The sequence below is a fragment of the Pipra filicauda genome, unplaced genomic scaffold (assembly GCF_003945595.2).
Source record: "Pipra filicauda isolate LSUMZ 115617 unplaced genomic scaffold, ASM394559v2 scaffold211_size2331000_pilon, whole genome shotgun sequence".
In the NCBI taxonomy this organism is placed as follows: Eukaryota; Metazoa; Chordata; class Aves; order Passeriformes; family Pipridae; genus Pipra; species Pipra filicauda.
The window spans coordinates 1,730,570-2,016,833 of NW_024104323.1; the positions used below are offsets into that span (position 1 = coordinate 1,730,570).

Sequence of the window (286,264 nt, forward strand, 5' to 3'; positions counted from 1 at the left end):
CCCCTCAGTTCTTCCTGCCCCTGAGCCTTCTCCCCCCTCAGCCTTCCCAGCCTTCCTCCCTCAGCCTTTCCTGCCCCTCAGCCTTCCTTCTCTCTCAGCCCTTCCCTCCTGCAGCCCTTCCCACCCCTCAGCCTTCCTCTCCTCAGCCCTCCCACCTCTCAGCCCTTCCTGCCCTTCATCCTTCACCCTCCTCAGCCTCCCTCCTCCCTCAGCCCTTCCCTCCCCTCAGCCCTCCCGCCGTGGCGTCACTTCCCTCTTCCCCCGGTAGTGCGGGCGGTGGCGGCGGGCGGGCGCGGGAGCCGTGAGGGAGCTGCGGCCGCCGCCATGTCCGACTGCTCGGCGCTGCAGTTCGTGAGCCCCTACGCCTTCGAGGCCATGCAGAAGGTGGACGTGGTTCGCTTGGCCGCGCTGAGCGACCCCGAGCTGCGGCTGCTGCTGCCCTGCCTGGTGCGGATGGCGCTGTGCGCGCCCGCCGACCAGAGCCAGAGCTGGGCGCAGGACAAGAAGCTGATCCTGCGGCTGCTCTCGGGGGTCGAGGCGGTGAACTCCATCGTGGCGCTGCTGTCCGTGGACTTCCACGCGCTGGAGCAGGACGCCAGCAAGGAGCAGCAGCTCCGGTAACGCGGAGATCTGGAGGCAGCGCTGTGCGGCTTTTCCAGCCCTCACAGTTGTTGCTGCCCTTCGTGTCCCTTGATGGTCTCTTAGGAAAGCCCCGGGGGTTGACAGGGAGCGGGGTTTAGTTGTCTGTCCTGGGACCTTCTCTGCCGGCTCCAGCCCTCACGGTGGGTGAGGGTCTGGGATGCGCTGGGAGCTGCCCCGGCTGGGGAGGATCTGGGAAGGCTGTGAGGGGTTGAACAGACAGGTCATGTGGATGCACTTCCCTGACTGTTCGTGCTGCCGGGGAACAGCAGCACTTCAAATTTTGATAAGCTACCCAATTAGGTTTCATGTACTGCACTTATAACAGAATTATGTCCTTCCTTTAAGTGAGGACATTTCTACGTTTGCAGAAACATTTCATAGTTGTTAATTGTGTGCCAGGCACAAGCTGGGAGGTGGCAGTGGAGAAAGCATCCTGGTGTCCCAGCTGCAGCACGGGCTGACGCTGGAATTCGAGCACAGCGATTCCCCTCGGCGGCTCCGGCTGGTGCTGAGCGAGCTCCTGGCCATTATGAATAAGGTAAACTTGTCCATGTCTGGATGTCTGTAGAGTTTAGGGTGGTGAAAATGCGCTCTGGATAGGTTGGTGAGATGTTTGGTTGTTTCTGGTGCTGGTGTGAGCACTCTTCAGTCCTTACCTGCTTCATCAAGACTCAAAGCCTCAGTCTTATTAAACAGTGGCTTGTGATTAAATTCCTTGCTAACCCACTTTCCTAGAGGAAGTCTTTCTTCCTCAGAACAAGCCAAGTCTTTGCTAATGTGATACAGACTCTGTAATATGCTGTACTCAAATATAATGTGATTTGGTGATGTATCAGTGCAGAAATCGTATTTGAAAATGAAATTATGACTTGTCTCCATCCAGTTCTTTGCCTCCATTGCAGTGTGGCATTAGCCACCATATTTCACTTGTCCACCCCAGCATTTTATTTTCCTTGTGTAAACTTAGGAAGTTTTTAGAACTGTCAGTGAGCTATTTCTCCTTCTTCTGTGAAGAAGCAGTGATACCATCCATACTGAAGTATTTCCAGTAGTAAATATTTCTTACTGTAGACACTTCTCCTGCTTGTTCTGTGTTGATAACTGTACATTTTTGACAGTTTTTAATCTATTAAATCTGCTGGATTTAAAGCAGATTTAGACAAATCACTTCATAGAACCCATTCAGTGATGATAAATATATTGTCTTGCAGGTTTCAGAATCAAATGGCGAGTTTTTTCTCAAATCTTCCGAGCTCTTCGAGAGTCCCGTTTACCTGGAGGAGGCAGCAGATGTTCTCTGCATTTTGCAAGCAGGTTGATATTCTGTATTTACTGTGTTTTTTGACCTCTTACAAGTGTAACAAAATAACTTTTGGAGCCATTGTGAGGATTTCAGGTTAATCTGAGCTGTGCAGCTCTTTGAAAGAGTGGCAGATCACAGGTTGATTATCCACTCCTTATTTCGGGCGGGTTATTTAAATGTGTATTGAAAACAAGGTTTCACTTGTCTTACAGCGAAACATTGTGCCTTCTAACACCCTCTTTTCATGCAGAGCTGCCCTCCCTGTTGCCCATAGTGGATGTGGCTGAAGCTCTGCTGCACGTTAAAAACGGGGCCTGGTTCCTGTGCCTTCTGGTGGCCAATGTCCCTGACAGCTTCAACGAGGGTGAGTCACAGCTTCTTCTTGTCCAGCTCCTGCTACAGGTCTGAAATGATTTCTAGCAGTACAGTTAATTCTCTAAACCACATGTTGTCCGTGTTTGAACTGGAGAGCGTTTGGCTTGTGAAGTATAATTTGAATGCATTTACACCCAGAGGTGTTGAGGGGTTGCCCTGGCATTATGTTGATTCCCATTTTTTGCAGCCTGCTTGTCACAGCTTTTCACCTGTAGGTTAGTTAAAAAGGCTGGCTCAGGCTGGGACTACAAAGCTGCTCTAGCCTTGCTGACAGTTCTTGTCCCTTGCACTGAGACATTTTATGAGGTGAAAATTTGTATTGATGGTGCATGTTTGGCATCCCTTACTTGGCAGTAAGATTTCAGACTCCAGGACTGCCAGGTGCCCAGGTTACATTAGTTAAGATGTGAGTAGTAACTGGGTGATGCATAAATCTCTAATGACCCTGTAATTTATCTGGGGAGAACCACCTTGTTCTGCTTCTAGAATGCAGCTCATGAGTTCTTGCCCAAACCAGGTTTGTGTGGCCCAGCTAATAAATCATGGTGAGCTGAACAGAACAGCTTGGCTTGGTGTGTTTGTGTTTATCACAGGATGGTTTGGGTTGGAAGGGAACTGAAAGATATTTAGTTCCAACACTGACACCTTCCACTATCCCAGGTTGTTCCAAGTCCCGTCTAACCTGGCCTTGGACACTTCCAGGGCTGGGGCAGCCACGGCTTCTCTGGGCAGCCTGTGCCAGTGTGTGGCTTTCTGTTGGAAAGGGCAGGTTTCCTGACAGCTCCTGTTGGATATTTAAGTCTGCAGAGGTTTGATTAAGAACGGGGAGCGGCAGGATGAGGAGAGTGTTGGAGGCCGGCGGAGAACAGAAGCCCTTCGCCATCTGTGCAAGATGAACCCTTCCCAAGCTCTGAGGGTCCGGGGCATGGTGGTGAGTCTGGCATGAGAACCATAACTATGACCCCTGAATTAAAAATAAGAGCTTTATAACCAACAAAGATCATTTTATCTAGGTGGAAGAGTGCCACCTGCCAGGTCTTGGCGTGGCTTTGACCTTGGATCACACCAAAAATGAATCTTCAGATGATGGAGTGAGTGACCTGGTGTGCTTTGTCAGTGGGCTGCTGCTTGGAACAAATGCAAAGGTTCGAACTTGGTTTGGGACTTTTATCCGAAATGGCCAACAGGTATGAAAATCTTTGGATATTCTGCTTTAACAGATACATTCAGGTAGCTTGCTGAAACCCTTCTGGCTGTGGGCACCCGTATTTGTCTGAATGCTCATAAATCCTGTTTAAGGAGGAACCTTTACAGGGCAACCTCCTCTTATGGGACCATCAGGTATATAAATGGTGTCCCTGAAGGCAGCAGCTGTTTGGTTGTTCCTCTGAGAGGCTTTTAGGCCTGGAAACCGGGGAACTGTGTGTTTGTAATGTTTGCCTGATAAACATGTTCATCCTCACTGTTCACAGCAGGAAGGTGCACCTTGACTTGCTTAGTTGACTTAGTCAAAGCTTGTGTTTTGGTGTAGGAAGCTGTTGTGGTATGATCACGTGTTGCCTGTCACCCTGGTACTGAAAACTGTAAAAAAAATAATTAAAAGAGAGCAACCTTGACTTCATCACTACGGGAGCTCTTTGTAATACATCGACGGGATGAATTCGGTGTTGTTTGGGATGGATTTCACGTGCTCGTTCTCATCTTTTAACCTCTCACACAGAGAAAGAGAGACAATATCAGTTCTGTGCTGTGGCAGATGAGGAGGCAGCTGCTCCTGGAGCTCATGGGGATCCTGCCCACGGTCCGCAGCACCCACATCGTGGAGGAGGCCGACGCCGACACGGAGCCCAACGTGTCCGTGTACTCGGGGCTGAAGGAGGAGCACGTGGTGAAGGCCAGCGCCTTGTTACGCCTCTACTGCGCCCTCATGGGCATTGCTGGGCTCAAGTAATGACCCTTCTCTTGCTCTGGGGTTTGCTCAGCTCTGTCTGTCACGTCTGTTCCTATCTCAGCAGAGGTTCAGGGCTGTGGGCACTTCTCTCCTGAGCTGTGTCTCAATGCCATTGACACGGCAGCACTCACCAATCTCAGTGCCAGGGGAGGCTTTTTATTGCTGCCCATTCACTTCTGCAGACTACTTAAAATAAGTCTAAGCCCACATGGTTGGAGCAGTGTGGAGAAGAGAAAGTAGCTGATTGTTCTGTCATTGTACGAATTTTGAATTTCTATTCCTTTTACTTTTTCAGAGCGTGCTAATGTAGCATCTTTACACATTGCTAGTTTTAATTTAAGTATTTTGTACTGCTAGGCAAGATGATATCCTGGGGGAGTTTTCCCACTGTTGTTGTGTCTTAACAGAGATTTTTATGTCTTAAAGTCCAGCGAGAATTACCAGCTAATGTCGATACTCATTGATAGCAACCTGATGAACAGATTCAATAACAGGGAAAATTCAGTCTTTAACCACTGTGATGAGACTGGAAATATCTTCACTGTTGAATTGAATCACAAATTGAATTTGTTTTGTTTTCTGTCCAGGCCAACTGATGAAGAAGCTGAGCAGCTCCTGCAGCTCATGACCAGCCGCCCTCCTGCAACTCCTGCTGGTGTCCGCTTTGTGTCCCTGTCCTTCTGCATGCTCCTGGCCTTCTCCACCCTGGTCAGGTACCTCCCAGTAAAGCAGGAGCTTTGTAAGGGTTTTACTGGTTTAGCACCATTCAGCTGCACAGTTTTTCTCCTCTAATTTTATATAAATTTTTATATAGTTTTTATATAAGTCTCCGTATGTTGATGGAAGGGATTTGTCTCACTCTGTAGTGAGTAAAGGGATATTTCACTCTGTTCTCCCTCTTGTTTATAGCAAATCTTTTGAGAGAAGGGCATTAGCTTAGTTTAAGATTTAGTTTTTGAAGACTGAAGCAGGCCTGACTAGTTCACTTTTCCGTGGAGCAAGTTGATAGCTAAATTCTTTAAAGACCCTGTTCAAAAGAGAAGCAGTGCAGATATTTAAGGGGTGTAGCTCTCTGCTGGCTGCATTCCAGCCAGGAAGTTCCCTGACTTGGACTGACCTTTGTGCTAAATGTCACTGTTATCAGCTGTTGGATGCTGAAGAGAAAGTGGCAAAAAGTCTCCTGGAAGGCTCCTCAAATACTGGCTTTTCTGGTAGTAATTGTGATTCAAATGCAGGCTGGATTTTTTTTTCTTTTTTTTTTGGAAAATGACCTTTTATGGATTTCCTTTGTGCAGCACCCCAGAACAGGAGCAACTCATGGTGATGTGGCTTAGCTGGATGATAAAGGAAGAAGCCTACTTTGAGAGGTGAGAGCAGGCTTGTTTTGTTTTAATGGTTGCAGTCATCTCACATTTACTTGTGTCCTGTTGGAAACTAACTCTTCCCCTTTGTTATCCTCAGCATTTCTGGTGTGTCTGCTTCCTTTGGAGAGATGCTTCTCCTGGTGGCCATGTACTTCCACAGTAACCAGCTCAGTGCCATCATTGACTTGGTCTGCTCCACCTTGGGAATGAAGGTTAAAATCAACTTTTTACCCTGTTTTTATGCTTTTGTTTTTCCTTTAGTTTTGATAGAAAGAACATTAGGTTGGCTGTTATACTTAAAGCAAAGATAACCTGAAAAAAATAGGTAATTATCCAGTAATTCCTCTGGAAGAACGTTAAGTTACTCCTGCCTCTGGATACAGAGGAATGCTGTGATAAAAGTATCTCCAAAAAGTGCTGACTTGTTCAAGTCATTATTTGCAAGGAATGAACTCTTTAGAAGATGAAGTAGTTTCCAAACTGAGCTGCAAACTTTTAATTTTAAGTGAAGAAATATATATGTATAATAATTAATGTCAGGAAATTACCAACAATTTACTCTCATGAAAAATGTCTCATCAAAGGTAAAAGCTGGGTAGGGAGTTTTTAGGATAGGGGAGACATGGAGTGATGAACTTGTGACATTTTTAAATATTTTTGTTTGACACTTGAAGTATAGATGTGAATGTTTTCCTGGTATCCCAGTTTTAAAAGGCTAAAAGTCACCAGTTTATAAAATAAATTTGCAGTCCTTGCTTATGAGAAAGCTAAAACTTGCACTTCTGAGTAGTTTGTTCCTTATTTCAGATTGTTATCAAGCCCAGCTCGCTCAGCAGAATGAAGACAATCTTCACACAGGAGATTTTCACTGAACAGGTATTTTCAGCCTAAGGGGTTTTTTCCCCCCCCACCTTCCCTTTTTTCCTTTCCATTCAACTTCCAAACCACCAAAACTAAGGAAATGCCAGGACAGGCTGTAGCTGTGTGACTGTCCCCTGGTGCACTGGGGGGAGGTGGATCTTTGGGGTGTTTCTGTGTTAATTGTCCCTTCCCTGCAGGTTGTCACAGCCCACGCAGTGCGAGTGCCCGTCACGGGCAGCCTCAGTGCCAACATCACTGGCTTCTTGCCCATCCACTGCATTTACCAGCTGCTCAAGAGTCGTTCCTTCACCAAGCACAAAGTGTCCATTAAGGTAGGACCTTCCTTTTGTTTCAGTTCAGAAGTCTGAGTGTTAACGAGGTTTTTTGGTTCAATCACAGGAGCAGAATTCTTGATCGATCTTATACCCCACTACCATGGAATTTAAGGAGGATCTGTGTATTGTGCTAGGGTGCTCAGCTGTAGCTCTGTAATCCAGAGACCACAACTGAGTGAAGTGAAAAATAATAAATTCATTGTCTCTCCCCCCCATCTGTGCTTAATAAAATTTTAGAATGATTTTCCAGCCAGGACAAGCTTTATTTGTGAGTCTGTCCAGAGCAGGGTCCAGGATACACAGCTTATGACCAACCCAGAACTGATAGTACACTTTCAAAGCCTCATTTAGTTATAGTTTTTGTGACTGGTTGAAGGGGGAGGTACTTGCAGGCAAAACAAACTGCCCTCCAGCTTGGCAGCCACTCATGCCATGGGATGTTCTCTCCTAGGACTGGATCTATCGGCAGCTCTGCGAAACCACCACCCCTCTGCACCCTCAGCTGCTCCCTCTCATCGATGTCTACATCAACTCCATCCTGACTCCTGCATCCAAATCCAACCCAGAGGCCACCAACCAGCCTGTCACAGAGCAGGAGATACTGAATGTTTTCCAGGGCCTCTCTGGGGTAAATGATTTGTTTGGTTCTTTGTTGTGCTTCGGTGTGAACGTGTGGTTCAGGATTTCGTGTGCGATCGACGCATTCTCTAAGTCCCTTCACTTTTGTCTTTGCTGCCTGTGAACTGCCTCCTGCCACAGGGATAATCACGTGTTTTGAGGTGAATCTTGTTAGTGCCATGTTCATATCTGTGGGTAAATCCCTGTTTTGTCAAGGATCAGCAGTGCAGCATGACCTTTGTGTGTGGTTTTCTGCCCAGGGGGAAAATGCCCGTCTCACTCAGCGCTACAGCATCACCACCCAACTGCTCGTCCTCTACTACGTCCTGTCCTACGAGGAAGCACTTCTGGCCAACACAAAGATTCTGGGTATGTGTGAGAGCATCAGGGGCAGGCAAATTAGCTGGAAATCAGATGCTAAGGGAGGAAAAATTATCAGTGCTCTCAGATTCAAGCATAAAAAATTTAGATTCTTGTGGTAAATACGTTGATTTAGAAATCCAGGAGATAAAGTTTCTGCTAAAACTCTGTGGTTGAGTAATTTGTTTTCCAGATGAAAACAAGGTCCAACCTGGCCAAATAGTTACTCGAAATAGTTGTGACCATCTAATGGAAACAGGAAAAATTAAAAAAGACTTCTTAGTTAATTGAGATCTTCATTTATTCACGTGTCATCAAACTTGCACACACATTTCTTTAGGTTTGCAGTTTTGTAGTTGATGATGCTGAATGATCCTTTTTTTTACCATTGAAACTGAAATTCTACCAGAATATTGTGTGGTTTATTGACAGAGTTAAACTCCAGTGAAAACTGAATATTTATATCTGGTGGGTGTATTTACAAGCCCTTTTTAGGGGGTAGAACTTCCATCTAGTCATCAGTTCATGCTATTTAAGAAAGCTTGAAATCCTATAAAGTCAATTAGAGTTCTCCCTGCATTTATAACTTCCACCTCATGACAGGCTGTTGTGTGTCCTGACAGTTTGAATTCCAGGTACCAACTGATAACCATTTTTTTAAGAATAAAAAACCTTGAATAAAAAAAGAGCAGATTTGAGCTATGATCTCAAAATCAGCTGGGCTTGGTCAAAGACACTATAGAAATACTGAGAACAAATCTAAATATCAGGGAAATCTTCAGATGGAAATGTTCACAGAAACAGTTTCCTGAAGAGCTTATTTTAATACTTTGACAGGAACGAGGTGTTATTTGGGATTTTCTCTATTTTACCTGGATAATGTAGAGATAAGTGCTTTACATTTTCACTTGTTTCCAGCTGTAACTGGTTTCTTGTCCTGTTCCCTTGCAGCTGCCATGCAGAAGAAACCCAAGTCTTACTCTTCAGCATTAATGGATCAGATTCCAATCAAGTACCTCATCAGGCAGGCACAGGGGCTGCAGCAGGAGCTGGGAGGTAAATCTGGGTGTGAAGGTCTGATGTGCACGAAAAGGGAGGCAGAAAGTGTTTCCAGCTCAGTGGCTGTTGCTTCTTTCATAGTTTGCCTTCCTTTCCCTTTCCTTTAAAACCTGCCAGTAACTAGAGAGATTACAGAGCTGTTGGAAGAGTTACAGTGAAAATGGGAGAAGGGATTCTTTTTAGAGTAGGTCTTACCTACCTAGGGCAGGTTTTAGAGTAGGAATTGCCCGAGAACGTTTAATTATTCCAGACTGAATTACTACGATGACTTTCCAAAAGGTAACTCTTCCTCTGTCAGCATTGGAATATCAGGCTGTGAATGTGCAAACTCCTTGAGCTTCTTGGCAGTGATTCTGTGGTTGAAGTGAAGGGCCCAGATGTGTTCAGGTGGAAGGTGCAGCTGCTCAGATCTAAGCTGTGAACTCTTTTGATGCCCCCCAAGGTTTGCACTCTGCTCTGCTGCGACTCCTCGCCACCAACTACCCCCACCTGTGCATCGTGGACGACTGGATCTGTGAGGAGCAGATCACAGGCACTGATGCCTTGCTGAGGAGGATGCTCCTCACCAACATGGCCAAGAACCACTCTCCCAAACAGCTCCAAGAAGGTGAATAACTTCATTTGAAGTTCATTCTCTCCAAATTCGTTGGAGCGTGGTGGATTTGGAAGCGCGTTGGTCATACTGCGTTCCTAAAACCCAAACGTTCTGCTGGCCAGCAGAAAAAATGTCAGAAGTCCAGTTTTACCAGGATCCCGTTGTCTTTGCTTTCCAGCCTTTTCCATGCTGCCTGGAAATCACACCCAGCTGATGCAGATCTTGGAACACCTGACCCTTCTCTCAGCTGGGGAGCTGATCCCGTACGCGGAGGTGCTGACGTCGAACATGAATCTCCTGCTGGACGCTGGGGTCCCTCGGGGCATCCTGCAGGCTGTCAACAAACTCTGGATGGTCCTGAACACTGTGATGCCCAGAAGGTGGGAACAAAACACTGCTTGGTTCCTTGTTGCAGATAGAATCATAGAATGGTTTGGAGTGGAAAGGACTTCAAAGATCATCCAGTTCCAACCCCTTTCTGTTTTAAAAATAATGACACAATGCCCTTACCTGGGAAATTGGAGGTTGTGACTGAGTGGAATGTGTTGGAGCTGCATTCCCTGTTGTTCTGTTGCAATTTTGAACCTTTGCATTTAAAAGGAAGGTGGTTCTTGTTCCCAGGCAGAAGGAAGTCACCAGTTGACTTAAAATACAGGAGTATGGTTTTACAGTGTGTATTGTTTATGATGAATTACTGATGAAACATGAACTTACTTTGGTAAAAACATGCCTTTCTTTGTGAAGTAGGTGCTGTATTGCAGTGAAAACAGTTTGGTTGCTGTAATTCCAGTAAATCAGCTGTGTCTTGGTTATCTGCAAGGGCTGCAAATGAACTGTGGGCTGTTTGCTCCTTAATATGCTTAGAAAAATAGAGCTGTGATCAGTGAATGTCCAGATACTTCAAGAATTCCTTTTCTTTTATGGACTATCTACTAAAAAACCCCATGAAAATATTCTCCTTTTAGGTTGTGGGTGATGACTGTTAATGCTCTGCAGCCCTCAGGAAAAATATTCCGACAGCAGAAATACACCCAGAATGATCTGATGATTGACCCCCTGATCGTCCTGAGGTGTGACCAGAGAGTCCACAGGTGAGTGTCTCCCTCCCTGAGCTTCTCATGTTCTGTGGTGCCACACAGCCAATGCTGAACATAAAGCTGTCTCCCAGGAAACTTAGAAGAGCTCTCAGTACTTCAGAACATCTCTTCAGACCAATCCCATGAGGTTCAGTGTGTCCTGCTGTCCACTGAGTGTCTTGTTGGACAGCCTCACACCCAGCTGTGGCTTGGGAACGTTGGGCTTTGGCCACAGGCCTCCATTTTGGCTGTGGCTGTGTGGGTCTGTGGCCCAGGGGCACTGCAGCAGGTTTGAAATGGCGGCTGCCACGTGCCGGTGGCCGAGGTGGGAGCTGGGACATCCTCCCACTCACACTGTCCCTGCCACCCCTCTGGGGCCCGTGGGTGGCCCATCTTTTTGGGTGCCATTTTCTGCCAGTGGGTGCCTGATGGATGTGACAAAAGCAGATTTGCTTCATTTCCCCAGGAATTCTTAGCAGTTCTTAGGACTTGGTTCCTGCAGATGTCAGGGGGGCCAGAGGAGGAGCTGTGGTGCTGCTTTATGGCTCTGATGCAGAAGGATAAACTGAGAACTGAGGTAGTAAAAATGATCATAACCAATAGCAATGCATCAGCTTTTAAGGAGAACGTGGAATAATGCAAACAATGAGTCACAATTCGTGAATTACAACTTTGCTTTTTCACAGTAATGAAGAAAATGGCATCTGTTGTTCTAAAAAGAATGGTTTTAAATGTCCTTTAGCCCCTGACTTTATTCCTTCTGTGTTCTAGTTCATGTTTCCTGTCAGTTGTGGTTTATTTCCCCCCTTTTTTATTATCCTTTTGCTCATAATAAATGGCTAATAGTCAGCTTGATTTGTTTTTCATACTCTTGTTTGTATGCATCTGTCCCCCCTTGCCCTTTAGCAACTGAGCTGTGCATCCAATTTTCATGTGAGTTGCTCCAACTCCTCTAGTTTTTGAGTTTCTGTTAATGACACCTGTCATCCCCAACCCATGGGTGAAATATTTAAATGTGTGTCCCTTCAGCCCTGGATGCAAATTGAAAATCCTACATTTCTCCAGCTGTTCGGGAGATTTATAATGCAGTGTGATCTCAAAACTCTCAGTGTTATGGAAGCAGTTCAGAGCTGCTCTGCCTTATTTCCCCCCATCATTCAGATAATTATTTTCCCTTATTTTATGTACATCTGACCCTTCTCAAGTTTTCTTTGTCCATCAGAAGTGAGGCCCTTCAGCAGTTCCTTGTGCTGGCAGAGGGTGTATTTACATGTCTGTGCATGGGGGAAGTGGGACTGAATGGAAGCTTCTGCTGGATCAGGAAAAGCAGCTTTACTGTGAACCAGACTCCCAGAGGAGCCCTTGGGAGTGCTTTTAGTTTGTTCATGCTATCACTGTTTATTGTTCTGCCTACTGAAATGTCTTTATTTTATCCTGTGTTCCCGTATCAGGAGCCCTCCCCTGATGGATATAATTTTGCACATGTTGAATGGGTATCTCCTTGCTTCCAAAGCTTACCTCAACTCTCACCTCAAAGAAACAGCAGAGCAGGACATCAGGCCATCCCAAAACAATGCAATGGGTCCAGAGGCCCCAGAAGTTACAAGAGAAGAATTAAAAAATGCTTTGCTAGCTGCTCAGGTAAGGGGGGAGAAATGGATATCAAGCCATGTGAGGAAAGACAGTGGTAAAACAGAAATAGGAAATTAAAAAGGGAGGCATTTGATTTCTTTTTTTTACCAAATTCTGTTACCATGGAAAACTGCCTCTGTATTCAGGTTGTTAAACATTTTCTTTTTCCCATATCCTGCTCTGAAGCACTGTGTTGGTTTTACTGCTCGGACAGTGGTTTTTCTGTTGGAACAGAAGGATTCTGCTTCCCAGCCCTTTTGCCTTCTTGCTTGTGTTATCCAGAGGCTCTTTCTGTCCTTGGGTTTGGAGAAGTGAAACATGAATAAATGTGACAAACTTCTGCCTGATCATCTGCCCAGTGTTATTGCAGAGCAGCAGCAGCACTGTGGAGTGGGAGGCTGGAGAATGCTTCACTTCCTGAGCTTCACCTCAGGGAGATTGTTGAGGAATCCTGTTCCACAGGCAGCCTGTTTATCCCTCTGGAAGAATGTCACATGTATAGTTCCCTGTCACATATATGGCTCCCATTATAATATGATTTTTGAGTTAATAGGAAGTTTTATATTTAAATGAGCAGTGTGGTCTCCCTTGAATTCTGTGAATTACATGGCCATGTGCTTATTTTGTCTGCTCTGGATGCTTTAAGGGCCCACTTGATATTTAATTTTTAAACAGCACAAGATTCCATTGAATTTACCCTTTTGATTAATGAATATGATTATCTGTTGGATTTGAGCTTTTTTTCTTGGGAGTCTTGATTGAGATAAAGGGTTGAGGTTTTTTTCTAATGTTCTACAAGATTTATGATTCTCGAGCTGAGCGTTTTTATTCTGTATTTAAAAATTCTACAGCCAGAAATCCTGCTCACCTGACAACCTTCTCTTTCTTAAATTGTCATTGCTCTGTGCTTGATTTTTCTTATTTCACTGGGGGGGTTTTCATGCTTGTTCTGTGGCTTATTTTCTCCCCAGGACAGCGCTGCTGTGCAGATCCTTCTGGAGATCTGCTTGCCCACCGAGGAGGAGAAGGGCCAGGGCAGCAGCTCGGATGATTTGCTGCTGGGTGCCCACAGTCCCATGGGTGCTGAGGCCGAGGAAGAGGAGGGTCTGCTGTGTAACCTGAGGGAGGTGCAGTGCCTCATCTGCTCCTTGCTGCACCAGATGTACATCGCTGACCCCAACCTCGTCAAACTCGTGCACTTCCAGGTCTGCCTCGCGCTGCTTCGCTTCTCTTGTTCTTCCTCAGGTCAGGGAAGAGCCAAGTGAAGTGGTCACAGTGCTGGATGCTGTCCTTGTGTTCCTCAGGAATGATAACGACCCACTTCTCTGCTCCTGTCCCACCAAATTTCTAAATTTCTATTACTTATATTTCCTCCCTGTTTCAGTGTTTGGACTCTGTTGTAGGGAGAAGGGAGCACGTAAACGGCCTGTTCCTCATCAATAAACATGTACTTTGTTTGTACCTCTGCCCTTTTTTATAGTTTGTCCGTCTAGGCCAAGGAAAACTGGCCTAATCATCTTCTAATTACTTGTTCCACATCTTTTTGTTCCGCATCTTTTGTGGGTTATTTCTCTGGCCATGTGTTTAAATCAGTGTTCCCATTATTCAAAACTAATTTGGCTTCCAATGTAAACATCTTATCTTTCCTTTTTGTTAGGGCACAGTTTGTCTCTGTGGAGTGGAAGGAGGAAGGTTGTCCCTGCCAAAGCAGCTGTGCACCTTCAAAAAAAAAAGAAAGAAGAGGAGAAAGATTAGCAATTTTTAAAATATAAATGTGTTTTTAATGCATGTTAAATTACTCCTTGCCAGATGGCACACTCTTTACAAGGAGTTAATTTGCCTTGACCTGGAATTGATTAAGTACTAAAAAAGTCATTATGGTGCAGTTGTGAAATGAGGAAATTGGGTCTGATGGTGAAGTTTGGAACATGGGAAAGACAAGGAAGGAAAGGGTCACTGCAGTCTGGTTGTGTCTGGGGAGCGGAGGGAGGGTTTCTGTGCAAATAATACACTGAGTGTTGAGGGCAAAGAACTGATCTGGCCCCTGGGTTTGTACCCAGCTTGTGACACATTGACACATCTCTTTCCTTAATCCCACAGGGCTATCCATGTGAACTGCTGGCACTGACAGTGGCAGGGATTCCATCCATGCACATCTGTCTGGATTTCATTCCAGAGCTCATTGCCCAGCCTGAACTTGAAAAACAGGTACTGTGCAGTCACCTGGCTTGGGAATCACTGTGGGTAGTTAATCCTGAGAAAACAGTCACTAAAAACATCCTGTTCTAACTTGCCTGGGCTATCCAAGTAACATTTGTAGCACTTTCACCTTAAATTAAAGGCCTGGCATTGTAGGTAATTGGAATTTGTTGGGCTAAAAATTCCTCTGTTTCTGTATAGAATCATGGAATGGTTTGTGTTGGAAGGGACCTTAAATATAATTTAATTCCAACCCCTCCTGCCATGGGCAGGGACACCTCCCACGAGGCCAGTTTGCCACATCAAGCCAACTTCATAGTTTATTTAATCCCTTCTCAGTACTAAGTTCCTGCTGATGGGAAGACACTCCACTAAGGTTAAAAGGAGAACACACCAGACCTAAACAGCTTTGACAAGGCTTGGGTTGGAAGTTGTTTGTTGCTTTGTTGCTCACCATTAATGTTGGAACAATCTGTGTCTGTAGGGGAGAATCTGAAACACTAACGCTGTCACTTTGATTAATGTTATATATGTGTGGGTTATTTTTCTTAATATTAGCAGGGAAAAAAATCACCATAACTATTATTAAGGCTTTTTCAGCTTTGATTTCTTGGTAAAACAGAGAATATTTACTAACTTGTAAGTTACGTGAAAGTGCAAGCAATTTGTAACTTTATTGCTTATTTCTCTTTTTGCCAGATATTTGCCATCCAGTTACTTTCCCACCTGTGTATCCAGTATGCACTGCCTAAATCCCTCAGTGTGGCTCGTTTAGCCATCAACGTGATGGGAACCCTGCTCACAGGTGAGCGCTCCAGCAGCCCCCAAATTCTTCCTTGTCCGAGTCAGGATGTTTTGTCTCAGCTGAATGCAGTTTTGTCTAAATGCCACTCTTGTGGCAATTAACATTGTAAATGTAACAACAGTTTTTGACAGGATTTTTATAACAATTTTGTTTTGCTTACCCGTGTCCTCCTCTGTGGCAGTTCTGACCCAGTCGAAGCGCTACGTGTTCTTTATGCCAACCCTGCCTTGTTTGGTGTCCTTCTGCCAAGCCTTTCCTCCCCTCTATGAGGATATTATGTCTCTGCTGATCCAAATAGGACAAGTTTGTGCCTCTGACGTTGCTACACAGACACGAGACTTTGACCCCATCATCACTCGTAAGTCAAGTGCCTTTATTTCATAAATAACATCGTGGTCCCAGGGGGAAACCTGTGGTAATGTTTCAAAAGTTTGAGCGTGCATGGGATTTACTGCTGTTCCCTTTTAAATACAGAAGGAGTAGGGACAGATGGCTTTACTGGACTGGTGAGAGAATTTAGAGGTTACAGGGGCTGAAAGTACTCATTTGTTAAACTTTTCCTTCTCTTTTATTTCCCTGCCTGTATCATTACAAGATGGATCCCTGCCTGCAAGTGTTGTGCAGAGAACTTGCCCTCGTAGGCTAAGGAGTAATGACATGAGAAGTGGCCACTGGTTTTTGGAACACAAGGGCATCTCAGCCCCTCAGCTGAGGCACAGTGGCCATGGAAATCTTCCTCATCTGTTGGAAATGCAAAGTCAAAGGAGCTGCCTGAAGTCTTAGACATGGTGTGGTTGGATAAACCCACAGTGATTGTATGAGCAAGGATTGGCTGTTTTACTTTCTCAGTTGATCTTGAGCAGGTTTTTGTCTTTTTTTTTTTTCTGTCTAAAGACAAATGCTCTGCTCATGTAATAAAAGGTCCCCTGCTGCTGTCTGTGCTGGGATATTCATCCTGAAAGAATTGAAAAGGAATAAAAAAAACCCCAAAGCAGTCAGACATAGGTAAATGACAAAGAAATACTGTATTATCTCTAGAAATGACCTGTGGAGTGAAGCCTGGTGAATAAAATACTGATGGCTGAGATTTGCAGTCTCATCACACGTACCTGTGTTAGGGGTGTAAAATAACAACTTTCAATACTTGCTTTATTTATTTAGATGCACTTTGCTGCTTCTACCTTATTTTCCAGGTCTCCAGCAACTAAAGGAGAAACCACATGATCTCTCAGGACTTTGTAAAGACTCCTCTACCAAAAGCTGGTCCAGAGACATGGCAAGCCTGGACCCCGACGTTCGGCTGTGCCAGTGTGTGGAAAACACCATCATCGAGATCATTAACATGAGTGTCAGTGGGGTTTAGGAACAGCTCAAGTTAGTTTGGAGCTTGTCCCACTGTCCACAGTGCCTAAATTTGGAGAAAGCTGTGAAAGTGCACTGAGGAGCTGGAGCAGAAATCCACGTTTTTGATCCATTTGATTCAGTTACGGCTGAGGAGAAAATTCTTTCCAGAGGCTCATGTTGCGTCCAGTGAAAACTTCTGAGGGTGATGGGATCAGGAAATAATTCCCAGTGGAACTGAGAGTGATTTTCAGGTGATACAGCAACACAGCTGAAAGGCTTTTAGGACATTGAAAAGTGAGTATTTAATGTGGTGAGCAAACAGCAAAATGATAGGTAAGAAAACTTGGAGATTCAAATGAGTTAAAAGAGCTGCTGTTCCAGAGCCTTGCAGAGCAAGATGGAATAAAGTACTTTGAGGAATACTTGAAAAAGTGGTGCCAATAACTTGCACCATCACACTGAATGCTTAGAAAATGTTTTGACTCTTTATCTGTGTGTCAAAGTATTGGTCAAAGTTTCAGTTTGTGAGATCAGGAGCTTCATTTAAAGATAACCAGCCTTCACTGAGAGTTTGAAACCGGTCTAAAAGTTGCTCTAAAAAAAAAAGGATTAATAGTAAAAATGTGCTTTTTAAAGAATGGGTATTTTTCATGCAACTCAGATGATTTTGGGTTTTTTAACTTAAAAAGTGATGAGAAAGACTTGAAGAAACGAGTGCAGATTTTTCTTAAGTTGTCACCAGGATAAGACTTAAAAAAGAAATTGGTGTTGAGATTGAGTGTGCAAAGGAATAAAAGAAGGAATGGCCAAACTAGTTCCAGGCACCTCAGAAAGCCAAATCCTTTGTGCTCCATCTTGGAGTTGGTTGTTCTTTTCCATACAAGGCCTGAGCCCATCGAGGGGATTTTTGTCATCATACTGTAAATTATGTAAATAATCTAAATGTATGTATTTTTTTCCCTCAGTTCCAAGTGTAATTTTATATGATGTAGTGGTATTTAAATAAAAAGCATTGACTTTACAAAAACTATTAATTTTTTATTTCCATACATTATTTTATTTCCCTACTTCCAACTGTATTTCCAGGGTGTTTTCTGTGCACTGCCCTTACAACAAGGATGATAATAATAATACTGAAAACAAGGATAATGACAATAATGGTAATAATACTCATAGTAATAAAACCTAGTAAGATAGTAATAATAATAATAATAGTGGCCAATAATACAACAAGAGCAATAATAATAATAATAGATGTAAAATATAATTATATATAATATAAAATAATGTAAAATATATAGTTACATATAATATAATGTAAAATGTATTATAATACAATATAAACAATAAAATACATTGTTATTATTTCTCAGTACGGTTTTCCCCCGCTAAACAGTCGGTTGCTTAGCAACGCGCGCAACCCGGAAGCCAACAAGGCGCGCTGCGATTGGCTCCCGGCACTCAGGGGAGGAAGGCGGGAGCAGCGCAGTGTGCGGCTCGCCGATTGGGGGCGCGCGGCCCTTTCCTGTCAGCTGATTGGCTGGGGCAGAGGCGGGAAGGACGGAGGGCGCTGAGGAGACTTCGGGGCCGCTGGTGGGGACCGTGAGGGGAGCGGGGTCGGAGCTGGGTACACACAAGAAAACAGCGCCCAGCTGCTGCTCTGGGGGCTGGGTTGAAGCGGCATCACTTCCTCAGGAGGCAGAGCCGCTCCGCCCGGGGCCGAGGCGGTGGCGAGGCTGCGCTCAGAGGCGGCCTCGGCGCGCCCAGAGCGCTCCCGGCCGAGCTGACACTCCACGGAGGGGGCTCTGTGGTGTCCCCGAGCTTCCCACCGCCTGACAGGCAAACTTAACTCGGAGTTATCCCTCATTGAGGAGCCCCCCCGAATGTGTGGGGGAAAAGCCTTTTCGTGGGGAGATGCTTCCATACACCCTTCCTAGGATGCAAACTCATGTCATCAATCTCCTTTTCTTAGGATTGCGTTTTCGTGTGGAGAATCAAGACGAGGAAGCTGAATCATGCCGTATATTGGTGGTTTTGGATACGTATGTTTAATTGAAGGTCAGATGAGGACACAGGTTAGTGAGTTGATTTATCACCTGGAATCTGCCACTTTAAACGTGCTCTATTACTCAAGGCTGAAAACCTAGAAGAAAAAAAAACCCTTGTGTTGTTTAAAAAATGTGATTTTTCTCTAAAGCCGTCTGTGCCTCTTCAGTATTTTTAGTTCACTAGTTTCAACTTTTTAGCACGATAGGGAAATTGTCTTTTATTATCCAGAGTGAGAGATATTCAAGGTAATAATCACAGAATAGTAAAGTGACTGCCACCCCATTTCCCCCCGAGTAATTACTGTGTTATTTGGGGAAGAAAAGTGTTCGGTTTTAAACATTTTTGAAGTCAGTGTCCAGTTTTATTTTTCATTGTTATAAGAGGGGTGGTACAAGCTACTGTTGACACTTGTGTCTTTGGAGTTTGCAGTGTCTTGGAGTTCAGGCTGATGGAGCTGCAGAATTGAAAGACTGGCTGATATTCAGTAACTAAAAATCCTAAAGTACTTTTTCCCTGTGGCTTTGAGTTTTTATCCCAACGATCTCCAGTCTGGCTGATGGAATCTGAACTGGTGTGTGCAGTTCATCGTGGTTTTATTTAAATTGCTGATGTTACTCACTAGCTGGTGGCAGGTTGTTCTTGTTTGGGATGAGGACCAAGTCAGAACTGCTGATGTGTGGTGTGAATTCCTGCATTTCAGTTCTGTTGTTGTCCTGAACTATTACCAGATTAACTGCTTCTCCATGTTTTTATTTGTTGTTATATATTGTTTCAGGCTTTATCTGGTTGTTACTATTGACTTGCTAATAGTATTTTTTTTAATTGCAGTTCTAAACCTGAAGTAAAGGGGAGGAAGAAGTGGCAATGCCTTCTGAGGGGGCAGAATACACCATTGGGGGGGTGAAGATCCTCTTCCCCTGCAAGGCTTACCCCTCCCAGCTGGCTATGATGAATGCTGTGAGTACAGTTTACACTGGCATTTCCTAAACTAAGAGTGTTTACCACTATTTGGAATTCCAGTTTCTCTATCAGAACTTAAAAAAACTGGAATATTAAATTCAGAGCCTCCAGTGTCTTGAGAATTTCAGTTGTAACAACTGACTGTTCTCTGTGCTGGACAGTATCTGGAGCATGCCTAGGGAATGCTGAGGTACATTTTGGATTTATGAGCATTTATGCTAAGAAAGAAGTTGTGTGTTGTGTAATATATATGGTTATTTATCTAGATATGCTATTAGAGAAGATGTATATAACTTTGAGGAACAATGATTTAATAAAACATCTGTCTCTTAAACAGAATAATGAAATAGAGTAATATTTCAATAAGTTTTCACTTTTTTGGATTTTTTAAAAATGAATTGTTGCACTTACATGTAAACATTTTTAAGGAGTTTTAACCATTTCAAAATGTTTTTTTTTCTCTGTGGGACAAATGGTTTGGTTGTTATTATTATTATTAAAGGTGATTGTGGGGGTTGGTTTTCTACTTGTCACAGGACAGCAGGTGTCCTGACCTATTTTTAGAAGTTATTTCTAAGATAAGCTAAAGACACCTGCTTTGCTTTCTCTTAATTCTGGTTTTGCTCTTGTTGTTCTCCTTAAAGATTGTGAAAGGTTTAAATACCAGGCAGCACTGTTTGCTGGAGAGCCCTACAGGGAGTGGGAAAAGCTTGGCATTACTTTGCTCTGCATTATCATGGCAGCAGTCTCTGCATGGTGAGTTTGTCTCAGTGGCTGTTTGCACAATTTTTGATACCAAAACAATGAGTTGCTACTGTTTATCAGCCTTTAATTTAATTGATCAGCCTTGGAGTTCAGGTCTTTGCCCACCATTACACATCTCACCTTACTGGCAGCACAAAGCAGGGATGGCCAGTAGTGCTGAGGGGGATTTAGGTCTCATAGGGGAATTATTTGGCTGCTGGAATTTTGGAGGAAAATCCTTGTGGGTTGCAGTGATGTGGATGAAGGAGAGAGGAGGTTTGGATTCCTGCAGGGGGTTACAGCCTGAAGAACTGCAGTTCTTCAGAGGGTGGTGGGAACTTGGGCAGCTTTGTAGAGACACCAGGTTTACCACTGGTACCTGAGCTTTCACCTGCACTGTTCTGCAAGTCTGGTTGTCCTGTAGAGCCCTGAGTGGTTTTAATGAGAGCCAAAGCCTGTGTCTGTCCCCCAGAGAAATCCCTGCTGAGCTGCTCCGGGGAGAAGGAGGACAGGAAGGCAGAGACGTCCCCCCTGTGCCACTGCACCTGTCATTCCCAGGCCAGGAGCAACGAGGCTGCAACAAGTGTCAATCCTGGGGCTTCCTGTCCTTCCAATCACTGTGAAATGGGAACTTCCATGAAACCTGGAAGCCCCCTGCCAAACACAGGTAACTTCATGCACAGGCAGCTAAAAATCTGTTCTGGACATACAATTTGTAGCCTGAGTTGTCAGGTTTTTTTCCTTTCTAGCCAGGGGTGGTTTTTTGCCTTCATAATAGAGTACTACATATTTCTGCCCTGCCTGAAATCTGTGTGGTGATTAATGGCTCTGGAAATGTCCAATACAGTTACCTACATCAGGTGTATTTAAAGTAAAATCTGGTTTTTAATTGCTGCCCTTATGTAATGCCTTCCTTTTTTCTTTGATGAATTACAGAATGTAAGGAAAATGAAACTCTGGCTTCGAAATTGGCTGCCAAAAAGAAGTTATCTCTCCATGACAGTGAGAATGATGATTTTCAAGTGGACAGGAAAAGGATTCGTCCTTTAGAAACAGAGCAGCAGGTGAACAAAGTTTATTGGCTGTAAAATAATCCAGGTGGAGCTAAACCAAGCTATTAAATACCAATGAGTGCTACAGAGAAGGGTGTGGACAATAATTGAGTCATGTCACAGTTCAGATTGACAGGTTTCTGTTCGTTTTTATTGTTACTCATTACAAAAGAGTCCACTGTTGCATTTAAACGTTCATAATACCCTGTCTTAAACTATATCCTGCCTATTTAAACAAGTAATATCCCCAAAATATATTCATCCCCAGCTGATCTGTGATATTAAGCCAAAGTATTACATTCTAGAGTTGAAAGTGCTCTTGGAAATGAGTGTTAGAAATTCAAATAATACAGAGTTCTGGTTTCTAGCCTGTCAGATGTTGGTATCTCTGTGTGGAGTGCAATATTTCTGTTATGTTTTCATCTGTGTCACTGTTGGTATCACATGGCTGAGGACTTGTGCACTTAAACAGCTTTTACATTGCTGCAGAGCACTTTTGATTAAGTTTTTACATCAGTATGGCTTGAATTTATATTTTGGTTTTGTTGTGGAAGTTTTCTGCTTTTTTCTTCATAGTGCTGTAATTTCTCTCAGTTTTGTAACAGTGAGAAAATAAAGCAGAAGAGCTCAGCAATAATTACAGATTTTTTTGTAATTAAAACTTGAGAGCTTTCCCTAATGACTTTTGTGTGGCTCAGTTTGGTTGAGCTGTTAACAAACATTAAGGGTGCACAGTGTCACTAAAACAGCCTCAGTGGAAAAGAGCTGAACCAAAGCCCTGCCAGAGGGAGCACATCCTCCTGCCCAGGGCATTTATACACTGATTTTTTTCCCCAGCAGGTCAGAAAACGCCACTGTTTGGCCAGAGGAGTCCAGTTGGTTGATGCTTTAGAAGTTTATCACCAGAGGAAAAATGGAGAGCTCACTGTTCACTCTGAAAAAAGTGTGAAAACCTCTACTTGTTCTCCCCAAAGGGTAAGTAATGCAACAGTATCTTTTACAGCAGGAGGGGGAGTTCAGGAGCAATTAAAAACAATATTTGATGGCTCCCCAACAGCACCAAATGTGGCCCAGCAATTCAGCCTGTCAGTGTGTGACAGCAGTTGTACAGCAGCTTTGAATTTATATTTTATATTCCAGCCTCTATTAGATTGGTGACATTATGGAAGAAATTGCAACTGGGACTGTGGAAATTAGGTGAAATCAGGATTTGTAGGTTTTGTTGGGTTTTTTTGTTGTTTTGAGGCATATATAGTGAAAAGCAGTATTTAATATTAACATGTGTGTCTTTTAGGCTTTTAAAAAAATAGCATGGAGAAAGCTGGACCTGATCATTACAATATATTATAACAAAAAATGAGGAATGAATGAATGTTGCACATGGTTAAGAAGAAAAGTCCTGTGTTTTACTGTGGTAGATTTACATTTTGGGGTGGTGGTGGTTTGGTTTTGGTTTTTTATTACCACCTTCTGTAGCAGAAGTATCACATAAGAATTTGAGATGCAAATATGCAGCTGTTTCTGCAGCTTTCTGCTGGGCATTTTTCTGTTTGAATCTTACTGATTTTACATAAATGTTTGTTGAAGTAAAACCAGGAGAAGAAGAAACGTGAGGCAGAGGAGAGCTGAGGGTGAGATGCCAGGTTTGTGAGTGATGCAGTTCCCCTGAAAGCTCATCAGGGGCTGGGACAGAATAGTTCTTATTGCTATTAAAATCTGGGAGCACACCAGGAAATCAGGAAATTGTGTGTTTGGGACAAATGTAAGAAAGGAATGAGGTCTGACCTTCGTTTCTTTCATCAGCACGGAAATCTCCTTTCTGCTTCCAAAAGACAAAGAACATTCACCCTTTCCAGTGTATTTGATGTTGGTTTATGGTAATACCCCTCTGTAGGTAACTCAGCTTCTGAGTGCAGGGGGTTTTGTGCCTGTTTGGAATTATGTTTGCTTTCCACATGCATTTCAGTTCTCCTTCCAGCAGCTCTTTGTATGTCCTAAATGAGCTGCTGTTTTAATCAGTGCAACCCAGAGCTGGTTTCCAGTATTCCATGCCTTTGTAAACACAAAGGAAGCCAAAAGCTATGGTATTACTTTAAGACACTGGGAGCTAAATATTTTCTTAACAAAAGTGAATCTGTGTTGCAGGTCATTTGATGGGAGGTAGTTTTTGTTAGTTTTGGAAAGCTCTGAAGACTTTTTGAGTAGGATTTGAAATGCTTTGTGCCGCTGAGCTTCAGCTGATAGTTTGGAATCCAAAGGCCAGCAGAGTGTGCTGTTGATTTTCAAATAAAAAGACCTTTCTTCCTTCCTTGATTGTAAAATTTCCTTTGGTGCTTTGCTGTGGGTATCTGGAAAACTCGATTTAAAACTTGTGGAAATTTCTTGCAGTGAAGAAAATTGAAAACTTTTAATATAGATCAACTAATTGTTAATAAAATACCTAAGAAAATAGTAAGAAAACTCTTCATTTTCTAAGGAAACTCTTTGTTTTAGTAGTTGAACTGCACCTGTGTGTGTTGTAATGTGCCCTCCATGGGGCTGATTTTGCAGATAGACAGTATATATATTAGATACTATTCAAACTGTTTGCTGCATCTTTAGAAAGAATTAGCCCAAGAAGAAATGAAGGTTTTTATTTCTGTTCGAGGTTCTTTTTAAGAATGAAAGGATCAAGTGTTATTTTGCTGTGATGAACTTTTCCTTTAGCACATTCAAAATCTGCCTGGTGTCAAGAAAGAGGTGCAGAAAGGCCTTAGTTGTGCCTCAGAACTACTGATGATAAATATGTGAGGTTTAAAACATGAAGAGCCCACAGCATGGGCTGTCAGGTATAGAGATGCTTTTGTAGTGTAGCTCATGAAATAAAGGCAACAGGGGGGTATGTTCAGCACTTATCATAATGAACTGCGTGTTTGGGACGGTACAATAATGTAATAATGGTATTTCCTTCAGCACTGAGGCAACCCTGTGTGTTACTGGAGTTAATCTTCTGCTTCAAGCAACTTTAGTTTCTTGTCAAGTCCTGTTTCTAGTCCAAAAGAGAGGTGGGCTGGTTGTTGTGAGAGGATCAGAGGTGCTGCCCAGTGTTGCTCCATCAGGAGAACACCTGTAGATCCTGGGGGTGAGAATCCAAGGCTGTTCTGAGCTGCCTGGGGGTCCATCTCTGTCCTCCTGCTGTTAAATCTTGCAGGACAGGGCAGTTCTGGTGTGAGCTGAAGTGGGAAATGATCCCCTGCTGGTGCTCTCTCGATTCCTTGTGTCACAGAATGGCCTGAGAAACTGGGGCAGCTGGGCTAAGGAAACCCCATTGCTAGCAGGTAAAGAAAGTAAACAGTAAATGGAGAGTAGTGTAACAAACACTTGGGGTATCAAAAAACAACTGTGAAAAGAATCTGTCTTAATGTGCTAGCCCATTGCAGTTTAACATATTGCTTACAACCTTCACAATGGGCCTTGAGTGACTTCTGTTACACATTCCAGGGGACTGGCAGCCTGGTACAATCAGGGTCTGCACTCCAGAACGGGCTAATTTACCACGATGGGCTGAAGAAAGTTGTGGATTTGTATTACAGGCTCTCACCTGACACCGTATCTGATCCCTTTTCTGCTGATTGACGTTTTGAATGAGCTCTTTGAAGCGGGTTCCAGCTTAATTAAAACGTTTGCTCGGCTAGCAGTGATCTGTGAAAGCCTGTGATAAATATTGAACCGGGTTCACCTGCTGGTGACTGGGGGAGCATAAACAGCTGCTTTGTGTGCTCGGCTCGGGAGGCTGCGGCAGCAGCAGAATGCTGGGCTTTGAGAGCTTCCAAAGGAGGGCTGAAAAGCTCTGCTAATGTCCCTGCTGATATCTGCCCAGATCGTGCTTGTGCCATATTTCACACAAGGGGCATTCACTGCTCCATCATTCACATGCCTTTGTAACTGGGAAATGGAGATGCAGATAGGAAGAACTCCTCTTACCTCTTTGTGTTTCAGGGATCACAGCCCCAGTGTTTGTTTAGCTCTATTTTACACGCAGGACAGGTCGGGGGACTCGATTATTCCCTTTTTAATCGGACTTCCACGTTTTGCCCATATAAATATTGATGTGATAGGCTGGTTTATCTCCCCCTGACAGCAGTAAAAACAAGCTGCATTAGCCTAAGGTCCATATAGGCTGGTATCTGATCTCTAACAGCATCTGTTACTGAGTGTTTCTGATTAACCACTGTAGAAAGCAGAGGAGAATCTTTCTTTTCCTCTCCCCCGAATGAAAATCTCCATTTCAGATTCCAACAGCTGTAAACAGGTTTAGCCCTGAAGCCAGAGGGTGTTACAAAGTAGAGTTCTCTTGTCTTAATATGAATTATTTCTAGTCAGCTTCCCCCCTAATTTTTTCATAGGTAAATTGAAACATTTTCTAATTTTATTACAGTTCAATCAGTATCTCTGTGGTATGAGGGTAAAAATTTGTGTTTTGAGGCCATACTGCCAAGGAAAATGCCAAATTGGGGTTACTTTGCTCAGGTGGAGAGTTCTTCCTTTGGCTACAGGAATGGGAGAGGAACCCCACGTTAGTTTGGCTGTGTGATATCCACAGCAAATTCTTTGTGTAGAAATACAGAATTAAAATACTTTGTCTTCTATAAAATTTTAAGACTTATTTGAAGAATTCAAATGCAAATTGACACACTTGAGAAACGTGCAGAGAACATGAACTCAGCTTTTAAACTGTGTTTTAACCGTTTTCCTAAAGTTTCTCTTCATTACGAAGAACCTTCTAAAAAAGTTTTATTTATTAATGTGTGTGGCTAATGGTGTCTGTGGCTTTCAGAATTGCTCTGACTACTGCAGGCAGTTTTATACTCTTTCTGGTTACTATAAAATCAGCCTCAGTTTACAACTTTCTCAATATTGTGGAGGGTTTTCTTGACATAAAACTTTTTTCAGAGTTAAAGGTAACATTTTAGTACTGGAATAATGGCTAAAGTGCTTCTTAATGCCAGTGTTACACCAACTACAAACCTTTTAAGCCAAACTTTTAAGGCCACCTGTAAAATACCCTAATTTATAAGCCTTACCCATGAGAACACTTTTAATTCTTTTCATAAAAAAGAAATATATGTGGTGTTTTAAGCCCATCATGGAAGAGCCTTCTGTTCCCATTTGTGTATATATTAATTTAAGCTGCGTTTTCCTGTTGTTCTAAGAACTTTTGCAAAAGCTGCCTAATTCATCCTAATATTTTTCTGTTATTTTTATTTGGCAAACTGAAGGTGAGGCTTAGCAATGGCAGGGGAATATTAGTGGTAAAGTGTCCTCTTGGCATTCTGTGTATTCTTTTTGCCTCTGAAAGCACCGTCTGACTTGAATAAAAACTAAAAGATAAGCCTGTTGTTAAAGGCCCTGCCCAGTGAGTGCTTGGGTTCTATTAATTGTTAGTGTGCTGATGTGGTTTTTATTATTTCAGGCTCCCATTGGCACTGGAGTTTTCTGTGTGAGCACACATGTAACATATACCATATGTCAGCTGTTTCCTGCTTGGCTGGTGACAAGAGCCCCATTCATAACTCTTCTTTTTATCCTTTCAGTGAATAAGTAATTATTCAATATAGAAGGCAGGATATTTGGAACTGGCTATTTAATGTGGCAGCACAGGGTAATGAAACCTGCTGTTCCTGGCAACCTGAGAGGGGAATGTAACAATTCCAGCATGGGTGTAACTTTAGCTGCTTTGAGGGCCTGTTTCCTTGGCACATCAGTGCACCTTTTATCCCCCTGAGTGGCAGCTCCGGGGGTGCCATTTCCAGCCCTTCTCTCCTGCATTGTGATATTTAATGGTGGACAAGGCTGAGTGGGACTGAGGGTAACGTGACCTCCCTTCTCCTCGGAGGGGAGGCTCTGAGACAGCTCCATCCCAGAGCTGGGGTGGAACACATGGCAGAACTTGGTTTGTTTGGAATGGATTATCCCTCCCTCCCCTTCAAATTGTATCTGAGCGAGCAGCAACACGTTGGGACCTGCACTAAAGCAAACACCACCTCTTTGGCAACTTTGAACAACTCCCTGTTTTTCACCTGGCCGTGGTTACTCAGGAGTTCCTGGTTTTCCATGTGTCCTTTCACATTAATTATTGCAACTTCACGGGGATGGTCCCAGTATTTCATGTTATGAAAGTTGGTGCTTCTCAGGAAGGGAAAAAAATGGCCTCTAACAAATATTTTACAGGATTAGGTTCTTTTTAGAATTATTCCCCATGTTTCTTTATTCTCCTAGTTACTGGATGGCCTTTGGCATAATGGCCCAGCAAACGTGTTTCTAAGGGAGAGTGTGTGACACAGTCTGCAAACTGATTGCCCTGAACTGTCTGGATTTCTACTGCTTTGAGGAAAAATGTTCTCAGTGTTTTAATTTGGGTGCCTGATCTCAAATTTCCTTCATGGAAGGTGCAGGACTCTTGTTCTGTCACAGGAGTGTCCTTGGCTGCAGTTTAAACGTGAGGAGTTTGTGTTATTCACATGTGTAAATATTCCACTGGATTAATAATTCTTTGTGATTGGGTTATGATAAAGTTGTGATTGCTAGAAGGGTTTTTTTAAGATTTTCAGGCACAACACTTTAATTTTGCAGCTTAATAGGCCAGCCTGTTGAACTATTGAGTTATCCCAGAGGGCATTTCCTAAACAGACCATAAGCACATTTAGCACATTCATCTCCCAGTGGGATTTTGTTAATTTTTTTTTTTTTTTTAAATCTTGGTTTGCAGCCTTCTGGCCCTTGCACTGAGTGTTCCTGCTCTTCTGGAAAAGAACCCACTAAGGATCCCAGTCACACAAAGAAGAAGGAAAATGGAGATCGCTTGTCTGTTCCCAAAATATTTTTTGGAACAAGGACTCACAAGCAAATAGCCCAGATCACCAGGGAGCTGAAGAGAACAGCCTATTCCTCTGTCCCCATGACCATCCTGTCCAGCAGGGATTACACCTGCATCCACCCAGTGGTATCCAACAGTGGGAGCAACAGGAATGAAATGTGTGTAGAACTGCTGGAAGGAAAAAATGTGAGTCCTTCAGTTTGAGAAAATGAGCATTCATTAAACACAGTCAAATTTAAGGGAGCTGAACAGCTGGATGAGGAATATTTTTTACTGTGTTGGTTACATGCCTCCTGATAATTTGGTTTAGATATTAATCATTAGAAAATGTAGATACGCTGTAGCCATACTGGAAAACTTACAATGATAGGATGAGTATTTATGGCAGGTTAGTGTTTTAGTAGGACTTAAATTGTCTTTGGGTTTATAGATGAAGAAGAAAAGTGCCCTTTACTGAGGTGCATTTTAGGAACATGGATTTGCCTGACATGATGTGCTTTTCATTCTTGTCTGACATGAAAAGTAGCTGCTAGAAATGTTCCCAAGGAATAGTCCAATGCATGTAACAACTTGGGGGATTTGAGCTTCCTTGGATTTCGTGATTTCTTGTACCCACTGTCTTTGCTTGCAGGGCAAGTCCTGTGCTTACTACCACGGTGTCCACAAGCTCAGTGAGCACCACGCCCTGCAGGCTGCCCATGGGCTGTACCAGGCCTGGGACATCGAGGACCTGGTGAGCCTGGGCAGGAAGCTTCATGCCTGTGCTTATTTTGCAGCCAGGGAGCTCATGGTGGGGGCAGACATCGTGTTTTGTCCCTACAATTATCTCCTGGACCCGCAGATAAGGGAGAGTGTGAGTATATTTGTAACAAAGATTGCAATAAGTGAGGTTAAAAAGAAATGAGAAACGTAATGTTCATTGGTGATGGTCAGCTGAGATCCTATTTATGTCCAAAATATTATCAACAAAATAACTCCTGGGGGTTTTTTCCCCTTGGTTGTGGAAATTGGATCAAAACCTGAAAACTTTCTGTTGCACCATGATGCAGAACATGTTAGTTGCTGTTTCTCCCTCATGTCTTTCACTGTTTTACCAGGTAATAATTTTCTTTTTTTAGATGGAGATCAACCTGAAGGGCCAGGTGGTGATTTTGGATGAAGCCCATAACATCGAGGACTGTGCTCGGGAGGCCGTGAGCTACGGGGTGACAGAGGCTCAGCTCAGGGCTGCTCGGGAGGAGCTGGATTTCATGGTCAGCAACAACATCAGGCAGAAGGATCATGGGCCCCTGAGAGCTGTGTGCTGCTCTTTGATAAAGTAAGGCAACTCTTTCATTCCTTTGCATCAATTAATAGTTTTTTAAATTACATTTAGGTTCCTTTTGCTGGTGTAATTTATGCAGTGGTGTTCTTCAACCTGTGCAGTCATCTGATTTTTGTTCACTTCAGGAATCCAGAGGGTGTTGATCTGTTAAGAAAACTACTGGTCTTACTTAAATGGGAGCATTGAAATTCTGGTTTGAAAAGTGTGTTCTGCTCTTGAATGGTGTGCTCATCTTTATGGGGCTTTCATGGCCTCCTGGTTCAGGATGAATATTTTGCATGGGGTGAATTTTTATATTTCACACGCTTCTGTTTGCTTATTTGACAAATAGCAGCATTATTTGGTCAAAGCATTAATTGGTTCACATTTATAAAATGCTTTCAGAGCCTTGCACGGGAAGTGTTTGGAGCAGGTTGGAATCTGTTCTTGGAATCAGATTGGAATCTGTTGAATTCTTCATGGCTGAAAGTGAATTTATCAGTCAGACCCTTTGTTTTCCCTGTGAAACAGCTGCTTGGAAGGGGAAGGCATGAACATGAGTTGAAAATTATGGGATGGGATGGAACAAAAGCAAATGGACAGAAGCCCAGGAAGAAAGAGGGGGTCAAGGGCAAAGTCTTTTGGGTGAAGTGGAGGAATCAAAAAAAGTGGATGATGATACAAGTGACTTTGTAGCTAATTGAATTCTGATTCAGTGCTTGTCACATCATCACTCTGGTGCACTTGACTTTGCAGCACAGCACAAGTAGTTCACCCTTTTCCCATCCTTTCTTCCTTCTGAGAGTTGATGTTTATGTGTCACAGAGACAAGTGACTTTTTCTGTTGTGCAGAAGCTAATTCTCTACCTTGGCGATTTTCAAATGTTAAATTTTAGCAGAAGATAAGAAGAGCATGGCTGGAGATTCGATTGCCTCGAGCTTTTTAACCTTATCAGGAAAACTAAGGTTGATTGTCTTGGCAAATCTGCCAAGAGCATGAAAAGCAGTTGTTGGAAAGCAGAGGCCGGGGTGTAAATAGCCAGTAATGGGTAAAATGCTGCTGTGTTGTGACATGGCTTTGCCAGATGCTTGGGGAATGAGGAAAAATCTTATTTCGCTTACAAAGAACCTGGGCCCTCATTCCAGAAAGCACTTAAGCACGGGCTTAGTGCCACGGGGGTGCTGGAGTGACCTTTGGGAGGAATTTGAGGATGTACCAGTGGAGCTGGCAAACTTTGCTGATGAGATGCACATTTACCAGGACAAATGACTTTGTTCAGTGGAATATGCTGTGTCAACAGTGGGATTTGCTGGTAGTGAGGGAAGCAGCAAACACACTTTCTGGAATCAGAGGTGTGTTTGTAACATCCATTACATCTTTGCCTGGAAATAGTGCATACACCGATTTTTCACTTCAAAACCATTGATGCCTTTCTGGGAATGAAGCTCATTTTATTTGTGCTTCCTGCTTTGCTCTAATAATAATTTAACAGGTATTTCAAGTAAATGCCTTCGTGTTGGATGGAATTCAGTTGAGAATTTGGGTGGGGTTTTTTGGTGGTGTTTTGCCATTAGGAAGGCCGTTGTGTTAAGTTTGTATTTGTGTTTATAGCATAACCATTTGAAAAGTGTGTGCTGGTGTTTGAGGTTCATGACAGGGAAACAGAAGTTTTACATTTCCTGAAGTGTTTTATCCATTGTAAACCTTTCATTTCTGTCGTGGTGACCTTTTCCCAGTTTCGGTTCCAGGTCTTTTGGATGTTACATTTGAGGAAATGGGGCCCTACCCTGGTGATGTTCTGCCTGTGTTTATTATCACCATTGCTTAATAAAATAAAGCAAGTTACAGCCAAAGAAGTGATTGTTACAACAGCATTTGGAGGGGTTTTGTTTGCATTAACCCAACGAAAGGCGAGTTTTATTTTAATTGTTCCGTGGCTCAGCTAATTGCAGTGACAGGGCAGGAGGTCTGGAACTGAAGCAGTCACTAAACCTTGCTGCTTTAGTTGATAATGATGAAGTGCTTTTGCAGGTGGATGTTTTGAACTGGTGCAGCAGTGACAGCTGTCCTTGGGCTGCCTCCTCAGAGCTGATGGAACAGACAGTGCTGGCATTTCCCGGGAGGCAGGAACCTGCTGCTCCTCCAGACAGAGGCAGGGCCTTGTCATCCTGCAGGGATGATGGAGGCCAGGCAGAAAATTTTAGCCACAGAGGAGATGATCTGCATGTTTAAATCATGCTTTTAGCAAGTCCTGTCACATTTTACATTGTACATACAATTATAGTTCTGCTTAATCCTAATTGCAGCAGTTACCAATACCTGCAAATCTTCCAATTGCAGCAGTTACCAATACCTGCAAATCTTCCAATTGCAGCAGTTACCAATACCTGCAAATCTTCCAATTGCACCACTTGTGCAAATCTTCCAATTGTTACCAATACCTGCAAATCTTCCAATTGTTACCAATACCTGCAAATCTTCCAATTGCACCAGTTACCAATACCTGCAAATCTTCCAATTGCCCCACTTTCCAATACCTGCAAATCTTCCAATTGCACCAGTTACCACCACTTGTGAGTAGGTTTAAATATGCACTTTTTATTGCCCCACTTTCCCTTCCCTGTGTAAATACTAAAAGCGCCCATTTCGTGCCTCAAGATTTGTTCTTGCTAGGAAAGCCTGCAATTAATAAGGATGCTAAATTAATGTTCAGCAGAGCAATGATGAGTGGCTATAAAAGCACAGCAGAAATATTTCTTAAATTAGCCTGACATATCACAAGGAAATGATATTTTAATCCTTTTTCTTTGTAATAAAGGTATTATATGATGATGAAGTGTGAGCATATAGGGAGACATTTTCTTCTCACTTAAAGGAGCTGTAGAAGTTGGTTCAACAGTGAAAAGCAGAAATAAAGGAAAAGCAGAATCTCTCTCCTTGGATGCAGTAAAAAAACATTTGTCATCACCACAGGAGCCTGATGCAATTTCTGATGTTTGGTTTGTACTTGCAAAATGTCTCTCAAATCAATGCTGAAGTTCTCTGTGGTTTTCCTCTTTTCCAGCTGGCTGCAGGAGAGCTCTGGTCAGCTGGTAGAGAGAGGGTATGAGAGTGCCTGTAAGGTGTGGAGTGGCAAAGAAATGCTCACCTTCTTGCACCAAATGGGAATAACTGGTATTACTTTTCCCATTTTACAGGTAATGTTGTGTGCCATATAAATGAGTACCAAAGTATATAATGCTGGTTTTGTTAAACATCTTGAGATGTGCACATAAGTGAAATACAAAAAGATCTCTTAGTTTAGTGCTGAAAAGTTGTCTGAAAGTGATTCCTGATGAAAACCAGGAGTAATCCACTGGAGCTGCTGGACTTTGTGGAGAATCGATGTTTTAAAGGGTATAATTGATCACATCCAATTATTTCAATTGAACCACTGAGCCAGTGATAGTTTTGCTGTTGTATCCAGCTGCATTTTTATTGACTGTTGAAATGTTTTTACCCTATTTTCAAGTTAATCCCTACTTTCTGTGTAAGCCAGATACATTAAAAGCATTGTTAAAAATGAAAGGCATTGTTCTTTTCTCTTTGCCCCCTCCTTTTCCCAGTTTCTCTCTGGCTTTCTGGGTGCCTTAGGTGAACTTTTAAAGCAGTGAGCCGACGGTCTTGTCTCTTGTAACTTTGTTTTTGAGAAGACATTTTAGAATGTTGTCACTGTGGAATTTGCCTCTTACAGAAACATCTCGTGACTGTGCTGGAAAAAGAAGAGAAAATGTCTGTGCATGGCAGAGAAGAACTTGTTGAGATCCCAATTGTGAGCCCAGCCACACAAATAGTGCTCAAAGGGCTCTTCATGGTTCTTCTGTGTCTCTTCAAAGATAACAGCAGGTCAGTGCAAGTGCAGAGCCCGAGCTCTGGGCTGGCCTTTCCTTGAGCTGCTTTGCCAAACTGCCTCTTTCATTTGGGAACACCTCAATTACAGTGTTTGGCTTCTGAGCAAAGCCAACATTTGGGGAAAAGCTTTGGAAAAATCTACTGAAGTGGGCAGAATTTAAATACCACCAAATTGGGGGTTTATTTCATAAATTAAACATTGAAGAAATTTATTTGAAGGTTAGGTGTAAATTTGCTTGATTTATTGCCAAGTGAAATATGTATGGGCTATATTTTTCTGTGTAGCATTTATCATTTGACTGTCTTCATATCTTGACTGCTAATACCAGCAGTTACTGAAAATTACTGATTTAAACCTTATTTAAAAATTAGTAATTATTGTAAGGTTTCACTGTCTTCTGAAATTATTTATAATTAACTTATAAATGCGTTGTAACAACACTTTGTTAATTTTTTTGAGCTCAATGCTCACAATTTGATGGCTCATTTGTCGTTTTTCCTGACACTCCCACATCTCTGTGTAGGTTTGCAGACGATTACAGAGTTGCTCTGCAGCAAACTTACACCTGGATGAGTGAAAACCACCCTGAGGACTCAGACACAAGCTCCTACTTTGCACGGCCCAGGCACAAGAAGAGTTCAAGGCAGAAGACCCTTGTCCACATGCTCAGTTTTTGGTGCTTGAACCCTGCTGTGGTGAGGAGGCCTCGACTCACTGGAGTGAGAACACAGAGCTTATAGTGATTGTATGGATTTTTCTAGATTCCTTCTGTTTTCTTCTCCCACCTAGGCTTTTTCTGACCTCAGTGAAGTTAGAACAATTGTCCTGACATCTGGGACTCTCTCTCCCATGGATTCCTTCTCCTCGGAGCTCGGTGTGAGGTTTTCCATCCAGCTGGAGGCGAATCACGTCATTCGGAATTCCCAGGTAAACTCTCCTGAGCTCCAGTGCTGCCCATGCTACATGAAACAGCAACTTGCAATGCAAAATGGTGACAAACCCGTTCTGTAATTTAAAAGAAATGTCCAGAACAGGCTGTCCTTGGATTTAGACACACATTTCCCTGGAAAAGTCCTATTGATATATATATTGGGAACACCACCTTAGCAGTTATCGAAGCCCTGGAGTGAATCTCTTCAGAACTATCTCAATAATTCCTTCACACTTACAACTTATGATGGAACCTGCTGTAAGTTGATAGAGTTTGTGCTGCATAGCTGAGCATTAACCCTCTCCACGTGCCCTCCCCAGGTGTGGGTGGGCACGGTGGGCACGGGCCCCAGCGGCCGCAAGCTCTGTGCCACCTTCCAGCACACGGAGACCTTCGAGTTCCAGGACGAGGTGGGGGCACTGCTGCTGTCAGTCTGTCAGACAGTTGGCCAAGGAATTCTCTGCTTTTTGCCATCTTATAAGGTAAGGAAATCCTGATCCGTGCTCTTCCTATCTTCCTCGAAACTGTGCTTTCTCTTCATGCATCAGCACACGTAAAAATATTTATAAAATAAATGTACTGCGATAACACAGAGTGATTATATTGTTTCTTGGGTAGCATATCTCCTGGCATTCAAAAAAAACGTGTTCATGTTTGTTTTCATGAGTTATCTGTGTCTTAGTAATGACTGCAATTGTTTTGATTAATTTTACCAAAAAAGAAAAAAAAGCCAGACCGATCTGCATTTTTTTTCTTATGTTGTTTCTTTAAAGGTTTTGGAATTATTTATTAAAAAAAGTAATATTCTCCTCCATGTAAGCACATATCATGAAAGGGAGCTGCATGTGTGTAACTCAGGAGCCAAGGATGCCTTTGCATGTCCTTTCTGTGCTGTTGGAATGCAGGATTCATCCAGTTCATTTCTTCTCCCCTTGGCTCTTGTTCCATGTCACTGCATTGGAGATGGGAGTCCATTTTTCTTGGGTCAGGGGAATTCCTCACTGGCAGTGGCTGAAAGGAATCGAATTTCTTCATTTCAGACTATGCAAGATCTAATTTCACTGACAACAGATATCTAATTATGGTTAATCTGTACCTCCCAGTAGTTCTGCTTTCTTCTCTATTAGCTCCTGCTCTTATTTATGGGCAGGAACAGGAATATAAACCTGCAGTATAATTCTGTAATTCATACTCCTTTTCCTTGTGATGCTTGCAAGGGTCTGACTTCCTAAATTTTAAAGAATCGTTTGTGATTTTAAAAAATCATCTCAACAAACAAAAAGAGAAAAAAAAAAAACCTCAAAAAAATCCTACTTAATGATCATAAATGCCCAGTATAGTGAAAACAGAGGTTTCAGACCTTTTCCCTCATTTCTAAAGTTCCTTAACAGAGAATATTTCACAAAATGAAATAAAAACTGTTTATTCTTGTGTACAAACCCTTGATGTTTTACTGTTTAACTGATGGGGCTGCAAAAGGAGAGTGATTTCTTGGCTCTGTGTCTCCAGAACTGTTTCAGTGCAGTTCCTGGCAGCAGCCATTAGGTGACCACATCAGACCAGGTAATGGGAGCCACTGAAAAAAGCAGGTTAGTGACTGTACATTTATTTAATACCTCACAAACCCACACCCTCACAGGCAGAGGGAATGATCTGACAGGAAATTTCACCTCCAGTTGATTTGAGGATTGAACTGGAGCACGTTTCAGTTCTCAGCGTTACCTTGGGGAGGGTGTCACGCTGGACAGAACTCTGAGCTGATCTTACAGACCCGCCAAATATTTCTGTGAGATTAATAATGTGGATTGCAAGTCTAGAGAGACTTTGTAATGACATTTAAAAAAGGAGGAAAGGGATTGCTGGGCAGCTCTGGAACCCTTCCCCCCTCCCTGTCTCCCTGAAAGGTCACTCAGCTCCACGCCGAGTGTTTTGTTCTTTGTGGGAACACTTCCCTCAGCCCAGCCAAAGTATTGATAAATATAAATTGCAGACAATTGAAGGATGATCTTTTAAAATCACATTGCCAATATTTTTCTATGGATGCCCTTTTTCTTTCTACTACTTTTATTCTGGATTGGGTTGCCTGTAGGTCTGAGATTAATATGTTGAGAACACAGACTAATGTAAGCATATTAGTACAGGGAAAACAAGATATTTTTCTTTCATCATAGCAGAATATCTGCATTTCCAGACTGTTTTTCAGAGATTTTTTTCAGGCAATTGCTGCCTCTCCTTAAAAAACTGCAGCTTTTAAAGGAATTTTTCAAGGCTGTCAAGATCTGATTAATACACATGGTCACGGACCTCACTATTATGAGTTAGGCAGATTTTCTGAGGCCTCAACCTGTTTTATGAATTGAAGTTTCAACTTTGGAATAAGTGAAAAATAGAGTATTTGTATATGTCTGGAAGGCTGAGGACAGATCTCTGAATTTTGAGTAGCATCTATGCAGGTGATCTGATGGAGTTTGAATTTCAGTTTGCAATTACCAGATGCAATGTGAATGAAAAAAAAGAAAAGCAACAGTGGAGAAATTTCCCTTTATCTTAGTCAGGTATTTGAAGAAACATATTTTTAATTGAAGAGTGTTTAAAATATCTGTATGGCAAATATCTGGAGTTAATAATGCAATGGAGGAAAATACCTGGGTGGGAAGACAACACATCACCTGTACATTCCCACATTTGAGAGGGGTTTGTTCTGGGCAGCTGGGATGTGCCATGGGCCATGAATGGGATGATCTACAAACAACATACAAATTTTTATTGTCATTTTTGGCCTTCTGGCACGTTGACTTTTTTAAAAAAATAAGCTTAATCTTAACAGTTACTAAATTGCAAACCTGAATCACTTTTAGGGCTCTGAAAACCGGTGACACTATGCAACAAAAATGCATTTATGTGCAAATCAGTAGCAACTCCAGCAAAAACACTCTATAAAAGAGAATATCAGAAGGTGAAAAGATTACCCAGAAATCTAAGATGCTTTTAAACAAGATTAAGATAAGGCCCATTAGGGCTCATGTTGCCAACCTGTCTGCATTAAGATATATCTTGCCTGGTGCTGCATCTTAGATGATCCATTCAATATGTGTCATATCAAAGTCAAGGGATCCAGAGAGGAGAAAAATGCTAATGCTTATAAATTTAGTGATAATCCATCATGATGAATTAACTGACCTTTCTTAGGAGCTTTTTTTTGTTGTACCAAATAAGCTTTGGACAGGGATGTTAATGCTGGCAGGGCTGGTTTGTTCTGTTCTCCTCTGAGGAATTATTGTTGGTTAATTTGTAGCTGCTAATTGAGGAGTCATAACTTGGAAGCAAAATGTTTTTAAATAGTGGGTTTGAGTGACTGTTTTCATCAGGAAAATTTATGAATTGATAAGAATTCTTCTGCTTGAGAACCCAGGCTCGTTGCAGGGGGGTTGAACTGGGTCACATTTAAAGGTCCCTTCCTGCCCAAACTATTTGATGATCATAAATTGGCATTACCATGGACTGTGTGAGTTTGGAAGGTGGCACAATCAGCATGTAATTAATTAATGCTGCATTGCATTGGCTGTTTCCCTTGAGAATTTTGGGGTAAGTTTATAGTGATATAAAGCAGCTTTTGTCACTTGCTCTTCTTTGTTGAGACAGACCCTTTTCTTGCTGAGACATGTGAGATTGGGAGAAATGATTTCTTTTCACCCAGAATGAACTGAACACTGAAAATCCAACAGAACAGTTGAATTTCTAAAACTTGCCCGAAACACAGGTTTGTAAATAAGTGAAATGGCCCATTCTTTTTCTGCCATCGATAAAACAAAACAACTTTTACTTATTTAATAAATCACTTCAATAAATTTCCAAAAGATGGTAGTCTGTTTAACCAGGCCTATTAAAAGCATGAAGATTCAAGCACTGGCTGTTAAAATGAGTAAATGGCAATATCACAAAGTTAAACAAATGCCAAAAAACATTTTCCAGAGGACTGGGATTGTAACAATACCATTAATGAGGGCAAAGAGGTTTTAATGCAATTTGCACATTCTAAAGTTTCAAAAAGAGGTTTTGAGTTAGTGCATTATTAATGTTCTGAACATCTGGAACTATGTAAAGCCACAGACATTGAGCAAGTGCAGGGTTTCCCCACTAGGTCTGATGCTGACTGATTTCCTCCCTGGCCAAAAGCTTGTTTTTAGAAGTTTGAGACAGTAAAATGACAATATCCAGATAAGAGATAAGCATTCCACAGTGTCTTTTTGCTTGTAATGTGTATGGAGGAAAAAATTGGGAGCCATTAGGGTTGTGCAGTTAAAAGGGGAATTGGAAATTAAATAGGAAAACAGTTGTTTGCACCACAGATGGTTTAGTCACACTGATTTTAGAGCTTATGAGAGGAATTATCTAGTAAATTCCATAAGATTGGGGTTTTTTTTCCTGTTAGGTGTATCTATGTATTATATGCAGCAGAAATGCTTTATCAAGGTCATGTTCTTTTTGATAATCCTATAGAAACACTTCAAGGAGGAGATTTACTCCTGTGTGTAAATATTTGCAGGCTGTAGGGATCTGTTCACACCAAGTGTGGTTCACAACAGAGATTTGTTCTTTAAAGTCACATAAACATTAACTTTGTGCATCATTTTCGTGGTAGAGAATGTGACTGACACTGTTACAGCCTTAAAAAGATGCAGGGAACAGGAATGTTTGTGTGTCACCAGTTTTAGTTGCTCTGACCACAGCTGGTACCCAACATCACACGCACTGGGATGAAAAGAGAGGAGGCCTTTGAACAGGTTTGGCACATCAGGGGTGAGTTATGAAATAATTGTGAATTAATAATGCTCCTCACTTTCTGCCCAGCACTTGCTGCCTGCTCCCAAGGGAAAGGCTTTCCCTTCCTTGTTTCTGTGAGCCAAACAGCTACAGCAGGGCTGGGACAGCAGGAAAGAAACCCTAAAACCAGGAGAGGGCTTTAGGGGCTGCAATCCTGTCATCCCTGTTCCCTCAAACTCTGGGCAAGAACCTCCCAGGGCAAGGAGAGCAGAGGATGGAAGGGAACTGAGGAATCTGTGAGGAGCACCCTGGGCTCTGTCCTGGCACCACGGGCTGGGCAATGCCCCTGGCAGTCCCTGGAGTTGTTCTGGGGGCTGAGAAGGGCTCGGAGGGGCTCCTGACCCTGGGGTGACCTTTGGGGTGTTTGACTTTCCTTTGGAAGGAAAAGGCTCCGTGCCAGGTTCTGGAGCTGAGCCTTTTGCCTCACTCTGCTGGAAACCTTGGTGAAGGCATTTCTGTCTGATGAGACAGGAATTCAGATGGCTCAAAAATTATTCGTTTCAGCATTTGTGCCTAATAAACATGGATAGAATTTTGTTTTACTTGTCCACGACTTGTTTTTCACTCCTACTCTGCACTGGTAGTTTTCTCTCTGAACTTTATCTCACCTTCTTTGTTTTATGGGTTTGTGGGGTTTTTTTCCTCCCATTAATCATATACAGTATCTACTTTCAGTTTAATTCTCTATTTTCCCATCATTTAAATGTCTGTCACATAAACTGTCCAGTATTGAGGCTCAAATTCATCCAAAAGAACAATTTTCAGGCTCGATGTTCATTATCTCAGGTGCTTTCTGAGAGCTCCAATAGCTCCTGTAAATCTTGATGTGATTTCTGAAGTCTCCACTTTCAGTTTTTCCCACTGACTTGGGCATGTCTGTAAAAATCACTGTGTGAGGGAAGATTTTAAGCATTCCATCAGGACTCTTTTTTTCTTTGCTTTGGACACTGAAGACTGTTTTGGTAAAATTGGTTTAAATAGGGAAGAACAGTAGCAGAAGGAATAATGAAGTTTGTACAAAAATAATTAGAATAAGAATTTTTCTATAACCAGGTATATAATATTTATCTTTCATGTCCTCAATCAAATCACTCTGCCAGCCTAGACTTTTGGCAGTTCACACCCTGGCAGGATCATTTTTTGTGGAATTACAGAGGCTACAGCAGACACATGGCCAGTAGTGCTGGGTTGTGCTCCAAAGGAGTGGAAGTTCTCCTGAACTTTTATATTGATTTATTAGAATGTTTTCACTTACAGGTTTTTGACCTTGAGTTGTCTGGGTTTGGGGTTTTTTGGTGGTTACCAACAGCAGGCCAAGGAAATGTTGGGCTGCATCAAAGGTCAGATCTGATCTTTGGGGGCTCATAACTGACAATCTGAACAGCTGCACAATGTGTTTTCTTCCTGAAGTGGTGTGACAGGATCCTGGATATATGCACCATTTAGGGAGTGATTTCCCTGATTTCTGGGAAATCAGAGGCAATCAAACCTCAGATATGCCTAGAGAAGGTAAAGGAGATGATCCAGGAGAATGACCAGGTTCTCTGTGATCCTTTCCTTGTGATCCTTCTTGTGCTACTCTAATTCCGTGTCAGCTGATTCCCATCTCCTCAACAAAGGAAAACATTTATTGCTTTTTTTTCTCTTTTTTTCCTGGTTAGTTCTAGGTGGCCTTGTGAACTGAGGTGGCTCCTCAGGAGGTCAGGGAAGTGTCAGACAGCTCAGGGGAAGGGATGATATTGCACACTCAAGGCAGGGAGCGTGAGCATCCCTTCTTTTTTTCAGTCTCAGGGATGAAACATTACTGTGGTTTTTTTAAACATGTTTTCCAGGGGTTGACCTTAATAGGAGAACGAGGATGCTTGTTTGGAAATGGTGGTCTTTTTCTGAAATATTTGGCTGTTCTGAAGCTGTTGGTGTGAGATTGCAGCCTCCCTGAGTGTGTCTCACTGCATATTAACCAAACAACCCGGAGAGGCACTCAGGTGGATATTCTGGGTGAGTGCAAATCGGGGTGAGGTGACATGAAAGGAATGAACTGCTGTGACTTGTTGTGCTGTGGAGCCCCCCCAGCAGTGGGAATGGGGCTGTTTGCTGCCCACAGGCACCTCTTCCTGCAGTGAGACACTTTACTCACTGGGTAATCCTGGAGTACCCCCTGGCTGGGGGGGTTCCATGTTCAACCTCAGCCCTGTTGGCTCCGGGGGCATTTCCAGGTGTGGGTTGGGTCCCACGTCATCCTTTCGAATTCCTGACTGCCCAGAATGAACAAACCCCCTCTCCCTGACTTGCTGAACTGCTGTGGTGACCAGCAAGGGCTGTGCAATTATTCAGGTGCCCTGTGGCACTTGCTTTTTACACGGAGCAGACATTTCTGGGGATGCTGCACAGCAGGTGAAGCACAACCCGGAGCGACAGTGGTGGCGGATTATTGGATATTATGTCTGAAAAAATTAGATGCCACACCGGGAGATGAGTGTTTGGCCTGTGAGTTTCACACCCTGAGAGCTGTGCAGTTTAATATTTTATTGGGCTGTTGGTTTAAATACCCTGAGCTTACAGCATCAGGAAAAGAAACGAAAAAATCTATTATTGTTTCTCACTTCTTGAACTCTACCTTGTCAAAGTGCTGCGAGCTGAATTGTTGTGTCTGGTTAACACATGCTCCCATTTCCCTTGTAATTAACACTTTCTGCTCGCATATTTTCCCTCCCATTTAAGTAGGAACTGCATTGAAAATGAGTTTTCACAGTCAAGAGGTTTTGCACTCTGAGTGATGGAGTCCAAAGAGTAAATAACAATTACAGCCAACATGTCTTTTTCCTTTTTCCTGTCATTCAGCTTTGAATGACAGGCTAAGAAAGGATGGGAAACAACAGTTGTGAATTGGGAACAACATCCATAAGCAACATTATTTTTAAGAAGAAAGTGTGTCTTGCCCAGGTTTTTTTGACATTAATGTTGTTCTGAACTGTTGCAACCTGCAGAGTTCCTGGTCCCTTTGGCGTGTCTGAGAGGGTCACTGCTGATGTGGTGGAGATGTGACTTCTTCATGTGTGAAAAACACCATATATGAGATAAAATATACTTGAAAGGGTATATTTAGGGAGCATGTTCTGCATCAGCAATGCAACAGCATACACAAGAATCTGAATGTTAAATGCATTGAAAGGAATACTTGGGCTGATTTAAATTCAGGGAAATTCTTTTTCCTTGGGAAGTCAGTAACCAACTTGTCTTAGAAAATCCTGGTTTAGTTCTAACTGGGTAACGAAGCTTCTTGGTGAGACCACTTAATTAGTGAGACAGTGTACTCTTTAGAGTATTCCTGGCATTTGGATTCAGTTCACAGCTCAGTAATGGATTCTTTTTAGCAAAAATGCTTTGAAACAAATAACTTGCACTGTGTTACATTGAAAACTTTGTTTTCAGCTTTTGCCTCCTATTTTTGATTGTGAGGTGAGAAATTATTTTCCTCAGGTTGAGATAGGCTGAAAAGCCTGTTCTTATCTTTTCCTACATTTTATTTTAGGGGGATAGAAGGGAAGGAGAGAGATATTGTCTACTTTGATGAAATGCTGGGTTATTTATTTATGTATGACTGGGTTATTTATTTATTTATTTTGTATTGTCTAAGACATGGTGAAAGTATAGGAAGGATTTACTGTTGAGGAAAGAAATGGTCCAAGTAACCCAAGTTCAGAGTTAGTTCTGGTGGTGTTAAGAGAAGAGTGAAAGCCCAGAGCTGTTCCTTTCCCCTCTGGAGTTGGTTCCCCAGGACAGGCCCCTGCCCTGCCCCCATTTGCTGTGGGAGCATCGTGGATGAGGTTGGCCTCGTGCCCAGGATTCCACTGGAATCCCTTTGGATCACTTTTCCCGGGTGGTGCTTCACTGCTGATGTGCCACTAACACAACCTTGGCTTTTTTTTCTGGAAAAAAGAGGTCAAAGATGAGTGAACTTGACTTTTAGCCTGTGAAGGGCAGCAGTGAGATGCTGCTTCGTTCAGGGACACTTTATCATTTGGGCTTTTATTCCAGGCCAGGATCTGAACAACCCTTTGAAAAGGAATTTTTTTCTGGAGAGCTTTTCCTGGCATGAAGGATTGCTCTCTCCCTGGAATGAGGAGGTGTAATGATAGCCTAGGGTGAATGTACAAGCAGCTCCTGGAACACACAAACCTCTTGTCTTGGTTAATTTTAAAACCACAAAGAAACCCTGTTTTGAACCAGATTCTTCCTAAACAGCTGCAAACACTTCAAAGGCCTCTTCAGGTTGGGTGGGGGGAAAACATATTGAGTTTTTTGGGCAAAGATTTCTATTAAAAAAAAGCAGCTTCTTTAACTGCAGGAGCAACATATTCCCCGTGTTATTGTGGAGTCTTTGGCGTGCAAAACATTTCATTTTTCATTACTGTTGTCGCCGGTCACATACTCCATTATTTAAAGGGGCTTCCTGAAAAATTGATGGCGTGTTGGTACCACAGAGGCCTCCCGTGGGCTGCAGTGTTGGTTGGTGGCACAGGAGCACAGTTCAGTGCTTCGCTTCGGCGGCGGCCCCGCAGAAAAATCCCACCAGAGAACTCCCCTGTGCTGGCCCCGAGTGGAGTGATGCATAAACTGTGCCTTGGAAAATGAGGATGAATTATTCACCTTTGATTGGGCTGCAGTGTGCACATGGTGATCAGAACCTTGTTCATAAGACAGGGGTTTTTCACCATGTTCAGGGTTTAGTTTAATTATGGAGTTGCACAGCAGCTTTACCTATTTTTTTTTTTCCTTCTTTTTTTTTATTTCCCCCTCACTGTGTGGGCTAACACAGATTTCACCTGCATTTCCCAGCATATGTGGGAAATCAGAGACAATCCAAATGTGAGATATACTGTGGCATCTCAACACCCTACTCAGTCCTAAATATTTGCTTTTATTTCCTGTTTGGTTAGAATTTTCCAGGAGAAAATCAGCACAGTGCTTCTCAACTTAAAAAACCACTTTTGCCACACGGGTTCTTGCAAATCACACTGAAAGTTTTATTGTTCTGACTCATTTTCTGGTGAGAAGAAATGATGAGAGAGATCTGAGGGAACAGTCTCTTGGAATAGCACATGGAGTAGTGAAAATAAAAGCCAAATTAGCTAAAAGGAGAGTGATTTTAAAAACTTGAACTTGCCCAGTCCTGATTCCAAAATTAAAAAAAAAAAAACAATAAAATTGCTGAAGTTGGAGAGAATGCTCAGCAGGTTCTTCTCTTCCCTAAGAAAATTCACGTTTTATTGGAAAGCCTTCAACTATCCAGAGATGGAACCGAGGGAGCTGCGAAGGGACCTCATGTCACACCTTTATCTGATATTTTCCATTTACAGAGCTATGAAGAAAGATGTCAGAGCCTTTTCCTTGTAGAGTAGTGGTTGAGATTCCCAATGGAGGGCAGCTTTTTCCCAGGAGATGTGTTGAGGACACTCCACAGGACAGACCACCTGTTAGGAGAATGAAAGAAGAGAAGAACCTGCTGAGCATTCTCCAACCTCAGCAATTTTATTGGGTTTTTTAATTTTGGAATCAGGACTGGGCAAGTTCAGGTTTTTAAAATCACTCTCCTTTTAGCTAATTTGGCTTTTATTTTCTTCACTTGCTTAGATTTTTGCTGTAGATGATGATAAAAGTTAACAGTTAAATACTCATTAGAAAATCTTCCTCATCAGCTGATAAGGGCTGGAAAACATGAGGGATGTGTGTTTTCCCCTGGAAGTTGGACTGACCTGAACATACATTTTGGGCTCGTTCCTCCACAAGATCTCCTTTTATTTCAGGCCTTTTCTGTGTTCTTTCCACATTAAAATTCCTCTCTGTATTGCCTGGTCTTCATATTCCTTAAACACAGGACTCCAACTCCCTGAAGGTGTTATGTTCCCTGTTGAATAATTTGTTTTTGTCTTCACTGTTTTCTGTTTTGCTGTTATATGGAGCATTTCATTCCAGAGGCTCTGGGACACTTTGGGAAAGGAAATCAGGCAGAAATTCCCCCAGAGTTGGTGCTCTGGAAGCCAGGCTGGGTCAGAACACTGATAATAAATGATAATACATAGTTGGGAAATGTGCAGTACAAAACAGGTGTAGCCTCTCCTTGATAAGAATAACATCTCTGTGTGGCCTTTTGCCATTAAAATGCTGCATTAAATCAGTTTACTTTTGGCACATGAAGAAAAGATTACCTGTGAGTGGGTATTTATATGGACACTTGATATTCCTCTCCAGTTTCCCATTAACAGTGGGAATTTAATGCTTTATTTTGAAAGTTAATTTGGCTTCAGAAATGAACTGTTTTGGCACAGATATTTTCATGTTCTCTTTCAGTGGAATGTGTCCGAATTAGAAGTGGAGAAAACGGAATTTAAAACTTAAAATACTCCTTTTTTTGCTGAAAAGATACATGAGTATTTTGCATCAGCTTAGTCATTCAAATGAGTGAATTTTAAATACCTCCTTTTCTTGTGTTGGATCCCTCCCACAAACATGAGGAGGGGCTGTGAATCAGTCCATTGCTTAACCTTTCATGAAAATCTAATTGAGTGAGAACAAGGGCTTAAATAATTCAAGGGCCTAAGTTATTCTTGGCTGGGTAGTCCCAGCCCAGGGCAGTGCAAATGTCTGGGTGTCAAGCAAAATTCAGGCTTTTTTCTATTTTTTTTTTTTTTTTTTGGTGAGGAATATGTTTAAAATGACCTTTAGAAATAAAGTGGAGGGGTTGATTAGGAAGGAAAAAAAAAAAAGGGGGAAATGTAAATTATTTCTGCCAATTTGGGAAATGATTCGTGGCCCAGAGGTGCTCGTTCTGTCAGTGCTTCTGAAAGGGTGGAATGTTTTTGGTGATGTTGATAAATGTGATTGGGTTTCCTTCCTTGCTTTTCATCCCTGTGACCTTTTACTCTTGTTAAGGGACATTGTGCTTTTTACAGTGTGATTTTTAATAGTTCTAGAGTGCTGTTCCAAATTTATTTGAAAGATTTGGCTAATGGACATTAGATTTTATTGCTTAGTTAGCCCAAATATTTTCCCTCCTATTTTTGGAAGGAAACTCAGCTTTTTCCTTTCATAGCAATCCTTTCAGGCAGTTTTTCCTTGTCCCTTCATTCTTTTATTCCCATTTTTTTCCTCTGTTTACTTTCTTCCTTCTGTTGTTTCCTTTCTGTTCACTTTAAAACTCAAAGGACTTTTTTTTTGTCATTTCTGTTGTTGGTTTTTGGGTTTGGGTTTGTTTGATTGGGGGTTTTTTTAACTAAAGGTGGAAATGGAATAAATTAGTGCTAAATAAATAGGGTTAAATTAGTGCTAATAAATAAATATTGGCTTTGTAAAGTCCTGTTTTTCCCAAAGTGAGGATTTCCAATAGTCCTGGAGTTCAGGTACCTGTAGGATTCCAGGTCACTTCATACCAAGGCTTGGCAAAGCTTTTAGTTCAGAGAACTGTCAAATAACTTCTGCTAATTCTGTGCTTCTCCAAAGCATCTTAGTCCTTGAAGTTCACTTAATAGGAGCCTGTAATTCCAAAAAAATGGGTGAAGTCTGGCCAGATCAACTCCCCAGGGTTCCTTTGAAATAACCTGAATTTAAGGCCACTGTGTTTAATCAACATACCAAGTGCATTTATTTAATGACTGAATATATTTTAGGATTATCACTAACGCAGAGACAGTTTCATCTTCTCCTAATAGAAGCAGAACATTCACCCAGGGAATTCTCCCTCATCCTGAGCAGGCTGGAGCTTTGAGACCAGGGGGAGAGGGGCTTGGAACAAAAAGTCCCAGCTGGAACCTCCCAGCTGAGTCAGCAAATCTCCTCCTGGAAGCTCATGAAAGGTAACGCAATACCTGTGGAATTAGAGCCATTAGGAAAACATCTGTGCCCTGAGCTCCTCGGGATTACTGGAGTGGAAAATGGGATGTCCTCCAGCCTCACGGCTCCCAGGCACAGGAGGGCCTGGCAGAGTCTGCAGGGCTTTGGGATTTTAACTTGAATTTTACTGAGAGAGGTGGCAGCTGATGCAGATGCAGGTCGAGCTGATATAAAACAACCTGTCCTTGGTTTTTTGCAGACAGCCCAAACGGTGGGAAACACTTTGTAGTGAGACAAGAAAACTGCATTTCTTCTTGCCAGTGTCTCTGAGTTCCAGGGTTTTCAGAGAGGAAAAAAAAAAGCCTCTTCTTTGTTTGGTTTTGACACCTGTTGTTTTTCTATCAAGATACAAACACTGCATGGAAGCAAAAACATTTGCTAAAATGTTTTGGTTTGCTAAAATGTTTGGTCTCTGCACTCCTCGGCCTCCTCCTCTGCTCTGATAAGATAAAAGCTCTCGCTGAGGGCTGAGCTACTCTGTCCTGAAGCAAAACAGAGTTGAGGAGATCAGTGGAGGAGGAGGAGGAGAGCACAGATACAGAAATTAATGTCTTCTGATACTGAAGGCGTAACTGTGCACTGTGTGTGCCTGTATACCTTTAAAACTGTGGGTTGCCTTGTTAGCCACTCATTTATACAAGAACTGAACAAAAGGCATTTCAAGGTGAACAGAACTTCCACAAATATCTTGTAACCCTTTAAAAATCTACCATTATGCACTAAAACTCTACCATTATGCACTAAAAATCTACCATTATACACTGTTGGGTGATAACCCTGTTTTGTGCCACTGCCTCCCTTTTAGTCCCACATGGAGCAGATTCCTGAAGCAGGTTCTGCTGGAGGGACTCCAGTGCCCATCCTGTCCCTCAGCTGGGGCTGGCCCTGGATTCCTCTTTTCCATCCCTGAGGTTTTGTGCTGCCTGTGGAACTTCTGCCTGACCCTTCAGACACATTTCCAGCCCGCTGGAGACACACTTGGATTTGAAGCAGTGCTTATTCACAAAGAAAATTCTGGGAGCAAACACAGCAAGAGCTGCTTGGGAAAAGGCTTTTAGATCAGTGGTGCTCCCGGGGGGATCTCTGACTTTTTGCACTAACCGTGGTGCCAATACTCTGATTTTTATTAAGGAAAACCTAATGGCTGCTCCCTTGCTCTGCTCAGCTACCTGAATATTTGAATAACAAGGAAAAGTGGAACTTCATATCATCACATAGAAACAGGATGAAAAACCAGCCAAGTTTGGAGGAGTGGGTTTTTCAGTGTATAATGGTAGATTTTTAAAGGGTTACAAGATACTTGTGGAATTTTTGTTCACCTTAAAATCCCTTTTGTTCAGTTCTTGTATAAATGAGTGGCTAACAAGGCAACCCATACTTTTAAAGGTATCCAGGCACACACAGTGCAACTGTAACTGATAATTAGCATCAATAGTTAATAGCTGTTAAACCAACCCATAAAGCCAGAGTTATTTCACTCTGCTATCAGGCACTGCTTGGGTCATTATCTGTTATATTCCGTATTTCTATGGAACGTCTTTTCATACTTTCAAGGTTTTTGTTGCCTCCCCAAGCACTTTAGATGGAGGGATTGTTTCTGTGATGCCTTTTTCCTCTGCTGGCAAGGTGCAATCCATTCATTAAGTGACTCAGCCTGGGAATATTTAAGGAATATTTTGTGTGAAGAAATTCAGTGGCAGGTGCACAATGGCAAAAGATGGTGGGAAAACACCTTCCCCCCCCCCCCCCAAACTTCAGGAATACTTCCCAAACTGCTTCCATGGGGGAATGCTGACATAGACGGATGGCAAATCTAAATCCTGAGCTCCTGGTTTTTCTGGATGGTGGCTCACAGGTGTCTTTAAACTGCAGCAAGGAATTAAAGGGAAAAGCTATCCAAGTAAACATCCTTCAGTGCCTGGGAAGATGACAGATTCTTTCTAACAAGATTTTCTGCTCTCCTGGAGGAAGACCATTTGTTAATAAACCATTTGAGAATCCATTTTTAAGGGATTTAATAAAATATACACAGCCTGCCTTCCACTGCAGGAACTATTATTCCCTTGGGTAGAAGAAGTGACTGGCTGGGGGCATTAATGGTTGCTTCCTGTGATTCCTGGAATTATATCTTGCTCCCATTTGCACTTTTTCAACCCAAAGTGAAATAATTTTTTATGAGAAACCCGCACTTGATTCCTGGCTCGGATGAGGCGTGTGTGTGTTCTATATTTTATTTATTTGTATTCAGTCAGGTCCATCATTCCTGTTGTTTTAGTGCCTGTCCATACCATGGGCACTGTGTGTTTGTGGATACTTTCCTGCCTCCAAGAAAGTTTCCATCCCCAGCAAACCCCATTAATGGAAGAGGTAATAGCTGGTGTGTGAATTAAATGAACTGCTCCGTCCTTGCCAAAGATTTCCATGAATAATTCACTTATTTCCATCAAAAATGGGGGATTTTCTGTTGGGATGCTCGTGTCAATTAAACCAACCTGAACCTGCCATGGTCCAAGAGATCCTTGCCTGGAGGGGCTGGGTGACCCATGGAAGAGAAAAGATGTTTCCCTAAGAATTTGGAGCAAGGTTTTCTCCTGCCATCTTTGCAGCTATGAACAGAAGTTATAATTCTTTGAAATATGAGAGAAATGGAGGGGTTTTTGTGAGGAATCTTCCCCTTTCAGAGACTGTCAGTGGATTTTGGTTCCCTTAAATTAAGCAACAGTTTTTCTGCCAAGAACACAGGGGTGTGTTTGTGAGAAATACCTGTGGATTGCAGTGGGTGTGATGATTGAAGAGGAGAAAATCAGGGATGAGGGACCCTTAGAAGTCAAAGCAGGGATAGTTTTGTGTCTGGAAATGTGGAATTCAGTTCCACCCAGACATCTCCTGTCTGCCTTCTCTTCCTGGGCTCCTTCTGCATCCATGGCAGGCAGTGCCAGGAGTGGGTTTAACATGGATTGCTGAGTGGGGGCACCAGTTTCACAGAGGGAAGAATGAAATCTGGGAAGCTGATAATGTCCCAAATGGATGTGCTTAGAGCCATAATACGTTTGATTTCTTTCTTTACCAGAATTCTCTCCGTGTCACATCCAAGAACTGAGGCCACAGTGGCAGCCTGGGCTGGAAGATGGACAGTCATTGCTCTGTCATAGGATTACAAGCTGTTATATCAAAAGAGATTACAGGCAGGATCTGCCAGGAAATGACAGAGCTGGTGGAGAAGGGGACAAACAGGAGGAGAGACACGTTTAGCAGAGATGATTTATTCTGCAGTTCCATTGTGTGTGTAGGAAACTGTTCCCACTGCTCAGCACTTACTCCTGCTGTGCTTGCTGGTGGTGTCACATCAGGAGTAAAGCAGGTGTAGTTCCCTGAGCAGAGGCTGGAACAAAGCCAGGGAAATGCAGCAATAACATAGTATTTGTCCCCTCATGTTCCTCAAAAGGAACCAATCCAAATACTCAATGTCAGGGAGTGAGTTCAGGTCTTTAATGCTGAGGAGGTGAAATATGGGAAGGGTCTTGTCACCAGTGTCCTATAAATTTGCAAGTGTTCTCTCTTTAAACTCAAATATGACAACAATTAGTTACAATTAATTCTGCTTTACTGTAGCACTTAAACCTGTGTTGGGTGATGGGACAGACTAATCTTGTAACAGTTTAACCATTCCAAATCCCAGGATCTTGGCTGGAGTGCACTGGAAAGGCAAGTGGGCTGGAATTAAGGGATGCTGTGGCTTTTTGAGGAATGAACTGGGGCAAGTGCAGGTTTCAGATGGAGCAGTTCAGTTAAATGTAGAACAAGCTCATTTGCCTGCCAGATTTGAGTATGTTCTGGTTTGGAGTGAAATGTGCACAGTTCAGAACTTCAAGAAGCAGAGGAGGCTGTTGATAAATCCTACATCAATATTTCCTCACTGTGTAAATTTTAAAATGTTGAAGTGTTCTGGAACTTTAAGATATAAGGAGTTGTTTCAAAGTAATTTAGAGTTTGTTTCCAGCTTTCCTTCTGGATCTCTTACTTGGTAATCAGAAAAACAGGTGATCTCCCTTTTTCTGTGGTTGACATTCCCCTGCTTTGAGGAATACCAGGAGATGCTCTTTACTGTCCATTCTTACAGATTTAGAGAGTTTTGCTTTGATAACAAAAATCTGCATGATTTCTAATTAGCAAAGTGAGTGGCCACCAAGTGCTGCATGGCTGAGTTTGGTGCATGGCAGGGCAACTTGCATTTACAAATACAAAAACTGAATAGTGTGGCTTCACTAAAATAAGGGGCTTTATTGGAACAGTTGAAGTGATTGATGTGGATTTTTGTGTTTGTTTTCAGATGCTGGACAAGCTGAAGGATCGCTGGATTCACACTGGCTTGTGGAAGAACCTGGAGCTGGTGAAGACAGTGATTGCAGAGCCTCAGGGAGGGGCAAAGAGTGACTTTGATGAGCTGCTGAACATCTACTATGATGCAATAAAGTGTAAAGGGGAAAAAGGTACATTCTTCAGACATACAAATAACTGATGGAGACTCTGCAAGTTTAAAGAATAAGGGGATTCTGTAAGTGCTTAACAATTAGAAGCAGCTAAGGATAAGTACTTATATGGACTTCAGTTTAGTAAGTTATTATAAATAAGGAAAGTATTTCTATTCCCTGCTATTTTTATTGTGGCATGAGGATATTGGGGCTATAGGGAAGTACAGGCTGATGTATAATCCCAGTGAGGTGTGTAAAGGTGTGCAGGTGTTGCCGGGGGTACAGAGTGACTTCTCAAAGAATCACTTACAGTACATTGTATAGCTGGGATTTAAATCAATCAGTCTTGTATTAATTAACCTTATATTCCAACCACTATAGGATTTTTTCTAAAAATACTTCAATGTCAGTATGGAGAATAAAGAATAACAGCATGGAAAAAAATGGAGTGCAAAATTCAAGGTTTACCATATCAAATTTTTGTTGGAGATACATATTGTTCTTGCATAATTAATCACCACTCTATTATATGGTGTAAAAGCACTCTATTATACAGTGTAAAATTATTTTGCTAGTTGACAGTCAAAATTATTGATCAAGGGGGAGTTAATCCTGTCCCTCTAAGAAATATCTACTTTAACATCTGCTCACCTTTCCCAGGCTGATACACACAGGGTGTTACACTATACTGGGTGTAGCTGTATAAAGGATTTTGGTGAAACCTCCTTCTGATAGTCCTTTTCTCCCTGGGAATGGCTGCAGATGGAGCCCTGCTCATTGCTGTGTGCAGGGGCAAGGTCAGCGAGGGGCTGGACTTCTGTGACGAGAACGCCCGGGCCGTGGTGACCATCGGGATCCCCTTTCCCAACGTGAGAGACCTGCAGGTGGGGTATCAATTCACACTTGTGCTCTCTTTCTATATCACATTTAAAACACCAAATATGCATAAAATATTTTTTTCTCTTTGTTTACCCTTGAACTTCTCTCAGTGCCATTTGAATTCTCTGAGTTACCTCAGTACAGGTAAGAGGTTGAACAGCACTCGTTTCTGTCATCCCAAATAAACACCCATCATGGAGATGTCAGTCTTTGACATGGCCAGTGAAGGCTGTTGAATTGTTAAAATGCTCCTTAACTTCCTGCCCTGCCAAGCAGCTGAACATATTTCCGTCTGCACTTGCCTGTTTTTGTGCTCTGAAACGTGTGTTGTTTGTATAGAAATGAAGGTACTGCCTCACTTCCTGTGGTGGGGTGTTTGGTTGGGAAGGTCTGGGATAAATGCTGGGAAAATACTGCTCTAATTAAGGGCAGATTAGTTCAGGAAAGAGGCTGAAAGATAAAAGTTATATTGTAAAATAATAACATAATGCAACAGTGTATGTCACACCCTAGGTCATTATTAATTGTAACATGTCACCTCTCTAATCCCTGTTGCCTGTAGTGGAACTTTAGTTAACTTTAGTGTAACTATGTGTCCCACTTACACAGAGAGGGGAATTGCAAACCTTTTCCAAGCCTGTGCAGCTTTATTAGCTTGCAGTTTTGAGGCATGAATTTATGACAGGAGATAAACTCTTCCTGGACGCTGAGGACGGTACGGTTTGGAAAATTCAAGCCTCGTGTAACTTTAGGCAAAAACTTGTAAGTGCCTTCTAAAAATAGTATTTTTGAAAGGCCTCCAGTGAAATAAATTTGTGACTGTTTGTATTTGTCAGTAGGTGGTGAAAGCAGCATCCTGTTGCACTGCTGTGTAATTGCCCAACATCAACACTTCCTTCCTTTGGGCTCCACAGTGTGATGGACAGATGATGTTCCATTAGAGTAGGCACTTCATGGGCAAAGCCAGGCATTCAGAAAGGGAAAGAAAGCCAAGGAATATGGAAAAGTGTTTTTCTAGGCTTTGTATTTACTGAAAAAGAACATTTATTACTGGCTAGTTTGCAACACCACTGCTTTTCAGTGGTCTGTGCAAGCCACATGTCACCCAGCTGCTGACGGGGTGGTCACAGCCACTGTCACTGCTCCAGCTGCTGTTCCTTCCAGAGCTTTTGGGGACTATTTTGTGAAGCCAAGAAACAAAGTGAAGTATCACAGAATAAATAAATACCAGGAGCAGCTGGATTCTGGTTATGAGTGGTGCCAAATCAAACAAGAAAATCATAGGTTTGCACTTGAAAGCCCAAACAGCCTCAGCTTTGGTTTGAGAGATGTGTTCTGAGCTTAAGGGAACAACCAAAGGGTTCTTTGTTGTCTGCAGTGGTGCCTAATTCCAGCCTTGCTGGGAAAAACCCACATCCTATAAGGAGCAGTAGGGTTGTGTTAGTGGTGGCTGCCCAGTGCAACACCCTTCCAGTGTTTGCATAATTCCTTGGAGCACTTACTCAGCCACAACAGTTTTTGTCTTGCTAAAATATAATACACTGAACTGTGGTATAAAAACACTGACATTCAAAGAATACTCAGCACTCTTTCTAGAATTAGAAATTCCTGTGTTTTAGGAGCATATGCTGGCATATTTTAGAAATCCTTGGTCTGTAGCATGGCTGAAACTTTACAATTAATTCCAAATGATTTCCTGAAAGTCAGTGGTTTTGGTTTCTAAATGATACAAAATTAGTTTGAAAAGAATATGCCAAGGGTGAATTATCTTCACAGTGGATTATGTTCCTTAAGATCAAAATGCTGTATTTGATTTTACCTTGAGTTCAACCAAATATTTCATAGAACAGAATCACAGGCAGTACAGCCCATTTCTGGTAACTGCATTTTAAAAATCAGTGTTGTGTTGAATTGTTGGTTTTAATTAGACTGAAGAAAACCTCTGAATTTTTCAGTAGGGATAGAAAGAGTCACTGCCAAATTGCAAGCACTGAAGGTTTGAGTGTGTGCATTTAGAGCTGGGAGTGCACAAAGCCCTGCAGTGATCAATTCTGGATGAGAGAAGGGCAGGCACTGGGCTCTCAGCATCACATTTGCTGCTCCTTTAACAGAATGCTCAGGGAAATAGTTTTTATTGGAAATGTGTCTTTAAATTGAACAGTGTTTTGTTTTAGTTGAGGCTTTGGGTTTATCAGATACCCCTAAAAATTCTGGATTAATGCACATTTCTTTTCCCAGCTGAGTTGCATGAAGGATGGAGTGAAGGAATGAGATTCACCTATCCACTGAATAGGATGAATTAGTAGTTCTGTAGAAACAGGAGCATAGATACAAAAGGAATTTGGAAGATTAAACATCTTTTCAGCTCAGAAAGGAGTCGGATTTCCCAAATGAAACAGTGGAAGTTTATAGAATTGCTACAGCATTTGCTGTTATGAGGTAGTTGGTTGGTGTTTCTTTGGATTTTGTCTGCTCACCAGAAAACTGGCTGAGCTCTGGAATGGTTTGGGAGGGCCTTGGGTTTTCAACAGGCATCAGGTTCAAACCCCAGTGCCCCAGGCCAGGTTGGACTGTCCCAGACCAGAACTGTGAACACAGGTCCAGGTGTTGCTCCCCCACAGCAAGAGGTGCTCAGGAGAGGGACCAAAGAGGAACCTGATAAGGTGATTTATAATGACATCCCTTTAAAAGTAGGAAATGCAAGTGATTAACAATTCCTTTGGAATATGCAGGAATTAGATACTTCTGGGATTGGTTTAAATCAATAAAATTGCTCAGCTTCTACATGAAAAAAACACTTGAATGTCTGCTTTTTGGGTTAGCAAAAGTCCTCTTAAGCCTCAATTCCATAACCCTTTACTCTGCACAGAGCTCTGACTTGTGTGAGTAATCCCTTTAATACTTGTAGGACTGTGCACAACCAGAAGGGGTTGGAGAATGGGACCTTTGGAGACCAATATTTTATGTTGGCAGTTTGATGTTGGCTCATCTCCACTAATGTGACTTGTCTGTGATCAACCTGCTTTCTAAAGATGTTTTATGGTTTGTAACTTGACTGAATACCAGTGAACTGTAATATTAGAGACCATAAATAACGTGGCAGAAAGAGATGTGTAATCCCACAGACATGTTATCTGATGCTGACATACTGTTAATTAACTTGGGTTATGGATTTTAAAGTGTTGCATTTTGGATCCAGACATCAGTCTTGGGCAAGAAACTCATTGTCAAGTGTGATGTATAATATCCAAATTTAGTTTCTTTCCATATGTTTGTGCTAAATATGTGCCACAAGCCCTGGGATTAAATGGATTCTTTAAGGATCTATAGGCTTTTATAACTCACAGTATTTTCTGTAGAGGCTTTAAAGAGAATAATTTAATTTCACTTCAGCATTTCAGGCATTAGGTTTTCACAAAAAGAAGAGTCTAAAACACTTTGTCAGTGTTGGGGAGAAAGAAATGATTAAGGCTCAGAACTGTACTTGACAATAAACAAAACTGATGTAAGAAAGAGGCCAAAAACCCTAATTCTGTGTTATTAAAACAGTTTCATATTGCTGGAGAATCAGGTTGCTAAACCAAAATAATATAAAAGAAATGTTCAAGTATTGCTTAAAGCTCTGGTGCTCTCAATGGTAGGGTTTGGCTCGAGGAAAGCAGGAAAATTTATTTCTGAGCCAAAAAAGACTTCTTTGGCTGTGACCAGGATTTCCTCTGCCCACCTCTGGGACCTGAAACTGGAGGTAGGAAAATCTGATTTTGGAGCCAAGTGTGACTTGTTTAGTTCAAGTCATAATTTACTGTTCTTACCTTGGGGAGCCGAAAGCAAAGAACTCGCTGGGAAATGTGGATAATGGGCAGCTCTGAAGTGCAGGCTCTGAGCTCCCTTTCCCAGGGAGCTTTTCTGCACTTCCACCTCTCCAGATGCTTTTGATCCTGGTGCAGGAGAGTGTGTTAATCATGGAACAGCCAGGGCAACCTTCCCAAAATACAGAGGGGAGTGCAAAAGAGTCAAACTCTTTGACATCAGTAGATGTGCAAGGAAAAGAAACTTGCTGAGAGCAGTGACAGTGCTCAGTTTGCATCATGAGGAGGATTTCCCATGGCTGCTCCAGGGGGAATATTTGCTTTATTGTTTCCAGCAACAGGAGGGAACACATCACTTCAATTACAGTTTTCAGGGTTAGATGTAACCTGATGATACAAACATTTTGCAGCTCTGGTTGAAATTTCCTCCTCCTTTCTCTAGGGCTCAACAAGTCGAGGTATTTCTATCATTTCAGAATAATGGCATTTTGCCAAATATTGAACTTAATTTCTAGGCCTTGTGGCAGATTTAAACCTATGTGCTTTTTTTTTTTTTTCCCATTGAAAGGAGAAAGAATCATGTGCTACATAAGTGGTTGCTGAAATGATTAATTTCTTGTTTACTATATTCTAGGAAAAAACAGATTTCTAAGAAAATTATTGTTATCTGAGATGCTTAGCCAGAGCTGAGAAATGTCCCTTGCACTGTATTAATTTCATCTTAGCTTTGCCTCACTTAAAAACATATTTTCACTTCTTAATAAAAAAATATGGGCAAACTGGTAGAGAAAATGGCATTTAATGGGCAGGTCATTGTTGTATTTATCTTCAGTTCAGTTTGAAAATACCCTGTGAAGTTAAGAATATTTTTAGAGATAGAAGACTTCTACTTTCTTCTTCATTCCAGTCCTGTGTAAAAAAATGATGAGTAGATATATTTCCCTCTTCTCCACAAATAAGAATGATTGTAAAAACTCAAAGCCACCCACACGCTTCTTACATCCAACAGAAATTGTGTTAATTAAGGAAAAAATGGATTTGTGGGAGCAGCTGGAAAATCCTGTGGAATGCAGCGGGACCCTGTGAGCTCAGGTAACGTGGCAGAGCAGGGGATGGCATTTGGGATGTCAGTGCCTTGGCACAGCTCACCCAAATCAGCCCTGAACACACCCAGCAGCGAAGCCTTTGGAGAACCAACCCAGCAAATCAGAACTTCCCCCGTCGCGGTTCCTAATTTACCTTCCCGCTCCATCAGAACATTTCCAGGGGATTTTCCCGTGTTTCTCTTGTCCTTAGCAAGCAGGGGGTGACCTTTCAGTCTCTCCCTTGCTGTCAGAGCCTGTCCAGAGCTGCCCAGGTGAAGCTCCTGCCGTGGGGATCCGCGGGCACGGCCGACGCTCCCGCGGCCCCTCCGGAGCAGCAGGACCTGGGCTTGGACCTCAGGGAACCTGCTGGGTATTTTTCACTTCTGCTCCACTGCAGATGGATGGAATTCTCTCTTGGGAGCAGAGTTTTGGTTGTGTTGGATTTGTTGGTGGTCCCTACAAGGCCGAGCAGAGTGTTGGGGCCCGGGCTGGATGTGCTGCGAGGGTTGTCATCCCACAGAACCTGTGCCTGGGAGGTGCCAGTGCTGGAGCTGACAATCCTGGGAGTGCTCACTGCTCCAGCATCCCATGAGCTTCCCAGCTCTCCAGCACTGGGATTGGGAGTGAGAATCCTGGGGCAGCACTTGGTCATCCAATCCCTCAGGGACAGAGCTCTGCACAGAGCAAAGGTGCTGCTCTGCTGCCCCAGGACGTGTCTGTTGGGTTGTTGGGCTTTGTTTTTTTGGGGTCACAGCTCATATTTAACCTTTTGAGTTATGGGCAAACAAGCCAGCAGCATTTTCCCATATATATAATTTCTGATTTGCCACTTTTGTGACTTTTTTTTTATTTATTTCAGTAACTTCTTCTAGTTTGATTATATCTTCCTTCCCCTTGCACTGATGCCCAGTATCATTCCACAGCCCCTGTTTACATGCAACAGTCTGTAAGATAAAACAAGTCTGAGATCCAGATCTGCAGAGATGATGTTTCCTTATTTTATTCAGTGTTATCTGAGGAAGGCAAATTTTTTGAGTGCACATGGAAGTTTTCAGGCAGGAAGGGTCACCTGAACTATTTCTGTGTATCAGAACATCTTGTTGATCAATTGAGCAGTACAAAGTATTGATTGTGCCTCATTCACAGTTTGGGGGTTTTGTTGTTGCTTTTTAAGGAAATGCTGCATTTATATGTGAAAATAAGTGTGTTATATTTGTCTAGTGACCATATTTAGGTATATGAGGTGATTAGAATGGCCTTAATAAATTATAGTAATATACAGAATCTAGTTTGGTAGAATATAGCTAATAAACCTTTCTTATTTCATATTGTTTATGTATTAACAGTGCACTTGGAGCTTTTAAAGATAAAATCCTGCCATAATATCTTTCTCCTCTGGGCTGGTAAATTGAGACATTGTGTTCAGAGACAGCTTTGAGTGGCTCTGCTGAAGGGTGAGGATGTTTGAAGCCTGTTCTGGGACTCACCCAGGCCTTTACATTTGCATTATTTGCCTTAAATCTCCCAGTTGTTCCTGCTTTTGAAGTCAGCTGGGAAAAGTTAAATACTGCCCTGTTTAATGCTGCTTCTACTTGAGAATTTTCAGATGTGAAAGAAAAGAAGTGAGTTTTCATGTCTTTAACTTTCCTGCACTTACAGACTTTTATGGTTCCTTGGCACTGGTCAGGAGGAAAGTAGATGGCAAGTGTGTTCCTGGAGAATTCTAATTATTGCTGTTTCAGGTGGAAGGGAGACTCTAAGTGGACACATGAGATTTTTGGGACAGGAGATTTGCTTAAAAAACATTTTTATGTCTTTTTTTGGGGGGGTGGAAGTGGGGAGTGACCACCTGGTATTTTTTCTGCCTGCTTGTTTTTCAGTCGTGGGGAATTAGTAGATGTTAGACATGAATGTGTCCTTTAAAAATTTTTTTGGATGATGTGAGCAGTGCTCTTTGTTTTCATTACTACTTTTCCTCCCATAAAACCAGAGAAACAAGTGAGTGGAATGCCAGGGAACACTTCTATCCCTTTTCTGAGTTTTATTTCCGTGGAGGGGAGTGTTGGGGAGCAGGGCATGGTTTGTACACGTGTGTTGAGGTCCCACCTTTAGGTCCAGCTTTAGTTGCCTTTTCCAGGGCTTGTCTCCTCCTTTAAGCTGGGCTGGCACAACACTGCAAGTGCTGCTGGACAGAGAAGGGCAGGTTTAGCTGAGTCCAGTTTAACTCCTCCCATTAATGCCTTTATATCCATGAATTTCTGTCTTTAGACTCCTGGCTAATCTGGTTTGTAATCCACAGGTTGCAAACTGCTCTTCATTTTTAATCTACCAGAGCAAACAGGAGGCAGTTGAAGATGTTTTTGAGGCAATCCCCTGTCAAAGAACAGACCTGACTGGTTAAACAAAAACATTCTGAACTGCTACTACTGTTTGTTTTTAAAAAGCAAAGTATGGCTGGGTTTGGTTAAGTGAAGTAAAGCATTGAAAAAAAATCTCAAAACATTGCCAGATGAAAGAAAACCAAGCACAGTTTATTTTGCTGATTTAAATTGCACTAAATAAAAACCAAATTATCCTATGGCTTAGCCTGTTCAACCTTCATCCTGCGATCCTGGCACTGATAAATCAGTTTACAAGATTCTGGTGATTTTTTTCTGTAGAAACAATTAATCCATAGTAGATTGATATTTGTAGACCTTGCTGTTAAATACAGCCACGTGTTTGTTAATTCTGAATAAATCTGGGTCAGCCTGGTGTGTTGTGAAAAAGGCAACAGAGGCTGCAGGTTCTGTGTCTGAATTTGCAGGTTATTTTGGGGCCCAAAGACAAGCTCTGGTTTTTGAGTTAGCCTGAGCTTTGTGCCGTGGTCAACACAGTATAAATCCACTTCTGTATTTATATATCACTTAAATCCATTTATGTATTTATATGTCACTTAAATCCTGAATAAATCTGAGTTTCTTCGTGTGAAGGAATGTTACTGTAGTCAACTTCTTTTGGTGGTTTTTCAACCACTTAAAATCTGATATAACAAATGTTGTTAGATGTTGTTGTTGTCATTGGAGAAAAAATTATATTGCTAATTATGATTGAAAAGCACACTTGAAAATTCTTTTGAATCATAACAGAAACTGCCTCAAAATACCTTTCCAAGCCTTAAAAAAAAAAAACCCCAACCCCTTAGTCTGTGGCATTTATGGTTTTGCTGCTGTTTCTCAGCTGATGCTCCCCGGTGGAAGATGCAGAGGTAATTAAGCATTAAGAGAAGGAGCAGTTAGCAGGTATAATGTTGGGAGACTCGAGTTAATGTGGATGTGCCCATGACCTCCCAGACAGATCAAAGCCTAATCTGGGTGACAGCTACAGGATGGCAGAGCTTGCCAGGGGCCTGGTGCTGCAGCTCTTTGTCTGCCAATCCTGCCCCTCAGCCGCCAGTGTGTTTTTAAGGATGAACAGGTAAAAGTGAAAGGCTGTCTTTTGACATTTTAACTAATCCCTTCTAGCCTGTGGTTTCCTGCACAGCCAGGCTATTTGCTGGCAGGAGAGCCTGGCTTTTTCCCATATGTCCCATGTCATGTTGGATCTGATGGCTGGGCAGGCAGCAGTTACACAACGCAGTGGGCTCCGATTGCATTAGGGTGACGTGCGCTGGCCTTTTACCTTCTGCAGCCTCCCCATGCAAACCCAACTCCCAGCCATGGAACTTGGCATCTCCCCCTGGGACAGGATCATGGCAGTGAGCAAACCCCCCGGTTATTTGCTGTTAACCCTTCCTCCTGCAATTCAAACGGGAAGGAGAAGTTTCCCAGACACTCGTGTGGGGTTTTGTGCCACTTGAGAATGGTTGATGTACAGGACAAGCAAGAAACACTTGCAGAATGCTGATGTGTATTAGAAGGATGGAAAAGTCATATATTTTATTGAGATGACCTGAGTGATGTGTATTAGAAGGATGGAAAAGTCATATATTTTATTGAGATGACCTGAGTGATGTGTATTAGAAGGATGGAAAAGTCATGTATTTTATTGAGATGACCTGACTGCTTTGCATTCATTCTCCTCTTCCTTCATGCACATAATTAAAAATACCATAATTTTTTCAGCTTAAGACGCAGGACTAAAAATTCTAACACTGTTTTGAACAGTCTTCTAGCAAAGTAAGAGACTGGTAAAGCTACATGTGTTCCATTTGTTCTTCCTGGTAACAGTTTCCTCTTCCGAAGAATTTCTGTTCTAAAACTTCCCAGGAGTAGAAGACAAAAAATTATATTGCTAATTATGATTGAAAAGTACACTTGAAAATTCTTTTGAATCATAACAGAAACTGCCTCAAAATACCTTTCCAGACCTTAAAAAAAAAAAAACCCAAACAAACCCAACCCCTTAGTCTGTGGCATTTATGGTTTTGCTGCTGTTTCTCAGCTGATGCTCCCCGGTGGGAGTATATTGTCACTGCTTATGTTTTAAAGCCTTGAGTGAATTTTTCCAATGGTGAAAGGTTCCCTTTGATTTCTCTGTAGTATTTCCATTTGTAGAAGTGCACAGATAACCCCAAATTCCTTTTCAAGGGCTGGTTTTAATGTTCACAAACCGTTCAGAAGAAATCGTCTTCTGTTTGGAAAATTCCAACGGAAACCTCACATGCCAGTCAATAAATCCTGAGTGACTGGAACAAATATTCAATCTGTGAAATCAAACTGAATTTGCTTTCTGGCTGCAAAGATTGAATTTGTAAATTTGACAGGCAATTTAAAGGGCATAAGTACATAAAATAAAATTTCTTATCCAAATGCAAGTTGAAAGTTACCTGTCAGAAGAGGTTAGAAGTCTGCTGGTTTCTCTCCTGAAGCGTGTCCTTTCACTTGTCAGTTTAGAAAGGTTAATACTGTACAAAAGAGCAACAGAAAGACCCTTTTTGGTGTAGTTTTATGGTTTTTTGTTTTTTTTTTTTTTTTTAAAAAATCAGCCTCCCTCTCTGAATAATAATAAAATAATAATAATAATACATCCTTTTGGTATTTGTTGGAACAGTGTATAATGTTCAAATTCAGAGCAGGCATCATTTGTGTTGTTATCCATGGGATTGGCAGGGGGATTTCTTTTGCAGTTGATTCCAGATCTGCTTTTGAAGCAGGAGGAATAGAGTGTTTTTTAAAAAGGGGAGCTCTTCCCTCCTCACACTGCCCATGCCCTGCCAGCCTTGGGTCACCCTGGGCCAGGGAGAAGTTCCCAAAGCCAGAGGGGGATGCCAAGCTGGGAATTAGGGTTGGTGTTGGTGACTTCTGGTACTTGGGAGAGGCCACTCTGTCCCTAAAGCTCTTTCTTAGCTTCTGTGGGAGAAGAAAAGTTGTATTTGCTTCATCCTCACTTGGGAAAAGCGTGGCCTGGTGCCAGCAACAGCTCGGGATTTGGGATCAAGGGAAGGGTCGGGATCTCTGGGGGGTCATTTCCTGGGCTGTGGACTCCATCTCCCTGTACCTGGGGAGGGTTTGCCTGTGGGAACAGCTTATCCTGCTCCTGCTGGAGCAGGGATTTAGGGAAATGTGTGGTCCTTGTGTCATCAGATTGAAACTATTGTTACAGATCATTTAAGAATCATTTTAGAAGGGTACAAGACATAATTGGTTAGGAGGCAAAAATATTGAGTTGAAATACTGAAACACACTTTATGTATTCTCTTATTTAATCAATTTATTTAATTTGCTTGTTTGACCCTTTTGGAATATTTCATTTTTATCATGATTAATAAACCAAATATTTTACGACTTCTCTTTTAGGTTGAATTAAAGAGGAAGTACAATGACCAGCACAAAAGTACAAGAGGCCTTTTATCAGGGAGTCAGTGGTATGAAATTCAAGCTTATAGAGCTCTCAATCAAGCCCTGGGAAGGTGAGAGAAATGGAACATAGTTAAAAATATGTATTTGTAGAATTTTGTGAAATCTTTAAGGATTAATTCCTCCCTGTTAACACAAAGGGGATAAATGAGACCAAAAACCTCATCTTGCAGAAATTCAACCTCCATCAGCTCAGTGCTTGACAACTCTCTGGTTTTCAGCCTGTTGTGCATTTGAGTGTTGTTATAATTCAGAGGTTTTGTTTTACACTGAACCCTCTTCAGTTTGGTTGCAGGTTTTATTGCTTGTAGTGCAGAGAGACAGAAGGGAAAGCCTTAACAGAGACAAATAGTTCTGAGCTTATAAACCAAATAAAAATTCTCAGGGCTTTTCCAAATGCACTAATTGTTCACACTCTCAGTGGGCTCAGAACAGTTGTTTGATATTCAGCCTACAAGTATTTTTGAAAGGGAGAAATAGCAGTGGGGATTTTCAGACCTCTGCAAAAGGTCAATTCAATTATTGTGCTCACTGATCTCTTTCCAGATTTAGAAGAAGTGGTACAGCTTCCATTCCTGATGCTGAAAAAAATTCCCCCAAATTTTATTAACAGGGGAGAATTAATTCATCCTTCTCCAACGAAATTTATCATATAAATAAAGATTATCACTGTCATCCCTGTCTGTCATAGATGCCACGCATCTGTCAGGGGTACATAGAGGTAGAAACACAGATTTATAGATGAGAAACATCAGCTGGAAAATTCTTCTCATTTGAATCAGACCTAATGCAAATGTGATGACATCAATGAAGGCTCAGGAAGAAAACTGAGAGAAATAGGAACATTAGTAAAATATTGTAGATTCTTCTTGTTACAGGTCTGATTTCTTAGATTCCTCTTTAGAATGTAAGAGCACTGGTTAAAATTTGCCCAGAAAAATCTAAGGAGAAATTAAGGTGAATTTGTGTCACTGTGAAATGAACTTTAACTATAATCTAGATTTAGTGAAAATTGCTTATTGTATAATTTTGCATTTGAATGAAATTCTGCTGGTTTAAACTTAAGTGGAGAAAATAGACTTCCATGCTGACATGAATGTCTGAATTGTGTATAAAACCCTCAGACTGAGCTCTTGTAACCTGAGCTCTGGTGAAGGATGACAGTGTGTGAGGAGTACTTTGATAAAAGCAGAAAATTACACAAAGTTAAGATTAAGTTCTCCAGTAGACAGGAAAGCTTCTTCCTGCAGAGATGCCACCAGGATGGAAGTGAGCAGAACCAGTGGAAGAAATCTGTTTCTTAAAGATTTTTTTTGGTAGCTTTTCCTGTCACTGAGAGATTCCAGGATAAATAATTCTTTCTTGGAGAGCCACCCTGTCACTCCAGTTTGAAGCCCTGATTCTGAGACTCTTGTGCTTTTATGTACATTTGTAAACATCATCCTCAAAAAAATGTACATGAACCTTCTTATACCCTGGGGACAATAACCCTGAACTGTTCCTGGCAGATTCCTTGCCATATTTCATTTATGTTACTGCTGTTCTTTAATCCTTTTTTATTGGCAGACAGCACAGAAATCCAAATAACGTTAAAAATAATATCAACACATGAGAAGTGACTATTTCTATTTCTGTAAGTCTCTGACAACTGAATTAGGAACTCAACAGTGTTTGATCTGTAGCATAATTCATTTGCTTACTAAAGAGTTTAGAACAACCTGTGGTTTAGAGACCAAAAGTACAGAGTTATTTAAAAAACTTCTTGCAGTTTTATCAGTCTGTTTTTTTTTTTCTTTTACAGTTTTACATTTATTTTTTTTTCAGTATTTACACTGCCCAGTTAAGAATGTATGTGATTTTAATTCCATCTACCCCCTTCTTGTTGCCCCCTCTCAGGTGTATAAGGCACAGGAACGACTGGGGGGCTCTGATTTTGGTTGACGACCGGTTCAGGAATAACCCCAATAAATACATCACTGGTAAGCTGCAAAAATCCTCCTGGGAAGGTTCCCAGGGTTATCAGAGATAGTGAAAACTCAGAATGACAGAGATATGTCATACAAATACAGGTGAGCAGGAAAAGTCATAACAAAATATATCCACAGACCACAAACTGAACCACCAAACGCTCGATATTCAAGTCTCTTCTCTTTGTACTTTTATCCTGGGTAGAAACAAAGGCAGATGAAATAAAACAGGTCACGAACACTCCCTCAACAAAGAAATCAAAATTAGAGAAGAATCTGCTCAGGACTGTGGTTTTTCTCTCTGTTCCTGCCCGTTTGGCTGAGGTGGGCAGTGAGGTGTCCAACCCGTGCTGGGTGTTGTCAGCAGGTGGAGCTCAGCTGCTGCAGTTGAGTCCAACTGCTCTGAAGGGTCTGTTTGTACTAAAAGGACGTTTAAATTATTTAAGTAAACAAAAGTAATTCATATAGTAACACAAATAATCAAAACTTCATGAAATCCTTTTCTCTAAAATGTAAAACTTCACACAGGAATCAAATTCTCTGTTGTTATTTTTCCTTTTTCAACTGATAATCAAAGAATATTTAAATGATTTCAAAACCACTTTCTACACTCAAGGAAGTCAGTTTTTACTTAACCCTTGTGTGTTCCTACATCATCTAAACAGCTTTTGTGCTCTGGACATCTGGTATTTGAGCATTTTAAATATTATTCTGATAGGAGCATGTATATTGTAGCTCTAGAAATGTGTTGTGTTCTATTGTAGCTGTTGGGCAGTGATTCTGAATATCTGAGTTACTGGTACTTAATCTGAAGCAAAGCTGTGAAAAGCTTCATTATATTCCAGTTTTTATCAGACCCTGTTAGTATGGTAATAAATACCTGTACTTCTGTGTAAGTTGCTTTTAAATATTTAAAATGAACACTGAGGCATAAAAGAAATGTAGTGATGTTTGTGCAATGCAGTTTGAACCTGAGAAAAGACTGGTGAAAAAGGTAAAGGAAAAGAAGGGTATTGTGAGTATTACTCATGAAAATAGTACCATGGATTAAATAAATTATTATGATTATTAAATGAATTCTTGTACTTTCATGAGCAACTTCTTGGCATCTTTGTGAATCTGACTGTACACAGAAATATTTGCAATATTAGGATGCTCTTTACTGATGGGAAATCCTTGGTGGAGATGATGTCATTTTGCAGTGACACCTCTTTTTCCCTTAGGATTGTCCAAGTGGATTCGGCAGCAGATCCAGCACCACGGCAGCTTTGGCAGCGCCCTGGAATCCCTGCAGGCCTTCGCTGCCAGGAACCGACGTGGTGACTGTTCCTCCCAGAACAACAGGGACTTTCTCCACATCCCTCCGGATTCCAAGGACCTGGCACAAGGCTCTCCACCAGAGGCAGCTGCTCACCTGTCACCAGATGTTCCTGCCAAAAGCCAGGAGCAAAGTTTGGGTTCCGAAGGGAATTTCTCCAATCGGCCAAGTAACGTCGTGGCAGCAGGGAAACAGAGTAGGAAAAACCTTCCTCAGCAATTTTGAGTGTGAAGTTGCATCTCTTTTGGAAGAAACAAATGGTTTTTAAAATTACAGAACGGTGGAAAATGTTTTTTAAAATTACTATGGTGGAAAATGATAGTTATTCACAACTGTCTATGAGCTAAAATTGTTATTCCATCTTAAAACAATTGATGATGTTTGATAAGTTTATAGCTCAATCAAAAATGTTTTCACTTGAATTTCTTTTTCCATTGAAAACGATGAAAATCATTTAGAATTTGAAAGGCCAAGATTAACATAATTGCAAGATGAGTGCCCTGGTTCAACCTACATCTGTTGTTTAGACATTGCTGTGAGACACCTTTCATGGGATCTCCTTCAGTACCATCTTTACATCTAAATATTTATCCATTCCTAAATTTTAGGGAAGCTTATGACTTCATTTCAGGCAAGAAAGATGTGAGTAAGATAAGAGTACAATAATAAAAGTTACAAATTTCCAATCCAATCATGCTCTATCTTTAAATACACCAGTTAATCTGTTGATTTAATTCAAGCAATTCATGTGCAAAGAGAGTTGGAATATCTGGGCTTTTCTTTGTATTGTTCTTAATGAGTGCTGTAAAATGACTGCAAACCTGATAAAACGGTGGTAATGTGCTAAACATGCTGTAAATGAGGGGGAAAACCAAATACAATGAATTTATGTTTTGTGATTTTTCACAGGTGGCCAGAAAGTTGGTGTAGAGAGTCATTCTCACCACGTGAAACAAAGAAGAAAACGTATAGACTCCACACCCAAAGTGCCAACAACTAAACCAGAGACATTAAACACGAATGGTTGGACTAATGGTGATATTGTGAAGGAGAATTGCTGCTTTAAACCGCTGACTTCAACACCTCTGCCTGTGGCCAAGAGCTACAGGGCCCCAGCTAATGGCAGACAAGAGGGTGTGAAAGGGCCCAGTGAACTTAGTGATAGTTTAAATCAATGCCAATCATCGTTAACTGCACAACATAAACCGAGTGGACCAGAATCATGTTTGGAAACAACTCATTTTTCACTTAAAAATACCGAGGCTCCAGTTGCTGAAGAGCTCCAGCTTCCAGCTGAGCCCTGCAGAGAGTGTCCCAGAGCAGGAGGGAAGGCTGAGCTTTCCACCCCGAGTGTGTGTGCAGAGGAGGAGGAGGAGGATGAGAGCATTTACTTCAGCCCAGAGCTCTATGATGATGATGCAGAACCAGAGGAACAGGAAATCCCAGCCCTGCTCCCAACCCCTCGGGCAGACGGGAATCAGGTGGAACGTGGAAACCCCCCAGTGGCTGAGGAACCTTTTGCCATGGACACCTCAGAAACACTGAATGTGACTGAGAAAGGCCAGGCTGGTGGCAGGAGCCTGAGTTGCAGAGTGATGCAGAGTGAGAGGAGTGAGGATAGTGCAGTTGAGGATGTGGAGGTGGCTGGGGCAGCAGGAGCAGAGCAGGGAGCAGCTCCAGGGATGGACAGCAGCAAACGGAGAGTCAGCCTGTCCAGAACACGAAATAAAGGTGTGTCCTCTTTTCCCTTGAGCAACAGCAGACCCTGGGCACGGTGTCTGTGGGAATCCCAGTGAGCAGCTGTTCAAACGTTGCCTCACCCCAGAGCAGTGATGGTTTTCTCCTGCTCATCTCACCTGAGCTGCTCCCAGACTTGGTTTCTTATTCCACTTTTTTTGTTTGTCACTGTGAAACTTATGGAACGTGCAGTTTTCTAGAGATGCAATTAAGGTTCCTCATCCTGCCTGCGTGGGAAAGGACAACATGTCTGGAAATTCTAAATCCAAGCCCAAGTGGGATCTTACTTGTAATTATTGGCTGAGGAGGTTTGTCCACTACAGATTTAATTCACCATTAAATACCATAAAATAATAGTGTTTTTCCTCAGAAAGCTAAACACCCATATCATCAAATTACAGTTTTATACATTTGTTAGGGCTTTTTTTTTTTTTTAAATTAAATTTATAGAACAGCATCTTTGCAGATCAGGTCATATGATAGATTGAGCCTGGACACCAAAATGGGTGTGTTCTTCAGTACTTTGTTTCCCTCAGATTCCTTATGTCAAAATGTCTGAACATTTTGATACTTGATGATGATGATGAGAGGCTTCTTCAGAGATCTGTATTTGTTTGATAGGAAAATTGCTGTTTGTTTAAATTTTTCTTCTGTGAGATCTTGTTTCTTTTGATCAGGCTCTGGGTGTGCTCACATGAAAACACGTTCTCATTTGTATGCCCTACAAACACATTTTATATGCAATATAAAACACTGTAAATTTGTACATAAAGGTCTTGAAGTCTCCCTCAGTCTGTTTTTTTTGAAGTATTTTAAACTTTTCTTTCATTTATTGCAATCAAGGCAGCCAGGATTTTTCTGTAATAAAACATATCGTGCCTCACTTTTCAGGGAAAGATTGTTCATTTCCATCACACATTAACATGAAGATGCAGGATTTTTGCAGTCTTAAGATTGGTTCATATTTTCTTTTTGTCTGAGAGCAGAAATTAAATTATTAACTGGTTGTTTTCCATAGAAGTTCATCTAAATAACATCCATCTCTCCAGAGCTATGAACTTCTCATATCAACAGGATTTAAATTGTAAATGCATCTTTTTTAAATTAGATGCTTGTTTGCAGGAATGGCAAGAACCCCGCTGGATTTCTTTAACCACATGATCTTGCAGTATAAGGCCTCTGGTTACATTTTTGCTGTATTGATGCCTCCTAAGGCTCATGTTTTCCTGGCTTAGCTTTCCTGGGTTTCACTGAATCCTTGGATGCTGATGGGTTCGAAGTATTGAGAGGTCAGGAGCTCCAGCATTGGCAGCAATTCAACCATCTGACACATCTCCAGATAAATACACTTAATTTCGAGTTCAGTGCTGATTAAGTGGCTGGGCTGGAACTGTCCCACATCCCCCACCAACTGCTGGGGCAGGTGGTTGCAGCCACACTCCAAGAGTTCATGGGTTTGATCCTCAGGAGTCTTTAAAGCTCAGTTTTCTTAAACCAAATCTTCTGTCCCAAAGCACTTTTCACATTCGTGTGTGTCTAACTAGAGAACAGAAATCACTTAAGCTCTGGGCCTGTCTGCTCAGCCCAGGGCCCTTTGCCTCTTCTTTGTCTTCCAGAAGATTTGTCTGTCTTTAAATCCTTAACATTAAAAAAAAAAAAAAGAAAATCCATCTCCCTTTCCTTATCTGGAGCAGATTGTTCCTTTCTTGATCTCGTGTTGCATCTTACTTTGATTAGAAATCCTTTAAGACAAGACCTGTTGTGTGTCAAATACTTCACAATAATTTACAGCTACATTTTATAGCAAATTTCTCCTTAACTGTTATTTTTTAAAATATGAAATATCAGCATTTGTCCTACTAGATACTAAATTTTCTTGACAAATTTCTATCCACAAAAAACCTCAAATCCTGGGACAACTGATGGACAATAATCCATTATATTACTACTGGGTTTGAGGGGTAATGGGTGGACTCTTTCTTTTGTCATAAAAACTGTAAATTCACTCCTACTTTGTCTTTATATCTAATAACTAATGTGTTAGTGGTAAGAATATCCTTTATAGTTAATATATTTCTGGTGATTCCCAGAATTAAAGGCTACCCAGCCTGCAAAGAGAAGGGAAGTCAATGTACCAACTTTCCTGGAATTATTTATTTGAACTGCTCAAATCTATAAAAAATGATTGAAAATTCCTCTCATGCTCTGATATCGTAGCGAGGTATAATCTCTGCTGCCTAAACTAATAATAATAAAATCTTGGATTTATTTAAGGATTGAAAATTCAGAGGAAATGCAGGAGAAGAAAAGCTCCAGTTAGGAAAAGTGGCTCCAGCTGGGACAGAAAGGTACCCCAGAGATGGGATAAAGGACCTGCTCCAAGGGGCTGCTGTTCAATGTGAAGGTGCAGGGGAGATAAGAATGATTTATTATATCATATCTTCAGTGAAATAATACAGGTGAAGCAGTTTCTTCATGAGCTGCCTGGTTTGCTGTAGGTCTCTATTTACACACTCAATAGATACCTTTGTTTCTCCAGGGAAGCACAAGGGCACCTCTCATCCTATGCAAAATTCCAAACAAATTGATAGCCTGGAGCGTTACAGACTTATAAAACACCTCATATTTTGTATGACAGTGTTTCTATTTAGTGAAGTGAAGCATTTTGAGCAGGGTGTGTATTTTAATTATTATCTAGTTTAAATGATTGATTCAAAGAGATTTCTTTGAGTATTTCAAGTAGTGTGTTTCTATGAAGCAGTTTTGACATATTTAATTGTATTTATATTGAAATGCTTCCATCTTGAGTGGTTACTGTACCCAAACTAGAATTTACATGCATTTGTGTATTTTTCCTTGTTAGAAGGAAACACAAAACCAGCCCTGCAAGAAAGGACTTTATTGCATTGTCTGTGGAGCTGAAATACTGCCCAAAGCAGAGGGTAAGATCCAGGGAACAGTCAAGTGTTTCAGGTTGGGACTTCTGATAGCATTTCTGATCCACCTTTTTACTTCCACAGTTTTGAATCCTGGAGGGATATTTTAGAATAACTGGATTTGGTAACTGGATAAATGCACATTAGAGAGGCACTGAAGACCTGCAGAAAGTCTTTTTTTGGGGGGGAGAAAGAGGGAGTGGTCACAAGAACAACTATTTAAAGCAGGTACTTTTTGTGGCCGGTTTCTGTTGCCTGGTTCAGTGGTGCTGCCACACTGACCTGTCAGCAGTTACAGTGGGCATCTCTTAATATTTAAGAGTTAGCTGAAGGCAGCTCCTCCTGACATTATGGGAGGCTGAAAGAGATGATTTGTAACAGAGTGGCCCATTCATTGGGGCTGTTCCTTCTCGGGATTAGGTGTTAATTTGCTACCAGTTGCTGTGAGAAGCTTGGTAATATCTTGGCACAGTAACTCTGGGAATCTGCTACATATTTTCATGAAACTATCCAAAGTCTCACTGAAAAGCCATGTGATTACACTGGGTAACCTGCCTTGTGTTGATTCTGGTCTTCAGTCCTTGGTTGACATGAAATGGGGATTAGATGCCTTTGGAAATGGTGTTTTTGTGAGGCACTTTAATTTGGGAAGGTCTAAAGGCTGCTAATGGTAATAACAACTCTGCTACTTTTTAAAACAAGCCTCAGGTTCCTGGGCCACGTGTGGTAACGACCTAATTACAACATGTTCTCCTGGGTTACATGCAGGAACAATTAGATGGAGATGCTTAATACACTTAAACAAGGCATAAAAGAGAATTTAGTGAGGATTTAACTGGGCTTGGGTTTTACAAATGTGAGGGTAAGAAGAAAATTTCCTTTTGTGTGCCTTGTCAGCACATCTCAGGCCCTGGACAGAAAGCCAGAGAGCTGATTTTTAGGAGGTGTTAGACATGATATGGAAATTGTGCATTGATGCCCTTGTGTGATCTCATCAGTGGACTTTCATTCATTTCCTTAATGTGAATTTATCAGCTTTGTCTCTGCAGTTTGGGGTGGAACCTGTGACACAGAATCACTGTTCTGAATCCCCGAGGTCCATGAATGCCCACAGTTACCAGGGTGTCCCTTGTCAGGGAGCAGTTTTATGTTGTTTAAACTGAACCTCAGATGAATCTGAATCCTCAGTTGATTGAGGAAAGCTAAAAAAAAAAATCTGAAAATGAAAAAATACTGGCTTTATTCAAAGTCGATTCAAACTCACCAGTCGATTTGGGAGTAATAACAAGGGGAAAATTATCTGTTGCAAAGTAAATTTTGGACACATTAAAAAATTTTAAAGAAGGCCTCCTTCCAAGGTCCATTTACAGCAATAGAAGTCTTTTCAGTGCCTGCAGTGGGTATTGGACCAGGGCCTAAATTCCCATCTTGTAAATGTGGAAAGTTTGCAGCGTGGTGGAACAGTGCTGTATTCAAAGCCATGTGTGCACAGAGCTCTTACACCCCACTTTTTAAATTACAGGAATTTTGAGAAAAGCTTGCTACAGTAATAGTGAAGTGCAGACAATCTGGAAACTCTTCAGAAATGCCAGTGTAAGAAGTAAAGGATCCATTAGGAGTTGTATGTGTAAGGTAGATGCCACTGCAGAAGATGATAATGTGATGTTGGTCATCTCAGATGCTGCAAGTCTGAGTTGTCTGAAGGAAACTTTGAAGGTTTATCAGATGCCAGTGAAAAGTGAAGGTAAATCTTTCTGATTCCTGATAAATACCAGCTAACATTTGTCAAGTCCTTCAGTACCTCTTTGAAGAGATATTTAGTTTAACAATAATTTGTTTGGTGGTTGAGTCTCCATTGTTCCTGAACTTCCACACCTTTCCTTTGCTCCTATTAAATTTCTGTGAGTTTGAAGGAAATCCAATATCCAACAATTCTTTACTGGATGTGAATAAAATGCCTTTTCTCCTTCAAGGATATCCTTCCTTTTCACAGCTTTTTAAAAGGAACATTTTGCTTCTAAAACAAGTGATTTTTTTTTTCCTTAAATGAAAATACCAAATCTCTCAAGATTCTGGTGTTTTTGAGTCCTTTTGCCAAGGATTGTGGATGTTTCTGAAACTCCAGGAAATACTTGAAATAAGCATAGAAGTGATCCTGCCATGCTGATAGATGTTAATGACAACTGTAACCCAGGTCTTTGATCTGAGATAAATGAGGATGATTGTTTTAAGCTTAGGAGAAGAAATTTGGCTATTTTATGGGGTAAGGAAGCTGAGTCTTACTCTCCAAGGCACAATATTTGGCTAGAAAGCCAATAAACATGACAGAGAAACATGTGAGTCAGTGGGTTTTGTCAGGAGACTGGAAATACAGAGGTTGGAACTTCTGACAGTGGTACTTGGCCAAGAAAGTAAATTATATATCATTGTTTTCTCTGAACTGGGCCATTCACAATGCTGACACCCCTCCCCTTTGACCTTTAGGGAAGATGATGGTGAGATTTTTCTCCCTTGAGAGGCTCAAAGCTCTGTGGACTCTGCACATTTAACCAAACACTGAAGATCAGCAGCAGTTTTCCCTCCCCTCCCAAATTTCTGGGGTCCTTCTGCAGTGTTCTGGTGAAACAGAGGAGGATAATGGGAGCAGAATAATCCTTCACATTTCTCATAACCAGTTAAAATGCCTGAATTGGGGTGTTTACCCCGTGGTTGGAGCAGAGCTCTGCAGAGGGGATGGGTTTGGTAGGAAATGGGGTGTGGAACCCTTTGGTTCTCCAGGTGACAACAGGGAAGAACTTGCTTTAGTTCACATGTGGCCACTTCTGTTGCCATCCAGTGTTGTTTGGATGGCACAGTCAATAATATGTGATTTTACCACAAGGGCTCCTTTCCAGGAGTTCCCAAATCCCCAGGGATTCCTGAGCATTCTTTGCCATCTCCTTCTCTGGCAAAACCAGAACGTGACATTTTGAAATGTGAACTGTGACTTTGATCTGTTTTAAAATCTCTCCTGATGCCCTCTGTAAAGCACTTTTTCTTTCTCTTTGAAAGACTTGCATGGCAGTTTATCTTTAAATGCTCTTTGGGATGAGAAGGAATGTTCTCTGACAAGTTACTTACAATGCAGGAGCTGTGTCACTCAGGCCAGTTCTCCATGTCCTTTGATAGGAGCTGAGGTTACTCATTTCAGTAATAAAGTGCAGTCACGGGTAAGTCAGATCAGTTCATTTTGTATATTAAAATGATCACTGAAAGATTTGTGTAATAAATATTAAAATACCGTTTCTGTAAAAGGTAGAATGAACACTTTTTATCTGGACAAATTTGATGTGATTCACCTCATTTCTACCACGGAGATTTAAGTGAGGAGCTGAGTTCAGGTCACTCAATGTATTTGTAATTGTCTCTAACTAATTTGGTTCAGTGTCTTATGAAAAGAGGCAGGAAAACAGCAGCCATCCATGAAAAGGAAAACCAGAACAAATCATACTTGCACAACTCTGTAGACTTGAACTTTCAGACATGTAGTTTTATGTTATTTTTGGCACTAAAAAAAAGAAGTCAATCAGCTCCTGATGGATGAACGTGGACAAGGTCTCAAGAGTCAACAGGAAGAGATTTATTTATGCATATTGTATTTCCAGCAGTGTTAACAAACTAAATTCTCAGTAGAACACTTGGAAATGTAGCTGAGAAAACTCTATTTTTATTGTACTCTCAGAGCACAGGGGGTGAGGCTCCATCCTGAGGGAGCTGTGCAGGTGAGTCCAGGACACCTTTGCATTTCTCTTAATTTATACTCTGCATATAAATAGAATTGAACTATTTGAGACTAAATCTTTGCCAAAAACTGACTGTGATCTTTATGTTTAGGTCTGTGTTATTATGAACTGTCCAAGCTCTTTTAAGTGCAGTGTGATGGTGGCACAAAGGTTAAGAGACATTATTTGCCACGAATTTTGGCATTTCAAATATTACCACTAAAATTTCACGGCGTTTTTAACGTTCATTTTATATCAGAGATTCTGAAATGTTGCACTGAGGGAATTTATACTGGCAGAACATGAAATAAAGGGATCCCCTGAGGTATCATGAAAGCTGGGGGTTGAGGAAAGAAACTAATTTTTGTTTGTTTTCTTTTCTATTTTGTGTGTGGAAATACTGTTATTTATTTCTGAAGGCAGGATGAAGATGAATGATAGTAGCTTTAATTTTATCATCTCTTTGCTTTAAACCCGGTGTAACTGGGAATAAATTCATGTAATTGGGAGTATATTCATGTAACTGAAGACACACTGAACGAGTCAAAGGAGTTAAAAATGCTGATTTATTGCATGCTATCATATCCCAGAGCAAACACATCTGCATTAAAGGGAAGGAGCTGTGATTCAGGCAGCCTTAGCTCCCAGTTCTACACTCCTGAACACAAGATCCAATGTATATGTGGAGATAAAATCAACATTCTGGTTTATGCTGCTGCCTCCCCTGTGTTAAACCACAGACACTGTCAGGAGGTATCGTGTGTCATCTCAAATTACTTCCTGTCATGTGCTGTCTGTAAATCAAGTGCAGTTGGTTCTGGAAGGCGAGGAGTTGTTCATTTGATGGAAATCACACTGCTGCAGCAAAGCAAGCTTCAAATAGAATCCCTGGGTTTTAATATCTCTTATTTACTTTGGGCATCATTTAAAGAGGCAACACCACGTTCATGATTTAAATTTAAAGTGGGATTAACAAATTACATTCTGTACGTTTTTTAACCTGCTTTTCCTGTCGATTATTTGTATTGAAAATCAGATTTTTAAATTGGCTGCTACGTTTCTCCCCATCCGATTGCATCATGTGTTTGCCACTGACCTAGAAACCTCCATTAACTTATCCAGACTTTATGTGGAATCAGTGGCAGAGAAATTAATGGTACTTTTATATTCCTCAAAAGAATTTTATGTTCCTCTTTGCAGTTGTCTTTGTGAAATGGAATAGAAAACAGTACTTTGGAATTAGAGGGAATATTCTGATACCCTAAATGTAGGGGACTTGGGGTGCTTTAAGATGTAGCTCAGCTAATGGAATAAACTGTCTTTTATATCAGTGGCACATAAATTGATGTTATTTTTTATATTCCTTTAAATAATTTTGCATTCCTGTTTGCAGTTGTCTCTGTGAAATGCATTAGAAAACAGGACTTTGAAATTAGAGGAAATATTTTGCTGCCACAAACACAGGGGACTGAGGGTGCTTTAACTAATGGAATAAACTGTCTTTCATATCAGTGGCATATAAATTAATGCTATTTAGTATATTCCTTAAAACAACCTAAATAATTTTACACTCCCATTTGCAGTTGTCTTTGTGAAATGCAGTAGAAGATGGTACTTTGGAATTAGAGACAATTTGATGCCATAAATGCAGGGGACTTGGTGCTTGAAGATCCAGCTCAGCTGATGTAACAAACTGCCTTTTGTACGAGTGACATATAAATTAACATTATTTTATATATTCCTTACACTAATTTTATACCCCTGTTTGCAGTTGTCTCTGTGAAATGGAACAGGAGACAGCACTTTGGAATTAAAGAGAATATTTTGATGCCATAAACACGGGGACTTCGGGGTGCTTTAGATAATGTAATGAACTGCCTTTTATATTAGTGGCATATAAATCAATGTTATTTTTTATATTGCACAAGGTAAGGTAAATAATTTTATATTCCTGTTTGCAGTTGTCTCTGTGAAATGGGAGACAATACTTTGGAATTAAAGAGAATATTTTGATGCCATAAACACGGGGGCTTCGGGGTGCTTTAATAATGTAATGAACTACCTTTTATATCAGTGGCATACAATGTTATTTTTTATATTGCATAAGATAAGGTAAATAATTTTATATTCCTGTTTGCAGTTGTCTTTGTGAACTGGCAGACACCACTTTGGAATTAGAGGAAATATTTTGCTGTCACAGCCGCAGGGGCCTGAGGGTGCTTTAGCTAATGGAATAAACTGCCTTTCATATGCTAAAAGGTGAACTGAAACCAACAATTAAAATTTTAAACTTATTAAGGAGTTGTTGCCGATTAGACAGTCAGCTGGTGAGACAGTAGCTTTTATATAACAGGATATTGTTTTGTTCATCATGTTGCCACATTTGGCAAACTTTTATCTTAATGCGCCTATGGGGAATTCCAGTCTGACCTCAATCTGGGTAAAGCCCCGGAGTGGCCGGAGCGGGGCGGGAGGTGCCAGGGCCCGTCACAGACTGTATATTTGTTATTCCATGGTAATCAGATTCATCATCATTCTGTTTAATAAAGATTTCAGCTGCCACGCGAATGCATAATCGGCTATGTCTGAGTGCCCGTCTTTTGTCTCGGCCAGATTGCTAAAACTGTATTAAGCATCATTAGGCAAAAATGACGACCTTATTAATTATGTGTTTTCCAGCAGATTGGAGCTCATTATTATGCAAACACAGTACACAGAGCAGGCACCAGAAGTAGCTCATTAATGTTTCTTTCCCTTAGATTATTATTGTGAAGTGTGCATGAAATAATTGCTAATTATGTGCCTTAAATTGTACAGTGATTGTCTGGCGAGATGTTTTTCATATGGTTTAAGAGCACTGTAGAAGGCCATCAGAAGCTACAGGTTAGCGGTGCTGAAGCGAGTAAACCAGAGGAAGGGAGTCACAAAACCTGCATTTTATCACACATTTTCCTGCCTGGAAGGAGTAATTAGGACAGGTCTGGATTGCTTTGTAGTTACCTCTCACTACGCTGCTTATTGTAAAAGAAATGACTCCCAGCTGGCAAATAATTTAATAGATCTGTCTGCCCCTGAATAGATAGAGGGGAGTTTGAACTGGGCACTTCTGGTAAAAAACCCAGGAGGTTGTACAATGGTAAAGCTTGAGCTGGTGTGGATTCCTTATTTACACACCACCCAAATTTTGTGTGTGTCCAAACACCGCTCTTTCCCCCACGTTCCCCAGCTTTATTTCACGCTCTGTCCAGACTCTTTATTCACTATAATTCTCCTGAAAATTTAGGAGCACGATGGAAATGACATGTTAGGATTTGGCATCCGTCTGCAGTTTGACAACTTGGTGCTAAGTGTGTAATTGGTTTAAGCTGGTGGTGCCTCCTCCTGATCCGTGGCACGTCTCCTGTAATCTGTCTGCCACCGTAGCTGATAAGACTTGGCCACAGCCGAAGTTTTTGCGGCGCTCGAAATAAAATCCTGATCCATTAAGGGTTTGCGTGGATTTAGCTTCATAATCTGGTTTAGAAATTGTGAGTGGTCAGATCTTGGATCCGAAGCTCTGTTGTCCAAAAGATGCCACGAAAAGCGTGGCATCAGCTCCGGTTTTCCTGAGGTTGCTTTTGTTGGCGGTGGCTCTTCGTGAGGCAAAGTGTTTGTGACTGGCAATTATTTATTATATATGAGCGTGGAAACAGATACCTTGGAGGGTTAGGAGGATAATAACCTTCAGCTGACATTACTTACATTCAATAATTTGAGAGTCTGACTGCATTTGGTTGATGTTAAATAGTTGCTTGTGTCAGCTGATACCACCAGCTAAATGTGGAGGTGGCTTCGTACAATTCAAGTGGAAATAAATGGAGCGTGCGAGCTATAAAACATTCCTTAAACATTTCATAGAGAATAGATCATTACTGAGCATTTCTGAAGGACAGACCTATATTACAGTTCCAAAAATCAAAATGGAATTGTTCTGCAGAGACCAAATTCTCTTTACTGCGCTGTTCACTGCTGGGCACGGGGATGTTGACTTGATAAATCACTTGACTGATACAAATTGAAAGTAGTTGGTGTGGCACTGCAGAAATAAGTATTTCCTTGGATTATTTGAAATGGCAGGGAATATATTGCTGTGAACAGGCACAGCTGCACTATTTTTGCAGAGGTTCTGGGAGCATGATGATTGTAATTTTTAATAAATGCTTTCTGAATTGTCAGTGATAATATTGCACACTGATGTGTGTGCTTGTAATAGAATCCCAGGGCATATAAACTCCCTTTTATAACAGCACTCAAAGCATTGCAGCTAATTGTCAAATCAGGCTGCAAAGCACTTGTGTCCACAACGGTTTGACGCTGAAATGTTCAATTTTTTTTGACAATTTTCCCTTACAATCCATATTTCCTTGTCCCTATGAAATGACATTTTCTGCTCTGTATATTTAATTAATGAATTTAAATCTAATCTGTGTTATTTCCAGTGTGTGATTATATTCCCTATGAAAGTCCACACCCCCACCACACCAACTCTTGAGCATAAGGATAGTTAAGAATTTCCAGGGAATATGGGAACTCAGCTGAGTTTGTGTCAATGCATTAAATATTTTCCAGGAGTCAATGGATGCTGTCAGAAGGGAGAAGCCAGGGATGACCATGGAAGAGGTTTTTCTTGTTGCTCCTTTCTGCTGGTGCCAGAATCAGTGGTCTCCCAGGAATTATCTGTCTGAATTGCTTTCCTTGTGCTTGACACTGAATGTGGGTATTTTCCCTTGGCCACAAGGTGTTCACTCCTGCTGTCTCCATGAGGAGATCCTTGCTGGGATCAGTGCTGCTTTCAGCTCTCCGGGAATGTTGTTGTTTGCTGGAGGTACAGCCTTATTGAGGAAGAAAAAATGAGTTTATAACTGTGGGAAGAAGCTAAACAGTGTTTCAGTAAATGCCTCGACGGTCCCAGTGTTTGTCATTCCGGAATCTTCCATGTGTTTATCATCATCCCCCTGCTTACACTGTTCTTTGGTAAGACTGGAAGCTCTAGGTGTCAGGGACTGAAGATTTTATTCTTTATTTAATTCCTGGAGATCTATATTTAAGTGAAACTAAATCCTATTTAGCGAGGAATGCACATCAGCCTCTGAGTGCTGTCTTGCAGTTACTGGGGCTTTTGATGTCTTGTTTTTAAGATACGAATTTTCCTTCTCTTGAATTGTAGTACCAGATACCTAAGTGTTTTCCTCTACAAATGCATATTTACACAGTCACTGACAAGAAGGGGCAACTCTTGAGCAGCTACTAACTAGTTAAAGGAGGGTATTGCCCCTTAAACCCAAGGCAGGAACAAAGCTGACCCCGAAATCATCAAATCTGTCCTTCCCTGTCCTGGGCTCTCTCTGGGCTTCAGTCCCTCTGCTCCAGGAGGTGCAACCCAGACAAGAGGACAGTGCTTGGGGGCAAGCCAGTAAATGTAATAACTTCTTATCTTTCCTACCTGGAAGTTTATCTTTCCTCCTTTGTCTGGGTCAGAGACAAGTTGTGTGGCTTCCCCTGAGGATTGCAGGTTTATCTGCAGCATCTGATACAACAGGATGGTCTTGTTGGTGAGGAGGGTTTTTATCACTGGTGCTGCCAGATTATTGCCATTTCGATGTGGTGTTGGATCCATGATCTCCTGCCTCTCTCCCTCCAGGACTGCACTGCCAGCATGGACTGGTCTGGGAAGAAGGCACGTGTGGAAGCAGCTCTGGCCATGGGGGCTGCTGCAAAATGTCTTCTGAGCAAACCTGTGTCAGCACAGAAGGAAAGGTTTGGGGATCATCAGTTAATTATTTTTTAAATTCAAGGCTGGACTGCCAAAGCCACTTTATGTAGTCCTTTTTTTTTAATACATAAATAGCATAAATGAAGCACTGATTCATCTCCTCCCTCCCTTCTCATGCTGGCATTCTGAAGTTAGATGTCAGCCTTATTTGAATTCCACTATATTGAAATTTGCTTTAAAATACATATTATTTCTTTGAATATTTTTTAGAGATATAAATACAGGAAGCAAAATTAGTTTTAGGCTTGCCCAACATATATTAATATTTTCTTAAAGTGCTGAGACAGCCCCAGCACTGTGATTCATTGTCTGTCTGGTGCTGATAATCAAGTGATCTTTCATCAGGCAAGGCCAGAGCTCCCTGAAGCTGAGTGGCAAAATGCAATCATTTTACTTGCTTCCTGCTGCAAGAAGAGAGTCAAGTTTGGTTTAAATAAACTCAGGTATCATTGCAAATGGAAAGGTTCTGTCCTTCCCTGTCCTGGCTCTCTCTGGGCTTCAGTCCCTCTGCTCCATGAGGGCAACTCTTGGAGAGTCTGCCTTGCAAAAGGCATCTCTGGGATGGTTTGGATTAAGAATATTGCCATTTTTGTGGGATTATTTTTACACTGGCTTATTTCAGGCGTCTGATTTGGGGTCCAAATGTTTTTTATCACTAAAATGAGATCAGGGATGTGAAGAAGCACAAAGTTAGTGCGCTGATAGCTGGTGCTTCAAAGTTATGGAAAATGTCCAGTAGCAGCTGCTGAAATTCCAGCTTCAGCATTCCAATTGTTTTATATCCCAATGAGCAGCCATTGTTGCAGGCCAGTATTTTATCCTGATTGTGGCAGGCACAGAGTGCAGCTGCCACTGACCCCTCCAGCAGGGTAACAAAACCCCTCTTTGTTATCACTCTGGGAAATGTCCTGGCCATTGTGGGTGTGAATTCAAACCAGCATCCCAGTCATGCACAGGGAAATGAAAAGCTCCACAATTCTTTGACAGGAGTCTAAATGTCTCTTATTAATTGTTATGGCAAGGTCTTTTTAAAAATTGTATCTTGTTACATAATTAAAATATAGCCGAAGTAGTTAAAGCATCTAAACTTCTCATCATAAATTTTAATATACTGAACTCTCCTTTCTTATAAATTTCTGTGCCATTAGAAATCCCCAATCAAGGTAAGAACATTTCTGCAACTTAACTTTTCCTCTCCAAGTGAGTTTGTGCTTTCAAGTGGTTGGACAGCAGCTTTACTGAGCGAGAGCCCTTTTTCACACCCCGAGAGCCAAGTGGCTGCAGCAGAATAGAAGAATCAGATATGTTGCAGATGTTTCCTACCTCCCATTCTGGGTTCTGTGAGCCAGAATTGCTAGGAAATTAGGATAGAATTGATTTCTGTAATGTGAATATGCTGTTCTAGCATTTGCATAATTAAACTCCACTTAGCCTGTGGAATGCAGGGAGCAGGGATACTCCCTGGAATACTTACACCCAGCTTGCTCAGTGGAGCAATTCTGCTTTGGGAACTCCTCTGGCTCTTAAATTGCAACCATACAGCAATAATATAAGGGGGGGTGTGTGGAAAGACAGACAATTACCACCATTCTTCCATATGTAATTTGTGCATGGGATCGGTTATTTTTATTGTTTAAGTTCAGAGTTTCTTCCTCCTGATGAAACACAAACGTTTGGCCAAATGGTTTCCCTGAAGTGAGTGAAGCCAAGGATAGATTTGGTTCTTTCTCCTCTCTGAATGGCTTGAAATAATAATAATAATAAAAAGAATTGGCTAAGATTTCAAGTTTTCCTGGTGTTTATAGATAGATGTGTGGCTGTACAAAGGTTTAGCCTTGTCTTTCTACAGGGGAGGAGGAAGGTTCTCAGATAAAGCAATACCTCAGCACTTCTGAATTCCTGTAAATCCTGCAGATTTAGGCTCTCTCTCCTACAGTTTCCCACTACAGAGGTGGGAAAAACTTCTGTATAAAGTTTCATCATCATCATCAGGTGCTTTGAAGTGGTTCAAGTTTATACATCAGTCTGAATTATGGCTCGGGGGGCTTGTGTCAGTCTTCTGCCATTTCCAGGCTTCCATGGGTTATTTTTAAAGACATAATAATTGAAAAATAATGAATGTTTTCCTTTTAATTGATCTTCTTATCAGAATCTTCCATGTATATGTAGGACTAATTTTTTTGTTGTTGTTAATACAGTGTAGAAAATGGTGGGTTGAGCTTAAGAGAAAAGTCAAGAACTGCTCTTGGGCAGTTCTGACATCGAAGTTTTCTATTTTATAAACCTCAGCTGCACTTCACACTTGTGGAAACTCCAAGTGTCCCTCTTATTTTTAACAGCAGCCCAGGGTATGGTTGAAAGAGGCATATTTCCATTTTGGCTTTTGTTTGAGCAGCTTCCAAAACATCATTTGATTTCTTTTTTTTTTTTTTCCCTTTTTTTTTTTTTTAATTTTCTGGAAAATTTGCCAAGTCTAGCTCAGATTAAGTTTCTTTGTTAGATTTGTTCTTTTAAGCATCTGGACCAGAAATTGTATCCCATGCTCTGTAGTAATGAAACATTTGGAAATCATCTGAGAAATCGTAGTAAGCCATGATAGTACTGTACTTTCTTTATTTCAAGTAAGAAATATGCAGCTCACAGAGTAGTTTGGGGTGGGGTTTTTTTTGGAGTAAATGTTATTTTGTTTGAACCACCCTACCAAGAGCTTACACCTCATTCTTCTGGGACACAAGCAGGCCTTGTTATCTCTCAAACTATTGCCATCTCTTTTATCACTGCACAGAGTCCTGATTTGCTTGATGCAGACCTATCATGCCAAATTTTAACCTTCTGCCCTATTTATGGGTGGGAAAATAAAATAAATAAAGGTTATTTTTATTGTAGCTCATAAAGCCACAGGCTGAGGGACGATTGGGTTTGGTTTTTCTGATCCACTTCTGCCTTTAAAAGCTGGATCCGTAGTGTATATGTAAGTTCATCAACACAGCTAAACCCCTCTTTTACTGGTTCAAAATGAGCCATTAGAATTTATACTAATAGAAAAAATGTTTTTCTCGTGCCATAAACGTGAGAGCCATTGTATAAAGTCAGTCTGCTCATACTGTACTTGCAGTATAAATTTTATTGAAGAATAGAGTTTGTTGAAGAGAAACAGATCTGGACCCCAGTGGTAAAGAACTGGCACATCCTCTTAATTAGCTGGAAAAGGCCGTGGAATTGAAATCTTTGTCCAGTGAAGGCAGGCTGGGGAAAAGAAGTGGAGGCACTTGGGGAATTTGGCAAGGAGTACGTGTGTTTTGCATTACTTGTTTCGGCAAATGTATTTATTCCCTGAAAAGAATTAAGTGCTGTAGCCAAAACACTCCTTGCATTCCCCCACAGTCTGCTGGCCACATGATCCCCTGGGATTAAGGGCCCAGCTTTGCTTTGGGTGGGTTGGTGAACGCAGATGTCTGAATGTTAATGAGCAGCACTTTAACTTTTATTAATTTATTTCCCCCACTGTTTGGTTGCTTTGAAAGTCATGCGAAGTAACAGGAGAAGTGCCAGGAATAGAAGCAGAACGTTGCCTTTCTTACAGCTGGATTTCAACTCTCAGCTGATAAAACAGAGCCCAAATACAAACCACTTGTTGCTTCGGGTTTTGTTATGAGTGTCACCTTCAGGGAACGAGTCAGAGCCAATTTTCTCTTCAAGAGGGGGGAATTTTTTACTTGTGTTATCTCCTGCACTTTGTTCTGTGGTGTCTCTTGTAAAATCTCTTTCTGCACAGTTTGTGTTTCAGTTTTTGGGTCAGAAATACTCAGCCTGGCTAGAAAGGCACGGGCAGGGTGGGTAATCAAAGGGGACAAGTCAAAGAGGGGCTTGTCAATAATACAGATTTGCCCTTGGTCTGGAAGTTTATCCAGCTGAGTCAGTGAAATCTCCCTTGTTTGACACTGGCTTCCATTAAAACTGTTGGATACCCTTACAGAGGAATTTATACCAATGTTTAATCTCTGTGTGAGTGAATAATCAGTTTGCTCCTGGGATAGACACAGGCTTGGAGCCTCATGGATTCATCCATTTCCCTGGCCCTGGAGGTATTTTGTGTCCCAAGGAGTCATTTCTCTGATTTCCAAATGTTGGGTTGAGTTTGCCTTTAAAGGCTGATTTCTGGCCCCCTTCTGTGTCACCCAAGATCATTTCTTTTTCATTTTTTCCCCAAATTTGGAGCCTGTTTGCTCCATTGGGCATGTCCTTGTGTTGGGGAAGGAGAAAGTAGCGTGGATGGTTGTACAGGAGCAGGAAAAGGCAGATGGCTGCTCTGCTAATGGGGCTTCTCCATTTGATCCCACAGGGAGAGGGACCTTTTCATTGTCACAATTTCTCAAAGCTCATTGATTTTTCATTCTAGCAGGATTTGTTTGCTTTTGAATCACTGCTGTGCTGTTGTCATTAGATGCTGGACCTTTCACTGGCCTGCACATTTCACTGGTTTTTTCGATACTTGCTCTTTTAGGATTCCAGCACAGAACTTCTTCCTTCCCCCTTTGCATTGACAACACTCATTAGATTCTAAATAAACCAGGCACAGTCATCCTTTTTTATTGTTTATAATAATCAAAATGCAACAGGATATATTTTACAGTTTTAGCTTAGCGCTGCAAAATACTAAAATAAAAATTTACCAGGACAATTTTGCTTTCTAATTCAGCAGCTATGTTTCATTATATACTATTTTTTTCCTCCCAAAATGCTTTTCAAAAGCATTTCCTTAATTTAAACAAAACAAAACCCACAGGAGATACTCTGGATGAAACGTTAATGCCTTGAGATCAAGGTTGCAAAACTGCACCAAGTTTTGGGAAGCTGTTTGCTTAAGCAGGAACAGCTGCACTCTTGTATTGCCTCTCTTTTAATTAGTTGAACCCACTTCCTTCACTCTGTGCTTCCTTCTGGTCTGGATCTGGAAAATATGAAAATAAGGATTTAATAGAGGTTCGTGTTTACTTACTTCTGCATTGGGGTTTATAGCCCAAATTAACATAACTTAATTTTTCTCTTCTCCTCTATTTATCGTCTTATCACTAATATTTTTAGAATAAACTGAATCCTGATCCTTCAGATCTTTGTTCCCTGTGGTTCCAGCTGTGCCAGCTGGTTCTTGGCATTGGCCAAGCTCTTCTTCAGGGCTGTTCCTCTGCTTCAGAGCTCGTATTTTATTGTATTTTATTGTATTTTATTGTATTAACGGGGTGCTGTTCCTGTCACGGGAGGGTTGGGGGTGATTGAAGTCGATTGTGAGTCATTAGAGATGCCACTGCTTTGCTTTTTGGCAGGAGCTGGGGCAGGGCAGCCCCTGGAGCCTGTTTGTCAGCACTGACTGGAGGTTGGGTCCCCCTTGGTGACTGTGGTTTTTAGTGACAGGACTCTCAGCTCTGCTGGGTTTATGTTGTCAGAATTTAATCTCCATCAGGACCTGCAAGGGAGGTGATTTCTAAAGGGGGTGGGAGCAGTTCTGCTCCTGCACAAGAACAGGAATGTCAGTCACTGTGATGCTCCATGGCACCCTGAAGGAAAAAGTTGAAATGTTAGCATTTAAAAGACACTCTTGGCACTCCATATTAAACCATAAATACCTCACCAGGCCACTGAGAAGTTAAAATCATAGCCCAGGTCTAACTCTCTTCTGGGGCTTTTGTCTATGAATGATTTTTAAAGAATTATTAAGTTTATGAAGAGGTGAAATGACAGACACAGGTAATACCTAAAGCTCGTGGTGGTTGAAGGGTTTAACATCACCTTAAATCCACTTTTGTCACTGGTGTGGATGAGAGGGGGTGACAAAAGGTCCCGAGTGCATTTTATAGCAGAGACAGTTCCAGACCCTCAGTCCAAGTTGTTGAAATGCTCTTCAAGAGCTACTCCACGAAGTCCAGGAGTGTGGGTGTGTGTCAGGTCCAATCAGTGTCATGGTGGAAAAGCCTGGGTAGGTTTTTGGGCTTATAATGTAAAAATATTCTGATTTGCAAAAGGTATCCGAGGTAGAAAAGGGTCTGAATGATTAATACTTCTGCAAACAAATGTACAGATTGCTGCTTATCTTCTCCCAAGTTAGATTAAAACCCCTCTTCTAGTGATAAGAATTTATGGGAATCTCTGTTTCCATGCTAATATTTTTTAGGTATAAAAGAGGAAATATGCCTGATGATATTAATTTGCTGTTAACTAATATAGTACAACAGCAGCAAGTGGCAGTTAATCTATCAAACCCCTGCCATGACATCTTACTTGTTGTTTTAATATGTTATAAGCATGAAATGTGTTTTTCAGGTATGTTTTACATTTGCACCAGGTAATGGAAAGTACAATATATGACGTGCTTGTGCCCCAGAGGAAACTTTTAAACAGAAATAATTGAATGCAGTAAATCATCCCCTGCCTTCCTTGCTGGATCTTGGAGCCCACACTTCCAGGGGAGTTGTTGGGAGGGACAGGAGAACGGTGCAGATCCACTGCCCTGGCCCTCCACGTCTTCGCTTTGTGTTACAAGATCGTAGAGTAAAAAAAAAAGAGAGAGAAAATGAAACCCTTTCTTTTTTTTTTCCCCTAAGCTTTAGAGCCTTATTCCAGGTCGCTGTTACAACTGGTAGGAAGACTGTAGTCTTTCAAATAATTAGGAACATCCACAAGCTAATAAATCTGTCCTGAGATTTTCATTTGGCCGTGGATGTTGGGGAGGTTTGTGTTTGACTGTGTCTCTGCACGGGTGATTTATCAGGTGTTTATTTACAAAAGTTCTCCTTGTACACAGTGCTGAGATGATTTGATGCACAGTAGGTTTAATAACTTAAATGCTTGGATTATTATCCCTGTTTTAGGGTTTATTTACTCCCTTATCAGAGATTAATCTGAAAGAATTCCTTGTTAAAGAATATGCAGCGTGGGTTAGTTGATGCCTCACCTTTCAGAGCATCTGGTTCAGCACCATGTGGTGAATATAAACTTCAACAGAGTAAATATTGCCCTTTTTTTTTGGAGATCCAAGGTACCATTTGATCATGCCATGGCCACTTGGGTTTCTCCAAGGGGGTTGAACTGCCTTCAAAGTGGTGAGATGTTGTGCTGAAAGCTGCTAAGGATATCTAAATGGAAGAGTTTTAGGGAGGAGGAATGATGTGGATTATGAGTAATCCAGTCAAAATAAATGTAGCCCAGGCTTGCAATGCTGGCTCATCCCCACCCAGGTGTTTGTTTAGCTGGAAGACCCGATGAGGGAGGAATTCCACTCCCAGCTGGTTGGACAAGTCCAGTGTCAGGTTGGTTCAGTGCCAGAATCAGCCAGGCTTTGTTCTGAACTCTTGCTTCTAAATGCTTTCAGTCATACCCCAATTATTGATCTCTCAACACAATGAATGCTCTATTGAGCTTTAATATAAATATTAAAGACATTATAAGTGGCTCTGTAACTTCCTCTGTGCTTTCATCTTTTAGAGCTACAGATACCACACAAATGCTTTTATTCTGGTAACAGGACAGAGTGAAAAACTCAAATTGTCTCTCAAAATACAGCTGCTGATTTAAACCTGGGCCGGAATCTCCTCCTTCGGAGAGGCCTGTTTTTAAGAAAATCTCAGCTTAAGTCCTACTTAGCTTAGAATTCAAAATATCACCAGCAGACTAAAACATGGTGGCTGAAACCAATTGCAAACAGATGGGATTTTCTTATTCTGATTGGCCATATGTTGCCATAGGGGAAAAAAATGGAAAAATCCAGACAAAACATAACTCATCTAAAGGACATGACCTTGATAGTTCTCGACTGCTTAGATGGAATTTTTTTCTAACACAGAGAATATTTTAAATATATTTGTAAAAGAAGGAGTGCAGTGCTTGTTTAGGTAGTTTAGAGGGAAAATACAGCTTTCAGAAAAGAAAAAAAAAAGCCACAAAACCACCAGCAAAATCTCTGCCATTGACACAGGTGTAAGCAGAAAGCACAGAAAGCAAGTTTAAGATGATTCATTCAAAGCCTTTCTCCTGGGCATTCCTTCATGGAAATGAATAATAACTGTAAGTGTCTGAACAATGTAAATCACACTTGCACTTGGAAAACCCCCTTAAAATACAAACCTGCTCTATTTCTAATAGACTGGGAAGTTTATGGCTTTAAAAAGTGCAGTTTTATGGGACTTACTTTAAGAATAGTTCATATTCACTTCCTTTTTAGACTTAAATTCCCATCTAATCCCACTGATTATTTGTAATAAAGAGTTAAAATTACTGTTGCTATATAGAAATATAAATTAAACACTTGTAAAGGTACATGGACTTATAGTGCTGTAAGTGCTTGTGTTGTCTGTATCTTTTGTCTCTAGGATGTATAAATCCATTAACAGAGGTAGGACTTGTCTGATTTGTCTGTCTAGATTTGCATAATATATAATATATAATTTTATATAATTTCTATAATACCTTTATTTACAAATCTCTAATATCCATACTTTTACGAATCACGTCCACGTTGTTCTCATGTTTAATATTCTGCATCATTTCTCTGGCATCTCTAAAGCTGGTACCAGGTGCTCCAGAATGTTTTTCATTGCCTTGCACATTTTAAACTTGCCACAGGACAGAATCCATACCTTGGCAAACCCATTTAGCCTCGATTTTAACCACCCTTCTCCACATTGGACCTCGGGGACCCCCCTCAGTGGGCTTTGGATGGATTAATAACACAACATGCAAAGTAAGTTGACAGTAAAACTTTCACTGGTGTTTGGCTGAGCTCATGTAAATATGATACTGATGAAGTGTGACTAAATCCCTGGTCCAAAACTCCAACTCCTTTTGCTTAGAACTTTAAGGTTATTATGGAGGGGTATTATGCATGCAGAAAGTAATGGAGGATTTTTCCCAGTGGAGGTTTATATGTGATGTACAGGGGGTTCTGCTTAGTTTAAATTCTATTAAAAGTATGTTACAGTAACACTGAATGTATTGTTGAAAGTATCAATGAACTTCAGAGTTCAGTTCATCTTCCTGTTCTTAAACTTGCCCCGTTTTGCCTCCTTGATATGACTGAAAATACATCTAAAAGGATTTATTATGATTAGGGCATTTTCAAGAAGGTTTCTTAAGCAGTTTAAAGCAGGTTTAATTGAAATAATGTTTCCTTTTTCCACATCAAACCCTTATGTTTTGGAGCAAATTTTGCAAATATTATATTTTCATTGCTCTCTTAAAGAAGATAAAATAAGAGAAGTGACTCTCCCAAGTTGTCTCATTTGAAAATTCATTGTATTGGTATAAATAGTTTATGCCATTTTATAGGATATAGTAATTTCAAACAAACTTCAAGTAGGGTAAGGAAGCCCAGGAAATGCCATTTTTTTCTGTAATTAGATTTTAAAAACTTACATTTTTCTATTTTCATGGAGGGCATTGGTCTCTGCATGAATGGTAAATGTGAGGAATGTATTTAGAGACATCTAAAAGGAGGATAAGACAAGAATCTGGTGATATCTTCAAAGAGAAGATCTACTAGAGTTGCATAAAACTTCTTTAGACATGTTTAGGATTTGCATGGCAAGAGCTGTACTTGCTTGGGCCTTACAGTGTGTACAGACTTTCCAGCCTGGTGGGTGAGCAGGGATTGGAGTGGTTTGGAAGTCTTGTTTGCACAATGCACAGAAGGTAAAATTGGGAAGAGAATCCATCAATCAGAGAAATCTCTGAAGGATGGGAGCAGACAGACCTTCTAGTCTGGGCCCTCACACGGAGACAAGATCAAACATAATTAGACCATCTTTGTCAAATATTCATCATCCTAAAAATCTCCACTGAAAGTTCCCGTGTGCAACCTTAATCTTGGCTGCAAATCGAGCTCCTTTCTCCCCGTGTCTCCAGCAGCAGGGGAGGGGGACACTTTTCCAAGGAGAGCTCATCAAATACACGTTGAAAGGTTTGGGAGGAGCCGATTTTTGTAACAATGCAGAGTTAAATTTAGTGCAAACGTTCCGAAGAGGAGTAGCAGCTGCTGAAAGACGAGCGGGGGCAGCCCTGTATTGTTGTGACCCTGCCTTCTGTGGACCTGTCAGGATGAGAAATCATATATTCAAAAGTAAGAAACTGCACACAAAGCAAATCCTGCATGAGCTTCTGTGTCCAGATCCTGCCCAGATCCTGCCCACCTGGAGCCTGGCAGAGCCAAACAGCAGCAAAGTGCCTTGGTTGGCTGGAGGTTACAAGCAGTGGTGGATCTGTGGGGTGGAATTGTGAGAGAGGAAAAACACACCTGAAAAGGACATTTTTATCACTGCTGCCTTAGTTCCAAAGGAATCACTGGGAAACTTGATTATTTATTTAAAAATGATAACAAAAAAAAAAGGGTTTCTAATGACAAAAAAAAATGAGCTCAACAATGAAGGAGAAGTGTTTGATGTACGTGAAAGCCTCTGGTGCTCCTCATGCGTTGCTGAATTCAATTGTGAGACTCCTTGAAACGGGTTGTAACATGTGCCTCGTGCCTAAATGGATTCCAAGAGCAATTAGAAATGCTCGTGGAAGAAAGCTCTGCAACAAGAATTGATTTAATTAATTCAAGAATTGAGAGCAAGATGTTAAAGAAGAAACACCCTCCCAGCTCTGGAAATGCATAAACTGGGAGCTGGGCTAGGAGTCATTGCAGTTCTCCTGATTTTTTTCCTCTTCGTGGTCACTCCTGGCCACTCTCAGAGTGTGGGTTCAGGTGGATGTTTAGCCTGGCCCAAAACAGTTTTATTCATGTTGGTGGAGACCTTGGGACATCCACAGCCCAGCCTCCTGCTCAGAGCAGGATTTAACTTGGACCAGCTTTCTTGGGACCTTATCCAACCTCAAAAACTTCCAAGGGAGGGTGGAGCTTTCCCTGCCTCCCTTGGCCTCTGTCGCACTGCTCAGTTCTCCTCTCAGGGAGGATTTTTTGTTGCCTTCCATCCAGTCAGAACTTTGTTTTCATTCCTGACCACAGTCTCTTGTCCCACATCAGTGAAGGAGCTCAGATCCATCTCCTTGGGACCCTTGGAGGTACTGCAGTGCCCCCCTTTAAAGCTGCTCTTCCCAGGCTCCAGAAGCCCATTCCCAGCTCCTCCTCTGCTGAGCTGGCTCCAGTTCCTCAGCCTGCCCTTCCCTGGGGGGCCAGGATGGTGCAGATTTTTTGGCTGCCTGTTCCCTCAGTTCTGGCAGAGCCTGAATCGAGTGGTGCTGGACAGTCTGACCTGAGGGATTAAACTGCTGCTGGGATTTACCCGTGGGGGATTTTGGGGATACCTGAATCTTCCTATTCTTGTCCTGGTGGGTGTGTTTGTGCTCACACAGCTCTGCCCACACCTGCTAAAGTGGGTTCAGCTTTCACAATTTGGCCACTTGCAATGAAAAGTTTCCATCCACCCTCTAATCTCTCAAATCCAACTTAGATGTAAAGGTTCTATATAGAGAAAAGAAAATAAAACCAGAGTTAGGCAGTAAAAAAATAAATATATTAAGGACTGTGAAATGGTGTTAGTATTCCAGTGCAGTCTGTAATATTATTTTTCCTTTTACTCTACCAACTATTCCAATTAAATTAAGTACCTTTTATGTGTGGTATCAGCATAGAGTGGATATTAATTTGTCTCTTGTGCTCGAGAAAAGAATGTAGTTAATATACTTACTTTATAGCAAGGTCTTGCTATAAAATATTTATCTCTGGAATGAATATGATTATTGTAGGGACACAGTGCTTAGATGTTCATTGAAATGTAACAAATATATATTCAGTAATCCTGCAGCTGTTTATTTAACTGAATTAAATCAATAGAAGTCTAGTTGGTACCTTTAGTAAGGTATAAGACCTTTTCTACATCAAATAAGTGACACGAAAACAAAACTGGCTTTATTATGGAAGGGAAATTTTTATACTTTGTTTTTGTTGTGTCCCAAATTCAATGTAACTTTTATTATTCTCTACTTCGAATTTCAGTCAAACATTTGACCTTTAAAGAGAGGGTTTTTTCCCCCAGCTTTGACTTCAGTCTCGCTTTAGAACCAGACCTTGCAGGGCTGCAGGTACCTCGAGCTTCTGAAGAGTCTTTCTGTTATGAAGAGTGGGCTTTTTGCTTTAATTAGTTCCGTGGGCTGGGAGTATTCCTGGTGTACCTACACCATAAATAGAATAGTGTGGTGCAAGATTAAGAGGGAGGGGGCAAACCTACCCTGCCTTTGCAGCCTCCTGTGTGTCTTTGCAGATGTATTTCAATGCAATCATTAACCAGGTTTCATCATCCCTGTGCCCTTATTGTACTTAACCCGGGGTCACTGTAATATTTCTTAGTTTTAATGCTGCCAGATTTATTAAAGGCTCGCCGATAAATTCTTTTAATCCAATGTGACTTATTGATTCACGTCTTTGAAAGATCTTTAATATCCTCTTTGTACCTTTGATTCTTTAAGTGTTGTAAAAAAAAAGGCCGAAATTGGTAATTGTTGGTAACGAGATCTCTGGGCCTCAGGACCGTGTCTCAGTCATTTAAAGAGGATTAGGAGGGGCAGGAGCTCCCAGAGCAGGAGCCAGAACGGAACAAAACCCCCAAGAGAATTATGGAGAGTGCACACAATGGGTGGTTTAAGAGTGTCTGCTGGAACAACAGCGCCCAGGGAATCACGTTGTGCCACCCTGGGAGAGGGCAGAGCTCCTGGAAAAGAACCCCTGGATTTGGATGTACAGGAAAGGCAGTGATCAAACACCCCCTGAACTACAGATATTTACTTTCAGCAGTTTATTTGATTAGGGCCACGATGGAAGACTGGTGTGCTGAGGAGGGGGAAAAAGGCATTTTGTGCAGGGAGGAAAAACTTGCTGCTCCTGGAGAGCCAGTTAATTCCTGTCCAAACTGCAACTGTGCATCCCTCCTTCGTGGACTGAGTCACTGCTGAATTGCATTAAAGCCAGGCAAAGGATGGAGGAATTAGAGAGGTACAAAAGCAAAACTTGTCTGGGCACATAACATTTAAACTGAAAAATGATGAACCAGTTAGTTCATTAAGTGACCATCCAGGAAGTGCAAGCAGCTGCTACAGGCAAGACAATGTGGACTTGGCAGTTAGAGCAGAGAGAACCTGCTTGGGTTTTTTTTTTTTTTAATTTGCTCTTTTTCGTATTTCTTTTTAATTTTTCCTGTAGTTCTAACATTTTTTCCTGGCTTTCCACCGGATTGGTGTTGTGCTGCTGGATAACTCGTTCGGTCATGTGTTTAGATCCATCCCCAGAGGGACCTGGGCAATGTGAGAGCTCTGCATCTCCTAATGAAAGGCCCAGGTAGTGCTGCCTCTGATGTGGGTGTGCTTTACACCCCTCAGCTGGGATGGAATGTCACACACAGCCAACACTCACCTGATCTGGAAAAACTGGCCCTGGCAGCTGCAGCAGGTCACTCATTAGAGGAGGTTCCCTGCGAGGAAATGGGAAGAAGTTGCCAACAAAAAGCAGGAGCTGTAGGGTCCTTCTGCATTCTTGGGGTATTATTGGCTCTGGTGTCAGCTGAAGAAGGCTCAGCTCTGCTCTGTCAGCCTGTGGGCACAACTCAGGGTGTGGAACACTCGTGGACAGCAAAGCTTTATTGCTCTTGCAGTGCTTGGGTAAATTCACGGCCTCCTCAGTCGGGAATAAGAAGGGTCAGGATGGTTTTTATCCCCCTTTGGGGGCACAGAATTGCTTTCCAGGGTGGTATCATGCCCAGCTGTGATTGCTACCAGACATGTGCATTGTTTTGCCATCAGGAACTCGCAGTAAACCCAGCGGGAGCTCCCGGGAGTGTCTGTGGCGCTCACCCCGAGTGGTTTCCCAGGGAACGCCGTGCCAGATATTAAAGCAATAAGGATATCTGCCTGATAAGTTATTTTTCTCCCTGGAATCCTGGTTCAGATCCTTGTGTCAGCCTGCATGTTCTCCAATTGCATTCCAGCTTTGGCTAATGATCTTGCAATGCTTCAGACAGAAAGTGGAAGTGAGCACATGAAGTGCCAAAAGAAACTCTGAAAGAAGTCTCGCTGTAGCTCAGCAATAATTCGTGGCTGATGACATTACCAGGAGTGATGACTTTCACACACACACACACACATTTAGAGGAGTTGTATTTTTTTTATAAATTGGGAAGCTGCAAAATCAATAGGAACAGCTCTGGGAGAGGGTGCCAGGGGCAGACATGGCATCCTCCTGGAATTCAACAAGCAAACGTTGCCTGATGGTTTTGTTGTTAGAGCAACAAACCCATCTCTGCTCCTGAGAACTGCTCCACGTGATCTGTTGTAATTCAGATGTTTGGGAATATAGAACATGGATCTCATTGCATTTCTGTCAGGGCTGTGCTGGGATCCTGCTGTAAACACGTGCCGTGGTGGTTCCAGGGATTGATGTGCTCCTGTGTGACAGACAAATCCAGGCCAGGGCAGTCCCTTCCTTGGGCCACGATGAAATCAGAATGCCATTAGGCCTTCACTACATTTTCCAAGATAATAAGGTGGGCAGGAGAGGTGGGGAGCTGCAGTGGGGCTGGCAGGAAGGCAGGCAGGCAGCTCTGGGGTGGGCAGTGCTGTCCCAGCCTGTCAGCTGGGATCCCCAGGCTGGGAATGCTGAGCTCTCCCTGCTCCTTTGCTGGGCCTTCGTGCACTGACACCACCTGTCACTTTATTTGATGTCTGGGCACATTTTCTGTGCTGCTTCTCAAACACATGCAACTGGTATCTAACATTTTTTCAACAGACTCTGTGCTTTATTTCCAGCTTCTTACCTCCTCCTCTGATTTAACATTGATGCTTATTTGACTTCTAGATCTTGAAGCAATGTGTGATAAGTTATGCAGGATATTTAATTTTTTACCTGTTCATTGCTTTAGGGAATACCTTTATATCCTTTTTTTTTTAAAATAGATGTACATGTGTGACACAAACACACACAGATATACACACATGCAGATATGGGTGTGTGCATATAACTTTCATTCTTTAACAATTTAAACCATTCAGAACTGACCACTCAGAGCTGTAAATCTGTTACAGAAAGTTTCTGGTTTAATCTCCAGCTTTCCAAGCCTTTCTTGGCAGTGGCTTTGTTTATTTTAGAGATTACAGAGAAATTAGGACCATTTTACACAATGCTGGAAGATGAGTGGGAGGCTCATTTTATTTTTGTGACTATGTGACTTAAGTCTTGTATGTCATGTCAGACAGAGGGTTGGGTGACTTCTGGATGTCAATAAATGTTTAGGAATAACACACCCAGAGAGGAGGATCAGGATGTGGTTGGAGGCTGGGACAGATTTTGCTGCTGCCTCGTTCCAGGAGGAAGGACCTGTAATCTCAGGAAACTATTTCTATACAATGTGGTGACAAGGAAAGCACAAGAAGTTGTGACAAGGGTGTCTGTGATGGCTCTAGAAATATTTGGAGGGGTTTATTAATGAAAGGTTGGGTAGATTTGAAGCTTGTAGAAATGATAACAAGTAGCGAACACATTTATTTTTGAACACTTCCAGGTTGAAAACACAACATTGTTTTCTTGGGGGTTATTTCTCTACCCTTTTCCTGTTAGTAGATTGCTCTGGAGACACAGAATTCTATTTTTGTGTTAACCTGGTTTGTCATGGCACGTGCAGAAGAGCAATAAATTCTTATATTTTCCTTTATTTACTCCTGGTTTCTGTTTGGGAAGCCCAAAAGGAGGCATAGAATATTCCAGCCTGTGGGATAGCACTTAATGAGGGAGCACAGCTGATACAGAAGTTTTATGCCCAGAGTTAATGCACTTTTATAATATATATATTTAATACTCTGTTTTGTGCTAATGTGAATATTCACAGCAATTTTAAAATTGGAAGGGTAGAGTAAGATTGGCTGTTATGGTATGAACAGATTAGAAATTTAAAAATAACCACTGTTATTAGTGCAGTTTTAAAAATATTCAGTAAAGACCAGTTGGAAATAGTCTTTCTGCAAGTACTGAATTGACATACATTTCATATTCTTCAATGCTTTATTACATTTATTTCCCTCCTGGTCTATTATGAATTGCTCCAATAAGTGCATCAGCCTTTGGAATTTCTCACCATTTTTTTCTTCAGTAATGCAGGATAATAAAACCCCCACAGATTTGGGGATTATAACCATTTTAAATGTTTGAAAATAGTTGATAACTTCAGCCATGAGCACTGCTGAGGAAACAAGGACTCTTGGTTCAGCTGCAGGTGGCAGCAGAACACTGGTGTTATTTTCACCCAGCCCCAATGTCTAAATGAACAGCTCTGAGGTTAATAATATAAAAGTTATTCATATAAAAATTGATCATGTTGTTGAAAAAAAATCATATTTTTATATGCAACCTGGAAATATATATATATTTTTTAATTTACTTTTCAAATGTAACTAATTTTTCTCTTCAGTGTAACTGAGCATTCTGACCTGCCAGAGTTCTAAGATTTTAATGCTGATGCCTGCAGATATACATTTATTTACTCGATTACAAGTCACATTGTATATAAATAAGAACAGGGGCTACTAAGCATTAGTGTGATTAGCACTAATTAAACATGAACAGGTGATTTGCCATTTATATTTTTACAGAATCCTGTAAAATTTTGTAAAATGGACAAAATATTCCTAAGTGGCAGCATAATGCAAAACATAACCTGCTTGGAAGTGAATATTTGAAGAGCTCTCAGCCTGGCATAAATTCCCTCTGAAGAATGTGTGAGTAATTTGTATTATCAGAGCTAGGAGAGGACAAAAATGTGTCTCTGACAAACACATGGGCAGCTTCTGCATATTTATTTGACAGTGATTTGACCTTATTTTTGGAGTTGTTCCTGAGAACAACAATCCCGTGTCTGCCCTTTGTCAGGGCGCTTTTTTTTCCCCTGAAATCTGAAATACTGTAGGAATATTTGTGAAATAAATACGAATTACTTGTTGGTAGGTGCTGTGGATGGATTGGCAGTGCTGTGCTATGAACAAAACCAGGAATCGATGCTTTTCATGGCACAAAGGAGCTTCTCCTTAATCCTGTCCTTGTTCCCAATGCAAAGGTGGGGAAAAAAGCCCCGCTGGGGACAATGGAGCTCTAAGTCAGAAATGGGCTGTGTTTGCTCTGCCTCCACTGTCTCACTTTGTTCCCAGTTCACAGCACAGGGGAGTTCAAAGCAAACTTTGAATATATTCTTCAGGACAAATAACCAGTTCACAGCTTCTGATGTTGGTTTTGCTCTGCCTGAGTCACCCACCCGAGTGTTCTCTTTTTGTCAGCAGAAATAATGATCAGCTTTAGAGAGCCTTGAGCGTTGCAAGTGCATGATAAAGGTTCCATATAGGATTTTGTTACATCAATGTGCTAAAACAATAATCCAGAACATTGAAGGGCTTCCCATTTCAGGTCACACCCTGAAGTCGTTGTGGTTTTGAAGGTGCTTTCATTTGATCCTTAGTTAAACTCGACTTTTCACAGGTTCTGTGAACAGCAAGTTATTCATAACAACAACTTGGGGTCAGCACAGCAGAACGGGAGACAAAACCCCAGAACAGCTCCAGACTCAAATGCTGATCAGTGAAAAAAATAACCTTTTCAAAGCACCTTTCAAACGTTGTCACAGCAAGGAACTGCAAACCCCAAGCTCTTATTCCCCAGGTAAACATGAAGTGCAGGACAGTGTTTCAGCAGGTGTGCCCCTGCTGCTGCTCAAACTGCAAACCCTCAGCACTGCACAAGGCTTGGCCCTTTGAATAGGAAAAGAGGCTCTTTCCCACCTTTCTCTTGGAATGTGTTCTGAGGAGGGAGGCAAAACGGGCACGTGAAACCGCGAGGTTGAACCTGCCCACTTTCATCTTGGCTTTCATTTTCATTCCCAATCTTTTTACTGGTTCTATGAATAAATCTATTGGATGTGCATTCACCTCCATTCTAAGCCATTTTAAAGTTTCCTTTCAGAGGTTCTGCTTTCCTTTCCACCCCGTGTCTTTCCTTTACTTCTGGTTCTTGTGTTCAGTTTTTGCACAGTGGTGTCACTGTAGCAGAGCTGTTCAGACCCTGGGTGATTATTGTGGGGCCATCAAATGAGTTGTAAAACTCCTGCCTAACCTACAGAACTTTATTTTGAAGACAGAAAAGTATTTTTGCAAGGAAATAGTCCTCTTTGCTTCTAATTAGGAGTGAAGAATTTTATTTGATCTTACAATCAGAATCGAATTTACTTTCAGAGACGTCGTTTGCATATTCCCTGGGCTGTTTTACTTAAAAGCTTTTATATATATATATCTAAATCTTTTGGCTTTAGAGTGCAAGGTCCCCACATATCATTTAGCTGGAATTCTCTGGTTAAGTGAGAAATGCTGCAGGTTCAGTTTTGGGGTTTTTTGTACTGCACAGGGTTTAATTATGAATTGAAAATTTTAGTCCTGGTTTATTGGAGACTTGAGTTTTATTAATCTGGAGCAGCTGGTGGTGTTTTAACTGGGCAGTGCTGGGTCCAGTCTTCCAAATTCCAGCCTATTTGGGAGTGCTGAGGAGAGACCCAGCTAGTGGGGATGGAACTTGTAGTGGGTGTGCTGGAAAATGGGTCTCTGACAAGGCAAGAGAGAAACATCACCCTTCGAAAGCTCGGTACAAACAAATTTATATTTTAATTGGATTACATAGTTTCCATTCCCCTTCTCACCTCCTGATTTGCTCACTGTGAAACACTTGTTAAATCTTTGCTTTAAATCCTAAACAAAATGTAGTCTTGTCTTTGTAAGTGTTTTATGGCTTCTGTAAGGTCAGTACTGTCCTCTCTTCTTCTTCAGGAGTTCAATTCCAAAAGGATGGGTATTTAACTCCATCCTAACAAGAACCACCCCACATTCTCTTTTCATTTCTCTCAGTGCATTGAGATGACTGGTTTTTGTCACTGTAACCATTTATATTTTATTTGATTTTATAACATTTTTCAAAGTGGGACAGAAAACCATCGTTTTAGGTCTCGGGGACAGAATTATAAACTTAACCTTCCCCATCAGTGTTTCCAGTGCAAAAATCTAGTCATTTTTTTTCCTAATAGAAGCTCAGACAGGTCTAGAAAGCTTTTCTAAGTTAATGAATGTTTCCCAGCAGCTGCTGATTGCCCAGGTAAGCCGAGCTGGGGGGAGAGAGACCCAGTCTTTGCTCCTGATTGGAGTTCCCTGCAATCCCGAGGAGACTTTCCAGACCTCAGAGTGGTCACATTTTTCGTAGCTTAACTGTAAATCATCTTTCACTTAGAAGATTTAGAGACAGACTGAGGAGCTAAATCTTTTAGTTTGCCTTCCTAACTCGCAGAAGTCATTAGATGAGCCTCATTAGGGTGTTTCCTAAAGGATTAGAGGAAACAGTTTGGTAATGTTCAAAGTAGGACAAATACCTTTACAAGTATAACACCTTTATCCTGCCAGTGATTTGGATGTGGAATTAGGTGTGATTACAAGACACTTGGAAATTGTTTGGAGTGACAGAGTCGATAATCAAAACCTTTCAGCCGTGAAATGAATGGGAATAAATGATACTTGGAAAGAATTAGCTGTGAAATTTTTTTTATTCTGGAAGTGGTCAAGGACCAAAAAGTGCAATTCTTGGTCCTTGCACGACTGCTCTGGGAGTGTCCCTCTCCCTGCCCCTGCTCAGGGCTGAGGGTGTAAAGAAAATGCTCTTTAATTCAGAATTTAGACAATTGGCTGCTTGACTATTTGCTAAATATTATAGATTTATAATAAATAGGTGTTTTCTGTATAGAAGTGCAGACTAGGGCTTTTCAACAGGAAATAGGAATTCAACTGCTGTAAAATTATAATAATGTGAATTACATTAATTGCCATCTGAATGTGTATCTTTTTCTGCTTTGAGTGCATTTCAGTTGAGATTTTTGACTCCTTTAGTTTTTTTTTAAATACTAGTGTTGAAGTGATGTTACTTAAGCACCTTTTTGCTTCTTCACGTTTGGGGTTTTTGTTTTATTTGTCATTTAACTAATGGGGCACTCCCCACTGAAAATGCTGTTCAGTTGTATGTATTTTGAAAATGTCTGTTTTTAATACTCCATTTGTATTTATAGCAGTATTAAACTAAATTTAACACAAGCTCTTGGTTAAAGAAATGCAAAGCAAAATATCACAGATATTTTGCAAAAGAGAAATTTGTGACAGAGCTGTAGATTTGGTGTTAATCCTCAAGCAGAACCTAATTTTTTTTCTGTTTCCCCTTCTAAATTTTTCCTTTTGAAAGTCGAGGGAACTTTATGCAAATGAATTGTTCTTTTCCTTGTCGTGTGAAACAAAACTGAAAGGAAGGTGTAAGGGAACACTGCTCCCTGCCCTTCTGTAAATACAGTGCTCTGTAAATTAAATTATAAGTGAGGAATGCACCCCTCTGTCATATCACGTTAAAATTGCTTTATGCACTTATTGTGATTATTTTTGTACAGACACAAAGCTAAAGCAGTGACCTGGTGTTAACACAGAGAAGGGGTGTTGGTGAGTGAACCTTGTCAGTCTTCCTGCAAAGGACATTGTATTTCTATTTCTTTTAGAGAACAATTCAAACTAAAAGGGCAGGTCTTGTTATGTCGTGACTTTTGTTTAAAACAAAAAAAGCTGCTTTATGTGTCCTGTGTAGTGACATCCAGCCTCAACAAACTCCAGCCTCAGCAGGGTAAGGAAAAGACTCTGGGAATATGATTTAATGCTCCAGCTCTAAATTCTTCTGCTGGAAAACAGCAACTCCAAGACAATTCTCCGACGCCTGCTCCTGGATTTCCCCCCTCTGTAAAATGGGAGTGTAATTTATTTGAAAGCCGCTTTTGTTTTTATTTTGGACGGTACAGAGAAGCTCTTAGCATTATGAGCTTTGTCTGATTAAGTGCACAAAATGACAAACAAGGTTGTCCTGTGCTCATCTTCTTCCTTCTTTAGGCAGATAATCACCTTTAGGAGCCTGGATCCTATTCAGCTACTCTGGCAGTCACCAATACCGGGACCCCCCTAAGCCGCATTTATCAAACTAAACACTTGATCTGCAGCGGCACATCAGCTGCTGCCGGGGCCTGAGGCACGAGAGGAAAGTTGCAATTAGGATTTAAAGGAGGGCATTTTATTATCTGAGATTTGAAATAGGTTTTCTTAGTTAATCCAAACATCTTTCCACTCCGATATGTTGACAGAGCCCTTCTGTACGGGGACTTACTGCAGCTTAAGTGGGAACTGCGGTGGCTGTTGCCAAGATTTAATGCCTCTAAAAGGAGAATACTTGTCCAGGGCAGGAGGGTGGGGATGGAACTCTGCCTGCTGCAGCCTCCCTTTGCCTCCCTCCACAGCCAAACAGCAAGTTCACGTTCTTCAAGGTGCAAGTTTTTGCTACTCTTGTCCTTTTCCTTCAACTACTCATAATTCTTACATGTTGGAAGGTCTAAGCAGTTGAAACAGGTGTGACTTCTAGGGAACAGTTTGCTGGCCAACTTCTCCTTGAAAATAAAAATTATTATTAAAAATTATATTATTCTGTTATTAAAATAACAGAAAATCAGTGGCTCAGCCAGATTAGGATATACCCCAGCTGCTTTTGTGAGCATGTGGCACGTGCAGGTCTGTAGGTGGTGTGTTCACAGTGCTCTGTGAAGGCTCTGTATTCACAGTGCTCAGATGTTACAGAGAAGGGGAATTTTTCCCAAGCTTAAAGGGCAGAATAAAATGCTTACCTTTCTCCTGCTCCCCAAAAGTGCCTCCTTGCTTTAATATCCAGGCATTCTTTTCCTCACTGGCATCTGTAGCCCTAACTTAGATATTTCTGTTGTCCCTGAGAGGGGCTGGTGTTTGTGAGCAGTGACAGTTACTCATTTACATTAATCTGGTTCTGGTGCTGCTTTGAGTTGTCCTGTGATATCAGAAACAGCCTCTCTGGGCTCTTGGGTTGTCTCCAGCTTTTGGGTGTTCCAGGTTTTGATTTGTCCCAGAAGATGGACACTGTTCTTATCCCTGTGAGGGTTTTACCAGTGCACAGCTCCCCTGCCTGTACCCGCTGTGCCTTCAGGGCTTTGGTGTCTCCAGTGTTCTCTACAAATTTCTTTTCACTCCACTCCCTTTGAAATGGTGACAGGAAAATACACCCAAGTCTCCAAGTTTCATCACCAGTGTCCAAACTGAAGCAGGTGAACCAAAATCCTCCTCTGGGAATTCTCCCAGCAGTCTCTGACTTTATAAATGATGGAGTGAAAGACACTCTTTGACAGAAGCACTGAATTTATTGTGCTAAATGAGATAATGTTGAGGATTTCATTGTGGCTGTAGAGCCTGAGAAATTCCTGAAGATTGGAGATTCTAAAGGTTGTTCCCCTTGGCTGGTGTGGGAATGTGTGACTGTGCAGAGCCTGGACAGCAGAGGTCCTCCAGACCCAGCTCTTCAGCCCCAAGTGGGAATTCTGCAGCGATTACATCCCATTAGTCATTTTATAAAACAGTTTTGCTCAAGGATTTTGTCATGGAGATAAACAAAGCAGTCATCTTGTTTGCCTTATTTTTTTCCCCTCTAATTATTGTGGAATATTTTCTGTTATTATTTCTTTGTTGCAATAATGTTTTAAGAAGACACTTGGTAAGTGCTCCTCCATCAAATCTTTTGCAGAAACACATCAAGATTTTAGCAAAATAGTTCCTGTACCTCATTTGTGCTGCTGTCTGGAAACATAACCTTTTAATTATTACCAGAAAGCATATATGCATCTGAAATGTTATGGTAGAATGTAACTGATGTCCTGAAATTATCATTATTCATGTTCTATTAATGTAACTAATTTTTGCCTCAGCGGAGAGATACTAATTCAAATTATTTGAATATGTACAGCAAGTTGAATTTATGGGCTTGGAAAAAGCTTAAATATTTCTGTACTTATAGAGGTAAGTTTATTATCAGCCTCTCATTCATAGGTTTATAGAAATATCTTACTAAAGACAGTGGTGTGGACATGAAATTATAAATGTTGAAGGTATTTTTTCTTCTCTGTAGTGACTGGCTGAGCACCTTCACCAGCTCTGTCTGGCTGGAAACCATTCCAACTTCAGTGCTGGTAACTCCCCTGTAACCTGGGCAACTGAGCTTTGAGGAGAAAACAAGAATATAAGTAAAAGTAGCTGCAGTTTATTTTAAAATATTTTCCATTATTAACACATTTTTAATAGGAGAAAACGCCCAGGTTTTGGCTTCGTTATTAAATCTGCTGGAGAATGGGGTTTGTGCTGGAGTTTGTGCCAGCTTTGTGTCTCCACTCCCAATTATTTCCAAATTGTCCCACTGCTTACCCATGCTACTGCCATTAAGTGGCTTGGTGATTCACGGGTTTTCAGAAGGAAAAAAAAGCCCTAAAAAAAGGCATTTTTCTTCCCTACTGTCTTTAACCTGTCGTGTTTTTCTGGACAATCTCACCCCAGTGCCTTTCTGTAAAAGCTCCCTGAGTGATGGCTCGAGATCTGTCTTGGATTTTACGTGGATTAAGCTTTAAATTAACATAAAAGAATAACAATGTGAATCAATTTGATCAAAGAAAAAGTGTCACTAATTATTTAAACAGGACACTTAGGCCGGGGGTTTAAAGGCAGAGAAGCGGATTTCCCTTGCATGTGGATCAAATCAGAAGGATCCCATAATTGACTCTTTACAAGACCTTGCTGCAGCATAATGGACTAGATATTAAAGCCTGAAGTATTTAAAGTGAGTTTCCCTCTTTCCCTAAATGCAGCTCCAGCACTAAGAGCTATTTTACAAGTCTGACACATTAGCTGCATCCCTGGGAAACACGCCGGGCTCCGGCCGCTCCGGCCCGGAATTCCGAGGGCTTTCAGTAGTTCAGTGGTGTGAAAGGGGTAGCATTGAACCTGTGAGAAGGAATGGGCATCCTAGAAATAAATTCCAGATGGGGATGGCTGTTGGAAAGGAACAGAGATAGGGGATGGTCCATTTTTTTTACAAACCTTTAATTCCCTTTATCTTTGCCACCTATTTCTAATTTTGTTGGTGTCTCTTGGGAGCAGCAGCTCTGAGGGCACAGGAGCTTTTCTTCCTTCTGAAGATGTTCTCCTGCTTTCATTTCTGGTAGAAATGGATGAGAGGAATGCTACTGCAAATAAAGTACAGGAAGGTATATTGTGTTTTCCAACCTAAGGTGCACGTACCAGTTTTCTTTGGGAGGAAAAAAATTCCAAAAAAAAGACACTGCTGTCTTCTTGCCCAGTTTTCACAAGGAGCATTGCATGGCTTGCACTGTCAAACTGTTAGAGATGTTATTCCTAAGGCAGCTAAAGGTAGTACAGTTTATCCAATCTTATAAAAACAATCACAAATAAGACAGGAAAATGTGAAAATGTTGTCGGTGCTCCCATTAAAGCCTTTACAGGATTGAGCCAATCCTTTCCCCCTTTTTTTTTTTCCAATTATTATTACATATAAAATGGCATGTGTTACATTAGGTAATATTCCTGTCAATATAAACCTTTATTTGTGTTGATCTGTGTTTGAATTTTGCTGTGGTTCATATTAGAGTCCGTGAACATCCTCCAGCTCTTCATTTTCCATTAATCCTCACTCTAAGGGGTCTCTCCCACTGTGCACCCCAAATTTTACCCCAAATTTCACCTTTTCAGACAGCCCTCTGTATGTGGTACAATGCTGATAGAAGAAAGCTCTGTGCTGTATTTCCTAATCAGTCTCTTTTTGTGTGGGAAGAATTCATCTATAAATATTTCTTTGCTGTAGTGGTTTATACTGTATAGACTTATAGGATAATGTTGCTTGGAAAGCAAAATAATCCTTAATGTGATCCAGAATTTACTTTTAGCCAGTTTGTGTCTCCTACTGTCAGGTAGAAACCAAATCACCCTGAAATCAACTGGAGCCAGGCAGGGAAGGAGCCTTGAGAAGGCAGAAGTTTTGTCCTGTGCAGGCACAGTTTAAAATTCCAAAAGATGGGAAAAATTTGAAGACCTGAACTTCAATTTGTACCATCTGTGACTTCACCCCAGACATAAACAGTATTGACTGAATTCTATTTTTTTGTGTTTCCTCAAAATAATGTTGTCAATGTGAAAAGCCACAAATTGGACTTGAAAATGAGACTGGACGTGGCCTGTGATTGCTCTGAAAGCTGGAATATTTCATACACAAGGATCAAAGGAACGCTTCTTAACTCTTTCAAAGCAGAAATACTTCCTAAAAGTCAGGCAGAAACTTCAGTTTGGGGGTTTAACCGTTGGGTTTCGTGGAGGTGAAGGAAGAGAGCCAAGTTTTCAAGTATTTGTTGTAACAATTATCCCTGGGCTTGTCTTCTCCAAGGAAAGGACCTCCCGTGTTTGTGCTCGGCGTGGGAATGGTGGGGTTTCCTCCTTCGCCTGCAGATGAGGTTTGAGCAGAAGTACCTCAGCAAAACCCCTTTTTTTGGCTCTGGCAGGTTCCCCTTGTCCCCCAGAGCTGGGTTGGTGGGATATTTCCAGCCAACACTGGTCCTGCAAAGCCGTGTCAGGACCATGGACATGCTCCAAGGCTGGCAGTGAGGGACACAACCCCCTTCCCGTGCTCTAGGCAGGACCTAAGGAACAGGTTTATCTTTGCCTGAGCGATTTTAGGGTTTCTCTGCTCCATCCAAAGTGTGACACATTCCCAATGGATCCATTCCCTGCCTCTGTGCAATGCCCAGGTAAGGGGAGGTTTGCACAGTGCTCTAAGGAGCCACTTTGGGGAGGCAATTTCCCAGATTCCAATTTCCCAAATCCCCACCACAGACCTGGAGCTGCAGCAGCTCCCCCCCAGCTGCCACTGTCCCTGCTTGGGGTTGTACCCATGGCTTGAATCCCTCGGTTTTCCCCTGCTGATTTCAAAAGGGAACAAAATGCAGTTCCTGTGGCACAGATTTTTTCCACTGACCTTCCAACTTTCCATATCCTGCTCCCAGGCCATAGTGGAAACACTGGAGCTCTTCTGCTGCTTGGACTGGAAGGGTCTGAGTTGTGTGTCTCTCTTTAAATCTAAATTATTTAAATCTAATAGTTAATATGACTAATCACTTAAATCACATCAGAAGGTGATGTTTGGACCATCAAGGGTCCTGAGCATTGTTTCACAAAAAAAAAAAAAAGGGGGGGGTTTAAGTTTCTATTGCTTCCAAAGAAAGTAAACCCAAGAAAACCCATAACTTTTAACTCGGTCTTAAAATCTTACCGGTCTAATTTTTCAGTCCTGAGATTTCTGCCTGAAGTACTTTTCTTGGGCTATCTTTGTTTTACACCAAAACAAGTCTTTGGAAAAATCCCAGTTTCCATTGATTTTCTTACCCAGGAAAGCATCTAGGAGCTAATAAAAGGAGGGAAGCTGGTCCAAGGAAAGCACTGTGGCTCTTGGAGATCTGCAGAGCTGGGCTGGGGAGCAACAAGAGCTCCCCACTCTGGGGCTCCTTCCCAATGGCATCCAAATAGAGATTAAACTAACAGAGGCATTAATTTATGTTTAAAAATTCATCTAAGTAATCACCAAGAAACTAATCATGAAGAAAAGCCCAATCTCCCCAAAAATCAAAATAAACCCTCTCACCGAGGCTCTTTCAGACCCATTGCTGCTGCCCTGCAGCTCCCCAGCTTGCATCAGAGCTGGTTTTAGAGCTTAAAACTTAAACATTAGTGTTAGTTCCTAACTGTGCTTGTGTGTATGTGCTTGGAGCACCCAAAAAGGAAATAACCAAAGTACAACAGGTCCCACACCAGGGGAGATCCGGGATGAAAGCAGGAGGCAGGATCCTCTATTTCTGTTGATGGTAGAAGTTTGCTTTAACAACAAAATGTTAAAAATGCCCTCACTCATGGTTTATCATAAAAAGAGCCACTACAATAATTAACTTAAGGGTCCACAGAGCAGATGTGTGCATATATGGAATTTAATGCTATGTGGGCTGAGTAGAGCATGACGGGCTTTGGGCCACATTTGAAACCAGCATTGGCCATAACTGATAAAAGGAGGGGGGTTGTGTTACCTCAGAATGATCCCCTAATCCAGGCTCAAACCAGGGCTTTTCAGCCTCACATACCAGTTGTAGTTCCAAAGGAAAACTCTGGAGCACAGAACCACCAGGGTGTTCCTGGGCTGTCAGGCTGCCCTTCAACTAACCCAGCACAAACTCGTTTGAGCATCGACTTTCTCCTGAGTTTGCAGCTCCTAATTGCCTAATTATTGGTGTGTTTGGCAGTATCTTTGTTAAGATTCATCCATATTCTGTCTTTCCATCAGCCTCCATCTCATCCTTGCCTTGTATCCAACATTTCCTCGTGGCCAGTGATGTTTCAGTCCTGCCTTAGATTGTTAGGGCAGCATTTTGTTTTTCCAGGAAGCTCTGTGGAGAACCACAGAACATTCCCAATCCAAGCCCTGCTTGTGATTTGAAACGAAATGATGGCTTTTGTTTTAGCTTTGATTTAATTTCTAGGCTATAATTGCCCTTAGAATCTACCTGTCTAAGCTAATGCACATTTATGAATGATATCCTCAAGTTGCAAGTAAAATTTGGTTGTGTCTTTAAGCTCTTAGACTCTCTTAAAGACTGCAGCCAGTTAATGTGCCCCAAGCTCTGCTTCCCTTCACCCAGCACACCCTCCAGAAGATTAATTTAATTGTCTTAAATTTCCCAGGGGTGTTAATTGAAGACCTTGAAAGCAAAGGTAGGAGTTCTGGTTCATACTCACAAAAGTTTTAGTTCATTTCTGTGCAGATTAATTCAAAGTAATGTGTGATTTTCCATTTTCCCTCCATTTTATTTAAAAGAAAGAGCTTTCTGCATTGTTGTTTCCTGTTGTGGTTAATCTGTGCATTCAAAGTTGATCTTACACCATAGAAGGCGTGGATGCTGCTTTGGGGATTCCATCCATCATCCTGTGTTTATTTGCCAGTGTTTAGATTTCCTTCCCTTTGCCTCCCAATCTTTTCTCAAGTATGAAATAAGTTCAAGCTGTGTATATAAATGTAAGTGTGTGTACACAGGTCTCCACTTCTGTTCTGGCAACCAAATATTGACTCCTTTCTTCCTTGGTTTTCCTGAAGAATGTTGACTGCAAATCAAGATGCTTGGGATGGGAAAAGCATCCATAACCCCTCTAGCTGTATTTGGAAATCTCAGCTTTAATACTTGCCATGCAGACAGATCAGATCTAGAGCCAGCACATACCATTGTATTGAATATTGTCATCATTGTATTGAATATTGTCATCTTGAACACAGAAGTGAAAAATGGCTCTGCCTTTTCACACTTCTTCCTGTTTTCCCTTGAGATATATATAGATATATAGATATATGTATTTTGTAAATGGTATGTTGGTGAGAGACTACTAATGTAGTTAGAGCATTCATGTGCAAACCAAACTGCCCCTGTAACTCAAATTAGAGTTATACTGTGTTAGTTGTACTGTGCTTGATATTGTATTTATTTCTGCGATATTTCAGCCTTATGGAATTCTTTTTAGTCCTTTATCATTGTTGCCAATATTTTCTATTATTCTCACACTCACAGCTTATCAATAGCCTGTGTACACTGATAGAATATCCTAAATATTGCTCAAGGTTTCTCCTTTCTCCAGTTGTGCATGGGCTGATCCACAGCTCTGGGAATCCACAAGTGTCCAGGGATGGTTTTTGCCTGAGTTTCAGATTGACAGCAAGGCCACCTGCTCCGTCCCACAGTTCTTCATCTGCTCAGTCCCACAGTTCTTCCTCTGCTCCATCCCACAGCCCTTCATCTGCTCCATCCCACAGTTCTTCATCTGCTCCATCCCACAGTTCTTCCTCTGCTCCATCCCACAGTTCTTCCTCTGCTCCATCCCACAGTTCTTCCTCTGCTCAGTCCCACAGTCCTTCCTCTGCTCAGTCCCACAGTCCTTCCTCTGCTCAGTCCCACAGTTCTTCCCAACCTTTCCCTGTGGAAGTGCCACTCAAAAGGAGCAGTGTCAAGGAAACCTCCCCACCTCTTTCAGCTGCTGAAAGCTCTGCCTGAGCTTCAGCCACTGCAGGGTTCTGGGACTCCCAGTTGTGCTCTTCCCTGTAATCAGCCAGAAGAAGGGCTTTGAAGGGCTCCAGAAGGAATTGCTGAGTGTGACTGGCCCCATCTGCCCCCAAAGCACGTGGCTGAAGGAGGATGAGCTGCAGGAGGATCCCTCAGGCAGCGCAGCTGACAGGTGAGTGCCACAGCTGGCAAACAATTCCTTGCCACAACCGGCGTATTTCTGCTCTTAATATTAAAAAGTGTGTCAGAATTTCCATTATAAACCACTTATTTTGTGGGTTTATAGCTTTGCCATAAAAATACACCTTGGCTTGAGCCTTGGCATGCAGCCATTTGGCTTCTTCCAGCACAATATTAATTCAGAACATCCAGACAGTGTTTTTAAACACCAGTATCTGAAAAGTTGTTGCTTCTTTTTTTTTTTTATTTCTCTTTTTTTTTCACAAGTGCCTTGTTTTTCTGCAGGACTCACAGGAATCAAAGGGGGCCAGATGGAATTGCAACAAGAATCTGCAACATCTGGAAGCCCTTTCTGGAAGGACTGAGACCTGTGATAAGAAAGAAGGTCTGGGGACATCTATGGAATTCTCAGGCCGGATGGGAAGGGTGGAATCAGACCTCCAAGGCTGAATGGCAAGGTCACTGTCTGGTCCAGCAATCTGACTGCCATCACCCAGGAATTACCACAAAACAGCAGAAAGGAGGAAAGTTTGGCTCAGATGAAGATAGAAGCTAAAATATTAATTTTGGAGCGAAATTAAAGACTCTTAGGTCACATTTGAAGTATAACAAAATCACTGCCAGTCAGTGAGATAAGAAATGAGGAGGAAAAAAAATACTTGTAATTTGAAATTTAAAAATAGTCTGGTGGGATATTTTAGATCAACTTCAAAACTAACAAAACTTCTACTTCTGAGCTGGGGGCTTTGGGAGGAGCACATCTGGTCCTTTCAAATCCCAGCCCTGAGGAAGGGCTGGAAAGGTGGGCAGAAAGTGGAGCTCCTGGCAGCCAAATCCTGTAAGTCAAGGTTTGTAAAAGGAGTGATGGAAAGGGACAGTCCTAATCTGATCCCTGCCCTCGCTCGACAATTAGGAAAAGTGATAATCTTCGTTTGTAAGACAAGGAAAATTGGCAGCTGGGAAAAAAAATAAAGGAAGTAGTTCAGTTTAATATTAGACTTATGAAAAAATTGGCCATAAAAGCTGTTCTGAGGCTGGCCAGGACAGAGCCTCAGAAATGTCTAGGGAATGTTCTTCAATCAGTTCAGGGAATGTGAGGACATGAAGCTGAAAGTGCTGAGCTCCAAGGAATGAGGATAAAGCTCAAAGCTTTTCTCTAGATTTGAGCAGTTTACTTTTTGAATGTATATTAGGATCTGTGAAATGAATGGAATAAAGTCCCCTTTCTCCAACTGGAGTTATTGGACAAGGTGGGACTGGAAAAGAATAAATTGGGCTCAAGCAGGGAGAGTGACTGCTGGCAGACATGGAGCTTTCCAAAGGTGGGAAACTGCTTTAGAGAATTCATCCTCCTCTGAGCAAGAAATGTAGCTAAAATGATGGATAAACTATGGGAGGATTTGGAGTTCATTATGACTGGTAATAGAGTAATACGTGCTGGAAGTGTTGTCTTACAAATTAAATCCCTGGAAATGTTCTTTAATTAAGTGGCCCAGGTGAAGGAGAGAGTCTGAAGATAACTGATTTGGAGTAAGGAGATTTTCCTGCTCCAGCACTCAACTACTCCAGCAGCTACTGCTTGAGTATCTTTTTACCAAAATAAAGGTTGGTGTGGTGGGAATTGTATTTTAAGAGCCAAGCATTTACAGAAAGTTTGGCTGCTGGTTCTGAAGGGAAGGATGATTTTCTCTTGCACTAAGAAATCTAAATTCTAAATTAATTTTAATGGAGAGCCTGGCACCTGCAACACTTCGAGGATGGGAAGGAGCTGTGGTCCAGCATGTCTGGATCAGATTAACTCTCTCTAGATGGTATCTTGGTACAAAGTAAAACATTGAAATGTGAACTGATGTATTTACAAATGGTCTGTGATCAACCTGACATGAATTCCAAAGACAAGTGGATCATTGGAAGCAGAAGTGATTAATTGTGAGTACACAGCCAGCCAGGGAATGGTTTCACAGACAAAAGGAAGATGGAGGCAGGGCAGTCTTGTCCAGCTCTCCAGGCAGTGACACTCAGGTAAAGGTTTCTGGGGGTTTTTAAGCATTTTTTTTAAGGATTCCTCCTACTATTTCAGGCAGATTTTCTTGTGGCTTTGATAATATTGTAAAACTGCTGCAGGAGTTTGGTGAGAAGGAAACCATTTCAGTGGCTGGCACGGTGTGATTTAATGTTTTCAAAACTGTTGTTTTTAAAAAAAAAAACCTCTTGTAACTGCTCCCATTTTCGCCTCCCCACGTTTCAAACACCTCCCAGGCTGGACACAGATGCTCGTGCTCGTGGTCTGGGGGCAGCACTGACAGAGGAAATCAAAGGATTGAGGGGCTGATGGCTTGTTACAACCAAACATTTGTGTTCTCAGGAGAGAAATTAATATTCTGCTCAAAGAACATCTGACAGTGGTTAAATCTGGAGAGCGCTTTCGCTGTCGTTTTCTTGGAGAAGGATATATGGGTTGGACAAATCCTCGGCACTCCGGAGCGTGGAAGGGGGGAATGTTGGGCTCCCATGGGGTGGGACAGGCTCCAGCACAGCTTTATCTGCAGAGCAGCCTTGGAGGTTCATCCCTAATGCTTCCCTATCCCAGAACATGAGGACCAGGGAAGTAGGAGTTTGATCCCCAGTTGTCCAAGTGGCTCTCCTGGAAGTCTGTGTTCCCTCGGGATGGGGAGTTGGAGCGGTGGGCAAAGACATCCTTTTGCAGGATTCCTGCTGTGCACAGAGTTATGGACTTTGTGTTGTTAAAATCCACAGTTGTATTGAGGAAACACATGGCTCTGTCCTCCATTATTCTCTCCTGACATAAGTATGTGGCAATAAATTGAAATTTATTAATTTGCTGGTGTTCAGGAAGATCTGCTGCTGTTCAATTCTCCCTCGTTACCAGCAGATGAAGCAAAGAAAATCTGTACCTCAGTGAAGGGCTGGTGGAACACCACGTGGCTGAGACATATGTGTTTTTATCCTTATTCATGTATAAAATATCATTATGATTTCTGAGGTCAGTGCATGTGAACTAAGTAACAGACTGATCATTTCCTTGCTACGTTAAACCAAGTTTTATGAAAATTCGAGGGGATTTTGCGACAGCAAACAGAGTTTCAGCTTTAAATTTTTTTGTATCTAAGTCATGCTTTCCAAAATGTCTTGGTTTTGTGTACCTAAACCATCATGGAGATGTCATGTTACATTCTGAGTGTCTCACTGACATGTGATGTCACAGACTGTGATTGCAGAGTTACTGAGTCAAAGGGAAGTGGGTTTGAACACATTTATGTTAAACAATGATACCTCAGCTGGGCACTGAAAACTGAAAGGACAAAAGCAAGGAAAGTGGGTGCTTATAAATAATCAGATTTTGACACATTTGTTTCATTTTAAAGCTGTCTGAAGTTTTTTTCAAGCAGTAGGAAGGGTCAAACACTGGGAAATCAGTTCTGGAAGGTTTGTAAAAGCTCTGTTGTAAATCTGTGGTACTGCTGGGTTCCTACAGGTTACCCAGGAATGCTGACCTGCATCACAGGGAACATCCTGTGGATCCTCTGGATCCCTTTAAAGCCCAGGAATCTTTACAAAGCTGGGACCTGGAGAACTCATGGTCCATTCCAGCAAAGTGCTGAGCTCCCTCAATTCAGAACATTTGCCTCTGAGTTAGGAGGAGGTGTGAGGAGAGCTTTATTAGTATGGCACATATTTAACCCAGAGGAAAACCCACGAATTTCACTCATTTAAAGTGTATTTCACACTTTTTAACTATTTGAAATAACCACATTTGTAAAAACTTCTTTTAATGAATAGACCTCTTTATGTACAAAGGCAAAACTTTTTTTTTCCCCCCCATAAGTACAGTACTTTTAAAATACTATTTCTTTTGTAGGTCTGGCTGCTCCCATCAGCTGTTCATTTCTGCTGGCTGCTGCAGAACCCTCAAGGACTGAAAACAGGCAATTCAGATTATACTTTATCTTAAAAGGCCACGTATTCATCAGGACTAATAAGACAGATAAGTATTTTGTTATTGAATGCCAACTCCCACAAAGCTGTTGTTCAGCACAAGTGGAGAGGCAGCACAATATCTGGGTGTGAATGATGGGAAGGAGTTACCTGGGTACAAATTCTGGCCCCATTGAACTCAGTGGGGGTTCTGCCATTTGACTTCAACAAAGCAAAGGCTTCACCACATGTTTAAAAGAAATATTTCACTGGGATTACTGTCTGAATGCTGGTAAATGTGTCGTATTTAAATCTACCTTTTGACATTTGAATGTTTGTTTACCTTTCAGGCACTTCAAAGTGATCTGATATAAAAACTTTGCATCAATTCCATTTTATTCCAAGTTTGAGTTGCTTTATTTTTTTTTTATGTTTTGTGCATTTAGAGGCCTGGGCTGGAAACATGGTAGGGGAGTGTTGGCATATTTTGTATTGCTGTGATTTAAATTGAATTAAAGGAAACCAGAAATTAAAACATTTGCAGTTGTTTATGTAATTAAAAAGTCATATAAAATTGGGCCCAAGCTACCAAGCATATCCTTTAATGAACCTTTTTTGGAAGCAGGTCATAAATGGAGAGACAGGGATGTCACATCTCCCGTCTCAGTGTCAATTCAGAGCAGGTTAAAAACCCTCACACTGTTTGTCTGGGGAAATATCGACAACTTTTACAGGGAATTTGGAAAATATTTCTTTGGGCAGCAGGAAAGGCAAAATCCTGCAGCATGAAAGGCAAAATCCTGCAGCCCAGAGCGCAGACACGGGCACAGAGAGGGAACAGACGGGCTGCTGTAAAACAACCTTTTAATAAGGCATTAAAATGCCATCGACCTGGACACATAAAAAAAAAAAAAAAAAGGAGCTATGAAAACAAATGCCTTTCAAATAATTAGGATCTTATGCCTGAGCCCAGTGCTGATCTCCAGGCAGAGATTTTCCTGCTGAAATCAGCCCAGCCTAAGTCTGATCGTCTAAGGACGGAATTAGCAGCGAATAAATCGGCTGGTCCTGCCCTGTGGAACCATCCCCATAAACCACCCCTCCAGCCTTCCCATCTCCTCCTTTCTGGTCCCTAAAGTATCCTGGAATACACTTGATTTAGGCTGCCAGAGGATTTTTGTAATTGTTATTTAATTATTTAATTGTTAATTTTTTTAAGTGTTATCACGAGCGTGGGAAATGGTTGAATTCCTCGTTTTCAGCCACACTGGGGGAGTGAGTCTGAGCTGAGATGGGGCCAAAAATAGCTGCAAACCCCAATTCTGGTCTTCACAATGTACTTAAATTACTTTAAGTAATGTACTTAATTTAAATTTAATTTAAATTTAATTTAAATTTAATGTATTAATTTAAAGATTTAACAATAGTTTATGGTGGTAGTTGTGTGTAAAATGCATCAAACGTTGTACAAATTTACCCTTTGATAAAAAAAAAATTCTTCGAGGACAATCTGATCACCTGAAATGGATGAAAATACAGAAATAACTATAATAATTGATCGTTCATGTCTGTGTGTTCAAGCTTGGGTCACAACTGTTGTGATATTCCCAAATAGAACAGCCTAAAAAAGCTGCACTATTCAAACGATGCATTTGGAAAGATGTGCATCTGAGATTACATAATTAACATGATAAAATAAAATATAAGGCCGTTGCCTAAGGGTTGAGCATCAGATTCTCAGCTTTAAGTTGGAATTTAATAGGTCTTTTTTTACAAAAATAGCCTTAAATGAATATTGGCTTTCTTATATAATAAAACCCCTGGTTTGATCTCCATTTTACTGAGCACTAACATCAACAATTTGGAGAAATTAATGTATGTCCCTTCTGTATTCCATCTGGTTTCCTGTTTTGTCCTTAGTCAGCAGTTAGCCCTAAGGCACATGTTAATCCAGCATGTGCCTTTCTCTCAGTAATTGCAGATACTCTTCCACTTTGTGTTTTTAATATATAAAGCGGTAAGAGCCCTGTGTGTAACCCTCAGAGCCATCAGAACAGGAGATCTTTCTCTCGACGCTGTGATTTCACCCATTAATCAGTTTTATACGACGTTCTGCTGGCCTGGCTTTTCAAGGTGTGAGAATTTGCACTGCAGAGGTGATTTTGGAATTTTGGAATAAGATTCTAAAGAACTGCTCTGGTTAGAAAGCTTTGGGCAGGATTTTTAGGTTGCTGTTAAGCCTGTGTTGCTGTTTGGCCACAAGTACATCCCAATTAGTGACCCTTCCATGGAGCAGTAGCAGCAGAGAAGGGATTTTTATTTTTTTTTTTTTTATTTTTTTTTTAAGTCAGTCGTAAATGATTAGTCCAAAAGAGTAGCATAAAACTTCGAGTTAGTCCCCTGCAGGAGCTGGGGCTGGAGGAAATTAAAGGATCAACAACACAAGGGAAGCACTGAGGCAGGATTGTTCCAGGCTGCAGCCACAGGCTCTCACATGCACTCAGGAAATTGCCTTCATCAAAAGCCGAGGATCCAGGCGTGAGGATGAGGAGGATCAGGCAGGTGATGATTCTAAATCATGGCTGGAGATCCCAGCCTTTGCCAAGGGAGACGTTTCCTCCCCGCCTCGAAAAAAAAAGCGGCGTTTTCTGCGTAAAACTCGAATCTTCTCCTTATGAACCTCAGCAGAAGCCTGAACTGTAAATCTAATACAACTTAATAAATGCTGAAGACTCGGTTTCCCCACAATAATGGGGAATTTGGGGGCTCCAGAGGTGCTGCTCTGTGCCCTGCCTGTGGATTTGTGTGTTTGTGGGTGAGGGCTGTAAAACCACGGCCTCGGCAGGGCTTGGCACTCCCAGCTTGTTCTTTAACCTCTTAAGTAAATTATTTCTGCAGAAATTTGCATCTTCTGGGCCTGGGATGGAGCTGCTGGTGGAGCAGGAAAGGATCACGGGAGGGGGAAATGCATAAATCTCCATCTGGAGCTGAGTGTGCTGGGAAGGGGAGATGGGGGAGCAGCAGCAGTGCCAGAGCGGGCTGAGGGAGCGCGGAATTCCCAGGGAAAACGGCAAGAAGGGAAGAGGAATGTCCCAGGAATGAAGCTCTTCTAATGTTCAGTGCTTTCACCACTGGAAAGCTGCAATGCAAATAAGGAAATTAGACCAAAAATTAACGATATTCAGCTATTCCGATGTCAAAAGGAATAGAGGAGTTATTGGTGTGAGAGGTTATTGCCAGAGGGGAAACCCCAGCGTGTCCTGGGTAATTAAGCTTCACTGGAGAGCATGGATCCCTTCTCCAGGTAAGAAATGCTTTTATAACATGGCATCTTTGCTATTGTAATTAAACACCGAGGGCTATTCTGCATATGAAGTCTTAAACACTTCAGTCCTTTATCATGGGATTTTACTGGCCAGGCATGTGTGTTCCTATGGCAAAAAAGCACCGAGTGCCATAAAAAAAGAAACCCAAACATTGCTTTTTATTGCTTGACTTGCTGTATGTTTTATATATATTGAGCCAAATCCATCCCTTGTGGAGCTCGGTTGAAGCCAATAAGGGGTAGATTTGGCCCATGTCTATATGAGAAAGGTGGTGACAATTAAAATATATTGTTTAATAATGAGAGCTATGGTAGTGGAGTGTCTTTGTGTCTATGAAATTATACACCACGACACCACGTTGGCAGGATGGAGCTGGGACCAGCAAAACTAGTTTCTGATGGAAAGGCAAAAGCACTCTGGCTTTTATTATTATGATTAAATATCACAGAGGCATTTGAACAAGGCTAATTTAGGTAACATCTCCAGAAGTCTCCTTTATAGTGCAGTATTTTACCACAGAGCAAGACATTTAAAAATATTTCTTGAATGTTTTTATATGTGGCTGTCAAGGACAGTACAACTGGCTGTTATTAGCAGTAAGTAAAAGAACAGTTTTGGTTTCATTTATATTTGAGAGACTTTCAGCAATATTACAAAAAGGAATGTACCCTATTAAATGAAATGTGAGGACAGCCTTTCCTATCACTTTATATTGGCAATTCCCAGTTGTTCCCCTGCTCAGGACATTGTACCAACACCTGAAAGACATTGTTGATACCTTGAAAAGCTGAAGATTTTGCCAGTTTAGGCAACAAAACACCCAGAACACGGCGAGCCACCGTGTCCACCAGGACAGAGGGGTTGTGGTCACTCACTGGTGAGGTGGGCCATGCACAGCAACTCCTCCTTGTACCCCTGTGGTTGAGTTACAGTGACTTTTACTGGGCTGTCTGCTGCCTTTTATCCTCCTCCTGAATTTCTGGGTAATGGCTGTTCATAGCCAGTAACCATATCCCTCATTCCAAGCTCTCCATGCTGCCAGGAAGCCCTGGCTCAGCTTTGCTCTGCGTCGGAACCCTCCCAAATATTTGGTTGAACACTTTACTGGGCTCTGGGTCACCTTTGTGCCAGGAGGGGAGGTGGGAAGGGGAGAGGAACAACCAGGGAGATTCCCCTTGGGCTTTGAGAGCTCAGGAAAAGTCTTTGACCCCAGAGGAATTAGAAAACACATATTTTGTTGACCCAAGAACTGGCTCTTGATGGTCCTTCCCAGGAAGACAAAAACACCTCCCTACTCAGCTTCCAACACAAAAGGTGTCTCTTAAACAAGATTAAAGATATAAAATATCAGTTCTTCTAATGCTACTGGTCTTCTAAGGAGTCTCTGACCCCCAAAAAGGATGGTGGGGAGGGAAAGACAGAAGAACAAAAATCATTTTTGCTGTACTTATTGCTCATTCTGAATCTTTTATAGAAATCTGGCCTTTGGCATTGGACTCAAATAATATTTTATTAGGAGAAAGCATGATTCATTGAAATGGTGCACTTCAGTATCTATGGAGAGGAAAGCTGGGAAGGACACAAAAGAGGCAATGCTGTGGAAAACCAATTCAAGGAACCATTGCCACACAAAGGATCTCCATCCCCAGCGAGAAACAACAGAAAAGGAACAAAGTATTTCCAAGGAAACATCTGAGCACGGTGCTGGAGCCAAGTGAGGAATTATTACTGTATTAGCCTGTCAGGAAAGGGTCATACAGAATATGTGGTAGGAGAATACCCTGTCATTTGGAAATTACTAGGATTATTTTATTATCAAGACTGGCCCATATACCTGCAAAACTGAACTTAACTGAAGAACTAATAAGAGATCCAGGAGGAAGGGGATGTTTAGTCTGTCTTAAATAGGACAAAAGTTACTTTTCTCCTCTTTTGCACATTTTCAGGCTGTGAGAAGCCTGCCTGTGTTACCCATAGTTCTTTATGAAATAAGAGAAGTGGCTAAAACAAGTGGACAACCCAAACCTTTCAACTTGTTTGCCTCTTACCAGTTGCTTTTCCTCCGTGGCAAGAAGAGGGCATTTATATTTAATTTTTTTTTTAATTTTCATTTTTTCTCCCTTTCTCACCCTTTTTAGTTTTCCAGTTCACCTTTTCCTCATCTCGAGTTCCTGGTTACTGACCTCCTGCTTCCCCTTCTTTTGCAGTTAATAGGATGAAAACCGATTTTCCAGCAATCTAATTAACTACTTCCCAGAGGTGAGTGAATGTTATTTCCATGTTGTGCAGGAGTCATTCCCTGAGGGCTGCATCGCTGCTGAGGGAATGAGCATCTGTAAATCCTGAATTTCATGACGTCCTTGGCCTGCAGTTGGAGCTGTTTTCTCACAGCTCAGAGGAATACAGGTAAGTATGGGGGGTTTAGCTTCACATGTGCTGGTTTTCTGTAATAACTGGTCCAAATGAAGACTTAGTAGTGGCTTCTTTGCACCTTTAACTCAGTATTTGGGAGGAGAGGGGCTGTGTCTGCAGCAGTGAGCTCACAGCAGAGCCCTCACGGGGGATGTGCTGCCTCAGCTCTTACTTCCCTGGGGTTCTCAGAGCTTGGGGGGATTTCAGTCTCCAGGTTCTTGATTTCATGTCTCTGTTGCTCCCATATTTCTGTATCACTCTGGGGAGGATGGTCAGGGGATCCACAGGGCCATCAGTGTTCCAACCATCACTAAATGTCCTGTATGAGTTGAAGGACAATATTTGCCCTCTTGGTTTTTCAAGCAAACCCCTCCATCCCACTGCACTGACACCTCCCAGGCTTGGAGTGCTTGGGCAACGTTTAACCAAAGCTAAAACCCCTTTCCCCTCACATGTTACTGCTGAGGAAATGGAGAGAAACTACAGGCATGTGCTGGGTTCTAAAGCTGGGTGTAAATCTAGTCCTGGGCTGTGACACTGGACAGAAATCCCAGTGGAAGGTTTTCCTGCCTCTAACCTGTCTGCTTGCCTTCATAATGATAAATGGTGGGAAGGAAAGGGGGAACGAGGGGGGGAAACTACCTAAGCTTTGAACTTGCTGTGTCTTAAAAAGGATGAGCAGGAAGAACAGATTCATTTAAAGCAGAATTTTTATTTGGCTAAAATCCTTTCACTCTTCCTTACCTTTGGTGTTCTCATGAGTAAGGCTTAGACCGAATCCTTACACAAAGATGTCTGATCAGGTGAGACACTGTGGCTACTTTAATTTTTTCCTGTGAATGGAACTGATCCCTCTCCCCACTTCCATTTGTGTCCTGCTCAGGAGCCGTCCCCTTTGCCTGGGGATCCCCTGCACTGACTGTTTCATATTACTCTGATGTACCAAGGGAGTTCATCACCTTTCCAGGATGTCTCATGATTGATTCCTCATGTCCAGGGCAATCTGCTCTAAAGTTTCAGGCTAAAATGAGTCCTTGGATTTCGAGGGGATAATCAGTGGTTCGAGTCTTATTCTCTTACATTTTGAGGTGCCCATTTGTGTATTATATTCACGACTGCTATTAAATACAATACAATATTAGATCCGTTCTCTCAGTAGCTGCTCAGATGCACTGGGCATGAGCAAAGTGTAATTTTCACAGTGTCCCTGTGTCATCCATCAAACTCAAATACTCTGTGGCTCATTCCTAAACTGCACAGCCAGGGCTGCAGGCTGGGCTTGGTGAAAGGCAGATTAGAGGGCTGGTCCTGCTATACTGAAGTCTATAAAAGTTTCCCTATTGACTTCAACAGCAACAGGACTGAGCCTTTTGGTTTTTGGCATGAGAACCACAAAAAATACTCTGAAGTGCATCCCACGTTGTTGTCTGCCTGACGTAAGGCCGAGGCTGTTGAGGGGGAATAGTTGTACATATTGTTCCTTGGACATGTTGTTCTCTAGTAAATACTTGTTCAAGGATGTGTCCATTCCTGCTGGCAGGGGCTGAGTACACAAATTTGGCCCAGCTTCCTCCTATCAGTGTGAACCTCCCAACTAGAAGCTGCATTTGTCAAGTTTTGTCCTTCAGGATGGAGACGGTGCTGACACCCCACATCATTTTTCTTTTCTGAGCAGTTTGTCAATACAACCCCACTGAAAATATTCCTCAAAATGTATGGTGAAAAGCCAGAAATTAGTGTTTGCTGAAAACCAGGGAAAATGACAGCAACAACAACAACAAAAACCAGATGAAAAATGTTGGCATTTGCCAAATACTCCTTCAAACCTCTTCCCCACCAGTATTTTTCTGTGGAACAAGAGCCTTTTGACCTGTTGTAGCCATTCCTCCTGTTTTCATTCCAGTGGGTTTTGCTTTTCTTTTGTTAAACAAGTTTCTAATTAACAAAAATCACAATTATCCTGATTTTAATTGATTATTTCACTGTTTTATTTCCTTCTCTCAGGACCTGGTTCAAAGGTGGGCCCAGGCTTAGGAGTGCAATTTTCACACCCTGTGTAACTCCAGGGTGACATTTGAACAGTTAAATAAGGTTCATGTTGGACAAGGCTTTTTGCTTCGGTTGTACCATTCCCAACATTTTCCTCTCTTTCATTTTTAATATTGATCCTGTGCTTTGTGGAGAGCAAATCATTTCAAAACCTGGTGTTTTCCACCTGCTCATGATTTCTCTTCCAGCCTATTATCACAGCAATAAAACCCCTCTAATCACATTGAATTTAGGCTACCTCTTGTCACAGTCAAGTGCATGGCACCTCCTTGGGGCAGGTCCTTAAATTAAAATATTGTAAATTTTTTCGCTGTTGAAGCACTACTGCAGAAACATGAGTGGCCAAGGAGAGAGGAGTTTTTTTTCCCCTCTGGCTGGAATTTTTGCACTATAACCATCCTCAGGGGAGTTCTCATCTTCAAAAGAAACATTCTTTCTATACAAGCTGCAAAAAGAATTATTTAATGACATCATAAATTAATACAGAGAGGCACAAATTTTCCAAAATGCAGAGAGAGAGAAAGAGAAAAAAAAATAAATTGATGTTTGCCAAAAACACCCCAGCTCTGCCAGACTTAGGCCCCTCTTGAGCCTGTGAGCTGCCAATGATGCCAAATTGAATGGTGGGGCTTTTGGCAGGACTCGAGTTTAGCTTGTTTAAATTTTGGCAAATATTCCTGTTACTCACATTCTCAGCAAGCTGATACAAATATTTGTTCTATTTAGAGTGAAGTCCAAGCTTGGCATAAGTGCTCCTGGGCTTGGTGGAACTGAGCTTGCTTGAGCCAATATTAAATTTGGACATCTACCTTAAAGAAAAACAGAATTAAAAAATTCCCCGTGCCTTCTAGCACAGATTAGAGCACATCAAGGGAAAACAGGCCTCGTGTGTATCCAAGTTTTTCTCACTTGCTAATTTTTGCTTTAATCTGATTTGAAATGGCCGTGCTTGGATTGCCATTCCCAGCAAACCATCAAGGGCCGGGGCTGGAAAAGCCTCCCCACACGTGAAACTCCACATTCTTGAGAATTAAAAGCTGTTTAAAGTGCAGTAAATCAAACTGGGACACAGTAAGCACGCTTGATCTCTTTTAAAGCTGTGCAGGTTGTTGGGGTTTTGGGATTTTTGGGGGTTTTTTTTAGTGATGTCCACAGTTTAGTGTTTCTGATTGGAAAAACAAAGAGACCGAACCCTCGAGGACTCTCAGCATTTCCGTGCTCTGGTTCTGAGCTGGGCTGCCCACAACAGGCACTGCAGGGTGGATCCTGCCCTGCCAGGGCTTTGCAGGCTCAGCACCCAGGTGGGAGACATGGGATAAAGGAAGTGGATCCCAAGTGCCTCCTCTGGCCACACCAGAGCCGCCCTCCTTGCCCTTGAGCTTGGGATTGGATACAAACCCAGGGCGGGAATCTCGCGATGAAAAAATAAACCAGACTAAAAAAACAGCCACCTGTTTCCATTCCATGGATTAACCCAAGCAGGAGGTGCTTTGGGGGTGTGCTGGCTCTGGATCTGTGCTCAGGTTGGGATTTGGAAGCTCACCACTCTTCGGTGTTGTCCGAATGCCTTGGTCAAAGTCACAGAGAAGGGGGATCCCACTGACTTGGTTTTTGGCCATTTAGAAATGGGAAATCTGCTCTAAGTGGCTGAACTTCTCTGAGTGGAAAAAGATCATCACCAGGGAATGATTCATCCTTTAATCTAAATGTCTGATCTCCCTCCAGTGACCATAAAAGGAGCCCAGATGACCAGATTAGCATTTATCCAAATTTTACACGTTTTTATGCTAACTCAGCCTTTCCCAGTCAGCCCCTGTGCTCACAAACATCATGTGCTATTTTTATAAGGAAAAGCTTGTTATTTGGCACAGAGTTTCCCAGGGTACTTGTGACTGATTTGAGACCCTTTGCAAAGGCTGCCAGCAGTGCCTGCTCTGTGCTCACCAGGTAAAACCCAGATTAATTCCATGGGCAAGTCTTCTCTACATCCCCTGCATTGATTGAAAGCTGCTGGAGCAACTCTTAAAGGAGTTGCTTTTTAAACTGCCTTAAATCAATAAATATTGCAGCTGTGAGCAGGAGGTGTGTGAAAAATGATTAAAAATAAAGGCAGTGATTATTCATTAAAAATGACACTGTTATTCTTTTAGTCATATTTGTAAAACAGGCTAAAGATCCAGGCAGCCTGTCATCTGCACCCCGGGCTGCTGACCCCATTAATTTGTAAGTTGTGGTGGCAGCATTTGTCTGGTTCAGTGTTGATCCAGCGTCAGCTTAAAAAATGAACTGAGCATTTCAAACCACGGGCAGTGACGCCCTCAGACCTCTCCCCCCTCCCTCCAACTCTGAATTCTTCACCGTTGTCACTGTAACTGAGCTGCACGTGAGCACGGGAACATTTGGTGCTCTCGTGGTCAGGGCAGTGTCTGCTTTTAACTCTGTGTGCTCAGATCAATTCCTGAGTCCTTTCCCAAAGAAACCGAACCCCTGTGAAGTGTGATGGTGGAGCTTTGAGGTGGTAAAAAAAGGGGGGAGTGTGAGGTTGGTGTACTCAGACAGCAGGAGACAGAAGAGAGACGAGGCATCTTAATTAACCACGGAACATTTTTATACTAATTATTGAAATGCACCCAGAGACAGCTTATAGTAGTAAAATGACTTTATGTTCTGATATGTAAAATAAAATGTCCATGCTATGTAACAAACATTTAAAAATTCCTTACCACCTGTATCTAATGTGGTTTCTAATAAAGATTTATCTGTAGTATATATGTTTTTTCGTCTAACCAGTTCTTAGTTTTTACATCAGAGGTGTGTAACAAAAAACAAAAAAATCTTAAATAGATGTCTTTCAAAAAAAAAAAAAAAAACAAACCTTGCAACATTCATTTTTATTAAGTATTTCATTCGTAAAAAGCAAAGCTGAATTGGACATGTGGCCTGCATTTGTGATATATATATATCTTTATATATATATATATATAAAATATATATGTATATAAATAGCTATTCAGCATGCAAAAATTGTAGTGATTTCCAAATCCTGGTTACAAAATCCACACCAGTCACACACATCAGCTGCTGAATGGGGGTATGGGACTGTCCTGGTGGAAACGGGACCCACTGTGGTGGCCTCAGGGCCCTCATCCATCAGCCCCTTCCTTGGAATGGATTCACCCAAACACACAAGTACCTCCCGACTTCCAAACTTGGATTTCAGCTCTTTGCCTTTGCCCATTTGGGAAGCAGTGGGGGGAAAAAACCCAAACCCACTGTGCATGACTAAGGCTGGAATGTTGTGCTCTTTGGTGGAACCAAACTCCTGGATCCCCTCAGCGTCACCATCCTGTGGAGCTCGGCGGGATGGACACGGACACATCCCTGCCCAGGAGCTCTGGGGGTGAAGGCAGTGGGAGTTTTGTTCCAGAAAGGATTCCACTTGTTTCCCCACATGAGTGCCAGGCAAGTGATCCCTCCTTACAGAATTGTTTAGGTTGGAAAAGACCTCTGCGATCATCGAGTCCAACCCGTGACCAATTCCCACCTCACCAACCTGTTCCCTCCCGGGGACACCCCAGTGGGCAAAGCCAGTGCTGGAGGAGTCAGTTCAAGAGACTTGCTCCATAAAGAGCAGGAGCAATGGATACACTGGTTACAGCTTTTTACCTGTTCTACAAAGATTTGTACACTGGAAGGCCTGGCATGGGGTGGGAGCTCTTCCCACCCCACCCCACCATAAAGGAAATGTTCTGAGTGAGTTTAAAAGAGAAAAAAAAAAAACATAGCACAAAAGGCACATTTCAGCTGAATAGCGAAGAAATCAAGGACCAGCAGATACAGAAATCGTTTCTGGAAAGTATTAGCGAGTCTTAAGCTTAAACTTCATAAATATATTGCAATAAAGCAAGTGTGATTCAATCAAGGGATGGGAGCCTGAAGACACTGGGGCTGTTCCTAACGCTGCAACTAATCTGCTCTTCGGCCTCGGGCGAAACACTTCACTTCTTCACTGCCCACAGCCACCACCCATGGTGGTGTGGGGGGAAGAAGAGACATTTGTGCATCGGTGCCTTCTCCTCTCCTCGCCGTGGCACGAGCCCTGCGCTGTGCCGGGGAGGCACCGCTGGCACCGCAGCTCCCTGACCCCACAGCGATCCCCCCCGCTGGCCCTCGCGCCCCCACGGCACTTCCAGAGGCAGGAGCGATTCCTACGGATCAAAAGAGCCTAAAGAAGCGCTGCCACGGCAGTCCTGGAGCTGCACAACCAAACGGGCGGCTTGTTTTCCTTCGAGTTTTGGGATGTTTCGACTTCATGAACCGTAAAAGCGAAGCTCATGTTTTTCCCAAATAGCCAAAATTTGCTTGTGATGTTTGAGATCACAAGCAAAAGGGAATGACCGGCTGCGTCTCTTGTTAGTCGTGAAGGTGGTTTCTACTGGATGAAGACGCGAGAATTAATTTATTTGGGAGTCAGTAAGAGCCTGATGGATCCAGCCCACTGAGACAGGAGATGTAACTCTCTGTGTGCCTGAAGATACAAGCTCTTCACCCACACAAATCCCTCTGGAAATGCACATTTGTCTCCCCGAAGTGCAAGTTACCCACAGGTATCAACACTGATTGAACACTGTCCTGGAGCAGGAACGTTGGCTGCAGCCCCGGGAGTCACCCATCAGTCCAGTTCTCCACAGTCCCCATCCCTGAATGATACTGCAGCGACGACTCCCTGGACAGGGAGAAGCTCTGTGAGTACAGGAACTCGTTGGCCGCGTTGAGGTGCGGAGAGGGGGGTTTCCTCTCGCACACGGACGGGTGCACCCGCTCCCTCGGGAAGGACGGCGCGGGGACGCGCTCCCGGACCTGAGACTGGGACAGCTGGTTGTAGACGCTGAAGTGGCCGTTCCCCGGCGGCTGCGAGCCCTGGCCCGCGATGGCCGGGAGCCGCGGCATCATGGGGGCGGCGGGGAAGTGAGGAGGGAAGGGCTGGTAGGGCACAGTTTCCATTGTCTGAACGCTGTAGCTGGTGTAAGGTGCGACTGAAGTCCACATGTTGCAGCCCAGCGGGGGGGGCGGGGGGGGCAGGTCGTCGACCGCCGAGACCCCGGCGATGTCGGCCCCGGCCCCAGAGTACATGCAGGCCTCCCTCGGGGCCACCTCGCTGCAGTAGGACGGGCTCAGCATCTGCTGCTCGTAGGGCGGCGGGGAACGGAAATAGTGATCGTCCCCCACGGAGGACGAGGCTTCCAGGTAGGAGCGTTTGCAGGGCAGGTCCAGGTGCCGGGCGCTTTCTGCGGACACAAAAATGCACAGTCAGGAGCAGCTCCTGCTGCAAAGTGCACAAAAATGCACAGTCAGGAGCAGCTCCTGCTGCTAAATGCACAAAAACGCACAGTCAGGAACGATGGGTTTAGCAGAGACCTACTGGGAGCCTGGGCTGGGTTTGTGGAGTTTATGGAGTCCCCTTGGAAGCAACTGCGGTTATTCCACTGAACTGCTGCTCTTTTCTCAGATTAATCCGGTTAAACCCTTTGAGTTTGGGAAAACAATGTACAGCATCAAAAAGACATTGTGCTGCAAATGTCAGGCTAATCCCCCCTGGCCTCAAAGCGTTCTGGTGACATTTGTCAGGTTAAGTGAGGGACTTGGGCTACTCTTCTCACATCAGGGATTACTTCACGTTCATCCAGATAACAGAGGTCCCTGACACTCCTGCGGGGTCCCTCCTGACAAATTCAAGAAGTCTCTTAGAGGGTCTTATCGCAGCCTGCCTTCCTGTCATTGCAAAAACGACTCTACATTTCCCAGATATTCGTGTCAAAAGCTGCAGAAATATTTCCAGATAAAAGGAGCCCTTTCCCAGTCAATAGCCCTTCCTCAGCTTTACAGGGAGGGAAGAGCCGTAGCCCCTCTCCTACAGCTTGTGGGGACCATGGCCGTGTTTACCAGCAGCTTCCTGTTAGTTATTAGGAATATTCTTTGGATGAATTAGTGAATTCATCTGCAGATTAAACATCTGCTAAAACTCCGCGTTTGCCTCGCAGCCCTCATTACTGGTGCTGTTGGATTCTTCGTTCGGCCACGATCAGAGGGTTCTCACAGCTTAAATAAATTAGCAAGCAATGAGACATGCAAATAGAAGGTTGTTTTTTTTTTTTTTCCTGTGCAAAACTTTTCTGTTTAACTTAAAACATGCAGTGATCTCATCTGATGCTGGATTGAAAGGAAGAGAATGTAGTCACAGCTCACTTAAACTTGAGAACTGGTGGATAGGAGGAAAGGGCTGCTTATAAACAGCTTCCACAGTCCCACTAGTCTGCAGACACTGAGAGAATTGCTGATGGCTTTGTCTCGGAAAGTGCTGAACGTGCAGAACTTTGTTAATGCCAATGGCCCCTTACAGACAATTTTTAATTCAGCTGATCCTAACAGTGGATAATTTTCCAGCAAAGCTTCATGCCATTTAAATTACACATTCTAATTAATTTTTTCAGCTCTGACTCAAGAGTCTGAATTTACTTTCTATGGGACAAAACCACTGATAACTGCCCCAGATGCCAGCTCTTGGTTCCTGATCCTCCAAAACACTTTGATCACACTGGTATCCTTAAAGATCAAGGCCCAAGAGACCCATCCAAACCCAGTCAGAGTCAGCCACAAGCTTTCAGTGCTCACACTCTCAGGTTTAAGTGCTGTAATACTTTTCCAGCTGTAAACTCGAATTACCTCTTCTCTTTAGGCAATGGTAGAAGAGCCCTGAATCTCTCTGTGCTGTGAAGGTGTTGAGTGGCAGGTCTTGAGTATCCGAAGCTGCAAATTGCATGTGAGCACCATTCTCATACTGATAATGCTGAAGGGTCTGGTGATTGCCATGAAGTGGGTTCACATCTGGCTTTGTTGAAAGCTGGCCATGACTGGACACCAACCTCTGCCTCATAATGCTCTTGGAAATTACTGGATATTCTTTGCTGAAAGAAGTGAGAAAAATTATTACTGGTTGTACAGCCATCAACAGAATGATGAAATATTAGTTTGGCTTCCCTAGAGCAATCTCCAATGACTTCACCACCCTTTGCCTAACACGATGAACTCATCACCCCCCTCTGGGTGTGGGCAAATAACACACAGAGTGTGTCACCGACTGACAGGAAAAGATTTTTGGGGGTATAAATGGCATCAAAAGCCCCGGTGCCCTCAAGCACGTGGTGCCCCATGGCACAGGCACCTCCTAAGTGCTTCTCCAGAGAGGTGCAGCCCACGGGGAGCAGGCCAAGGAGGGCCCCTGGTGCTGCCCGGCCGTACCTTTGCAGCCGAGCCACGCGCAGGTCGCTGTCGTCGCTGCCCCGGAATCCCTTGGCAAAGGGGTTGTTCTCGATTTTCAGCTGCGTTATCTTTAAAAGAACAAAACCAAGGGTGAAGTGTTTGAAAGCAGGTCACACCAAAAAAGAGCAGCAGGGCTGAGGTGGTGGTCGAGGTGCCCCGTCCTGTGTGACACCCTGTGAATAAGTCTAGACCTTATTCTGGGCCTTGTGTTCTTAGTCTGGGCTCTTGATAGAGAGAATATATTTGTCTGATTTAAAAGGCTCCAGGGAAGCTCCCAAGCAGCTGATGAACCACAGCAAGTGTAGGATCCTTCTGAACCCACTGCCTGACAGCAGGTTTGTGCATCCTGACTTCATTTTGTTATTTAGTGACCGTAGTTTTCCTCTGACACGAGCAGAATCAGGGCGTCGGTCCCTCCTTGTGCCTCATCCAGCCAGGAGGGGATTTGGGGCGAACACTCACACCTTCCTCACTGCCTCTGTCCTCAGCTTCCCACCTCTGGGAGCCCACAGTCACCCAGACTGTCTTTTTTTTTTTCTTTAGGAAGACAATTATTTGCAACAACACTTCTTGCCAGGAGGGTATTTCTGAGCTAAAAACAGTTCAGTGATTTGTTTCTTCTAAAAGACATGCCCAGACCAGGTTTTGAATTGTCCACCCTGTGCTGCCACCCACCTACACCCCCCCCCAGAACCAGCTGTACAGCAGTGACAGTGGGAGTAAGAAGTTTATGAAGCACTTTGGGAACCTTAGGGATGAAAGGCACTATTGACACCAGACATTTTAATTTAAGTACATATTAAATATAACTTCTTTTTGGTTAACCATGTTTGGGCAACTGGTCGTTTTACACCAACAGCTACAACTTTTCTAACAGGATTCACTTCAGTGTCCTAATGGGCACTTTTTCCTCCCCTGCCTTACCATAACACTCACATCCATATTTCTGCTCTGAGTCTCCTAATTAGCTCACTAATTGCAGAATTTTTGCAAGGACTCTGTGCTTCAGGCATCAAAGGGCACACAGGCATCCTGCTTGAGAGGAAAAGCTCTGGTCAGGTTATTGGGGAGGAAGAATTTCACACTTGTTCCTGTTCCTGTAGGATTTTCCTATGAATGTGTAGAGAAGGAGGTGGCACAGTAACCCAGGGCAGGTTTGGGGGTGACAGGAGGGCTCCAGCAGTGCCACCTCACTCTGTGCCTTTAGTTATGAACCCTGATGCACTTTAAAAATCCCAATTCATCCTCAAACAACCCCACAGTTGGGCTTTACCATTAGGAAAACTGCCTGGGAGTGGGAGCAAAGGCAGGCAGAGCAGTAGCAGGATAGAATCCAGAGCCTTGCCATCCCTGCCTGTCATCGTCCCCTCTCCCTGCCCTGGTGACAGTGCCACAGGGAGGTGACAATTTACTGTCCCACTGCTCAGTCCTGCTGGGAACCTGGGCTGGGAAAACCCTCAGGATGCTGCCCATGGCCCCCACTGCCAACACCCTGAAACCAGGAGAGAAACCAGACCCCAGCACACCCCCCCAGCACAGAACTGAGCCCTTTGTACTTTATATCCCCCCAAAAACTACCCCAAACCCCCCCAACCCCTCCTGCCTTCACGTGCAAACTGCAGCGCCGGTGTTTTTATGGTCACACTCCACGTATGTCTCACTAAACACACACACACCGAAATTACTTTGCACTGCAGATTTATGGGCAAGCTTTGCTGGTCATTATGAGATGTGCTTTGCTGTTTGAATGACACCCCAGCACTGTGAGCACAGCGATTCATCAGAGTCTGGATACGCAGGGTCTGCCAAAATATTGTTACCAGGGATGTTCTGGAGCTGCATCCTCTGGCTCATCTCTCGTGCTTGGTGCCAGGGAGGAAAATTGTCTTTTAAAGCAGCATAACAGGCTCTCCCCCTCCCTCCAAGCAGGCAGATCCCACTCACCAAAGCACAGCACTGTGTGGCTGCAGTGGGGAAGATCCTCTCACTGTGAGTTACAAAGCCCCTGACCAGAAACGAAGCACTTTTAGCCCAAAAAGGCCAAAAAAAAAAAGGCCAAAAAAAAAAAAAAATCACACTACCTTGTGATTCTGGTAGGAGGTGACTGATATGAAGGATGTCTCTGGGAAGACGTGGGTGCAGAAGGCTGTGTTCTTGGAGCCAAAAGCATTGTTCTCGTCCGCCTTCACGATGTGCAGCCGTGGTTGGTATTTATGCATTGAATTAAGGATGATCTGGAAAACAATCGGTGCCAAAGTAAGAAATCCATTTAAAAAAATAAAAAAGACAAGCCATAGCTGTTCACCAGACTTTCCAAGCAGGACCCAGAGCCCACCAGGGCTCAGCTCTAGCTTTGCTTGCGAGTTAGAAGGGAAAAATCTCTTTGTATAAATGCACATGAACCAAGACAGAAAAGGTATCTGCTGCTCTGGCAAGCAGGACTGAACTTAAAGCTTTCCTGGTAAACTTTCATTTTCCTATTGCTATTGGATAGCCAGTCTGGGTGGAAAAAATGCCATCATTTTTTTCCCCCAGCTCACACTGAAGCTGTACAATATATAATTCACCAGCAGACTGCTCTGTAAAGATCCCCAGTAAATACTTTACTGAGCTGAAAAATACACAGTTTAGCAGGGGGAAAAAAAAACAACAACACAGAAACCACAGGGGGAAAGAAAACTAGAAAGCCTTGGGGTTTTTTTTATCTGCTGGTAAAAGAAAACTACAAAAGGGGCAGATTTGTTTTTTCCTGCTGCTTGTGGAGTGGCCGCGTGTGGGTGGCAGGGTCTGGGCACCCCTCGCAGCCACCCCACGGCTCCTGCCCCTTCTCGAGGCCTGGTGAGGGAAAGGCAGGACCCAGCCTGGGGATTTTTTTTATGGCTCAGGGCAGCACAGGGTCCTCAGATGGAGCTAATGGGGCTGAGAGGGGCTGCCCAGCCCATCCCAGCCTGGCCCTGCAGCACTGAGCTCCCACAAAGGAGGGATGTGCCAGATGAAAACGGCTTCGAGAAATGGAATTTCTTTTAAGAAGTGGGATGGTTTTAAGAAAAGCCTTTATTCCTTCTACTGGGCAAAGAAGAAATACTGCTTTCTGGCTTTCTTGGCGTAATCCCTTTCCATCTCTTTTTTTCTGTCCCAAATGGGCTAATTGAGCCCGGCTGGTCCTGCAGGAGAGGGGGTCTCCAGCCAGGCTGTCACCCCTGGGGCACCCAAAGCAGCTGCAAGGACACGTCTGTCCCCTACAGGGACACAGGAAAAGGGCCAAGGAGGGAACATTGGGACGGGTGGTGTCTTCCCCTGGTGGTAAATAAATGGGTGGGTGGATGGATGGATCTATGGATAGATGGATGAATGGATGGAAGGATGGGTGGATGGATGGGTGGATGTCCACAATGCAACAGAGCAGAGTCAGTTCACACTAATTGAGGATTTAGCCAATTTCGAATGAGAATTACTAAGAAACAGAAGAATTTTGTGTTCAGGAACCCTTTCTACCTGACTCCCACCCCAAGGAGAGCTCCCAGTGGCAGCTCCAGCCGGGATGGGAGACAGTGTATGGAGCTTGTGCTCTTTAAAGCCCTTCATCTGCCTGCACGTCGCTCTGCCCACAGTAGCAGCTGCATTATACACCACTTAAATGCAATTTTTATTGTTGACGTTTTCCAGACAACCCTCCCTGCTCCCCAAGAGGGAGAACCAGGAATTTTTGGCATTTTATCAGCTTTGCATCGAGTCTCTTAAGCACTTTGTGGCCGTTGATGGGCAGGGTGTAGATCTGAGAGGGTCGGCTCAGGTTTTGGGTTGGAGCCTTTTCTCTGCTTTCATGTATCAGCCACTCGTAAAACAAAGCCAAGGCAGTAACACCAGAGGGACAGGACTGTCACAAGAGGGGACATTTTAATTTTCAATAATTAAGAGCTGAGCCAAGCTGATAAACAATGGTTGTCTGGAGCAAAAGCTGGGGTGTGCTGAGGGATCCTCACTGCCTGTCCCAGGTCAGGTGATGGGTCCCCAGAGTTTGAGCAACTCAACTTCGGGATGAAGAAAACAAACTGAGATTTCCAAAGGGAAAATCAGAACACTAGGTTTAGATACACTCTGTAAAAATAGTCCATATTCCCCCTCCAAAGAGGTATCAACTGGGCTACAACCCCTTTAAATACATATATGTACATATATTTATATATAAATAACATCTTCAAATTCAAGAAGTCCAAACAATTTCCAAAATGAACAGATTATTACTTCTTGGAGCATAATAAAAGAATTCAGGAAAGGATTTTTGACAGATGCTCAAAGTTACAGCTGTGCCTGCAGACCTGCCTGGAGGTTCATCATGAACTGCTTGATATCTGTTTGTGGGGTGGAAAAAAACCCCCTAAATGGCTTAATTTAGCAATTACACTTACAAGGTTGAAAATGGAGAGTCGTGGTACTGCTTTGGATGCTTCCCTGTGCTCCCCTGCGGCTGCACGGGGGGATTTCCCACATATTTTGGGAACCACTGTCCACATAAACCCCACATTTCACAGACACACACATTTCTGCACACACACCCTCCTCCCCTGTGCCTGGGGTGAGTCCCGTGCATCCCAAATCCCTCCAAACCATCCAAAAAAAAATGATCTCTGGCTCCAAAACACCGGGTCAGCGCAAAGCCAAATGCCAGCAATTCAGGCTAAATAGTTTTCAAGGCTGCTGTTGGAAAACTGGTCACTGGCTAAAAATACACAAAATGAACGTAAATTCCGCCCTGACGATGGAGATCAGCAGAAAGATGAACTCCAAGAACTGTGTCAAAAATGAGAAGTATTTTAATTGATGGGACAGAGCCCTCAGCCTCCGAGATTATGCTAAAAGAGTGACTTTATATTTTTTCCTGCACTTACCTTTCTCATTGCAAGGTCATGGGGAGATTAACTCAGTGTCAGACACTGTCACACCCATTTTTATGTGGTTTTCAGTACAAAGTTTGAAATAGTTTGGCTGATGAAAAAGAAGCAGCATTGCCTCGTCTTGCTGCTGAAAATAGCTGCTGGTGTATTGGTTAGAACGTGATAAAAGGCAAGGGTATAAAATTAGGGAGGGAAATGGGAAAAGGGTGTTTCCTGAGCAGCACTGAGACACGCTTAGGAAAGGGAAGCCTCTCACTGCAGCTTGGGGATCTTGTCTATTTGCTCACAAAAGGAACAGTTCAGACATCAATAAATAAATAAAAATAACAAAAATAATAAATATGAATGAACAATTTTTTTTCATATTAAAACCCAAACCAAACCAAACCGACAAGTGGTAAATCAAACAGATATCCCAACCAGAACCCTCCAATCAGGAGGCTTTTGCCAGTGTGCAGGATGGGGCCCAAAGGCCACAAACCGAGCGGGGTGACGGTGCCACATTCCTCGTGACAGTGCAAACCTGCCCTGAAATCACCAGGAAAATGTATTTACTCTCCTATGAAATTCGGGGAGTTGATTTAAGAGCTCTCCCTGTTCTGCCAAGGTATCGGATGTCACACGATGCAGGGGTTGCCATGGCAACTGCCCTTTTTATATTGAACAGTAAACGGCTACGAAAAAGCCACATAATTTTATGGTCAGTCCCGGGGGATCACATAACTAATATAAAATCTTGTGTTTTAATATATATTTTCTGCTCCTTTCTTCCTTCCCTCTATTCTTTCAAAGTGAAAAAGCCTTTGAGCCGAGGCTGGCCCTGGTCCCACACCGGGACACTGAGCAGAACAAAAACCTGAGGATTCAGTTTTTCTGCATAAAAATACCTCGGTGTGTTAATCAAAGAGGCTCTGCAGGATCACAACCCTCTGCAGAGCACCTCCATCAATATTTAGAGCATTTGATGGTGCAAACCATCCCAAACTGCAGTTTTCTTGAGGAGTGATTGGTTTGGGGATGCCCCTGTCAGCACCTGTGCTGCCCAGGATGAACAGGGTGTGTCCAGGGAAGATGGTGGGATCACATCCCCCCCTGGAGCTCACAGGGACACCTCACCCCAAAGCAAGTAATTAAAATCATAGTAATTAAAATCATACCGTCCTTTAGGTTGGAAGAGACCCTCGAGATCCTCCAGCTCAACCAAATAAAACCAAATATATTCAGACACCCTCTTACAGCAGCAAAATCATGAGCTCTAAAATCCCCTGAATCCATTTTCACACATCTCCAGGGAAGGATTCACCCCACTCTGCCCAAAGGCAGGACAGGGCTGCAGCCCCACAGACCCAGGACAGGGTTCTTTCCAGCCCTGATTCCAGCCCTGATTCCAGCCCTGAATCCATCCAGGCTCCGGCAAAGGAGCCTCCCAAACCCGCACATTTGTCCTGGCAATCCACAGAGCGAGGAATAAAAGAAAGGCTGGAAAATCCTGGGAAAACATTCAACACGAGCTCAGACAAATAGTTTCTTACGAGGTGGCCAAAGATGGGATTTCTGGTTTTTTTCTTTTTTTTTCCCCTCCCCTGGTTCTTTTCCATCCAACATCAGCTGGAATTCACTGTGGTGTTTCCTGGCCTTGGGATGGAGCTTTGGTGTGATTTCCACCTCCACTCTGGCACGGGAGGGTTTGTTTGGGAATGGGCAGGTGAGGGAGGAGCCCAGGTGGGATATTCTGGGACACCCCAGCGTGTGACCCCCCCTGGTGTCACCTGCCCTCCTGTCACCCCTGGACACAAAGTGACCTCTTCCCTTGACCTTCTCCAGGCCAGATCCCACCCCAGACTGGGACACCATTCCAGGATGTAAAACTCCACATCGGACTTTATAATTTATTTGGGCACCACCATTGCTCTGATCAGCTGTGAGACATTGCCTAAAATGGATGGGGGGGGGGGAAATGAAAAAAAAAGAAGAAAATAAAATTTTCATGGATATTCTTTTGGCAGAAGGATGAGTGATGCTCCAACAAAAAAAAAAAATTGTCTGCAAATTTAGGGCTGGACAAAAGGGCTTTTTCAAGTTTAAATGGATTGAGAAAAAAGTTTGTTAGTATTGGGAGAGATTTATTTATATATATATAATATAGATAACATATATAATATAGATAACATATATAATATATATAATATATATAATATAATATTATATAATATTATATTATATATACATTAAATATAATATATATTATATATCTACTCTCTCTATATATAAAAAAATATATTATATATATACTTATAAATGGGTGAATGTGTATACATATATGTACATATATATATAAAATTCTCACCTATTTCCTATTTTTCAATATAAAGAAAAGAAAAATATATATTGCATAAATTCCTTATGTATATATAAGAAATCATATATATTAATAAGATATCTTATAAATATATATAAGTAAAAGAAATTTCACATATAAAATAAATGTATATTAAATAAATAAATAGATAAATACATAAATAAAAATACATATATATATATGAGAGTAAGAAATCTTCAGCTGAGAAAAAGGATATGAAATGCTTTCTTGCTACAGGATAGTGCAGGCAGGATTTCCCCTGGGAGCTGCCATGGCCCCATCCATCCATCCCTCCATCCATCCCTCCATCCATCCATCCCTCTGGAAAATCCAGCAGGGCCAAGGTGGAGCTGCTGCCAAGGCAGCACATAAACCTCATACCAGCACCCGAGAGGAAACTGCTTGGCCACAAGTCATAAAGCAAACAAATAAAACAAAAATTATAAATAAAAACGAGGGTTTTGCAAGATTGGTAGGACATGAAGCTCATTAAGGGGCCTGAGTGCTCCTGACAAGCACAGACAGAAAAATTAATGGAAAAATGGAAAGGAAACCCCAAGACTTGGAGAAAAATTAAGTCTTTCAGTGATAATCAAATAAAACCAAGTGTGCAAATATTAAATCTGGAGAGAAATAACAAACTCATCAGCGTTAAAGGGTAAAGCCAGTAAGTAGCAGATCTGGGTCAGGAAAACCAGGAGTATCCCTTAAAATGCTATCAAAAGTGACCAGCCCTCTATAATATCCTGCAGCTTTAAACCTCACTGGGTTACATCTCAGAAACTAAAACAAAAGCTGTATTTTAAAAGCAGACAAAGCACATTATGGCAATTAAAAGGCACCATCAGCAGCCAAGGAGGGGGGGAGGGAGGTAACAAAACCAAGCTCAGCAATACTGTGTTGGGGGGATTAAATGATAAATATCCACTGTTATTTGTCACAACCTCCACTTCTAATCTTCATTCATTACTTGTCTTCTTTTCGGTTTTCCCTGCAGGAATACCTTTACATATTCTGGAAGATATCTATATATTCTTTATATTTCTATTTTTTTTTTGAACAAAACCTTTACCAGTTGATCTGGTCCCAGCTGGAGCCTGCCAGAGATCCTGAGGTGCTGCTCTCTCCCTTTCCAAGCCGGCCTGGCTGCAGGAGCCCAGGAACAGACAAGTCCTCTGGCAGAGGCTTCATTTCAGTGGAGTCACTGACAGCAACAGCAACAACAAAAGCACAACCCCCTGATGGGATGCACTTGCTCTGCTGCTGTTTTCCAGCCTTTCCTGACCCTGAGTATTCCCAGCCTGCCTAAAACCAGGAAAAGAGGGGACCTGGGTGTGAAGCTGCAAGGTTTTCTCCCAGCTGTATCACATCTGGTGAGATGGGCTTCCCTCAGAGCGGCCATCCAGCTCCTCTGGACACTGAAACCCCATTCCAAAGGTCCTCTGGGGAAAGATCCTGCACTGCCAGCACATGTCCAGAGCCACCAACCTGATGTCCTTCCCTAAAGCTGAGACTCCTCATGGCCAGTCCTGCAGTGTCCTCATGTCCTCCCTGTCATGTACACAGTGTAAAACCAAATTAAAGCCGGCCCTAATTAACAGCCTCTGCTTCTTTGCAGCACCTCCTGTGTTCAGGGATGCTGTTTAACCCTCTTTGTGGCTCTCACTGCTCATCTCACCGTCCCTCAAGGGATATTGAGTATCTTTATATATATTAAATACCTTTATATAGATTAAGTACCTCCATGCACATAATTATGTGCCATTGACACAACAACCTCACTGCAGGTCCAAGCTGGAGCCCCTCAGCAATTCCTCCACACCCCTTCAGCAGCTTCACCCCCACCCTGAGCACCCTCCACCTGCCCCAAGCTCCATAAGGACGATCTCACGGGCACCTTCTTCCTCTCACTGTTTACATACTTCAGTCCTCTGAAGAAGGTGGAATTCCATCCATGGGTGTTTATCACTGAGGAGATGCTCCCTTGATATTCCCCCGTGGGCCCTGAACCAACCTTCTAAAGAAATCCAAGTGCTACATTCTCCTTTCCAATGCAGAGCTGATTTTTGTGCAGGCTGTGATTACCCAATGATCTGTCGGCACTTGCAAGGATATGACCTGGCTCACCACGGAATCACTCCCGTTTTTCACCTGGAAAACACAGCCAGGCATTTCCCAGGCAGGAGAAGGGGTGTGCCACCCTCGCTGACACTCACAGGATTATTTTCATCTCTGGTATCCCCGTGGCATTAGAGGGCGAAGCACCAGCTCTGCCACAATCCCTAATGCCCATAATCACTCACCGGCCCCACGTAAATCAGAGGCTCTATCAGGCTGATTATCTCTGCATGTAAAGCTTTGAAAATACATAAATTCAGATTTCACTCCGAGCAGGGGTGGCTTACAATGCTTTCTTTGGGATCAGATGGACCCTGCTGCAGCTAAACGTTACAGCGGCTGCTGATTTCTTAATCCATTCTCAACACGAGCGTTTCTCAGTTGTTAAGCCTGGTGTGAAAGAAGCCTTTCATGGATGAAAAATCCCCCCGGAGCAAAATATACAACCCACGTTTCCAGGCTGTGCTGTGTGAGCTGGGCACAGGCTTACCTGCCACAAAACCTGCTCAGCTGGTGGGGTTTGAGGCAGATTACAGAGCTCTGAATTAAATCTTATATCAAATCTGCTCAGTCCTACAGTGAAAAATGCCTCCCGTGCCTCTGACTGTAAGTAATGATTTACCACAACAGATAAGGGGCCAGGGGAAGCAGCAGGAGTGGGGTTTGTGGGGCTGGAGAGGAAGGGCTGGTGGCTGGGCTATGGGTTGGGTGTCACAGAGAGAGGCTTTCCCACATCCCCAGCACGGTAAATAATCTCCAATCTAATTCCGTGGATTGCAGCGAGGGCTTCAGCTCCACAGCTTATTAATTAAGCTGTTTAACTTACTTATTTTAAGCCTTAAATGTGCCTACACTTGTCTTTATGAACTCCGTGGGGCTGCCTGCCCCCGCTGTTAAGCAGCTATTAGAGCACACGCACCCAGGGCATGGTCTGATGGGTTGGTTCATCAATGAATCCAGTGGAATAATGGGAATTTCCTGCCTGCCTGTCTCTCAGGTAACACCCCAGGAGTGCAGGAGCCAGGCTCAGAGGGATGTGTCCCAGGCAGGGAGCCCAGTGCCACGACACCTTCAGGAGCCTGCAGTGGCTGAGGGTGCCAGGGGGGTGACCCAGCACAGCTCACACACCGAAAAAATCACCAGCCAAGCCTGCAGAAATCCTCCCCCAGCGTGGTTTTGAGGTTTGGAGGAAATCAGAGACAAAAGGAAGCACAGGCAGGCTCTGCTGGCTCACGGGAAGGCAAACAAACCCTGTGGCTTTCCCAACTTGTTTTTCCTAGGGAGCTTCAAGAAAGTGTTTGCAGTCACTGGGAACAAATTCCTAGAAATGAGAAGCTGTTATTATTCCTTCGTGGGACTGCGCCGGGCAGGCACTGCCCATCCAGGGACAGGACATCAGCCACCCCTGCAACAGCAGAGCAGTCCTCAGCCAGAACTGATGGGAGGATTCCCACTCTCCTGGTGCAGAGTCCAGCTCTCCTCCATTTGCACAACAGAAGTGGAGCACCACGTCTCTAAAGCAGATGATTAATTTAGAAGCCTAAAAAGGAGATGTCTGAGAATGGTCTCAACCCCATTTAGCCAGGCAGGTTGTCCATGCCTGAACTGAACAGCAAAATGGGCACTCAAAATAGGTTATCTCAGGCATCTTCCCAACATGAAAACATAGGGAATGTGCTGGGCTGTGGGCATGGCCTGAGAGCACTGAGCAGGGCTCACCTGGAGCAGGTATAACCCCAAACCCCAAACCAGAGTCCCCTCTGGGTCACTAGTGAGGCTTCATGGGAGGACAAACAGGCTGTTCACTGAAAAGGGGAGAGGGGGGGAAAAAAAACCCCAACCCCAAAACATCTTCCCCGTTAAAATGCAGCCTTAAAATCGCAGTCAAAATAAAAAAATGACAAAGTCAGGAAAAGCAAACGTTTAAAGTTGCAAAACCAACACTGCACATCCTGTTTGTTTTACAGCCACATCGCACATCCTGTGTGTTTTACGGTTTACATTTTACAACATAAACAGTCGTATATTAAAAGCTGCGGAGTTAAAACTGAGGGGAAAAACACGGGGTGGAAGAGTGCCACGTGTATGTTCAGTAGGCTGGGGGTGGCTGGGGGTGGCACCCAAAGGGTGGCACTGGGGGCGTTTGTGGGATTTTTACCGTGTGACCCCGAACGCGGTTGTTGCATTTCATTATTTCATTTCATCTCATCTCATTTCCGTGGTGCTTTTCCCCCCTCGGAGGAGAGCGAAGGGGAGAGCTCGCCTGTGATTAATAAGGCCGGCATTAAACGGTCCCGATGAGCCTTTGAAGCTCACACATGTTTCCCTGGGGTCAGTAGGTTGGGAAGAGGGTCAGGTTATCACCGTGTCACGCTGCCAGAGCCCGGCTCTGCCGCGGCACCGGCGACACGCGGCACCGGCGCGGCGCTTTGCGAGTCTCAAAATGTGCAAAAGTCACAAAAATCCTGGATTTTTAGCAGCCTTTTGAGCCTGTGGGGTCGTCCTGCCTCTGGAGTCAGAGCCACAAATCTCAGGCTGATTCAGCCGTGCTAGGGTTGTGCTTTCCAGGTGGCTTTAGGAGCATCAGGACATTGACTCCGCAGGAAAACCTGCTCTTTAGAGGCTCGATGCACAATCATTTTGAGCAAGAGATACACCCCTTCACACTCTGCACCCTTCTCACAGCCCCCCTCACCCCCCAAAGGGATGCTGCTTTAAAGGTTAGCAGGTTAAAAAACCACATTTGATGACACAAATTAGACTCTCTTACCTGTGGTGCTAAGGAGGAGCTGATGGCACTACACTTAGAAGGATTTTAAACTTCATCTTCCCTTCCTCCCAAGGTTGGTTAATTTTCACCTGACTTTCAGCTCAGATGGTGCACACCAGATGAGTCCATGTTTTTATCTAAGCCCCCATTCTCCTGGCAGGCTGGAAGGGCCCTTGGTCCGAGTTATTAAATGCACTGGAGAAGATAACTGTGTGCTCCCCACCTCTGCATTCCCAAAACACAGGATTTTCCACAAGATTGGCCCACCCCTGCCCAAAACCCTTGCAGAAGGTCTCTCTTACATGTCCAAAGGGGTCCAGGTGGTTGTTGGTGAGTTTGAGCTTCTGGAAGGACACCAGCTGGCGCATCCAGTGTGCCCCCGTGGCCGGGGAGTCGGGGTGCACGTACAGCCGGCCCGGCATGGCCGGCTCTGCCTTCCCGGCCACCATCCTGCAGACACAGAGGGTACAGCTTGATCACCTCCCAGGCACAGCTTTTTGTCCTTGACCTCAGCCCAGCAACCCTCCCACCAGCCCTGAGGGGGACACAGAAGGACGTGGGGATTTGAGGAGGCTCCTGCTGCTCGTGGGGGTTTCCAGGGGTTGGCAGAATGACCCCATCCCTGCTCCACACGGGGTTTCCTTGGGCAGGGGCTCTGTACTGGCAGTGGTCAAGGTGGAAATCTTGTCTGGGTTTCTGGAAGCCTTCAAAGACCTTTCTGCAAAGGCAGATGGTCTCACACACTTCCCAGGAGAAGGTACTTGTGAGCACCAGTACCAGTGTGGGTGCACTCCCACAGCCTATCCCAGTGGGAAGGGGCTGCTCCCTGCTCTGGAGTTGTGTGCTGGCACAGGGTGCTGCCCTTGTACCCTTCTGCCAGCTCCCCTTGCCCCACACCACCACCACCAGCTCTCATGGACACAAGACCCAGCCATGAGACATCACTTAATGGCAACGCCCTCATCACTCCACATTGTTCTCCTCCCATAAAACCCCAATAAAAGCAATATTACCAAAAAACAAAAGAAACTTTCCAGCAGCAATAAAAGGAAAAGGGGAAACAGCTCTAGGGCTGGCAAAAACTCAATTAAACAGAGTTAACAACTATCCATCATCTCGTGTTTAATGTTTGAAACACACAAAGTGGCCACCGTGGCGCAGAGACCCTCAGTCCACTCCTCTTACCCAGCGGCATTCCGGGACAAAAGCACACAGAAAAGGGATTTTTTTAAAAAAACTAGAGCAGCCCTAATGTGCCAGTGAATTATTGCTGCTTTATGGGATGTCACCAGGCTCGTTCCCATTAAGAGGCCTGTGAGATTTTCCATTGCTCATCTTTTCACCAGGCAGCAGCCGGTGGAAGGGTTTGGGAAAACCACAGGGAATGGTGGCACTGAGGGAGGCTGGTGGGCACTTTGGGGGGTAAAAATCCAAAGGGAAAACAACTCCTTTGTCAGAGAGCAAAAATCACAGCTGCCTCTTGGGTATGGAGCTTCACTCAAAGGCACAGGGAAGGGAAGAACAACAGAAGAGAATAAAGGCTCTGAGTGAACCATCCCACATTTCGCTTTAGAGCTGCTCTCCTAAAAGTAAAATATTACTACGGAAGAAAGGAATTTATAACTTTCCTTGACTCACTTAGATACTTAATTTTGAACAACAAAGTGGACCGTTAGATCATCCAGTCCAGCCTCTGGTATAATGCAGGCTGTGGCTTCACCCTCCTGCACCACACAGAGCCAGGCAACCTATGCTTGGCCTAAAGCATCTCCTCCAGAAAGACACCCAGTCTAGAGCACTTCAGGCATGGACAACTCGCCATCCTTATCAGCACTTTGTTCCAGCAGTCAATCCCCTAGTCTGTTAGTAATATTTTATTTTGTGTTTGCCTGGCTTTAACTTCCAGCCCTTGGCTCTTGTCTCCATCCCTGCTCCACCAAAGAGGGCTCCGGGATGTCGGCGTCCCTCCCGTGGGAAGGTGTTTGTGTTGGTTTCTGAGTCTGCACAACAAATGGTTGACCCAACTGCAATTTTCTTATGGAAAAGAAGGCAAACAGGAATGTTCTCTCACCATTTGTTGTCACAGAATTTATACCGGTGATCGTCAGCCGGGACGATGTCGATCAACAAGATGTACTTGGTCTTGGGGTTCATTCCAGTCACTTTGACCTTGTAACTAGGAAACATCCTCCTTAGGAAAAGCAAAGGGTTAAGACATTAGTGAGAGACCTGGAGCAGCGCTGGAACCGATGGAAACTTGGAGCAGTACCCAAAAAGGCAGATCCACCATGAGATGAACTCACACAAGGACAAATGAGCTACAGAACATTATTGCTGCTTGTACATCACCTGAATTCAACTCACTCTTTCCAGAGAGTGTCCTGGTGCAAAATGGAGCACAAATATGGATGAGGGACACCAGGAAAAGGTGTATGCACAGAGAGATGGGGGGGATCAACACATCCCTCTTTGTGGGAGGCTTGGACAAGGAGCCTTCACACGTACAGGAGGTTCTACCCAGCTTCTGGCAGCCTCAGGATTGCAGGTTTCTTGCTGCCATGAAAGTGCATGAACAGCCATGAGATCTGACTCCACTTCTGAAGAACCTGAGCACACACAGGTTCCTCATTCACACGATCCCAACATCCACGACACCAAGTCCCTACTCCTGAGTTCCCTCCAACAAACTGAGGATCACCAAAGCCCACGGGGAGACTGAGGGTTAAACCCGGTGGTGGCACAGATGGGCCTTCCCAGATTTCCCAGATTCACACACAGCCATTAAACCCTGCTGGAGCCAGGAGCAGGGCAGAGTTCCCCTCGGAAACGCGCCCGTCCCGCTGATTTACCACCAACTCCAGCGGCCACAACGCAGCCAACACCAAACCAGAACGTCACACAAACCAGTGCCTCACCAGAGGATGTTTGTGTGTGTATCCTGCACACCTAAGCAAGCTTTGCAATATTCAGGAAGGTTTCTAATAAAGCCGTGGAAGAAGCACATTCCATCGCCGTCCGGTGTTGCGATCCAAAGGAGACGGCCCTAATGGGTCCTGGCATTGCCATGGGCTTCCCAGTCCCTCGAGAACACATCACCAGCCAGGATTTGCAGGATTAGGCACTTCACATCCTCAGGGTTACTATATTTTCTTGGCTCCATCTTCCCAGCCTCCTCCTCATCCAGCAAAAACACCCAAGTCAGTAGAGCAAGCTGGCTCACCACAGCCTTGCAGCCACCAGCCCGGCACCGGGGGATGGAGGCCGGGAATTGCCACATCCCGGAGTCACTCTAATGACACAAATCAGGAAAGGCCCAAATCCCGATGCCGTTTCTCCATCAGACATCGAGGCCACTTTGTCCCTGCCTTCATCCCTCCTTTCCCCGTGTGTTGCCCCCTCCCCAGCTGAGCTGGGCAGCTCCAGGGGCTGCAGCACCATTTTGTCGTTGCTTTTGGGAGGAGGCAACAAAATGGGCCCTGTTCAAAACCGTTTCAATTGACTCTTTTAACCACCCTGCATAAATTCCAGATGTTTACCATGTAATTAGCCGGGACTAAAAAGGGGTGGTTTACCAATGTCCCTCTTTGATTTTCATTCATAAACTCCACACTCCTCTTAACCTTGTCCTCCTACAGGTAAGCACCTGGGTAAATACAGTAGGACATTTCAATTTGTGAATACACAGCCCAATTCACACATTGAAAAAAAATTGTATAAGGAATCCGATCTGAAAGCCAAGATTTTTTTCTTTTTCTTTTTTTTTTTTTTTTTTAAATTAGGCTTTAAAATGGTATTTAAAAATGAAACAGAAAACAAGAAGAAAAAAAAAAAAAAAGGAGAAATTCATTAAAAACCAGAAATGAGATGGACACAGTTTGACAGTTCATTGTACCAGGCGAATGTCCAGCGTCGCGGATTTTTATAACATTTAGCTTCTGAATTTCTTTTTTCCTCAATCATTTCGTTTACTGTAGAACATCCAAGCTGCTAAAGTAGCCGAACTGATATATTGTAAATGTTAAGTGCTTTTTTAATGGCATTTAAAATTAAGCTTCAGCATATGGAGTTCATATAGCATGGACATGCCTGAGTTTATAATGTTCTTTAGTATAGCCCTCTAAAATAAATACAAAGAGCCAAAGTACTACTATAATATATACAGCTGAAATTCTTTAAGGATAACAAATGGGGACTCACATCTGATTGAAGGTGTTGCTTAACTTGCAAACCACTCTCTATCTCGCAGTGGTAGCATTGTACTCTGCCTTCCACAGACCCAGCTCCAACCAAGTTTGCCAACTCTCCGCATTCTTTTCCAGGAAAACACAGGGTAGATTTTAGTAATTTGGCTGTGCATGGACATTTCATCATTATTATTAGCTGCTGCATTTTGGCCTTAAAGAAAAAATATGCGACTAATGTGCTGTCCAGGGACTTGTCAGTTTAATTTTCTTAATGAAAACATATTTCTCAACCCCTTGGCAGAGGCTCGTTCAGTAAATATGGCTTTGCAATACGATACAAACATGGGTTGTGCGTTCCTGGTGGGAAGGCCACGGCAAACCTGGGAGCTGGGGCCAAGAAAACGCAGTCACAGAGATTGAATTAAAAAAAAAAAAAAAAAAAAAAAAAAAGGCAAGAGAGAGAGCACCTAATATCATGAAACGATATTTTGAAACATCCCGTTTGAGAGAAGGGAGCAGAAAACCACGGCGGAGGCACCGGCCCTGCCCGGCAGCGAGGCCGTGCCTACAGTGGCTCCACACAGCTCCCTGGGAGGGGGCCAAAAAGCTGCCTGCTTCCCCCAAATTTACTACAGGTCAATGGAGCTACTCAGAGCCACGGGCGCTGCGCTCGGCAGCGGCTCAGGAGCACAGGCCGAGCTCCCTCTGGCAGCTCCGCGCAGGCGGGGCCGGGGGCGGATGGGCGGCTCCGCGGAGGATGCTCTGCCCCGGCGGCCCCCGGACAATAGGTTGCTTCATCACCCATTGCCTGGGGAGCAGCAGCGGCACAAGGATGGCCCAGCGCTGCAATAAAACCTGCCAACGTCTTTGCCAAGCCCTGGGAAAGCTCAGCCTGGCTTTGGTGGGAGGTCTGAGGCAAGAGCCGGGCAGGTCCATATATTTTACCCGCCCGCCTTCCCGCTGCCACGCACGGCTCCCAACCGAGTCAGAGCTTTGCTGTGCTGGGCAGAAATTGGGGACAAAGACTGGGCATCTGGGGCTTCCCAGGGAGGATGTCTGAGCAGGTGGCATCTGGTCCTCAGGGACACCTCCTGCCCCAAGGGTGGCTGCAGCCCTGCCTGGGCACACGGGGCAGCTCAGCGGGATTCAGTGCTGGGAATGTGCAGCACAGGATAAACCAACTGTCAGGTGAAGTTTGAGCCCCCAGAAATCAGGAGGTTAAGAGCAGCAGTTCCTGTCCTCACCATCTTTGGTTCAGAGCTAAGCCTGACCAGACACAGTGCCCCAGGGGCTGCAGCAAATGCCCTGAACATACAAATGACAGCCCCATCTCTGGGGTGGGGAAGGTCGGCACTGGACAAATTTCTTACAATTCATGCTTGTTCTTTTTGAAAGCCACGCCAGGGGTGTGTCTGCCCCACCAGGTGTGTGTCTAACACACCAGCACACCTCAGAAGGAGGACAGGGCAGCCAGCGGGGCCGCTCGGGGAGCCACAGAGCCGCCACCAGTCCCACAGCTTCCCTGCCCACCCAGGGACCAGCCACGAGCCCTTGGAGCACCCAGGTGACAGCCAGCGATGCACAGGGGACACAGCACAAGCACCAGCCCTGACAGCCTCTTCTACAAAACACCCAGTGAGCAGGACTCCAATTTCGAGCACATTGAAACCGACCTCCCTCCCCCCAGCTCAAGCCAGAGCAGAAGGGACCATCCAGGCCCCTCAGCCCCATCCTGATGGTCTCAAGCACCCCTCAAAGCTCCCTGCTGGGTTTAGTGGCTCTGACAGGCACATTTTTGCCCCACTCCCAGCACTGGCAGGGGCAAATCCCTGCTGTGTGGTGGCAGCAGCTCTTACTGCCCTGCACAGGGGAAACCTTAAATCAGTTTTTACGTTCACAAGAGAAAGTTGCCCTCAAAGATAACGACCGTGGGGGAAAGGCTACGGTGCCTGCTGTGTGAGCAGGACACTCTGGATGGCATTAGAACACCACAGCCTGGCACCCAGACACAGGGTGATGCCCTGGGGAGGGCAGAGGGGCTGAGCAGACATCACCAGAGCTTGGCACCACACTGCCAGAGCCCCAGCTAAACCCTGCCCTGCAGATGAGATGTAGCAAAACCAGTAAAAGCCAGGAAAATAAACAAGCAGCACAATTCCATAGCCCTCCCAAGCTTCAAAGATGATGTGCCAGTGAATTATTTGTTCTGATAATGAAGCAGTCAGTGCTTAGCTAAGTTTATGCTAGGCACATTTTATCTCTACATGATATTCACAAATTGTTTTAAAATGAACTGTTAGAATAAGCATCTCTTGTTTATTTATTTATACTATTACTATCCAATCCCCTTAACCGTGGAGCAGTTGCTGACACGGAGCCAAAGCTTCTATTATGTTCAAACAAAGTTTAATTGATGTGTAATTGGTTGGTTGGATTTGGAAGTGAGAGATAAGAGGAAAGCTTTGCTTTCCTTTGGGGCAGCAGTTCCCAGCCTTTCAGACTCTCCAGGCTTGGCCACTTTGTGGACATCTCACTTTTTTTATCCCCATATGAGCAGGTCTAGTCAGTCCTGGAGAGATGGGAGCAAGGCTCCCAGGTCCAATGAAGTCATTTTTTGGGCAGGGGGCTGCAAGCCAAAAAAAGCCAAGAGCATCAGAGCTGATCAAAGAGCTCAAAACACTCGTCTGAGCACATGCCACGCTGCACACGGGGACCTGTGTGTGCCAGGGACACTGGATCATGCAAAGCCCTCACCGCGCTCCTGCTCACAAGGATTTAACCTGACCCTCTTCACTGAGATGCCAACATCATTCCTGATGCCCCTGCTGATGCATTAGCTGGGAAGGGATGGCTCTGACCAGCACATGGGAAGCAGGGAAGACTTGGGGAATTCAACTGGTGTTTCCATAGAGAAAACTGCATGGAAACAAGATACCTTGGTCCTGATGGAGCAACCCGAGCCATGTCCTCACCAAGGGCTGTGGGTGCTCCCCAAAGCCCCTGGGAATGTGCAGAGTGGAGCTCACGGCGTGTCCCTGAGGGGTGGGTGGTGCTCCAGATACCCCTGAGTGCTTCCTTCTGCCCTTTCCAGGGAGGTAAAAACACCCCCCTGCCCTCCAGCAGCTCAGCAGCTGAAATTCTGTTTTTAAAGGCAGTAAGACAAAGATTTCCAAGGACAGCCAGTGATTTTACAACCCCTGCTTTTGGGGAAGTCAAGTAAAGCAACAACTGAATTTCTAGAAGGTCCCGAATGGTGTTGTCTGGAAAGGTGATGCCTGTGGCACATCAGGTTGTGAAAGGATCAGAAAAACCACGGATCACTCAATATCTTGGCTAACAAGCCCTCCTCAGAACCTGCTGGGCACGCTGAGATGCCCCAGGGATGGTTTCAAAGCACCAAGGCAGACAATGATCCCCGGTAATGACCAATGTGGCCCCAAATTCTTCTTGGGAACTGGCCATGGCTGCTCGAGGATGCTTCTCCTCATCTTCATTGCTAGGAGGGAAAGGAACGGTGTGCAGAGGCTTCGAGAACCATGTCTCCATTCCAATGACCTTTCTTCAGTTCTTTTCCCAATTTCCCTTCTTTTGACAAGTATTTCTTCCACCGACTTAACGCATCTTTTAAAATAATATTCTCCAGGGCAGATTAAAACAAATTTGGGGATGTCAGCTGTTTCTTTTAGCCTTTTTAAATGGCATTTCCTTTTTGATAGATTCTTGCTTTCAGAAAATACTTTAGGGAGATCAAAGAGTTTTTCAACAGGGTCCCATTTTCCCAGTGTATCCTAACCCTCAGTCCCTTATTTCTCTTATCACCCACGCCACTCCGTTATGACGCTCTGTATACAAAGTAAGAGCAGTTAACTTTGAAGTGCTGGATTAGCCCATGCCAGATCCTTGCCTCAGAATAACAAACAATACAGGTTCAACAGGAGTTCTCATCAGTAGTTCATTTTTCAGCCCCAAATTCACTGTCACTAACACAAGCAACATTGAACTCTCAGTCTATGGGCAGATAGGAGAGATTTATCTGGTGGCAGGACCATGACCTAGTGATGAGAAGGTCAGACAGTTAAGGGATTTTTATATTTTGGAATAGTGGGGCTGTATTTTTTTTTCTTCTGGCTAGCGCAGCTAATTTTTAAATAAAACATTGTTTCTCACATACTTGAGACCTTGGTTAGCTGGATGGCTGCTTTCACGGTCTAGAAACATTTCCTCTCTTTGCCCCATGGTGACTTGGAACACGAGCAGGCTCCTGGCCATGGGGTGTTCCTCCAGTGCTTTTGCTTTGCTGCAGCTGAAGCTGAGCAGAGAAGGTCCCAACAAGCCCAAGGATGGGAGAGGCACAAAGGAACCTCAGAGAGAACCTGTGGCCAAGGACAGCATTTCAGGGCAGGTTTGCTCCCTGACCAGCCCAGCCCCTCCTGCAGGGTGGGCTCCACAGAGTAGCCTTGGTGCCATCAGTGCAGAGTAGGAGATGATCCACAGCCCCTTTGATCCAGGGGCAGAGCCCCAGCCATGGTCAGGCCCTTCCCCAGAGCTGGTTTGGGCTTGACCAAACCCTCCCCTGCCCCCTGGAGCTGCCGCTCCAGCGTAAGGACAAGTAGGGAAAACTTTAGAAACACCCTTAACCGTGAGCATCCCGTGTCTTTAACAAACTAAAAGCCAGGATTGCTGTTTGAAGAGAGAAGTGTGTTAGAAACTGAGCTCCCATCCCTGCCCTCCTCTGCGTGCACAGGCTCTGCCTCCCCTGCCAAAGCTGTCGACAACTTCAGCAGCACAGCCAAGACCCATTGGGGGTTTGCTCCTGCTCTTTCTCTAACAGCAGGAGTTCGCCCAACCAGGGTAATTCCAGGACCCCAAATTTAGGAGCAAGCCGATCAAACATTCCTCAGATATCTATTTTATTTCTACGTTTTAAATTGACGGTTCACATTCCATCGCTGATCTCAGATATTAAGGTTTGCTCTCGGATCAAAAACCTTTAGCAGGAATTCTTGTAACTGCCTCAAAAGATTCTGGACAAATATTTCCCTCTAATTGTAATGAGAACTGGGCATCCATATGCCCTACAGAGCCATGGAAAATTTAAAGGATTATTCACACAGGAAAAGCTGCACCAGCTTGGCCAAAGCATTTATACTTCTTCAGACCTTGATGTCCTAAAAACTAGTTTTATTTTGGTTTAGTAAAGTTGATTAGGAACAGATTTTTTTAAAACTGAAATAAGCCACTTTTAAAACGAAACTTGAACATCTAAAGGGGGGTTGAGTCTTTTCCACACATGCAAGCTGCTTTACTGATCCTATTTTTTTTTCCTGTGCAGTATTTTCCTGCATATGCTTCTTAAAACCCGCTACCACAGAGACTGGAGCTGTCTTTGTACCTGTGCACATCCTGCACTCCAGCCAAAACTAAAGTTCAGTATCTTGAGCCTCCTGTTTCATCTCAGGGATGGTTCTGCTACCAAGGGGGAATGACACATTATTTTCTCTTCAGTAACTGTTCACAAAAATGTGACCAGACATCCTGTGAACTGGCATTTTTTACTGAGTAACCATAAATTTTATCAAATTGTTTGTCCTTGGCAACACCTGGATAGAAATTGCAATGCTGCAAAGACTGGCACCATGGGAAAAAAAACAGGGAACAGCTAAATAAGTAATCTAGCAGAAAGAAGAAACCCTGAGCCAGGAAGACTGTGTGAGTAAAGATTAACTTCCAGCAGGAATAAAGTCTGGAAGATGAGACTTCACAAAGAAAGATGAGACAAGGCAGAGTTTGCCACGAGCTACAAAAAAATTACAATTGCTCAGTTAAATAACAGCACATAAAAGGGAGAAGATGAAATCGGAAAGCAAGATTTATAATGAAGTCCCTCATTTGCTTTCTGCTTTACCCACCCCTTGCACAACTTCATCACTGAGGAATTCCTAAAATCCCCCAGGAAAGGTGTGTGCCCTGCACCTCCATCCTCCGAGAAACTCTGTCCCCTTTACTACAGCCTAGATCGATTTGATTAATTTGATTTAACAGGACCTCATCCGCTGGCAAATTTTTGTGGTGGTTTTAGGGAACTTTTTGGTTTGTGTTTGGTTTTTTTTTTGGGGGGGGGGGGGGGGGATTTTTGGTTGGTTGGTTAGTTGTTTTGGAGTTTTTTTTGTTTATATATATATATATATACATATATATATATATACACATACATGCACACACGGGAAGGTGCATGAACAGTTATTTACAAAACAGGCACGCACAGCTCGAATTGGGTGCTGGGCTCGTTCCCGTCTCTGGAAAGCGACCCAGCCATGCTGGGAGCAGGGATGGGAACCGGGATGATTGGGATGATGGAGCGGGAGCGGCCGCCCCGCCGGGGCTCCGCAGAGAGGGGCTGCTTGGAGGAGAGCAGGGGACTCTCAGCCCCCCCAAAATGGGGTTTCATCCATAACCACGCTGCCTCCCCCAAAACCTGCCCTGCCAAACGCCCCTGGCGAAGGGCAGCGCCCGAAGGAGCCACGCGTGGCCGCCTGTCCCCCCCGTGTCCCCCCGGTCCCCGCAGCCCGTGTGTCCCCACCGCTCCAGGCAGCGCCGGGGACGGGACGGTCTCCGCACCACATATATCCAGCCTTTTAAAACCATCAACAGACAATCCTCTGGAGGAGAAATCCGCAATTAGAGCAAACCTCAAAGAGGAGGGAGGAGAGGAAGGCTCTGAGTGATGGAGCCGGTCCCATCCCGCGGGCGCTGCCACGGGCGCTCCGAGGACCCGAGCGCTTTCCTGCAGAGTTCAGGGAACTTTGCTAACACAGACTTTTTATCTCTTGATGAGCCTTTTAATATAAAATAATCTCTTTTTTTTCCCCTCCCACAACGAAGCGGTCGGACATTAAAAAGATAGCGAGTGCATTTTAAAGATGTTTCCACTTTATAAATCAACTTTCTTGGCAACAACATGATTTCTATTTCAATGCTGAGCTTGCTGTGTTCTCCTAATATCTCTTACAGATCAGTCCTAAGAGGGAGTAATAATCCCCCAAAGTAATTCTCAGCCCTAAATTCTCGATAATTTATAGTTGGCTCGTTCTGTGGAGCTCTACAAAGAATGAAACAAATGACTCCCCTTCCCCCCCCCCACTAAGTTATCAATATTTGCCTTGTTTATACAAAAAAGCTATTTTACACCATTGCCATGGAATTAACGCTTCCGCTGAGCTGTACATTTCCTCTCCATTGAGTGAACTTGTCATTAAAGTCACTCTTTTTTTGTTGTTGTTGTTTGAAATTTAAAAAATCAGGCTTCCATTTCTTTTCGTTTGTGCCCCTTGAGGTCAGACAGACCCGACATTTAAGTGATTTCAACTAACGGCATTCAGGGGCATCTCTGTGCCTGCTGGGAGGGGGATTAGAGTCCTAATTAGTGCCTGCAATTAGCCGCTTTCCCTCTTTCCACCCCCCCCCCCCAACGGTACATGCAAGTGCACACAAATCTCCATTAACCATCGTTTTTTTAATTGGGTCAGGAGGCGGTTTATTATTGCGACTCTCTATTTAAATAGCTCGGGTGAAATAAAATCTGCATGAAGTAATAATTTTCATGCCCTGCCCTCAGCACGGACACGCGTGGCCAGCCTGGCACCGCTAGGAACCGAGAGACTCGAGTCACCACGGGATTTGTGTTGTTCGATTTTTCGGCCGTCCTCGTGCTAATTATTTCGTGTATTTTTGCTGGAAAGCCCAGCCCGGGGCCGGGTGGGACAGAGCCGGGTCCTGGCACCGCTGCGTGGGCTGGGCTGTCTGTGCCTCGCTGCTAAAAACCTGCTAAAAACCCTGATAAAAACGATTGCTCTCTATTTTGCCACCATTCGCAGCTGAACCCAAAGAAAAGAAATGAAGCCGTTCTTTTGTTTCGTCTTATTCATCAGCATTTCAGCCACTTCTTTCACTGGTTTTGGTTTTGTTTTTTAAACTATTTATACTAAAAAAAATTAAAATTCTGTTAGCTCGATGGCACTGCGCCGATTTTCACACATGGAGAATTTGGCTCGGATAACTTAAAAAACCCTAAGTTTCGTGCGTCTTGGGGTTCTACCCCCCATTCCACCCTCACGAAAGGTGAATACGTGTGCACTGCCAGCTCCGCCGGACAAGGAATGTGGGACTGAGCCCTATACATATGGAGCTGCTTAAACAATCCACGTTAAGACTCACGGAGAGATAACACGCACGTTTGGGATGCTTAGGGTCCAGAATTTGGTAAAGGTATTACACGTCCCGCACAGACACACTCAGATACTATAAATTAAGGGGGAAATATTTGAGGTCTTGATCCCCTCGTCTTAGCTGACTTAGGGAGCAGACCTATCCAAATGGAGCCGGCTCTTCCCATCAGCAGATGCTACAGAACAAGCCCTAAGATTTTATGCACCAAAATATAGAGTGATAAGGACAGAGTTACCTGCGCGATCGCTTCATAAACAGCCAACTAGCAAATAAATTGAAGATACCCGGGACATACACCCCCTCTCCAGGGGGACTAATGGGAATATCTTGCTTATTAAAATAAAACTTCCCTGCACTGACCAGCTGCTGCACAGAGCAGCGTTGCCGGGATGAAGGAAAGGAGAAGGAAAGCGCTCATCGATCCCAAAAATCCAAAGCCGAGGGTTGGGTTCCGGGTCTCACAGCGTGAGCAGCAAACAGGGCAGAAAAAATATACACACACATACACAACTCCACGAGCCCCCTGCACGAAGGATCGGGGACCACAGAGGAACAAAACCTGCAGAGATATTATTTGCGGGATTTTCCTCCCTCTGCTCTCCCCGCACTAGTTGGGTGCCCGGCTGCAAATCTCCCCAGCACGGCATAAAACCCGCGGTCGCAGGGCACGGCACAACCACACGGCTAAAATGTGTCAGAAGGACATTTTAACACCTAAATGTTCCTTTCCCGGCAGCAGCGACGCGAGCCCGCTCCCGCAGAAACCAAGGGCAAATGCTTCGGTGCCCACAGAGGGACCTGGATAATTTTCTTGGGAACCGTCTGGTTCCCAGGATGGTGAAGGTCTGAGGTTTAATTCTCACGCTTAAATTTACTGACTTTAATTCTGCCACCTCCCACCAGAGCAGCTCGGGTGGGACAGGACCCTGAACAGATGCAGGGGTGGGTTCTCTGGGGAAGCGAAGCCTTTGTGAGACTCTCAGCTCCCTCCCGGGCCTGGATGTGCACACTGAGGGGGCTCTGGTTTGGTAAAAACTATAGTTTTTTTCCAAGGAAAGACAGAAATTTTTTTTAAACCTAAAAGTGGTACTGGTTTCTCTTTCAGTTTTGTGGTTAAAAGAACAGCCTAAGCCTTCGCGTTGCTAAAAATTTGGTGCAAAGTATCCCATCAGAGGTCTTGGTGCACGGCAAAGAAAAGGGGAAGGGGGTTTGCTTTGGGGGGGGGGGGAAGAAATACTACTACTAATAAAAAAAAATATAAATCCACAATCACGCTAATATCCTGATTACAAATAATTAAAAAATTTAAAATGACCAAAGAGAATTCGGGACTAAATCTGCCAAATGACTCCACAGCTCTTTTCTTACATCCACCAGTCCCATTTGCCACACTCAAACACATGCACAGTTTACACTGAGAAAAAAAATGATCTTGCTGAAATCTGCAATCAAAATAATGAATTTTTAAAATTCCCCTCATTGCAGCAGCTCTGCAAAACCCAGTCTCAGCACACAGGGCTATTTCATAGGCATCAGAAGCAATACATGTTCACAGGGAATTTTCACTAACCTGCCTGCTTTGGTTATTATCATTTCGGTGCCAGCTTCATGAAATTTCTTCCATAGCTCCTTCTCATGGAGATAGACTTTGATATTTTCTATTGTCTGTAAAAAATAAAGACAATGAGAACAGTGAGAAATGACAGAGAAAACCTGAGAGAAGGGCTAAGAAGGGCCGTGGAAGGGCCAGGGATGGGAACTGCACACCCAGGGCCGCGCTGCAGCCGAGGCTCGAGGCAAAGCCACCAGCCTGTGCAGGAGGAGGATGGAGTCCCAAAAATTTTTCTGCCCTTTGCCAAAAATAAGAGAAACAAACTGAGGCCGGTTTAATTGTAGACTTTCACATCCAGGCGGGACACTGCGGCCAAATGGAATTTTTTGTCTCCCTTTTATCTTTTTTTTTCCCTAGGAATTTCCATGCCCCGTTGGGGCAGACTTGCCCTAAGGCTCCCAAAAAAGGGGGCCAGGAGCTGGACAACGGATAAGCCCCCAGGGCCGCAGTTTGCGCAGGGGCTCGTTCCTGTCCGCGGGATGCGGGGACATCACGGAGGGGGCGAAGGCAGAGAAGCCGCACCGCGCCGAGAGGCCGGGGGCAGACCCGGCGTTTCATTTAGGGATGGAAAAAACCCCGAAAGAATCCCCCCGACGGGCTGGATCCCGCTCGGGAGGAGCGGCAGCGGCTCCTCCACCCGGCGGGCCCCGACGGCCGCGGCTCTCGGACTTGCCCTTCCAGACCTGCGGGCACGGGGCGGCCTGCTTTGGACCGGGAAAATAAAAAGTAATAGGGGGGGAAAAAAATAAAAGTAAAGAAAAAGTGAACAAAATCGCGCTTTCCTCGCAATCCCTCCCCGTGTCGTCGCCGAGGGAGATGCACGGTGGCAGGCCGGGATCCGGCCAGGCTGGCGGCGAGGGTGAGGGGCGCAGCCGACGGGCCGGGCAGGACGGTGCGTACCTGCTCGGGGTCGGGGAGCTGCGGGCTGCTGAGCGGCGTGGTGCTCCCCCCGGCTACGCCGAGGACGGGGGAGCCGGCGGAGGAGTCCGCATGGCCGGGCGCGGGGGCTGTTGGAAACCCTTCCTCGGTTTCAGACAGGCTTTTCTCCTGGAGCATTTCCTTGGGGGAGAGAGAAGGGCACCGTTACCTCGCGGCACCGGCGGCCGCGTCCAGCCCCTGCCCCCCGCCCAGACACCTGCGAGGTGTGGCCCTCCCGGCCCGTGGTCCTTCCTCGGGGCTGCGGTGGCACTGCCCGACACTGGGACGTGGCACCCCCGGCCCCGGGGGAAGCCGCTGTGCCCGGGAGAGCAGGGCCCCGCGGGGGAGCCGCCCACGCGTGGCTGCGCTCCCGCTTGAGGCCCAGGCAGCTCATCTCTGATGTGGCCGCAGCCCCCCAGCCCCGACCCTTTCTCCTGTCCCCTCTGGTACCCGTCGGGGAGGGCAGCCCAGCCCGGCCGGTCCCTCTGCCCCGTCCCCTCGGGGCTGCGGGGGCTCGGCGGCCGAAGCGCTGCGGCGGAGCCGGGCGGTGTAAACAGGCGGAGTGCTGGGCTCCGAGATAAAAGGGCCCCTCTTAAACTTGGACGGAGACTGGGAAAAGCCAATAAAGATAAGGCCTGACAGCTCCGCCGGGACTGCCGCGCATCAACCCCGACTTTTACAGCGCAGAGGGACCCGCTACCCGTCCCGCTTGACGGACGGACGGACAGACACAGACGGACGGGCATCGGTGGCGCGGAGGGGGAGTAGTCCTGAGGAGGCTGCGGGGTCTCGGCCCCGGGGACCGAAACTGGCGCTTCCCAAGGACCTGCGGCCCCCGAGGGACCCCTCCTGTCCCCCGGCCCCAGCCTCGGTCCCTGCACCGCCCGCCGAGGCCGAGCCGCTGTTCGGGGCAGTGGTCGTGCAGGGGGAGAGCGGGGCTGGGACCCCCAACTCCAGCTCCAGCAGAGCTCCAGGGGGAACAGGACTAGGACCTCTCCGGTGAGAGCAGGGCTGGGATTCCCAGTTCCAGCAGAATTCCAGGGAGAACTCCCTGCGAGGAGCCGGACAGCCGGCCCGCCTGTGTGCGGGTGGACACACGTACCCCGGTGTCCGGCCGCAGTCCCTGGAGCAGGGAGTGCCCCGAGCGCTCCGCCGATACCCCCGCCCGGCTCCGGAGGTCAGGACGGGGCGGCCCCGGCCCGGCCAAGCCGCGGATGTTCCCGGCACCCATCGCACCGAGGAGCCGGTGACCGGCGAGCACAGGTGGGAGGTGTCCGCGGCGAGCCCCGAGGGCCCGGCTCCTGCCCCGGCCAGGGACCCCGGTGCTCCCGGGATGGAGCAGGTTGGCCGGCGGGGAGCAGCGGGACAGGCTGGCGGCGGTGTCCCGATACAGGCCGGGGCTCGGCGGGCTGCGGGGAGTCCCGCACCCTTGGACTCCCCTCTCCCTCCCGTCCTTCCCCCCGCACCCCAGGAACTCACACGGCCGGCCGAGGGGCAGAAGGCACAGCGGGGGGCTCCGGGCTTGGCCTGGGGGCGGCTGCGGCATGAAGAGCATCCGCGGGGCGCTCAGGCCGGGCGCGGCTCCGCGGCCCCCGATGGCAGCGGCGTGCGGGGCATCCCCCGCTGCGCGGATTCACTTTCCCTTGATCTCGGCGGAAAATGTTCCATAAAGATCCAGTTTGGGGCCTTTCGACTCCCTCCCTCTTTGTCTCCCCCCCCTCCCTTTTCCCTTCCCCTCCTGTTGCTGACGTTGCCGCTGTCAATCACGTCCCCACAGACCGGCTCTGGCCCGCTCCGCCCGGCCCGGCCCGCTCGCCCCGGCCCAGCCCCACTCCCGCCCGACGGTCCGCACCGGGGGGCACCGGTGGGGGCAGCGGCCGCCCGGCCCCAGCGCACCGGACCCGCCCGCGGCCTTCCCCGGCCTGCCCCGGCGCTGAGCCGGGCCTGGCGGCGAGCGGAGCCGCTCGCTGCTCCGGGGGGAGCCCGGGGAGGGGGCACATCCACGGCACCACCGCCCCCTAACAGCCCTGAGGGTCCTGGCGCTCCCCACCGCCCGCCGGGGAGCCGGGCCGGGCCGGGGCTGCAGCGGGGCAGGCGGGCACAGGCCGCGCTGGAAGCGCACCTGGCTCGGCGGGAACCGGGACAGCCCGGGAGAGGTGGTGGGAAAGAGCCAGGATCAGGCCCGGGCAGGGGTCCCGCTTCGGGAGGGGTCCCGCGTCGGGAGGGGTCCGCAACCCCCGTTCCTTTCCCCGACCCTGCGGCACGGCAGCCGAGCCGTCCGAGTCCACCGGCCTGGGGCCTGCCTTCGGTCACGGGTCTCCCTGTGAGCCCAGGGACGAGGACAGGGCTCCCCGTCCTCCCCTTGTCGTGACAGAGAGCCGCGAGCTTTGCCCCAAGGCGGGCAGGATCTGTGCGGCCACAACAAAGCGGCGACCAGGCCGGGTCGGCGAGGCCGCCCTGAGGGGAGAGGAGAGCTCGACCCCGCACACCAGCCGGCTGGAGCCCGCGCACCCTACGGCCACCGGCACCGTCTGCTCGGGGCTCCACCGCCATGCCAAACCCCAAAATCAGGGGGAGAACCCCCTCGAGTGCTGTCGCGACTTAAAGGGGTCACTTTGCTGTCGCTATTACCAAGACACAAATACATCCCCACAGCGCTGCTGTCGGGGCTGCCAGCCCTGTGCTGAACCGACTCGCACAACCGAAACGCGCCCGGGCTCCCGCGCTACCACCTGTACCTTTGCCTATCGCGACAGCTCCACTGCCGCTCACCGCGCTATATCGCGACAGCACCGCCAGGCTCTGTTCTGCACCGCGCCCCTCGAACCCCTGCGCACCCCCTCGGCCCCGCTCCGCGCCCGCGAGAGCCCTTACCCGAGCCGGGGGTCCCGGGCGGGCGCCGAGGCTCCGCTCGCTCCCGCAGCCCCGGGCTCACAGGGACCCCGCCATGGGGCTGGACGGGCCGGGGGTCTTATTGGGGTTTTCTTGAAAGTGAATTTAAACCCAAACTCACTCCCACCGTCACGTGGTGCCGAAATTGGGAACAGGAGCAGAATAAAAAGTAAAGTGGGGTCAACCTCGTAATGAACCTTTTCCCCACTCCTACCAAAAAAAAAAAAAAAAAAAAAAGGAAAGGAGAAGGGGAAAAAAAAGGACCCAGTCGGGCCAGGGGACGCGAGGTTGAGAGCGGCGAGCGGCTCCCGCAGGAGCAGGAGGGACGGGGCAGGTAAGACTGGGCCGGGCCGGGCCGGGCCCGGCCCCGACGGGGGACCCGCCACTGTCCTGCCCTCGCACAGGCGAAACAGGGGCTGAGAAGGGCCCAGGGGTGAGGAGCCGTCCCGGCGAGGGGCAGCGAGAGACCCAGTTCGGTCTGGGGCTCCCAGGAGCGCTGCTCCTGCCACTGACCTGCCCCGCTCGGCTCCGTGCGCGGTCGCGCTGGTTCCGCGCTCGCAGCTGCCTCTGAGGCACGGGCCGGGCCCCAACCCCGCTGCCGCGGAGGGGCCGCTCCTCGCTTGCACCTCTCCGTCCCCCCCCCCGGTTCCCACCTGCGGGCCGGGCTCCGTGGCAAAGTGAATTTTGGTGTTACTGGTGCCGGGGGCTCCGCTTTGTTTGGGTGAGTCTCCCTGCAGCCCTTCCTCCCGCAGCTGCGCGAGGACAACGGGAATCTCGGCCGCTGCCTGCGCTTCCCTCCCTTAAACGCAGGTTTTTTCCCCCTTGAACAAAAAAGTGCGGAGGTGGCGATCCCAGATGTGGGAGATTTAATTAAAGCAAAGCCGAAGGCTCCCCCGCCTCCCTGTAGCCCCGGCCTTCCCCGTCGGCGCGTACGGGGGTGCTGGGGCGGTGGGGTCGGGCCCACTCCCGGGCCTACTCTTGGGTCCAGCCGCGCTCGGCTCACCGTGCCCTGAGCCCGGACAGCCCCTGCCCGCAGCGGGCTCGGGGCCGGTTCCCTCATCCCCCGGCCGGCGCCGAGGGGTGAAGCGTCCCCGCCGCTCGGAGCCTCCGGCCAGGGCAGCGCCGTGCGCTTCGCGGGGGCTCCCGCAATTCACGGCGAGGCGAAACCAGCCCGACTGTCATCACCCGGCAGATAAACGGCCGGATCCTCGACGGCAGGGTGGCTCCTATTCACGGCTCATCAACGCCGAGCCAAGGGAGCAGGGGGAGGATAAGCCCCGCTTTCAGGGACCAGCGCTCCAAACCACTCATCACTGTCACCGAGCTCGCTCATGCCTTGGCCCTAAACACCGGCGATTAATAAAAGTTTACTGTCGCTTTTCTCCAATCGTTACACTCAGCGCGCGGGCCGGGAAAACCCGAGTGGGATCCGCTCCGGGGGATGCTCCAGCGCTCTTCCAGCCGCGGCGGCCGCCGCCGCCCCCTTTCACTGGCTCCTCTTCCCCCAGAAAAACCTGATTCTCTTCCCCCGCTAGAAAAGCTGCCAACCACGACGGAGACAAGGGGAGAAGCGAGCCCCGAGCCCGCACCCGACGATATCCCGCGGCCGAGCGTCTCCGAGCCCCGGGCGAGGCGAGGGGAAAGTCAGGACCGAGCCTCGGCCGAATGGGTTGGCATAGACTTACTGGCTTGAGAGGAAACTCACCGGTTTACACTGCTGAGAAGGGTTTGAATGGATGAGGACTGAGAAAAAGTTGCCGAATTTGGCCAGTAACAAGGCTGGAAGAATGGAAGGCTAATACTGAGTTATGCATGGACTCGGGAGGAATTACACAGCATCAGAGTCGGGCTTCTAAAGAGCGACAGTGCCAAATTTCTAATAACTGTGTAATATGCTTATTTATACCATACAAGGACTTACAAACCTCATTGTGCATAGCAGCTGGGTCATATTTCCTTACCCTTCCATTCCTCAGGCTCTTTTGCCAAGAGACTGGCACCAAACACTTCTAGGCTGGAAGGAAAACACAAAATTTAATCGCAAAGAAACGATGACAAGGAAGAGTGGGTAAGATACGGGCTGACGTGCAGCCCTTTAATCTCAAGCATCTGCCTAAAATAGATGCTCTAAGGGGGTATTGGAAATATGCACGGTTTGAAATGCGAACGATTCTCAGCTTTTAAATCGTTCAGTCGAATTATCCACGTGTATTTCCCTGACCTGGACACTGTTTGTAGGCTCTAAGGCTTTGTTTTAAACCGTTAAGTAAATATTTTAACGAATGTTTTAAGACGTTGTAAACTAATGTGCTGCTCAGTCTCTGCACCAAGGTCCTCTGAAACTGGGTAAATCAAACGAACAACCATATTTCGATTTGTTTTTAAATATTTGGGGGATATTTGTTAATTTTATCCCAGCGTACCAAGTGTACTTACCCCCGGAATTTCAAGCAAAGACAGGTGAGATGCACCCCGGCAACGTGTAGCAAAAATAATTAAAGTATGAACGAATATTCATGCATCTAGATATTTTTAAAAAGCTTAAGTATTTCACAAATAAAAGCAAACAATTGTGGGGTTGGTTTAACTTTTAAAACTAATATTAATTTGGTCTAAATGCTCTGGATTTTTATTTTTTAATATGCTCTCTTACTATTTTTTTCAAAGTAGCATCTAAAAAACTAACATTTCAGATCTATTGCACTTTTTTTTTTTTTTAATGGAAGAGACTTTACCATGAGCTTGGCAACGGTCTTAGTAAGAATGAATAGTCCAAAGATGACTGCCCTGGTGAATGTCAGACTGAGATAGTCCCCAATGGTATTTCCCAGCCAAAGCTCTGATTTAACTTCAATATATATATTAAAAAAAAAAAAAATTAAAAAAAATCTCTCCAACTACTTTGCAATTGCTTTTTAGTTTTTTTAATGAGAAGAGCCCTAAAGCTACAACATGCTGGAGGATGGAGCAGTCAAATGGAGCCAGGCTGGAATGGGAACGATGGTTTGAAAAACAAAAGCAGAACAAAGCCCAGCGCTGGGAGCACTGTGATTTCTCCACAGCCTGGCTGCAAACACCACAGCAGCCACAGCTCTGCACCCACCAAAATGGGGTGGGGGCTGAACAGGCCCTGCCATTGCCACGGGATGGGGTCCGAGCAGGCCCTGCCAGCGCCGTCCCACCACTTACGGCAGGTCCATGGCTCTGGTCACACAATCCCCCAGCGGGACGTGCCGCGCTCCCCGGCACCGCCGAGGCCTGGAGGACAGCCTGGGACACGGGGAACTCAGGCAGCCCTGTGGGTTGGGGTGGCAGCCACATGTATGCATGGAGAGGGGACAGCAACCCCAGGGCAGTCCAGTGTCCCGCGGGGACCTTGGAGGAGCGGGAGGAGGACACGTGGAACCTCCTGGGTGAGCGGCCCTGGAGCACACGGGCTGCAGGCAAGAAACCAGAGGCACATCCAAGTGACAACACTGCAAATCACTTCTCACCAGGCAGGAAGAAAAGAGGAGAGGCTGGTCTCAAGCCTTAAATCAGAGCAAGAAACTGCCTTAAAGTATTGCAAAACCAGCCCAGCACACTCATCATGGCTCTGCACAGAGCACCCACCCGTCCCCGTGCAGGGGATGAGGGACTCGGGGGCGAGTCCTGCCCAAAGGGATTATTTAATTTCTGCTGGGGATGAGGAGGAGGTTATTGCTATGGGAAATCGCTGTCCTCCAGGGTAAACAGAGGAAAATGCTGGTCTGGGTGAGAAATTCCCAGTGGGAGGGATGAAGGCAGCCAGCTGCCAGCTCTGTCTCTGCCCTGGAGCTGGGTGTAGACTGAGCACACTGCCTGAGCCTGCAGTGTGGCACAGTGTGATGCTGTGCCAGGGCAAGTGGGGCCAGTCAGGTCAAACTACCCTGTTTAAACGACCCATTGGAACAGACCCCACTGAGCAAGGCAACACATGAGTGCCTGCCAGCAGTGCCTGGTGAGCCCTCCCATTCCCTGTGAGGGGGGGCTGCATCTCACACTCCCGCTGTTTGCTGTGGTGTCCCTGTGCTGTTTAGACAAAAGCATCATATCAAGCCATTGGCAAAGCCATCACCTTCCAGGCTGGCACATGCAAGCTCCCACACCCCACCAGAGCCTGCAGCTCTTCCCAGCCAGTCCCTTTCCACCATGGTGCTGTCCAGAGGGAATCCTCCTGGGAATGCCAGACCCACAGCATGAGTGAGGCAAAGCAGGGCTCAGCTGTAGCTATGGGGGAGAAACATCCCCTCTTTTGGGCTTATGGAAAACGCTAAGCCAGGACCAAACAGGGGCCCTGGGGATTTAAACACTTGCCAGATGCCTACGATAGCCGTGTATCATCCCGGGAATCAGTCCTGTCCCGGGTCCTTGCTAAATCACCAGGGCAGATTTAGGGGCGTGAGGCTTTGGGAGCACGGGAAGGGATTTAAAGGGGCAGAGGGGAGCAGGGAGCAGCCTCCGAGTGTAGGGGAGAGGCACAAACACTCATCTGGATGTGGAGTTGCTGGCGAGGAGGCAGCAGGACGGGATAGAGGAAGGTGAGGTGAGAGGCAGATGAGAGCTGAGAGGAAGGGAGATACCAGGGGTCTGGGCAGCAGGAGGCTGAGGTGGGAAGGGGTTGCCCTGGGGAGGGGTTTTGCTTCCAAGGGCAGCATGATTGCCTCAAGTTTGTGCCCTGCAGATGAGGGGGGTGAGCTGCAGGGCCAGCCCCAGCCTCAGAGGGATGCAGAGCTGCTGGGGAGCTGGTGGTGGTGAGGAGCGAGGCAGGGAGGGAAGGAAGGGGGACTAAAAGGTTCTTCCTAGGAAGCAGGTCAGCCAAGCTGGTCAAAATTCACCACTGTATCCCTCTGCTGTCAAGAACACATTAGGATGGGATTTCCCCAGAGCATTTCCCACAAAGAGGCAAACTGTCTGCTCAGGGTTGGTTCTCAACAGAAAGCCACCCCACATCGTCATCTGACCTCTGGGATGTGGTGACTTGCTGCCTGCTCAGTCACATCCCTCCCATGCCTCCTTCCTGTCCTGGGATGCTGCTATGAAACATTCCTGCAGTGAGGCAGGGCCAGGCCTGGGACAAATGCTCTTCTCCATTTTGGGCATTTTCCTCCTTGCCCAGGGAGCAGGTTTGCTCTGAAAGCAGAGCTCAGCCTTCAAGGGGGGCAAGAGCTGCAAAAAGGGATCATACTCCCAATTTCTGGGGGAGTTTCTCAACAGGAGAAAGCAGGAAGGGAAATGATAGCCAAGTGGGATGGGGCCCAGGAGTTGGGAATTTCCTCCTTATGGGACATGACTTGCTGTGGGACCCCAAATTTGCTGCAGGTAGAAGGAGGGAAACTAGAGAGGGGAGGGATGAAATGCTGGAGCAGCATCTGCCCCTGCCTGGCTCCAGCAAGGGGAGAAAGGATGGCTGAGATTCATTAAATAAAGAGACAGGAAAACCTTGCTTAAGGAGCTGTCTGGGAAAGGGGCCATTTCAGGCTTGCTGTATGCAAGTGCCAGTGATTTGGGGCCAGAAGAGACAATTGCTAAATTTTCCTCCAGGCTTGGCTGCACAAGGAGCTGCTCTCAAGCAGAGCAGTCACAGAAAGTCGTGGGGAGCTTACTGGTGCTTTTCTGCCTGGGATGGGTGACCAAGATGGCTCCATCAGGAGAAGAGAAGGAAAAAGACCCCCCAGATTAGCATTTTTCCTTCTCACACAACAGCTCAGGGCACTGACTGGTGGTGCAGAGAGGCCAGGGCAGCTCCAGCTGGAGGGAGGGCATTCCATGTCCACAGCCATGTTCAATGGCACGGGCACAAATGTCTCACCAGGCAGTGGGAACACTGAAACCGATGGAAAAGGGGCTTCTTGATCCTCTTGGTGAGTCTGCACCTGTCATAAACCAACAGGATGAAATCTGGGAAGGAGCAGGAGCAGTGGGGACAGCAGGAGATGCTCCCATGGAGCCCTGTTGCTGAATGCACCAGGATGGAGAAGGTTTGTACCACTGAATGTCATCACAGCCACAGCTACAGAGGGAGTCCAGGAGCTTCTGCCCCTGCCATTCCCTGCACTTACCTGGAGCCAGCTATGGAAGGGGGAAAAATGGGCTCTGCCCCAGACCCCAACCACGAGAGAAGAGAGATCCACGATGGGATCTCTCACCTTGTCCCATGGAGATAAGGCTGCTACACATTTGCCAGCTGGTCAAGGGGCTGGCCAGGATGCTTTGGGCCATCCTCAAGGATCCCTAGAAAGTGTAAAAAACATGGATAAGCAACGATTGTCAGTGCTTTCCACTCAAGCATCCATCTCTGTGTACCACACATACTCAGCACCTCCAGCGAAGGAGAACGCTGTGGTTTTGCCTCTGTGCTGGTGCCACTGACACAGCACAGAAAAGCCTCAGGGCTCAAGATAAATGCCCCGAAACAGATGAAATCAGCCAGGAACACCTGATACTCATTCCCACAAGGTTATGGTAAAGGTTGCGAAACGAAGGAAGTGCTGCACTGGCAGGCTGGCAGCAAATCAAAGCAAATGACATTAATTAAAGCATATGTTAGGAATAGGAAATTAAGCTAAAGCAACATTTCATCTGCAGCGTCTTCTCCGGGCACTTTAGAAAGGGTATAAGTTTACTGTAGAGAAAGAGAAATGAGGAGGCTGGTGCAGAGGATAGATGTGCGGGAAGTTAAAAGAATTAGAGGAGAGTTTTAAAAGCTTTAGACTATACACTCAAGGTCATGTTCACTCTCTGTATTTATTTTGAATTGTGAGTGAATGGGAGGGCTGAGAGTGCTGACTGGCACTGTGAGGAGACTCAGGCTGACGTGGATCCCAGTATCCTCGACAAGGGGGCTCAGCCCCAAAATCCTGATCCTCCACACTCCTCCCTGCACAGCTGCACCAGTCGCTGATGGACCTTGGCACCCATTTGTCTGGATTTGCAGAAATACACATTGTTTCCCAGTTTTGCTTTTCTCCAACTCACTCAGCCCCAGGACTTCCCAAGCTCAGCCCGACAAGCTCTGGGCACCACTGGCCCCTGCACAGAGGGGAAACTGAGGCAGGGCATGACTGACAGCCTTGGGCATGGAGCAAGCACAGGGCTGGGAACAACCCCTTGGGGAACCATGAGCAGCCCCCCAGCCCCTCCCTCACCAGGTCTGTCTCAGCCGTGGGCCCTTCCTCTTGCTCCCGCCCCGGGGGTTGGCAGTGGTGTTGCAGTCCCAACCCACCAGGCGTGTTTCTGGGGCCACACTGACTCACCAGCCACCCGTGTCATCCCAGGTCACCCAGTTTTTTTCCGTCAGCCGTTCCAGGGCCGCCCGCCTGTGTCACTGTGTCGGGGCTGTGGACGGGGCCAGCGTGGCCGTTCCCATGTTCCACGTGGCTCATGGAGGCGACCGGTGGCAAAGGGCATCAGGAATGTCCCCACGGGAAGGGGGTGACCTCCCCACTGCTCAGGCCGTGCCAGGAGCTGTGACACGCAGAGGGACAGGAGCACAGCAGGTTCTGCACCCCCTGCACACGTCGGGGGGTGGCCGTGCCACGCGCGGGCAGCGACGGGCAGAGGCAGCGCTTGAGTGACGACTGCTGACCCCGGGCGTTCTCCTCCTGCACGCTGCTGCTCCGCTCCTGATCCAGCTGCTCCGTTTCCCCCGGAGCCATAAATTGCACGCCGGGGCCGGCGGCCCTCGCGCGGCCGCCGCTGCCTCCCCACGGCGGGTGTCTGTGCGATGAGTTACGAGGAGCGAGCGCCGCGGCCAGGGCTCGGCTCCAGAGCCCCGGCACGAGCGAGGCAGCACAGCTCCCTCCCTACGCTCGCTCCAGAGCCCTGTCCCTCCCGCTCCCACCCGGCCCACGCTGCCGCCCCGGAGGGGTTCACCCCGTGGGACCCCCCGTTGCCTCGCGGCGTTCCGGGCAGGGCTGGCTGCGGCGCCGTGTTTACCCAGGGCGAGCGGGCAGATGGCTTGCTGACAGCTTCAGGAACACCTTGTAGCAGTTGCGGTGATTCCCGAGATCCGTTGCTTCCCATTTCAATTCACACATCATGATTTCTAAACCTCAGCTCGTACCTTTTCCCGGCAGAGCTCCCCACCTCCAGCCCGGCTGCGCGCGGTCACTGCCGGCTCGGGAGCGATGGGAAGGGGAACCTGCGGCAGCAGCAACAGCCATACTGGCTCTGGCACTGCCTCCTTCGGTGGCCTGGGGCAAGTCCCTCAACCTGCCAAAAAAAGGGGCACAAAGAGCACAGGAGCAGCACAGGAGCTGAAAAACACTTAGAGGATGTAAGGCTGTAAGCACTTAGGGATAAAGATTCTCTTCCCATTCCCTTCTCCAGCTGAATAACAGTTGTAAATGTATGGACTGGAAACAGGGGGTAGTGGGGCCTGAGGTTGGCACATGTGAGTCTCTCCCCATCTTGATGCAGAGCATCTTCCCTTGGAATGAGGTCCTGCCATCAGCTGCTGGGGACGAGCACTGAGCCAACCCCACTGGGCTGTGGGAGCCTGCTCAGCCCCTGATGACATTTGGAAAGAGCTCACAAAGACAGAACTGCAGCTGGGACCAAGCCTGGCCATGGTGGCTCCTGAAACCCGTGCAGGTTTGGTCAGCAGGAGGTTCACACCCAGCTTCCCCACCTGGAATAGCTGTTGGCCCCCCCACCCTCCCACAGGGAATTGCTTTCTGGGTCTGGTGGGACCCCAGAGCCAGTTGTGGGGACCTCTCCCACAAACTTCCCTGAGCAAGTGAGAACCAGAGCATCTCTCACTTGTGTACATTCCTCTGCCCTCCTTGTGCTGCTATGGTAGTCTTGGCCTCAGGGTGATAAAAGGAGTATGTTTTTCCAATTAAAAGAGCCAAATGCGTTTTCCTGCCAGTATTTAGTCCAGCCTAACATGCAATGTCTACATTTTAGCCTTGAAGAAGCCTCTAGAGACACTGCAAAATAAATCAATACTAGTCCACATGCTCAAAAACAGAACCAATAAATAACTTCAGAGCAGCTTTTCTGTTTACCCTATGAAATTCCCACTCTTGGCCATGCACTTCAAAACAGCATCTCAAAATAAAATAGAAAAGAAAAACAACCCCCTGAGCCCTTCATTAGCGACGCAGCGTGAGGCTCTCCAGCCAGGCAGGGCTGGTTTCAGGTTGCAGGTGCAGGGCCAATTCTCTGCTGACCCCTGGGCTGGGACTCGGGATCGAGGTTGCCTGCACAATGGTTTAAAAATTCTGAATGAAAACCATAATAAATAAATAAATAAAATTTAAAAAACCAGTCCTGCGTGGCTTCTTATGGCATGGAAGGTGCTGGAGGAAAACAAGCACCCAGGTGTTTGATAGGCACATCCCCAGCCCCATTCTGAGTCCTGATCCACAGCTCCAGGTGCTGCACCCAGAATCCCTTGAGTCTATCCCAGCCACGGGGGTCTGCACCCCATGAGCAGCCCAAGGTTTTCACCTGGAGTCATTGATGTGTCCCCAGATGTGCCAAAGGGTGGCCCTGGACCTGCTCCCTCTGCTCTTCCCAGGTCACCCAGTCTGGAGCCGGCCAAGGACTCCCCAGTTCTCCCTCCTTTCTGACAATAATAAATGTGTCTTTAGGTTTAACATAAAATAAGATTTACAAGAGCTATTAAAAGTAAACTTAAAGGCATCCTTTTTTCTGCATCCTGTTGCAGAAAGGTCTCATGTGGGAGGCGGGTGGGTCTGTAGGACCCTGATGGGGAGGTTCTGCCCTGGACCAGGTCCACGTGTGTGCAGGGACACACAGTGGTGTGAGCAGGCAGTGAGTAGGTCATGGGCACCCTACCTGTGCATGTAGAGGTCTGCAGACCCTTCCTCTCACACACTCAGGCAGCAGTGGGGCAAAGTGCCAACAGCCAGTGGTGCCATCAACAGCCTGTGCTGGTGAGGAAACGAGCCCACAGCATCCCCTGCACAGTGACACCAAGCTGCATCAAATGGCCTGGGATGGACAGACGGACACACAGAGCCACAGGTAGCTGCAAATGGAAGGGTGGTAGGAGGCAACTCAACTTCCCCAGCCTCCCACCCCAGCAGGGATGTACCACCCACAGGGAAAACCCATCCACTGGCCAGGGGACAAATTGGAAGCTGTTTTCTTCCTATCCCTCTCTTTCTGCTCCCCTCCCCCGGGGCTCCCTGTTGTCAGCGTGCATTGTGCAGGCAGGACAGCTCTGTTAGTCACACACATCATGACTGGAAGAGCACACCCAGCCGTGGTTAGCAGGGCTGAGCCCAACACACAGGATCTGATCAGCAGAACAAGCCCTGGGGCACAGGGTAACCTGGTGGAAAAGCATCCAGGGGAACCAACCCCAGAATGCTTTTTTTACATGTTGATTCAGGAGCAAAATCTCTGCTCTCCCACCCCCACTAGGAGCTGCTCCTGTCAGAGCAGGGTATGTGTTTCCTCAGGGGCAGAAGCAGCTGACACCTCTCTGGGCTGGGCTCTGCCTCTAAAGCACTGACCACATCCCAGGAACTCCAAATGCCCTTCCCTGAGAGCTCCTAGCAGGGAGGAGCAGGACCAGGAATTAATCATGCTGGAAAAATCAGTGCAACCATTACAACTTTGGCGTTCACACTGGTTTGGCACCCACCCCTGTGGCCGGTTTTCCAGACCAGCTCAGTTTTCACTGAGGCATCGGAAGTGTCTGAGCTCTCAGACAGCAGCAGACTCAACACTGAGCTCTTCCACAAGCACCCACCCAAAGCTGCACAGGAGAAGGTGCTGAGCACCTGAAATCACAGCACTGCACCCACCTGCAGAGATTTATCCCCAAAGCCAAGGTCAGCAGGACATCGTGGGCTGGCTGGAGCACAGAGCAGGACAGGACATGCCCACCGTGGGTGCAAAGGTGGAATAGCTTCAGGTTCTCGCTGCCAGAAGGGTCCATGTCCCTGCAGTGACCATGACATCCAAAGGATGGGTACAGGGGGATAGGTGTGAGCCCTGAGCACAGCTCTGGGCTCTGCACAGGCCCTGCAGCAGGTCTCCAGGAGCCCTGTGGGAAATGGGATGGAGGCAATATCAGCTTTTTATAGTTGAACACCAGAGAAGAAAACACAGGGGGAAAGGGATGCACAGACCTGCAGCTCACACAAGTTGAACCCCAAATGCATCCCAGACTGTGTCACACGGCTCACACACCCACATCCCTTCCTGCTTTGGGGCCACTGCTGCAGCCTGGGGACCTGATGGCACCACTGCCAGCCCCCTGCTCCTGTCCCTGTCCTGGACAGCGAGGGGAGAGGGCACGACCTCACCAGCCACAGGCTTGGTGTGTGTCACACCCATCACACGCCTGCAAAAACACACCATGGGTATAAACTGGGCAGATCTGGTGACTGTGGGGCCTTCTGTTCTTCCTGAAATCTCTGGGCCACTTCCCCACCCCTTAAAATGCTTTACATTATTTATTACGTTTCATTTAACCCCAGCCACGTCCTCCAAATAAAATTTATTTTGCAGCTGTCATTCAGGTTTACTCTGGCCTTAACCTCGTAATCCTATTGATTCCCTCATTATTCTGGGAGCGCGGGATTGATTTCATGCCTTCTGTGTTATGGAGAAGCCTTTGCTCATTAATCTCACGCACATTTACAAACATTCAATCCTGGTCATTCATTATTTTCTCATTCCCTACACGACCTGACTTGCAGAGGTTCTCAGTTTGTCTGTTTTGCCTCCTTATTTTGGGGTATGGATGGAGAGAGAACACGATCCCTCCCCTAAAGGGTGTCCACCCTGCATCCTCACAACCTGGGCATGGAGCCCTGAGGCAGAGGGTGATGGGTTCCTATGCAGAGAATCACCCCAAAATCGTGCTCTGCATCACCTGGAGATGCCCCAGGACTGCATCCTGCTTGGGAAGGTCACTGCAACCAACTGGGCTGGGAAAAACAGAATACCAGGACAAAACCAGGTTGGAAAGGACCTTGGGGGTCTCCAGATCAACCTCCTGCACACACCAAGGGGCACCTCAGAGTCAGACCATGCTGCTTGGGACCCTACAAGTACCTGTTGCTGGCGACCACTGATGCACAGACGTGTGCACGCCTCCAAACACAACCCAAGTGTGTTTATACAGTGTGATTAATCATCCTGAGCATTTAATACAGCCCCATCAGAGAGCACAGCACTGTACAGTATATGGAGGAAGACATGACCCCTGTCATAGAGGCTTAGAGTAAAAAATAGGCAGACACTATAGTTCAGACACGTAATAAATCCCACAGAAGGGCCAATCTCAAATATTTCAACTGTTTCTCCCTCCCCCCCATTATGTATAATTGTCTTTGTTGGATCAATACAGAGGGGCTTTGTGGAAGGAGCGTGTTTTAAGGGAAGATTAATGTAGTGAATTAAAAATGCAGCTAGGAAGAATTCTAATATTTAACTTCCAGGAGGAGAGGGAAGGTTTGTGCGATCAAACCCTCCTTCCAGGATGGGAACACAGTGTCTGGTGGTGTGGGCAGGCAGGGAGGTGTGAGCACCTCTTGCTCCCAAGGACCTGCTCCTGTGGGATGGTGGCAAGTGCCTTCCTGAAGGGATGGATGGATGGATCTGGCCAGGATGGGTGGATTCAGTTAGAGATTTCAATGAGATTTCAGCATGGCATAAACCCCTGTGCCTGGGGTGCCTTTCTCAGCCCTGCTCCAGCTCCACCTGGGCTTTTGGGTGGTTTTGTCCCACCACATCTGCCCATGAGGCCATGCACTGTGGTGTTGGGGTGGCTGTGTGGCAGCAGCACATCTCACCCTCCAGACACAGCCAGTAGTGAGCCAGCAGGGCCGAGCAGCAGGAACCTGAGTGATGCTGGTCACTAAACACCTCCTATTTATCCACAGCAAAGCCCTGTGATCATTTCCCTGGGTACAGAGACACAAACCCAGAGCATCATACACAAATTAATACCCCTAATCTCATTAATGTGCAATGACACAGGGGCTGAGCCCTCCCTCTGGTGAGCAGAGCAGGGCTCGGCAAGGTGTGCATCCTGCAAAGGCTATCATATGGAACAGATTTAACTGAATCAAGTTTTGATTAAATGCCATAAATATGATTGATTTGGTTACATACCCTCTGTATGACGGTCTGTTTAATTTATTTTTTCATTCTGAGAGGGGATGTTGCATTGATCCCAAACATTAGCTTTGACTACCACCATAAATTCCCATTTTAGGGCAACCCGCAGCAGCCTTATTAATATTTTTACACTTACCCAGCAGTTGCCAGGGTTAACCCTTCAACAACATGCCCAAATTGTGCTGTGCTGTGGGGGCAGGAGGGGTGACCTGAGCCAGAACCAGGGGCTGCAGCCCGTGGGGGGAACTCACCTGTTTTAATGCCACCACTGCAAAACCACCAGCCCTCCAGCGGCTCCTAAACCCGCACCTTGAACCCCTTACAGCAAAAACCCCCAGTCAGCATCTCCACAAGCCCTTTGGCAAAGGAACAGCGCCCCAGGCACTGCTGTAGTGCGCCCAGAGAGGGATGTCTGCTCTCTGAAATCCCACAAAACCCAGCACACCTCTCACCCTCCTCACCACGCCAGCCTTTGGACCAACACTGCTACAGATTTCCTCACAACAGCTTCTATATCTTGCTTTTTATCACGGAGGGGAAAAAAAAATGCCCAGATATTTTTTTATATTACTAATAAATTGGAAAAATGCTTTATGTTTTCAATATATTTTCAATTTACTGCCACGGTCAGTATCTTGGTTGCTATGCATGTTTTATAAGCAATGCCAATGATAACCAGACTTAGCTGTTGATTTTTCCATAAATACCGTGTTATCCACTGAAAGTGATCTCTGGTAACACAGTGTCATTAAAAATAATGCTGAAAAGTGTCAGGGAAACACCAAAAGCAAAAACTAATAAATCACTTCCAAGCACGTCTTGGAGATACTGGAATTTCTGAGGGTTTGTTTGGAAGATAAGCTGATTTTTAATACATATTTTGGACAGATCCTGCAATCCCAGTATCCACAAAGTGCTGAAGAAACACATGAGCTCATTCCAGGCTCTCCCTGACCAAAGGATGAGGAGTTTCTATGCACTCAGACTCAAGACAGTGACAAAAGCCACTTTGAGCCCATCCAGGTCCCAGCACTGGGAATCTCATGAGTCCATCAGCTGGGACCTGCTTTACATTGTTCCCATCTCCTGTGTCATTTTATATCATTCCTGTCATAGAATCACAGACTGGTTTGGGTTGGGAGGGACCTTAAAGACCATCTCATCCCACCCCCTGCCACGGGCAGGGACACCTTCCCCTATCCCAGGTTGCTCCAAGCCCCGTCCAACCTGGCCTTGGACACTTCCAGGGATGGGGCAGCCACAGCTTCTCTGGGCAACCTGTGCCAGGAAACAGAAAACCCCATGGAGCTGTGGGCATCAGCTGGGGGCTGGTGCCTCTTGGGTGCCAGAGGAGCTGGTTTTGGAGTGGGTGTTCCCTTAATATCACCAGGTCCCCCTAGGAGCTACTGCAGCTGATTGATCTGCAAACAGCCCCACGGTGCAGCTCCCTCGATTAATACCCTGGCACCACTAAGGGGTCAAATTTTGCCTATATATATTACTGAATAATTTAACTGATGATGAAATCCTTGGCTGAGCAAGCTCCAGACAGGGATCTGAACAGCTGAGCAGGACATGAGCTGTGAGGGTCTCTCTAAACACTGAATTATTCAGCAGAAACATTTCTGCTGTCCTCCCTCCAACCCAATTAAGCTTTATGCTCAACTGCAAAGCACACTCCCCCTGTTTTCACAAAACAGTGGGACTGACCAGCGAGTCAGTGATTCTTAGGGAGAAGTCAGATGCAGCAAAGACTTTGCTTAGGATTAAGATCTTTCCTACCAGAGTACAGCCCAAGAAGGAGTTGAGGCAATGGAGTGACCCACCCTCAAGGAGCAAAGCTGGAAGAGTGGTGCTTTGTCCAGGCTGGGGTTTTCTGCAGCAACAGATCCCTCCCACTCACCCCTTCCTTCTTTCTGGATGCAAACAGCACAAACTCACCCAAACTCACTCAAACCTACACATCCCCCAGCAGGCAAATTTAGCCTTGTTGCAGGCAAATTTCTCACTCACCTCAGCTCTCTTTTATGAGCCAAACAGTTTGTTCTCACCAAAGTCATGTCCATCTTTCCAAGGTGTTCTGCCACCAGGGTGATCAAGGGAAAGCATCCAAATCACTCAGAAAATGACCCAGCACAGCCTGAAACACCTCAGCACTGCAGCACTTCAAATCCCAAACAGCTCTCAGCTCTCCCAAAGCAGCACCTGGAACGGGGCTGGGCTGCAGCCCTTTAATTAATAAATTAATTAATGCTCTACCATTAATTCACAAGTTGGTAAGAGTCCCAAACTTCCCAGGACCCGACAAATGTGCCACAGGAGGTAAACCATCACACCTCCAGCTACACAGGGTGGATGGGTAGCACCCAGCAAGCCTTGTGAAACAGCCTTGGAAATACAAAATCCCAACACAAACCTTTGGCAGCACAAAGGGTTTGTCCCCCTTCACCCTTGGCAGAAGCCAGGAGACCCTCAGCTCAACAGCAGCAGAGTATTTTTCTGTGATATGCTGGCTTTCTTGCTTTAAAAAAAAAAAAGAAAAAAAAGAAAAGAAATTATTTAAAGTTTTCACAGCTCCTTTTCATCTAATATTTAACGTGTGAGAGTTTCTGCGTGCCCAGGTTAGATAAACATTAGAGAAGACTGTTTATAGAAATTATACACAGAGCGGTGCTGGTTTAATTTATCAAAAAAGGTTTTGTTGAAATAAATTCATTTTACAGTGAAACCCACTTAAACCTGCTAAAAGGAGTGACCTTGTTTAAGCAAGACCTGTTTGTGCTTCACCTCGAGGGGCAGCTCGAGCTGCACCACGATACCATCTTCCAGTGTAAATATTCCCCTGCTCTCCCAGAGTGCGGGACATCGCTGGCAGGAGCTGTGCCAAGGAGAGGAGAAATGCAGCTCTTGGCAGCCTCCAAACTGGGGGGATAAAGGGTAGGGAGAACCCTCCAGCCTCTGCCTGTCCCTCTGCCTCGCCTGACACTTCTGGCTTGTTCTTGCACTGATTGCTGTTGACACCACTGTCATTATCAGCTTGACCACACCACTCTTATTTTGGGAAATAATAACAGAAATAAGCTTGTAGCCATTTTTCCCCTTCTCCTGAAATTCATTGCCAAGCGGGGAAAAGCACAATCTCTGCTCTCGCCTCCCCTCTACTGGCATCAGCAGCACTTGGCTCGTGCCTGGTTTTGCTCCTCTGCTTTAAAAGAGTTAATTAAGATCAGTGAGGACAAACCGGGACTAGGCGGAATACAGGGGGGGAAAACCCACCAGCATTCCTCCCTCGTGGCACGGGTCAGATTAACAGGGGGAAATTAATGCTAGCACGTTTAATGGAGATGAAACGCTTTAGGAATGAGTAGATGCATTAATTTGAAGCATGTGGCTTTAAGAGTTAATCTTAGCATGGGAGCAATACCGGGAAGCACATTCGTTCATTCATCCATTCAGGAGGCATCAGCCAGGTACAGAGCTTTGTGCTGTTCCCACAGTCTGGCCTAAAGGTATTTATAGCCTGGAGCTGGGGGAAAGAAAACAGAGAAAAAAGGGATGGGATAAGGGAAACTGCACTTTGGAAGCAGTCTACACAAAATCCACCGAGGCAGAATTAATATTGTCTCGTTAACAGGGGGAGCAATTTGAAATTATATGGGGAAAGGTGGATAAAACCTGGAAAGCATAAGAGCCAGCTCTGATTTCAAAGTCTATGGGAGCATTCCAAGGCAAAGTTTTAAAATTAGAAACAGCATGCAAAGTTACTTTTCCATTGAAATGTCATGTTTTCCTTGAAAAGAGCTTTTTCCATCTCGAGAAGGGGTTCTGTCACCGAGCAGTAAGTGCACCACTCCCGACAGATTTGCTGAAGCAAAAACTCCTGGAAAAAAATGGAGAACCGCATCCGGGTGCTTGGCAAACAAATAAAGGCCAAGGAGGGAAGAGTCTGGGCAGCACGTTCCCATCCTGGGAGGTTTGTGGCTCGTCCCAGGTTCCTGACTCCACTTGGCCCCTCTGCTCCCCCACACCTGCCCTGGCACTGCCCATATTGCTCCTTTAGGGCAGTGAACACACCCCATGATGCCCAGGAGGGTGTTTGGGAGCGTATTCCCAAAGGCCAGACACTGTTTTTACCATAGTATGCTGCATATCTGCTATTTCTCACTTGAAGTAGAGCCAAAAATGAAGGGCAAATACGTTTGCTGGATTCAAGAGTCTTTCCAGCAAATCTACAGAAATCGCCACCAGCTGAATTCAGGTGATGCCTCCAGCCTAAAGCACGAGGTTCACATCCTCCAGCTCCTGCTCAGAGCACTTTTGGGGTCAAATCACTTGTGGATGACCTGGGAAGGAGTAGATCCCACCTTCAGCCTTTGCTTGGATGCAGGAGAACCCCAGTGCTTTGGGCAAAGGTTCCTCTGTGATAGCTGGGGACTCACCAGCATCACCCAAGCTGTGACAGGCACAACCACCACCCTGAAGGCCAACACAGTCACAGCTCTCCTGGACACTGCACTACCCACCACCCTCTTGTTTCCAGGTGGTCTAAATGCCAAACTCCACAAACACACTCTGTGAAACTCCCCATGTCCCCCCAACACTGGGCTGGGTGTCACCAACCACTCCTGGTGCTTGTCCCTGGCCACACCACATCCTGTGTGCTACAGGGGAGAAGAGGAAATTTGGTTTAAGTGGGAATGTAAAAAGGGGATGCAAAACTCTGAGAGGTCACTGGTCCCTGGCTTAGCAGTGACCCCACTCCCCACTGCAAGGCTGATCTTAGGAGTGGGACAAAAAGGGTCAGGAGAAAGAGCACTCCTGGCATGTCCCACCACACGTCCCTGGGCAGCCACAAACACACTGAGGGAGCAGACTCCCAGTGCACAGGGGGGGTTGCTGGAGGCCAGACCCTCCCAGTGCCCGTGTCCTGGCTCCCACGGGGCTGGCAGGTGCCACGGGGACACAGGGACATGGGGACACAGGACACAGGGACACGGGGACACGTCCTCGCCGCTCCTGCCCGCGCCTCTCCCCCCGGGCCGCCCGGAGACAGCCCCGCTTTGAAGCCGTGCCGAGACTGGCGGCAGCGTCGGGGCTGGAATAAGATGGCTTTTAAACTCGGAGTGAGATGAAAAGCAGCCGGAAACGCATCTAAAGGGTGACTGGAGGGCTAAGCCTGCTTTTCTCATGCTCGCTTATCCCGGGCTGCTCCGCCAGAGACCGTGTCCCCGGGGAGCCGCTTTCTCAAGCTCTGCTGCCTGCCCCAGTCCTTTGCTGCTCACATCCCTCGTCCTCCAAGAGGTGAAACGGCACCAGATTTTCAGCAGAGACGTAAAAAACCATTTTTTTATCATTAAATCTCCCGTGGTGTTTCCTGCCACGACTCCCAGGAGCCCAACTCTGGCCCTGAAGCACCCGCCAAGGTGCTTCACCCCAGGAGCAGCTCTGCAAAAAGGGACACTCCTGTGCTGCTTCTCGGAGCGATTTGGGAGGAGAAGTGGGAGACACAGAGGCCTGTCACTGCCCAGGAGTGGGCAGCGTTCAGCAGGCATGCACAGCACCAACAGGAGAAAAATCACTGCCTTTCCCAGAGCACTCCAGGCTAAACCTGCAATTCCCACGTTTTCTGGGCACCGACCACCTCTGCTGCTAAACTGTTAATGGAACACTATAAAACCCTGCCAGACAGCCCTGTTCCCCACGGTGCCAGGCCACCAGCCAGACAAGTGCAAGAGCCAATAGAGAGCAGGGCTCTTGGGTCTGAGCACCACGGCCCCACAGGAGCACATCAGAGCAGAGACATCACCATGTGCCTGTCGCTCAACAGGGGAAACACAGGGAACACCCCTGGGCACCATCACTGCCCAGGTTTAAAAATCAGGTTTAAAACACCCAAGGACCTCAAATGGCTTTTTACCTATTAGATTTCTGCTCTCCTGCCCATTAAGCCTAATGGAAGTGGTTCTGAGAAGAGCAAGCCCAAAAGGCTCCCCAGGGATGCAGCCGTGGGCTGAGCACCCACAGCACCAGCTCAGAATTCACTGGAAAGGAGTTCCTCACTCGTAGCCTGCACAGAACCCCTGCGAGAGCTGCTCCTGGCATTAGGAACACAGGAGGCCAGGAGAAGCACGGATCTAATGAGATTTGTGCTAATTCACGTGATTGTTTATAAGAACAACGCCACACTAAGCCCATTAAGCCATTCTGGCTGGCCGGGGCTATCTGCTCCCACCCGCCTGGCCTCGGCTGCGCACCCCCCAGAGCCTGAGGGTTGCTCACAGCAGCTGGCACACATTTCCCCTGGGAGAATACAGCGTGCACAGAGAAATCTTTGCCATTTCTCCCAACCATGGCACTCTCAGAAAAGATCTCACTCTGTTTTGATGAGGATGCCCTCCCTACACGGCACCAGGTGTGTGTTGCACCCGTGTGAGCCCTGCAGGGCACGTGCAGCTGGGACAGCAAAGCAAGAGCACCCCCAGAGCTTTCCTGCATCCTGCAGCTGCAAGTCCACCACCTCTGGGCTTCTCACTGGGCTCTCAATCAAGAATTTACAATAGCAGATGGTTGATGAAGAAGCCCACAGGGACAAACCCTCCACAGCAACTCACTCCCTGCCCCACAGGTCACACCTCGCAGGAACCAGTGGCATCTCAGAGCTGAGCCAGACTTTCCTCCCACCACCCTGATGGAGAAAACTGTTGTTGTTGTGTGTTCCTTTTTTTCTTTTCTTGATTGAATATTGTCTGAGCCCTCCTTGCAGCCAAGGAAAAGGTTACCCCAGTAATCAGCCCCATGGTGCCAAAGAGTCTGCACCGAACTCAGCTCCGGCCTCCCTGACTCTGGGGGAACCAGACATAACTACGGGTCTTTAATCTCAGCCACACTCGTTGATAATCTGCTCTGCAGTTTGCAGATAGGGTAGTCTGGGCTCTCACAGGCTCTGGGGATGCACAGGGAGGGCAGGGGGAGGCAGGACCAGGTCCCCTCCCAGGGCTCGGGCTGGTCGTGCATCTTTCTTGCAAACCACCCACAGCACACGTGGCCACCAAGGCACCCAGACGTGATCCTGTGCCCCCCCACAAGTGGGAGTTTTGGCCTTGGATTTGTGGCAGTCACTTGGGAAACTATAAACAACCCATTCCCATTCTAGAAGGATCACAGGCATTGGTGGGGGCTTAAAGGGACTGAGGTTTGCAGAGGGGAGCAGTGAGATGGGGAGTAGTGGGACCTTCCCTTCCAGTCCTGAAATGGGTCCCCAGAAAACCTCCCCAGGTCACAGGGTAAATGTGTGAGCTGAAAAAGCCACTTTTTGCCACAAGGAGACACACTGGGGTATCCCAGGGTCAGGGTCCATGGTGGGGCCCCTGCTTGGCCACTCATGTCCTGCCCCACACTCAACCCAGACCAGTCACAACAATCACCAGTCACCCCAGTAAGAGGGACTTCTCCTCTTTGATAGGGCCAAAAGGAAGAAAATACTCTACATCCTCCTGTTCACAAGGAACAGGACCCTGCCACCCAACCAGGGAAAGAGCAGGATTTCCCCTGGTGTCACCAAAGCACAGCACGTGGCACTATGACAACACGACAGTTCTCTCAGGAGAGCCGAGATTTCTGCCCAGTTCTCCCCCATCCCGGGAAAACGGGCATTTCATGCAGGCAAAGGGCTCAGACAGCCGGGTCTGTCAGTGTGAGGCTGTGCCCGACCCAGAGGGATGGTCTCTGCTTGAAAACAACCGGGGAAAACCAAAACAACCCAGCTGGAATAAAAATCCCTGCAAATGCTCCCTCTCGTGGAGGCTGGCTCTCCTGCTGCCTTGGGAGACTGGGAGAGGTCTTGTCCCAAAACCTTCCCAGGGATGAGGGGTGTGGGGGGGGCCAGTGACACACTCCCTTCACAGTGCTGTGCATCCTCCCCATGGAGCCAGCCCTCGGTGCCCAGCAGGACCTTCAGAATGAGTGGGACAAAGTGGGCATAGGATGGGATGAGCTCAGGGCTGGGGACTCCTCTGTGTCCACCATCCAGGGATCTCAGGTGCTTTTGAGGCTTTAGCAGCCAAACCACCTTCCACTCTCACTGATGTGGGGAGAAAGTGCAAATGGGGGAGTAGAGGGAAACCCCAGGAAAACCTGTGTGTATTGGCCTTGGCTGAACCCCACTGCATAAAATTTGCCTCTTTTAAAGCTGCTTTGAGGGTGTCCCCGAGGCCTGACGTGGCCTCGATGCAGCAGGGCAGGGACAACAGCACTGCAGTGTCTCCACCAGCCCATTATTTCCCAGCCTGGGGAATTATTTCCCAAAAGTCTGTAACAGATTTCCCCCAACCACACAGGATTTTGCACTGACAACACCTTTGTGCTGGGAACCGAGCCAGGATCTCCACAAGGTCATTTTGCAAAGACAATTAGGTAGTCCCTCAGCAGCGCTGTCTCATTTTAATTAGATCTTATTTCCAAAGAATTACCAAGTGTGCCAGGCCCAAGGCTGGAGGCAAGGACCATTTACAGGAATCAACGGGAAGCGAAGGACAGATGTACCTGTGCTTACGTCACCAGTTACAGCACTGACAACTTGGGGAAGGAGAGGAGCGGCCTCTCCTGCACGGTTTCATCCGGTGATACGTCAGGCAATACAAAATCCAGCGTGTAGAAGACACAGCACCAGTGATCCTGGATGCTTGGTGGGGCTTACGTGCCTTGGAGCGAGCATTCACTGCATTCTGAGGGGCTCTGTAGGTGTAGCAGAGCGAACCTTTTTGGCAGAACAAACGCACAGAAAAAGTGAACACAAACCCACACAAACGCCCTCAGAAAGGTGCAACCTGGCAGTGCAGGGGGGCAGGACACAGGGTGTGAGAGCAGGGGACAGAGGGACCAGCGGCTGGGCACATCGTGGGGGGGTCCTGCAGACCTCCCATCCCTGAGGTCTGTAGGAAGTCAAACCCCCGGGATCACTGATGCTGGCACTGGCACGGGCTGCTGCCTCTGGGGAACCTCGCGGGGAGCCCCGACACTGACCAGCCCCCCGGGGAGCCCCGACACCGACCACCCCCTCGGAGAACCCCCCAGGGAACCCCGACACCGACCACCCCCCCGGGGCCGCCCCCTCGGCGCAGCCACTTCGCCACCTGGTGGCCGATCCCGGGGTAGCGCCGGGCACGGCCGGGACGGGGCTGGGATGTTCCCGAGCCGAGGAACATCCAGGGAAGGAAAAAACCCTGCCTTTTTTTTTTTTTTTTTCTCCTTTCGACCCCAGAACCAAGCGGTGCCGCTCCCCTTCGGCGAGGGCTGGGAGCGGTCTGGACCCCCGAGGAGAGCAGCGGAGCCTCCGGTGCCTCCCGTCGGATGTCCCGAGCAGAGAGCACCGTCGGGGCGCGGCCGCGCCTCCTCCCTTCCCGGCCCGGCTCCGGGGAAGGCCTGGGAAAGGGCCCGGGCGGGCGCCGAGGGGCGACAGACCCGGCTCTCCCTCGCCATCACCCGGCGCTGTAAACAACCGGAATAAACCGAGAGCCTCCCCTTTCCCCTTTCCCACCCTGCCTCAGAGCAAGGACGGAGCAAACGCTGCCTGCGGCTAAGAACCGGCTTCGCATCAAAATAAACAGCTGCTTTTCCCCTGATAATGTTTTTAAACTACACACACACCCCCACCCACCCCACCCCCCCAGAAAACACCCGCACGGATCAAAGTGTCTCTGGGTTCCCAGAACCTGGACCCCGCTGTGTCCTCCCCGCACCCCCGGCCCGGGACACGGACCGTCCCCCCGCGGGCACAACGGTCCAGAATTGGATGAGTGGGGTCAGGAAACCTGTGAGATGCCTCTGCCTGGAGGAAGGACCCGGGCAGAGGCTCCGAGGGGAAAAGCCCTGGAGCGGGCAAGGGGGACTGAGGCTCACCCAAGGCGGGACCAGCTGTGCTCCACACCGGGGCTCCAGGACGCCCCATGAGGGCTCAGCCCCGCAGCCCCACTGACAGGGCGGGAGGGAGGAGAGGGCCCCGCGCAGCCCCGTAAATCCCCTCCGGGCACAGGTGCGGAGCCGCGGCCCCGAGCGCGCAGGTGAGGCCGGTGCACGGGGATGCCCGGCCGGGATGGGGGGCGAGGCTTCGCTGGGCACGGGGGTGTGTCTGTGCGTGAGCAGGGGCTCCGCCGGGGTCCCGCCGCTGCCCTTTGTCTATTGATCCGCGATCGGGAGCCGCAGACAGAGCGGCGGCCCCGCGGGTAATTGGGGCTCCAGGGCCGAGACCGCGGCTGATCGCCCCCCGCCCCTGCGCGCCGCGGGGGGCAGCGCCGGCGGGGCCTTAATTGGGAGCCGGGGCCGGGGCTTGGCCAGCTCCGCTTTGTCCCGGGCGCGGAGGCAGCGCGGCGGCAGGACGGCGCCAGCCCGGCATAAAGAGCTGCCACCACCCCGCCCGCCCCGTCGGACCGGGGCTCCTCTGCCCCGACGGCCGCACCCTGTAGTCGCACGGCCGGGGCTGGCCGAGCGGCCCAGATGTTCACTGAAATGTTCAAATGGGGGACTGGAACCTGTGTGTGGCACCGACAGGCCCTGGGAGCCCCCAGGGCTGGGGGAGCTCCCGAGGTGGGACAGGACCCTGGCACCACGGCATGCCCAGTTCCATGGAATCATTCTCAGGATGCTGCCCATCTGCATTTCCTCCAGGCTCTGCAGTGTCTGCTCCTATAAACCCCACTCAGCAATAACAAAAAGCCCTATTTCCACACCCTTCACAGCAGTCAGGGCCTGGGTGCACACAGAGAGGTGCCAACACCTCCCTTGCCCCTTCTGCAAATTTCAGTACTTAAAAGGGGGTTTATAAAAAGATGGAGAGCACAGAGTTTACACAGACAGATAGGATAGGACAAGGAGGGGACAGTTTTGAACTAAAAGAGGGGGAGATTTAGATTAGATGTTTGGAGGAAACTCTTCCCTGTGAGGGTGGTGAGACGCTGGTACAAGGTTCCCAGAGAAGCAGTGGATGCCCCATCCCTGGAAATGTTCAAGGCCAGGCTGGACAGGGCTTGGAGCAGCCTGGGATAGTGGAAGGAGATTGCAGTGAGAAGAGCCTTAAGGTCCTTTCCAAACCAAACCATTCTATGGTTCCATTATTCTGCCCTGCATCCATGACCCAACATGCTCGGGCAGTGCACGGTGGCACTGGGATAACACACGGGCACGGGGCCAGCAGCACAGCCCTGCAGCCCAAATGAGGGCTGGGTGGTCCTGAAAAGCCACCACTGGGCTGCACAAGGACGGGACCTGTGGCAACGTTCCCCCTCCACGGGGCTGCGAGATTCTCTGGCATGAATCCATATTCCTGTTTACAAACAGCCGCCCGTGGAGCTGTTCCAGCAGCACTATTGTGCTGCACGGCAGCTCAGCGGCCAAATCGGCCGGGGGGTTTGTCCACCAGGCCCACGAAACCCTCAGGGCAAGAATGCTATTTTTAGTGTCTGGCCAAGCACCTTGTGCATTTAGCTAAGGAAATTCAGAATTCTCCGCTAACACTGGTGGAGACCTCAGTGTTCAAGGATCTCACTGCCTTGGTGACATGGCACCAGCGTTACCTGCTGGTTAAACACCAGCCCTGGAGGTCACTGGAGCACCCAGAGCTTTATTTTCATGACTTGACAGTGCCCACGGGACCATGGCCAAGCCAGGTTTTGCCGGGTGCAGAGCAGCAGAGCCATGTGGGGGTTGTGCCGGGTGTGCCCCTGCGAGGCCTCCCAGAGCCTTTTCATAGCTGAGGAAAATAATCCCAGCGCAGTGCGTGACTAATCGGTAGCTGCTCATCGAGCTGCTTGAATAGGGTTTCTCAGAGCCTAGGTTTGGCCAGGGCAGGCCTGGAGCAGCTTGGCTCCTGCCAAAACACCCGACTGCCCATACCCCCTGCCTGGGGGGGCCCTGCTCCCTGCCCTTAGGCACCGTCCCTTGGGGCCACCATCGTGAACCCACGCTCTGCTCAGAACACTTTTCCTCTCTCCAGCGAAGAGCAGCTTTGTGCTCAATGGGCAGGTTGGGATGTCCCACTGGCACCAAGAAGGAAGTGATGTTTGAACACTCACTGTCCCACAGAACCAAGATGGGTGATGTGGCTGTCCCTGACCCACCAGGGTGGCAGGAACCTGGCACGAGGCTCCCCGGCGTGTTCGGCAACACTGTCACCATCTCCCTGCTGTGATTCTCCCAGCCAGCTCAGCCTAAATCCAGCATGGTTGGATTGGAGGGGGAAAGGGCCAGGAGATCCCCCACACTGGCACATGCTGTGCCCCCTCACTAAAAATAGAGCCCATTAAATCGCTACTCATCCTGAGTGATGTTTATTCGGAAATAAGCCTAATTTTAGTCACTACACTTCCCTCCTCCTGCTTAAGCCGTTCCCACCCTGCCGGTCCCCCCCCGCCGGCGGAAATGGCCTCACTCCTCTCGCAGAGGCAGCGGCTCCTCTCCCGCCGTCGAGGGACCCAGCGCCAGCATCTCCCCTCTGACACTGCCACGACGGGTGTGTGGGGGGGTGGTCCAAGGCCCCTTCCCCGCCTGCAGCCCCCTGGAGGGCTGGAGCGGGGGTTCGGGGGAGGCCGAGGAGGAGCCGCGCCCGCCCACGACCCGCCCCGTCGGGGCCGCGCGGCGGCGGGTGCGCGGCGGCACCGGCAGAGGGAGCCCCGCGCCCGGCGCTGCCGCTCCGGCCCGAGGGGGCCGCGCCCCCCCCCCGCCGCGCCCGGGGCCGTAAATCTTCCCGGGAACGGGAGAAGGGTAATTGGTGAGGAAAAGGGCTGTTTGCGTCCTCCGCGGCCGCGCTCCGCAACGCCCCGAGCGGCTGCGGGCGCGGGGGGAGACGTGGGGACCCACAGCCCCCTCGCCGGGCCAGCCACATCCCCGACGGTACCGGCGTGTCCGTGTCATTCCTTCACCATCCCTGACGGTACCGGCGTGCCCGGACCACTCCTTCACCATCCCCGACGGTACAGGTGTGCCCGGGTCATTCCTTCACCGTCCCCGGGTCACGCCTTCACCATCCCCGGCTCACCCCTTCCCCGTCACCCCTTCCCCGTCACCCCTTCCCCGTCACCCCTTCCCCGTCACCGACGGTGCCGCTCTGCCCCGGTCACCCCCTCCTCACCGGTGCCGGTGTGACCAGCGCACCCCGGTCCCCGCCGGTACCGATGCTCATCCCCTCAGCACGGCGGGACGGCACCGGCGTCCCCTGGCTCTGCTTTCGCGGGTGGCCCCGAGGACAGCGCGGGCAGACTCCCGGTGCCGCATCCCTCCCGCCGCACCTCCGCGCCCCCGCCCCGCGCACCTGCCGCGCCACCCCCGCCCGCAGCGGGGTCTTACGGGGCCGGTAAAGGCCCTGAAGGCAGCGATCCCCGACGGGCAGAGCCGGCGGAGGGTCCCCCTGCCCCAAGAGCCCCTTGCAACGCTCCGCCGGCGCGGTGGCAACCCGGGGCGTTTTCTTTCCCTAATAAATAAGGGGCTCGGCTGCGGAAGCTCCGCGCAGCTCGGAAGGGGGGCGGCTCCCAGCGCTGCGCACCTGCGGAGGAGCGGCGGCCCCGACAGGAATGAAACAGGCGGGAGCCGGCAGGACTTCTCCGAGTAGATTTTTTTTTTTTATTGAAAGATGTGAGAATTCATCAAAACCGAACAGACAGATACCCGAGTAACCAGCACGTTGCAAATCATGTATCTTTTTTATTTTAAAACAAATATAGAGCACAGTCCTGTGATATTTAAATTTATTATACTTTTTTTTTTTTTTTGTTCTGGAGTGAAAAATAAAAACCTGAGGTTTATTCCTGCATTCTCTATACCCCGCACTGTAGCGATATTTTAGTTAAGTTTTGGATTTGCTGTTTTTTTTTTCTTTTTTCTTGCAAAAGTCCATTAAAGGATTGAACTCTTAGTTTCAATGACTCCAAAAATCGTTTTACTGGTGGCACATGATTGTCCTAGAGAACAGGCGGGATAAACAATATTTTAAAACACAGTTAGAGAAACCGATATCTCCTTCAATCACAAAGAGCTAAATAGTTTTCATTTACAATATATATGTTCATGTAAAATGAAAAAAAAAAGAAAAAAAAACCTTAAATGCGATGAGTTAAACTCTAAATATTATGTACACACCAATGTACAACTCTGAATAAATTAATACCAATTTGCATATTCTGGGATCCTTATAGCTTATTTACACAAATTACCATTTATTTCATAAATATCTGCCCAGGTACCCACGAGGCTCCCCCACCGTGCCCGCTCTGCGCGGTGGCTGCCGAGGCGGCTTGTTTTCCATCTTCTGTTTCTTATATCTTTTTTTTTTTTCTCCTTACTTTTTAAATTATTTTTTCCTTCCTCCTCCCCTTGCACAGATGAGGGTTTGGCCCCTCTCACCTGCCCGGGATCGGGGCTGGGGCTGGGGTTGGGGTTGCCCCATCCATCAGGTGTCTCCATGTGGGCTTGTTACCCCCCCTCGAGCTGCCCAGTGCCCAGAACGGGGAAACGGGGTGTCCTGGGGGCTCCGTGGCCTCGCTGGAGCGGGGGGAGCCGCTCCCAGCCCCACAGCTGAAGGGGCGGGTGAGCCCCGCGCTCCGACCGCTCCCTCCTGGCTCTGGGGTGGTGGGTCCGCTTGGCCGGCGGGGTCCATCCCTTTGCTCCAGCACTCCGCTCCCTGTCCGCGCCCACCCCTCGCTCCACAATAAATATTTATACTGTGCTGTACAAAATACCAGTGCTTTCCGCCCCGCCGGGAGGGCTCGCCGCCCGCCCCGTCGGTCACTTGGGGGACTCTCTGCCGGGTGACAGCTCCCGCTGGCTCTCCAGCCCGCTCACCAGTCTCTGGATGTTCTGCAGTTCATTGAGGGACTCCTTCAGGGAGCCCTTGGGGGAGGCGGCGGGGCGCTGGCTGCCCCCCTTGTGCAGGGGCACCTCGGGGAGGGGGCTGGATTCGCGGCTGCTGCCGGCCTTGGAGCCCTCGGAGCCGGGGTTGAGGCTGGCGGGGAGGCCGGTGGTCAGCAGGTTGGTGCTGGGCGGGATGGTGACCGGGAGCTGGTAGGGGCTGAAGCGCAGGCGGGGGCGGCTGCTGCCCAGGAAGGGGTTGCGGGACAGCGGCCCCGCGGCCGCGGCGCTGGTGGCCGGCATGGCCGAGGCGGCCGCCGCTGCCGCCGCCATGTAGGTGTAGGGGTAGGGGAAGAGTCCGCCGAAGGTGGGCATCGGGATTCCCTGTGGAGAGAGGAACAGGGGTCAGAGCTGTGCAGATGCTGGGTCAGAGCTGTGGCGATGCCTGCTGTGTCCCCCCACTCCTGCCTGCCCCCCAGTTGCCTTCTCCCAGGAAAGCCAAGGCAAAGCTGGGACACCTCAGTGTCACTCTAAAAACACAGTGTGGGGATATCCATGTGGAACAGGCTGCGGGATGGGGGTCCCCATCCACCCCAGGCTGATGACACCAAACACAAACCCCTCTTTGAGGCCTGCCCCGTCCCCTCCCTGCGTGCTGCGTGCCCTCGTCTGTGCAGCATCACAGCCCTTTAACCACATTAAAACACATTGTTAAGCAGGATCGATAAATTAGGGGAGTTCAAAGACATCTTCATGTATTTCGTCAGAGGGGATGGGAAAGGCAGCACAAGCCCAGGCATTGTGGAAGCTGTTTCAAAGCTGACAGGGAGATGGTGGGATGCTGGATAGGGACAGCCAGGTCAGGCAGGGCCACAGATCCTGACTCTGCCCTTGCTTATGGAAGAACCATGGCAGCTGCAAAAAAAATCAGGATTCCTCCTCAAATCACCCCTGAGGCCAACTTTCTAAATGTCCCTCACCAGGCAGCAATGTCAGGGGTGTCACCCTCTTGTTCCCAAGGCTGCAGAGGCTGCAGAGGGCCTGGGGGGGAGGCTGGGGGCACCAAAAGCACTTTTCCTGCACTGGGGCCACCCCACATGTCCCCACAGGGGGGTGATGCTAGCCAAGCCTGGCCTGCATCCCCAAAGTCCTCCATCATTCAGGGTGCCTTTTGGGAGGACATGGAGAGGAGGTGCCGGGGCCTGACCAGACAGCAGGGATGGGGATAGGGATGCAGGACAGGCGCAGGGTCTTACCTGAGAGGCCAACATGTGCTGGGAGAGGTGGAAAGGGAAGGGGGTGGCCGTCCCTGCCGCGCCCGGGGCAGACGAGAGGGCTCCATTCTCCAGGCTGCCCCCACCGGTCACCGAGGCCAGCAAGTGTCCCATGCCCATGGCAGAGAAGGCGCCGGGGGCCATGGCGAACTGTCCCGGGTGGATGAAGAGGGGCTGCCCAGCGCCCAGCGGGCTGAAGAACTGCTGCCCATGGAGGCCGGAGAGCGCCAGGCTCTGCAGGTGCCCGGCGCTGAGGTGCGGGGGGCTGTCCGTGTGCACCATCAGCGGGGCGAAGGCCTCCTTGCCCAGCCCACTGCCCTCCGTGTCCTTCTTGCCCGGCTCCGTCTCTTTCCTCCGTCCTTCCACCTTGTCCTTCTCCAGGCCCCGTGTGCCGAACAGGCCCTCGCCGGGACCCTCCCGGGGGGATGCGCCATCCTTGACCTTCTCCGGGCTGTGCCTCTCCTTGCCCCGCTCCTCCAGGCACCGGGGGCTGCCGCGGGGCGTCGCGTCCTCCCCGCTGGGGCTGGCGGCTGCCACCGGCCGCTCCTCGGGCACCTTCTCCACCTCCGCATCACTGTCGGCCCCCGGCTTCTCCTCTGCAAGGGGATGGAGGGGCAGAGGGTCAGAGCAGAAGCACCCAGGGGAGGTGAGGAGCGGGTCACTGGCGAGAGCCCTGGTGTCAGGGAGAGGTTGCGACAGCGAAGCTGCGATCGTTAGATCGTTATTAACGAGAGAAACTCATTTTGGGGGCAGAAATGGGCCCTCGCACTACGGCCGCTCTGGGGAAAAGGGGATTAGCAACAGCAGTCCTGCTGCTCTGCCAAACAGAAAAACATGTTTGATGGAGAACCAAAATCTATTACAGCATCGCTCTCGTTAGCTGCAAACTCCGAGCGGGGGATGAGGAGAGCGGGCGCTGGACAGCGCGAGAGGAAATGGTCCTCCATAGATTTAATTACGTGGAGCTGATCAACTGCGTGCCGTGGATTTATTCCAAATGTGCAGGTTGAGGCAGGTTAAAGAGGCAGTTTTAAGGCAGGGAGTACGGCACAGACCCTCCTAAAAGGGGCTTTAATTTAAAAAACCCCATTGAGCTCTCGGAGGAGGATGGGGGATGCGAGGGGCTGGCGAGGGGAGCTGAACCCCTGCCCGGCTCCACTAAACGAGAAAAGCCTTTTGGTGCGGGTGAGGTGAAGCTCTGCAGGCTGGGGCGAATATTCGGGGAAGCCTTTGAAAGTGGAGAGGGGTGTAATAAACCCTCCCTCCAGCTCAGGAGGGGGGGGTGTTGTAGTTTTGATGAAGGTTTGCAGGGAATCGGGCTGGTGGAAAGTTTAAAGAGCAGACTGATAGTGCGGCAAGACAAAACCCAGCATCGAAAAACTGCTATGTGGAGCTGCTGGTTTATTTTCGTTCACCAGCTTGCAGCCCTGGAGTTACAACATTTTTTTCTCCTTTCAAATGAATTAATTCTTTCTGAGTTTTTATCCTCTTTTTTCTTTTTTTTTTTTTTTTTTTTAGGGAATGTGAGCTTCCCATGGAAGGCAGGGCACACACCAGTAAGGAGCCAGGCTGATATGGAGAGCGCACGGTCTGCCGTGCCATTTCTCCTTGTATAATATAAATACAAGATATAAACTGTATAGAAGATGCAATATATAGTCAAGATAAAATATATAAAGAGAAAAAACGTTGCAACTCGTGAATGCCATTAGAGTTTGCTCAGTTCTTGTCTTTTCCTCCCTGCGCATCCCCATCTTTATTCTCCTTGGTGTTTTGCCTCACTGCCCCCAAGAAATCAGCACACAGCAGCCCCGAGGGAGCAGAACCCCGATGTTTGAGGACGTTTGGGGATGTCTGGGGACCGAGACTCCTCCGTTACCTCTGCCGCTGCCCTTGAGGCGCAGGGGGCTGGGGAGGGCACCCACGGGCGAGTGGAGGGCGTCGCGCACGGCCGAGGGCTCGCAGGAGGAGGCGTCCGACTCCCCGCCGTCACGATCGGGCTTGCAGGGCTCCTCGTACATCCGCAGGGACGGCAGCGAGAGCTGCTTCCTACGGGCGAGAGGCAGCGTCGGGCACTGCCCGTCCCCCCGCAGGCGGGCGCGGAGCCGTGGGGGGGACGGGAACACCCCTTACCTCTTCTCCCGCCGGCCATTGCCCGTGTCCCGAAAGCCCTTGGCGAAGGGGTTGTTATCGATTTTCAGCTGGGTGATCTGTGGAGGGGGAGAAGGACAGAGGAGGTGACGTGAAGCCCCGGCCGCCCCCTCCCCGTCCCCGCCGCCGTCGGGGAGCGCAGGGTGCGCGGCGCAGGCTGCGGAACGCGCCGCGGCCCCGCGTTAACACACCGCATGCTTTATTAAAAATGATGCTGAGGTTTGGGCTTGAATTATTAATGGCGTCTTAATGATAGGAAGTTATTTTTCACGGCCCCCCGGAGGGAAGATGGCGACTGAGCTGCGCGGCCGCTGGTTAAAAGCTATTCTTATCCCTCCCCGCGCCACGGGCTGCCGGGGCCCGGCGACATCAGGGCGCTCAATAATGCATGGCTCTGAAACACGGCCCCGAGAGGGGGCTCTGCAAAAGGCCCGGCTGCCCGGCCCCGCCACGACCCCCGGCCCGAGCATCCCCCGGCCCGAGCATCCCCCGCCCGACGGGGCCCACGGCCCGGCGGCCGCCCCGCACTGCTTGCGGCGGGCGAGCAGACAAAGTGCTCTTTAATCGATTGTGACTCTTCGCCATAAACTTTACGAGGGAAACAAGCCCACCAGGACCCTCAGACAGAGCTGTCAATTAGCATCAGCAGCCAGGGGTGGAGGTGGGGGTCAGCTTTTGGGTTAAAACACACACACGTACACACAACTCTTGGAGGGGGACGGCAGAGGCTCTCTGCTCCCCACCGAGCTCTCCAGGCTCTGGTTGCTCACAGGGTGACACTTGCTAAATCACGAAAGCAACTAAAATTAGCTTATCTGGCTCTATTTTTTGGCTCCTCCAGAGCCCAGGGCACCTTCTCGGTGAGGCTGCCCAGGCCTGGTGCTGCTCTCCACAGCCTGGGCCTGCAGCAAAGACTCCCACAGCCCAGAAAGACACAACAAACCCCAGTAGGAAATTATTAATAGTAATAATTGAAATACTGATAATGATGCTGGTATTAGTATTAAAACCAGCGATAATAATAGGAGTAAGTATGAGGGTGCACCCTGCTCTGAGGGCTTGGGGTTTAACCTTTCTCCTATTACTGCTTTTTGGCCACTCTGCCCTGAAATATCCTCACGCACACACGTGTATGTAAATACACCCTAATAAAGGGGTGAGGGTTGGGACAGGGGTGAGAGCAGGGGTAGGGACAGGGCACAGGGACAGGGCAGGGGCTGCCCGGCCATACCTTGTCGTTCTGGTAGGCAGTGACGGCGATGAAGTCGGTCTCGGGGAACACGTAGGTGCGGAAGGTGCTGTAGGGCAGCTTGAGGATGTCGTTGGCCCGGACTATGTGGAACCTGGGCTGGTACTTGTGCATGGAGTTCAGGATGGTCTGGGTGGGCGAGAGAGCAGAGCCCGCGGCTGCCATCAGCCCCACAGTGCGCGGGACGTGCGCGCGTCCAGCCGCCTCCCTAAATAAAAATCCCTTTTCTCCCGAAAACAACCCAAAAAAATAACCCAAACGAATTCGCCGTGAGGATGGAACACCGGCGGATGCCAAAGAGGGAGATTTCTTGGTTTTTTTGTTGATGCCGTTGCAGGATCTGCTCCCAAAGAAGGAGGTCAGGCAACGCAGGCACAGCAGCATCTTTGCGGGTGTTAAGCACGGCAATAAAGCAGCAAAAGGGATCTCCCTGTTTTATTACAACCCTGTGAACGAGGCGAATTTTCGACGCGTTTCTCGCCGCTTTTCATATTTCCGTCCTCAAAAAAAAAAAAAGTTACTCTCCCTCGCCACCACAAAAAAATAATGTTAAAAGGCTCTGGGTTAGTGTCGGGGGCGGCAGGAGCCGGTGCCAGCCCCAGCCAGCGCCTGCGACCTGAAAGGAGCGTTTCACCACGAACCATGGCAAATTTATGTCTGGGAGCAACGTTGCAGAAGGAACAGACACTTTTTTTTTTTTTTTCCCCCAGTCAGGTGTTTAAAAGCCTCGCCAACACTCAAAGCCGTTCTCTACCCTCTCGTTTTATTTTTTCGGTTTGGTTTGTTGTTTGGTTTTTTTTTTTTTTAAACCCGAGATCCCCGCAATTTGGCTGGGGATTTTCGGAAGAGCCGGAATCATCCCCCCCCTCCCCGAGCCGCGCCCCTGGGGCGGCTCCGACCCTCTGCCCCTCGCTGCCTGTTTTCCTGCCCGATAGCGTTTAAATAATTCCCCAACCTGCTGTGGTCAGACTGAAATGCAGAATTCATCGCCCAGAATTGGTAGAGGAACGGCGAAAGCTTGAGTAATTATTGTCAAAGAATGTCGGCCAAATGGCTAAATAATTATCACTTCATTTTGGTTTAGAAGGTAATAAAAAAAATCCCCTCTTTTTTCTTTTTTTTTTTTTTTCCTCTTAACCCAAGCGATAATCACCTGCTGATGAACTGTCGGATCGCTGTTATATTGATATAATCTAGACTGGATTTATCATGAAAATGGTGCAAAAAGTCTCATTGAGGCGTACAAATCTGCATTCCTTTAAAAAAAAAATAATCATCCCTCTCCGACCAGATGGGCACTGGCTAAACCCTCATCTCCCAGATTTAACACAGTCCGGATTTTGGACAACGACAGATACCAGAAATCTTTAATTGAAGGAGGCGAACCGTTAAAAACGCTGAATCAAACTAGTTTTTAACCAGTACAAAAAAACCCGTATTTTTTAGACTCCTTCTCTATCGATTTACCTTGCTGGCTATAAATAACCTCGCAATGTATTATTTAACAAAGACGCTGTTTCCTGCCTAAAGAGAAAAAATAGAAAGAGAGGAGGATAAAAAAAATAAAAAAAAGAGAGAGGAAAAAATAAAAAGAGGAGGTGGAAAAAATAAAAAGAGAGAGGAAAGCTCTCCGGGAGGTGCGGAGCTGCTCTGCCCTCCCCACCTGAGCGGGTTCCCGCAGCTCCGCCGGCCCCGGCTCCCCACTAATTACCGTATCACCAACGCTGCACGATGAACTTTCCCTTTATCGCCCTAAATGCGTGTCCAGAGGCTACAGAGCTGGTTGGGGCGCTGGGATTTCCCCCTCCGTGCGTTCCCGCAGGATCGCGCTCCCCTCGCGTTCTGACCCTGCCTTCTGCGGGTCTCTGCAAACGGCCAGCACGCTGCGCTTTCTTTCTTTCCTTTCTCTCTCTTTTCCCTCTCTTTGTTTATTTTGGTTGGTGGGTTTTTTTGGCTGTATTTTTTTGTTCTGTTTTACCTCCTTTAGGTGATGCAGATATGATCAAGAGAGAATTAAATAAGGGCTTTTAGACGCAGCTGGTGTGGAGCCGAGGCTGCCAACGACTCCAGCCCTGCTCTCGGCCGCGGGAACCCAGCGCAGGTGCCGCCGCCTCCATTCCCCCGGCCCGGCCCGGTTCGGCTCGGCCAGGCCGGCACTGACAGCCCCTGGTCGGCCGCGGCCCCGCCGCCCCGTCGGGGCTGCTCTCGCTGCATCCCCCGCACGGCCTCGGCCCCGCACATCCACCGCCCCAAGTCCCTGTCCCCGCAGAGCCTCGAGGGCCGGGAAGAAGAGGCAGGACAGGCCGTGGAGGCCGCGGATGTGGGAGCCAAGCGGATCCCGAGGCTGCCCGCACCCCAATCCCCCCTTTTCCCCCGGGGAAGGGGAGCTGCCCCCTCCGTGCCGGGCAGGAGCAGAGGCTGGGTGGCTGCGGGACAGCCACATCACCGCAAGGCCCGGCCAGGCCCCGCCGCCCAGCCCGACCCGGCTGGAGGAGCCCTTAAAGCCCCGCCGTTCCCCTCGGGCCGGGCAGCACCGGCACCGGGACACCCCGCGCCTGCCCGGGGGGCCACACTCTGCCCCGCAGCCGCACTTACAAAGCCGTGCTTGTCCGAGATGTTGTTGGTGAGCTTCAGCTTGTGAAAGGCAACAGGTTTGGCCATCCACTGCTCCCCCGTGGCCGGGCTGTCGGGGTGGATGTACATGCGCTTGGGCATCTCCGGGTCGGCCTTGCCGGCCACCATCCAGCGGGAGTTGTGGAACTTGTACCGGCAATCGTCGGCCGCCACTATATCCATCAGCAAAATGTACTTGGCCTTCTTGTCCAGGCCGCTCACCCGCACCTTGAACGGGGGGAACATCCTCCTGCGGAGAGACCCAGAGAAGTACAGGGCTGTGCCAGCCCGCAAACGACCCCCGACGGCCGCGGCCCCGCCGAGCCCCCCGCACCCCCTGGCCCCGCCGAGCCCCCCGCACCGCCCGGCCCCGGGTGCCGCTCCCAAACCACCATCTTCTAATTTAGTTCGCTGAGGATTCCCAGACTTCTCACGTCCCATCGCTTCTCATCCCGCTCTGCAGCTCACAGAAAGCAGGGAAAAGCTCAAAAATCCCATTCCGGGAAATAAGGGGCGAAAATACATGCTGGTTTTACCCCATTTCTCTGGCCTCCGCCGATCCGCTCGCCCAGCACCCCGGCAGCCCCGCCGCTGCCTCCCCCGGGCCCGGGGCCAGGGCCAGGGCCGGGAACGACCCCGGACGCGGGGAAAGTTTGGCAGGAGGGAAGGAAGCGGCGGGAAGCGGCGTAAACAACGGGAGAGGCGGATTCCGGGCGCTCAATTAACGCGCACGAATTTAATTTGGGATCGCGCTCCGAAAAGTAGTAATTGGGGGGTGGCGAGAAAGCTCGGAGGAGGTGTGGGGGGGGAAACACCTCCGAAAAACTCCAGAGATCGAAACTCCCCGCGTTAATTCTCGGGGGCGGATGGGAAGCGGGATGGAGAGAGGGGCGAGGGCGCTGCGCGGCCGCGCAGGTGCGGGGCGGACTGTGGGGGCCGCGCGGGGCCGGCTCTTACCTCCCGGACTTGGTGATCACCATCTCGGTGCCCAGCTTGTGAAACTGGTCCCAGAGCTCTTTGGCTTCCAGCGTTACTTTGGGGTCGTCCTCGACCTCCTCCTCGGGCTCCAGGCTCTTGAGCGAGCGCAGATGGGCGGCTTGGTGGTGGTGTCCCAGGGCCGAGACGTGCAGCCCGGCCTCGGCCGCCCCGGCCAGCCCCGGGTCCGGCATGGGCTTCGCCAGCGCCGCCGGAGGCAGAGCCAGAGCCGGGAAAAAGGACGGCTGGGCGGCTGCGAGGAAAGCGGACATGGGGAAGTCAGCCGGCCGGGGTGCGTGGAAGGGGTGGTAAGCCATGGCAGTCCCTGGGAAGGCTGGATCTCTCATCGGTGCATCCACAAATCCAGGAGAAAAAGAGGGATTCCCTTTACAAAAAATGCGCGTGTGTGTGTCTGTTGTATTTTTATTTTTTTTCCCCTCTCCTGCCCAGCGAACTCGCTTGAGTCTCTGGAAGAGGAAGGAAAATCAAGAGCACACACACACGCTCCAAAAAAAAGCATACAAAAAAAAAAAAAAAAAAAAAAAAAGAAAGGCGAAAATCAGCGGAACTAGATTCGGGAAAAAAAAAAAAAAGGAAAAAAAACGAAGAAGAAGAAGAAAGAAAAACAAAAAAATATCGAGGCAGTTCCCGGCTCCTGGGACTCCCAGTCTGCGGAGGGGAGACAGTAGGTCCTTATTTTTTGTTGTTGTTGTTGCAGCGAGGGAGAGCGAGCGAGGGAACGAGCCCTCCCAGGAAAGTCCTTCTCGACACTAAAATAGAAACAAAAGCCGGGTTGGGGCTGCGCGGGGCTGCGCGGGGCGCGGCGGGGCAGGGGCGGCCGCGCTGCCCTCACACCCCCGCGGGCCCGGGCTGAGCCCCGGCGGGGCCGGCCCGGCTCCGCGCTCCGCGCTCGGCGCTGGGGCTCGGGCTGCTCATGGCCAAAGGAGCCGAGTGGGAACGGTGAGATCTTGTCCTGATCTCTGTAAAACTGTGACTATCTCACATGTCCTTCCTGCTCTGATCCGCCCGCTAATGAGCCAAGCCCCCTTGATTGCTGATTTTACGCGTTTCAGACCAATTGTGGATCTGCATAGGCGGGGTTTTGACAGCTCCGGCCAAGCTCCGGGCTCGGGGGGGCGGGGGGCGCGGAGGGAGGGAGGAAGGGAAGAAGAGGGGGGAAAAAAAAAAGGGAGAAAAAAAAAAAAAGAAGAAGGTGTCGGAAGCATCGGCAGTAAGAAAACATGTCAACAGAATAAAATATTAACCAATGACAGAGAAAAGTGCTCGAAATCCCACCCCCGGCTCCTTTCCGCATACCGGGTCAGCCCCGGCTGCGCCGCCGGTGCGGGGCCAGCGCGGAGCCACCTCGGCGGAGCGGGGAGCGGAGCCACGGGGGCGGGGGGCGGCGGCAGAGGCCCCCGCCGGTCTCCGCGGGGGCGGCGAGGCCGGGGAGGTGGGGGGGAGAGCGGCCGGGCGAGCCCGGCTGCGGCCGCTTTATGACAGATCCTGGAGAGCGGATCGCGGTGGGGCGCGCCCCGCCCGCCGCTCCGCGCACAACCGCGCACGGCCGCGCAGCGCCGACGGGGCGGCCGCCGGGAGCGCGGCCCTGCGGAGAGCTGCGGGCGGCGGCGAGGCCCCGAGCGGCGACCTCCAGCGCGGGTGAGTCGCTCCCAGCCGTCGCCCCCCGCCCTGCCGGCAGCCGCCCGGACCGCGGAGGGGGGGTCCCGCCCGTAGCTCCGCGCCCACGACGGAGGCGCGGACCCCGCCGTCGGGGCGCGTCGGCTGCACGGCCGGGGGCCGGCGCGGCTGTGCCCGGCCGGAGGGGCTGTTTACCCGGGCAGGGGGAGGCAGATAAGGAGGAGGGGGGACACTCCGGGGCTGTTTGCTGAGGGATTAGGGCCGGTCCCGCCGCGCCGGGGCCCGGGGGGGGGCGGCGGGCGCGGTGGGTGTCCCCTCGGAGAGGCCGGTTTGGAGATCTGCGCTGATTAACTGAGGGCCGCGGTGGCTGAAGAGGGCCCTGGCGCCAGGCGGCTGAGCCCTCACAATAAAGACCCGTCTCTTGTCACTTCATATTTACCCCCAAATCTTCAAAAAGCGCCCTGCCATCCTTCCAAGGCTCCTGCCCCCGCCGCCTGCGCTGCGGCCAGGCGGGACGGGGGGGTGACGGCCGGCCCACTCCTCTGTCCCCCGGCCTGGCCCCCTCTCCGCCCCCGGCCCTCACGCTCCGCGGATGCGCAGCGAGGAGCGGCCGCAGCCGCTCGGAGCCCTCGTGGCCGTGTGTCGCTGCTCCCCGCGCAGGGCGGGACGCAGGGACCTCCCGATGCCCCCTTCCCATCCCGGCTTCTCCTCTTTATCCCTCTGCCCCCGTTCATCCTGCCGATAGTGACCCCCGCCCGCTGTCCCCCGGCGCCACGCGGAGCCCCGGCCCCAGGCTGTTCTCCGGGCCGATCACCACCTGCCCGCGTCCCGCGGCAGGTTCACCTCTGCCCGCACCGCGCCCGGCCCCGCACCGCGCCCGGCGGGGCGGGCACCGCGCGTCCCCCCCCGGGGCTGCCCCGGGCGACGGGGCCGGGGGGGTCCCACTGACCATTGAACGGGCAGCGGGGACTGAAATTTAGACCCAATTTGGACTTTGCTTCCTTGCCGCCGCGGAAAACTGCTGACGGCAGCTTTGGCAAAAGTGGGGCTTGCTTGTAATTTTTTTTTTTTCCGAATTCCCCCCTCACAAAGCAAAAGCGGAGTCTTTCGTTGCCCCGCGGCGAATCCCCTCAGGCCGCGGCTGTTCTCTCACGGACACCTCGCCTGCTGTTCCTCTGGGCCCGGACACAGCCGTGTCCCCGCGAGGAAAGGTCGCCTCCCCTCGGGGCCACTGCCCGGCCCCCCGCCCGCGCCCCCCGCCCCGCTGTAAACACCACAAACGGCCTCGCCTGAGGAATAAAACCGATCCAGAGCAGCCTCGTCTCCTCGAACTTCCGCAGGGACGCCCCACAAGGGGACTGCGGGGGTAGGGGGATAGCGGGGACCAGAGTATCCACTACGGGCGCGGACGCGACTCAGGATCCCGCACCCATGGTCGGGACAGGCTGCGCATCGCCCCGTCGGTGACCGAGCACGGGGCAGGGAGAGAGGAACCCACGGCCTCGGCTCCCACCCTGAGGGCAGCTGTGCCCCGGGGACAGGGGACGAGAGCTGTCCCCGCGCAGCCCCCTTCCAGGGAGGGTTTTCCAACCTACAGCGCTCGGGGCCACCGTGTCCGGCTCCCGGGAGCCGCCCCGGCCGCCTGCGGGCCCGGCACTACAGCGGCGTGCGGTCCCCAGGCTGGGGCGGATGGAGGCCGGGCCTTCTCGCGAATTCGTCCCGGAGATCCGTCCTGGGGATCTGTCCCGGTCCAGCCCGGAGAAACTGTCCCATCGGGCCGCCTCCGCCCCCCACCCGCCCCGCAGCGCGGCCCCGCTCGCTCTTCCCCTTTCATCTCTGCCCATCTCCACTCATCATCCTTTTTCTATTTTTAGCCGGTAGACTTAGGCCTTGGCGCCAGGCCGTTTAAGACCTGTCAAAGTCCTTCATATTTCCCTCATGTCACATGGACCTTTCGCTCCCTTCCCCGCGCCATGCGAGGGCCGTAATTTGGATCTGTGAGCTGGTGAGCAAATGCAATTTGCTCTTCTCCATCGCTGTGTTGTCTCCGTGACCCCAGCCAGCAGGACGGCTGGTGTCCTGTCCGGGGCACTTACACAAATTGCGGGTGATTGATGAAAAATAACAATTCTCACAAGCAGCCGGGCCTCCGCCTTCCCCTCCTCCCGGCTCCACCGGGCTGCGGCGGCCCCGCGCCCCGGGGAGCGCTCCCCCCCGACGGGGTGCACCAGCCGCGGCCGAGGAAGGGGCTCCAGGCGAACGGGTTTTCCGCCGGCCCCCCCGTTCCCGGCACTGATGCCACGGCAAGAGGGCACCCCGGGGCCCCTGGCGAGGACGACCGAGCTTCTCGCACCTTCCCAAGCGGAGGGACCAGAGCGGGGGTGGAAACAGGCCGTGCCGTGGAGGGAGGGGGACGGTGCCACAGGACTGGGTTCCACGGTGCTTCCCCGGGAGAAGAACAGACACGGGGATGTCAGAGGCCCCCCAGAGCGAAGCCGCAGGTGCGGGGTGGGGAACTCCCTCTATCCCGAAGGTACTGGGTCCCCGCGGGACTCGGTGGCCCCCACCAGTCCCAGGGTGTGCCCCCCGGTCCGACCTGACCCTCCCGCCGCAGCTGGGCCGTGGGGCAGGCGGGGAGGAGGCGACCCCACAGTCCCAGCAGCTTCCTCGGCCGCTCTTCTCTGCTCCACCTGGAGAGGAAAAGAACCCCACGTGTGATGAATCCATCCTCGTTTGCTCTCACCCACCCGCGTCCACCCCTCCTCTGCTTCCCTTCCGCGGGGCGCCGCATCTCCCCTCACACCCCTCGGCGGGGTGGGAATTCCCTTACCCCCGGGAGATCCCGGGAAAACGACTCTGCCCCCCTCCGGTGCTCCGGTGCCCGTTGGAGGCGACGGGGAGGGGCCGCCGGGCACCGGGGGCCGCCTGATGCCCTTTTATCGACAGCCACCGGGAGAGATGCTCGACCCAACACCAGCCCCGGCCCCGCCGCCCTCCTTCCTCCCTCCTCTTCCTCCCGCCGCGCGGCCGCGGAGCTCCGCGCCCCTTCCGTGCGCAGGGAACCCCGCGGAGCCCCGCCAGCGCGGCAGCCCCCGGGCTGTCCCCCCTGCTCCGAGCTCCCCCTGCCCTCAGACTGTTTAGATTTCTTTCCAGCTTTAAAGAAAATATTTCCAGTAATCCAGATTTCTGGAAAATAACAACAGGCGGGGAGACGCAGACACAAACGCCGCTGAAGTTTATCCAGAGTTTGAACAATTTATAAACACATTTCCCGGCTTGTTTGTCAGGGCGGGCGGCGAGTGACCCCGGCCCGGCCGGGGGGGACACGCGTCCTCCGCTCCCCCGTTACTCCACGTTGCTTTGAGCCAGGAGCGCGCTTAACCCTCCGCCTGATTGAGTTTTAAATTATTTCATTGTTTTTTTTTTTTTTTAATTACGGAGCGCTCTCCCCGCGCGGGGCGGAGTGACCCCCCTCCAGCCCCGCGCCCCCGGGGCTGCCCAGCTCCCCACGTCGGGGCGCGGCGCCGAGCCCGCACCGAGCCCGCTGCCTTAAAAGGCGACGGGAGCCCCAGTCCGGGCCGTCCCAGAGCGGGGAGACCCGCTGGAACCCGCGCTGGCACCGAGGATGGGAATGGGAATGGGTACAGGGATGGAGGGGCACGGTGGGGGATCATGTAAATCCCTCTGTTTAAAAAACTTCCATTTGAGAAAGTGTGTCACATCCCGGCGCGGGCGCGTAATCCCCGGGCTAATGGCATTATCGCCGCCTCATCGCCGTCATGGGATGGGGCTGGGGGCGAGCACACCCCGCCCGCCGCCACGCGTGACCACGGCTCGGTTCCGCGGGGAAACGGAGCGCCGGATCCCCCGCTCCACTGGGGGACCCTGGGGTCGGTGTCGAACCCCCCTCCCGGGTCCCTCGGTTCCCCCTTGGGGGCAATATCGATAATCGGGCGTCTATCGATAACCGGGGTCCCGTTGTCCGCCCGGGTTCCCCGGGCGAAGCCCGTCCCGGTTCCCCTGCGCTCCGCGGCTCGTCTCTGAACTCAAAGGGCTTCAACAAACGGCGTTACTTGATAAAATGATGCTCTTGGGCCCCTCACCCCTTTCCTCTGTGAGATTAACAGCGAGGATTTGGGGTCGTCCCGCTGCACAGTGCCCGGAGCAGCTGGGACGAGGCCGCCTGACTCCCACAGCAACGATGTCCCGGGAAAAATCGGGGAAAAGCGACAGGAACGGCGATTCTGAGAGCGGAGCGGCGGGGCCGGGAGTGAAAGGGAAAACTATCACGAAGGGCTCCATGATCATCGGTCCAACCTCCCCCGAGGCAAAATCCCCTTCTGGGCAGGGACCTCGCCTGTTCAGGGACAACAGGGCAGGGGATGTCCCGGGCTGGGTCCTGGCCCACGGTTTCTCTCCCTCATTAGTTTTATTTTTCAAACTGTGCCTGGTGTGTGCAGTCCCCACCGGTTGCCCCTGGAAGGGGGAAAGGTGCAGGGCAGCCCCCAGCTTCATGAGGGTCACTCAGCCCTCCTGGTTCCCAGTCCCTTTGCATCCCCAGAAACCCTTTTCTCCCTGTTTGGGGCCAGGAGTTTGGCAGAAGTTACAGGATCAAAGGAGGGGCAAGTGAACCGGCCCTGGGTGGGCAGAGCTGAGGGGATCTCACATCTTGGCCTGTCTTCTTCAGATGGGATCTAGGAATGTGTCTGGAATCATATCTAAAGCAGGATCTGATGCCGTCGTTCCCACGTCACGTGAGTTGTGGGTTTGGTCTAGGTTTGACTTTTAGGATTGCAGAAAATCACCATCTTGTGTTTGTAGGAGAGAGCATTTCGCTGCCAAGAGAATAAAAACGGTCAGAATAAATCAGGAGCTGGTCCTGGGCAGGAATAACACTTTTCATTGCACCTGTCCCTTTCCTGGGTGCTTCACCATGAACAAATCTGGTGTACACCAGCACTGCATGGAAGGGCCAACTCTCATCATCTTTATCCACATTTCCTCCAAAACACAGCACTCCTCTGGGCCCTATTCTGCCAGAGGCACAGAGAGGTGGAGCAGGGCTCTGAAGGTAGGACAGGCTCTTCCCATCTTTCAGTTCTTGAAACCAGTCTGCAAACTCAAACTGCTGTGGGGCAATGCCCCGTCACGGCCCTGGATCCATCTCCGTTCCTGGGCACCTCTGCATTGCACTAAAATTTCTCATTGCCCAGCTTTTTCCTCACTTCTCTGTAGGTCCTGGGCTCTTGCACTGATTGCCCTGAGGGTCTTGGGGTCTTGGCACGGGCACACAGTGAGCACGCTGAGACCTGCCACCCTCAAGCCTCTCTTCTCCCAGCTCCTCGCCTGCATGAGCTCTGCAGTGCCGGCTGATTGCTCTCCAGGCATGTTTTCCATGGATACCTCAACGGAGGCAGCACCAAATAACAAGTAAATAACAGCCCCCGTCGCCGGGCTGCCGGCACAAAGCAAGCAATTGCCCTTCACGCAGGTCACTAATCTCTTGACACATGGTCTTTGAGACCTGGGCCACGGGGAGGGAGGCTGAAAGGGAAGAAAAGATAGTGGGGACAATGGCAGGGCCGCCGGCTGGCTAATAACCCTTCTCCCAGCTTTGTCTGGGTACACTCGGCGAGACGCTGGGATCAATTCATCTCCACAGAGAAAAACACACTCCTGCCCCCGTCATGGTGCCCGTGAGGGTCCCGACTCGCCGGGCTAAGTGCAGAGCTCGAGATGCTGCAGGTATTAATAGCCCCCATTTTGTAGCCAGCAGTAATTCCCTCCTGTGTTTTCCCCTCCACGCTGAAAACAAATCCTTCACTTCATCCGTTTGTCCTCTCCAGTTGCCATCTGTCTTCCATCCTTCAAATCTCACCTTAAAAACAGTGCCTCTTGAGCAAATCCTCCCCGCCGTCCCCGCGTGCCGTCTCGCCCGGCGCAGGCCTGACACTACAAGCGCTCATTGAAGTGAAGGGGATTTGAGAGTGCACAGGACACGGCGGGATTAAGGCCACAGATTGTGCTCCCCGGGCCGCGCTGTGCCGGCGCAGCAAAGCCCGGCCTTGCGGCTCTGCCTGCCTTGGGGCTCTGCTCCCTCCCGTCAGCTGCTCCTTCGCGCCGGGGAGGCGGCCAGTGCGCCGGCATCCCCATCCCTCTGCCCTTCAGGTGCTGGTGGGATGGAGGGAAGCACCTGAGCTGACCTCCCTGGGTGTCTCCAGGTCCTTTCCTATGCGGACGGAAGCAGGAGAGGTCACCCCCTGTGCCCCGGCCGGGAGGCACAGGGGGGTTCACGTGGTGGGACTGCTGTTTGCACAGATGTGGCAGGTGCTGTCTCACATCCTGGCATCCCATCCCATCCTGTCCCATCCCGTCTTGCCCCACACCACCCAGGGGCAGCATCTGCGGGGCGGCCCCGGCCAAGCCGTGAATCACAGCGCACATCAAAGCGCCGGCAAGGAGAGCACTCGCGGCCCCGGCAGCCTCGGAGCGGACAGTGCCTGTGCAGATGTTCAGCAGCAGCTTTTATCAATTACAGACAGCAGCAGAATTTACCAGAAAACCCAGGGAAGGGAAGGAAGGAGCTCTGGCCAGTGGAGGGGCCACAGCAGAGCCCACTCAACCCTTGCAGCTCCACGGGATGGGTCATTCCAGCACATCACCACTTCCCTCCATTTTAGCACCAGTATAACATTCCATTCCATTCCATTCCATTCCATTCCATTCCATTCCATTCCATTCCATTCCATTCCATTCCATTCCACTCCCCCACGTTCCCCTCCAGCCCTTGCTCTGGTAGGGGGTCACCTGCTCCCATCAAAATCTTGGGCTTCTTCTGGAAAACCCCACCTTGCTGGGCTTCACGGGCACGAAGGAGAGATCAGACATGACCACTCCTGATCCAAACCTTTGGAGCTGATGAGATTCCTCCTGGAAAATAAACCCACACAATATCAAAGCCAATCACATGACCTGTGGCAGTGTGACACTTGGTGTTTTTTGGCTGAGCCTGGCAAGCTCCCATAGACACTGTGGACTACCAGGAGTCTCATGGTCCGGTCAGTCACCCAGGCAGGACAATGGCATCACTCCCACATGACAGCTGGACTTTCCCCTTTCGACAGCAAAAAGGGCAAAATTCAGTGTACCTTGAGAGGTGGCTGTAACATGGACCCCCTCATGTGGGAGGAGAGGCAGCGGGACGTGTCCATCCCTCCCGCAGAGGGAGTCATGGAATGGGTGTGAGGTGGGGTGGGAGGCAGGGTACAGGCCGGGCTGCAGGGGCTGTCTCTGGTTTTCTGCTTGAATGAAGCTGCTGGTCTGGACGTGGTTCATAACCTTCAGCCCACAGCAGACCCTTGGCAAAGTCCTCTCCCCAGGCTGTTCAGAAACGAATGCGCTCTCCCTTCGTTTCCACCTGGGTTGTCAGGTAGGGCTCCTCCCAGGGGCTGGTGACAGGCTGCGGTGCTGGCCCAGAGAGTCCTCCTCGCTGGGGGATGCAGAGACACGGTGCTCCCTCCAAAACACCCCAGGGGGTCCCCGTCCCCCTGCTCCTGAGGTGTATTTAAGTGAAAACACTATCGGTTCTTTCCCCATCCTGCTTCCCACCTCCCCAGAGAAGGGGCTGGGTGGGAGTGGGATTAGTGCCCAGCTGGCACTGGGCTGCCCCACGGGCCATGGCACCCGCCTTTTATCAGTGTCCTGTAATAATACTGTAAATACTCACTGGGCAGTAATTACACCCTATAAAAGAAGCAGCAGCCTGTGGTGTGAGCCAGGACCGGTTCACGACACTCGCTTTAAAGAGACGTTTCATGTCTCGTTTATAGATTAGATTTTAACCTGACAACCTTTTAACATTGTATTAAATTAGAAATTAACTTCGTATGACTGCTCACCGTATAATTGACGCAGGGACAGGCTGAGTGCTACAGAATATTTCAGATACCTTTCAGACAGCAAAGTTCCCAAGAAAATTCAGAGCCTCCTCCTTGATCTAGACCAGGGCTTTGCTATTAATTAGTATTTATGATCAGGTGCCAGGAATTCTTCCCGTGGAGGGAGGGCTGCCAGGGAGCAGCGTCCCTGCTGCGCCGTGCCCATCCCCAAGGGATGTGATGGAGGGAAGGAGACAGAGGGGACAGGGAAGGCTGCAAGCCCCTGACCCTGCCGTCAGTATTCTAGTGTAATTTCCTGCAGCAGAAATTCCCAAGAAAGGCAAAAATTCAGCCTGGGAACTCACTGACAGATGCACAGCTTCAAATTACATCTGAGCCCAGTGAGGGATGGGGTGGCAATTGATGGGACAGTGTCAATGCCCAGGCACAGCCAGGAATGGCCGTGTGTCCCAAAGGCTGGGGGGACATGTGGCATGTTCCCAAGGCTGATCCTGCAGTGGGAAACACCAATTCCAGTGCTGCCCCTGCTCGTGGGCAGTGTTGGAGGAGCGAGGGCACAGCCAGGCACGGCATGGGACAGGGAGGCAGCGACCCTGCCACATCCCTGGTCCAGCTCCAGCGTTAGTGACTTGTATCCCGCTGTGTCCTGCCCTTTGCTTCCACCAGGGTAAAGGCATTTTCTGGGATAATTGAAACCTGCTCCCAGCACGTGCAGGAGGCGGGAGCGGGAACAAACCCAGTGACATCAGCCAGAGGAGGCTTCACCCTGGTTGGGCCGGGAGGACTCTTCAGTACGAGCCCCAGCTTACACTTGTATTCAATTCATGTTATGCAACGTCCATATTAAATAAATTTAATATGAATTATAATTTTTATACACTTTAATCTCATTACGTGACATTGAACAGCCCCTGTGCCCCAGTTTTCCACCCCAGTAAGGCGGGTGATGGGAGGGCTGGATGTTCTGCAGTGGCAGGGACAGGTGAGAGGGGCACAGCTGAAGCCTCTTGACTCTTCCCAATTCTGTTCCCACCAGCTCTGCTCCCACACGTGGGGAGCCACGAGCTCGGAGAGGGGCTCCTGCAGTCCCTGGGACAGGCACTGCCTCCACAGCCACATGCTTGTCCCGGTGCCTTTTCCATCTGTGAAGCAGGCCAAGCAGTGGATTCAATTATTTTTTCCTAGCACACATAAGCCACTAATCATTTATTGCATTAAAAAACCCCTCGTCTCCGCAACTTTTGTTCCCGTTTTATCCAATTAAAACTCAGGACAAAAAAAAAAGTTTCGTTTTCTCTTTTTTTTTTTTTCTTTTGCAATCACAAAGACCCGATCTCAGCCCCATTGACTCGCTAATTGTAAGCACTCAGATGGTGGGGTTTAAAGTTACACTTAGCAGCTGTGAAACATTAGGGTGAAGTGATTACAACCTACTGGAGGATACCGAACATTTTTACAATATCTCAGGAGCACAAGGGAAAGACAACAGGAAATGGCGCAAACTTTCCTACCCTGCACAGCAACAAGCCAGAGCGAAGGAGCGAGAAAATAAATGCGGAGACGTGGCGCAGACGTGGTTTGGATCCTCAAAACAATCACTGAGGAAGCCCCGGTGACAGCACCATGGATTTAGCCCCTTGCTTGGGCGGTCAGAGAGGAGGGGGAGCTGCACTTTGCAGCAAAACTGCTCCGGGCTTTCTGCTGAGGAAGGAGGACAGAGATCTTGGCAGAATTTTGCCCTCGGTCGGTCCTTTGCCTTCTCCCAGCCTTGTTGCCGGCAAACGTTGTTCTGGGGCTGGGGAAAGCTGCTCAGGGCAGGACAAGCAGGGCCTGTCCCCTCGAGGGACGGGCAGCAGGATGGGGTTTGCCTGGGCAGAGCCCCATCTGGGCTCAGCAAGGCTCAGCATCACCAGCAAAACCACCAAATCCTGAGCCCCACGCACCCTGCAAAGCACTGGGGAACACCAGCCCTGCTGGTTATACCCAACCCCTGGGCTGGTTCTGAGATTTGATTTCATTTGAACTCCGAGCTGTCACATTTGGAGAACCTTTGACTTCCCACTCCTTTTCAAACAGCCAAACATCCCCCTTCCCATGATTTAAGCCCGCTACACGCGTGTGTTTATTACAGAAACCAGGGTAGGATAAGAAAGCAATATTTCATGTTAATTCATGAAATCTGAACTCAACTTTTAATAGAAGAGCCCCACTTTATGCACAGAGTGATATACAGTCCGCCCTGCTTTAAATGAGACGTTTTGCCTTTTGAACTCAGCAGGAGCCCGCTGCTTACTACTACTGGAAACAGTTTAAAAACCTGCCAGTCCGTGTGTCTTTTGGGGCTCTTTGGTTTATATCATGGCACAACATTCTTGCTGGGCTGCCTGTGACCGCCCGCCAGCCCCTGCACTCGAAAACCCGGCGTTCCAGAAACTCACCTGGAGAATTTCCACGGCAACGGGAGCCGCTCGTCCCAAGTCCTGCGAAGCCCACGAGCCTCTGGTTGTTTCTGCTTTCAGTGGGGTTTGGATCAGTTCCCTCGGCTGAAAACCTGGTCGTGTTAAAAGTCAGGGGCAAACCTCCCCGAGGAGCAGCTTCTAGACATCATCAAGGAGCAGAAATATTCCCTCTTGGTGCCTGAAAAAGAGTTATCATACGGCTGCTGAGGTCAAGGAGGAGGAAAGGTGGGGTGGCACAAAAGCAAGTGGCACCCCGTTGAAATGGGGGATTTTTGTGTGTAGGCTACAGGCAGGGCCATGGGTGGGAGCAGGTGTGTGCTGTGAGTGAGGAACAAGGTGCAGGGATGTGTTGAGTCAGACCCTACAGAGTTATCGATGAACCAGACCCTACAGAGAGATCAGTGAATCAAACCTTACAGAGTTATGATGCATCAGACCCTACAGAGTAATTATTGAATCAGACCCCACAGAATTATGATTAAATCAGACCCCATGGAGTTTTGTTGAATCAAACCTTATACAATTATTGATAAATCAGACCCTATAGAGTTATCATTAAATCAGACCCTACAGATTTATCAATGCATCAGCCACTGTACAGTTATTGTTATATCAGACCCTATAGAGTTATCAATGAATCAGACACTATACAGTCATTGTTGCAACACACTCAGTTCTCTCTGGCTCACAGAAGAGCTGGAACTTGGTTATTCTGCTGGGTCATCTGTGAAAGTATCAAATTAAAGTTAAATTAACTGCCTCATAGCAATGCTTTTTTTTTTTTAAGCTCTAGGCTTTCTTAACAGTTTGGCTACGGGGCTATCAACAGCAGGGAATTTAGGACATTCTTTTCAATGAACCAGACTGAAAATATTTTGGTACAGCCCCAGTTTGTAGGGTTTTTTTGAATCCCTTTCCCCCCCCTTTTAAACAAAACATCCTGATTCAAAGGAGCTTCTTGCAGACTGGGAATTTCCACATGGCCATATTGCAGCACTTATAAAAAGTGATTTAATGCCTGCCAACAACAAATACATTTGCAATGACACCACTCTGTGTTATGTGCTATCCTACTTTGTGTGCTCAGTAAGAACCAGCCAAGCTGTCCCAGGCAGGAGGGAGAAGAGCCGCCTTCCTTCCTCTGCAAGAACTTTGTCCCTTCCCCTGCTCCTTGGAAAGCCTGAAAGGAAACAAGCATCACGGTGACAACACAATCCCTTCTGTATGTGTTAATCTGGATTTTGTTTGAACTTTTGGAGCTGACCTTGGCTTGAACTGTGTTAAAAACCCTGACTGGTGTGGACTGACTTGACCCTGCGGTCCCATTTGTGCCAGCCCTGCTCTCAGCCCCTTCCTTACTTCAAGCCATTATTTTACAGACAAAAAGGAACATAGCATTACAGCAGATATAGCCAGCGGAGCTGCAAGTACTTACTTACAGGCAAACTCTCCTCTGATTTCATCCCAAGGAAGTTTTTTTTTTCTGCTTAAGAAAGGACTGACTGAAAACCAAGCAAGAAGCTGAAATTATTGCTGTAAACTCTCAGTTTTTTATTAGCGGTTTCCAAGCCTGAAGAAAACAAAACCTTCTGAGTGGCTGCATTACAGTTAAAAACAAAACAAAACAAAAAAGAAAATCAAGCCCAGGACTGAACTGGGTATTTGGTGTTTGGGGATGGAGGAGGAAGAGGGTGGTCGGTTCTGCGTCCCTTGGCAGGGCTGGTTTGAGCTGTAAGAGTGCGAGAAGATTTGTGGGTTTAGATAGTTTCCTCTCCTCACCATGACTCAAACGGCTTCTATTAAAAACAAGTAGTGGGAAGGAAATTTCATAAGCTGACAGTCCCATCTCACTCTGCTTCTCGACACAAGTTGGCTGAGATGTAGGAATTCGTGTGGTTATGATGTGTGAGCCCAGGACTGTTTTATCAGCAGAGTTATGCGGGGCTGGTTTTGACTGTGCACGTTCCGAAGGGCACGGAGGTTCAGGCTGTTACACAGCTCTGCAAAGCCCCTGATCCGTGATCCCACAACTGAACGGGTGGAGGTGGGTGCTCCCAGCACCTGGTCCTTGTCCCACAGAAATCAGTGGGACAAAGAAGAGGGGCCCCAGCCAAGATGAGGAGCTGGAGCTGGGCTCAGACACCCCCAAGAGACGGGTGTTGGTTATCAGAGGTGCCAAGGCACCACCTAAATATCTTGGGTTTAATATCCCTTATTTTTAATATCCCTTACTTTTAATATCCCTCACACACAGGGATGAGGGAGCGGGGAGGCAAACCCAAGCTAGACTGGCTGCCTAACAACCACTGATGGCTTTAATTAAAGCCCTTGAGTTAGCAAATATGCCCAGAGTCTGGTCCAGGGAGATACACAAAGCCCACAGTCAGCCCAGTAACACTCCATGAACATTGCCATTTAAGCAGTTTCTTGTTTAACTTAGATTTATTCAATGACACATGCATTTCTGGACAGATATCTGAGTTCCAATGAACAACTTTTATAACCAAATATGAGAAATCTGTGACTGCAGTTTAGTCAATTAAGTACGTTTCTAAAATACATGACTAGAAGAAAACCGGAGCAATAGAGAGAATCCTTCCAAAGAACAGAAAAGAAACATTTCCATTTGTAATACTCCTGGCATCGATGAGTGTCAGAGGGGAAGGAGGGCAGCAAGGAGACGCGACGAGGAAGGAACAACATTATCAACCCTGTCCACACAAAGTCCTCCAGTTTCCAGTCTCTCCAGTTCATCCATTAATGCTCGGCACTTGCACGAACGGCGAGAGCTCCTCTGAGTTACAGAAATTCATCTCTCAACACGAAGAAAGCGGAGAGCGGCCGTGAGACCGCGCGCCTGACCCAAAAATGGCTTAGAAATATCTCTCCTCACCCAACCTCTTCCTGAAGACAGCGAGAAAAGAAGCCGCAGGGCTGTCAGGATTTGAAGACGGAGCCTCTTCATATTGCACAGGGACACAGAGTCAAGATTTCGTGAGTACAGTTTCAGGAAGGTCTGAGAGTCGTCAATATTCATCAGGGTAACGAGAACCATCCAGCGCCGCGGGAGCCGGCAGGTGACGGACACAGCGGGATTGTTTAGGCGGAGAGGCGGCTCGTTACCCTGTCTGGATCTCTCCTTGGATGTTCGGCTAATTTAGGGGAATCCCGTGGGGAACAGGCTGAGGGGCTGGTTTTCGTTAGTCGGGAGGGGGGACCGGTAGCCGTCGAAGTTGCGCGGGATGCTGCCGCTGGTGGAGCCAGAGCTGTTACTCAGCGTCTCTATGCTTCCCTCTCGCTGAAGCTCTGCAAGGGGAGAGAGAGCAGGGCCTGGTTAGTGTTTGGGACAAACCCAGAGTGCCATTAGACAGGCTCTTAACTGACAAATCCCTCATTGCTCCAAGGTTTGCTCATCATCTTTCTTTTCTGGGGTGATCTGGGAATCACTCCCAGGGGATGCCAGCTCCTGGTTCTACTTCCCTGCTGGGCTCACAGCTCACCTGAGCCTAAGAGGAGCTGGAGGGAGGCATTACCTGCTGCCTGGCAGAGCAGCCCCTTCCCTGGGGTCGAGGCTGCTGAGTCATGACATGTCAGGACCTGACAGTGCGGATGCTCATGGCAGAACTGAGCAGGGCACAAAGAGAACAGTGGTAGATGATGGAACATCTTCCCTCCCAGCCATGTGGGAAGGGGCACTGGCAGCAGCACTGCTTACTGATGGTGTGTACCAACAGTGCCTAACCACTGCCATTCTCCACCTTGGGAACACCAGGGACTTCCCACACCCTGTTATCCTGCCCAAAATAACTCTGCATTTTCAAGTCATAGAGAAAATATCCCCCTTCCTGAGCTGTGCCTCAAAACAAAGGAGAAAGCAGCCTGGCTGTGGCTCTCCCTCTCTTGGTCACACACCCCCAGACATCTCCCCTCTCTGACCTCCCAAAGCCTTTCCTGCTCCCTAATCTCGGAACAGGAGGATTTCTGTGTGTGCAGAGCATCGTTTCCAGCCGTGGCCTCTCTGTGAGCCACTTGAACCCAGCGGTGGCCCCGGCGGCAGCAGCGCTGCTGGGCAGCGTCCCCCCGGCAGCACTCAGCAGTGGCAGGCAGGGTGAGATTAGGCAGAGCCCACATCCACCACAGGAATCCTCTCCCAGACACGCGGTGACAGGGGACAAGAAATATTCCGGCGGGTTGCGACTTCCGTCTGCGCAGCCCGGGCTGGGACAGGGACAGGAGCTTCAAATAATTCCTCTGCTGCCAAGGGGGAGAGAGCACCTAAAGGGGCTCCAAGAGAGCTGGAGAGGGACTTTTCACAAGGGCATGGAGGGACAGGACAAGGAGGAATGGCTTTAAATTGAAACAGAGTACATTTAGGCTGGATATCAGGAAGAAATCATTCCCTGTGAGGGTGGGGAGGGGCTGGCACAGGTTGCCCAGAGAAGCTGTGGCTGCCCCTGGATCCCTGGAAGTGTCCAAGGCCATGTTGGGATAGTGGAAAGTGTCCCTGAACATGGCAGGGGGGTGGAACTGGATGAGCTTTAAAGTCTCTTCCCATGCTATCCATTCTATGGTTCCCTATAAGGCACAGGGGTGAACTCCTGGAGGAGACAGGCAGCTTTCCCTGTCCCTGCATCCCGAGTTTTGCTTGGCTGGGATGCAAAGGAGCTGGTGGAGCTGGAGGAGCAGTGCCCTCTCTGCTCTCTGCAAAATATTCCTGCAGCTCCACAACTTCCACTGCCTCACCTGGGATATTTTACCTCCTGTGAATGCCCTGGCAGTCCTTTTGCTGCAGTGAGACTATGTGATAAGGACAGATCTATACATATAGTGCAAGGCAAAGCAAAAAGTCAGTTCTTCCCCAAACCAAAAAGCATCCCACCTTCCCACCCCAGCATCCTCGGACACTGCCCTGCTCCCCTCACCACCTGAGCACTGCAGGGCAGCAGCCAGGCAAGCACACACCTAGCAGTGAGGGCTGTGGGATTTAATCCCTCATCCCCAAGGTAACCTGTGATGGAGATAATCTGCCCAGGATACAAGGGAAACAAATTAGCAGGAAGCTGGTCACCCTGTGAGCAGCAGTGAGCACAACCTCGGCTGTGTTCACCACCATGCCTCGCCAGTACTGGGTGAAGGAATGTCCCTGTCTAAACCTCTTCATTCTCCTCACATCCTTACTCTCCCATGAGTTCAGGAAGTAAAACCAGTAATTTAAATCAGAACTGAGTGGCGTATCCCACACTAATGCCGTGCTTATCCTGTCTGATTTGGGGCTTTTATCTCCCTCAGCACACAGCTGGCTTTGGTTAGACATCCCACGTCAGAGCTCGGGGCGCTGGGCTCCCCCAAACCCGGCGCAGCTCCTCGTGGGGGGACTCTGCTCTCTCTTCAAGCTATAATTGATTTTTGGGCAAATGTGTTTCCAGTAACTGTGGCTGAAGAAGGGAGAGGGACAGAGCGAGGAGCATTTGTTCCCCTGTGGATCCTGTGTGGCTGTTCCTGCTCCTTAGGGCCGAGCTCCTGCCTGTCCGTGCCCACACCGTGTCCTGCCTGTCCCTCAGTGCCTTGTGCGGGACCGCACGCCCTGCCGGGATGGGATTTGGGGGAATTCGGGCTTTTCTGGGGTCTGCAGGATTTCTGCAGCTGACAGTGCTTGTCACCTCTGCGGGGGCCTGCCAGGGGGTGGCACTGCAGAGACTGATGCCAGCCAGGGAAAAAGCCTGGATCAAAAATCAGGGGGAGACAGAGCGGGTGGGCGCAGGGCTTGGACGGGGTCCCATCCCAGCTGTGTCCCACAGCTCCGAGCGTGCCGCCCTGAGCTGCCCTTGCTGCTGCCAGGCAGGAAAACCTGACAATTCATGACAGGGAGGGACAAAACAGAGGGTATGGAAGGTGCAGGGGGTCAGGAGGAACTGGAGGGGATGACGTCCAGCCCTCTGTCCCCCTCTGCGTTCAGAGAGAGCTGGGCTAAAACCCGAGCAGCTCCCACATCCGAGCTGCCACCCCAAGCGCTGCGGATGGGACATCCTCGCATTCCCCATGGAATACGAGTCCGGGCGCTCTCAAACAGCCCGGCACTGCAAACTCTGGAACTCATTAGCCAGCGAGGCAGACGAGCAGTGTATTTTGATACCCAAGGAAGCCCTGTAAAAGTGCCGAGCGCTGCCGCAGAGACACCGCCGTGCTCAGGAAATTGGGCTCTTGCCCTCACCCTCGCCCGGCGCTCGAGCACGGCGGGGTCACGCCAGGGGGGCAATTAGCCTTTACATGGTCACCAGGGACTACCTGCCCGCACGTCTGACCCCCTGCATCCCCGTCAGCACGTTTGCCTGCATGCCCCTAAATCGGCCTGCTTCATTAATAAAAAAGAAAATTTAAAAAATCCCAATACTTAATATTATTCTTTCCCCCAGCCCTTCCAGCAGACCAGGGCATGGCAGAGGGACATCTATGCCATTCCCATGGAAAGCTCAGACAAGGCTGGGAATGGCTCCATGACATGGGGACAACCCTCCTATTACGGACTACAAACTGGAGGACGATTTCTGATAGACCCGATGCCCGGAGAGACCCAACAAGTGCAGAAGAGCCACCACGGTGTAGTGGGGCTGTGAGTACCAGGAGAAGCCAGTCCCTAAAACAAAAAGCAGCACCCTGGGATGGAACAGCCAAGCCTCGTGGCACAGCTGAAAGGGACTGAAATACCTCCCAGACTTCAAGAAGACCCATCACACAACCAGTCAGACCACTGATGCCCTCTGTGCTGGGAACACGCTGCTGGAAAACACAAAACAGAAGCAAACCCAAGGATCCCCTCATGGAAAGATGGGGCTGAGGGGCAGCAGAGCCCAGAGCAGCAGGATCAGGGCTCAGCACCGTGCCAGTAGAGCAGGACATGGCTGCCCAGCAAGTGATTTCGTTTACTCCGGTGGAGTTACGCCAGGAATGGACTTGGCCCCAGCATGTCTGAGGGTTATTGTATCTGCATTCCCCCATGCATATACTGTCGAGATGTATTAACTTCCTTAAATGTACCAGTAAAACAACCTCTTATGATACACTTTAATGAACTTGTACAGTAGCCAACAAATTGTGCATCATATAAAACCCATTCGGCCTTATAGACTCTCTGGCTATTTTGTAATAACTGCAATTTGCTTCTGCTGAAGCAAGATAACCAAGGTTGAGAAGTCAGGCTTTGCAGAAACCTAAATATTTGATTTGGGGGGGAGTGGGTGGGAGAAGGAAGAAAGGGGCCTCTGGGAGCTATTTATGGGGTCAAAATAACATGAGACCTGCTCTTCTCGTAGCATTTCCACCATCAAGGAAATGAAATACTGTGAGAAGACCAGCACTTGCATTATTTTGGCCCCATAAATGGCTCCCTGAGGCTTTCAGAAGCCCGTGAAAAACAAACACAAATACAAATAAATGCTAATACTGGAAACGTAAATACTAAAACCTGCCCATGTCCCCGGAGGAAACGACTCACAAAGTCCTGACTGCCCTAAAAAAAAAAATTAAAAAAAAGGGAAAAGAGACGAAGGAGCTGGAACATCTGCTGAAGCCATGAGGAGAAAGTCACTTCAGGGGAGCTGGGAACAGCCCTGCCTGCGCTTTTGACAGTAACAGTAATGGGCACCGCTGGCATCACCCAGGGTCCCAGGGTAACGGGGATTTTCAGGGCACACGCGCTCTCTGCCGTGGTGGAGGCGGCAGCAGCAAAACTCCTCGTGGCTGCCGGTGTGGGGAGGGAAGGTGGCACAGCCAGTGGCCAGCAGGGGTGCCCACCCCACCCCAGGGGAGCCACCCCATCCCACGGCCCCACACCACGCTCCAGGGCTGTGGGAACATTTGGAGAGCAATGGGGCATGGAAGGAGCTGCAAGCAGATGCTGGTGCTCCCTGCCTGGCAGCGCTGCCTGCAGGCCTGCCCGCAGCCCGGCACCGGCACGGCCCTCCCGCGGGGTGGATGGTGTTCCAGGAGAGACTGAAAATGAAACCTCCCAGGAAACATTGCTTGCTGCTGATATTCCCGACAGCCACGCTGTGGCCAGACTGTCCTGTCCCTTGTTCTGCTGCCTGAGCTGGCTGCCAAGGTGGAGGGGAGGAGGAAGAGCAGGAGGAGCTGCTCAGGGGACAGCCCGGGGTCTGCAGGCCTGGGGCAGCAGTGCCATTCCCTGTCCAGCCAGGCGGTTGCACCCTCAATTCCAGAAAGCTCCAGGGACTGTCAAAGGACTCTGAACAAATCCAGAAAGGTACAAAGCCCTGCCAAGCTTAAATGTGAAATAATTTTCTGGGGTGCATTAATTTGATGCCTGTAGAAAATCTATATAAGCCCTCTTTTGCCCGGAACACTCATAAATTATGCTGCCTTCCTTATCCGTGCTCTCCTGCAGTGGCCCTCTCAAAGCCCTGGTATCTCCTTTATGTCTACTCAAAAATCTCCTCTCCGGTGCATTATTTCTCCTAATGGTTTTTCCTTTCTCTCTCTGTTTGCTTTCCCCTGTTAAGCACAGTTTCAAAATATCCTCCCAAATCATTTGCTGGAAGAGCTGACCCTTTCCTCCTTACCTACGGAGGGGCTGCCCAGGCTCCGGCAGAGCCCGGCCGGGATAACTGATACAATGACAGCAGCCTGATGTGTCAGGGCAGCGGGGAAGCGGCAGCAACTCTGAATACAAGAATTATTCTTCATCATCTCAAACTGTCACAACACATTACCCTCAAAGCCGCAGCTCGCTGAAGGAGTGACCCTGGACTGAATGGGAGAGTGCTCGGGGAAAGAACTAATTGTAGCCTCTTTTCACACGTCAGTCACTTTTCACAGCACCAAGCCTTTCAAGCTCAACTAATGTCAAGTTCCCTTTTCCTTTTGCTGGGCTGAGTATTTCTGATTTTTAAGGATGGCATTTTTAAAGGAACAAGGTCTCTGGCGAGGGATGAGGCCAGGGAGGGGAGGGAAGGAAGCGCCGGAGTGAGCACGCATCAGAAAGTCCATCAGACGCCCGAAGACTCGTTAGGAATTAGACAATTAACAAGTAGGAATGCAGGAAGCGGGGTAATGGCCAGCAGAGCTCGAATCTCCTCGATTTCATTTCTGTCATTCACAGCAATTGTTTTGGGGAACTTCCCGGGCTCTGCCGTGCGCTGAGGGGCCGCAAACGCGGGAATGGACTCGGCCCCTTCCTGAAATCAGGATGCAAGACAGGCATTTTCCAGCGGTGGGGGACAGAAACAAGGTGCTGCTCACTAAACCCACCTCTCCCCAGCCACACAAGCAGTTTTGAACAAACGGCTAAAAGGCCAAAATTCGAGCCTCATTTTAAAACCAAAGACAATTCCCTTCCTCTGGAGGAGAAGTGAGGAGATTCCCTGCAGGCAGAGCTCTGGGAATGACAGCCTGGTCGGTGCTCTGGGGCAGGTACACATAAGGGCCCTTCACCCCTCCTCGTCTTTAACTGAAATCCTGACATATTCTGCAACAAGGACTATTTTTTCACCCTTACATTTACACAGTGCCCATCACGGGGGACTTGCAGAACCGACTGGGGCTTCTGAGTGTTACTTATTAACTGTAATGAATAATAATTATGTAGCTTCTGCCATCTGGATTCTCACTCAAAAGGGTCCTATATAAAGGGAACGCTAAAAGGCAATTTGTATCAACACAATGGAAGTCTTGAGGATCTCTTAAACTGTAATTTACACAACGCTCCCCAGTGAATGGCTTAGTTAAACATTTTAATTTTCCTGATTGCTGCCGAAGGGAGCGGGATGTGCTCCCCTGGAGGAGCTCACACCGGCCCTGGACACAGACACGGTGCTTGTACACGGAAAATCTCCATCTTTCAGTATTTAGACAACATCCCAAACTCTGCTGGATGCTTTTGGCTCTATTTCTGCATGCAAATTCACTAAGAGCATCATAAGTGGTGCCCAGGGGAACCAGTGCTGCTGCCTGGGACGGGCACGGTGCCGTCCAAGGTGGAGAAGAGCTCCAAAGCTGACGTGAGGTCAGAAACCGAACCGGGATGCAGAAATACTGGGATGCTTGGAAACTGCATTATTGCTGCTGCTGTTGGAGGTTTTTCTTGAGTATTCCCATTTTTTTTAATGAAATGCAATTATGCTAACGAGGGAGCTCTAATTATAATCCATCTCCACCACCCTTGGCGGCTGCTCCGAGCGAGGACCTGCGGAACTGGCTCCAGCCCTGCCGGCGGCTCCGGCCCTGGGGAGGGCAGAGGAGGGCACCACACCCCCGGGGGAACCTGCACTTTTGGGTATTGGGATAAACAAAAATCGTTAATATTAAATCACAGTGAAACGAAAGCACCGAGTTCTCATTAAGGCTCTTAATTTCCTTTTAATTTGAGGTGGCTGAAATTTCTGGGCAAACGTATTTTTGTATTGCTCCCTTTCCAAAGGGAGCACAGGGAGAAAGTCAGTTCCCAGTTTTATACATTATGATAATGTTTAAAAGTCAATCAAAGCTGCTCCCTGCCCCAAGCCTTGTGCCTGTTTGCCTGCACTCCGGCACCCAGCACAGGCAGCTGTGGGAACAGATTTCCTGTGATGCTTTGGGTGGCTGTGATGACCTTCTCCTAAGAAATGTTTCATTTTCCTTCTTTTTAAACCAGCAGTTTGAGAAAAAGAGATTTTAAACTCTATTCAAAAGAGAAAATTAAAAAAAAAATTAAAACTATGGCATTCGAACATTGAAAATTGATTCCCACAACCTGAAAGATGTCGAGGTGCCACAAAAGCACCTCCATTAAATTTTCAAATAAAGAAGACTGGAAAACACTGCCTGAACAACTTCTGTGAAATCAGGATTCAGTGGCCTATGTAAAATATTAGTTACTGTCAAACTACCTTACAATAACTCCAATGCTGAATCCACACAGAGTTGGCTCATGCCGTGCACTTGGAGATGAAACTTGGCATCTTGGAACAAAAGTGGCAGGATCCAGCAAGGAGATGAGGATGTACAGGAGGCAGGAGAGAACCAGGGAAATGAAGACTGAGCCTTCTGAACATCTGAGCCCCTCTGAGACTCCAAATCTAACTTCTAGTGCCTGATTTCGCTGTGGAGATGCCAAACAACTTAACACTTACAAAACGGGGAGGACACCTGAACTTACAGGAACGTCTGGGTCTACTTCAGGCACAAAGAGATTGGGGAGATAAGGACAGAACATTTTCATGCATGAACTTCTGAAGAATTTTGTCTACTGAGAAAAAAAAAAAAAGGCAAGCAGCTTGTTTACCCCTTTAAAAAGAGAATCCAAGAAGCTCCATATGACTCAAGCCCATGGAGTAGAAGAGACCCAAGACTTTGGCATCTCACCAGACTTGACTCTGAGCATTTTATGGAAGGTCAAAAGTGCACCAGATAAAGGACTGGCATTTAGAGGGAGAATATTCTTCACGATAGGCACTTTCACAATGACTCCAGTGCTTTTAAAAAATAATCTCGAGTTTCCTAGAGCTGTATGTTTTTGTAAAAAGGTTTAGGATGTTTTCCTACATAAATGGCACTTCAGAAGGATGAGCTGCTGATTTTAGTCAGCATGTGAAATTTCAAAAGCTACCACAGTCAAATGCTTGTAGAAAACAATTTCTGTAGCCCATCACATCCTGCAAGCCTTGTACAACATTTCCAGAGGAGGTTTTTAAACGAATACGCAACTGTGGTGGTTTGGGTTTAAAGGACTTCTCTCCTGCCCCATCCTGAAAGTTTCACTATGTTGCTACTATAAAATCCTGTAAGATATTCTGTATGCGATACATGCTTTCCTGTGTGAGCCACTGTGTAGGCAAGTTTTTTAATGTATTTAGGCAGAACTCTCTTGCATCTTCAGTTACGCAAGCAGCACATCTGTGTATATCAGACCAAAAGCATTTGCAGAGAAAACACTGCATTAAAATTCCTGGGTTTGGTCTCTCATTCCCAGGGTTATGGGAGTGCCTCGGATTGCTCAACACTGACCCCTCTGTCAGCCTCGACTCCACAAAGGAAATTACAAATTCAAAGTAAAATGTGTGTTTATGACACCTACCAGCTCCGTGTCCTGCACCCGCTGGACTCCTGGGATCTTACTCAGGAGTTCTGGAGGCAATGCTCCTATTCCTGAAACACCAGGCTTCTATCCAGAGCAGGTGTAGACCCCACGTGTGGATCTGAGCATCCCACCAGAGATGGAGCCACTCAAGGTCTCGGGATGGGAGGGGTCCTGTCCCAGAGGAGGCTGCAGCCAGAAGTGTGATGGCCAGGAGCACTTGGGGAGTGCTGGGGGGCTCCTTCTCCTCCTTGGGCTTGGCCAAGCAGTCCCAGCAAAAAGGCTGGGTAAGGAAAAGCTGCCTGAAGGTCAAACCCACAAACCTGGTGGTCAGCTCAGGGTCTGGGTGGTGCTCGCCAACACGCTGCATGGGGGATTTCAGACCTGACCCTCCAAATTGCAGTTTCTTTCACAGCAAAGACCCAATTCTTTCCTCTCTGTGACTACCTCAGTCAGGGGGCCTCCTTAAAAATCCTCAGGTGGGAAGGCAAGGCAAGCCAGAGGAGCACAACTCCCGTGCTCAGTGCATCTTGCGTGCGTGCACTCTGTGCTCCTGACACAAACACATTGCCAAGCTCATTTTAAAAGTATAATATTACAAAGCAAAGTAATTCTGGCACAACTTCTAGTATTTCTGACACAAAGTGGCCTTTTGGGCCAGTGAGAAGCTCTGGGCTGTTCCCCTGGTGCAGAGTGATGCTGAGGAGGAAGCTAGACCAGACTGGAATTTGGGTTTGATTCAAAGGAAAAGTTAAAAGTCTGGGGGAAGCAGATGCTCAGCTGGTCCAAATCAGAAGAATTTTGTTGAAGCTCACGAAATGATGTCACCACAGCCTCAGCCTTGCCTGCTCATCTAAACAGTTCAAGGCTCTCAAGTGGGGAGAGCTCAGGTGGAGATCTGAGGAGCAGAGCCCTCCTCCTCTCATTTCCCCAGAGCTAGTTTAGTGTCACTGAGAAACTCCAAACCCATCCAAGTAATCCTAATGCAACTTATTTAGTCTATCTAGTCAATTCTTTTAAAGATTACGTGGATATGGTTGCTTCAAACAGACCAGTTTTTTATGCACAGCCCTAATTTTAAGAAGCACTCACAGCTCACCCCCTTAAAATCATGGCTTTACCTTGGCTGAGTATTAACCCAGCCTGGAAAAAACAACAGGCCAACCTCGTGGGCTCTCTCCCTTGAAGGATTGCTTGAGGCTCTTAATACACTCTCTCTTATTTATACAGCTCCAAATTCTGATGTTAGACATAAATAGGAAAGGGCCTCGACAAAAATGACATCTGAAGCTTAATTCGGCCCTTTGTTAATGGAGCTGTTCAACACAGCAGCTCCCATTTGTGCTCCTGAAGCCAGAAGGCAGCTGGAAGTAGTAAACTGGACGTTTTTGCTTTTTTAAAAGTCATATTTTAAAAACTGTTCTGAGTATTGATTCTATTATGCCTCATCTTTGTAGTTACACTCCTACAAAGGTGTGGATGAGCTGCAGCTGCTGGAGGAGCACGTGGTGGAAGGTAACCCTGTGTGAAACCTGAAAGACCTGATGGCAAACCAAGGCATTCCTCTGGTCACATCCCACAGAAAAGGCCATTTAAGTCATCTCAGGCTGGGCAGATCCTGCCTTGCACTTGGGCATCTGGCAGTGAAGTTCACATAAGTACCTGCTCCTCACGTTGTGCTCCTCTGCAGACTTTTCGCTCACATTTTGATGGGTGACCAGCCACGTTTCCAAAAGATAAACCAAGGAGGAGACAACACAATCCTGGCATAATATAATAAAAAGATTTTTTTAAGGGTTTGGATAAAAGTAGCCCTGAGTGGAAGCAAGAAAGCACCCCCAAATCTCAGGTTAGGGATCTGTCCCTGTACAGCTCCCCTCCCACTGCTGCCTCCATGGCTGCAGATGAGGGAGGAAGGCTGTGAAGTTAATTTGCCCCTTGATTAGGACTCCAAATGTCATTTCTACCTGACATCAGGGCTCTGCCTGTGCTTTCCATTCCCAGTCACTCCTGGCTCCTCGCTCCCATGCCATGACACCAAGTTGGAGCTGGAACAGAGGCAACAGGGCAGGTCCTGGCTGCTGACCCTGCCAGCACCTTCCTGCCTGCAGCCTTCCCAGAAAAAACATCTTTGGAAACAGCCAGAGAAGTGATACTGACCCTTTGTCTTTCACAACACCATCAGCTTTTGGTGTAAACACAGAGTTCATGGGTTGGGCAGTTACTGAGAAAGTCACTGACCAAGGGAATAACAAATAAATACCAGAAATAAATAAATAAAAGAAGATGGTATTTTAGCTCTGGGGGTCTTTTTGGAAAATGGGATAAAATGAGTCACATGGAAAAGGGCAGTAAACAGTTTATGTCCTGGAACAGCCATATTACAGTGGAGTGTCCAGAGGTGACACCACCAGCCACATCAGGCCCTCTCAAATTTGGTGTCTTTTCACAACAGTGGACAGTTGCTTCTAAAATTCATCCCCTCACCACCTGCTTCTGTCTGCATGGAAAACTAATTCCTTCCTCCCCAGGATGCAGGACAGACTGTGGGGAAGCTGCTCCCTGCCTGTGGTGGGAAATGCCTTGGAGGAATCTCCAAGGTTGTGATGTCTGAGGAACAAGGAGCAAAGCCAGAGAGCACCAAAGCACCATCACCTCACCTGAAGAGACAGGAATTAAAGGCAGAATAGAAGCAGCAGGAGTGGGGGAAAAGCTATTTACATTTTTTTAGGAGTTTTTACTCTTTTTTCTAACTTAGCTCACACATTCTCAAGCATGAAGCCACCACTGATGTCGTTTCACAGGGCATCACCAGAAACACAAAGAAAAAAAGCACCTGGTTTAGGATCTTTTTGTCTTTATGTTTTGCCTCAACATCCTTTTCGTTCTCTGTGAAGGTACAACTTTTACACAGCCCCATTTTTACAGGAAGAATGTCCCTTTGGAGGTTCAACCACCTGCATGAACCTCTGCAGGGCCCCAAAACACCTTCCCCTTTTGTGGGGGTAGCAGCATAGATAGTTTATTCATTTCCAAAATGCTTCCAACCAATTTGTCATTTTTTTTTCTTTCTCTTAGCATTTCTGGTCACACAATATTGAGCAATAATAACCAGAGGAGGATGAAAACTGCTGCAGCTTGAGAAGTGAGCTCAGGATATGATTCCTCCTCACCGGATGCCTGGAAGATGTCACTGAAATTCTCTCTCCCTCAGTGCAACCCGTGTGGAGCCAATATGAACTCCCAGCAAAGTGCTTAAAAAGCCATTATTTATAATAACTGTTAAATGATGAGACATTGTTTACCCAGATTGTAAGATAAATTCTCACTTACAGAATGCTTCCCTGACCGTCCTGAACGTCATCTGGTTTTTATTTAAATGCAAAATGAAATTAGGCTCCCAATAACACAGCAGAAGAATTCAATAAGATGGGGCTTTTCACTTACAGTTTAATATTAACATTTTCCCATAAATGTTAATGAATAAAAGTCTACTGTTTTATGTATTATCCATGGTGGGGAGACAGCAGGCTAGGAATGGAAGGAAAGCTAATCTTTTCATACCACAAATTAGGATATATACTTCAAGGAGAACTAAGCATTCCCAGCATTGCCAGGGACCTGGCCACAACCCTGCTTCCTCCGGGGGCAGCCACTGGATCTGGTCCCACAGGGATGCTCCAGGGAGTCTCCTTCCCCACTGATCAGTGAGATCCTCCCCCAGCCAAAATCCCCTTTGGGTTTGTTTCTCCTTTTCCCTATCGCTCTCTCCTTCTGCCTGACCACATCCCCTAAGACACCCTACAAGCATCAGACAGCCAACACCACCATCAGCCAAGGCCTGATATTCTCAGACTCCACCATGGATAGCAAGGCAGGATTATGGCAAAAATCAGGTTATTATTTGCCTGATCTTCTGCCAGAGAAAGGGGTGAGGAGAGGTGAGGGCAGGGCTGCAAACTGCAGCACAACAGGAAACGACACAGCATCCAGAGGGGTGGGGGAAGGACCTGGAGATGGCAGAGGTGGCACTTTGGGGGCTCACCAAAGGACCTGTGCCTGCTGCTGCCAAAGCAGGAGGTTTGGATCCTGCTGTGGGAGAGGGGCTGAGAGCACTGGAGGCTGCAGGGTCAGAGGGTTGGCTCACACTGGAACATTTGCATTGTTTTGGCTCTTGACCTTCCATTTACTGCCGGGGGTTTTGCTGTGTTAATGTGTATTTTGCTGTTTGGTGACTCATGCTTCGTCCTACCTCCCTAATAAGCGTTCATTTAACAGTTTGACTGCTTAACAATTTATTGCACAAATGGGTTTCCATTCCCAGCCTCCTCTCCCATCTCCCCCGGAGAGGGCAATGCACAGTTTATGAGAGCTTTGTGATGGCCTGTGCTGCACACCCCAAAAATCAGCAAATACCAAACAGCTCTCTGGGGCTGCTGGGCTCGGGAGGAGGGACAGGAACTGTCTTGTCTTTATTCTGCCACCACCTCAGCAGCTGCAACAAGTTTTGGCTCACAAAACAGCTGTAAAAATACCAGTTCTGGTTCAAATGCTGGGAGACGAGGGCTCTTGTACTTACTAAGAGAGATATGCTTGCCATAAGTTGTATTCTACATAAAAATACCATGCAAAGAATCCTAAAAGGAATGACAAGGTAATTATAGAGATTAGAGATGGAAAAACCCTGTAGTCTCCTGCCCCCTGCTCAGTGTGGGACCACTCGGTGTGGGGCAGACTTCAGGCCTCAGACTTTTAAAGGGAAGATTTAATAAACACTAAGAAACATTTCTAAATATTTAGAAAACTCAAAATAACAGATTTCCAAGCCAAGCTGTACAAACAGAACATGAATTTAGAAAACTTGTTAAAAAATCAACAGCTTCTGCGTGCACCCAAATATATTTCTTTGGATTAGCAGGCATCACCTCATGGGCAGGATGCTGCATGTGGAGCTGGGAATTCCCTGTGGGAATACCTACCGTGGCTCTCCTCTTGTTCCCCCTGGAATTAACAGCAGAAGGCTCAGGGATGCAAACAGCTTAATGCTTTAGGAGGGACTCAACAGACAGTCAAATGTGAGCAAAGCCAAGCGAGACAGGACAGAGCTTTAAATTTTCCTGTGAAATTCTGGAGTATTGCAGTTAATTTGCTTCATCATTAGGAGGAAAAACAACAACCCAAAGCAAACCAAAACAAACCCCAACAACAATAACAAATCTCTAAGGAGAAAGGGAACTGTGTCTCTGCTCACCACTTTGAGACAAAGCACTGGAAGGAAAATGTCCAGTTCCAATAATGTCATAACCTGATTACAGCCTGACCAGAAGAGCTAAAACACTTGCAGAACAATGAGTAAGGAATTAAGTTTTAAATTGAGTGCTGGCCCTATCTCGTGTCACTTCTTTATATTCCAGTAGAAAGGACACTGCTGAGCTCATTGCATCCAGAGCAGTGTGGATGCCTGGATGCAGACACCATTTAGTCATCTCCTATATGTTCCTCCCCATTTCTCTCTCCGGGAGGAATGACAAATCCAGAAATGTGACTGCACTTTGTTTTATTATGATATCGATTTTTCTGCAAAGGGAAAAGTGCATTTATCCCCCAGGTCTGTGCGCTGGCAGGAAAGGGTTAACAAAATGTTTATCACAAAGCTGGCTTCAGAGTTGAAAGTAATGTGATCAGTAATGAATTTTGTGTTACATTAGGTTGTATAAATGGACAGACAAGCGCAGACAACAAGTGGCCAGGAGTCGGGGCTAATCTAATGATGTAAAAATAGAGACAGCACCAATTATACTTGGGGCCAGCTCAGAGCTCCTGCAGGGACTGCAAATGAATAGGTACAAATCAAATTACTGACTAATAGACGCACTACAAGAGAGGGCAGTCAATGCTAAATACATTAGGGCCTTGTGACCTCTCTGCTCTGAACAGCAGAATCCTAAATTTGACTTAAAAAAAAAAAAAATAAATCAAAGAAACTCTTGTTCGTTTAAGGAGAGAAACAGAACAATGTTATTTGTGAAATGACTTGAGACACTTTGATTTTTTTTTTTTTTGGGTTTGTCCCCCTACGGCCACGTTAGGTACGTGTAGCCCTTGGAAAGCTGAGAGAGGGTTTGCTTTTCAGAACAAGGAAAAAAAATATTCTTTGTGCAAAAGTTAAGACCTGATAACAATACAGTTGTGTTACATACCAAAACATTTCAAAGCCATGTGCCTCTTTGTGGTGATGTTTTTTACTGCTACTTCACCGGCTGTGTCTGTATCAAAAATAAAATATTTCTTAAAAAAATGCCTTAATTTAATAAGAAGAAAAAGAAAAGGAATCTCCCCACACCACAATTGATAATAAGCAACTTGTTATCAAGTCAGAGTTGTCTTGTGGCTTCAGTGCTCCCTTTAGAATTTTTCTACAAACAGCAATGAACTTAAATTCACACCAGAAACATTCATGGTATCAGCATTGACATCCCCCTCCCCCTTAAATAATGTATGACCTGGAAGAACTTCCACTGAAAACTCCCAGGGCCGGTGGCAAGATGGATTTGGAGACCTGGGAATTTGCAGGGAAATGAAAAATGCTCCTGTTAGCCCTGGAAGGGCTGTGGGATGGGACTGCTCAGGGACACCCTTGGGCAGGAGAGAGCAAGTGGCCCAGGTTGAAGTGCTCCATGTCCCAAAATGTGTGCAAGGCCAATGCTCCTCTTGCCCAGCACTTCAAAAGTTGTGGCTCCTAAAGAGCCGGAATTTTCCTTCCTTTCAAACGAGGCCCATCCAAATAAACCTTTTGCAGGAAGAACTGCACTGAGCTCTTCGACTTATTTGAGGGGGTAATTTAATCTCTGACCCTGGGATGAATATTCTGAAAGCTCAAAGGCTGCTTTTAGCATGGATGTTATTTGATCCACCAGAGGGTTTGCTGCCCGAGCTGGTTTTGCACTGAACCTGTGCAGAAATCTCTTGGCAGAAATGCTCCACAGAGGGAAAATCCACTGCTCTGTGTTCCTATAGCCCATGTCTGAGTTAGGATTAGGACCAGCTGAGGAGAGAGAAGGGGAAAACTGTCTTGGGTAAATTAAAAGGAAGAGGAAGGAAAGAATGAAAGGAGGGAGAGACAGAGAGAGGGGAAGCTCTTACTCTCTAAAGGGCTAATCCTATTCCTGAAATTAAATGTACAGATACATCTATGCTCAGGTGGCTGCTGATCTTTGAACAGAGCTTGTGACCACAGTTATCTTTGGAAAAAATCCCCAGGAAGGATGTTCCTTGCACAGGAGTCACTGGCTCGCTCTCCTCCCTCCGCTTCCCACCTCATCCAGGCACGCCAGGAAACGTGTGACTTCACCTCTCCAAGCCCCAGATTCCACAGTAAGATCTCAAAATCATCCCTCTGCAAATCTCAAAGGTGTCCAGACCCGAGTTAGGCTCAGGCTGGTGTAACCACACGGCTTTGGCCGAGGACCAGGATCCCAACTGCCCGGAACACCGATCCCGGGTTTCCTACGGGCTATTCCCTAACAGCACGTCTAATTAGCTCCACTTACTTACATCCCATTAATCAGGTTAAAGAGTTTGCTTCAACATATGAGCTTCCTTCATCGCATTATGAGTTTGTTCATGACGTTTGGAAGGAATCCAGATGGTTTCCTCCGAGGGCCAGAGGTGCAACTCACCACTGTGCCACGGGGCTTCCCAGGGGCTTGGAGTTTTGCAGGAGTTTTGGAAGAAATATATATTTAAAAAAAAAAAACCCATCCCGTTGCTCAGACTGAAATGGCTTGGTCCCCTATGATAGACTAATTTTAAATACTAAGCCTAGAAATCACCAAAATACATTTGAAAGCTTGAAAAACGTACTTGCTGAAGGAATAGGTGAATCAGAGGATTTACTGATTACTAAATTGTATTTTTGGAGGGAAAGATTTCTAGCCTGGGCTGGCAATTTCTGCATGTCCAGCTGAAGTGGAATGCTGTCAGAGATATTTGTCTCCTGAAAGCACAGTTTCATAAATCACATAAATCTTTTTTTTTTTTTTTTTTTGGGAATGCACTGTGAAGTTCCAGCACACACTCAGAAACTGCACTGCAAATGTAAATATTGTAGCTGCTTGAAAACAAAGCTTTGCAAGCAAAAGAGGGCACTGACCACTAACATTTGGGAGTAGACCTAATTTTTTTTTTTTTGTCAGTGAGAGTTTGACAGAAACAGCAAAAACATCTTTTTGCATCTTTGCCAATTTACGCCCTCTTTGGAATTAAATGTGTATCTGGGCTGACAGCTTATGTACAGCAGACTCCACTTAAGATAGACATGGGTCGTCTGGATAATTGGATAACAAGGAGAAAAGCTGGTTTCCCAATCAAGTCAACTAGCTGGATGACTGGAGTTATCATTTAGGTCACGAGGAAAGGAGATTTTTGGGGGGTCATTTTCCAGACCTGGTTCTTCTCCCATCCACTGTCCAACAGCCCTTGGCAACCAGCTGGAGTTGGAGGTGGGAAAGACCCATCTAATTCCCCTTCCCTGCAAATGCCAGATTATCCCTCATGTTTTTAGCATCCTCCAGTTTGATGTTTCTGGAATGACCAATCTTTGGGTCATTTCTGCCTCTGCCAGTAGCCAGGACCCAGGGTTAGTGTTGCCATTCCTGCTCTGCAGTGCAAGGGGGCAGGTATCAAAGACCCTGTGAGTATCTACCCCCCCTTAGGTCTGTGCACCACAAGCACATGCTTCCTCCTCACTCCTGCAGCACATCAGCCCTGACTACTAAATAAATCTACGTGTCAGCTATGCCCTAACAGTTAAGGCATTAAAATAATCTATTTATCTCTTGCCATTAAGTGCATGTCAGGGCCAGTTGAGCACTTGACAAAGTCTCACTGTCCACCCTACTGCCCATTTTTTGTCCACACAGTGGACCTGTGCACTGCCTGTGCTCCATATCTCAACATTCCGAGTTAGAAATGTTCATTAATTCGTGTTGCAGCTCGAGTAAGACTTTGCAAGTTCCGTTAAATCTCTGCAAAATCTATTTAAGGACTGAAGCGAATCCAAGGAGCACAAACAGGGGTTGCAGCATGCACAACATAAAAGCAAGTTAAAATAAGCCATTTTAGGATTATTAGAAGGAAGATTATAACTTCCACAATTCTGAGTCCAATGCAGAAATATAACCACTGGTTTTGGAAGCAGCGCCAACATAAAAATCAACTACCAACAAGCAAACATTCAAAACCTTGTGTGTCCTTTTCTGCTGAACTCTTTGCTGTCCTTTCGCTGCAGTGAGTGGGCAGCAGAGAAACCAAGGAAGAAAACTGCATGTTTTCAAAGCTAAACCAGTTCAGCTGAGGTTGGGTACAATGTAAGTGCTTTGGGGAAAGTGAAAACTCTCCTACTTGTTACGAGGCAACAAAGACACCTCTTCTTTGAAGCCAGGGTAATGTAGCTCCACACTTATCTTCCCCCATTTATTAAGCAGCAGACAGATGAGCCCTTCCCTGTGCTCCCAGCCTGAGGAATGGTGCTGGCAGCCAGTGCCAGTCGACTCCCTCGGCAAGTGCAGCTGTCCAGGTACCATCTGAGCAGGAGAGAACTTTTTATGTCTGTCTGGTAAGAGGAGCAGCTCAAGAGCTGTCAGGGGATGGAAGTGGAAAGGGCACGGGAGTTCACCGCCTTATCACCAGGTTCTCTCTGCTGCTCTGAGTCACCACATGCCCAGATCCTGAGAATAAAGTATGTTAGTGGCAGAGAGGATCCCACAACAGGCAGGAAAACACAGAGTGTTAATGAGAGCAGGAGGAGGGGGGTGGGATGGGATGAGCTGGGTCAGTGCTCACGTTACTCATTACTGCCACGTACATTTGCTGCTCTGAGTTGGCACCCACCTTGCACTCATTAGGAAGATTTATGTGTCTGGAGTAAAAGCAGGGAGAAATCTCTCTGGATGAATTTTAGCTCAGTGATGGCATCCCTGCAAACAGCTCCTTTCTGCCTTTACACCTGCAGTGCTGTGAGCCTCAGCCTTTGCCAAAGAAGTTGGCTCTCACTGCCATCAGCTGGGCTTGGTGGAAATGGAAGGAAAATACAGGGCTCTGCCTCTGACAAAGTTCTTGGTTTACAATATAATATACTGTGAAGTCTCCAGGGCAGTCAGTCACCTTAGCTTGGCATGTCTGGAAGGCTTCAGCTTTCACAGAAGGTATTCCCCTCACCTTTCCCCTACCATCCACAGCCTGAGGGGTGCTGACCTGTTATCAGCAGTGGATACCCTCCCAAAGTTCACACTGATCACAGTGTGGGTCAGTAAGTGATGAAATATGTGCCTTTCTCTATTTTCACAGCCTGTTTTTTCCACCTTCCAAGCCCTTTACAGACACGAGCTGATTAAACTCCACACCAGCACCGTGAGGCACCTCTATCCTCACTGCAGTGATGGAGCTCTGGAGTCATGGACACGTGAAGTGCCTCATCCAAGGCAACAAGCTGGTGAGGATTTGCACCAGATCTCTAAGAGACCCACACTTAGTCTTCAACCAACTCTTTCTGTTAATACCAAATCTTAAACCAAATCCTTTGACTTCATTTTTCCCCAGATGGAAATCAGAGGAGAGACAGTTGGAAAGGTGACCAGTTGGGTTAAAAGGGCTTAAATTCTGCTCTGAATCCTTCTCCTGAAGACTGTGGGAGGCAGATGCAGTTTTTGTACCTGCTGTATGTGCCCAAAGGTGACCCACCTGCAAAGCAGGGGAGGAGCCCTGGTGGGAGAGACCCTGAGCCTTCTGGAGGAGCAGGAAGAGCTCAGAGCAGCACAAGACTCTCAGCAACACATGAGGGCAAAAGAAAAAGGAAGAGACAACTCCTGCCTTACACAACCTTCCTGAAAGGTCCAGGGGTTGGCATTCCCACACCTTTCTGCCAGAGTTCCTCCCCTTTTTCTTTCCCAGGCAAGCTGCCAGAAGAGCAACAAGCGAGCTGGCAGCTGATGTCAGGAGCCACCATAACTGTTGGGTGTTTTTACTAGAGGTGTTTTTTAGAACAAGTCAAAATTAATGGAGACAATAAAACCGCAATAGCTGCGTTTTAATTTCTGAGCATCTCCTACCACGGGGCCCCTCCTGACAGCATAATCTCTGACGTGCCATTCCATTTACTTAAACAGATGATATAATTTATCAATATAATGGACACTGATGAAGATGGATTAATTTGGATTACAGAACCAGCGGCTCTATTCAGGACACAAAATGAGGATATGTGTGATTATGACATTGTTTGGAGCAGGGTGGGCAAGGGCAGCAATCTGCAGAGAAACCTGGGTGCTCCTGAGCTGGCAGGAGAGGGAGGAGAGCCCTTATGATAAAGGGCTTCACGTGCCAGTATTTTTCTTCAAGTTATTTAAGGCTTCTCAGACTGTGTTTATGGGAGGTATCACTAATTCCCTTCTATGAATGACCTCGCTCGCACTGAGATATCCCCCGCCCAAAAGTTAATCAGAGAGAGAGAGAGAGAGAGAACGTACAGAGAAAAAGAAAAGTAAAACTTAAAACAAATAAATGAATAAAAAAAAAATTAAAAAACAAAAATCACCATTGGGTGAGATGTACGTGATCTCTGATCACACCTCTTCTTTGTACCTGTTCCTGATCCCACCATGTCCCTGCTGGGGGATTCGCACATCGCGTCGGCCAGGCGCTCCCGCAGGCCCTCCTCCGTGTGCTCCATGGAGGACATGTGGCGCAGACCGAAGTTCTCGGGCCAGCTCCCGCACACCTCCAGCAAGGTCACGCTCCGGTCGAAGGCACCTGCAACAGACAAACAGGACACGTTTGGGACACGTTTGGGACACGCCGGGACCGACCTCCTCCCGCGCGAGGGAAAGAACGAAGCCCCTTTTCACGTCTGGAGGCCGTGAAAAGGTAATTTTGGCAACTTGGTTGTGAGTGTTTGTGCTACCAGCACAGCAGAGCCTTAAATACTGACCAGCCGAGACCAAGCAGTTGTAAACGAAATTAAAATAAAATTAAAATACAGACCCACTTCTGGTCTCGCACCAGTGAGAGTCGCAAAAGTAGCACAATAATGCAAATGTGAATGACATGTAATGTTAAAAAAAAAAATAATGCACTTTTAAGTATATGTTAGACATCTAGAAATTATTTTTCAAGTTGATTTGTCTTGGTGTTACCAGCACAGCAGGATTAGATAGAGCCCTAAGTACTGACCAGCTTTGACCAAGCAAAAAGGTTAAATTAAAAATACAGACCCAATTCCGGTCTCACAGCAGTGAGAGTCATGAAAGCAGCACAGTAACAAAATGTGAATGACATGCAATGTTAGAAAACATACATATGTTTTTAAGTATATGTTAGACAACAAGAAATTACTTTTAAAGTTGATTTGTCTTTCACTGGGCTGCTGCTGAGATCCTTTCCCCCCTTCCTACCTCACACAGTGGAAACAGTCAAGTCATTTTGTCTTTGCCAATAGGCAGAAATTTTAGCTAAAATCCCTTTCTTGCACTTAAAACAGAGAACTGCAACAGTGTGGCAGAGCTGCCTTGTGTCTGAAGTGTGTTTGCTGAGGGAAGAAACCAAGCCCTTCCCTCAGTCTGGGGTATCTGTGGGTTTTCTCTGTTCCTGCCCAGTGAAGTTTTAGGTCAAACGTGCTCCAAGAGAGACTCTTTCACCAGCAGCACGTTACTGAAGATGCTGGTTCTTGTGACGGAGCGCACGTACCTACAAAAGACACTTCAAATAACCCCTTGACTTGCAGTTATTACCTCATTCACAGCAGGGTATGATGTTCTGCCGAATGCAAAGATTAGATTCCGAATTCAGGATCACTTCAAAGTACAAATTAAAATGATTCTCCTTTATTATACAGCAAGTCTTCTGCGAAGGCTTACTTAAATCATTCCCACTTGGAACAAGATTACAGTTATGCTTTGTTGCTTCAAGCACATACCATTTACTCCACTATTAGGTAACCGAATAGGCAGCGTTTATTGTGCCTGGTTTCTGCCAGCCTACTGGGGGGGGGGGGCGGGGAGGGGGGAGAAAAAATGCAAATGCCAATGTTTCTCAAAGTTAAAAGTACATGAAACACGTCCTTGTTATCAGGCCTTTGGTTTTCCCCTTTGATCAGCCGTCAGAAACTATCTACACTTGTAGTCTGTGACTGTACAGCTTCACAACACACCCCCTGCCACTGACAGGTGGTAATAGAAAGGGTGAGAGACCAAGCCCCGCGGCAGGCGTCCCTTCCTCTGATAACGTCCAAAGTACCGGGTGATAACCGTTAGTAAACACTCGGGCAGCCAGTTAATCCATACATCAGCAAAGAGGGGCAGATAATTTTGAACTCTAATGGCACGGACAAAAGCACCAGGGCTGGCATTTCAGGGATTTATATGGGCTGCAATGGTGACTCCTGGCTCCTGAATTTCATCGGCGCGCAACAAACTTTGATTTATCTCCTCGCCTGGCTGCAGAGTGGATTCCTGGCACTAGAAAACCATCAACACTAAAATGGACCTCTACAAAATGGGACCGTGGCTCTTATGTGATACATGCACTTGAACTCTGGATGAATCCCAGTTTAAACCAAGAGGAGGAATGACCAAATATTTCAGCTTTTAATGGGTCTTTGGATTTATAAGGTTGCTCCAGTCTACTAATTTGTTTTAAAGCAAGGGTTCTTGAAGCTTGTTTGAGAAAATGCAGCGAGGAGGCGAAGTAATTCCAGTGATGTTTAAGTCTCTGAAACATTTTCATGATGTCAGCTCTCCTAAAGGCAGGAGGAAAAGCAAAATTTGATCTTTTTTTTGAAGCTTTCCCCCCCCCAAGTCATCCTTCTACAGTTTCATGCAACCCTGAGACTCCCACTCTGCACATACTCTAAGACCCCACGGATTTCAGCTGTTTTTGACAGGCCTGTTCACATACCCAGAGAGCCACTGGGGGGGCTTTTAAACCTGCTTCCCAAACCCCAGGGAAGCAGCGGGGGGATGATGAGCTCCCACAGGTTTGCAGGGTTGTGCCAGAGATGAGAAATCTCCTCTTTCCTGGTGTCTGCCTTTAGTCCTGAAGTGAGAAATGGGAGCATTTCTGCTCCTATAAGCAGACACATGAATAATAAGGCAAATGGCTTTTGAAGCTCTGCCAAGATGCCTGCTTATGTGTACAGGGAGAAACTTCGTGGAGCGCCGGGCTCTGGCTCCTGAGATACTTGAGTGAGAGCAAAGGAGACAAGTGCAGCGTTACCTCTGCAATCAGGGCCAGGAGCTGCCAAAACTTCTTAGCAGCAACGTGTGAGGTTGCAAGTGTTAATGCAAATGCAGGTTAGAGGGATTAACTGCACTGAAAGTTTTCTTGTAAAAAAAAACCAAAACAACCTGTAAGGCTGGGGAAGCTCTAGTTTTATCTTTCCTCCCTTTTCAGTCCTTCTCCACGTTAGCAGTGCACATCTGGCAACACCATCCATGTCCAGACATCCAGCTGTGATTCAGCAGCCACCGCTGCACCCCGTGGGTGAGTGCCCTGCCTGTGAGTAACAGGAGAGGTCTGTGCACCAGCATCTGCTCTGTGCTGCAGTGGCACCCACAAATTCCTCCTTATTTCCATACACACTGATAAAAGGTGTTCCGGGTAAAGCTGAACACGCAGAGTGTGACTGAGGTTATTCTGGCTGTAGGGGTAGAAAATGGGACCTTGCTTGAGCAGGCAGGTCCTTTCCTACTGTAAATCCCTGGTTCAGTCCCTCTCTGATGTAAAACAAAACCGCTCCAGCAAAAACAAGACCAATTGTCAAACACCTTCCTGTCTGTCCTGCCACTGCATCGGCAGACAGCACATGTATCAGAGTAAAATGATTTTTTCAAGGCAGAATTAGGTCCTGGGTATTTTTACACCTTGGAAAATTCTTCTGTGGAGTGTGTGTGACACGGCAGTGGGCTGCTTGCTCCCAGGAGCCTGTGGGTGCTTTGCCCTCCGTGCATCGTTCCCGACGGCACACGGGTTAATGGCATTAAACTTACACTGATAGCAGCTCACCCTATCTCTGCTATTTATTAAATTGTAATCTCTCTCTCTCTCTCTCCCTGGCTGCCTCGCTCTCCCCTTTTCAATCCCAGTATCTCACTTGATAACGGATCAAATTCCCCATCGCTGGCCAGCGAGAAGTTTACAAATAAACCTCAGTGGAGTGTCCTCGCTCCCAAAATCCCCCAACCCCGCCGCCAGAATGTGCCTGCAGAACCAGCGGGGCTGAGAAAGCTCCTGCTGATTCCAGGGATTACTGAGGGTTGAGAGAAGGCAGGCTTTGCCTTGTGCTGCCACTGACAGACCGCTGAAACCCTACTGACAGCCACCAATATCAGACCCTGACGTGTGAAGCCCAGACTTCCCTCTGTCCCCCGCCCGGATACGGCTTTGGCAGGGGAACAGGTTCCACCTAAAAGGAGCAATTAATTTAGAAACAACTCAAGAACCAGCAAATTGGGTATTATTTGAGTCAAGCAATTACTAGTGAAATCCTGGTGAAACCTCATTAAATCACTGAAAAAAAAAATCCCCCTGACTTAAAATTATGTCGATATTTCATCCTATTGCACAGTGCTTTCAGGCCAGCAGAACACTCACTTCTCTGCTTATTTACTGGAGATGAAACTGGGTGGGAATAAAGACCACCAGCCTTCTTTGTATGATGTCCAAGCATCATCCCAGACCCACAGAACTACCAATAAAAAAACCCAGATCAACCCAAATGTAACAAGAATGACCCTTGGATTGACCATCTGGGTCAAAAGTGCTTTGTTTTGCAATTGAAGTTTAAGTTTACACTGCTCCAAACACTCTGAGCTAATTCTGCTCCACACACAGAATTTTCCAATCACAACTCTAATTTTTGCCTGAAAACAACCTCCCACTTCTCCCCTTCCATGGATATTTGTCTCCCTTTTCTCCCACCACTGCCAATGGAGCAGAATCAGGTCCTCATCTTTCTGCTTAACGTTTCTTGCATTTTATTAATGGCAAAGGCTTCTGTTATTACTCACACCAAATTACCTTGCTTAGACACACAGGATTTAGCATTGCAATTGTTTCAAGGCTTTTAATATAAAAGCAAAATAAATTCTACAGAAGTAATTAAAAAAAAACCCCTCACCCTAAACCTTGGAAATGTCCTTTCATTTCCCAGCCCCACCAACCAAGACCGAGAAAACCAGAGAAACTCATTTTCTCCTCTGAAAAAATTTAGTAGTAAAAAGTATTTTTACAAAATGTTTTAATGCTTCTAGTGTGTTATTTTTCTAAGTCAAAATAGCTAAGCTAAATCTTTCACCATAGCCCTTTAATTCGAAAGCCAGGGAAAATTTTTTTCATTAAACCTCTGGACGGCTTTGTTTAAAATATGAAATCAAGTAGCTCCATTTCCTGTCTTCTAAGGAACAGTAAATCAAACAGAGAACGTTCTCCAAAAATACAGTAATGGTTCTATTAAAGAGTTTGACAGTTTTGAGCCTCACCTCGCATATTGCAACATCAGGGTGAGCAAAAATAACAGAGTCAACGGGGGGGGGGGGGACGACGACCTGCCAGTTTTCACTGATAGAAGATGCATCCTGATCAATGGGATGGGGGTTGACCCTGTGTGATGTTGGACCTGGGGGGTCCCAGGGGGGGCTTGGAGGGACAGGAGGGGTTGCCCATCACTTCTCCTGCCTCTTCAGAAGCAAGAGAGGGCTTTGAAGGAAGTCCCAACCCACTTGGCACTGGCCATGCTGGTAAGCACAGCGGGGGCAGGACGGAGCTGCCCAGAAACACCTTGGCCGGGAGCGGGAACCCCACGGGCGTGTGAGGGACCAGCACATGGAAACCCTTGCCCAAAGCAGTGAGTCAAACTGTAACATACCCCGTTCAAACATTAAGGGTTGAACTTTCCTACAGGCCCTGCCAATTCCCTTCCGTGCCATAACTTTGTGACTCCAGGGGGAATGGCACAAAGCGGCCGCTCTCAGTGCTCCAACGGGGATCTGCCCAAAGCCTCATTTGAGGGTGGAGGAAGAAACATCCCCCCCGACCTGCCCCAGATCTGGCTGCTGACCATGTGGCACGTGCTGCTGATCCCCACCCATGCACAACTGCCATGCTGCAGTCCCAGCCCCCTGTGGTCAGCTCAAGTGGGACAGAATGCTCCAGCTCATCCCTGTGAACCACTGCTACACCAAGGTGTAAGTGCTAATTACTGCCTTTGGAAACGATGGCAGGAGCTTCAGCCTTCGGAGTGACTCTATTCCCTGTCATCTTCCCTCCCACAGAGTTTCTTTTTTTCCAGAACCTCTCACAGTTCTGTTATAAACAGGACATTACTCACCAGCCCTGTATCCTGTGAGTGCACTTCATTAACGGAGCCTTCGGCCGGGGTACCCAGTCCCACAGGCAACCAACACTTCCAAATCCCTTTGAACTCCTGGCTGAGCGAGCCCGAGAGGTTCCTCGTCCCTCCCCAGCACTCCAGGCTTGTAAACAAAACCCCTGTTTATTCCTCTGTCAGTGTTTCTGAAGGAGCTCTGAGCAAACACGCAGCTGCCGGGAGCTGCCTCGGGAGCCCCCGTGCCCAGCAGCTCCATGGGATGAAGGATGGTCCAGAAGGAAGTTGCCCAACCACTGCCCATGTCCCACACGGCCACAGACTCAGGACAGTGGTCAAGGCAATGATGGCAACGTTCAGGATCACAGTGATGTCGTGGTGAAAGCTCAGCAGGTCCTTAGGGACCATCTCACCCTCCTGCTCCTCCTCACATCCCGAAAAACTCCATCTCCTCCTGCACAAGGGGTTAACCAGGGGCTCAGGAGGAGCATTTTGGATGATTAGGAGCATAGCCAGCCATCACAACCATCCTGAAGGCTTTCAAACACGAGTGAGGTTGCAATTTTCAGAGCCGGAGCAGCGAGACATTTTTATAAATACATAAATCTTTTCAAGGAAAAACAAATATAGAGGAAGGAATGTAAACATTATTGTAAAATGCATAATAAAATGTCTGTTGTTTGTTAATTTTGCTCCTTATTATCCAGCCTATCTGTACCACCGATGTTGAAACATTTGCCTTTTTTTTTTTCCTTTTTTTAAACTCTCTTATTCATTTAAAAATAGTTTCCTGCATGTTATATGAATAAGCAAAACCTAAGGTCCTAAATCCAGGGGAACTTTGAAGTATGAAACCCGTGGTCTATGGGAACTATGTTTTCATTAATCAAAGTAGATGTTTCTAAAGCCATCAGATTTATCATGACTGGATTTCATATGTGAAACCCAATATACACACAGACATACACTGCTTGTCCTTTTGGATTAGTGCTGACCTTTTACTCTCCTTTCTGAAGGATCTGCCTTTCCTCAGAGCAGGGCTGCCCTGCTTTGCCAAAGGAGCCTTGACAGAGTGCGGTTCCAACTCTCCGCTTTCTGTGTCTGAGGACGAGTCTGGGCTAAGGTCAAAACATAAATGATTAAGTGTATTTATTAAACTCTGCCTTCGCCTTGAATGCTCCCAGCCACTCTGTTAGATGCCATCCAAGTGCAGATTCCTGCTGGCAGCACACCTGGCCACCAAACCAGGCACCCCAGAGCTGCCACCACACGACGCCGAGCCCCGCAATCGCGACGCTGAGCGAAGCCCCCCCAAGCCCCTTGAGCACTGCCAAGAGCTCCTCCGGCCCTTGCTGAGCTCCTGGCTTCCCCAAGGCATGGAGGTTAGTGAAAGGACATGGCAGAGATTGGATGGTTTAAAAAGCAGAGGCAGGATGTGACATCCATCCAGAGCAGGACTTAAAAGATAAAACGCAAAAAAATGCGCGTTCGGTGTCAACGGGGGAATTGATGCCGTGGTTTTGCAGCACCAGAAGCACAGGACTTTGTCATCTTGCTCTCAAGAGTCATGTGGGGGCTGGGGCACAGGTGGGGACAGGTGGGTGCTGTCATGGGCTGCAGGCACCCACGGAGAAGGTGCAACTCACCCCCAGCCTAAGGAGCACAGCGCACTGAAAAATCAGATGAGCGCATTTTTCCACAACTGGATGCCATTTATCCAGCTGTCTAAAAGCAAAAAAGGAGATGGAAACTACAGTATAAGTGGATGCTATTATGATTTTAAAAACAAAATATCCCTTCGTAATAAAATTAATTTCCAAGAAATTCCCTCCCTCTCCCCAGTCCCCTCGAACAGCAAGATTCCTGCATATTTTAACGCTTTAAAGAATCAGAAAGCCTGGAAAAAATCAGGAATGCTACAATCGGCCCCAAACCCCCTTAGAGATTAACATTTCTTTGTATTTAATCCTGGCATAAAGCAGAGTGTCCTGAAGGACAGAGGGCTCTGCAGGAGCCGGGGTGGGTGTGAGTCACCAGGTACGACTCTGCACAGCAGAAAAACTTCACCTGATGTTCTTTCAACCTCCAGGTCTGGAAATTTCATTAAAAAAGGATTCGCAAAAGATCTTCAGCACTTCTTAGTTTTTGCAAGGTTGGAAATGTTTTCTTGTGGTATTCACATACTTACAATTCTCAGTCCTGGTTAAAATTAGAAAATCCAGTAACGTGTTTTTTTTTTCTTTTTTTCCCTCCTAGTAAAATTTCTCACTCTCTGAAGATCTACGACTTAGCTAAGCTTACAAGAAGATGATTATTGAGATTTTCAACAATGCCTAGGAAATTTAAACACGCAGTGAATTCCATTAAATCTCAGCGGAGGCTTTTTTAGAGGAGTCTTTATTTTGTTTGACTTCTCAGCTGAAGAAAAGCCGCGATTTTAGGATGCTGTGGGGAGTGCTGGGCAAGATGCAGGAAGGACACATCTGGCATTTCTGTGACACTACAGAATGATCCTGATTTGCCTATTTGCTTATATGCCAAGTAATTTCTGAACTCCTGGGAAGAGGTTTGCAGGCCTACCTTGCCTTAGTGAGGTAGAAATGCCAATTCCACTGCAGGGACTGGAATAATGCATTACTTCCCTTAAGAAAACAGCAAGATTTATCTTGCTTATTATCAATCTCGTGGCATGTGCAAATGCACATATATATATATACATGTACAAAGGACACATAATGGATTATAAAAGGCACATATTTACCCACAAGTAAGGAAAGATCTGACAACTCGTCGGGGTTTTCGGGATAACTAAGATCTTATGTTACACTTTGAGACACAAGCGTGGATTTGTCATATTGCTTGGGAGTTAGTGGTAACTGCCCGAGCCAAGGAATTTAATTCTGATTGTTTCATTTGAATTAAAAAAAAAAAAAAAATCTTAAGTGTTGAAAAAACATTGGAACCGTGCTATGTACTAATATATCACTCAAATTGTAATAGGAGACTCTTTCTTGTGTAATAGAAACAGAGAGTGTAATGCTTGGAAAGGCCAAGTTCATTGTGGGTACAGTTCATCTGCAGCTGAATGCTGGGGATACTGGATTTTAAACCTGCTGCAAAGGAAGGGGGGGGTCATTTTTAATTCATAAGTAATTTGCAGCCAGAAAAATGTTCACGAACAAGGGGAGATAATGGACAGCTTGTTGTCAGCCAAGAGAGGCTCACAGCAGAGCATCTGTGGGGAAGCAGCTGAGCATCGATGCTCCGGAAACACGAAATTTCCTTTACATCACTGACAACTTGGTAAGAGAGAAACTGAAATATTTTTTGCATTATAACAGCAAAAGTTCCTCTGGTCTCATATCACCTTTCCCAGATGAAACATTTCACAACCCAGCTGACATATAAACAGAAACCAAAATATTTTCCTAAGGTGCATCACTAATCCAGCTCGGGGCCTCCAACTTGTAATTTATTTATCTTACCTCACTATGAGATAATGTAAGCGCCAGCTCCAAGCTACTGTCTAATAACTACTTGTACATGGGATAAATAAATCTCATTTGCAAACACCAGGCACTCACTGGGTGTTTGGGAAGAGCCCACAGGGTGACTTTTCCTGCTGGTCTCTCTGCCCAGCACGTGGATGGTCACACCCAGCCCCTGCCATCGCCTGCAGCACAAGGCACAGAATTATGGAAGGGTTTGGGTTGGAAAGGACCTTACAGACCACCTTGTTCCACCCCCTGCCATGGGCAGGGACACCTCCCACTAGCCCAGGTTGCTCCAAGCCCTGTCCAACCCGGTCTTGGACACTTCCAGGGATGGGGCAGCCACAGTTTCTCTGGGCAACCTGTGCCAGGGCCTCCCCACCCTCCCAGGGAAGGATTTCTTCCTAATGATGAACCTTCTGACATTTGTTACCATTCAACTTATTAGGGTTATATCCAGTGCAGAGCCTGCTGGACTCACAATTTTAACGTATTTCACAACCAGCACAAGATGAATTCAGGTATTAAACCAGGGTGATGGAAATGTCTGTGTCTGGGGTAGCTGAGCAGCTGCTGTGAGGATACAGCACCACCAACATCAGGAACTGGTTTGGAAACTCAGCAACTTCTGAGTGACCAAGATCAGGGAGTGGAGGAAAGACTGCAAAACACACCTAAAGGACCAAACTATTTGCTGAGGCAAACCAAATTTTCAGTGTTGACAGAGTTTTATTGCTCACACTAGGGAACAGCTGGAACATCAAGGTTTAACCAGCTCACCCAAGGCAGGGCTGCCCAGAATGAAATCTTCTGCCTGAGGACAACCCAGTGCAATGCCACATCTTCCTACAAAGTATGAAAATATGGACAGAACTTCCAGACCCACCACATTCTGCCCTGGGCAGGCAGCACATCCCAGGTACTACTCCATCAGCTCTGGGCCTTTTGGAAACTGCTCACTCCAAGCCTCTGGGTCCCTCCAAGAACACCAGGAAAATGTGTTTCTTTAGGGGCTACAGAGAAACGTGAAATTTTATGTTTAGAAAATAATAAAAAATTCAACAAAACCTTAAACTTGTTTCCTTGTGAGCCTTCCAAGTCCGGGAAGATAAATTCTTTTGGCCCGATTCTGAATTCATTAAAAGCACGTGCCAAGTTGCACGAGCGAGTTATCTGAGCTCCAGCAAAGGACTGGACCTACAAAGCACTGAAATCTCTGGTCCTGAGCCAGCTTAAGCATATACTTACTTTTAAGCATGCAAAGAGCCACAGTGACTTCAATGGGGGTATATATATGCTGAAAGTTAAGTGTGTGCTTAAGTGTGCTGCTGGAGCGGGGCCAGAGCACTCGGGGACTCACAGCACCAAGGTCTGATCTCCTCCCAAACCCCATCCAAGGCAGGGATTTCACTCCAGCCAGGCAGGACCCAGCTGGTCAGGAGCCAGCAGCCCCGTCCTCGCTGTCTGAAGTTTTCCTCCGCATCCATCGAGGAGGTTTTGCCCTTGTCACTTGTGTTATCCATCAGGCATCTGGTGGCTGGATAAGGCAGAGCGACGTTGCAAGGTGAGATGATGGAGTGAAAAAATGATTGCAGCTGGCATGTCCCAGCCTAAGGCTTTCGGTCATTTAACTCATCTCCCTCTCATCCCCAGCACAGACTGCACTCAAAGGGCAGCAGATTTACCCTTCCACAAAGCTCCACGTTGGCACTCGGAGACTTGCAGGAACAACTCCAAGAGCAAACAGGAATCAGGCAGCGGTGGCTCGCCCTTCATGGCCAACAGCAAAGCTTTCAGGAATAAGCAAGAACTACTTAAAAAAACCCAGAGTCACACAAGGACTTTGACTGCCTTGAGTAACAGCACCGTTTTTTCACTTGACAGCGGCGCTCTGACCTCCTGCTGCAGGAATCACTACAGGTGACCAGAAGGGTGTGCCTGTAGGGCATCATCCTTATGGGGACAAATTAAAAATGATTTTTTTTCTTACTTTTCTTCCTTACTTCCTACAAGAATAGGAAAAAAGTGGGTGCACCAAGCCAAGCAAACGCAAAATAAATCACAGTTAAGAGGAATGTCTGATAAATCACGCTGTGCTGTTAACTCATGAAACATGGTGTGCTCTAAGCTGGAAGCACAAGAACTGGGTTTTTACAGTCAATTTTCTTCTTTATTTCTTCAGTAAACCCTATTTTGGAGCAGTGATGGCAAGGACATACTTTTCACTGATTTATGATGCAATATAACCCCCAATGTCATTTGGGATGCACCATTCCACAAGGAGTCACCCGGTACAGAGAAGACACTTGGGTGTCTGGAAGTCCAAATCATGATGCCCCAAATCCCTGCCTGACCCAACAGGCTCTGTCTGACAGATTTCCCTGGATCTGTGAAGAACTGCCCCAGTTTTCCCAGCACTGTGGCCCCTTCCCCGGACTTCTAGGATGGTTCAAGTGGGTGTTTCTCGCTGCCTGATTCAGCTTTACTGCACCCTCAAAACACATTTTATAGCACCAAGAGGCTTAAGGACCCCAGGAAAAGTGGGATCATCCACACCTGGAGCTGCCCAGTTGCACATAGGAGAGAAACCCCAGATCTCTCCACAGGGACCAAAGCACTGAAAATCAGGTGCTGTGACCTTCTGGGTTGCAAACACCCAAATCCTCCTGTGCAATCAGCTTCAGCTCATGTGAATAGTTTGATGGTCATAAGGATGCTGCTTGCCAAGGCAAGATGGATTCTGAGAGTTGCAGTCTCCCATTCTTGTGGACAATAAATATTCCACTTGAGTCATGGCTTGTACGTATTTGAAAGGATAAACCTGCTCCTAATAACTACGAATCAAAAGAGAAGATTCCAATTTTTATGCCAGAGAGCTAACAAAAATCTTCAGTGCGTTATAAACAAGTATCTATCATTATAAACTAAGTCCAGCATGTAAAAATCCAAAGATGGAGTTTATTGTCCTTAATGGCTGAGAAATGACAAGAGTGTTTGGTTGAAAAGGAATTTAGCAAGAAGTAGTTCTGTACAAGAACCAAAACCTGTCTTTAAACAAGAAAATCACTGCTGACAGTTTTACAGTAGAATTAAGCTGCGGTGAACTCTCAGAAGTGGGGCTAATCACAAGTTTCTGGGGAATTTAATATGGAAAAGAAAGCTGATTATTAGGGAGACTCCTATAACTCAGGTAGAAGTTGATCCTACACCTTTTCCAGACTAAAACTACGAGTGAAACCGCTGATGTTTTGCAGAGGGAACTGCTTTCTGCAGCCTGCTGAGCCACCTCCCTTTGGTGAGCACAGCGAGGATCTACGAGCCCATTGGATCAACTTCTGCTCCAGCTCCACCTTCCCATCAGCTCAAAGCATCAGGAGGAAAAACTTTCAAACCAGAGAGGAGGTGAGGAAGCTAATGAAGATGTGAGAGGGATGCACCACTCGTGATGATGTGGCTGTGTAAATTCAAGGGGAAGTTTTTCCTCCAGTGGGCAAGCTCAAAGGTGGAAGCCGTCCAAGGGGAATCTCTCAAAAGCCCTGGACAGCAGCAAAAAATGTGACAAGAAACCTGCCAAATGTTTTAGTGCTGTGCTGAAAGATCAAGGTGAAAGGAGCCTCTGCGCTGGAAGCCTTGGAACAAAGACAGAATTTCCTGGAACGGAGCATGTAACTGTTCAAACATCAACCCATCATCCCAGTTGTGAACTGAAGAAATAACAGTAATAATTTTATAGAGAGGGGAGGAAAAGGAAAGGGGGAGAAATGAAGCACAATCTTTTGCCAGGTCCAGGTAACACTGACCTCCCAGTCTGCAGATTAATTTAAATCAAGGAATGAGAAAAAACAGGAAGCGGGACATGAGATGAAGGAAAGGGAATATTTCTAAGTGGCCAGATTGGGAGTGTATCCTGGGAGAAGTCACTTCTCCTAAGCACTGTTATTACCTTTGATGTGCTAAAGGTTCAACAGAGGCACGAGGAGTTTCCTAAATGGGGAATAGATTCCAAAGGTACGTCAGGGCACGTTCAAAGCGCCGGGGGAGCGGCGGGGCAGCTCTGGTGTCTATCAAGCCATGTTTATTGATGTTCTTGCTAGCTGAGGCAAGGTTTGGGAACACGGATCATAACACCATTTTTATACCCTATAAAATGCGCTGTGAAGTGATGAGAAATGGGAATTGTTGAGCTGCTCCAGGCAGGTCCGTTAGAAAGGAGTGTACTTTTTTTCGTGAGGGCTTTTACAACGCACAGAGCAATTCTCTTCTCGCTGTGAAAAAAAAAATAAATTGGGAACCCTCCAAAGCATGTGTTTCACAAATCTCCAAAAAGTGGAAAACAAGATTCCAAGAGGAGAAGTGTGAGAACAGAAGTTCAGGGCGAGCTTCCTGTGTGTCCCGCGCTGGGGACTGAGAGGGCAGGGACCAGCCCAGGACACTTGCAGCCTCCTCAGGCTGTTTGCCTCATATCTGGTCTTAGGATGGGATTTGGGACTGCACTGGAAGCTGGTTATCCTTCCTGAAATCACAGCAGAGTTTGTTTAATTGCATTCAAAACAGGAGGCAAAAATTGAGATGTTTAAGATCACCTGCATTTTCTGCTTAATCGAGCAGAGAACTGCCTTCTCATTCCAAGGAGAGAATTAGCATCTTAGCACCTTGTCTCTCCAAGACATTTGACCTTTGTAGCTCTACAAAGAAAGACACTGGCTAATTTTCATCTAGTTGGGCAACGTTTGGAAACTACTGAGGAAGTGGGATATGTTGGAGGTGTTTTGGTGAAATGTTTAAACTGGAAAGTTGCCATTGAGCTGAAGGCACCTTGTCCCCAGAGCCCCTGCAGCCCTGCCAGGGTGCAGTGGGAAGATGGTCTGGAGATGATAATGACCTTCATGTGCATAATCCCATCTTTTCCATGTCAACTTTGAAAGTCAGACCCAAACACCCAAACCCACGCCCACATCTGGACATGTCAGGTCATCAGCTGGGAGAAGGGAAAGCATCCCTGGAAAGGTTTTATCAGTATGATCTTCTTTGGGTAAATGAAAATAAGGTTGCAAGGATTTCCTTACTGGAAATGTTTCCAACACACTCTGAGTACTGTGAAAACCAGAGCAAATGGAGGTAGAAAAATAACTCTCCAGCTTTACATCTGAGTTTTGTTGATACTCTTGTGACCAGCCCAGTCCATCTTACACCTCAGTTTCTCCATCTGTCTAATAGACATGAGACAACAGAGCTACTTGATTTCAGTTTTCAAGAAATAAGTATCTGGGAATGCTCTGAGGTTTCAGTAGCAAGTCACTGCATATTGCTGCTCACAGAAGACCCCCTGTAGTAACAATATGACTCTGGAACACCTCGAAAATCCAAACCAGATGAGTTCAGTGCCCACCTACATCAAAAAGCTGTCTTTTTCCAGACCATGCTGTTGTTAGGTCAGAGAGCTGCAAGGCTTTGGCTTCTGTGGGCTGAGCATCAAAAGGTTCAGGCAGGTTTAGAGACCCCATCCTAATTTCCTAATTCTCACAGAAGTGGAGACAAACAGCCTCAGCTGAACTGGCAATCTCACTGTTCATACAGAATGCAGTTCACCTCCGCACTGAGAAGGCCAATATAAGATTTAAGACCCATTTTCAGGGCTTAGTAAGACTTAAGTGGTGCACAGACCTAGGGCCAGCCTTTGGCATAGGAGGGGATTTTACTCCCAATAAACTACCAAGAGCCCTTAGTGCAAATTTCTGCAGGACCCTTGACAGGATGACAGCTACAGAAACATAATAATCCAACAGACTCGTAACCACTGAGTCCACGTACCCTCCTCGTATAAATAATAGGTCCAAGACAAAGGAAGTGGGAATTAGATGCTTGTGGTGAATTGCAGAGAGCCAAAGACCTTATACGATACCCAGTACTTACATCTACACTTAATTAGGAGTGAAACTGCAGACATGAGACCTCAACATGTGGTATTCACATGTGGGCTCAAAAACACTGTCAAAGGCAGTTTTCTTACGGTTAAAATGCCGGGGATGCGATGCACAGGGAGAGTCTGGAGGTGGCTGATGGACACACTGTGCCCCACCAGCTCCGAAGCTCGCGCCGGCGCCGAGCGCTGCCCTCGCACCCCCTGCAAGCCAGGCAGCCACAGAGAGGTCCTGAGATGCCTGTTGTAAGCACTGATTGAGCAGTTAAACCTAAACAAGATGAAATCTGAAATTCAGATGTTAGTGTCAGCACTAATAGGAAACAGGATGCAGCTACAACACAGCTCCAGTGGTCCTAGTTCTGGTCTCAGTTACGGCCCGGCGAGTCCAATATGATCTACATTCTGTTGTACATTAATGAAGGACTGCGTCTCATAGAGCTTAAAAACAAACATGCAACTTTTTTTGACCCTGTGTAAAACCCCAGCAAGATTTCATCCAGGAACAGACACAAACCTGCTTGTTGTCCTGATGCTACTTCACTTCAGAGATGCCTATGGGAACTCATGGTCTACTGGTGAAATCCCAGTTCCACCAAAACCAACAGGAGTTTTGCCAAGGCACTCAGTGAAGGCTGGGTTTCACCCCAAATCTTTGAAGGAATATAATTTTCAAAGAGAAAAATACATTAAAGCTCAAACAAATGCCTTTTTTTACAGGTATTTTAAACAGCGTTTAAAAAAGTTATCTGAGAGTGCAACTGTGTGGATGTCACTGTCACGTTGTGTATGAACAATCCATCATTTCTACAGCACTGCAGTGAGTTGGACTAGCTCTCAGCGAACAAAACCAGAGACATCTGCAAATCGGATTTAAAACCTTCTTTTTTTTTTTTTTAAACAAAATGATTAAAAGTTGAAGAAACACTTCCATATGGAAGAATCTTACCCCAACAGGTCACCACAAAGACACTTCAAACACAATAAAACAGGAAGTGCTAAAAAAAGCATAGCAGCTCACAAAAACCCCCACAACCTTTTCCACAGAAAAAAAATATATGTCGCCCTGCGAAGAAAAACCATTTGGCAGCGTAATGTGTCTTTAATCTGCTCAATTTGCTTATTATAGTAAAGGGTTAGAGGAATTTTCAAGCAGTGGCCAAAAATACTACAATGATATCCTCCCCTCGAAAAGTAAACTTACTTAAAGTGAATTAACTTCTTCAACTGAAATATTTCAAAGCTGAAAGTGCCCCCACTGAAAAGGAAAAAAAGCTCCTGGCCACAAAGGCTGGTTTAACTGCTCGAGGCCAGGACCAGCATCGTTTGCCCACGCCGGGCTGTGCCAGGTTCTGCTCCTGGACAGCCCTGCAGCACTTGCAGCAGGGGAGCAGCAAACACCCAGCTGAGCTTCTCATGTGCCTCTTATTGGACTTCAGAAGGGCAAATGCACTTTGAAATAAAATATTCCAGTATTCCTCAACCCTAATCCCGATGGCTGAGGATGGATGGATGCACAGGGCTGGGAGTGTGGAGCACGCTGGAGCAGAGCCCTGCTGGCACCAGAGCCAAACTCAGGATTATCCCACGTCAGAAACAAATTGATTTTGAGCCTATTGATTTGCCAAATTGCTTATCGGGTTTGAGAGCCTTTAAAAGTCAAGATAATAGTTAGAGGAGATGGATACAACCCAGGGAAACCACACTCTGTTTGTGCCAACCCTCACACAAATGGGGCACGGGGTGATTTTAGTGACCATCGCTCCTGATCTCCACCCCACTGACCCAAGTGTTTGGTCATGTTAAAGCTGATAATTTATAAAAATGGTCATTTTCCAGGTTATCTACAGTTAGAAAACTGTGCATGTGACCAACTTGCAACTGCCTGTGGCACAGCTGGGCACAGCACCGAGCCGGGGGGAAGCACCATCCCTCCTCCTGGCACCACAGACACGCCTGGAGGAGGCCAACAAAGACAATGAGAGGAAAACTTAAGGAAATCAAGGCTGTTTGCTCTTGATATTTAATATCCACGAGTTAAAGACAGAAAGGTGCAAAAAGTTTAATAGTATTTGTGGCTGAAATTAAAACTTTAAAAGGAACTTATAGTGAACAGTAATGTATGCAATGACATCTGGGACTGTAATCAGCAAACTGCTTTCAAGAGCTGCCAAAGCAAACAGCCAAATAACAAATCCACTTTACAGATCATCAATCTGGTCGGGCACTTGCCAAGGTAAATAGTACAAGGCTGAAGTTTGCTTTGCAAACCAGTGAGCTGGGAGTTTAGCAAGGCCTGCTTCCAGGACAGCAAGGCTGGGGCAGGGTCCTCGAGGGCTGGCGCGGAGAGAAGTTCAACAATCCGATACTCAGCCAGTGATCGGGGTGTGTAGAGAGATGAAAGATAACCAAAATTAGGGATTAAAAAAAATAATCAGAGGGATTCAGGCTGTGTTCATAACCCACTTCACAATGAGGATTATTAGTGCTGGTACAACTCAAACACAGAGCCTCAGCTAAAGCAGAGTTTATTGTAACGCTGCCTTGCAGATTGGGCAACACTTCATGGGAACTCCAAACCTAAGACTGAAAAAAATTAGTAGGAAATGAACCTTCTTTTATTTTCAAATGAGATAAAATCTGGCTCCAACTACCATATTTTACATTTTAGGGAAGAGGATATAAAACATCAAACAGTGATTTTTTTTTTTCATTATGAATGCAAGAAAGATAATTTATGGCGGCTGCAAAACATTTATGTAAGAAGTAAAGCCTTTATGTTCTGTATACAATTTATAGGGCTGTAAAAGAAAGAAGTGAAACAACTGCAGCCATAACATGTGCATTTATGAATAATAATTGTAAGTCCACTTTGCTAAATACAACTTCTGCTTCAGAGTTCATTCCTCAGTTGATTGGGAAGTCCTCGAGTGCAACCTCAGACTTGTTTAAGGTTACACTCTTGGCTAAAAAGGGAGTTTAAGACAAAATTGCTCAGCAGTGTATGTCAAGAACTGAACAGACTAATACTACAATTAATGTAGAATATTTTTCAACTGGTGAGAGATGGCATGTTCCTGGTGGGAATTACCTCAGCTCTGCCTTCAAGTACAAATATTTGATTTTTGCTGCAGTCAGTGGGTTGCGACACAGACTGAGGAGAACCTCCAGCCAGGACACCCCACGCATGGCTCCTCATCCCTCACCTCGGGGCGAGACAGAGATGGACTCATTCCCTTATTGCAACCAAAACCCCATTGCCTAAGTGCTCTGTTGATAAACACAAGCCAAATGTGATGAAATTGGCCCAATATTTACTGCAGGAAAGGTGACTATTAGCACAGTTGGGACATGATGGGGACCCACAGGCTGGGGTTGTGCCTGCATGTGTGTGCAGGCAATTAAATGCACAGTTACCTCCTTTTTTTGGCATTTATTTGTCATTTCTCCTGGGGTGAACAGGCAGCACAGTGAGAGCTGCAGGTCCTTCAGCACTCAGGAACCTGTACAGGGGTTGCCTCCAACCACATCCAGGCTCTGCACCCCAAGAGTTCCTGCTCCATCCCCTATGGCTTGATCACCATCACCTGTTTTTTTGTTACAGTAAGTGCCTCAAACAGTTACTGCAAGATTTTAGCTAATCAAAGCACGATGAAGCATGGGAACAATTTAGAGCTGTAGTTGGAAATAACTAAGTGGATCCCCCACAGGCACAAAAAAATCCTGATGACGAACCCTTCATGCTAATCAAGAGGTCCTGTATTCGTAACGAGTCGAGTCTCACGAACGCCCGTGCGGCGGGGCCAAGTTCCCACTGGGTATTTATGACACTGCCTGCTTTGAAGGCCTCAGCTTTCCAACTCCAGGCAGCATTTTCCTGCCTGTATCCCACAGACTGTTCTCTGAAGAGCACAGTTCTGCCCAAGCAAACTCCGCTTCTCCACGGATCCCACCGATCCACGTGGATCTGCCCGGTGGCCGCTGTCCAGCCATCCACCTCCATCCTTCCCTTACACTCCAGCTCTAACGAGGCTAACGCCGACCCTCAGCTTCCCTCGGGGAGAGGCTGGACTTAACTCACACGGATATCTTCTATTTTTGGGAAGCTTTCCCTTCCACTCCTGTTTTGCTGAGGAAAGCCAGCGTCTGGTATCACAACACAAACAGATATGGCTTCCCCAAACACCGAGCTTTCAGAGGCTTGGCAGGATCCCTGCTCCGCGCTGCGAGGAGCTGCCGGTGGCCAAATACACTGATAAAAAGGATGTGTAACTCCTCAACACTATCCATGATGGAAACAACTGCAGCTCTCACTGGAGGTCAGGACGCACACGAAAACAAGCCGACATGTGTAGCAGATTACAACAAACACATGGCCGAGATGGACTCGACAGATCAAATGTTGGAATCGTACGATGACACATGGAAAAGCGGAGTTGAGCAGGGGGGAAAAAAAAAGCAAGGGAGAGCCCCATATGTTCAATTAGCGAGATACAAAGCTTTTGTTGTATACCAAAAATAGCAAATAAAAGTCTGTTGTCATTTTCGGGGATCCAGATGTGTTTCATTTCCAGCTTCACATCTGAACGTGTGGACCTGCCCGAAGATGAAAGGGAGGAAAGTGTGGCAATGGCTGAAGGGTATAATTACATCAAAACTCTTCCTTCCAAACAATGGGTGATCGCTTTCCCCCCCCTGCACCTGACGTGGCCCAGCCTGTGCACGAGCAGGAGAACCTCCTGTGCATGAGCCAAGCGCCGGCTGCTCGGCATCCAGTGGGATTTTACCTGCTTCCCAGAGCAAGGGCTGCTCCTTGCAGAGACATTATCTCGCCAACATGATCCCTGCTTGTGCCAACAGCTGGACAGGCTGCCCCTCCCAGGCACTGTCAGCCCATCGCCTTGGCTCCCGTGGTGACGAAATCACATCCCCGTGGGAGACACGGGCTGCAAGTGGGAATTCTTGGTGACCAGTGAAGTCTCATTTTTGATGGTTACTTGAAAGATCCCACTTTTTCAAAGAACAGTAACAGGAGCAGGATTTATACCTCCCGAGCAGACTCTCAAAGGGCAGAAGTGGGTGCCAAGTCACGAGCAGAACAAGAGCTACCTGGCCCGCGAGCGTATAAAGCAAACACCAGTCTATAACCAATAAACACAAGTTACTTAGGTAGCACTCAAACAAAACCAGATGGTTTCATCTACTGCAGGTTTCCCTCCTCTTTTCTCATTTTTTCCCCTCGCTGCTTTTGAATTTAAATTGTGTTCAAACAAGGAACATTTGCCAACGATGTGACTTCCCAGACTTCAGGTGTGCCTCCCTGGTCTGACAGGCTGTCTAATTAAGGCAGGAGTTTATTCCAGCAGCCTTTGGAGAAGGAGTTATTCAGGTATAACTCTGAAGACCCTCAGCAGAGTACCTGGGGAGACTTATCCTGGTGGTCACCGGGACCATCTCCATGCCCACACCTCCCACATAGCAACGTGTTTCTCCTCCTGGCATGGCTTGGGGCAGGGTTATTATCTCTCATTCACAAATGGAAAAACTGAACACACAGAGATTCAGTTACATGCCCAGGATCACCCAAGAAGCCTGTGGCTGAGCTGGGATTAGACCTTGGAGCTCCCCAGTCCTTGCCCAGCTCTTAACCACAAGACCATCCTTCCTGAGTGCTTTCATGTAGTTATATTTATCTTTATGTAGGGTCATCTTGGCTCCCATTATGAAAAGCACATATGGTTTCCAGTCCTCAAATTGCCTGGGTAAGGGTTAAATATTCAAATATAATGTTATTCCTGGCATTTATGGAAAAGTTTCTCAGTGCTGACTCCAAAATCCCATGGCTTTTTTGGAGCTGCTGCTCAGTATCACTGATAGTTATAAACAGGCTTGTCACTGCCATGCCTGTGAATTGATAAAAACAAAGTACTTTATCCAAAGGATTCAAATGAGGGTAAATGATGAGAATGTGGCTATGCATTTGCATTTGCTAATGTTCTAATATGAATTTTATATATTGAATTTTATATAAGTTATAAGTGCTACCAACAGAATTACAGGAAGAAGAAAGGCCAGTGAATGCTGCTGCAACAACCTGTGCACACCCAGCTTAATCCAGCTCAGATTCCTTGTGTTAGAGAACTTTATAATATATTCTCAACTCATAAACCCCCTCTGGACTGCAGTGAACAGCTGTAGCACACAAAAGGTTAATCACAAAAGAAATGACACAAGTACCAAATACAAACAAGCCCCTCTTACCACCCCGATCTCATCAGCGCCGCTGCAAAACTGATTACTAAAAGAAATCCAAATGGCAAAGCCACTGGTTCCAATCTGTACTTAGGGGATATTTTGGGCACTGCCTCCACCTGGGGCTGTGGTTAAGCACTTTATTCCTGATTCAGCTAAACCAGAACTGCCGCACTTCACCTAAAAAGCCCCTTTGGTCTCATCCAGACCATTCCAGTAACTACCTTGTGATGCCAAGAGAAAGGCAGCTCTGGCTCATGGGCAGGGGTGCAGTGGGCAGGTACAGTGCCCAAGGCATGACCACTGTACAGACAGATGGTTTTACACCCTGGTGTGCATCCAAACAACTTAATTCTTCCTGTATTCCTACACTGTGTTGTACTGCTGTGTGTAAAGACCAGAAAGGAGATGAAAAAAGGAAGATTTACTATCACGGTCTATCTTCTGGGTTAGTAATGATTGATGGACTCTGTGTTTATATCTGATTTTTGTTTCCACTCTGTGTAATGTAGAAAGGAATAAGAGGAGTAATATATCTTGCTCCCAGGGAGCAGCAGGCAAACAAACCCATCCTGGGGCATCGCTGCCAGCACCACCTTGGGGGGCTGCCCTGGCAAGCACCAAGGGACAGGGGCTCCCTGCATCACCCCCAGCCCCCTGCTGCTTCCCCAACAAATGTCAAACTGCCACTCTGGGGGGGTCATCATGTTTTTCAGCTCCTCCAGAAAGGATGTGGGACAGTATCTGCACGTGTGGCTGGGGGAGCACCGATAACCAACACCGCGTTCTGCCCGATCTGTACCACGTGCAGCTCTAAGATACCACGTTGTGTTGTTCATGCAACTGTTCACTTAATTATTTTTAAAGAGATCAGCCAAAACAAGGAGAAAACACGTTCCACATACCAAAGGCAGTTGGATAAAAAAACCTTCCTGCACTCATTAAACACCGTGTCAGACGCTCACCAGGCACCACACTTTTCAAAGAGCTGAATGTTTACGCCATCGTTACTAATATTCAAGATACATTTGAACTCAATAGGTTAGGAAAGCATTTGATCTCATTGCTGCACAGTGCAGAATCCCAGTAGGCTGGATTTCCTGGTAGGGTGAAGTATTCCGAGACTCCTTAAAATCTCCACTTGTTCTCCTCTAGTCCAGCACTAACACCACTGCTGCCCTGGGGAAAGCAAAGTGCTGTGGAGAACAAAAAATCAGTGTGATTCACTTAATAAATAATAGCTGTGGCCCCAGTTCAGCAGAGGTCCAGGAACTGACTGTAACTGTGCCCAAGCTGACTACAGGAGCCAAAATCTCAGCCAACACCACAGGTCGCCCAGGGAGGTGGAAGATGCCCCATCCCTGGAAGTGTCACACTGGACAGGGCTCTGAGCAGCCTGATTTGGTTGAAGATGTCCCTGCTCACTGCAGGGGGTTGGGCTAGATGTCCTTTAAAGATCCCTGCCACCCCCCCAGGCAGTGCCAGCAGTGCCCACTCAGCTCTTCACCTGCCTGGCCCTTCAAACAAACCCCTCAGCATCACTTGGCTTTAGCAGCAGCTGCAAGAACACCCATTCTGGCACCCAAGTCTGAAAAACTGCCACTGCCACAGCCCTCCCCCTTGTCCCTCATCAGCTTCATCACACCACACTCTCTGTCTATTCATACATGTGTTAAAGAAATGTGCTGTACTTGATCACTGAAACAATGCAAGAAAGATGAAACAAAAAACCCAACCCAAAGCCACAAACACCAAAAAGTTGCAGCAGCAAAGCTGAGGGGAAATGAAGTGTGGGGTTGGAAGGAGAAGGCAGGGTCAGGGAAGGGCTGGGAGCCTCTTAAACTGGCTTTGCTGTGGGATAAGATGCTCATGTAACTACACCCTTATTAGTGTTATTTTTTTAAAGCTGGATCATTTCACAGATCTGCTTTAAAAACATGTCATAAATGAGATCTGCTGCAATGGAGCAGTAATATGTGCCTACAGCTGGAGCCTGAGAGGAGCTGTGCTAATTTAGCCCAGCTGAAGACCTGAGCCTGCACTACCCCAAACTTCACCACTCTGAAGGGGGGAAAAAGTCCTAATTGCCCATGCACTGCTCTTCCCTCAAACGTAACCCCTGTCTAGAAGATTAATTTTCTCGGTACTAAAGATTAAAAAAAAATTAAACAACCTCCTCCAAGCCATCGATTTAATTTAAGGTTTCATTTCGAAACAGCTGGACAATGTCCAGATCTTCAAAGTTTTGACCAAAAATAGAAAGTATATTCTGCAACTGATTTTAAAGATCTGTTCTGTTTATTTACTTATTCTAATATTACCACAAGCACTCTTTTAAGAAATGAACCTCAAGGGATTCCTTGCCATTCAGCCCCCTGACAGGGAGGCACCTGCACTCCTCACCCTCCGTGCAGGTGGTGATGCCAGGGCAGGGAAATCCAGGTAACTACATAAAGGGATTACCTGGCACTCTTTAACAGGGTGGCAGGAGAGCCCTTTGGCTTTTTAAATACCCAAATGAATGAGAAGTGCCTGAGGAGAGGAGAGAAGGCCTGGTATCCCTGCAATCCCAGCTTCCCACTGAAAACCAGGCAGGAAGGGAGCACAGACAGGAGCTGGAGCGCTGGTGCTGCATGAACACCATGGCATGAACATGCAACCCAAGGTGCTGCTGCTCTGGGGTGATACAGGTCCCTTGTACATACAGGCCCTATACAGCAGGGAGAGAAGAAAAACAACACACACAGACAGACTGTCCTGTCAGAGCCCCTGTATCTTCCCTGTGGAAGAGGCACCACCGCAGCTCCTGCCTCTGCCACAGCACCCGAAGCGCAGCCTCAGGCAGGTCACTTCATCTCCAAAGCTGTTCTGCAGCTGCCTCAGCAGCACAGACAGTTAATACCTCCTTGCACTGCGAAGCACAACTCACTAATGCCTATAAAACAGTGGGTGCTTTCCACATGCAAGTGCGAGGAGGAGGCGGGGTGGGGCCGCGCTTTCAAGGAAATGTTCTGCGGCGATTACACCGCGAGAGACACCCCGGCCCTGCCAAGTGACAGCATTAGGAAAGTATGTAGACAAAACCCAAAAGACAAAACCTTTTTAATTATGGCCCTGGCACTTGAGCGACGATTCGTTTTTACGAGGCTCCGCGCGAGCGACTCGTGCTCCCGCTGACGGGCGCGCACGGCTCGGAGGAGCTGGGGATGGGGTTTGCACGGGGCCGGCACCCCCACCAGTCATCCTGCTGGGATGGGAGATGTGCCTGCCACCTCACAGAAGGAGAAGAAGGGGATGGGGAGGGCAGAAGAAGTCTTGTCACTCCTGTTGAACAGCAGAGAGAGCGGGTGATGGAGTCACGGGTCACACCTGGATCCAGGGATGCCTGGCAGGACTCTCCTTCCCCACCTGCTCATGTGGCCTTCCCCATCAATGTGGAAGCTGGTCCTTAAACATTAATTATCCTTGTTTTTTCTGACCTTCTTGTTCATATCCTGGTAGCTGTTTGGTCTAATACTTAACATGTTTTTAAAGACATTCTAGTATTTTAGGTGGTTTTGTACTTCTAAGGGATTGAATGCATTTCCACTGGAAGACTCCCCTCAGCTGCGATGGGAAGCAGCACCATTCCCATAGGAAAAGCAGGAATGTGACCAGGGAGGAGAGCCTGAATCACAGCTGGTGTCTCTGCCAGCCTGCCAGGATGCCAACAGGCAGCACCAGGACCTCCCCTGCCCTCACCCACCCACCACAGCGGCAACTTTTACTGCTCTGCCACATCTGCCTTTTTGACACGTTCTGCATAAATAATTTATTGTGGAGACAGATTAAAGTTACAAGGCATTAAATCTTGCACTTTCAGCCTCACACAAGTTTTCAGAACTGCTGGGCCTGGGGCTTGTTTTGAGTAGCCTGGAGGGGGGAAAATCCACAGTGTTTCCATGACATATGTTAAAGTAAGCTGCTTTTTATTTCAATTTGGGAAAAGTTAAGTAAAGCAAACCCTCAGATCTAAGCTACAGGATTGAAGGAGCAGGTCACAAGGAAAGGAGGAAATTCAACCATATCCACATGAATGACTTAATTTTGGTTTCTAAACCCATATCTGATTAACCAAAGACTCCCCTTTTCATCTAGTGACTACATTAAACACAAACAGACATCTATCACAGAGCGAAAACAGTAATTACTATCTGTTGAAGCCATCACTTCCATGCCATTTGGCAGAGATCTGTTCATGAAAAGCCCATAATTTGGCATCTTGGGGCAGTGAGAGATGATGCTCAACACTGGCAGCCCCGTGGGTCACTCCACTCACGGGAAGAGCTGAAGGGCATCCACTTCTTTAAACCCCTGAGCATCAATATACTGTAGCAGAAGCATAAAACTCTGCTAGGATCCTTTCAAAACCACCAAGCCACTTAATTTTTTTCCCTGTCTCTCTAGAACAGCTACACCCAGTGAACTCTCTGCCCATTTAAGAGTCAGACCGAGATTTTTGGTCCGGGTTCAGACCCACGACACAATGGTCTGACTGATGTAAAATGTAAGGACTTGTCACCAAAGCCATCCTCTGGGAAGCTGTTATCTGTGAAAGATCAGAATATGGAGCAACATTTCTCAGAGACGTTTAAAAAAGAACAAAATTCAAGTGGGGAACCTCTAACAGATCAAAATGTCTCTAATACAAATATATTCTAAGAAGCAATAATACTGGGGTGGAGGGCTGGTATTTTTGCAAATTACATTGATGAACTTCAAGACACTTGGGAGTTGGATTTCTTACAGGGACCATTCTGCAGAGCTGCACCACACAACCAGAGCAGCAGAGAAGGGACAACAGATAAACATCATCTTCTGGTGGCCCGCCCACAATTTATGAAAACCGAGTTAAGAGTCTCGGTCCACTTAACAAAGGTATCCAAAAACCAATCAAAACCCAACCAAACCACATAATATTCTTCAGTTTTACATTCCAAAAGACTTTTCCTAGTTGTCATTAGATGGCACTTTTGTTTGTGAGCTGAGCAGAGACACCAAAACCGGAGAAATTACACAGAAATAGGATTTTAGGCTATTCCTCCCTCTCTAAAACTGGTCCCTGTACACTGGGATGGACTCACCCTGACAAAGCCATCCTGTGCACAATGCTACCAACACAGCGCTCTCATGACCTCCAAATTCACTTATTTTAATAAAACATGCCACTCCAGCCATCTGACATTTATTATGCTTAAGCAACATAAAATAGGAAAGAAATATCTATGACCAGAAACAACCCTTCAGCCCACTTTTATTGCCAAGATCCTGAAATTCTCTTTTTCCCCCCCTTTCCTCTTCACTAATAACAGCCCCCCCACTCCACCTTGCCACCGGAATATTGCAGGAAATTCCCTGAAGGAAACCCTAACATGGATGGCAGCTGTGCAGTTTGAAGCTGAACAGGGCTTTATTTCAGGGGTTTGAGCTGGACTGAATGTTCCCATGTCCTGTTCTGAAGGTGCAGAACACTTTTCCTGCTCCTTCACAGAGCTTTCCTCATGGAAAGGGCTGTTAAGCATTGGAAAGGGCTGCCCAGGGAGGTGGTGAAGGTGTCCAAGGAATGACTGGACGTGGCACTCAGTGCTCTGGGCTGGGTGACAAGGTGGGGAGGGGTCATAGGTGAGACTCCATCACCTTGGAGGTTTTTTCCAACCTGAATGATTCAGTGTTTCAAAGCACTTCCACAGTGGAATGAACGCTCAGAGAGACACGTGTCCACTCCAAAAAATCCTGGAGCACCAAGGCCGTGCCGTGGGATGTTAAACCTCACTGGGGATGTTAAACCTCACTTGGGATGTTAAACCTCGCTTGGCAGAGCCATCCTGCTTCAGATGTGGGAGCCAGGCAGGCGAGCAGAGGAGCTGTGTGTCTTTAAGCTCTCGGCCCTCTCCCCGTGCCCATATATCACTGCTCCATGCTGCGGTGGCTTTCCTGCCTGCTGCTCAAATTTGTCCAATTAGACACGGCCCCACGGGGTGGAATTCAGTGTGAAATGTGCCCTACTGATGTCTGCAAATTAACCAACACACAGACACGCTGCTTTAAGGGGCCTGGAAGTGACAGGCAGAAAAATGCCTTGCCCGGGACAAAAGCAGGAGGACTGGCTGTGCAAAAGCCCGGATCAGCCTGTTAAGGGATTCCCAGACTCAGAAGGTAAAGTGTGTGAGCTGCCGTGGCACTTCGCACCTCAAGCTGTGCTGTCTCACACCACTGACCCCTCCATGGCGACATAAGTCTCAAGAAGAAGCCAGGATTATCTGTCTAAGAGCCTTACATGTGTCATGCAAGGTCAGGTGCCAACTGCAATGTAAATTAGTAGTTAAGAGTATTGGTAGCTAGACAGATGCTGGGAGCCTCAATTAGAAAGAAAAGTCAGATTATAAGTAATTAAGAGGTACAAAAAAATGCTTCAGGAGATAAATACCTAAACTGCCTGCAGGGTTTTTTGGTTTTGTGTTTGTTTTTTTTTTTAAATAAAGCATGCATTCCTGAGCTCTCCCAGATTCCACTTGGAACATCTCTGTAGACCCCAAAGCTGGTCTCCATGCAGGTAAAAATCCCTGGCAGTGCTGGTGTCAGAAGGAGCAGAAGGGGAATTCCAGAAGCAGGTGTATTTACTGGGCAGAGCACACCACCACAGCTGCTAGAAAAGGGTAAGCTTTTCATCTTCTGCCATGGAGGGGTCCCACAGCTTTCCAAATACATGTGTAATTTAATAATTTCTGGTTTGAATGTTGTTAAAGAGGAAGAGTGACAGCTCTGTGTCCTTTGAGAAGAGTTCCTGCTGCTGCTGCCCCCCCCCAGACTCAGCACTGCACTCGAGTAACCACAAGCCCAAGCACTCACAAGTTGCTGATGGCCTGGTGACCTGAATTCATTTTATAAAGACCTATAATATCTGCAGCACAGGAAGGAAATAAAATCATGAGTCTCCTTTTAGAGACAGGCAAACCAGCGTGGAAAGTCTAAATGATCCAGCCTGGGGCCCAGGAAGGGTGCCTTAGCATCCCACCTCCCCTCTTTAGGTACACAGCATTTGATTTTTATTCAGTTCTTAGCACCTTTCCTTGAAAGATTTGCCACATTTGCCCACTGGCATCGAAAGATTTGGATATTCAACCAGTTGAGAACTTTTAAGACTTCAGAGCCATCATGATTTAAGAACTCAGCCTGGAAGAAGTTAAGCAGACACTTGAGGATATTCTGGAAGCAAGGGCAGAGCAGTGACCCCGGTGGGACAGGAACTGTGGGGACCACTGGCCCCATGGGGTGTGTCTTACACTTCAGAGAGCGTTAAAACACGGGGAAAACCACACACTTGGGCTCCTTATCGGGGCGCCCCAGCTTTGAAGAAGCCACTCACTATTTTTAAGTGTTTTTCTTTTTATTTTTTTTGTGAGGCCAAAAGACTGTAATGGGCTCCTGAGAGCTCTGTGAGACGACAGTAGCACCTGCAAAGGACTAAGGAACATTTATGTCAACAGGGAGCTCAATGCTAAGGCAAGCACTTCAAAATCCTGAGAAAATTCTTCCAAAATAGTTTCATGTTTCAGTTTGCTGTGTTTCCAAAATACCCCCTTCGGGGGGCTGGGGGGGGGGGGAATGCTCCTTGTTATTTTACAAATCATTCTGTATTTTCACAACCATAAATCACGGCAGGAATTGACAATCTCCTGACGTTGATTAAATGGCAGCTGATCCCTGAAATGATATTACCACTGTTTGTACAACACCTAAGGTTCCCCAATGCTGTTATGCCCTGGACAGCCCTAAAAAAAAATCCTCTGCTTGCATTTTCTTGCACAGCAAAAAGATCATGAGCAAATAAGCTCAAGCAGAAGAGGGTGGAACCCAAAATGCTGTTGCTGCCATGCAGATGTAACACTTGAATGGGGTAAAAGAGAGTAATGTAAAATATATGGTTGATGTCAAAGGATAACTAAATTTTTTTCTTCCAAAAAAAAAAAGAGCATATTTATGGTAAAAGTATTACAATGCTACTGTATGACCTTCCCACCAGAGGCAAAGGCCCTGAACTGCCCTCTTATGTCGAAGGATGCCCGAGACAGAAGCATCAATCACTCAGATAAATGCAACTATCTCTGTGGTTTTACTCTCATTTTTGTTATTTAGAATCATAGAAGAGTTTGGACTGGAAAGAACCTTTAAAGCTGATCTAGTCCAACCCCCCTGCCATGGGCAGGGACACCTTCCACTATCCCAAGTTGCTCCAAGCCCCGTCCAACCTGGCCTTGGACACTTGCAGGGATGGGGCAGCCACAGCTTCTCTGGGCAACCTGTGCCCGAGATTCACCAATTCCTTGGTGAAAAGGCAATTTTTCTCCCCGAATTAAAGTTCTGGAGAAGTTGTACCTCAGCAGAGCCCCTGTGTGCAGCCCTACCAGCCTCACCAAGGGGAGCAGCAAAGAGGAGAGCGGGAGGAGAAGCCGTTTGGGAGCCCCAGGGAGGAGGAGCCGCTGGCACGGGCACCGAGCCCCTTCCTGCAGGAACAAGGAGCTCTTGGTTATCAGCAGGCATAGGGCTAATTGAAGACCCCATCTTATGCTCACAAGTTTTGCCACAGGACAGGGAGCACAACAAACTCCTTTGTAATTCAGATCACAAGTTACAGAGATATTATCCTGTGACGATGAAACTTCCCTTACGCAACGAGCGAGGGCTGGACACGGGCGAGGGAAAGACTGGGAAGTATTGTTAACATGAACCTCTGCAAAGGGTTTCTGCATATTTTTGTCACCCTTTTGTCCTTTCAGAAGCTGTGTGGATAGTTATGGCAGGGCTGGCTACGTTATCTTATGTACTAAATCCGCCTAGATCTGTAGATGATGTCTTAGGGGGTGAAAAAGATTAATAAGGAATCACTCCAATGGCTTTAGGACAGCTAAGAATCTTAACCCATTTAACCTCCCCTAAAACACACAATCAGATCAGAGGAAGTTGTAGGAAACTCATTTCAAAGACTCCAGGCGACACTTTTTAGGTCAGATTTACAAAGCTCATTAGAATGAAGGTCTGTTACTTTAGATTTTAATACTAAGACATACTAAGAAACCCTCTTGCCCCATTTAGGAAACACACAAAGCAAAGAATGCAAATTTTAAAAAGAAACTTAATCTTAATGCATGTGTTCTGCCACCAAATCTGAGTAAAACCCTCCTAGCTTATGTTCTTACGGAAAATGGGAGAAAACACATCAAAAAGGGACAACAAATGCCTATTTATTTACATCTTTTTATCCTCTGAAGCAGCACATGTACAGGGAATATGATTCTTTATAAATTACATTTGCTTTGGAGGAAACAGTACTATTTAAGCACCATGAGTTACTGATTTTTCTGGTTCTTGTCACCTTCCTAAAAATCTGTTTTTCCTAAAGGTGGGAGTGTGTGTGGAGGAGCTGGAAGGTTGTTCATGGATTCATGGCCACTGATCAGCATCCACTCGCCCATCTGGGTCGGGTCCACACATAACTACAAGGAGAGGGGAAAGAATGAGGGTGGTCAAGGCCCCTGCTCTGTTTTGTGCAGAAAGCACAAGAACTGAAGGCGAGCTCTGGCTGATCTTCTTTGTGATAAGACAGTGCCTCTTAAGTAGAGGAATTAGGCCAGAAAAATAGAAAAAAAACCCAAAAAACTACAAGAAAAGCATGTCATTACATCCCCTAATATGATTGTACATATCTGGCCAGGTTTTGGTCGAAGGGAAACGGCATCCCCAACTTGAAATAAAAAGGAAGAGATTACTTTGTGCAATATCAGAATGACAAGCCATCAGAATTCTGTGGTTAATTAGGAGGAAAAAGTCCTGTGTAGAATGAGGTAGATGGCTTGGCAAACTTTAAGTTTAATCTTGTGATATCTCCTAACAACAAAAGGCCTCCATGATCTATCAAACAAATTTATAAATGTATGATCAATGCATTTGACATGTTATTTAATTACGATTCTTCGTGACAGAGACAATATGAAAAACTAGTGTCAACATTCTGACAGTGGAATAAATAAATAGATGTAATTATTTCTCATACTGATCCCAGATGAATTGTAATGTATCAGGCCAGACTGCAGACCAGAGTTCTAAGGTTTCCTTAATATGATAGAGTTTGATGTAAGGGGTGTCATGTATCCAATATTTTGCTGTTTTATTAGAATAAAAAGCTCTCTGGGGATTTCAAGTTCAAATGGTCACAAGTCTCCCTCTTCCAGTGCTATTGTGCTTAATGCAAGCATAAGCACGGAAATATGTTCAGAAAAATGCTAGTACAGTTGGAAAAAGCAAAACATCAGCCCGTGCATGAATCTGAAAAAACCCCAAAACACCCTGTGGTTGCTCAAAATCTACCCCTAGATGCGATTTCTTGGTGATTTTTCCCTGCCCTAAGCACGTGCCAGTCTTGGAAGAGAGGTTTGGACATATATGTGCTGTGTGTGTGGGGGCAGTTCTCAGAGACAGGCCTGGCCTGGAGGTTTCTGCAGGACGAACCCGCTCCCCGAGGCAGAGCTGGGCCTCGACATTCCTTGTGGAGGAGAGCGGGGAGCCGGAGCGGCGGGTCGGGCCGAAGGCAGCCAGCACACTTGTGGCCATTATCACACAGACAGGAAAGAATGCACTATCTGTTCCCTGGGCCAAGAGAAATTAGAGTTAACATTTAACATGAGGGAACGGACTTCAAAGGCAAAGCCAGCTGGATTTGAATAATGGGAGATGAAAATGCTAACACCAGCACAAACTTGCAGGTGGTCATATTTGGCTGGGAAGAGCATCCGCCGTGGAGGAGCCTGCACAGAGCAACCCTGAGACAACACTGCTGCTGTGGGAGCCAGGAGGGCTCTGGTGAGCTGGACATGAGTCATGGAATCACACAGCATGGAATGGGTTGGGTGGAAGGGACCATAAAGATCACCTGGTTCCATGGGCAGGGACACCCTCCACTTATCTGAGGTTGCTCCAAGCCCCGTCCAACCTGGCCTTGGACACTTCCAGGGATGGGGCAGCCACAGCTTCTCTGGGCAACCTGTGCCAGGGCCTCACCACCCTTCCAGCCAAGAATTTCTTCCTAATATCCCATGTAAACCTGCCCTCCATTTCTGAATGCTTTGGCAATTATATGGCCACTGCTTATCTTACTTTTTAAAAATTCCATTTGAAGGCAGCAAACATTTAATTCTCGGCCATTATCAGAAGCCAAAGAGACATAAAATATTGGCTTACAGAAGCTTCTGGTACGGGGGAGAATCTGCACACCCAGTGTTTGAATTTACCTGCAGACTGTGGGTTAGTCCTGCCCTCAGCTCCCTCCAAAGCAGCCTGGATGCAGATAAATCCCTGACCTGCCCAGCTCTCTGCGTGGACAGAGCAGGGCCAGAAATATCTGCAGTGTAAGGGAAGGAAACAGGCACAGCGCTGCGTGGCAGGAATTTAAAAAGGAAAAAGGACTGACATGGAATGCAAATATTGCTGTAAATTGAGTTTTAGACAACCTTGCATGAAAAACCAGGGTAAGATTTGCTGCGGTGCCTGTTTTGAAGCATAACCCAGCGTTCCCTCAGTTGTTAAGCAGATGATGCTAGTTTTAACAAATGAAGCTGGATTAATTTAAAGTATTTAAAGTGATCAGCAGCCCTTAGGTTAACGAACATATGTCATTTTCTTCCAAGTTTGTGTTTTGATGCAAATATCCTGCCAATCCGGGCTCCTCGTGCAGGGAAGGTACCTGAACCCTTGGCTACCTGCCCCGGCCCCTCAGAGAGGCTGCACCAGCAGCTGCCACGGGATTAATGGACAGCAACCTTCGGGGAGATGGATTGGGGAGGTCAGGGAGATGCAAACGGCCGTGACACGTGTCATGGATCACTGTCTGCTCTGCCCACCGCCCTCCCCGGCCGCCGCTGGGAAATGGCAGAGCTCGCCCCAGCGAGCCCACTTAAAGGGCTAATGGGTAAATGCATAAAACTATTAAATGCATAAGAATCCTCTTCACCAAATGGCAAAATATAATGAAAGTTTAAACGGTTAATTGAATAAACCTCTTAAAGACAGAGTGCACCAGGGCGGGATGTTTAGCAGTTTCCCAGTTCGGTGCCGCGGGATTCCCGAGGCGCCCTGTGGAATGTGCCTGGATCACTCTCTGTTCACCCAACTCAGGCTTAGCACGGTGACCATCACCCTGAGCTGCCTTCCCCACCCTTGCTTTTAAATGCAGAAAGGCCTAAAAATGTTATTAATGTCTAGTGAAAGGCAATGAGCTCCCAAGCTGCTGCTGCTGCTGCTCCGGGTGCAGCGCTGCCTGAGCTGGGAAATCCTCCTCCTGCAGCCTGAGTCAAAGGCACATCAAGGAGACAAGAAACCAGGAGTTCTCTGCATGGCTTTTGGAGGATGGGTTGTTCTGGTTGGCTTTGGTGATGCCAGAGCCTGTGGATGCTCCGTGAGCCACAAGCACGGCCCTGAGTAACATCCCAGGATTTTGGCCTTTGACAGTCAAAGAAAGTTCAGAAGGCTGTGAACCAATTGCAAAAGAATCCCCCAAGTACTGCATTTTGGGTTTATTTTGGACTACTTTGGACACAAAATCTCGTTGTTGCTATTTGTAAGGGGTGGAACCTGCGATAATTGATGTTCTGTAGAGATTTCCTGGGCAATAACTGGCTTCTCCAGAGATAAGCACTGCCTCTGGCCTCATGGTTTATCCTCCCAGCAACAAGATTACTGCCTCATAAAACAATTGCAAAGCCACAGTACTGTTATCCTTTAAACAGTAAAAGAAGAAGGAAAAAAAAAATGATTTATGAAAAATACCATGATCCTCCACAAAGCAGAGCCTGAGCGACAGCAATTCCAGCGACAGTAACTAATCTAATGGTGCATTAGGACAGCACAAAGAAGTAGATTTGGCCACTGAACCAAAGTCATCAAAGATTAGACCAGCTGGATTCACAGCTAGGAAATGCTTTTCCCTATCTGAGCACAGGATACACTGGAAGTTGTTTTATGATTGAATGTCTCCGTGGTAAACGATGTGACTTTTTGGATAAATCAATGGCTGATGTTGACAGGACAGAAAACTCAGGGAGCTGAGGGTGGCTTTGAAATCCAGCTTTCCAAAGCTAAGCTAAAAAAAAACAGACTCCATCCCAAAATAAATCTGCATTAATGTATACTGAAATATGTACAAATATGTTTAAAATATGTATAAAATACTTATGCAATGAGAGTCCGTAACACTGCATTTTTAAAAAATATTGATACAAAAGCTATAATTATTTCTATCAAAGGAGAGTGTGCCTAGCCACCTTTTATACTAAATGAGAAAAGGAAATAAAGAAGGGGGGAAAAAAAATCAGGATGAAAATAGGTGAAAGAAAGGAAGATAAGGAAAAAAGGAAAAGAAGGGGGAAAAGGAAAAGAAGGGGAAAAAGGAAAAGGAAAAGAAGAAAAAGGAAAAAAGGAGAAAATAAAAATAGGGGGAAGGGAAATGAGAAAAAAAAAAAAGAACAGAAAAGCAAAAAGGAAAAAGGAAGAGACAAAAAAAGGAAAAGATGGAAAAAAGCAGAAGAAAAATGGAAAAGAAGAAAAAAAGGAAAAAAAAGGGATAAAAGCTTCAGCTACCCAATGTCAACAGAGTTGGAACGTACATAGAAGGACAAGAGACTTCTTTACACTACTTCTCCCAAGTATGAGCTGTGGGCCATCCAGTAAGTTAAAATATCAAAATATATTAAATCAGTCAGTGGCATTTAACCTTAAAATACACACACTCATGATATATACACCAAATATAGATATTAAATATATACCAGCCCCAAACATATGTTTCTAGATCTCCATCTATACACTACAACAAAGGAGAGCAGCCTCAAAGGAAAGGCACCAGCAACAGGATTCCTTTTCCCTATGGAAAGCTTTTGCCATTTGGGAGACAAACACACAGCTCCCAGCATATTCAAATAGTGCACATATAATAAATATTGGTGTGGTGTCCAGGAGCACCATCAAAATCAGACCTCCTGGACGTGTGGAGGAGTCACAGGACAGCAGATAAAATCTGTCAGTGGGGTCACTAGTGCTGGCAACTGTTCTTAGTTCACATTCACAGCGAGAGGTGCTCCCTGCTTAGCAAAAAAATTGTCAGAAGGGACAGGAAACCGTTTCAGTGCCCAAAAAACAGAGCCTCTGGGATGGAAGGTCACTAAATAAGACCGATTACTTCGTGGCACTTAAGTCTCCGAAGGGGAATCCAGGAAAACAGTGCTGGAGCTGGATCAAGATGCTCCAGTGCCAGGAGTACACTGGGATATTGTTAATGGGACACAGGGAACTGAAACATAAATAGTGAGCGGGATTTTCCTTGCGTTGGCTACAATACATATGTTTGTTCAAGAAAAAAATAGCTGGAGCAAGAAGACATGCACGTCTGGTGTCGAAGAAAAGCCTGTTTGTGTCAGATACAGTGGGGAAATTGTTCCAGAATAGTTCATCTTTAAATGAAGATCCCCCTAATAATGCTGCCAAGGTCTGTGGCACTCGGGTTTTTGGCTGTGGAAGTGCTGCAGCACAAGTAAAATCTGCCCTGGTCTGGGCTTTAAATGTGGATATCTGACATTTCACTGTGTTTTCAAGGATTGGTTCAACTTCTTTGTCACTAGTGGTGCCATTGAGCCTCATCCTCCCTGCACCCAAGAAAAGTGGCCACAGTTAAGGCAAAGGTAAAAAAACAGGAGTTCAATCCCAGTTCAATAAAGAGTTCAGAAAGAGCAGCATCTGTTGAATGTTCAGAATTGGATTCTGGGTCATAATCAATGAACACAGTTGGGAATAAGAGAGTTAAAATGCTTCCCATCTTCATCCTTTGCTGACTAAGAATCCACTCATCCCTACGTATGTGCCTGTCCCGCCACGGCCAGGGCAGTGACGTCTCCTTAGGGCAGTGCCACTCCTCAACCTCCCCACACTCACACTGCTCCAACACCTTCTACAATAAAAGGGAAAGACTCCCTTCAAAAGCCCGAGTTTTGGTCTTTATGAGCCCAGAAATGCCTGTAATTCACTACCAACATTTTTCACTCGTGACCTCTCCATTCGGAGTTCCCGATTTTCTTCATTACACGTTTCTAATTTATCACAACCTCAAGTGCTTCCAAAGCCTTGCACGTTCTGACACAACCACGGGCAAGGTATTCCAAGGAAACCTCTGAGCTGATTCATATTCTCTCCCCTCTGACACCAGAGGTTTATGTGATTTAGGAGTAACAGAGCTGCTAAAATTAATGGCTGAAGGGCAAGGCATTCTCTTTGTCACATTATATATAATGCTCTGGTTCAGCAAAAGAGTAGCTGGATTATTTTGATTCTTTACTCCTAGTTAATTACAATTAAAAGTAAGACTGTAATTACCTTTCTTGTAAACTTTGGCCTTAACTGCTGAGCACAGCAAAACAGGAGGAGGCTTGGTTAACCTCAGTGGAAAAAAAAATAAAGGTTTTCTTCTGAAATAGCTGGAGCCTGGGCATTCAGGGGGAACGTTCCTGGGAGGGTGAGACAAAGGCAACCCAAGAGCCAGAATCAGACAGATCATTTATAAACCAACAAAGCTTCAGGTGGGAAGGAAGGGGGGGGAAAGGACTCGCTGACCCCCCGGCAGCTCAGGGGGACACATCGTGTTTCCCAGGGCCGCGATTTTCAACCAAGAGAGCTCAGTGCAAACCTTCCCCTGCTTCTACTTCTCACTTTTTATTTATTTTAACAGTTCACTGCTATTGTTTGCCTGGGGAAAGCAGCTGCTCCTCGTGCCTGCTGCATGGATCTCCAAGGGATTCCCCTGTTTCCCTCTATCCAGGGCAAACCACCCACTTTGTCCTGGCTTTGCCGATGGGAACTCGGGGTCCTGCGCTGCCCTAAGACTTCCAGTCCCCATTTTTCAAATAGGACCCTTTTTTCTCTCTTTGACTACAGAAGAGGCATCTCCAGGCATTTCTAACACCAGCACAAGGATTGCCCTGGGCACACACAGGAGCTTTGCAGACAAACAGACGTGTCTCACTCCAGGTTGTTCTGTCCCTGAGCAGCCCCACGGAGAGGCCGCTCGGGAAGCTGCAGAACTGGCCTGCCAGGAAAGAACAATCCATAGGAAAGGGAGACTATATTTTAATTCCATGGCCACGTCTGTGCCAGGCCCAGCCCAGCCTGGAGCCGAGTGCTGGCACCAGGAGGACGCCCAAGGGCTCCCACTGACCCCACCAGACGACGACAAACGTGCCATTGTGGCTCCGTCGCCTTGGGACACACGGACGGACAGAGGGGAGGAAGGAGGGAAGGAAGGAAGGAAGGAGCTCTGGAAGACAAAGTTGTTCTTTGGACAGCAATTATAGATATTTAGAGATCTCAATTAATAGCCACAGGAGGAACTTTTGATTTCGCAGCGTGTAATCACTTCCCCATCCACGATCCAACGCTGGAGGTTCTGGGGAACACAGTTAAGCCCTGGAATAGGCTCTGTCATAAGCACCATTATCTTTTATTATTATGGAGAATATCTAAAATGTAAGTACGTTAAAAATTCCATTTCTCCAGAATTAATTAATTTTTCAAGCGTTCCGTTTCTCCGGAATATTTTCTTTGGTGAATTTTTTTTAAATCTTTACAAGCATTTGTCTATAGGGTTTAGTAATAATAAGTGTAGGAGGAAAGAAACATAAAATAACCCAAACCCCTGCCCAACAAATGCTGCTAGTACATAAACTTTATAAATACAATGTTGGCAGATTCAGATATATAAAAAGGTAGCTAAAAAAAAGTAAGAGCCATAAATAATGCCAAGTAATAAAGGAGGTGAATGTTTTTGTTATTAGATTCTTTCATTGTATAAATCTGTTTAATAAGCTGGCTAGGAATCATTGATAGAAAACAGACTGCTTGTGGTGTTACAGATCAACCTGTTCTAAATGTTCTTTCCTACGCTCTGTGCCAAGCAATACTTTTTACAAATACAATTTAAAAATTGAACGTTCTTTCATCATGCAAAGGGAGCAAATGGCACTAAAAGTCAGGAGGCACCTTTTGAAGAAGGCACGACACGTGTCTGCATCAGCAAAGCACAAAATCTTTGTTTTCCAAGTGTTTAAGTCTGCTTGCTGTGATTCAGAGTAATTAATACCATACATCTGATTCGTCAAATGTGATCGGTGGATGTGTAAAACTCTTGATTTAGAAGCCTTATTTCCCAACATGTGTGTATTTTTGGAAAGCCCCTATCATATATTTTTCTTCAGAAGTTCATGTAAAAAGTCTGCAGTAACATTGCACTGTAATGAAAACTAAATGTTGTGAAATGTTATTGAGGTCAGCGATGGGCTTGTGACGTTAATCTCTGTACACTATTGGTTCTCATTACTGTGGGGTATTTTTGGTTTTCATTATTCCTGGAGGAAAGGACAGAAAAAAAAATCAAGATGCTGTAACCCAAATAAGGAAAAAGGAATAAACACTCAAACGCAAAAATGAAGATGACAATAAGAAAAAATAAAACCCAACCCTTTAGGGTGTTATTGGATAATAAACTGCTGAACCTAAAAAACCACCCCACATTAAAATGTTAAAATGCAGACAGGCTTTTGTGTGTTATTAGCACACAGATATCCTTGTTTCTGCTTTACATTTTTTTATTGCTGCATCGAGTTCTAGCACAGGTGGTTTAAGAGTGCAGCTCTCAATATCCTCATAATCATTTCAGGTTCTGCCCCCAGTTCTGATCTGAGCCCAAACAGCTCCAGTTTCAGGGGCTCCTCAACTTTGGGAACCTCAGTCAGTGATTCACCAACTGGTGCTCAGGAAGACACTGAGGTCTCCAGGAAAGAACCCATTCTCAGACTACATCAGAAGGATAAATTATATAATCAAAACCAGAAATTATATCATCAGAAATAGAGATTATATCATCAGAAGTAGAAATTCAGACAAGATGTCTGAATTTATTTTAATTTACCATGAGTAGATTTGTACCCAGTGGTACAACTCAGCTGCACTGAGGGCAAGAGAGCCCCTGCCTGTGCAGCCACTCCCTGAAATCCCTGACACACACCCAGCCAGGATTCCCTGGGCATCACATCCACCCTGCCAGGAAAGCCCCCGGCACCTGCCCAGCTGGGTCCTTACACTGTGTCCCACCACGGCCCAGCAGCGAGTGTGGAACAGGCTCTAAAAACTGAAATGCCCCCTTTTTCAATTAACAGCCTCATCTCTAACGAGGTGCAGATTTATCAGAGGGAGCCCTCGGAGAAAGTGAAGCAGGCAAAATTCTCAGCAAACACTGAGAGTCAAAACCCCCTCTGCCCATCAAACTAATGAGGTGTGTCCGAGCCCTGAGTGCTCTGGGAACAGGACACTTCCAGCTCTAAATCACCACTTTCAATCAGCCTGTTTTGCCGTGACTGACTGTAGCCACCATCTGTGGCTACTGTGCCACAAGGGATTTGCCGGGGGTCTCACCCTCACTCCTGTGGGATAAGGCAGATGCCGTGGTCCTCCCGGCACCCTCACCCTGGGGCTGACCTGGCTCGGGTGGAAGCAGATCAGGTGCTGACCCCACACCTCCAGCGAGGCAGGACAGCTCCTCTCACCCTGTTGCAGTGCCCCGTGGAGACCCAGAGACCTCGGGGTGCTTCAGCTGCCACTTTCACAGCTCCCACCGAGCTGTTTGACACCTAACAATGAGCACTGTTTATAATGCTCCCAGGAATGCAAAGATTTCCTGAAGTGCTGTGCACAAACATCATCATATAATCCCCCCGAGCTTCAAAGCCAATCCCAACAAGTAATCCCGCAGATAAACAAAGATAAATCTCTATTTGCCAGCAAAAATAATGAGCAAACATTAGGGCTATCAGTGTATTGGAGGTCCCCAACCTTCCGAGGGAAGATCTCAACTGTCACCCAATTTATGCTGTGAAGCCCAAATCTACTGTAAATGACAAAATCTAATTAAAACGAGGGAAACTGATGCAGGTAAACCCTTCAGAGCAACTCTGCTAAGATTCATAGCTCTGCTAGTCTTCATTTCAATGAGCTGTTTGCAAACCTTGCACTCCCAGCATGGCACTTCAGCCATGTGCCTGGCCTAAGTGCTTCTTCACGCTGTATAGAATAGATTTATAGCTCAGATCCACACTTAGGGTATACTATTGGTCAGGTTGTCTATGACATGCTCAGGCTCCCTCTAAAATAACAGCATTAAACATCGTTCAGCCTCAAGAGATACTGAGATGGGTTTAAGCTCTGTTGAAAAGAACTCCACACAGACACCAACCTATAGATTTACAGCTTCTTTAAGGCACTAACAGGAAAGAGGAACTCCACTTGTGTGACACCACAGCCATAAGGAATGAACATCCCTGGGGGAAAAGGAACTAAAGGAACTACAGAGGTGTCACTCCAACAACTGATCATCACAGTTGCTACAGTGGCAAGGCAGTGAGGAGATAAATCAGGTGGTTGCCAGAGGTCTGCTGAATAATTAAAGGAAGTAGCACACTGCAAAACAAACAAAGTTTTCATTTCTTTCCAGATACTTGCAGTGCAAGATAGTTTAAATCCTGACCCAGAGCGCTCGAGCAACTTTGTGCATCCCCTCAGGATGGACAGTGTGGATAACGTTCCTCAGTGGAGAAACCACCACAGAATCTGCTGTATTTGTTTCAAGATTTTCCAGCTGATGAGACTAAGAGCCTGTGTGAAACACAACCAGGACACAGCACTCACCAAAAGCATTGCTGCACAACCCCCTCAGAGCGAGGTTAATTCTTTTACACCTTGTTCTTATCAGCATCGTTTCATCTTCAGGGTTGTTTTTTTTTTTTAAATTAACATCAAATTCCAATGACAACACTAAATGCCAACCCAGGGCCAGAAAAAAACCATGAGCCACAGTGACTACAAAGCAATGGTTCTGCATCTCACCCACCAGGACAGCAAAGTTCTGGGTAACAGAGCACGTGCTCTTTCATTCCCACCACCAGCCGAGCACGACTTCGGCGGGTTTCTCAGAATGTCCCTTGAAGCCACCCATCTTTTGAGGAAGATTCCTTGAAAACAGCAGTTTCCACTGCACTTGGTGGTTCTCTGACTAAAGGCAGCTCTTGGAGGGACCATGGAAATCCAGCTCCAGCAGCTCCAAGTCTCTTCTCGCAGTGACGAGCGCTTGGGCGCCGTAAGCAAACACCGGGAGCTGATGACGCGTCAGATATACGAGTGTTTTCTTTGTCAGCAAATGTTTGCTGACTGGGGCTCCCCCTGAGCTGAGGTTTCCTCTTTTTCTTCCTTCAGATTTATTGATTGGAGCCGATAATGGCGACTCAACTCTTTTTTTTGTCGCCAACCAGCAGAATCAAAGGGGGAAATTCAGCGAACGGGGAAGAAAATTGGTGTTGGTGGAGCAACGTTTGCCTTGAGAATACGAGGGTGGGAAGTGGCAGCGTGTTCAGGAAATTAGATGTCAAAACTAGTAAAAACATGTTGAAGTGGATATTAATGGAGGTTTAAATCACCCTGAAATTCTTGAAGAAATACAAATCTGTGTTACTATGAAAACGTAAACACAGTTGGAGAATAGAACAGTAGGGAAACTACTCTTGCCTTCTTATTATTAAATGAAGCTTAAACATTCAGTAAAATTAGGTACTGAACTACTCTAAATCCAAGGAAATAATGGAATGGAAATAATGGCTCTGGGTATCTTGGTCTAGCGGGAGGTGTCCCTGCCCACGTCAGGGATGTTGGAATGAGATGATCTTTAAGGTCCCTTCCAAGCCAAGCCATTCTATGATTCCATGATTGAAGAGCCTCTGCTTTCATCTGAAATGGTAGTAAGTGGAAATCTAGGATTTTCTGCATAGTCTAATTATTTATTTATTGAAAAAATTCCTCCCTCCAAAACAATCAAAAAATGCTTTTACTGAATCCAAGAGCCAGATCAAATGGAAGGAGTTTTGTTGCTGAGATTCAAGTTCAAGGCTCTGTTCTTCCTTTGCAGGGACCAAGAGCCTGACCCAACGCTCAGCAGACCTGGGAGCTGTGTGTAACACGGAGTTTTCCTTATCTCTTCCAGGAACAGCACAGTAGAAGGGAAGTGGAAAGTAAATCCCCATTTGCTAATCTGGTAAATGTTATAAAAAAGTGAAAAAAAAATAAAAATCCTGATATTTGTCTGGTTTATCTCACTTCAAAGAGCACAGAGCAGGAGAAGGGATTTTGGAGATGCAGGGAGAAGCTATTTTTAAAAGCAGCTATGGGACTGTGAAATAAGATGTAGGTTTTGTGGAAAAAGCTTTCCAGAGGTTTTGGCTGTCCCGCACCTCCAAACTCGATTCTTTCCAAGAGAATTAATGATAAGTGACCACGAGACTTTGACAAAGATGTGATTAGGAAATGAGAGGCAAGAGATGGATGTTGAGGCTTCAGCCACCGTCAGGACTGGCTGGTGCCCTCCCGCTTTTGTCACTCCCCCGTTGGCACTGATGTGTGGTTGTGGCACAGCTGGCAGAAGGAAGCAATGGGAGAAGGAAACAGAGGAAAAGGAGAGATTCAAAAATGGAAAGGGGAGAAGTGGTTTCACCAGTTGGCCCCTCAGATGAGAGCACCCAGCTCCCAGCAGGACAGGGAGGCTCAATCCCTTTTCTCTCTGCAGCAGGACGGCGCTCGGGAAGCGCTCGGCGGCTGCGGCGCCTGGCTTCCAACAAAACAAACTTCAAAGCAAACTGAATTAGGCCAATGTCAAGAGCTTTCCAAAGTCTCACCCTTAAATCCTTAGTGCTCATAACTCTTCCTGAAGGAAAGCAGATAGTCAGGCCTGTGGATCCACGCAGGCACTGGAGACCTCAGTTAAAGGGACTAAGCCTGGATAAGCCCCACCAGCGAGTTCATGCTCTGAAAAAGGTTAATCTTGCCCAATTTTCCACGCTGGGCAAGTCTGAGTGTGAGGAGTCCCTGGGAACAGAGACACTTCTCAGGAGAGGTTGCTCAGGGAAAGGGACATCTGAGAGTCCCTCCAGCCCTGACAGGGTATAGGGTCCAGCACTGCCTTCCTTGAAGGAAAACTCCCATTGCACAAAAACCTTATGGGGAAAACTCTGTTAAAAACAGTCCCTCTTTGAAAGGTCTGCTGCAATTTAATTTTCACTAAAGCTCCTTTCCCAGTGCTGGACACACACACCTGTCCCTGGAGCAGCTCTTTGTGTCACACTTTGCATCCAGAGGTGCACAAACCCCAGCCATGAGTCTGCAGCCATCACGGTCTGCAAACAGCAGCAGGGTCCAGTGAAGAGGCTGCAAACATCTGGCCTTTCAGTTTGAATAAAATCGACTTTTTAAAATGTAAAAATCTACACTGAAGCCAAATCAGACTTGCAAACATCTGACTAAAAACACCTCCTTACTCAAGAGCCAATTTGCACAGAACAACCCTCCACATAAACAGCACTGGAAGCAGCAAGGCAGGAATCAGAGCATCTCCCCTCCTGAGCAACCTGAGAATCACAACTACACCTTTTAGCACTGAATTTGGCCCATTTATTTTATAAAACACTCGTTCCCAGCCTGCCAGGGCTGCTGGGCACACTTCACACTGCAGCAGAACAGATCAGTCCTTAAGTCACAGGTTCAACTTGAGAACGAGGGCATTTGTTTTCTTGTCTGATCAAGGTCAAAACTATTAAAATACCCTTAGGTTCTCAGTCTAGTGAAATGAACTGGTAATACATTTGGCAAGTTAATCTGTGGATTGCCTTCTCACATGAGACCAGCTGTTGTGTTTCTAAGTACAAGCAGTATTTACCTCCAATAATGAAATGACTGAATATAATATGAAAAAAAAATAATCAGTGTTCCCTTGCCTACTGCACAGCCCTGGGTTACACTTACAGTCCTAATAAACTGATTTGTCAAACCCGTCAGGATCGAGGATGATCATCTGGATACCACATGAACTAAAATACATGTAATTATAAGTTGTCCATTTGTTCTCTTTTATCTCCCACATATCTCTCCTTTGCTCTCAGCTACGTGTGTGTGTTTATGTGCAACCAAGCATTTAGCTAGGGGTCTAAAACCCAGGTTTTTATTACCACTTTTACTGTAGTATAACACCAGAGAGTTCCTACTTCATGGAACATTCATGCAGAATAAGAATCTGGTGATGTCACTTTAGTATTTGAATGCACATGGACACCCTGTACATACACACACCTACAGTCAGATATAACATATTTCCAAACCCAAATACAGACTCAGCTCATCTATCAAACATGTCCTACAGCTGAAAATTATGGAGTCAAACATAATTTGATTCTAGTTTACTTCGTTTCCTAAACGTTAGTGGCTGCTTTCTTTCATAACATTTATTATTATGTAGAGGAGTAGATATAGGACCACGCTGCTACACAGGAACTAGTGGTTTACTTCTACCCTTTGAATCAGGATGTTATAAAACAATAGAGGTGTATTGGTGAATATTTATAAAGGTTAAATATTCTCTTTTTCATGTACTTATACGAGCAGTATTTCATAGTGTGTATTTAAAATATATATATAGAGAGAGAGTAAGGAATAATCTGAACAGACACATTCCCTGCCTTGCAGAAACTCTGACAGAAAAACAGAGAGCAGGGCACAGAAAAAAATTATAAAGGAAGATGTGGGAGAGATTATCAGTGACAGGGGAGGAGGAAGAATTTCCTGGAAGATGTCAGTTTTAAGGAGGGATTTGAATGAACAGACAGCGAGTTGCTGGAAAAGGGGGGGGAGAAACCTCACGAAATGGTACCTGAGGGTGAGTAAGAAACCCTGAGGAGGAGGATGCCAGGGAAGGAAGGTGTGGAAGTAAAATCAGGCATGAAAATGAGCCCGGGAACAGACACCAGGACAAACAAGCTCAACTTCTGTGGGACTCCAGCCCTCTTTAGTAAGAGGAGGAAGGGACTGATGTGTTATCCCAAGGCTTCCTGCAGCCTGCCCTGGCTGGAATATTAAGACCAGTGGTTACAGTAATGAAGTGGTTTTACTAAACTTCATTAAGCTCATCAGTCAAAATAAACCGTTTTCATGAACTTGGGGTACAAAGCTGATTATACAACTCTACCTGAAGCAAATACAGACTAAATTCACCCCAAATACTCATCTGCAGGTGGGTTATTACTTCCACAAAAAAAAAAAAATCAGAACTCCTTCCATGTTAGAACTGTTTCAGATTGCTTCTAAAAGCACTGGCTTAAGAGAGATCCTTTTTAACATCTTTTCTTTTTACTGATAAAGATGTCCCTATACAGCATCTGCACAGAGTCATTGGGGTATCCAGTTGGTTTATAACATCCTGTTCAGATCAGCCATAAAGATTTCAGTGGCCACTGCAAAACAGCATCTCCTTTAAGATATTTCAGATATTCCTATTTATAAAGCTGTCAGAACAGCTCTGAGACATAACTGCCTGGTATTTAAGTCAGAAGTTGTTGATCTCCTCTACTGAGCTGTACCCAAGTGTTCCAAAAACAGTTTGGCTACTGGAGGAAGTTGGGATTTCGGACACTGAAATTACACACCACATAAATAAACATTTCTCTTCTTATCTAGAATGCCCATTGCTAACAACAGAGAAAAAAACACATTTTTTTTTTTTTTTTAGTAAGGACTTAAGCATTTTTAAACTTTACTTAAGATCCCTAAGTGCTCAACATGCCCCTGTGTTGTTCAATCAGAGGAGGGAGTCCTGTCTCCACTGCAGCCAGCGATGGTTTTGCCAGCGATTTCAATACAGGCAGGATTTCAGTGTCTGGAGCACAACAGAGCCAGCAAAGCTCATGCTCATCACTGATCTGGAGGTTTTACTCCAGCAAAACTCCCAGGACTTGCATAAAGGTCTTTAGATTTGGCTCTGAAGCCAGGGAGTAAAAGTGTGATTTACACCAGCGTGGCTCTGCCACCTGGAGAGAACTGGCTGCTGGGAGGGGACAGGAACCATTGCACAGGATTCCACACTCCCCTTCCCAATGCCAAGCCAAACTCCCACTTCCTACACACACAGCTCATTGGAGGGTTGGCCTTTCAATTCCTCCATCACACCAGTGCCAGAACTTTCACAAGCTTCTCCATCTGCAAACCCTGCACAGACAAACATCAGATCGTGACAGCCACAAAATCTACAGCTAATCCACAGGGAGAAAGAATGGGGAATGAAAGGAAGACTTCAATCACTGAGAGGAAGTGCTAAGGGCAGTCGAAACACCTCTCAGGACTGGGCTAAAAATCTGCAATCCTGGCAAAGAGAGCCCTTCCTGGGAAATTATAAATCAGCTGGAACAGGCTGCCCAGAGAAGCTGTGGTTGCCCCATCCCTGGAAGTGTCCAAGGCCAGGTTGGACTGGCCTTGGAGCAACCTGGGATAGTGGAAGGTGTCCCTGGATGAGCTTTAAGGTCTCTTCCAAGCCAGGCCATTCTGTGATTCTCGGATGGAAGCCTCAGCATGGTGGTGTTTCAGTGACTGAGGCCCTGACTCTCCCCCTGCCTCGCTCCAGGCACAGAACTAGTCACTAAATCATGGACTGCATTATACAGTTCCTATGAGTTTCTTAAAAAGTCACTGGAGAAGATGAAATGAACTCAAGCTCTTTTTCTCAGGTGCTGAATCCCATCTGGGACAGATCCTGGCCCTTGGGCATTCATAAACACCCACAATTTTTTCCAGATATAATAACAGTTCACACTTATTGGCTCCCATATGGTCATTTTAAAACACTCAATGGAAATAGTCTTATTCTCAGTTTGTAAGAGGGGAGAGTGAATTCAACTACAGACCATGGGAAGTAGTGGCAGAATCACAAATAAAACTCCTGTCTTCTGACCTCTGGTTCTCACTCCTTCCCCCACACATGTGAATTTTCAATTATACACACCCCAATAAGAGTCTAAAAGTCCAGGTTTTGGTCCATCTCCCTCCTCCCAGTATTGAAAACTCCCTGTGTTTATATACAAATCAGACTTGGAAAAGGTAATTTTCTAGTCAGAAGAAATTCCCTCTCTCAACACCCTGAGTGGGAAGATGGAAGCACTGCCAGCAGGAAAGCTGGGAGCTGCACAGGGAGCTGGGAGCAGGACAGGCCACTCTGGGCACAGCATCCAAAAACTGCCTCGAGCACAGTCACTACAGGGTGTCCCTAAATAGATCTTTTCCGTGCCTGAATCCCAAGTTTCTCCCTACACCTTTCTATATATTTAGCTCATTAGAAAAGCCCCTTTTGCAGAGGTGCTAAAACAGAAAACCAGGATGGAATACTTCAACCCTGGCAGATAAACTGCGAGACTGAGCTCCCCAAACTTCTCCAGACTTCAAAGCCCCGCAGATATTGTTTAATCAATGATAGAGCTGCAAGGCCAGCTGTGTTCTTCTGTTTGTTCTTACATGCTAATCCAAGTTTACCAAAACTGAGGGATTTTGCATCTGGGGTATTTGGATTCAGGCCCACTCCTCTGGTAACCTGTCCTTGGCCTCTCCTTCCGCCTCTGTGTCACGTTCCATCCCTCTCTCCGCCGTCCCCTGTGCTTTTTTAGTGCTGCTTCCCCTGTCAGGGAGATCAATAATTGCTTTGTCATGCTTAGGGACAAGACCTCTCTGCTCCCGGGTTCCCCTGCAAGCCCACTGTGGGTTTAGACAGGGCTGACATTTATAAACAGCATCTGAAAGCTCTCTGGGCTGTGCCTTCATAAATCTCACGATATATCTCAGTTCTCTGCTGCTTCCTGCCCTGGGTTTTAGGCATGAAAACAACAAAGTGCTCGTAAGCTAATTATATTCAAAGCTGAAATGTATGAAAAACTGAACTTTTCAGGTTTCAGAGACCCTTGTGTACGTCACCTTTGTCCCCAAACCAGCATCAACCTTTTCTCTGCACTGCTTCGTCCTCTGCTTCTTTGTGTTTTTACCACTTCCTATTTTATTTGTGAGAGCCTGAACAGACACAAAGTACCACGAGAAGAAAAATAAAGCCAAGACTGGTGTTAGGTAAACAATGGTGAGGGGGTACAGCACTGTTTGGGGTTGGCACTCCCCAAGAACAATGTTGTTTGGCGAGTGACTGTGTGGCAGGAAATAACCTTTGGGAGCCTGTGACCCCTCTGCTGCCACAGAGAAAAACAACCTGGTAAAACCAGGAGTGGTTCCTCCAAACTGTAATGATTTGCCCCAACGAGGGCTCTGTTGAGGGCAGGCAACCTCCACTCAGAGCCTTAAGCAGAAGAGGAATGTGTGATCGCCGGGTTTGGCTTTTGTCCCTTTTTTTTTCCCTTTCTACAGAACTAGTCTAACAGAAGGCAGCTTTTTCTCCGAGTGTTTCACATTTTTCAAGCTTCAGTCAATTGTGCTTCTAAATCCTTTCAAGATCACCATTCTGGGAGCACAGCCTCTTCCACAGGTTGCCTCAGCAGAGAGGATTCTTTGTCATAAAAATGCTATTACCATTAGGGCGTGAAAAAAATACCCATTTCACAGGCTCCTGGAGTCCAGACTAATCTCTCCCCTATCCCGCCTCATCTCCTGGCAGAGGAAAGGGAACAGGGAGCAGGATCCAGCTCTCTGCTGGGAAGCTGTGAGGGTTGTCCGGCGGCTCCGGGTCCCGGCTATCGCAGCTCGTTTCTGGCAGATGGCTCCTGCAACCACGGCCTTTTCTCAGGGTGCTCTATCTGAGAGGAAGGAAATTGAGATTCCACCCCAAATCCCAGCACATAGTTCTGAGGATTCCCACATCTTCCAAGGATTAAGTTGCCACATGTACAGCCTAAAGTGCCCCGAGGTCCAGAGTGAGGCACAAATTTAGAGGGCTGGGTAGGAAGAACTGCTAAGAGGCTACAATCCTTTGCAGTTTGCCCCAAAGACATTCAGGAAGGGGTTTCAGGAGGAGGAAAGAGATACAGCTCTGATGTGGGATGAAAGAAGGATCCAAAGGACCTGAAAGAGCATATCCTTGCTCAACAACCAAGAATAAAGACACAGCCTGTATCTACCTACAGGGCAACCCAGCTGTGGGTCTCCAAAGGGTTGGAGACTCCAAAGCCAGTATGTACAGGACAAACCTGAAGGAGAAAAGTGGATAAAGTTCTTGCCTGTGAGGGTGGGGAGGCCCTGGCACAGGTTGCCCAGAGAAATTGTGGCTGCCCCATCCCTGGGAGTGTCCAAGGCCAGGTTGGACGGAGCTTGGAGCAACCTGGGCTAGTGGAAGGTGTCCCTGCCCCTGGCAGGGGGTGGGACTGGATGATCTTTAAGGTCCCTTCCAACCCAAACATATGTTTCTATGATTCTGTGATAAAGGTAATTGTCTCCTGTTTGAAAAAGCAAGACAGTGCTAAGGCAGAACGAGGCAAAAGCCTGAAATAAAAGTCACCACCATGAACTGGACTGACAACTTTAGGCCTTCCCAAAACACGATTATCTGGAGGGGCTTTTGGTCATGAGTTTGTTTTAAACTCTGCCACCAGGCCTGCCATCTACATTGCTCACAGAGAAAATATTTTATCCCCTACACAAACACACTGGATCCCCTTCAGCAGGACTTCTGCTGAGGGGAAGAGTAGGAAGGTTCATGTGCACCACACAGTGCCTCAAAGCTCCATGTAGCTTCTAAAATAATTTCCCTGCCACTTTCTAGATAATTTTCAAGTTAATTTGAAAACATTTAAATTATCCCCTGGAGAGCAGGAAAACAAAAGCATAGAAGAACCTGGTATTATCTTAAAAGACAACCGGTCAAAATTTATCCCTAATTTAAGTCAAAGGCGACGTTTTAAACCAGGGCTGACGTATCCAGCATTTCTAGACCATCCTGACATATTTCTTCCTCCCACCCACGAAGGCAAGCTGGGGATGTGCTGGGCACACCAGCACTCATCCAGCCACAGACCACTGGCACAGAGGGGCGAAGCCCACGGGAAGCAGTCGGTGCTACCACAGCATGATCGCGTTCGTAATCCCGACGGGATAATCACAGATGTTGTGACCCACTTAAAAAATGAGTTCATTTTCCAGATATCCAATTTCAGTGGCTTTTTAGGACATTACCCCCCTGTAGGGTTATGGGCAAATGAGTGTTCAGCTTATTCTCCATCATTTTCTGCACCAGTAATGCTATGCCATAGCAAGTGTGAAATTAGGACATAATCTTTAAGCTGCCTTGTTTTCTGGATGACGGATACTTGCTTTGCTAATAACCCCGACCTTGCAGGGCTGCACTCCCTGGGAGCCAAGGCAGCACACGGAATTTCGTGCTACCTTGCCAGTCAAAAATGCCTTCTTAAATTAGTCACTTCCACCCAATCAAATCTTTGACACGGATGCAGCACCAAAGAGAAACCAGGGAATTTCAAAAGGAGGGAAAAGCGAGAAATCAAGTGGCAGAAGGAGTGAGAACACATGTGTTTTCATCAAGTCATCCTTGTAATTGTACTCTGTGTCCAAACCAGGGAAAAATCCCAGTGTCCAGAAGATGCCAGGGATGGCAGGAAGCTCCGTTGGGAAGGAGGGAACCTCTCCCCACACCGGGGCTCGTTTTTCACTTCTCCACATCCGTGTGACCAGGTGCCCAATTTAAAGTCAATCCCATGCAATGCTGAGGCTGACAGGGGTAGCCTGGATTTCCCAATTCTACCTATGCTCCTGCTTTTTTTTTTATTTTTTTTTTTTAAATACAATCGGCATGGAATTTTTTAATAAAAAGAGGAATCCCAAACACTTACTGCAACTATTTTGATTCTGCTTCTAATACAGATAAATTAAAAATGAAAGATTTGCTTGTTTGAGGGATTTTTTGCAGTCCTGGTTACTTCTTCCCCCTGTTGGGAAGCGACACAACCCGATGTGTTAATTCCAAAATTTCCTTTACACGGTATTTCTGTTGTCCTTTTAGAAGAGAAAACTCCTTGTAACTACTCAGAAAACCCAGTGATATTTGTTTTAATTGTGCTTCTCCTCTTTGAGTCCCTTTTCACGCAGGGCATTTTTGTAGGATAGCAACCACTGTAAGGAGAAGTGGAGAAAAAAACCCCTGGATATTCCTAAATTAGCATTACCTTCTACCAGGGAGAAGATGATCTTTTCTTCCATAAATGACGTGGTACTTCCAGCCAAAATATAAGTGATTTTCGATTTTGATCACAGTAGAGTAGAAATTTGGCCAACCTTTCCTCTAGACAGAGACATCACCCCTGCTGATACTGCTGTCCTCGGGAAGTCCATCCCTTGGAAAGCCCATCCAGGCAGCTTTCAATCACTTCCCAGTAAAGCTACAAACACAAACTGTCACATGAGAGCAGGCATAAAGTCCCTCCCAAATTTCTTTTAAGAGTGCAAACTTAACAGTCCAGTTGAACTAATGAAGCAGCAAAGCTTTTAAAAACACATTTTTAAGCTGGACACGCTCCAGTATCCTATTTCCAAATGATTCCAGTTCAACAGTTACTTGGGTGTAAGCAGTCCCAAACCAAACCAGTTTTGGCACACCAAAGTTTATAATTTTTAAACGTTCCAGTCTTTGCCTCAGATTTAGAAGTGTTTTGCAGCTTTCAGGACTTGGCTCAGGGGTGTCAGAGGAAGAGAGATGAAAGACAGTCAGCAATGCTGACGAACAGCCGACCCCAGAATCACTGAGGTGGGAAAAGACCTCCAAGATCATCGAGTCCCACCTTTGACCAAACACCCCCATGCCCAATGAACCCTGTCATGAAATGCCACATTTACCCTGTTTTTTGAGCACTTCCAGGGGTGGTGACTCCACCACTTCCCTGGGGAATGTTCCCTGGATGTTCCACCCAGCAGAGATGACCAAAAGAGCGGCGACTTACTGAACCGCCGGACAGCAGGAAGAATTAAGGGGAAGAAAACTGGATTTTTTTTTTTCCCTTATAAGTTGCATTTCACTTCCTCACCCACCACAAAAAAATTCCAGAACCAGAGCGCTTCCCCTGTTTCAAAATGGCCTTTCTTGGAGGCATTTCCTCCCACCAGAAGGACACGCTGCGCCACTTCGTAGCCGGCGCTTTCATTCCCTCTCTTTCCAACCCAAACCACCGAACCGGTCGTCGCTTCCCACTTCTCCCCAAACCACTTTCAGAAGGAAAAACACACACACAAACACCGGCTGAGCTTTCCCAGCGCTGCCTGTGGGTGGTAAGGAGCGCCCAGCCCGAGCCTTTTCCGTGCGAGGCGACGGCTCCGCTCGGCGAATCCACAGGCCCGTGGCAGGTCCTGCTTTTTCCAAAACGCTCTCCCCAGCTGCAGCGCATTACCCGTGGCAACTCTGCTTGGATCTTAAATGGGTTTTGAAGCCATGCTGTCAGCTGCCTCCATGTCACCCCACTATATTATGATTGAATCTCCTGTTCCTTTTATAGAGTTGTTCTCTCCTAATAAAACACGGCCTGCTGGTCTGAGCGTCGGCATCGCCGCTCGGGGCTCTGATAACCTCCTGCTCCGCTCCCTGCTCGCCTCCAAAGTGCACTTGGGAAGCGTTCACCCCAACCGGGGCCGGATCCTCAAACGTGCATCCAGCCAGCCCCAGAAAACTCGCCGTGTTTATACAATATCTTGACCCCACCCCCCATTTCTGGTTATTTTAAGAGCTCATACTTTGGAACTGGGTAATATTCCTGAGCACATGAAAGAACACACGGAGTACAAACAGCTATAAATGAATATCTGCAATTCATTGCGGCAGCCGCCTACAAAGGTGATACCTTCAAGCTGTTTGTCAGAGTAAACCAGCAAAAAAAGCTGTTACTTGTCAGCTTTTGGATAAGATACATTGCAAAACAATATTCATTTTCCCTGGCAAACGCAAGCCCCACATTTTATAGGTGTGAACTATTTCCAAACTTCAAAACTGTACCGTAAATGAACTGTGAACGGGTAGAAAAACAGTTGCAAAGAAGCAAATGACTTCAAATGTGGAGAATTAAAATAATCACAGTTTATTTTTAATACGTTTAAAGACTAAAAATATTTTCACCTTCCATCCTACTGCATTTGAACAGGATCCATCAACAAGAGCTTATAAATCTGTTATTCTTAATGGGTTTCATGCCAATGTTGTGTTTAAAGTCATGAGACTAAAAGAAAAACTACATTCCTGGGGCATAGTGCTGCACAGTGAAACAGAAATGCTTCGCTGAAATCTAACTTGACAACATTTGTTGTTAGGATTTCCAGGACTTTCATCAGGGATGTTTCTCAAAGAATCCTGTCTCGCAGAAATTGTTTTTGTCGTGGTAACAGACTTGACTATTAATGAGAAAACAGTAAGAAGCTTTAGTGTCCTAATGGATACTAAATGACCTGGAGGATCTGAAACACTTATGTGCAGGAAAAAAAAATACATATGTGCAATTCCTTTGGCTTGGGGTATTTGTTAGCTGGGATGCAATGTATTAAAGGAGGGAACTGAATACATGTGGGAAAACAATAGTGGTTTACATATAAACAACATCATTAACTTTTGCAAGTCAAAAAAAAATAGTATATCCTGCTTAAATGTGACTTTCACAAATCAGAAGAAAATCAGGTCATAATAATGGATAAATATGCAGTGCCTGGAAGCCTCTGTACGTCCTCAAGACAGCGAGGCTACGAGCAAACACTGACATTTGACACAGATACAGCTGTTTAAAATATGTCTTCATCCTACTCAGACGGAGATAGAGGCGGAATAAAATTCCCCCAGAATAAACCCAAAGGTTAAAAAAAAGCAATCTAAAACCAGATGCTGCGGAACGTGCAAAAATGAAGATGCAAATTTAATTTCGCCAAACCCGGAGGGAAATCCCCGCCGGCGTTCACGCTCGGTCCACCTTTAGGGAGCAGCCCACAAAAGTTACTCAAAAATCAACAGCAATAAATATTTTGAAGGAGGAAAACTCTGTAAAGTCTATTCATTTGACTTTCTGAAATGGTGCAAAAATGTTACCTACTCCCTGTGCAGTTATTAGTCTCCGTAATGTAACATAACAGATACTTTCTAAATCCTTTTAGGCCTTCTCCCCCTCACTGGAAAGATCATCATTTTTTTATTTCAAAGTGGATTTAATAAAGAAAAGGAGTGCTGTTAAAGTAATACGTGAGGCTTTGACATTAAGCAGTGCAACCCTGCAGAGTCGGCAAGAACAGGGTCTCTAATCTCCAGTGATTTATAGAGGGCTCTTCCTTCATCTCTGCACTCAGGGAGGGCCAAAAAGTTTAGAGACAGGCTGGCGTCCCCCCTGCTCCACACGGCCAGCTCCTGCTGGCCAGGCTGCCGGCACAAACCTTTAACCACTTCGCTGCTGGCTCCCCCTGCACCCATTAAAGGGCCTTTTATTTATTTGTATTTATAGAACAAAGTGATCTCAGAGTTAAGTAATGCCCACGGAGGTAAATGTTTATGTCTGTCATCAGAAATTTATAAGCAGAGGAGAGGGAAGCTAATAGGCAGAGAGGAAAGACCAAAACTATGCCGTGTTTGATGCTCCTCTGAGTAAGCTCTGAAAAGCTCCGAGGAGAAACACATCTTAATTAAAAACTTACAAATATATACAGTTCATTTTGAAGCTAAATAACTGAATTACAGACACCAGACAGCCTATTACCAACTGAAGAAGAATGTTTGCCTTATACTGGCTGAACGCTACACAGAAGTTCAAAGAATATGTTTCCAAACACAAATGCAAGAAGCTATTAAGCTCTTGTCACAAGACAGAAATATCTCATTTGAATGGATTTCAAATTCATCAATTTTTTGAGGGAAATGACCAGTTCCTTCTGCACTGTAAAACCACAGAAGCCTTTGCTGCTCATCGAATAAATTAAACCTGAGTCTAACATGAACTCAGCGCTGGGAGATTTGCATCACCACCAGGAATTCAACTGGGTCAAGAGGATTAGAATAAAACTGAAGACATGGTGAAGTCATGCTCAGGCACCTTTTC

At 46.5% G+C, this 286,264-nt stretch overlaps 5 protein-coding genes and 1 long non-coding RNA gene across 18 annotated transcripts in view; 3 read left to right on the forward strand and 3 right to left on the reverse strand.

Annotated features, from left to right (window-relative positions):
* Window positions 1-245: 245 nt before the first annotated feature.
* INTS2 (integrator complex subunit 2) lies at window positions 246-17,553 on the forward strand. 2 transcript variants are annotated; one of them, XM_027745009.2, is made up of 24 exons: window positions 246-617; window positions 1,042-1,180; window positions 1,854-1,956; window positions 2,196-2,309; window positions 3,121-3,251; window positions 3,334-3,507; window positions 4,041-4,267; window positions 4,859-4,984; window positions 5,567-5,638; window positions 5,733-5,847; window positions 6,443-6,511; window positions 6,694-6,828; window positions 7,283-7,459; window positions 7,710-7,818; window positions 8,761-8,865; window positions 9,311-9,475; window positions 9,642-9,843; window positions 10,429-10,554; window positions 11,991-12,180; window positions 13,143-13,376; window positions 14,272-14,379; window positions 15,070-15,175; window positions 15,357-15,533; window positions 16,369-17,553. In XM_027745009.2, the coding sequence occupies exons 1-24, from the start codon at window positions 325-327 to the stop codon at window positions 16,536-16,538; spliced, it is 3,567 nt and encodes a 1,188-aa protein (XP_027600810.1). In that variant the 5' UTR covers window positions 246-324; the 3' UTR covers window positions 16,539-17,553. The 2 variants fall into 2 exon arrangements, with proteins under 2 accessions (XP_027600810.1, XP_027600820.1); XM_027745019.2 differs by having other exon boundaries at window positions 4,077-4,267.
* A 518-nt stretch (window positions 17,554-18,071) lies between these two features.
* BRIP1 (BRCA1 interacting protein C-terminal helicase 1) lies at window positions 18,072-113,954 on the forward strand. Of its 5 annotated transcripts, none has more exons than XM_027744936.2 (26): window positions 18,072-18,112; window positions 18,492-18,594; window positions 19,397-19,525; window positions 20,173-20,284; window positions 20,745-20,939; window positions 21,209-21,336; window positions 22,165-22,299; window positions 28,073-28,366; window positions 28,812-29,033; window positions 29,299-29,498; window positions 32,549-32,681; window positions 33,218-33,369; window positions 33,900-34,071; window positions 34,166-34,303; window positions 34,628-34,789; window positions 51,352-51,511; window positions 52,256-52,377; window positions 63,044-63,156; window positions 65,000-65,082; window positions 66,294-66,584; window positions 67,298-68,119; window positions 70,400-70,473; window positions 70,989-71,067; window positions 72,584-72,805; window positions 74,113-74,270; window positions 113,770-113,954. In XM_027744936.2, the coding sequence occupies exons 3-26, from the start codon at window positions 19,433-19,435 to the stop codon at window positions 113,860-113,862; spliced, it is 4,353 nt and encodes a 1,450-aa protein (XP_027600737.1). In that variant the 5' UTR covers window positions 18,072-18,112; window positions 18,492-18,594; window positions 19,397-19,432; the 3' UTR covers window positions 113,863-113,954. The 5 variants fall into 5 exon arrangements, 4 of the variants coding, with proteins under 4 accessions (XP_027600737.1, XP_039237002.1, XP_039237003.1 ...); XM_039381068.1 differs by having other exon boundaries at window positions 28,812-28,913; XM_039381069.1 differs by having other exon boundaries at window positions 74,189-74,270; window positions 113,770-113,838.
* Window positions 113,955-126,277: 12,323 nt separating this feature from the next.
* Window positions 126,278-156,152, reverse strand: TBX4 (T-box transcription factor 4). Its single transcript, XM_027744927.2, has 8 exons — window positions 155,997-156,152; window positions 155,055-155,149; window positions 143,146-143,265; window positions 141,377-141,524; window positions 131,014-131,166; window positions 128,912-129,000; window positions 128,336-128,577; window positions 126,278-126,900 (listed from the first exon to the last, which is right to left on the reverse strand). Exons 1-8 carry the CDS (start codon window positions 156,150-156,152, stop codon window positions 126,278-126,280), a joined length of 1,626 nt encoding a protein of 541 aa, XP_027600728.2.
* A 29,508-nt stretch (window positions 156,153-185,660) lies between these two features.
* On the reverse strand, window positions 185,661-195,555 carry TBX2 (T-box transcription factor 2). The gene is made up of 7 exons (XM_027743152.2): window positions 195,111-195,555; window positions 194,136-194,403; window positions 191,523-191,669; window positions 190,274-190,350; window positions 190,020-190,189; window positions 188,123-188,736; window positions 185,661-187,250 (listed from the first exon to the last, which is right to left on the reverse strand). The coding sequence occupies exons 1-7, from the start codon at window positions 195,473-195,475 to the stop codon at window positions 186,804-186,806; spliced, it is 2,088 nt and encodes a 695-aa protein (XP_027598953.1). The 5' UTR covers window positions 195,476-195,555; the 3' UTR covers window positions 185,661-186,803.
* Window positions 195,556-209,537: 13,982 nt separating this feature from the next.
* The window catches only part of BCAS3 (BCAS3 microtubule associated cell migration factor), a 317,385-nt gene continuing 240,658 nt past the window's right edge, over window positions 209,538-286,264 (reverse strand). For 3 of the 8 annotated variants that reach the window (XM_039381059.1, XM_039381058.1, XM_039381064.1), the window contains 3 exons: window positions 230,828-230,995; window positions 225,388-225,453; window positions 209,538-210,429 (listed from right to left, as the gene is read on the reverse strand). In XM_039381059.1, coding sequence (XP_039236993.1) covers window positions 210,281-210,429; window positions 225,388-225,453; window positions 230,828-230,995 — 383 coding nt within the window. In that variant the 3' untranslated portion in view covers window positions 209,538-210,280. Of the gene's footprint in view, window positions 210,430-225,387; window positions 225,454-230,780; window positions 230,996-286,264 lie in introns of all 8 variants that reach the window. The other 5 variants (XM_039381061.1, XM_039381060.1, XR_005563467.1 and 2 more) reach the window with 4 other exon arrangements.
* LOC113999582 lies at window positions 271,744-273,448 on the forward strand. Its single transcript, XR_003544905.2, has 3 exons — window positions 271,744-271,768; window positions 271,846-272,073; window positions 273,310-273,448. It is a non-coding gene; the product is annotated as an uncharacterized LOC113999582 (long non-coding RNA).

Excerpts from the sequence above, each read along its gene's own strand:
- INTS2 (XM_027745009.2), top strand. The coding sequence starts at position 325 with ATGTCCGACTGCTCGGCGCTGCAGTTCGTGAGCCCCTACGCCTTCGAG. Across the intron at positions 1,957-2,195 it reads TCTCTGCATTTTGCAAGCAG|AGCTGCCCTCCCTGTTGCCC; the intron begins GTTGATATTCTG and ends CTTTTCATGCAG. Across the intron at positions 5,639-5,732 it reads GAAGAAGCCTACTTTGAGAG|CATTTCTGGTGTGTCTGCTT; the intron begins GTGAGAGCAGGC and ends TGTTATCCTCAG.
- BRIP1 (XM_027744936.2), top strand. The coding sequence starts at position 19,433 with ATGCCTTCTGAGGGGGCAGAATACACCATTGGGGGGGTGAAGATCCTC. Across the intron at positions 34,072-34,165 it reads GGTGCTTGAACCCTGCTGTG|GCTTTTTCTGACCTCAGTGA; the intron begins GTGAGGAGGCCT and ends TCTCCCACCTAG. Across the intron at positions 66,585-67,297 it reads CGTGGCAGCAGGGAAACAGA|GTGGCCAGAAAGTTGGTGTA; the intron begins GTAGGAAAAACC and ends GATTTTTCACAG.
- TBX4 (XM_027744927.2), bottom strand. The coding sequence starts at position 156,152 with ATGCTCCAGGAGAAAAGCCTGTCTGAAACCGAGGAAGGGTTTCCAACA. Across the intron at positions 131,167-141,376 it reads ACCTGGACCCCTTTGGACAT|ATCATCCTTAATTCAATGCA; the intron begins GTAAGAGAGACC and ends ATTGTTTTCCAG. Across the intron at positions 126,901-128,335 it reads CCATTGCCTAAAGAGAAGAG|AAAGCGCCCGGCACCTGGAC; the intron begins GTAATTCGAGTT and ends TTGTGTCCGCAG.
- TBX2 (XM_027743152.2), bottom strand. The coding sequence starts at position 195,475 with ATGAGAGATCCAGCCTTCCCAGGGACTGCCATGGCTTACCACCCCTTC. Across the intron at positions 190,190-190,273 it reads AATGGCCGGCGGGAGAAGAG|GAAGCAGCTCTCGCTGCCGT; the intron begins GTAAGGGGTGTT and ends TCTCGCCCGTAG. Across the intron at positions 187,251-188,122 it reads AGCACATGTTGGCCTCTCAG|GGAATCCCGATGCCCACCTT; the intron begins GTAAGACCCTGC and ends CTCTCTCCACAG.